The sequence below is a fragment of the Cyclopterus lumpus genome, chromosome 13 (assembly GCF_009769545.1).
Source record: "Cyclopterus lumpus isolate fCycLum1 chromosome 13, fCycLum1.pri, whole genome shotgun sequence".
NCBI lineage: Eukaryota > Metazoa > Chordata > Actinopteri > Perciformes > Cyclopteridae > Cyclopterus > Cyclopterus lumpus.
In genome coordinates, this window is record NC_046978.1 from 10,028,389 (window position 1) to 10,279,212 (window position 250,824).

At 41.7% G+C, this 250,824-nt stretch overlaps 7 protein-coding genes and 1 long non-coding RNA gene across 16 annotated transcripts; 4 read left to right on the forward strand and 4 right to left on the reverse strand.

Moving 5' to 3' along the window:
- Positions 1–9,233: 9,233 nt before the first annotated feature.
- On the reverse strand, positions 9,234–15,945 carry LOC117741425 (FH2 domain-containing protein 1-like). 2 transcript variants are annotated; one of them, XM_034548459.1, is made up of 13 exons: positions 15,786–15,945; positions 14,802–15,196; positions 13,895–13,956; positions 13,149–13,251; positions 12,942–13,027; positions 12,755–12,855; positions 12,590–12,660; positions 12,392–12,499; positions 12,235–12,305; positions 12,039–12,156; positions 11,788–11,952; positions 11,444–11,698; positions 9,234–11,098 (listed from the first exon to the last, which is right to left on the reverse strand). In XM_034548459.1, the coding sequence occupies exons 2-13, from the start codon at positions 15,153–15,155 to the stop codon at positions 10,433–10,435; spliced, it is 2,160 nt and encodes a 719-aa protein (XP_034404350.1). In that variant the 5' UTR covers positions 15,156–15,196; positions 15,786–15,945; the 3' UTR covers positions 9,234–10,432. The 2 variants fall into 2 exon arrangements, with proteins under 2 accessions (XP_034404350.1, XP_034404349.1); XM_034548458.1 differs by having other exon boundaries at positions 9,234–11,698.
- A 1,062-nt stretch (positions 15,946–17,007) lies between these two features.
- On the reverse strand, positions 17,008–23,017 carry LOC117741427 (arfaptin-2-like). Of its 6 annotated transcripts, XR_004610720.1 has the most exons (11): positions 22,527–22,839; positions 22,303–22,411; positions 21,553–21,661; positions 21,032–21,094; positions 20,446–20,532; positions 20,201–20,304; positions 19,855–20,076; positions 19,615–19,772; positions 19,336–19,510; positions 19,140–19,214; positions 18,333–18,418 (listed from the first exon to the last, which is right to left on the reverse strand). XR_004610720.1 is itself a non-coding variant. In XM_034548463.1 (10 exons), exons 2-10 carry the CDS (start codon positions 22,399–22,401, stop codon positions 18,263–18,265), a joined length of 1,173 nt encoding a protein of 390 aa, XP_034404354.1. In that variant the 5' UTR covers positions 22,402–22,411; positions 22,978–23,017; the 3' UTR covers positions 17,008–18,262. The 6 variants fall into 6 exon arrangements, 5 of the variants coding, with proteins under 5 accessions (XP_034404354.1, XP_034404352.1, XP_034404353.1 ...); XM_034548463.1 differs by lacking the exons at positions 19,140–19,214; positions 22,527–22,839 and adding an exon at positions 22,978–23,017 and having other exon boundaries at positions 17,008–18,418; XM_034548461.1 differs by lacking the exon at positions 19,140–19,214 and having other exon boundaries at positions 17,008–18,418; positions 22,303–22,431; positions 22,527–22,840.
- A 19,657-nt stretch (positions 23,018–42,674) lies between these two features.
- On the reverse strand, positions 42,675–119,654 carry LOC117741356 (protocadherin-16-like). The gene is made up of 21 exons (XM_034548350.1): positions 119,308–119,654; positions 112,105–113,925; positions 61,342–61,530; positions 60,385–60,616; positions 59,962–60,198; positions 58,521–59,549; positions 57,440–57,627; positions 57,258–57,354; positions 56,767–56,924; positions 54,525–55,371; positions 51,918–52,157; positions 50,926–51,051; positions 50,540–50,749; positions 49,536–50,402; positions 49,341–49,454; positions 49,048–49,259; positions 48,586–48,737; positions 48,166–48,296; positions 47,604–47,890; positions 47,342–47,483; positions 42,675–46,921 (listed from the first exon to the last, which is right to left on the reverse strand). Exons 2-21 carry the CDS (start codon positions 113,902–113,904, stop codon positions 44,331–44,333), a joined length of 9,849 nt encoding a protein of 3,282 aa, XP_034404241.1. The 5' UTR covers positions 113,905–113,925; positions 119,308–119,654; the 3' UTR covers positions 42,675–44,330.
- Positions 119,655–145,215: 25,561 nt separating this feature from the next.
- Positions 145,216–168,229, reverse strand: LOC117741790 (aurora kinase-like). The gene is made up of 8 exons (XM_034549014.1): positions 168,034–168,229; positions 167,280–167,374; positions 149,771–149,818; positions 149,428–149,646; positions 147,859–148,039; positions 147,592–147,762; positions 146,367–146,483; positions 145,216–145,856 (listed from the first exon to the last, which is right to left on the reverse strand). The coding sequence occupies exons 1-8, from the start codon at positions 168,227–168,229 to the stop codon at positions 145,216–145,218; spliced, it is 1,668 nt and encodes a 555-aa protein (XP_034404905.1).
- On the forward strand, positions 156,231–158,505 carry LOC117741407. The gene is made up of 7 exons (XR_004610715.1): positions 156,231–156,668; positions 156,744–156,837; positions 156,956–157,085; positions 157,287–157,481; positions 157,579–157,612; positions 157,709–157,792; positions 157,878–158,505. It is a non-coding gene; the product is annotated as an uncharacterized LOC117741407 (long non-coding RNA).
- A 4,083-nt stretch (positions 168,230–172,312) lies between the features above and the next one.
- urb1 (URB1 ribosome biogenesis homolog) lies at positions 172,313–185,832 on the forward strand. 2 transcript variants are annotated; one of them, XM_034549265.1, is made up of 39 exons: positions 172,313–172,546; positions 172,721–172,860; positions 172,944–173,095; positions 173,203–173,332; positions 173,428–173,524; positions 173,608–173,693; positions 173,779–173,904; positions 173,996–174,126; positions 174,208–174,403; positions 174,520–174,657; positions 174,775–174,948; positions 175,041–175,167; positions 175,274–175,399; positions 175,504–175,616; positions 175,739–175,855; positions 176,137–176,253; positions 176,354–176,492; positions 176,582–176,740; positions 176,963–177,162; positions 177,266–177,484; positions 177,565–177,750; positions 177,869–178,706; positions 178,831–179,035; positions 179,116–179,302; positions 179,383–179,441; positions 179,549–179,736; positions 180,482–180,592; positions 180,673–180,736; positions 180,822–180,990; positions 181,181–181,283; positions 181,379–181,539; positions 181,632–181,743; positions 181,899–182,005; positions 182,193–182,336; positions 182,453–182,562; positions 182,681–182,887; positions 183,046–183,287; positions 184,097–184,675; positions 185,493–185,832. In XM_034549265.1, the coding sequence occupies exons 1-39, from the start codon at positions 172,423–172,425 to the stop codon at positions 185,681–185,683; spliced, it is 6,774 nt and encodes a 2,257-aa protein (XP_034405156.1). In that variant the 5' UTR covers positions 172,313–172,422; the 3' UTR covers positions 185,684–185,832. The 2 variants fall into 2 exon arrangements, with proteins under 2 accessions (XP_034405156.1, XP_034405157.1); XM_034549266.1 differs by having other exon boundaries at positions 175,277–175,399.
- A 2,067-nt stretch (positions 185,833–187,899) lies between these two features.
- On the forward strand, positions 187,900–209,067 carry LOC117741969 (SR-related and CTD-associated factor 4-like). Of its 2 annotated transcripts, none has more exons than XM_034549268.1 (18): positions 187,900–188,132; positions 188,858–188,941; positions 189,658–189,702; positions 189,810–189,971; positions 190,072–190,189; positions 190,277–190,410; positions 190,504–190,650; positions 190,746–190,819; positions 192,471–192,567; positions 192,852–192,935; positions 193,036–193,121; positions 194,918–195,105; positions 197,724–197,824; positions 197,927–198,040; positions 198,147–198,303; positions 198,404–198,498; positions 207,650–207,788; positions 208,015–209,067. In XM_034549268.1, the coding sequence occupies exons 1-18, from the start codon at positions 188,103–188,105 to the stop codon at positions 208,431–208,433; spliced, it is 2,274 nt and encodes a 757-aa protein (XP_034405159.1). In that variant the 5' UTR covers positions 187,900–188,102; the 3' UTR covers positions 208,434–209,067. The 2 variants fall into 2 exon arrangements, with proteins under 2 accessions (XP_034405159.1, XP_034405158.1); XM_034549267.1 differs by having other exon boundaries at positions 187,906–188,132; positions 189,810–189,983.
- A 570-nt stretch (positions 209,068–209,637) lies between these two features.
- On the forward strand, positions 209,638–248,951 carry tiam1b (TIAM Rac1 associated GEF 1b). The gene is made up of 28 exons (XM_034548418.1): positions 209,638–209,733; positions 227,003–227,094; positions 227,177–228,092; positions 229,065–229,521; positions 229,979–230,151; positions 230,381–230,605; positions 232,196–232,381; positions 233,375–233,521; positions 233,681–233,755; positions 234,127–234,297; positions 234,596–234,700; positions 235,173–235,254; positions 235,520–235,606; positions 236,289–236,501; positions 237,063–237,160; positions 243,349–243,534; positions 244,778–244,846; positions 245,227–245,352; positions 245,462–245,570; positions 246,268–246,447; positions 246,556–246,674; positions 246,760–246,868; positions 246,975–247,033; positions 247,232–247,337; positions 247,465–247,552; positions 247,681–247,853; positions 248,252–248,322; positions 248,383–248,951. Exons 3-28 carry the CDS (start codon positions 227,187–227,189, stop codon positions 248,797–248,799), a joined length of 4,737 nt encoding a protein of 1,578 aa, XP_034404309.1. The 5' UTR covers positions 209,638–209,733; positions 227,003–227,094; positions 227,177–227,186; the 3' UTR covers positions 248,800–248,951.
- Positions 248,952–250,824: the final 1,873 nt, after the last annotated feature.

Here is a 250,824-nt window from a genome sequence, read left to right on the forward strand (position 1 = left end):
GAGTGAGAGAGAGGATGGTGATGACAGGACTGATGTACACCAACCGTCTGAACTTCATAAGTTGAGGAGGGAGCTGATTGGGGCCCATCACAAACATATTACCTCAGTTCTAATGGTTTTAGCTTAGCGACGTCTCCGTAGAAACCTGGACAAACAAAAGTAAGTGAGTGATTATTTTATTATCCCTCAGATATTGAGACTCACTAAATAGAGAAAGAAGTAAGCAAAAAAGGAACAACGCTTTGTAAAAAAGTTGACCAAACACAAAAGGACTGTAATCACCAGACTGGTGTTTGACATTGTGTGTCTCAAAGGGTAGTTTTGAAGTGATGCCTTTGAGACGCCTTTGTTACTTTAAGCCTTTCCCAAACCTAACTAAGGGGATTTGTTGCCTAAAACAACATTTATTTTTCTTGTGTAATGTAGTCCAAAAGAGAAGTGTGCCAGGCACTGCGTTGTTGATGCGTCATGTGTTCTGTGTGCTTTGTTACATCCTGATTTACAAATTAAGCACTGCCTCCTTCATTAACAAACATACAAATGCATATTTGCATGCAACCCGTAATATCCCTTTCCGTTGAAAAGACTCACACTAATTAATACTCTAAATAGTTTCATTGGCAAATGACTATCTGAAACAGACTCCTGGGGCTTTGACGACATTTAAAGAAGTAAAGGGAGATTGTAGTTGTATTTAAACAACATTGTTTATGTTGTATTTATATTGTTGCTTAATAATTACAAAGTATGCTATGTGCCTGTGTCACATGGTCTTCCTTGTCCTGTAAGTAGAAGCTGTTGATGTGTTACGATGACTACATATTTAATTGTTACCTATTTTTGAGCATTTTGAAGGTTCAACAGACGTTTAAAATACGGTGATGTTTAAAAGACGGTTCAGTGGTTACACATTTAAACGTTTTTCATTTTTGAAATAGTTGTTGCAGAATAACTAAATCAAACGTCTTATTGCTGACACAGTCACCCAAAGATAATATGAAATACCAAAACAAATAAGGCCATTCTTAAAACAAATACACTAACATCAGTGTGAGTGATATTCCCTTGATTGCACAACAAATACAACGAATATATTTTTTTTTCTAAATTAACCTTTCATGTAATACATACTTTAACTGTAACGCAAACAGTTGTACTTAAAAAACACTTTTTTTTTAAATGTAGTAGTAGTTGCCATCCTCAATGTGTTGGTAACCAAATGTGTTACTCTTTTACAACAAAAGCTATTCTCAACATTATACTGTAGTATATAAAGTCTAAAGCGAGTAATTCATGTTGTCCGCTTACCTTTCTCATGCTGGCGTTCACGTTCAAATCTGATGTCTGTAAGCTTCCATTTTGGCTGGTAAAGGAGGAATTATTATTATTTCCTCGAATTTTAGTTGAGACCTCAAACACAGCCAGAGCGCTCTTTGGCTGGTGAGCGGTGTGGGCTACACAGCCTCTTCATCACCAGTCTCTTTACAATTGACATGAGTGGGTAAATAGGCAAAATAGGACCTGACCGCCCAACACTGCACACAACGATGCACTCATAGCGGAAGAGGACGCAGGACTAGTGGGATCATAAACTGTGAATGTGACATGTTCAAGTGTTGCATCTTCCTCGCGTTCTCACGCGGCACGCTCCCTCCTTTGCTGGAGGTGGAGCGGTGGAGGCGAGTGCGTGTGTGTCCGTGTGTGTGTGCGCGCGCGTGTATAAGCCTTGTGTTATAATGCCTCCTTCAATAGTAGTATATCTATATTTTAGAGGCTTAAGAAACCGCCACATTTCTCAGTTGAAAGCCAGAATTGCAAATCCCGGTGAAATATTTGTCTAAACGTGAACGTTTAATCAACATCTTCAACTGGTCGATGAAAAACCATGTAAACGTCTTTTAAACATCATCGTATTTTAAACGTCTTTTAAACCGTCAATATGTAGCAATTAAATACACAGTTTCCACATACAGGACAAAGAAGACCATGTGACACAGGCAACAATTAATTAGTATTTATTAAGTAACAATATAAATGTTTTCTTTACCTGATTATAATGTGTTTAGGCAGGATAGGGCCTACTATATGTTAAAGATACTATAAAATGCAGACAACCTATATCCCCCAGTGAAGTTAACATTGAGTCTGTTGGCGTGAAAATCTCCCTATCTGCTGAAATGTCTTTGCTGGGCAAAGATGAAGAAATTGAATGGATTAATCGCATGGTTTTTCTGTGATCAACAGTGATTAATAATGAATTAAAAACTAGTGTATTACAAGCTTTTATTTTAAAGTAATATTATGAGAACAATATTGCAGGCACTCTCACAGCAACAGCAAGTTAACATACAGTATATAAATCTGTTGTCTTTTTTTTCTGAACAGGTACCAGAAGAAACATTTGTTTTTTTTATCAGAGAACATCATTACAGTCTCTGTTCAGTGGTTAGGGTCCCTGTAGAGTGACGTTAAGTGGTCTAGCACTAAAGAAAGTACACAGCTGTAATTTACTGTGCAGGAGACCTTTAGTCAGTACAGCCTGTGGATTTCTTTTAGAGAATCTCAGTCAAAGAAAGATAAATATAGAGTGAACAGTTACCAACAGTTAGTTTAAGTGGCTCATAACCTTTCTGCATTTGTTCAGAACTTTGTCAAAAGCACTTTAATCATATTTCTGTCACCACTAAGTGTTCTGATTGATTATAAACGGACCACTGCTCTGCAACATGATGACAATGTTCCGCCCACGTTTCTGAAACATGTCTGTCTTCTGTTGCCATGACAGTCAAAGCACGTGAATGCAGCTCCCAGTTCATCAATATAATGAACTGTGACTCAGAGATAACTGTGGTACCCAGCGATGTCCAGTCGTCTCCAGTGAGAGCAACAGTTGGTGCACGTTGTAACGCCGCCATCTTTGTAGTCCGCTCCGTTTCATACACATCGACGGTGTGTCTTGAGACTCGTATGCGCCGTCTTTCGTTGTGATTCTCAGGACGCTCCTCAGACCGACATCTTCCTCTACAGGAAGCGGCCTGCAGTCCGCTGCTCTCCACTTGGCAGAGCCATGTGTTCATTGTTCATGTGTTCATTGTTCATTGTTCATGTGTTCATTGTTCCTGTGTTCATGTGTTCATTGTTCATGTGTTCATTGATCATGTGTTCATTGTTCCTGTGTTCATGTGTTCACTGTTCATGGGTTCATGTGTTCATTATTCATGTGTTCATTGTTCATGTGTTCATTATTCATGTGTTCATTGTTCATGTGGTCATTGTTCATGTGTTCATTGTTCATGTGTTCATTGTTCCTGTGTTCACTGTTCATGGGTTCATGTGTTCATTATTCATGTGTTCATTGTTCATGTGTTCATTATTCATGTGTTCATTGTTCATGTGGTCATTGTTCATGTGTTCACTGTTCATGTGTTCATTGTTCCTGTGTTCATTGTTCCTGTGTTCATTGTTCCTGTGTTCATTGTTCATGTGTTCATGTGTTCATGTGTTCATTGTTCATGTGTTCATTGTTCCTGTGTTCATTATTCATGTGTTCATTGTTCATGTGTTCATTGTTCATGTGTTCATTATTCATGTGTTCATGTGTTCATTATTCATGTGTTCATTGTTCATGTGGTCATTGTTCATGTGTTCACTGTTCATGTGTTCATTGTTCCTGTGTTCATTGTTCATGTGTTCATTGTTCCTGTGTTCATTGTTCATGTGTTCATTGTTCATGTGTTCATTGTTCATGTGTTCATTGTTCCTGCGTTGGTTTATCCACAGTTCTCCCGCATGCCGCATCCAAAGTAGTCTGACGAGGTTTCGCTCCACTGATTGTTTGGTAGCTCTTGGCATCAATGCTGTGTGACGCCTTTAAGACGTACTTCATGCTGGTGGTAATCCGGTGATGAGATAACTCCAGTTTGAGTGGTTACAAATGACTTTGCTTTTATCAACTACGCCGTCTGGTAGAGATTTAAAATGAAAATGTCAATTTAAAAAGTACCTTTCTCCATGTTCTCGGTCAATGTGTGCAGCAGCATTAAGCCCCTCCCAATGCAAAAAAATGTATGCCGTTAACACATGAAAAAATCATTGTCGGCGTTAATGGATTGCTACGTTAACGTATTTATAACGCGTTAACGTGCCCAGCCCTAGTTTTAATATGTCTGTACTGCCCACCCTCTGCCAAAAAAGATTTCTATGACCAACTAAAAGTCCTCCTAAATTACCATGCAGACCATACTGAAGCAATTGTAATCAGGGATTTTAATATCAATTTGGATGTGAAGAAAGACAGAAAAATACTTAAACAAACCATGGATTATTTCAACCTCTCCCAGCTGATTGAAAAACCCACCAGGTTAACTAACCACTCCAAAACTAGAATTGATTTGCTGTTTTCAAACAGACCTGAAAGAATTGTAGCCAATCATAACCTTCTCACAGGTCTCTTGGATCACAATGCAATTCTTTTCTCCAGAAAATTAACTAAGTCACGATTCTCCAGTTTATTCCACGCCCGGTTATGAATTCATACCAAAAAACCAGCAACATAACCTAGCGGCAGCCCTACACGAATACAACTGGGCCAAATTACTCACATGTATGAACCCTGAGAGTGGTGCTGATCTGTTTAACAGGTCAGTCAAAGAGATTATGGCCCTTTTCATCAGTAGATGAAGGTGAAGAAGGGTAAATCTCTACCATGGGTCAATGAGGAGTGTAGAGTGCTCATGTCTGCTAGAGACACACTGTTGAAACAGTCGCTGGGTACCGACAGATTCAAATTTACAACGAGCAGAAATAAAGTTACTCAGACGTATTTTTCCAGGAAATCATCGCAAATGCACAAGGTAACGGAACAATTATCTGGCAAAACATTAACAAATTGGTTGGCCATAAATGCAAAGAGGACAAGGAACTAGAGTTCTCTATAGTGAGGGATCCCATCACTCTGGCTACTAGTCTAAACCACTTTTTTTGGAGTCAGTTGATGAGATAGCCAAGCTCTTCTCCTCCCCTGAATGCAGTGAGAGCCCGGTCTTTAAGATCACTGAAATAACTGACTCAGAGGTAGCCAAGCTCATTAGTGGTATGAGAAGCTCCAAAGCCAAGGATGTCTTTGGCTTTAACGCCAACTTTTATAAAGTGTCATGCCCTCCTCCTCACCTGTCTACTAGGCTCTCTCTTTCTCCCTCTCTCTATCTCTCTCTTGGTGTGTAGGTGGCTAATTGCTGATGTGAACCTGGTGTGCTGGCGTTGGGGTTTGATTGACAAGCTGCCTTCAAAAGCTCCACTCCTGCTCTCAGTCTGCTCCGGACTATAGACTCAGTTCAAGTTAGTTCTAGCTGCCGCTAAGACGTAACTATTTAGGTTCTGAAAACGTCCTGTTGATCTCCTGTCCTAACCGTGCCTGTCTTCTCGCCCTGCGACTAGAGTGTCATCCCACAGAGGCGCTCCACCTTTGGTGAGACGGTTCTGTCTGTCAACGACGACACCCTCTGGAACACATTACCATCGTCTGTTAGGGAGTGCCCAACCTTCAGCACTTTGAAAAAGCACATGAAGGGATGGCTGTTGTCACCCAATATGATGAATGTGAAATGTCTTCCTTACACTGTGATTTTTTTCTCTTGTTTCTCTTATATATATGCGATTTTTTTTTAATCCATTGTTAACTTTTTATTACCAAACTGTTGTGTATTGGCAGCTATACTATAATTGATTTATCACTACTGCACTTTGGCATGACGTTTTCCTCTAGGACACTCAGCCTGTACATTCTGGCAGGGGTCAGACAATGGAAATCAGCCTTGCGGCTGTAATTGGATGGATTTACATTTTAATTTAAAATGTTCATCAATTGTCCCTCACGAACAAATACATTTAAATACTACAATGAAATTGAAAATGCACAAATCTCTATTTCCTTCTTTAAATGCCGTTGAAAAAGTGGACATCTGTAGATAAAATAAGTGTTAAAAAGAATATTCACTTTTGGACTAGTGTTGAATGTCTTTTCACCGGTGAGCACCGGCACAATGGTCCAAGCAGTTAGCACACAATTGTATTTTACATGAATGTAGAGACAGATTGTACACGGCTCCCATCAAGATGTCCTGGGAGCTCCTTGCTGGCACATACAGTCTAGTTACATATTCATGACATTTTATATGAAACATTAAAGGCGTTCAAATCACATCTTTGTGTCGACCACATTTCACCAGTGTAATAACTGCAGTAACTAATATCGTCTCTCAATCTACGACTGAATCACATTTTCAACATATTGGTGTTTAGTGAGAAATATAGGTCTTAGACGTTCAGACCGAATTTCAACCAGTTTTCTATGTTGAAATCCCAGTTGTTGCTCACTGGGAAGTGTGATCCATCGCTTCTTACTTCTGATGAAGCTCTTCTTTAATTTTTATTTCAGTATTTGAGTAGGCACGTCCTGTTTGTTACGACTGTCTCTGGCCTCCCCTAAACAGCAATTGAACCTATTTTGAGTGCTCTTCCTGCAGGGCATAATTTAAAGAAAATCATACCGACGTTCCAGATTGGGGCAATAGTCATGCCCAAAAGTGACCATCTGCCAAAAACTGATAACCATTCCTAAATGCACAGCCTGTTATTGCTTTTTAGGCCACGTCACACATTTACAGCTGCAGTTATATCAAGGTTATGAAGTGCAAATAGGCTATACACATAACTGCTTTAATTTTTGAACATAATCACAATTGAAACAAGTGTTTGCAGTTAAGTGATCAAGCATGACATTTATGTGATTTAGGCAATAGGTCTATGATTGTTTCCGATATATGTTTAGTATTTTGAATAACCTTGGTTATATTAGAAAACAAAAAAGTGATTCAAGCTCTTACATTGTCACTGAAATGTCATGTATCTGTCATAATGAGTTGGTTTCAAAAGGGTAATATTTGACAGAACAACCAGCCCAGAAGTGAGTTAATGAGTAAATGCTACTTCTTAAGCTGAAAGTCACCTTTGGCCAATAGGGATGAAATTCAGCTACAACCTGAGATATGGAAGCCTCTGAGGGCGTGGGTCTCTGTTATCTTCTGCATACTTTCAAAGTGCACAGCTTGGAGATGAAATCTCTCCTTAAGAGATTAACAACCACCCTGTACTCCTCCATGTCTCCATTGGGCCACCAGAGAAATTAATTAATTAATTAACATGTTAGAACCTTCAGCTGGAACACAATCCCCAATGAAACATGGCCTCAATGTCAATGTTAAAACAACTCTTCCTTTTAGTATGCGTCTTACTGTGGAAACTAAAGCACCAAGTCTTGCTGTGGGTTTTTTGCAGTCACACAAGGGTTTTTGGCCACCCACCTCCTCAGACTTGTGGTGGCAGCTATTGATAAGTTGCTCCTGCATCCAGGTATAGTGTAGTGTTCCTTTGACTTTGAACTTGTGAACTATGCTTCCAACAGTATCTATTCCAACATTTAGTGCCTTTGCTATTTTTTTGTATGCTTTTCTTTGTTTGTGCAAGTCAATGATCTATTATCTTTCAATTGTTGGACAATTCTTTTGACTTACTCATGTACCTGATGTGTTCTATCTCAAGCACACCTAATGGAACTAATGAGGCCCTTGTTTGTTGCATCAGGTGTGTTTGAGACAACACCTGATTGGCAAATCTGTGAGAGATTATATTGAGGGAGTTTAATCATTTTGAGACCGCAGTAGTCATTGAAAATGTTGACCTGCTGAAATTCTTCTTGTTTGAGTTTATTGAAAACAGCAGAAAGTTTGTACATTTTGCCAATAAACCAAATTTGCAATAGGGGTTGAATAGTTTTGAGTGCAACTTCAAATAAGGAGTAGCAATATATAGTATAGAGGCCCAGGGGAAAAAAACTAATGTCAGGAATAAATTGATGGACTTTAATCGGGTGAAACTTTGTGCATTTAGGGAACTTCAGAAAACTGAAGTGACACCTATGTAGACTGACACTTTCAGAAGGTGCTGTTAATCTTCTAATAAATGTTAACTTGCGTTCAACAATGAGCAGACCAAATTCCCAAACCGAAGGCAATAACGATACAAGACATGTCTATAGCATTCCGTAACAATACCTCCATGAATGTCACAGTTCAGTTTCACACCCTCCTCACTCTACTTGTCAGTCACTCCCTCCTCATCAGTCTAACGCCCTTCACCTGTTCACTCACCTGCGTCTGATCATTAATCAGGCCCCTATATAGACTCCTGCCTCCCAGACACACCTTGCCAGATTGTTCTGTGGTTTTCCATGCCACACTCTCTCAGACTGGTCTCCTGCTACTTTGCCTGACCCCCGGTAAACCCGCCTGCCTTCTGATCCCGACTGTCGAACTCTGCTGTTTCCGGTTTGAAATAAAAGTAAAAGATCCCTGGAAACTTGTGTGTTGCATTTGGGTCCTTATACAACCCGTTACAATGAAAGTCTGTGATGCCACTCACTTCACCAGGATTTTTAAACCAACTTGGATAATAATAATAATAATAATAACTACGTGTGTGACAGATATGAATAGAAGCTTGAGATGTATGTATGTCACATCCTTTGTCCTCTGTGGATCAACATCCTGTGTCTGGAGGATGAGGTGTGTCCTGTTAGGGACAGGTCAACTGCTGCTACATCACGGAATGCCTTTTTTCATAAACAAGTGGAATCGAGTGGAAATGTCAGATGTGGGACCTGAGGGTTTTCTGGCCATTAGACTTGTCTCCTTTTCTGATATCGTTTTCTGGCTCTGTGAAGCTATGCTAACATTATTTGACTAAATATTAGAATACAAACATTGGTCTTAATTGAAGAGATTTAGCAATCCTTTCTCCAGTCTTTTAACACAAACTGACCACCCAAATGTACCCAACATCTACTTGGATATATCAAAATGCCTTCCCCGAACCAAATGCATCAAACATCGAGTAAAATATTGCATGAAGTTTTGCTACAGCGTATACATTCATTGTGATATGGAGGCATTGTGGGGTTGCTCTGATTGCTCTGTGTGACTAATTCATAAATAATTGTACATATAAGAACATGAAATGTAATTTACTATATATATATTTTTTTTTTCATTTAATAAGCTATCCCATATTGAAAAATCTTTATGGCTCTCTGTACCATTTCTAACAAATGTAACAATCCAAAAAAAGTAGCCTGGCACCTTTTTACGTATCGCACATAAAGTTGTAGAGCTGTATTCTTTTATTGGGGAATATAAATGTGTAATGCAGTTGCCTTTTGACCTGAAGTGATTCTCTTAAAAAGAAATGTGTAAAAGATAACGTTACAAAGAACAATGTGACAACTTGTGATTTAGTGACTGTTATTTGTTTCTCTGTAAATTTGCGTCTCGGTGTTATACATATTTAATACCATTCAGGTCACTTGAGTTGATGTGAATTATTGTCACCCTGATATCAACCGCTAAGAGATGTACTTGAACCTATACATTTAGAAATCCTAGATGTATTGGAACGTGCTGTGGCCTCACTGACCCCTTGTATCTGCTCCGAGCTAGTGGAGACATCGGGGTCGTTGCCTGTCATTGGCAGCAGCAGTGTACAGTCGGAAATGCAGGGAGGCTGTCCCTTCATCATGAAAAGCCACCAGCCGTTTGCCCTTCAGCCACAGCAATCTCTTCTCGAGTTCATTTGCAATTAGCACACTTCACTTTGCCACTGACAGTCTATGGTGGAGCTCTGCTCAGATTCCTTTGTAACACAAGCCCATTCAACCTCAAAACAATGGCTGAATTAAGTGAGACCCCGAATGCGCCTTCAACCTTCTGATATGATTTTGTGACAAAAACTGAGGCACACAAAGAGGCAAAAAACAGATTCATCATTGTAAAACTGAAAAACATTATTGAATTCAAGCATGCATTACAAGTCATTTATCAAAGTATCAACAAAAATAAAATTAAACAGATTTTACATATCGATACAGATCTCTTTATGATCTCACATTCATTTACTTTCTCAATATATTCTGCAAGGCTGCACATTCAGTCTTTTAAAAAAACGCTCTCTATTCCACTATTTATCCAACTGATGAGGACAATGCCGTCAAGGTAATATCGGGAATAAAAAATGTGCCTATTGTTCTTTTGTTTACATGGCACTGTACACCTTGTCTGGAAATCAACAACACCCATATTTTCTGAGCAATAGTGTACTGTTAGTTCTATGCTGCCCTCTAGTGGTACAAGATGGCCTTCCTGAACATAAACATTCTCCAACCACTTTACTTAAACAGTCTCTCCATTTCCTAATGACCTCTTCATCAATTTACAATGGTAACATTAAATATAACACTACATCATCACCATGCTGAGTTAATTACAAGTAATACTAAAGTTACATGCGCTTCCCTGACCTTTAAATGTGATACATCTTATGCTCACACACCAGAATCAGTGCCCTTATGGACAGGTTCTTTGCTGCTTGGCGGTTTACTCATGTCTCCGAGGCGTTTTAAAAAGCTAAAAAACAGTCCAGAGTTTTCAGTCTTAATCCATGGACTTTTCGGGGGAACATGTTCACCAATCCTCTGTGAGTGGTTGTCCGTGGAATCCACAGATTTGCCGACTTTGTTTTGTTCCCCAAGACCTTCATCTGTAACATGGGTTACAGCGATATTTGGCTTGCTTGTCTTTTCTACCGATAGAGAATTCTGGTCTTGAGCACCAGATTTTTGAAAGTTGTGAGACGTGTCAGTAAAGTCAAACACTGGTTTAGAGGGATTTTGTCCAGCACCCTCTGCTGGCAGTGGCCCTTTTTCTCTTGCCGCAGAATTAGGAGTTCTGACTGGAGGCATAGCGCAAAGATTGTCTTCCTCTTCCTCAGTTTTAGGGACTTTGGTAGGTAGAGTATGGCGCCGGTCAAGGTTACGTTTTGAAGACTGAGGACTTAGCAAATATTTAACAAAATCCTCATTGGTGGAGTCTTCGGGATATCTCTGAGTGTCCTCATCGAAGGTGCGCTGACGAGGTAAGGTGGTAATTGGACCAGGAGATTTCTGATTGTCCAGAGAACAGTCATCAGATGAGACACTGCTGCGGCTGTTCTGAAAGCGCAAAACTTTTTTAGATGCTTCACGCAACTTTTTAGCCTCCTCCTCACTATTATCCTGTAGATCTTCCTCAATATCATCAGTGGCAGCTGAGAAAGATTTGCCTGAGAAGGAAATGACGGTGGTCCTGTTGGCTGGGTGTGTCAGACCTCTGGAGTCCTCTTTTTTTGAGGTTTTACCCCTTTGTTCATAAGGAATGCCACCTTTTGCCTTGTTTTCCTCGCCATTAGACTGATCTTGCTTTTGTGAAAAGTTCTCTGTGAGTTCAACTGCTGAATTCCACTCTTTTCTGCCCATGTCATTAGCCCTTCTGATTTGTTTTCCAGTGGGGAGGTTTACCTGAGAGATCATTTCTGATAGGCTCCCGTTGTTGGGGCTGCCATCCGTGGGGCTTCCATGAGTGGATGAGGGCCTTCCGGGTCTCCTCCGAGAGACACCCTTTGTCAGGAAGTTCTGTAGTATTGACTGCAACGCAATTCCATCCATTTCCTTGTCTCTACTGGAGCAGGTAGCTGTGGACCTACGTTTGGTAGCGCTCTGCAATCGGTCTCTGTGTCTCCGCTGCACCTCTGCCACCTCGTGAGCCTTGTTTTCCTGCAGGAGATCACACACTTAATAGATTAAATAGGAGCTTGTTTTATTCCTCAGTTCAAAGGAAGATATTACAGTATACACAGATTTACCTGCATGGCACGCATAAATCTCTCACAAAAGGAGTTGAAAATGGAGAAGCACTCCTCCAATTTGAACTTGTTTGGGTTTTCACAGAAGTACTCTGCCACAGAGTCACTCACTGATTGCAATTCCTGAAGATCAGTCTGTATTTCTGCCAAGCAGACCTCAGCCTCCTAAATGGATCCCAAATTTAAAAAAAAATTAGAACATTACAATTCCCACAAATTGGGCTGAATTCCAAGACAAAAGGCTTTATCACCTTCAAAAAATCCTCCATCTGCGCCTTTAGGTCTTCTTGCTTCAAGGTGTCCACTTTGGCAGCTTGAACCTTCCTCACCTGTTTTTCAAACTCTGCTTCAATTTCACTTTTATTCATTCTAAGAATTTTAAAAAAGAACGTTGTTATGGTACAGCAGATAAAATGAGGGATAACAAATGAGTGCCACATTGTTTACCTTGCTGCAGCTTCGATGTGTTCGAGTTGGTCTGTGAATTTAAGCAGGTCCACATCTGCCTTCTGAGCTTGCTGTGGTATGAAAGTTTGTATACAAAAATCATATTTCAGAAACGTATCTTAAGATACAGAAAAACAAAGTAATAAAAGCTACTTGCCATGACAACATAATGCATGAGATTCATTCCGGGTTTGTTTGCTTTGGTGTCCACTAGCTTTAACAAAGAAGCCATTCGGAAGCCAATTGCACTGCCTGCATAGCCACCCTATGATCAAATAAATAAAATGAGACTCGGAGAAGAACAAAACAAAAGGGGAATCATCCAAGACTCCACCATCCCATAGTATACACTCACAGCATTCATGTAATTCCCAGTCTTCAGCACCAGCCGGATGACAGAATGGAGATTATCAGACTCCAACAGCTCTGAAATAAGATACAGATGGTGAATTCAAAGTCTTAATTGGTTTACAACACTATGTTAAAAAATCTATTTCAAATCCAGGAAAACAAACATTACCCTTTCCAGCTGCTGTCAAAGTGCCAATGCATTCTTTTATTTCATTCATGAGGGGGAAAAATTCCTCTTTGAGCACCAAGCTGTTAAGACGCTCTTCATAGCTAACAGACACACGTTATCAATCATTAGTGAACTGCTACTGACATTTAACACTTGCAATACATGGAATTACACTCAGACAGCTTACCTGGGAATCTTGACCAGCATTAGCATAAACAGATCTGCTTCGGGGAGAGTGGAGTGGTCAGCCTTAAAACCGACCAGCTGCCTCACCTGCCATAACAAAAAAAGAAATCTTAAAATCAGATTGTGAGATTAAATCACAAGCAACAAGGATGTTAGAATGACAGAACATCAGACATGTGGGGAAAATATAGAGAGTTGTCACAAGTACCTCCCCTTCATCTGGCAGCAGCTTGCACAGCTCCCTTAGTTTTCCAGAACAAAAACTAAGGCTACTTCCTGATTTGATTTCTTCAATCATGTCTTTTGTAGGCCTGTGGAGTGGAGAGACAGATGGGGTTGCTGTTATCGTGATGTTTTTGTTGAGGGTGCTCGTGAGCAGTGCGTGTCTTCATTCATTCTAAAAGTTGGGCTGCTGACAACAGGCCTCTACCTGCTCAAATAGCTTTGTGAAATAGCAACACCTCTGATATCAATCCTCAGAAAAACACAGGACGTTAGCAGGATGCCATTTCTTTGACAAGAAACATATTTGAAAAAGAAAATAAACAAATATATGAGACTTGTTTGGAGGAAAATACAGAAGACAGAAGCTTAGCCAGTTAGATGATTGTGTTGAAACACATGTTGTTTTGCTGTTGCTGATTTTGTTTCTCAGTTTGCGTGAGGATATACAGTATGTTTTCCATTTCTGTCACGTATACCAAATAGCCTTCAGCAGTACATTTACAATACCTCTCAATAATGTACCCGAGTGTTACTAGGAAGGTAACCTGTTGGAGCTGTAGAACAGAGTAAATCAGACCTGCCAGGACATGTTGGCTTTCAAAGGTTTGAGACTACGATGCAGTCGTGTTGCAGACTAGTCTCTCTGCCTCATCCTGTGTTTTACAGTGGAACATACCGAGATCATTGTGCAACAACAATCACACCTTAAGAGTACTACCAGTGACTCACCGCTTGAATTGCTTGAGGAAAATTCCAATGTTCATGCTGCTCTTGGAGCTGAGGATGGAAACCTGGGAATGGAAGCAGACACAGACCTGGATATAATCAGCTTGTCAGTCGCTAAGATAGTTTCACTATCGTCTTGAGCAGTGTTTTTTGTCTCATATTCCTCAGCTTTCCAAACAGACAGTTGATTCCAAAGGTTAAGGATTATTTGAGTTGATTGTATTGAACAATGAGGGCAAAGATACCATTTTCTCAGTGTCGCTTAGAAAATGGGACATAGGTCAAAGTAAAAGTTTTGGTAACAGAATGGAACACACTTTTTGTTAGACAAAAGACTTTAATTGTTTTGGCTTAAGACTTTGTTTAACCTAAACAGCAGCTTGAATGCAGAGCACAAGTAGGCTATACTACAGAATGATGCTGTGTGCGGACACCATTATACCTTCCTTTAGTAAACAGATATGAAGAATAGTGAGACTCCACCCTTATATTGAGTGATTCTAAATCAAAATACATTGTTCATAAGACAAGCATTGCATTACTGTATGGCTATTCTGGTTATGCAATGTACAAATAAACTAAATATTGTTCTACCCTCACAAGGGAAGAGATACAAATGTGATGTTTCTAAAATATAACTACAGTCTCATTCCCTCAGTATGTAGAATGAGCTCAACAGAGGAGATCTACATCCGATAGTTTGTTGCATAGGTAGCTGAAGGAAACATTGTTTCCTGTTCAAAAAAGAAGATAAATCCAGGTCTAACAAAGTTGTCTCCATAGCTCAGCCTTACACAATAAAAGTACCAAATATTTCAATATATTGCCGCAAACCCTTGGGGTTAAAGAGTTACGCCTTCTCTGAATCTTTAAAAGCGTGACGCCTGGATCCTGTGGCTGGAAAACTCACCATTACGCCTCCTGAGGCAGCAGTCGGCAGGCCCCTCATACTCTGGCGGTTCAAGGCCTTGACTTGTTGCTGGTTCTGCTTGTGGCTGAACAACTCCTCCATGTGATCAGTGTCCAGCTCATATTCCCCGTCAGTCTTATCTGCGGTCCAGATGTTGTGCTTTCCTACCACACTGTGTTTAGGAAGGGTTTCCCAGTTGAAATTGCGCATCCTGGAGCGCCGGCTCACCCCCTTGGCAATGAGGCCAGCGCCATGTAGGGATGGAGGGAGGCCAGGGGCGAGAGGAGGAGGTGGTGGTGGTGGTGGTGGTGGAGGAGGAGGAGGTGAAGGAGCGGGAGGACCTCCTGGTTGCATTTTTTTTCAAGGAGCTCTCAGCAGGTTTGGGACATAGTCATCTGAGTCACACATACAGACAGGATTAAATCTTATGAACTAAATCAACTATAAACTACTCTTTATGGGATTGTGCTGCAGTTGTTGTTCTGGAGGGACTTGTTCAGTTAGGATGATACATTCAGACTGAAAGAAACACAACAGGGCGGACAGATTAATAAGAAAAAGGCCTGTGTAAGCAACAGTGATTAGCACTGGATAAAGCATTTACTTTCTCCATAGTACTTAATAAATGACTTTAGTGCTTCAAAGGTTGTCAAAACATATGATGAACACAATAATATAATCAAAATATATCATAACACAAATTGTTATGGGAATATCAGGGGCAGTTTATTATAACATGATATGTAAATAGCTTTTGAGCATGTTAAATGTATCCCCGTAGGCTGAGTTGGTCACTCTTGAAGCCTACTTGGCAAAAACGTGAATACAATATACATCATTTTAAACAATAAAGGCTTCTTGTTGCTTGTAAAGCCTCGTGTTCCATTCTAAACCTTTCCACCTGAATCGATAAACTACCCGAACCACCAGTTGTTACAATGTTTGTTTATAACGTCATCATCAGGAAGTCCAAAGACAGCATACCTATGTTTCTGATTCAGCCGCTGCCCCATTCTCCAAATGTGTCCCTGTTGCTTCTTCTTCCGTGGTCTCGTTGAAGCTTCACCATGAAAAGCAGAGCGACAACCTGAATAGCGCGAGCGCAGTGTCGAAACTACCTGCTCGGACTACACGCCCAGGTGTCATGGCGGACGACACGCCCAGGTGTCATGGCGGACGACACCTTCCCCTCGGTGAGGGACTCTATTTTGATGTGTTGGCGTTTGTTTGTGGCCAAGTTGTTTTTTGTGTCCAGCTGTCATGAACTCTTGCGAGCAGTCCACTGGATATATAGACCCGTGCAGCGTGAAGCGCGTCCCGGCTGATAGGGACATTGATTTGTTCGTAGGCCAAAACATTAGTTACACCTTAAAGAAAACACGTCGCCACTTTTAGAGCTGGCGTGCTGGACTGCCTTGTTTGTTTGTTTGTTTGTTTGTTTGTTTTCCCAGCTAAATTAAATACAATGATATAAGTGGATGAGTACAAATTAAACATGCTGTCGTGAAACATTATGCCATTCGACCACAGTGCGGTTTGTTTGAACGTCGATGTCGACAATTAGCAGGACGCACTTTAACTCGATGCGCATCCTTCAGCTTTGCGTGTTGCGGCTAGCCGCACGACCCGCCATGCTTTTGTATGCTAATCAGTGGTTGTCTGTAATCAAATACTGAGGGAAACTCGATGAAGCGGTTTAAATAGACTCGTCTGTTGAAGATATCCGTGCCCTAATGAACCAGGAATTTAGAAAAAGAAAATAAAACATACTTTGCAAGTTCCAACAATATCAAATAACTATCTAAACAGAATTGACAGACTTTCCAAATACAAACTACAACTTTTCACTTGTGTTTGCCGTTTCCCTGCAAGTGAAGTAGTGAGTGACAGTGGGGAGAAACGAAACCAGTGAGGGGGCGTGATTCACCGGATGTGACGTGTTAGTCAAACCCGTCACAAGTCCACGATTGGAACTGACTGCTAACAGCTAAAACTAACTTTGCAATGTTATAGTTTCACATCAGAAGCTTGTTGATACTGATGCAGTAAAGGAACTAGTTCAGTGCGAATAAAGCTGTAAACTACTTGGTCTTATCTCCAGATTGCTTTTCCAACTTCACATTTCTGCCAAAATAACCCCAACAAATTGATCAATGTGCTTCAATCTGCCTCACTACTGATTTCCCAAACAACACTTTCAAATATGAAATATGTAGTGTGATTTAATGATCATGAAATAAGATTACAAGTCATAGACAACATGTTAAGAGATATTTCCGATTGTATTATGTACATAATTCATTGGGAATACATACATTGTGAACTTCTCATACATAATCTTTCAGAGGTTCCCATATGAAACTGACAGATCTGTGTTCACCGCACAGTTTGGTGAAACAAAACATCCAGCAGATTTTATTGGAAATGCAGAACAAGACAAAGATAATCAGCTGAATAGAATTGAAAATAAATGCACATAACATGCAATGCCGTCACAAATGCATTTGCAAATAAATAAAGAATAAGAAAAATGTGAGTGTATATTCTGTCCTCGAAGACTCATATTTTAATTGTCTCCATAATGCATGTGGGATTACATGGATCCGGTTTCCATTCATGTTTAAGAATGTAAGACTTGTTTTTTTTGTTGCACACAGGCACCTCCAAATAAAACAATGTTGCATTTCTTTATGATAGTCCAGATGTTTGTATTTATAATCAAAGCACCCAATATATTGATTGCATGATGCTGAGTTACTAAGTGAAACAACGGTTTTTGAGGCTTGTGCTGGGCTGCATTCATCAGGACATATCTCAAGGTACTCAATCTAGAAGATCAAACTAATTATGGATTGTATATCCGGTTAGAGAAAATGTCTATAGTCAATACATATATTTTCCCTTCTAGGAGTTTAAACTGCAAACATAATGAATCCTAATAACTTTGATCTAAATCTGTAAAACTAAAATTTGAAAAACGTGGTTCAGTCATGCACACTCAAAAAAAAAAAAAACAATTTCAGAGAATGTTTCATAAGAGTTTTGACATTATCCCTCGAACTTGCTAATTTCATTTGTAATTCCTCTAAAAATACTCTGAAATATAAGATAACACTTTAGACAACATTTAAAACAAATGAATGCATGTGCAAAACTGCCATGGGATCTCTCCCCAATAGTAGACTGTACATAAATAAGAAGTGATATGCAAGACAATGATTGCGCAACCTAAAGAATAAAAGTAACAAAAGGGTAATTGTGTGATTAAACCAACTCAAATTGTACCATCTACGTAATACAGGATACTGAAAAACAGAAAGAGATATCTCGTGTTTTTCTTTACCACTGACCGTAATTGATCCCACTATGTACATTTCATTCTTGTCCATTGAACTACGATGTCAGGATCTTCACGGACCAGCGTGTCACTGTACATGTCAAACTGCTGAACCTGGAGCTCTTTACTGCTCCTCCAGCCAGGATGGCTTGTCTGATCCGGGGGGCTTTAACTTTACATTGAACTGTATTAGAGTTTGTTCCAACTGCTCCTGGTTGCCAGCAAAGTAAGCGGAGATAGCATTATGGAAGAGAAGCAGCTGCTTGTGCATAACCTTCACCTGGAAGAAAAGAAGAGTGAAAGTCTGCCATTACAGTACTAAGTGTTTAGGACAGTACAGCCCACTGACATCTATCAAGATGACTTTTACTCGCTGCTCAGATTAGTTTCTGGGGAATCAAACTAAAAGCAAAGTGTTCTCAAGCAGGTGTTCGAAGTTATTTTAGGCATGATATACAGTTATACAAACAGTGACTGTTTTGTATCTTTCTTATTTTCATTCATTTGGCAAAACTGCCAAAAATAAAATGTGTACAAATAAAATGATGTTTTGCCTTTTTAAATGTGTAGTGTGGATCATGGGTCTGTATTTCAATTTGACAAATCTGAGGCATTCTCCCTCTTTAGTGTATTTATCTACAGCATGAATGAGCTTGTGTCTGTGCACGAAGAAGTCTGCAGGCAAATTGATCCTAAACCACTGCTGCAGTAAACAATATATGAAATCTCTGGACTTTTTCAATCACTGTAAATTAGGGATCATTTCACTAACCAATGCGAGCTGAAAGTAACAACTAATCGGAATGAGTCACAACATGCTCCATCATTTCTGAATATGATTGACTGCACTGATATTCTCCACATGCAGAATGCTATCCAAAAGCAATTTTAAGAGGGTGTATTTTAGGGGTAACTGGACATCCAGAAGTGTTTTACTGCTTTTCAATGGTTGACAGTTTCATGCCTGTTTCACCTCTGACCACGCCCAGCAACACTCATACCTGTGGTTGAGTGTGGTCAAAGGGGAACACTGTTGCACTTGTGACCACTGGATCCTGGGGTAGACCAACACATCACTGCAGCAAAATGAGACGTTAACCCGCAGGAGATCATTACAAAACAGATTTCAGGAGGTATTGAGTTTCTATTTATATAGGCGGACATTTGAAATAAAATTTAAAATTGTAATCCACAAACCTTGTTTTCCTCCAGGAATTTGAGCTTGATGGTGACATCACTACGCAGCCTTTCATATTTGTCTCTGTGGATCTGGTAATCATGCTGAGCCATCTCAATGCGGACCATGGCAGCTGCATCCCTGGGGCTCAAACTAAGCTCCTCCAGATCAGAGCGATAGGCATCAAACTCAAGTCTGCATGGACAAAAAGATCAAGCCGTCTCAGTTTCCAGGTTTTCACCCGACAGGAGTTCATATGATATTCCTCAACTCCTAAACATGATGTCAGGGTTTGCTACCTTGTGTTTTCATACAGCTTAATGGTCATCAGAGTATCCTCCATTGTTTTGTTGACAAGGGTGTCGATGCTGGACACAAAGAAGTTGATGGCACTAAGCAGCGCCTCGCCATTCCTACACAACAGCTTTTGTGTTTCTGCATTATACCCAAACTCGTCCTGTGGAGAAACAAATTAGTTTCACCTGCTAACTTCAGTTCCATGTCACTTCTCACAAGGAGCTTTTTCCACTGTATGGTACCTGCAACTCTGGGGACTTCTGACTGAGCTCGGTGAAGCTGTCTCCTAGAGCCTGTTGTGTCTGCACCATGCTTTGAAAATGACTGATGAGTGCAGTGGCCAGTCTTAGGATGTTTTCATACTTGTTCTTGGTCTCCCTTAACACGTCAATCTGAGCCTCCAGTTCCAGGTCGACTGTTCTTGAACCTCTGCCAAATCTCTCGGAGAACATCTGCTTTGTACACTGCATAGTGGATATAGAGACTACATTAAAGTCAACATAAAGAAAATCTCATGACATTATGGTCAGCTCGACTAAAAAAAAAAAAAAACAGAAAAAGGCAAAGTATCTACATGGTGCACAATACCTTGTATGTGTTTATGCCCCATTTCTTAACACTGTCCAATTTCTCCACTGCCACACCCCGAGAAACTTCTTCAGTGGAGTTACCAGTGTTATTGTTCGAGGACCCTAACAGAGACAAAAAAAGAAAAGAACAATGTACACTCTGATGCATGTCATCCTATCAAAGTCTACAGAGAGCAGACATTGCATGGGTCATGACAATGAGGGAAGAGTACAGTGTGAACATGGTGATGAGCCTGGTGATACCTGGATGCTGGTCTGTGTGCTGGGCAAGTTGACTGGCTGCAGATTGGCTTTTAGACAAGCCAGCACCCCTGGATTTCATGCGAATGTCTGAAATGAGCATGGAGATGATAAAAGAGCGAGGATGAGAGGAAGGTGGGAAATATGTATCAAAAAGGTTTGGCGGTGACATAGGCAGCTGAATAGCATACTGAAAGGAAACATTTTTTAGGAACTGTGGTGAAGGAAACATTAAAATAGGGGATTTGAAATAATACACCATGCAGGTTTCTCATGCAGAAGAAAAGGATTTACAAAAAGATGAAAATGGACTTCATTGGATGAGGTCACTACCAAGCAATGTCAAAACAGTCATCCAAAGTGCATTTTACAGTAAAAAATAGGACATTCGTATTAGACATCAATAAGTTTAGTGCACCCCTAAGTTTGAAAGCTGCCAAAACACTTCTTTGTTGCTGAAGCTGTGAGTTGAAGAGGTACAAGCAAGGTTGCATGAAACTCCCTCAGTCAGGCAGTATCAAAACCTCTTATACAAACAGACCAACATATAAAAGGAAAACCAAAAAGGGTTGTCAGAATACACAGCCACCTGGTCCTGGTGCATGGGCTCGTCTCCTGTCCAGATACTCAGGGTTGAAGCGAACTGCAGGCCCTATGGGATATGGATGTTTGTAACGTGAAGAAGGAGCCTAGAGGTCAGCAACTCTCTAGTGACACATCAGAATACAAGGAAGAAAAGCTCTCGGTATGGTTTCTTTAAGGGGTATTAAGTATTAACCTCTCTCAGTGACTTAGATAGATCTCTCGCATTGGCAGTCTGCACGGTCTGTTGGGAGGAGTGGGGGGGTCAAAACAGAGAGTGGAATGAACGGTGAGCTGAGTGAAGCCAGGAAAGTCAGCACCTGGCAAAGTAATTCAAGGGTGATTTGTATTCATCGACAACCCTCCTCATCGTCTGGAGTTATCAGCATGAGTTAAAGCTATGGGGAAGCAACTGTTATGCAACGCACCATTCATGATATCTTTGCAGCACAAACTGTATCTGTACTGAGAGGAATAAACAACAAAGCAAAACCTGTCATGGATGGCATTTAACTTTTCTTACAGTACCTTTGATGCTGCTGGTAGGAATGATGCCCCCTGCAGGTCCTCCATAACCTCCTGAGACAATGCTGGTTTCATTCAGGTTGGGTCCAGACACCATCACCTGCTGCAAATCCTGATGGATTTACAATATTGGTAACAAACATGATTATGCAGGCTATAAATGGTATTGCATTAAAACGGGATAGAAAGCTGCAACTTAAACTTTCAAAAAAAACTTTATCACCAAACTATCTTTCTTCCAAAACAGTTATTTGTATTAATATTATGAAATTGCTCTCTGCTGTTTTATCATTTCATATGATGGCCCTCGCAGACACACACACATGCACGCGCACACACACACACACATTATTCATGTAGGACCACTGATACTGTAGTTTTCGCAACCCTGTTAAGCTCTACCAGAATGAGACATACAACTAAGCACAATAGTTATGAATTGTGCTGACTGCTACTTCTTGTATGCAAAGGCTCATATAGCTTCAGCATCCACCACACCTTAATATCAGACTCCCTCTCCATGCCCTCAACACGTCATTCCCAGTTGCAGGTACTGATGGTGACAGTGGTCTAACGTTAAAGCCACGGTACATAGCAGCAGGCCTGTGCATGTTGTTAGGCATCAGCTGGCCTAACCTAGTCCCAGACTGTGCCATCACGTGGGAAATGACAGAGAAACAAAAACTGAGCACAAAAGAACAACACAGGTGTAATAAAAAGGACAGTGTCGGTGAGGCAGTGTGACTAACTGACCTGCTCCAGACTGTCATCCTCTGGCAGAGTCCCTGTGTCTCCATTGCTGTTAATGGGGATCTCCATGGTGGCAGCCTTGCTCATGATACTGTCTGCCATGATTCAATTTCTGCAAGACAGCAGCCAACACTGACACATATTGATGGCATCGTGTTGCACTTTGACAAAATAATGATCATATGGCGTTCTACTGCACCTCAACACGAACACACCGCCTCGCTTACATTGATGCTGTTGTAGCCCCAGCTACAGCTAGCTAGCTCTCCCCAGTACTGTAGCGACCCGCAGTCCAGTCGTCCGAGGGAGAAACACGCCGTTTCTTGCACAGACAGCAGGCTTGAAATGATAACGTGTTTCAACCGGAAACCACCGTTGTCTTTAATAATCATTTCATGCAAAGTCCGTGATTATGTTTCCCTTTAACGGTCACGTTATCTGCCTTCAATGTAAATCTGCCAGAAAGTCCCCGCATCCAGCTTGCTAACGGCTTTGGTACCTCTTCGAAATAAAAGCGTGCGGAATTGTAATACAAGTGCAAGTCACAAACCTTGGTTTTGATAGCAGAGCACTTTGAGTAAAAATCCTAATCCAAACTGCTTATTGTGTGTTACTTTACAAATGAGAGTCTTCAAGCGTACACTGTAAATAGATGCTCTTATTCTGAAATAATAATACCTTGAACGTGGCACCGTCGTCACTCCTCCTCCCCGGCTCCATCTTCCACGTCGTGCAGTGCTGACGTAGCTTTATCCCTGAGCTGCAGTACCATTCTGCTCCTGAAGATGTCCCTAACAGCCCACTGACGATGAGAGGAAAACGTGACACAGTAACTCCATCAGTGACTCCCTTAAGGCCGCTGGCCTATCAAATGTTATGATAATTAATCACTAGAAGGAAGGCTGCTGCGTCCTGTTACCTTGATTGCAATATCTCTTGAAATCAAACTGTATAAATACAGTCGTTTGTTTTGAGATGTGAAATGCCTCGAGATAGACCTCACTCTGGTAAACTGACCACACTTCCAATTATTTGCCTCATTTGTTTCAATCAGGGATGCGAGGAAAGTGCACATGGTCTCCAAATGTAGTTTATGAAAGTACTCCTGGTCTGAACAGAGAACTAACAACTCACATCCAAAATGTAGGCAATTCCTATAGTAAAAGGGTGTAATTGTCGTTAATGTGCTGATTTCCAGCTCGTGACATATTTTCCAAACATCTGAAATCTCATGTTGAGAAAACCTTTTCCCTCTTGCTGCTTCCCCTTCATGCTTCTGCATATGACTATATTTGACTTCTGCATTACCAAGATCAAAGACATTTAAAGGCAAAGGCTGAAACTGGGTTAGCCATGTTTGCCTCTTAATCAACATGTCAAAGGTTATTGGACCAGCATAATATGTGCTTTTGATCCTGATGTCAACATGCATAGAGTATTGCTTTGAACAAGGTGTGCATCATATACAAACATATACGTTTACAAAAGAACAGTCTGTCATCGGTTCAAAAGATATTGTATAGGTGCATATGTTGATGTCACATGTAAGTTGTTGAGGTCAATGTTTACATCCATAACCTGTTGATATGTCCATTTGTTGTCATCATGTGCATCCTATAATCAATCCATTTTGTTATTTGATTATTTGTTTTATAATGGTTACTGCCTATTATTGCTACATTACCTTATTGCAAGTATGTCCCAATACATTTAGTGCAGGACACCAGTCTACATGGTAAAACCCTAGTGGCCTGGTATAAAAAAAGGGATTATATATACATATACTACAAGTCTGGTCACTCAAAATATAGCCTTGACAGGAGGTTAAATATTCCTGTGGTTTGCCGGCTACATTAGTTCCAGTTTGGTGAGTAAATAATTGTATGGTGTGTTTTGACTTACCATTTGAAGAGAGTGACTGACTCAACATCCTTTAGCTCCGGTACCTTTGACCTCCACATTATTCATGGGCCACAAACAGCCTGATGTTGCTGGGGCTTGAATTTTAAAACCAGTTGTTTTATTTTTTGGAGTGGAGGTAAAGGACATTATGTGCAGCAGTTAGTTGCCATCATTGCACAAGATTGAAAGCTGCAATTAGGTACTCAAGGCTTATTAAAGCAGACTTTAATCACACATTGTCTCATGTTTCAGCTTCATGACAGTCAACAGTTTTTAGTTTTAACAAGAGCAGCGGTGGGGGGAGGGGAGGGTTCGTACCACTTGTGAAGCTCTCTCTACTCTCGCCCTTGGATAGACATTTTAAGACACCAGATTCTCACACAGGAGAATGCAATTTAGTATTGCCTATACATTTAGAACAACACCAAATACAATTGTAAAGGTCTCATGCGGGGTCTCCTCTGAGACGGCACTGCATGTCACAAAGCCAGCGTATGCATGTGAGGGGAGTGTGAGACCTAGACCACAGTGTACCCCTCCCTATATTGTTTTAGATAATAGTTCATCATGTTTTTATTGATAATCAAGCAGACTTCCAGATGTTGGGAGGTAAATTCATCGTCACAGAGCAAACAAGAGTCCTGCAGTGAGACAGAGGAATCCAGAACAACACAGCAAAGCAATGCTGCCGGTATCCTTGGGAATTACAAACAGCACTCCATTTTTACATTATAAGTACATTTTTATAGTGACTCAAATGTTCTATTTCTTTTTTTCCCAGTTGGTGTTTCTATCAATGCTCTCCCAGAGAAACAGCAATTTATCATCATAATGAATTCTTGAATGCTGTGAATATCAATTCAAGAGTGTCTCAAAAGAAAACACATAATCAGGACAATACATGTTTTTCCCTTCAATACGTGCTTTTCTCTTTAATGAATAACAGTATGACAAGTTTAGATATGGATCAGTGAAAAATAATGCATGAGGGTTAAATTACATTTCTAATGATAAGATACATTATTTTGACTGCCAGATATGTTTTCAAATGAATCACTGCTGACATAAATAATCTTTTTTTCCATTTTCTCTGCTATCCTCTTTATTTTGAAGGCTTTCATGTAGGAATGAACTCAGAGCTGTTAACAGTATTTCTATTATTTAAATCAAGTCCCAAACACTAAGGAAAGTAATATCTTAACACACTAAAAGAAAAACAAACTCAAACTTCTCGGTATTATATAAGTCTGAAACATTTTTGACCTTTTTGTTTTCAAGATTTTCTGTTTTATACATACCACCTCTGCAGCAGTCAGCGCATCAACCTTGAGTATATGGCGTGAGAGCAATGGCCCTCAGAAAACACAGGCTTTGCTATCGCTCTAATGTTTCTACTTAAATTCACCTGCATAATCAGAGGGACAACCAGTCAGAGGCCGAAAATAAAATGAGCGGCCAATTTAAGAGTCATAAATCCCACAAGGACTTGTTGGCATTTTCACTGAAAGCAGTTGTTCATTTTGTTTTGGCACACAGAGGCTGCAGTCAGGATATGCACGAAAGGGCATTTGTTTAGTTTCTTTACACTGTTTACTTTGTCACGCAATTGCAGTTTTGCAGGTCTTCAATTTTGCAATCTCATTTATTTTAGTTTCAGGCATTTTCTCAAACCATGAATTACTCTGGGACTGCTACCTATGTGAAGAGATTTTAACTCTGCCTTAAATATAAAAACATATACTACTACAATATACATTTACAACAACTTTTAAAAGAGGCCATTATTATGATGACAAGTTGTAACTGTAGTGACTCTAGAAGTATTTCTTGTATTTCTTGAAATCAAACTATGTGAATGAAATCTTGATTTTGAGCCAGAAGGCACCTCTTGACAGATCTCGTCTCAGATCTGTCAAGAGGTCCATCTGTGGGGTGACTGTGGGTCAGTGGTTAGCAGGTCCGTCTTTCAATCAGCGGATCGGCGGTTCAATCCCGGCCTCTGCAAGCCCTAGTCGATGTGTCCTTGAGCAAGACACCTAACCCTGAATTGCTTCCCGTAGATTCTATGGTGTACGATTGTAAGTCGCTTTGGATAAAAGCGTCAGCTAAATGTAATGTAATCTGTAGATACAGTCAATTGGCCAACAAATGCAGAGCAATGTCCACGATGACCTTCCCAACCAGAGTCCTCCCAGTTTATTCCTTTCTAAAAGTTGTGTCTGCTACATTTGAAACTTTCATTAGCAAGATTTCTTCAGGCTGCTGCAAACATTGTGCTCCTCTTCATTAAGTAATCATGTAGGTTCTCCATGGGTGGACAAATGTCTACTGCATTAGAAGGAAAGTGAGGGTGTCTTAAAGTTATTTAACTTCTATGCAAAAGAGAGAAAGGGAAATCTGTACAAAGCAGGGTGATTTTAACTACTAAAAAATATTTAGGATAACTTTTTTTTTTTGACAGATGTATTACCATCATGTGAATATGGTATTTCTTGGAAAATACATCTGAAACCTAGATTACATGTAATTAACACAAATGATATTAATATCATGAGAAAAACAGTAAAACAACAACCACTTTAGCTCATCTTTTCTTCTTCAATTGCCTATATCCAGGTCAGGGTCAGTGGGAACAGTATAGGCAGTATGAATTATGCCCCATTCTCCAGGAACTTGCTCTTTTTCCTCCTGGGGGATCCCAAAGTGTTCTCCGGGTCAGCTGGAAGACATATTCTCTTTAACTTTTCTTAGATCTCCAGCAGGTCCCCTTTAAATCAGACAAGTCCAGTATATAATACATATATCTGCATTGTTTGTTCTCAATCTAAAGCCTGTGAGCATATGGGCATGTAATGGAGGTTATACTAAAAGTGAGTTTTAAGTCCAATAAAAGCCAATGTTCCAGTATGAAAAATAAGAAAGACAACGAAAACATCCAACAGCTTTGCATCATTCCAATCGGGTGGCAGATAGTCAGTGAACGGGTGCGGGGGTGTCTAGAGACAGCACTTTGGTGGGGTGGGGTGGGGCCGTGGGGGCATGGTAGCCTGAACATCTCTTGATCCCCTTTACCTTCACTCATGAGAACATCTTGGATTGCTCAAACCTCACTTGAACAGGATGTCTTCAGGACATCTCAGAGAGTTTCTTGGGGGCATTTAAGGCTCATCTTTGGAGATAAACATGCAGTGATGTCAACACGAATGTGTCGTCTGCAAACAAATAATTACTCGAGTGACAGCGATTTGGACGCTTGTGTGACTGTTGGTATCTTTGTCCATGACTATATTAAAAGCAGAGGAGTTGACACAGAGCATTCCACTGAAAACTCACATTGAGCAGGTCGTAAAAATGCTCAGAGAACCATCACAGCTCTGATTCTCAATGTACAGGAACCAAACAGCACATACTCCCGCTTTACGTCACACAAGATACTTTGGGGAACTTGGTTGCAAGCTTTTTCCAAATTCACAAAGCATATGTAGACAAGATTAGCAGACTGTCATGATGGAGGATAACAAGATCACCATTCTGCAACCAAGAAGGAAGGAATCCAAATTGTTGTTTTGAACAGGTTTGACAATATTGGCGTCTCACTTCCAGCACATCTTTCCTAGTTAAGTTGTGACTCCTGGTAAAAGCTTAATCACATCCACCCATCACTTGTATTGACAGTCGTCAAGTGTGTTTTTAAAAGCTGTGTCACACTGAGTGACATTTACAGCATCCAACAATATCCAGAGTATTTCAGGTCAGCTCTCATCTCTTGTTGCCATCGGTACATCTCATCAAGGACATCTGCAAGGGATATGTGTTCAGACCCTCTGGAATCTTTCTGCTTTGCTTCCTGAGCAGGAAGCATGCCTACATATGCCCTCCGTGCAATATCATGTGTCTTATCACCTGAAATATCCGAAAATATCACGGGCATTTGAAAACTGTAACCACCATTTGTTCAAATGGCACTGCACAACGAGTACAAGTTTATCAAATATAATTACACTGAAGGCTAACATATAAAATATGTTTAATGTATCTTGTCTTCCATGTCTGATTGTCATGCTCGTATTTTGGAGACTGATGTTAAACAAAGCCATCAGCTAAAGTTTTATTTCATTTATTCAGAAAAAAGAATACAGCAAGCGTCTCACAAAGAGCAAAGTACCGCACAGTTGTATATCTGACCTTTGTTATGCTTTCTTTTCTCAATCCCTTGGAACATTATTCCTCCAGCATGCAGTAAGTGGAACAGCACCTGTAGGCATCCTGCCCACTAAATCACAGCAACAGGCGAGATGTGAGAAAGCAGATGTGGAGCTGAGCGACATGCGTCAATTAAGATCTGTTTTCACCCTCTGTCACCATCAGCTTAGACCTCTAAGTCCCTTCAACCTGGTTCCCTTTCAGAAGCCCGACACACCATGCTAACCCTGCTACTGATGAAGGTACAATCTGCTCCACAGATGTGCCTGTGTTGGTTAAAGTCTCATCTACAGACCTTATCTGCCCTACACGAACTGCTAAATCCAACTTTTGCCAGGCGTCTACACTTTTTATGAGGTACAGTACATACTGACTGGTGTCTCGCAGTGTTCAAAGTGGTATGTAAATCTGTTTGAAATTAAGAATCTGAAACTTGACACACAGAAAGAATCTACTGCAGAAGAGACATTTCAAAACGGTTCCAGACAACGGTACAGTAAATGCAGTAAGCTATATTGAACATGTTAATGGTAGTGGATAATGGATTAATTATGGATAGAAAGGTACTTTATGTTCATTATGGTCCCCATGAATACAACCTCTTTGTGCTCAGGTTTCTTAAAAGCAGCAGGATGACTAGCAACACCAGTATGTGAAAGTTTTTTATAGCTCTGCTTCTTATACATTCTGAACTGTGTTGCAAAGCAGAGCAGCCAGTCTGTTTGTTTGTTTGTTTGTTTGTTTGTTTGTTTCTACCTACACAGCACTTTTGGCAAGGATAGAAACCATGTCATAAACTAAAGAATGGCATTTTTTTTTCTGGCTCCCAAAACCATCCCATAATCAAAATATTCTGGGGCAGCTGTGGTACAACAGGTCATACATTAATCATAAGATTGGTGGTTTGATCCCCTGATATTCTATATGTCCTTGAGCAGTGCACTGAACACCTTTCTCATTGGTATGGTGAAGAGGCATTGGGTTCATGTGCTGCTGCCAAAACAACATTTATTTAGCGATGCTGTCATAGGTCAGAAAAAAACCATTCCAATATAATAAAAGAGACTTTGTCAATCTAAAATGAATTGGCATGTGAGTTAAACTAGGCCGAGTTTAATTGCTCTTTGGGAGCATAACAAGCTATGTGGTTGATTCAGTTTTAATTAAAATCGATGAAAAGGTGGTGTCATGAAAAACTTGCTAACCCTAGTAAATGGTCAAAACCTTGGGATGGGAAGAGCATATTACATTTTTTTTCCATGGGCTTCAAGGGAAGAATCATGATTCACCTCCCCCTCTGTGAATACCAGAGGATACTCTTTGAAGTTTTGAACCAGACTGACAAATCAGAGCCCCACTTTCTCATCAATGCAATCCAAGACATGCTCACTGAGGCCCCTTAACAACTTCTGGAAGTTCAACTCTAACTCTTCTCATGAAAATCTCAACATTGATCTCATGGTGGCCAGAAAGAGCTAACCATGCAGACCCATATTCTGCTTGGTTCAAGTTCAGGCAGACCCCTCCACAGACAGCCTGTATAGTAATGAGCAGCTCAGAAAAGATCTTGCATCTACAGTAAATACCTTTTAAAGTCTGCCATCATCAATTTCTATTACCTTAAATTATTTATGATTTTAATACATTATTTTCCACATGTATGTCTTTCATCTGTATCTTACAGTACTAATACACTGGACTTCTTTCTAGTTTTGCCAAATAGACATCATGACATTTACCCACCCTGGAATATGTATACTACAGGTAGCAGCCATCCCACATAGTATTCATTGGGAAATCCTGTCATCCACCTGTAAAACTGAGATGGCTGTAAGTGGCTTGAAAAAGTATTGTCAGATTCAGTTACAAACTAATTTTGGAAAAAGACAGTTGGAAACATCTTTAATTTCTAGGGGTTCAGGTGCAGAACAGAGTGGCAATCCACTTGCTCTAAAGTACACAGTAGTGCAATATTTCCTTAGTTACATTTTATATGGATAGTCCAATGTCAATAAACCAACTACAATGTGTCAGGAAGGAGTTTAGGGTGGTGGAAAGCAGTCTTGAAGTATTTAGCTAGGGTTAATCGTAGGGTTAGCAATAAAATGGGATAAAGGTTATAGCAAAAATAAATGCTGGTGCACATTAGCTGTTGAAGAGATGGATGCTCTGAGCTTTAAATATACCTGCTGCAATAGCACACCATAATAGACACACACACACAAATGTTGTTATCATTGGGCTCCATAGGCATTATGTGTGAGATTAAACTGTAGTTTATTTCGCTGGCAACACTAAAGTCTATTGATATGTAGGGGACCATTTTTGAGGATATCAATGACATTCTTGTCTGAGATTAAAGTTTCAAACTTAATAGTTTCTTAAAAGCAGTACAAACTTTTGCAATTATGAGCCATAACTTTTATGAGATGCTGAGTGTGTTACTTCAAGATCCAAGCAGACCCTGCGCAGTGAGCAGCTCATAATGATGACAGAAAATCTCCATAACATCAATATTTTAAAAATGAATTGCAGTGTAAAACACATAATCGTCCACATGCCGTAGACACTATCTATTTAGATGGGGAATCAAAGTGAAAGCAGATGGGACTGGAGGCCAACATATTTTCCACTTGAAGGAGGCCGCTTGTATTCAGAGCTCTCTCAGTAGCTGGGCTGGTTCCAGACTCCTTGCTGGAGAAGTGAAGTTCAAACTACTTGGCTCCCTTCACTCTCACCACACTGTTGCTGGGTAGAGCGTTGATTTACGATAGACGTCCTCTTACTGGACCGGACAAACCCAGGGCACAGATGAAAAAAGGCACCCAAGAATCCAGACACAACGGTGGATTTCTCGTATTGTTGCATATTATTCTCGTATTGTTGCATATTATTCTCGTATTGTTGTATATTATTCTCGTATAGCCTGTACAGCTGCCTACAGGAAAGAAAAACACTTCCCAAGAAGGAAAGCCCAGGAGAGTTTAAAAGTATGAACTGAGATAAATTACATGTTGGTGTATGTTGTTGTGATATGTATGCATGATTTCCATGTCTGGCTTGATACAAATACTTATTCAAAGTTCAGCAGTATAGGACTTTTTCACTACCGACATTTGGTCATTGTAGGAAAAGCCCAGGTGTTACTAATAACACTAACGATGGCTCTGTTCATTTGAAGTGTTCAGGTGAGAGTGACAGTAAATCTGCATGCACGATACCAGGAACATGTGAGGTCAAAGCAGCTCAAAGGAATTCAGCCATCATTAAATTCTACTACTATGTTAAACAATGTAATGGTAAAGTAAATAAACGACAGAGACAACTTTTGATTCTTCTGAAGACTCTGTTTGTTTGCAAATTATTAATTTGAACCACAACTCTTCTCCCGATCAAACATAGACATTTTCCATTACACAATCACATTAGTTCATAGTCACACACACACGCACACGGACACGAAAACACGCAGGCACGCACACGCACACACACACACACTCTCAAACACGCACACGCACACGGACACGCAAACACGCACACACAATATCTGAGGTCTAATCGTCCCAAATAAGCCAACACACCTGTTTGGTGGTCCCATAGCTGGGTCCTTTGATAGGCATCGTTCAGACTGCAGGTGTTCATTCAGGTTATCAAGTGACTCTGTTTAGGCGACTTTCAGGCCAATGTGTCTCTGGTTGTCAAATACGAAAGCTGTTGAAAATAGGAAGAGAACGTGCCGTTTTCAATGCCGAATTTAATTATTTCTTTTTTCATGACATCTTCAAAATATCACACCAATGTCATTTGTGGACGTAGCATAAAACTACACCTACGGCAAGCCAGCTCTCCAAAACAGGATGCAGCCAACTCAATTTGTGACCACACTGTCTGTGTGGCTGTGCTCGAGATCATTGTGTCGTCTCTGTGTTCTTGGCCGGGTTGTAAGCAGATGACACCTTTGAAACCTTTTTTATTTCAGGATATTCAAACTTCATTATTTCAACGTGTTTACAACAGAAACATTTGCTTCTGCTGGGATTTGGCAGTGTTGGCCACGTTTAAAATAATAACAATGTGAAAAGCTAATCAAAAAACGTCTTGCAGGCCGTGTTGTGTAAACTTGTGCATGTCTTCCAGAAGTTGTATTACAGCCACAGTATATGCATTGAGCTTGAGAGCAGCCTTGCTCTCAGTGTTCCTATTTGGTTTTGCGTCTGCAGATGCTGGAAGTGTTTCATACAACACTGCACTATTATTAGAAAGTAGGTGCTATGTCCAAGCCACAGCTGTTTTAGCCGTGCCTTATATTTATTTTCTCAACATTCATTCCATAACACACATTCACATTTGCCCTCATTTGAATTTGACTCTTTTCAAATGATTATTCATATCAAAGCAATAGGTCATGTTTTCAGTGTGTCTATGTGCAGCACTCAAGGACACTTTGACCTTTGAACTCAGCAAACCGCTCACAGACAAATGAGGTGCACGAAGCATGTGGAAAGTGGTTGTACGATGGAACTGGAGAGGCTCTTTCACGCCTGTCTGTGACACCGACATGTAAACAGCTATCAGAAAAAAAGATCATCACTCCTGACCCATCCACAAAGTGAGTATGCAGAGGGAAATGCAGTCTGTGTTGGGTAAGGTGACACGAAATAGTAGATATTAAGGAATATTCCAGACTTGCTATTGATGGATATTACTTTTCTTTTCAGCGGCTAACTTCATCTTCTGCTCGACCATTAATCCAATGCACTGATAAGCAGATGGCTTTACTTACAATCCTTTAAACAATCATACGATAATATTTTCTCTGTTGTTTATAATGTTTAATTATTCATTGGACTCCTGGAGCATTTTCTCTGAGTTTCTGATAATGACAGAGTTGAAAGCCTGTGCATCTCATTGAAGGATACCTTGTGCGTCGGTTTCAGACACCGATGGGCGTGACAAAGCCTTGGTATGGTATCTGACGCCCGAGGAAAAGCAATTAGAATCAGAAGCATTTCACCAAGCGGTCATGCGGCCTTTCATTTTCGACGGAAAGCGATCGATCTACTAAAGTTCTTAATGTTATGATGCTCTAGATGTTTTCCTCTGCAGATATTTTGACATGTCATGTCAGGCAAAGCACAGGTGAAACAAATGTTGTCAAGGACTCCAACAAGTGTCCCAATGAATCATTAAAATCTCCAGCGACCCACCTGTGAGTCCCAACCCCTCTTTGGGGTTGAGACTCACAGGTGACTCACTGGGCTACAGTGCACAGTCTTTTATTTTTATTGTTGTAAACATGAAGGTTTGAGTGGATTGAAGTCATAAAGCAGTAGTTTTCAGTGCTGGTCCTCACAATCTAGAGGATTGCTGGTTTTGTATAACAAAAAGCTGTTAATTGCAGCTAGTTGCGTTCACGTGGCATCTCAGCTGCATGTTGATGAGAATGAAAACCACTAAAGCTCTTGTTTCCCATGACGAGGAGGTTAAAGAAAGCACTGCTAAAGAATAGTGTCTGTTTCTCTGAGAAAGGTTCCAGGAGTCATTGTGTAGTTTTATGTGAACGTTTAAATGTGGAAAGTTAAATGGGTATTTTTCAACTAAAATATTTGAGCTGCATATTTGGTGTTTACTGAATGAAAATGACATGACAATAAGGGAAATGTAAGAGCGTTTGCTGAGGAAGGCACTAACTCCTGTGTGACTGTCCACCTTTGTGCTAACATCCACACACAATGTTAGCAATCGTACCACTCCTTCTTGAGCTGTGAGGATAGTGAGCCATAGGAAAAAAAAAAAAACTCTTGGCAGCTAAGCACTGCCATATGTTCTCCATTCATCGTGTGCACCATAATAAATCCTCAAAGCGGTAAAGAGTGTGTGCATTTGATATAAACATCATCGGGGATCATCATAAATTATTGTTGCCCATTTGGCAGCAACTTTATTATTGTACTCCACTTCTTTCCCACAGCCAAGTGTCATATGCAAATGAGAGAAAGTGTGTAGTGACTGATGAGGTTAAGTATGTCAGTGCGCTGTTCAAACCTCAAAGATCGCAGCTATACTCATATCTGGTGGAACCGTGCTGGAACCCCTGTGGCTCAAAGGGAACACAAACACAGCCGTGCTTCACGGTGCTCCGTGCCATCAACGCAGAGCAGAAACACAGTTATTAAAAGCCAGAACCTTAAAGGCAACAGATTTAAATAAAGATCCAGAAATCTGTTTATCAGTCGGGTTTAAATCCAAATTGCCTGGAAGTCTCTTTCAGGCTTTAGTGTATTTTGATGTCAAGAGGTTAATTAGCATCAGGGATTAGATTATTTCTTTAATTAGGGGGTCGAGTGGAAATTGTTCAGCCTTTAATAACTGTGCTTGCCATTGGAGCCATGGTAACTTTTTAATAACTTTTAAAAGTTACACAGCCTATTGTCTGGCATCAGTCAATTTATATTTGATTTAGTTTTTTGTAATCTATATTTTATATTATATTTAAAGGGTCATTAGTCAAAGATGGGTATTTCTATTAACAAAGGTTCAGCATTTATTAAGCTCACAATACGCACAATCATATCAAACATTACTTACAGGGTAAGCAGGCAAATCTGAACCCGAAAAGGGTTTTAGCAAGTGATCAATGAAAGTCCGACTGAGGCGTGTTGGTCTACGACAAATTGTAGGGAGGAAAGTTTCAAGGTGTTGATATACATAGTTTGTTCTTTTTGTTGTTAGTTCTATATGAAGCTGAATTAAGGGTATTAGGATAGTAAATCTGATTCTTTACAAAGGAACAATGCATGGTTTAATATATGATAGTTTAATGAGAAGAGAGATGAAAATAACTAATGCCTTCTTCTGGTCTTCTTACGTATGCCTTTCAGCGCATGTTTTCATAGTCGCTGATGTATGTCCTTGAGATGGATGGTGCTGGAAGGTAGAGATGTCTGTGAAAGCAGGTGTTGAACGCTGTCTAGAGAGTATGTTCAGGTGCCACTACGAGATCTTTCCCCCTCTGCACCTGTACCCTCCACAGGAGATGCAGGTTGGCTGATGATTATATCGGGATGGATACTCTGGAGATTTCAATATATTCAATGTTTCCTGCGGCTGTTTTTTTACCAGTGTTTCTCACTGGTTTCTCACTGGTAAAGAACAAGGGAGCTGGAATCTGTTTGCATTCAGTCAATCAATCTGACTCTCCGTGGCGTTGCCCAACACAGAGCCAGATTCCCACAGAGATAACAAACTAAAGAAAATAATCCCAACTAACTAACAAGGGCAAATCAACATGGTACGTCCTTGAGCTAAAAATGGGACAATAAAACAATTTTCGGATTGATTTGATGAGAGAAATGTGAATATTTGGTTTATTATTTGGTCTGACTTGTTTCTGGATGGGCTTACAGTAGATAGAGAGAGAAAGCACATATATAGAAGAGGAAGTGATACTACTTATTCATCTCTTTACAAACTTTATGCAATGCCTGTTTTGTCTTTCAGAAATCTTAGCAAAACACTCCTTAACAAATCATTCTTTCTTTGATGTAGATCTTGCCATTAGCAGATTAGCTTATTTACCAATATTCAGCACAAGGAAGCACTCACAGACATTGAGTACTTGTTTACCCTGAAAGATGTGCCAGAGAAAATGACACAGAGTCACATAAATCAATACTAACAACTGCTATCTGTGCACAAATTGACGGTTTGGCCTTGTAGATGGGTCTCCAGAATTTTCCAGAATATTTGGTTTCTCTTCGAATGTGCACACTACACTTTTGCATTTGAGATTTCTCCAGTGGATAACAAGGAGTCATGGCACTAAGCTTGGTAAGTCTTCACAAGTACGTCTTTAGCTGTGTACTCTGCTGCTCTACACTATATTGAAATAGGAAGAGAGGCTTTTGTTTTGACAGAATCAGTTGAGGGCTCAGTGGTTTTCCTGAGTCTACAAGAAATCTCCCAACACGGAATCATTGATGGGAAACACTTCGTCATCAGCGCAGCAGCACACTGCTGTGAGTCATTATACTGTACAACCACAAAGCTCCCCATTTTCATTCATGCCATAATGTTTTGGCCCATCAGATTGACAGACTGCTGCATCTTTTGCCCAAATTGGCGTAATTACAACTGTTGTCATTATAAAGTCAGATTGGTTGTCAGCCTTAATGGCGCTTTATAAAAGTCTTAGAAACAGTTACATCATCATCATTTTAATTGATTACAGTATTCTTCAGACAACATCCCATGCCATGTTGTAGCCTCCCCTCAATAGAACAAAGAATATCTAAACTTGGCATGAACAAACATCCTCATCAAGAATCAAAGGAAATAAATGAAGGGGTGGATTTTTTTTTGTGAGGCGCATTTACTGCAGGCTATCCAACAACATCATCACTTCTTTGCAGTCGCAACAATTCTTTCAAAGAAATGGGTCAGGAAGTTCAATGTTACATCAAAACACTGACTGACGTTACATGCACAACATTCAGTGCTGTTGTAAATATAATGCTCTACAAAATCAACTAAAGCAGCGAAGACTTTATTCATGTTTGTCAAACAATAAACGCCTCATACATAATTTATTGAATTTCTAGCTCATTGTCTGACTCCTCCACAAACCGCTGTATACAATAACTGCAACAAATCACAGAGGCAGAGTGGAGCTAAGCCATTGGGGCTGCACTGCAGTAAATGCTTCTGCAGCAGGCCTACCACACAATGCCTGATGAAAATGAATTAACAATGAAGGCAGAATTTAAATGCAGTAATTTAATCATGGCGAATTAAAGACAAAAAGTTAAAAAAGGGGCGAAACAAATCAAAACAGAGTAAAGCCTGAAGCACAAGCAGATGGCCGCGTAATGGAAAGCAGGTTGGGCTGGTTACTAAGTGACAAGGGCTAAAATGAGGGTCCATAGTTTTGGCCGTGGTTTTGCAGGAAAAACACTTCTCCCTAGTCTGAGCCACCCTCTTTTCTCAGAGTGCTGTGGTTGTGACGCTGGCGGGGCAGGACAGGAGGCAGGCCTGGCCAAATGAGAAACAGACCCCCTTCACCCCAGTATTGGCTATTTCTCCCTGTGGCTTTTTTGTTTTCAAAGAAAAAAAAGAAGGCTCTCCAAAAATAGATTTGGGGCTCGCGTGCCAATGGGTTTCGAAACCTTTTTTTTTTCCACTCCTTCTAGTCACGCAAGTAGCCTGGCAAGACCTTGAAGAGAGAGAGCAGAGGGAAAAAAAACAGAACTCGTAAGAGACAAGAGTATCTGAGGGGGGAAAAAAGTGTTTGGAGAAAGGATTGTGGTAAGCTGAGGCCGGAGCATCCCTGGAGCCTGGCCCTCTGCTGAAGGAACGAGCAGCTGAGACTTCCGTGCAAGCTTCAGGTATGAGGGGTTTATGGGTAATCCAAGCATGAGCAGAGAGACCTCTCTCTGGTCTGGCCTCATTTTTGCTGGATGGTAGCCTGGGCTTCTCCAGAGAAGAGTCTGATCCTTACCAAAGAGCCTGCAGACAAAGCAGTTCACACCAGAATTCAAAGATTCCCATTCCTTATGTCCATAAGCCCACATCCTTCACTACGATTCCCTTGCCTATTGACTGATCTCCGCAGCTGGTATTCATCTTTTTATCTGCCACATACATCATGATGAGATCATTGGCTAGATTATAAAAAAAAGAGAGACATTATCTTGCCCTGGTTAACTACCTTTGAAAGTCTGCCTATTTTGGTAGCTTCATTATAGAAAGTGCTTTTGAACATAAGACAGTGTGAAGGAGCCATGGCACAAGTTAAAACCATTATATCCTCCTGTCGTTAAAGTCATTATGCCTTCAGTCCTCCACTGCTAAGGGGCGTGAACGTTCTCTGGAACATCTGAGCGAGGTTCACTTTTTGGCTCCCTATAATAATGTCAGGTACACAAAACTCGAACAACACGTGACACCGGGGCCCTCACCCTGTGTTGTTGTATGTTTGAGTCAGTCAGACAATTAAAGTCCAGTAATTATGCTGATGTTTTCAGTGTTGATACAGTAGTTTGACATCTGCGAAGCATAAAACAATTATAATACATGCATTTGCAGTCTATTGGTATGTTTATTATGTAAAGAGCTTTGGTTCAGTATCTCTGTTTGGGAATTGAGATTCCAAAAAAGACCAAAAAAGGACAAAAGGACCATTTTTAAAACCAGAAGTCTACAGCATAAAGGCACTGCATTGCATATATTATATCATTAGCTGGTCATTCAAAATCAATCAAATTTGACTGCAGGTCTGTTTCTGAAAGAAGACCTTTTAGTGTTGACCAAATGATTGCCATCTTTCAGGTTGATTAAAAGGTCTGACCAGCACTCTTGTTTTAGTCACCTGCCAATGCCCAGTAAGATAAATAATTCCAGATAATTATAAGTGTTCACTAGTTCAATCAATCTGCCATATTTTTGGTAGAACTACATCGCTGCACCCATTTGCACGTGGTCTATTAAGTAAAAGGTGATTAAAATCTGCCGTTGTGTCTTGATTTTAGAACTGCTTACATAGTTATGTAATGGATTGAGTTTCTAATTTATCATAAAGTGTTCTTGTGCATTGCCAGACCTCCATAATGTCAAGCTCTCAGATGTCTAGAGGAATTCAAACTCAGCATTATAAAGGGTTGAGGCAAACACTTTGTCCACACCACATACTAATTGAATGCAACATGCAAAAGGACATTAAAAGACGTGCAACAACAGGCCACTTTTATTGATATCAATCCATCAAACTATAAGCTAGAATGCAACCATCAAATAGGATTTAAAAAGAGAAAATAGAAGTGAATACCTTTTTTTCCAAAGTGCTGTTACAAGTCATGACAGTTCAGTTTTCAGATATTAAGTCCTGTTCTTTAGAGATGAAGAAAATAAAACAATATGAGACTCATCAGATGTTTACCAATGGGGCACTTCAACAAAAGGTAATTGTGTAATTAAGCAATCTATAAACCGTTCAGCTTGCACATATTTTAATTGAAACAAGCAGCACCTGGATCATGAAGCACAAACAAATGGGTTGCAGAAAAAAGAGAATATGGCATATAATCAGAAGGCTGTTATACCACTAACAAAAGGAAATCATTCCTAAATGCATGAAATGTGTTGATTGCCATATTCTTTGATCAAAGTGTGGAACTGATTAAAATGCAGCAGGTTTAAGGATTTCGAAGGCTGGATGCTCCATCCATGAACAAGCAGCTCTAAGCACGAACAGCATGATCACAGATAGCTTAATGGCAATAGCTACAATAGAATACAAATGAGATTTACAAGTTTAAAAGGGAAATTATGCTCTTTATCACCCTGAATGTCATTCTCATATTCATGTCCATCCAAACTATTATTCATGACACCAAACGACCTCAGTGTAGAGAGTTGGGAAATGTGAGGAGCGGGGTCAATGTTGTTTTGGTCATGTGGCGCTCGCCTCTTACAGCTTCATAAACACTTCAATTTAGAAGACATTATTTGAAACTTTTTTCTTTGCTTCCAACTTGAAGTAAACACAGAAACTATAGTTTTATTTCAAGTTGGACTATATTATTATTATATATTTATATATATGGAAATCGAGGTTGTGGTTCACGTTTTATCAGCAAATGCAAGGAATGTTTCTCTAGCTTCCAACCAATGCAAGACAGCATTGACGATTCCATAAGACACACACAGGTTGACAGGAAAAGGCGCCCTGGCACTGAAGATTGCATGTTAAGAGAGAAGCCTCCTGTGTATCCACTTTACGTGACGGGAAAATGACAGATTTCATTTGGTTTACTCCCAGCCTGTAATTTTAGTTTTGAGTAACGACTTGGCTTTTGTCCTCTTACTCATATCATCTGAGTTATGTTGTGTAAATACTGGCCTCTGATCCAAGGTGCTGGATTTGGGTCACAGCATTTGTCTCATAACCTGAGTCTGCTGTGACACTGAGTGTATCATAAACGGGCTTTCCAATTCAGTCAGCTCCGCCCATATTTCCAGTCCTGGGACAAAAAAGAATTTGCCTGTGTATGTACAGCGTGTATGTGCGTGCATGTGTGTGTAATTGCTCAGAATACCACCAGGTTTAGGTTTCAGCTCCACAGCCAGTCACAGGCGGGCCTTGAAGCTGATAAACAGCGCTGTTTCAGCTCGGTTTCATCAGGCAGCAGGACTGTTGTCCTGCCTCGGGCAATATGAGAGTGATGCAATGAGCGCCCATGACAGGTGGGGTTGGATACTCAAAAATAACACCCAATACTAACATTTGTTGACATGCATTAATTCTAACTTGTGAACAATTTCAAAAGAGCTCTGACAAAAGCATTTCTAGAGAGAGATTATTATTCTACTTCCAAAACATTCTAGTCCTGCTTGTAGACACGTTTCTCAACAGTGCTTCAGTTCACTAAAGCACTGTTGGTGATGCTGATCAGCATGTTCTCATCTGGGGAATAGAAATCAAGGGCAATTAGTAGAAACAGCAACACAGACATTTGTAAAGCAGCAACACAAAGATAAGTACAGGGACAATAACACGTACTTTTTCAAGTAATAATAGTTTCTGAATCTTTGTGAGAACACTAGTTGCATACTCCTAGAGATATAAACGTGAGATTTGACCTGGGGTTTGGTGCGGTCAGTGTTACATGATGAATAACTTCTGAGCTGCAAAGAATAATGTGAATGAGATGTAGATGAATGGGCGTCGGCACACTAAAGCCGGATGGAAATAAGTAAGGCTCCATGATAATGTGCATGGTGCTAATTTGAACAAACAAATAAGGCTGATCTGAGAATTCCATGTGAAGCAACTAAAGATTTCTTTATGGTTTCCAGTGTGATCGTTTATTTCAAGGTCTTGTGTTTTGTCTTCATCCGTGCTGGAAAAGCTTCAGCAAAAGCCTTAACTGGACTGAAGGGAGCGTGCTGTTTGTGTTGTTATTCGTGGCTGCTTTTAGTAGAAAGCCATCTGTAAAGCCATCACTTCAAATAAAGTGTGATGGTATTGTGTTTGTGTTACATCACACAAGCAGATCACATTCTAAATAACACTTAATGGCTATCATTAAGCCAGAAATTGTTCATTTGAAATACACTTTTCTTAAGATTGGGACAATACTGGGAATGAACTGAGCTGTTTGAGGCCCACATTTGTCCATTTATTTGTGAGTTTATACAAGGTATACGCCTGAGGTTACAGGGTAGTGAACTGACTGTAGCTGTATTTAGATTTTGGAGGTCTGGAATTACAGAAAATACTAAAAAGACAACTTTTCCAACTATACCTTGAATAAAAACAGGTTAGCACTTCAGTGGCACTTGAATGGCACTTACTTATGGTATTACCTACGATATTAGTTATGGTATTACTTATGGTATTACCTACGGTATTACTTATGGTATTACCTACGATATTACTTATGTATTACCTACGATATTACTTATGGTATTACTTATGGTATTACCTACGATATTACTTATGTATTACCTACGATATTACCTACGGTATTACTTATGGTATTACCTACGATATTACTTATGGTATTACCTATGGTATTACCTACGGTATTACCTATGGTATTACCTACGATATTACTTATGTATTACCTACGATATTACTTATGGTATTACTTATGGTATTACCTACGGTATTACTTATGGTATTACCTACGATATTACTTATGTATTACCTACGATATTACTTATGGTATTACTTATGGTATTACCTACGGTATTACTTATGGTATTACTTATGGTATTACCTACGATATTACTTATGGTATTACTTATGGTATTACCTACGATATTACTTATGTATTACCTACGATATTACCTACGGTATTACTTATGGTATTACCTACGATATTACTTATGGTATTACCTATGGTATTACCTACGGTATTACTTATGGTATTTTGTAGTTTGGCTTTCTTGAAGAAATCTTTCTTTCTTGATTCTTGTTGTTCTGAGTTTGCACTCATGGTTGAATGCACTTATTGTAAATGGCTTTGGATAAAAGCGGCAGCTAAATGACATGTAATGTAATGTAATGTCATTTAGCTGACTGGTCACGTTTTGTTCAATGGCAAAAGTCACGTGACTGCCCGCTTGTTACACATATTGATTATTGTGGAACCTTTCACTTGCTTTCCAAAATCATCAGCTATGGGTGAACTGCACATAATAACTGCTAACAAATGAGAAAGATGACAGAGACACCAATGTGTTCACAAAAGTACTTTAATCAGGCACTTTTTTCTCAAAAACACAAGTGGACGAGTCTAGAATATTCATGTGAACATTTGGAGGAATTCCTCTTCTATGGCACTATTATACGCACAGCTTCGACAAATATGAAACTGAAATGACAGGTAACATTGTACAATACAAACAATTAAAAACATTTAAAAAAACAAGGTACCTTTTATCAGCTAGGTAGTGTTCATGTATATTTGGCCATGTTCAAAATAGCATCCTTGTAAATAATCTACCATGCCTCTCATTTTCCGAGGTCTACCTATATAATAAATAAAACGTACTTTAAAATGTTAGTGTTGCTTATATAATGTTAGAAAGGGTCTACAACTGGGGATTTTCAAACAGAATACATTTTTAATAATTTGAAGGTGAGAGGAATCCACAGTAGGTCTCTATACATAGTTAAAAATATGAATTATTTTATCTTGTAAAGGCTGCCAAAAACACAATGATCACAAATGTATTTATGGCGTAGGCATTACGTGAATTATGGCATTAACTAGGTAACATTCTCTGGTGGAGTTTGAACATTCATACAAATATTTTCTTTTCATACTTCCATCATCGTATGTAACATTTGTTAGTATTACTCTTAATTCATATAGTATTATTCATAGTGCTATTGAAAAGAGGGGGCAAATGTGATCTAATAACATTCATTATAGTTTGTCATTAAATCTATACAAAAATTAGAAAACATGTTGCACATTTCAATGACAAGATGGCACTGAGCTTAAATAACGTTTCTGAGGACATTTGATGAGTAGACAAATGACCGAGACCCGCTTACATTCTCTGGAATGAATAGGTTGCTCAATGTTCTCTCTCACATGAACTATTGTCATAATGCAAAATGAGAGCAGTAAGGCTCGCTGTGAGAGTTATAGCCTGAAGGACGAGGTCATTGGATGTCACGTTCCATTTTCCTTGAGCAGAAAATGAAGGTACGTGTGTTGAGGACGAAGACAACTTTTCAACGTTTCACATTCATTATTACCTTTCGCAGTGAGATCAAACACTGGATGCCTAGAAAATCTGATCACACAATCGTCTATTCCGATTGATGTTTCATTTGTTCAAGCAACGATGTCTCTTCCTCTATAAATATTTACAATAACCTGTTACAGAATCCCAATCGATAAAGCATTGATGAAGAGCTTCATTTAAAAACACAACGTTAAGAATTACAAGAGAAAAAAAAAAAACTTACATTACAAACAAGTACACAGTACAAACTACAAATATACAAATATACAAATATATTCTGAGGTTGTAGCAACCTTTTGACACTTTAATGCCATTTCTTGTCAGAAACCACATGTAAATATAAAAAATATAGACAATGCTTTTGTACAAAATATTGACATCATGTATCAATCTCCTTTTGAATGTGCAAAATAACACTGATCAACAGAAGAATGAGGAGTTTCTTTCACAAAAACACACAAAAAAAGGCATTGTCCATGTTGGCCTGTTAGTCGTGTAGTTTAATTTTTCTTCAGTAAGCACCACAACATCAGCTATTTGGACTTCCTAGTGTAACTGTGTGTACTCTTGAGAAAGAGAATAGCAGTGACTCAAGGTTGCAGCCCCTATGGTCATACAGTAGAACAAGTCTGGGACAGCATCGACTCAGTTTTAATTCACCATATTTAAATCCTCAACTCTGCCTCCTCGCTGTGTTCTAAATGGTGTTCAGTTGTGCTGATCATTGATGCCGAGGGGCCCTGTGACACATTGAAGGGTGTGATTGCAGGAGAGCGTGCCGCCAGTGGTGACAGAGAGGGAGAGAAACTTGGAGACATGGCGACTGAGGAGATGGATCCCTCTACGCTGAGGGGAGACCTTCGCAAAGAAGCCAAATGGGGGAACGTCCTCCCCACCGCAGGCTTCGGTGGTACAGTTTTGGCCCCGGGGTGGGCCACAGAGGTTATGAGAGGCGGGGGGTCGATTCTTGACTCTGCCTTTGCTTTGTGATGAAATGACCTGCGAGGATGAGGAGGAGCTGTCTCATCTTTTAAACGCGCTATTTCAGTAAAGACGCTTGCTAAAGGTTGAAACTGGGGACACCAGTTTAGCAGGTAATCCCAGTTATAGCTACCCCTCAGCTCCTCATCACTGGCCACAATGGCTGTCAGACAGCCATCTACAGCAGGCTTTCCATCCTCTGGGAAAGTATAATCTTTAGGGTGGGAGATGCTGAGTCCCCGTCCCACACCCACATACCCACCGCCCTCATCCCTGTAGACTGGCCCCTGGCCAGCTAATAAAGTACCATTTAGACTGCCTAATTTCTTCCCTTTGAACCAATCTATGGAAGGCTCACAGGACACGTCCGACAGCTGATCTGCATCCTGCTGGATTCCTGAGTCCGGACCTCGGGCAGAGATGTGCTCCTGCATCGAGGAGGAGATGCTTGACACCCGAGGGTATTCATTAATCATTCTGATCTCATCATCCTCTGCTGCCTCCGCCTCCGCAGAGCCACGGCCACTGGAGTGGGAGGGATCCAGGGATCCTCCACGAGTGTATGGACCCCCGGTGCTGCCACTCTGATCGGCCGTGTATCCAGGAAGGGCCAGATGGTAAATCATTTCACTTGCTGCTATCTTTGTTTCCTCAAACTTGTGCAGCATGGTGCCTGGGGCTTGTGTTCGGGAGTGTGCCTTTTGCTCCTTTCTCTGGCGCCTTAATTTAACAAAAAAGAGCGCCACAGCAATTATTACTAATATGACTATGGTCCCAAGTGAAACTGCAATAACACTGACAAGCAGCATATTCATGTCTGTGGTGACACCAAAAGATGTATGGGTCACATCTACGGAAACTTTGGCCACTGCTACGCGGGACGTCTCCAGAGGGCTGTGAGCGTTCACGTCCAGTGTCATTAGACGCACCTCTCTTTTAGAGCGACTCCTGTGTCTACTGTAGCTGTCCATCGTTAAGGAAATTGCTCCTGTTGATTTATTGACTTCGAAATAAGGTGAACTGTCTGCTAGAGAGTAGAGGACAATGCCATCCACGCCTCCGTCCTCATCTCTGGCTTGCACTTTGCCAATGATCTGACCTTTCTTCGCTCCCTCAGGCACCTCAAATGAGAACTCAGAGGAGGTGAAAACCGGATCATATTCATCCTCCCCTGTAACATAAATCTGCACTGTTACGGTAGCGGAATAGTTGCCAGCATCCATGGCAACAGCCACAAAACGGAAGGAGTTTACCCTCTCAAAGTCAAAAGTAGAGCGAGTCCGTACTTCTCCTGAAGTTTGGTTCACGAGGAAGGCCTCTCTTCCCTCTTTAGAGTTGTCTAACATATAGTACCTCAAATGTCCATAAACACCTCTGTCATGGTCAATTGCATGTAGCATGGTGACTAAGGCATTCTGGGGTTGGTTTTCCCTGATGCTCGCAGTTATTAGTTTGAGGGGAAAGAAAGGCCGGTTGTCGTTGATGTCCTTAATCTCAATACTGACTGTGGCCAAAGCATAGTGACCTTGACCGTCTGTAGCCTGGACAACAATCATATGGGACCACTGTCTCTCGCTGTGCAGAGGCCTCTGCAGCCTCAAGGATCCGGTCCACTGGTCCACCTGGAACAGGTCTGTCTCGTCCCCTGAGCTCACAGAGTACTGCACCTCTCCATTGGGAGCAGAGTCTGGATCTGTGGCGGACAGATGCAAGAGCTCTGTCCCTGCTGCTGCACCCTCATTCAGTACGACACTGTACTCTGCTCGGCTGAAGGCTGGAGGGTTGTCATTGGCATCGGTGACACTGATAAGAATGGGAACGCTGGAGCTGCGCTGAGGGATTCCTCGATCTGATACCACAACAGTCAGGTTATAACTTGGTACTGCTTCAAAGTCAAGCTCCTCCACCAGGATCAGGCTGCCGACTGTCTGGAAGCCCTGCCCCTCCAAGAAGCGCACACTGCTCTCAATCTGGAAGGCATTACCTGAGTTGCCACTGGCAATGGCAAAATCAAAACCGCAGTTGTCCCGCGACAGGTCTCCGTCCACAGCTTCTAAGATCAGAACAGTTGATCCAGGAAGCCCATCTTCACACACAGTGGCCCTGTACTCTGACTGGTGGAAGATGGGGGCGTTGTCATTGACATCCGAAACTTGTACCTGGACAGTGGCAATTGATGAAAGGGATGGAGTGCCCTGGTCCCGCACCTCAATTATGACCAGGATGGAGGGAGCCTTAAAATCAAACTCCGTTCGTTGGTTGACAAACAGAGTACCTATAAGATAAAAAGAACGTGGTCAGAAAAAGAGCAACTTCCTTTTAATCTTCTGTCCAGAGCACATCATTTAATTATCCCAGTTGGATGTGTGCTGTTGAATGCAACCATTTTAAGGCAAATAAATAGTATTTTAGAATAGGAGACGGAATAAGGCAAAATGTCTCCTCTTTTAAATTGGACATATTTTTAGATGGTATCTCAAGCAAAACATCTGAGTAATATTACATTTAGCTTTAATGACTTTTAATGAACAAAATGATTAAATATGTTGGCAAAGGCTGTTGAAAATATGTCCAAACCCCAAATGTGCATCCAAGAAGAGCCTTAGGGGATAAGATTTTTATGAAGGGTAATTAAGCAGAGCTTTGGTTAGAGAACTGTTCTGAACAACTATAAATGTGCACACAGTAACCTCACCATTGCTTGGGTCGATGTAGAAGACGCCCCTCGTTGATGACATTACTCTGTAGGTTATCTTCCCGTTCTCCCCAGAGTCACGGTCAGTGGCTGTTACTGTGATGACGGCACTGCCTGCTGGGAGGTGCTCTGATACAGTCACCTAATAAGAAACACACAATGCAGATAAAAGGCATATATCCCTTGTAGATACTTCAACGATTTAACAAACATGTTAACTCTCAAAAAGGTGGTGGTACATGCAGGTGTGAGGTAGCTGTACCTGATACAAGTCTTGCGTAAAGGTGGGTGCATTATCGTTGACATCGTCAACCAGCACAGTGATGTTAGCCTCGCTTTGATGTATAGAGTCGGATGAGCGGACAGTCAGAGTGTACCATGTCCTGTCCTCATAGTCCAGAAGCCCAGTCAGAGACACCCCTCCTCCATAACGATGAATCCCAAACATGCCTTGGATATTTGTATCCAGGTGTAGTGTGTAAGAGAGAGCTGGCCCTGAGTCAACGTCATTTCCTGTTACTTGGGTAATAACGGTGCCAATCAGAGTATCTGTATGATAGAAAGGTACAGAGACAAGAGAAACAAAACATTAGGTTGCAGCTGAAATAAAGAAAGAGATTCTAAGTTTCATTATTAAGAAATATCCTGTTCTTGAGAGCCTTGTTCGCTTAGACAGGAAATGAACAGAGGAACTTGGCAATACCCTGTTTCATAATAGGGTCAGACTTTTCTCTCTGAGCCCCACTGAGTGAGCTGCCAGGGAGTGTGATGTGAGGCTTTATGATAAGATCACTGGACTAACTTCCACTGTGAAGCTGACTTACCCTCGGGCACTCGGATCTCCCGATGCAGTGGAATCATGGGACTGTTGTCGTTAAGGTCGATGATGATCACAGTGAGAGTGGCCGAGCCAGCCAGCCGCGGGGTTCCTCGGTCTGTTGCCGTAACATCAAGCCTGGTGGCAAATAATGAATGGCAGTGTCTGAACTTTTAACTGTTATGAACCCAGTTGTGTAATGATTCCCCCCCACTAAGATCAGCCTATAATGGTGTCAGAATGAGCATTAGAAGAATTTCTTTTTTTAACAAGGGCTCACTTGTTTACATAATCTAGAAGTAAATACTTTTTAAAAAATCACAGTAACACACATTAAACATGCACTTGCCAAGAGATGAGCTGAAAGGAGCCACATGGCAGGATGTGATCGAGGATGAAAAAGAGAAAAAAAGAGAGAAAAACTCACTTTGTTTGTGTCCAGATCTCTCTGTCCATTATGGCTGCAGTGGTGATGCTGCCGGTCAGTGGGTCGATCTTAAACAAGCCACTCATGGATGATGACCTGATAGAGTAGGTCACCTGCCCATTTTGTCCCTGATCCAGGTCATCTGCAGCAACCTGAGGAAATGACCAACCCATTTTGGAAAATGAAAACATGGAAATATTTGCAGCAGCTGTTTCAGTGTAACATGAACTAGTGAGCAATATTGTACTTGGAAGTCAAGAGTTAATAACAATGGACCTGGCTTCATGCAACAAATGATTATCTAGTATATTCAGATGGCACACTGACAACACATGCACTTGAGTCATTTCTCTACACTGCTGAAACAATCCAGATTTCTGAAGCATGAGTAACTTTTTTCTAAAACGTTACACTTTAAAGACAGCCGACCATGATAGACGTGTGGGGGACAGGCTACTGCACCTGAATAATGGGGAAATCATAGCCCTGTGCCTCTCTAATGTAGGCTACATAGTTCTGGAGTTGGAAGCGTGGCAAGTTGTCATTGGCGTCCTGCAGGATTAAGTTGACAGCCATGTAGGAGCTGGAGGATGCAGTCTCAGCTTTCACCACAAGGCGGAGTTTAGGGGTCTCCTCAAAGTCTAGTTCTTCAGATTTCTGGACCCAGATTTCACCTAGTTCACAAAAATAACAATGAGTCACTGTAGATTTGGAAAACATTCTTTTCTAGGTTATGCTGTCATCTCGGCTCTTACCAGTAATGGAGTTTATTCCAAAAGATTGCATTCTGTTTCCACTGAAAATACTGTAGCTGATACCCATCTGAGAACCATCAGGGTACTTCGCCTGACTCTGCGTTACTACTGTGCCTGTAAGGTAAAAAACAGACTCGGTTGAAACTTTGTACTTATTCAGAAATGCCCAAGTAAAAAGATTGATCTCTAATATACCTTTTGCAGTGTTTTCCTGCAGACTGACGTCTCGAGCCGTGCGAGAGAAGCGAATTCCTCTGTAGCTCTGTTCCCTAATATAAATGATAACCACCCCCAGGGAAGATTGAGCAGGTTTGCCCTGATCCATGGCTTGAACTATCAACGTTCTCTGGCTTTGGGTCAGAGTCTGTAGCTTCTCTGTGGCCTGGATGTCTCCCGTCAGTGAGTTGATGGTGAAGCCCCTCACAGCGTTGGCAAAACGATAAAACACAGAGCCATTAGCCCCGAAGTCCTTGTCCTCCGCCCTCATGGTGGCCAGCACTCGGCGGCTGGACACGCTGCTGGCGGAGATGTTCACAATAAGTGGGTCCTGGATGAAGAAGGGTGCATTGTCGTTCACATCCTGAATGTAGACGGTCACCTGAACTGTGGAGTTATGTGGGTTTGCCGGGGAGGAGTCAGTGGCACACACGTCAAAGGTGTAAGAGGCAGTTCTCTCTCTGTCTAGGGGTGCTGTTGTAATGATGCGGCCTGTGTTCTGGTCGATCATGAACATGCTCTTTGAGCCACGACTCAGATAGTACAGCACCTGGCTGTTTGGACCCTGATCCAAATCAACGGCTTTCACCTCTAGGACCAGTGAGCCGATGGGAACATCTTCCGAAACGTCTCCAATGTAGCTGCTACTCTGAAACTGGGGGCTGTGGTCGTTTATGTCCATAACAGCCACCTCCACCGAAGCAGAGCTGCTGAGAGGAGGTTTGCCCTGGTCATGAGCTGTGACTGTTAGCGTGTACCCAGCCCTGATCTCTCGATCCAGAGGCCTTGAGGTGGACAACACACCTGACTGTCTGTCCAAGTGGAAGTCTCCCGATGGATCTCCAGCTGCAAGGAGAGCAAATGGAAAATCGTTATAAAAAATGTAAAAAATCAATGTTTAAGAAATGCTAAATCAGGGGAGCAGTTCCGCTTATCATTTAGAAACTCAATGGTACAACAAAACTAAATGAAATAAAAATCACCTGTAATTTTGTAGTTAACTTCCCCACTATCTCCTACATCCGGGTCTGTGGCTCTCAGGGTAAACAGAGACAACGTCGGCAGGTTTTCAGGCACCTCAATGATGTAGTAGAGACGTCCAAAGAAAGGGGCGTTGTCATTCTCATCAAGCACTCTGATCCTCACTGTGGCTTTGGCATAATTGGGGGGAAGGCCTTCATCTTTTGCATAAACTGTCAAAACATAGTAAAAAAATACAGCCAGTATTAACAGTAACAGTATAAATGGTGACTTTAAAGAGATGGTGAAATTTGAAATTCGTAAAGTATCTCAAATATTGTGTATCTCAAAGCAGTCATCTAAGGGCATGTTTTATCTGTGATGGTGGACATCAGTCAGAGGGCAGTACCTGTCATGGTGTAGTACTCCTGGAGCTCCCTGTCCAGCAACTTAGTGGTAGTTATTACGCCTGTCACTGGGTTGATGCTGAAACCGTCCTCTGAGATTCCACCATATGTCACCTGCCCATTGGTCCCTACAGAGAAACACACAGTCATTGTCAAAAACAAAGCTACCAAATGTCACCAAAGCTCACAAAGTTAATGCCTATGACCTGTCAATATTTGATAAAAAAACAAGATGTATTTGGATTTCTCTTGTTAATGGCTTGTATACCTATTTGTTTGTTCGTTATTAGTTTTGCTGAGTCTTGCTGTGACGGCCCTCACTCAGGTGTCTGGATGCCAGATTGTGTGCTAACAGAGAGCAGCCTCACTTGTTTACTTCACTAATTGTTTTTGGAGAGAAAGTTTATAATTCTACTGTTTTATGTGCTTTTGACTAAGTCTGAGGGAATGCACCCTTTCTGTAGCCCCACCCCCACGCTACTGAGTCTTCAATAAAAAAAATGTAACGTCTGTATTGTGCACACATAATCAGCATAAGGCTGAGAAGGATTACAGGCATTTTCTCCCGTCTTGATTGATGATGCAGCGCAATTTGATTCAATTTAAAAACGCATGCAAACACACACACACACACACACACACAGCATGATTCAGGTAATTATTTCAAAAGATGTCTGCTTGTCTTGGTTAAAACCAGTATATATTTAGTTTGTTTAGACATCTAGGTTACATGTAACCACATCAACATTTCTCTGATGATAATTCATCATGTGGTTAGGACCTATTTCACATACAAATATAGTTATTTCAATTTGGTTGAAATTAAAGTTATGTAAGTTAGATTGATTTTACAAACACTCAGTTTTAACCCAGAGGTATTTTAACCTGCAAATGACCAAATCAGTTATCACCGGGAAATAAATGTTGGTTTATAAGTAGGATTTACGTGCACCAAGGCTGCAGTAACTAAGTCAGTGCTTGGTGCATGTCTCACCTTGGTCCAGATCAGAGGCGGCCACCGTCAACACACTAACTCCTGTTGGCTGGTTCTCAGAGATCTGGGCTTCGTACTGGATCTCCTCAAACCTGGGCACCTCATCGTTAACATCAATCACGTGGACACACAGCAGCTGGCTGGACGAGTGTTGGGGTATCCCATGATCCTCGGCGGTTATTGTGAGGTTAAAGACGTCCTGCTCCTCACGGTCCAGAGGTTTGAAAATAGACAGAGAGCCTGTAGAGAGATGAATCAGGGATGAAATGTGAGGAGAGATTTCCTTTATGTGTGTGTGTGTGTGTGTTAGTGTGGGGGGGGGGAGAGTGCTTTATTATAGCCTGTTTCACTGAGGCAGTTACAAACAACAACTATGGTAAGACAGAATGCTATATCAAAGGCAATACAACATGCCACTTTCAATGGCTGTGTGTAGTCAAGTGATTTAAAAAGCAAGTGTGAAAAGTTGCCGTGTGAGGGCCAAATCAGAGCTAATCTGCTCCACACACACAGCTTTGCCTACCTGAGCGCTACCACCACCACTGCTCTAACAGCCCAACAGTCTGGCCACAGTTTACGAGATTTTCCATTGGAGAATGCCGCAGCCATTGAGAAAGAAGCAGTAAACACACGCTCTAGACACGCAACAGCCAGGCCTGCCGTGCTCAGTAGAAATTAGGGGCACCCTTGCCTTTTCATTATCCTGCCTTAAGAGGGTAGAGCTTGCATTGATTCAATTTCAATGTCATGTTCCAAAATGAGCTGCAACTGTTAAAGAAAAATGTTCAAGGCTGTTTTGGTTTGAACTTTTTTGTTCTTTTTTTTGCTTTGTATCTTGCTAGGACTGAGATAACTTGCCCCTAAGCCTTTAATCTGGTAGGAGTTACAGGCTGGAATATCTTTACCAAATTTGACTCCTCTGTGATCCTGCCGTATCCCTGGTTACTGATAACACATGGGCAGAAAAAAAGAAAGTTGGAAAAAGGAATACGTTTGTATTTTGGATTTCAATATATTGACCCTACGTGAGGTATGTGGCGTAGACACGTTGGACTGCCGTGTGAGGGTTAGTTGAGGTTGCTCAGACAAAGAAACACATTTTTCTTGTCTTATATACAGAAGTAATGTATCACCATTTGATGTGTTAATCCATAAATGGTGCTGTCTTTTGCAAAGAAGCAATTCACCATATAACCTGTGTATTCTCCCTTCGCTCCAAAAGTGAAATTAATAACCTACCCTGTGACAATGAGTGATGAGAATATATCTCACACTGGGACTTTATACATTTCTAATAATAGCTTGATAGTTCTCTCTATTGTGGTCAAGTAATAATAACAGAGTGTGCAGAGATGCTACCTGGTCTCCGGTCACTGACCCCAAAACAGGAGCAAACCAGGTGCTCAGAGGATTAATCTGTCAGTATTCTAACAAATAACCAGTGTGCATGAAAACACTTCAAGATGGGAGTACATTAAGGGCTGAAGCGGAAGTGGCATGCATGACGGACGCTGAATGTTTCCATCCCCAAGTTGCTCTCAGGGCCATCCCGGTTGGCGCTTTGAAGGGGAAGGCGGAGCCAACGTTGACACGTGTCTCAAACACCACAACAAAGCCCACCGGACTAAATAGCCCAAGGTCAACATTGACTAAGTGACAGAGTCTCATGCAAGCAGACAAACACATGTGTGCTTGCCTACACACACACACACACACACACACACACACACACACACACACACACACACACACACACACACACACACACACACACACACACACACACACACACACACACACACACACACACACACACACACACACACACACACACACACACACACACACACACACACACACACACACACACACACACACACACACACACACACGTGCTTACACACAAACACGCGTAACTGATCCCTTCTCTAATGGTTCCCAGAAGCCCAAGCAGGAGGTTCTTTGGTCTTTCATGGGAATAGATCCACAATAACAGATGATAGGTCATGTGTGTGTGTGTGTGTGTGTGTGTGTGTGTGTGTGTTTAATATTTGGCAGGCCGCTCTGTCTGTCTGGCCTCCAACTGAGAGAAATAAGTCATGAAAGGTGAAGCAAGAGTTGTGCAGCACTAAGATTTAAGCAGAGTATTACAAGAGTTTGTGTGTGTTTATGTAGCGGGAGGTTTTGTAATTCTGGGGGGGGGGGCATTACATGGAAAGGTGAGTACACGTGTGAAATTCAGAGGCGGCATAAATGCTCAAATAGTCCATGAATAGACCTAAACAGAGGTGAATAGATGCAGATTTGCTTGTCCGCTTAAATTGAAAATATTTCATCATGAGCAGAGGATTAGCAAGACACAGCAATTCTTAAGCACTGGAATTCAGTTGCCGAAATATAAAGATAAAGGACAAGCTAATAAAAATGTTGACATTTTTATAATGAAAAAACAGGAGCAAAAAAAGGGAAAATAAGTAAACAGCTGAAAGTGCTGTACTGATATTGCATAATGCACAAGAAAAGACATGACAGAGTAAATAAATACAACAAAAACTAATCATAATCATATTGTCCTTCCAAAACGTTCTCTCAGATATATGGACTTACCAGTGATAGGGTTGAGGCTGAACGTTCCCCCAGTGTTTCCTGACTGGATGCTGTAGGTCACTCTGCCATTCTCCCCCTGGTCTGCATCTTTGGCCATGACATACAGCGCCACAAAGCCCACCGGCTGGTCTTCCATCACACTGACAGCTGTTGGCGAGCTAAACACCGGTGGATTGTCGTTCTCATCTGTTACATACACCCTCGCCGTGACAGAACCCCAGCGCCTCTGGCTGGCATCGTGGGCAGAGTCGGTTGCTTTTACAACCAGAATCAGGTTGGACGTTACCTCGTGGTCCAGCTCCTGGCCCAAGGAGAGAACCCCAGTGGAAGGGTCGAGGGTTAGTAGGCTAGGGGTGTTTGGCCATTGGTGGAAAATGGAGTACTTCAGCTCGCTGTTGGGACCACTGCCATCCTTATCTATGGCCTGGAAGGTATAGACAGAAGAGCCGGGGTCCATGTTTTCAGAGATGACAATTGTGATGGGGTCCTCTGGGAATTGAGGGGCGTGGTCATTGCTGTCCTCTATGTCAATGTCCAGGTGGACCAGGGTGCTGCTAGGAGTGGCCTGAGAGAGGTTATCCACCTCAATCTCCAGGGTGTATCGTGCGATTCGTTCATAGTCAAGCGGACGAGCTAGATACACATCTCCGGTCAGACGGTCCACGACAAAGGTCCCATCTCGGTCTGTACCCCCAACCACCGTGTAGATCACCTCCCCTTCTTCAAGGGTTTCTCTGTCATAACGGCGGACTGAGCCGATAACAGATCCAGGCTTGGCCTCCTCCACAGAGTTGAAGGATATGGAGAATGAATTGGTCTTAGAAGTTGGTCTGTTAGTGCTGAGAACCTGCATCGAAGAAGAACACTGTGTGATTATTTGAGGACAGAGCTACATACCAGTGGATCTAATTCTTCATTGAGATGCCTTGTGGTAACTCAAGTTTGTAAATATAAAGTAATATTTAATGGATTTAGGGCAAATCTAAAACAGATTTTGTCCTCTTGCCTCTTGTACTGCATGTCTTCACTGGGAACAAATGAAACCCATTACAATAGGTTTTTATAGACTTAAATATGACGCCTGCTAACCTTAATCACACTTAATCTGATACTCTAATGCCACTGCCAGGAAAAATATTATATAGCAAAAATGACCAAAGTAACACAATCAAAAGGAGAAAATGGTGAGAGGGTTTGAATCTAGCACTGGGACATATCCCATCTTGTGTATAGCTTTACACTTCCTTTGATGAGCAATTCAAGTGTCTTCAAAGACTAGAACATTATTACATCTCTCCTTTGTATGAAAAGAGCACCATAAGTAACACACATGACACATTGTTTAAATAAACCATAAGCAGATGTAAAGGGGGAGGGGAGGAGAGAGGTTATGCTGATCACATTTTCAGCAGCATTACTGACTGTTTTTCAAGCTGAAGGCGTGATCTAGATACTCAGCACTGCCTCCTACAGAACAGTTCCCACACTAAGTATGCACACAGAAAAATATGCTGTGTTTGTTGAGAAATCTTACATGACAAGCTGTAAATTGCTTCCATATTTGATGGAAAAGGAGTGTTCCAGAAATAAATTGGTATAGTCCCATCAACGGAACTGAAAAGATGATTAAAGGAAATTACAGAAATGCATCAGCAGGCAAGAAAAACACTGTAGTGTTTATTCCAATTAACTAATAATTATGACTCATTTTTTTGTTGTTGGAAAGTCGGAAAAACCGAGCTCGTACTTAATGGAGCTGTTTACATGGCAACTCTATTTTCCCGGAACATATGAATCTACGTCCTTTCAAGGGCTCTTCCATTGTGACCCTTTTCTGTTCTATATTTAATATTAACTGAATTACTTTCTATGCTGTGTTTTACGTAAATGTATCGCCCTGCTGCTCACTGCAAAAAGGGCTACTGTATTAAAAAAGTGTTGAAGTCATTGAGTATGACCTTGATCAGAGCCGTCTACAGCTGGACCTCATCACAAGCCAGCTGGGAGTATTTGATTCAGACCCACTTTTCCATTTCAGATAGAAACTTCCCTTTTGAAAAGTCACAGGGGAAGAAAAGGGAGGGGATGGGAGGGAGGCTTGTCAAAAGTGAGGGTGATATGTCTGCAACTAGTCTGAGGGGCCCACAGACATGGATCCTCTCAGCCCCAAGTCTATTCTTTGATATTAAATAGGTGAATAGTGAGGGTGTTTGTGCTGGCCACGCTCCAAATAAAGTCTGACCTGAATGGTGAGGGGGCAGGAGGTGCTGCGAGGGGGAAGTCCTCTGTCAGTAGCTGTCACCGTCAGAGTGTATTCCGCCCGCTCCGAGTGGCTCAGAGGGGATGATGAACGCAACTCCCCAGTGTTTGGGTTCAAAGAGAAACGCTCAGCTCTGGGACCTGGGAGAGAAAGACAGTCCCGACTTTAAGTGGAGAAAATGCATTTTACTTCACTTCACACTGAAGTGTATTATAACATGTTTACAGTATGTTTAAAGTTTTTAAACAAATGGACACCAATAATGATACATTTTATTTATTTTAAAATCCTACAATAAATGCTTATACCATGGCCATGGGTGGAAGATAGCCTTTAAAGGTGTCCAGATATGCATTATTCTCTTTATTATAAGGACACCTCACTGAGTACAAGCAATTTCTTAAAGCCCAACATATACTACATCTACATACAAATATTACATCTTTTGCACATATGAGTACTCTATTTCCTACCTGACAAAGAGTAGAATACGGTTCCATTCTCCCCTTCATCTGGGTCTTTGGATTGCAGCGTGCCCAGTAAAACCCCAGAGGACTGACCTTCTGTCACCTAAGGGTTAAAACACAAATTGATGTCACCAAAGCCATGAAAGAAATTTCCTTTTATGTCTTGTCTGTGTGTCTTGTTGCATCACCTGTATGATGATAATTTTGCCCGACTGGCTGTGGGTGAAAGCAGGATCATTGTCGTTGTCATCCAGGACAGTGATGAAGGCTGTGCCTGTGGCGCTGCGAGGGGGCGAACCTCCGTCTTGAACCACCATCCCCAGCTGGTAACTCGACTGCTGCTCTCTGTCCAGAGTAGTCCTTGTACTGATCTCACCTGGGGAGGGAGAAGTCGGTGGATGAGAGGGATTTTATGCAGAGGCACAAGTCCAAAGCACTGGAATAATGATGGGAGGCTTAAGAGCCAGCAGGCTATGATCAATGACACACAAATAGCAGACATGCTATGTGTGCAGATGCAAACACAAATAGGAATTGTGGAAGACTGGCAGATGCTGTAGACAGAACTCAGCCATAAACTAATCACAAATCAGACTCCAAGTCTCCACCCACAGACTAACAGGCCCAGCAGGCTAATTAGAGCTCAGCAAGATGCGTAGTGCTACAGTTACCATCACCTGACTAATTTATGACGGTGGGGAAGAGGCAACTGTTATCTCTTATCTTTTAGAGATGAATGAAACATGATAAAAAAAAAAAAATAATGGAGCTATGAACTTGTTCTTCAGTCTACCCGTTCCTGAGACATATGAGTCTTGTACGGCAGTCTCCCTGCAATGGTAATATCCACCCAAAAATATGTTACCCCTCTATCACTAAGGTCGGGTGGAAATGACCCGAACACATGCCTGTTGAAAAAAGCAGGGATTGGATCAGGGAGACACGCCTACCTTCGATGACGTCAGTGAGCAGCCTGAAGCTACACAAGGACCCACGTAACTCGGACAAAAGCAACACAATGAAAATAACGTAAACACAATCGCATAGGTAAAAATCACCCAACGTTAGTGTTAAGCATCTCTCTCTTAAATATCTCCAAAGACATCTTTACATAGAGTGTGTATTTATCCTGCATAAATGCACATACTCTTTTAGTTGCCTCGTTAAGTAAAGCTAAAATATCACCATTCTAACACTCTAATCAAAGAGACCAGCAGTGACTGCTGTTGGGATTAAATTAAAAATTACTGCATCACATTTTCAATTAACCTGTGTGGGAGTTAATCTGGAAGTGGCGATCAGGGTGCAGGAAACGGTAGCTGAGGCGTCCGTTGGGGCCACTGTCTCGGTCTGACGCCGTCACGTGACCAAAGCCCGTTCCTGCAGCCAGGTTTTCTCTCACAGCCATGAAGACCCTCTCCTGTGTGAGCCGAGGAAAGTTGTCATTCTCATCAGTCACCGAAATCCGCACTGTGGCACTACCCGTCTTCTTCAAATGTCCATGACCTTGGCTGGCCAGCACTGTTAGGAGATACATGTCCTTGACTTCTCTGTCTAGGGAATTCTTCACAAACAGCCAGCCACTGTCTGCAGCAATGCCAAACCCTGCAGCATCTCCATCTGGACGCAGGTGATACGCCAGGGGACTGAAGTAACCTGAGCCAGAGGTTTCTCTGTTCAGAGCCCTGACCTGCAGGAAGCGTGTGTTTATCAGAGTCCCTTCTTTTATCGCCACACGGTAAGTAAGGGTATCGAACACAGGTCCCTGGTCATTCTCTGCCTGGATATGAACCACAAGCACAAAGGTGGCGCTAAGTTGGGGTACTCCACCATCCTTGGCAATCACCTGGAGGTCATAACGGGGAGCACTCTCATAGTTGAGGCTCCCTACCAATCGGATCTCTCCACTGCTGCGTTCTATGCTGAAGGTCCTCTGGCTTCCACTTGGAGAAGAAAGGTCAAAAGTGAGTTGCCCATTGACTCCAGAGTCTCCGTCCTCAGCTTGGACACGATACACCACTGTGCCCATTTCTGTATGTTCCGGCAGCAGCAGGGACTCAGAGGAAGAGGGCAGGAAAACGGGTGGGTTATCGTTGATGTCTGCAATGGTAATGTGGACAAGGGTCTGGCCAAAAGCAGGGGGGTTGCCGCTGCGGGCCTGCACCTCCAATTCAAGAGCTGACTGGGCTTCATGGTCCAGGGACAGACTGGTCCTTATGGCCCCGGTGTCAGGATCCACTGTGAAGTATCCTCCTGGGTCCCCAGAGCTGACAGTGTAGGAGATATCTCTAGAGGTGCCTGAAAAAGGAAAAAGAAGACAAAAACCAGAGACATGTCACCATGGCCCATGAGGCTGTAAAGCACTAAAGTAACAGAATACTCCAAAGATGTCATTTTTCAATTTTCATGGCTGTAATAGAGCCCTAAATACTCAGAAAATTAATATATAAACAAAGTTGTGAAATGCTCTTTTTGATTGATGTTATTTCAGACTTAAGTGTGTATAGTGGCCCAGCGCCTATTTGTACAAGTGGTGTAGGGAGCAGAAAAGAAACTCTTTTAAGCCTGATCCAGTGTGACTGATTAATGTATTCTGAACTATTCAATGTGGGTTGAGGAACTCAAATGTGGGTGTCCGTGAGTGAGTGAGTAAGTCAGCTAGTGAGTGAGTGACAAAGAAGAATAAAGGGCATGTGTTCATCGTCCCCACCTATCTTACTGCTGGCCTGGACGATGCCTACGACTGTCCCACGCAAGACGTCCTCTGACACAGTAAAGTAGTACTGAGTCTGTTCAAAGACAGGTGGAGCCACCAGCCCTGCCACCACGCTGATGTTGACTCTGGCACTGACGAGGGCAACCAGACCGCCACCATCCTGAGCAGAGATTACCACGGGAATGACAGAGTTGGCCTTCCCATAGACAGACCGAGACAGGGAGATCACCCCTACAAAAATAAAGCCAGAGACAAGGTTGAGACAAACATTGCACAGCATTATAAACCACGAACAATAACAATAATGTGATGGCAATTTCAGAATGATATTGGAGGACAAAATCATTTAGCTTCTTAAATAATTTAAATTTTAAAATATAGTATGCAGGAAGGAACTGTAAAATGACTTGTGCCTACCTGTGTCTTTGTTGAGAGTAAAGTAAGGGGAGGCCCCTCCAGGTACTGTTTTGTATGTAATTCTACCATTCTCGCCTGAGTCTGGGTCATAGGCGGTCACTCTGACAACAGATGTCCCAGGGGCGCTTTGCGTGCTCAAACTGACAGCATAGCTGACTGGGTAGAAGGCGGGTCTGTTATCATTAATGTCGGCCAGATCTACCTTCACATAGGCTACTGAGCTCAGTCCACCCTGCGGAGGAAACAAAAAGCTCCTTTGTTATATCTTCAGTAGCCATTAAATCATGAACAGTAAAAACACACCTGAAAGCAGGATTTAGGCCACATTAATGGTGCAAGTAGACCACATTAACAGTAAAAGTCGGTCAAAGTAAAAATCAGCAGTAAACAATGTTAAAATTTCAATGTATAGCAGCGGCCTCTAAAACATATTCCCTGCAGCTTTGTGCAGGGATACAGATTGATAGTTTCCCTCGGGACAGAGCAATATGTCATGACCCTTGAAGGGTGAGAGGGCTCACCGCAACAGAACAATCGGTTTCATAGGCTTTTCATTTGCAGAAAATACAGTGCAGGCTTTTCATTTCGACCAGGTGGCAAAAACGAGGGAGGCGGCAGTCCAACTTGTTAAAATATTACTGCCTTGACAGTTGAGGCATTTCTCCATCTGATTGCTTTAACATGGCTGTAATAATTTTCTTTCATTTTAAACCTTTTATTTGTTAGGTATTATTTGGCATAAAGTGAACAGGATATACTCTTTTGAATAAGCCTGCCACGGAGAGCCATTCAAGATTTAGTTTTTTTCTTGGCTGCTCAAATCAAAGTTTTTCTGCACAGTTGGCCATGTCTCTGCTCTCTCTTCTGTATAAAAAAAGCAGGGCTGCTGTGTTTATAGGATTACTCTGTGGCTCAACAGATTCATATTAAGCATGATTTCAAAATGTGGTGGCTCACCCCATCTACTGCAGTTACAGTAAAGTCAAAGCTGGCTGGGCCTTGATCTCTGTCTAGTGCGGTACTAGTGCAGATCTGGCCAGTCTCCTTGCCAATGGTGAACTGAGATGGAACCACACTGGTAATGCCAGAGCCAAGGGAGTAGGTAATGGAGCCAAAGGAGCCACCGTCTGCATCTGTCGCAGTCACCTACAGAGAAGAAAACATGCTATTTGTTAAACATTCCAACATTGTGCATTAAAATGTGAATTTATTAACTTGGAAGGGAAATATCCTACTGGATAATAAACTCAGCAGTTTCCATACTCATTAATAATACTACTCTAAAGCCACAGCAGATTAAATCTAAATGATATTACAGGGATGTAAGAGTAATGGCAATCCACAAACTGAAATAAGAGCACCATACCAGGTGCCTTTTGAAGGCATCTTTGGACCTGGTCTTTGTTGTTTATCTGAACCTGAACATGAGCCAAACAGGTCCTTTGGCAGGAAGGGGCTCCGAGGGAATGAAGGAGGGTAGCGGGGAGGAGGATGACTTCTACAGGCTCTGGGAGGGCTGCCAGCAGAGAAAATTGCCTGCTTCAGGAGTGGCGTCTGTCTGCAAAGGACAGTGAAAGGGACGGCAGCCGAACAATGGGATACCACACAGTATGCTTCAGTGCAGCGGTAATATCCCACTTGCGGTGTGGTTTTAATAATGCCACACGTCTACAAAGGGCTGCAGCTATAAAAGCACAAGCCATCATCCAGGGAGCCGACTCAATTACCACAAGATCTCCCAAGACAGCGTAAGAGCAAATACACCAATCAGATTGGACCCCTAGGTGCCAGCAGTATAATTGTTTGCAAGTGTTGCCGCTGATTTGCAGTTTGCCAGAGATTAAAGTCGGGCTAAACCTAACAAGTTGATTAGAATTATCCTTCATTCCATCTTTAATGAATGGATCTTTTTAGGAAAACACTAATTGTAAGAAAAAAAACTAAAAAGCTCAGCTCATGCTCTGGTGCTCAGCAGCAGGGAGCCTCCTCTGTGTAAGACGGAGTAGTTATCAGGAACATTGCCAAGAAAAATAAGGGAAGCCATGCTTATCATCAAGAGTGGACTTTTTTTATAAAGATGGCCTTGGTATGAGTGTGAATAGATGAAAATCATTCATTCACGGCGATGAAGGTTTGGCTGCTCCGTCTCTTTCCTGAGCAGATGGCAGACGGAGGACTCAGCAGAGAGCATGCTCCACACTCTTGTCTGTAACTCCTAACAGAGGGTGAGTAGTGTGTAGGAGTGAGGGAGTTGTAAAGCTGGCAGAGACGCAAGCCGAAGAGAAGAATAATAAACCGCATGAGGAAAGGGGAAACCAAGAGCAATACAAAAGAGCCACTCCATCTTTTAACGTGCGGAGGCTGCAGCTTACTGTAATATTGTATCATTTTGCAGGGGAACAAGTTATTTATAACAAGCCTGCAGCGTTATATATGCTTGTTTTTGTTCACAGTTGTGTGAAGAGTGTCAGCTGGAGAGAAATTTGAATGAGCATTCTAGCAATACCTAGGTAAGGAAATATTTCCCCCATTGTGACTGACCCGCGTGGCAGACATTGAATGTACGAGCTATTTGAGGAGACTCCGTGTTGCTTTCCATTTAAGCCACAACCATCCATAAAACAATTTTTTTACAAAGCACACATGCAGTTAAAGAAAGTCCAGTGTAAAAGAGTTATGATACGAAAACTTGAAAAAGGGAGAAAAAGAAAAAAAATAAGAAAGAAAATGAAAGTTACTTTTAATGGGGAGGGAGTCAAAGCTCTTTTGAACTCTATGAAACCGTAATGACAGACAGTAAAACTTACTGCCGTGTTCAAAGTTAGCACACAATTACATTACCAGTCAGGGTTCCCAGCCAGTTTAAAAAGTTTAAACTTCAGCAAAGTGCAGTGGTACAGTGTGTGCACCAGAGAGCAAAGAGACAGGTGACTGAGTGATGCGTACGCCATGAAATTACTGTACATGAGGAGGACCCGGTGCTTTAATAATTACACTTCTCCAGCACTGCACAAAGTGGTGAGCATATGTGATTTGAACAATATGTTCCATGAGTTAAGCGTATGGATTATTTTTTTTAGGAGGGGGACGGGGGGTGTATACTGTAAGATAATAAACCACAATCACATTTGCATAAATCCGTACCACTGTAAGTGTAAGTCTATTCTGAAATCTGTTGAGACTGTGATTTCAATTCCACTCTCATTTCTGAGTTAATGGCAGCCTGTCATCTTGCTGGATTGCAGACAGATGATAATTTGTCAGTCACACATATGAAATGACATATGAGGCCATATACAAATGAGAAAAGGAGCAGGACAATTAGCCAAACCCCAAACCATGAACCTAGAGAGATGAGGATAACCGAACAAAATGTGGCCTCTGGCATCAAAGATGAAGATAAATCAGTAACAAAGCCAGTATAAATCTCAACAGATGAAACAAGATTCTCAAAGAATCTTAGATAAAGACTGAAAGTTACTCGGTATGTTACACAATGACGCAGTTATGCAGCAATATAACACCAAGAAGTCATCCATCATTCATTTCAATACTTTGACAACACACATTCTTTCTTTCTTTCCCTTTAAAATGCTCGTTGTTTAAAATAAATCTTTTGAGAAACAAAGTCATATTTACGCATGAGTACATTATAATTATTGCCTACATCGGCATACTGTACATTTTGAGGAAAAGGAAATAGCTCTAAACAAAAACGTTTTTTAAGATGGGCCAGTCATAAGTAAGAATTCTCCGCTCTGCTGGGGGGGAAAAAAGCACTCACCACTTTGTCGTAATGTTGACATGGATACTAGGGGCCTCGCTTTGTTTCCCACTGACTTTTACACTTTCTACTGCATTCTATAGGTATCATCTCTATTTCTATTGGATTATAAGTTCAAAAGCAGGACTCATCTTATATCATCAGCCAGCAGTATTCTCCCTACACTCTGTGTGTGTAAGTGAGGCATGATGGGAGCTGTCTTATCAGCAGGAGAAAGGCAACGTTTGGCCGAGTCCTTAGTTAAACAAGCTGGGGGAATCCAAAGAAAACTGGGGCACTTGTGGTTCTCCCATCAGATTCCAGGAGTCTTCCACAGGAGACTTTCTGACTGACTGACTGACTGTCTCAGCAAGAGAACAGGATTCACCGGCGAGAACATGCCTTTGTATGTTTATGTAGAATATGTTCGCATGTAATAATGATCCTGGCCCATGTCCTCACTCTGTGGTCTGAGAGAGAGCCAGGTCTGGAAAAGAACAAGCCCAGCATTTAGGTGCTTTCTATTTTTAGAGTTGAATTTCCCAAAAGGCCAATTAGAATTCTCATATTTGACCACTGTGGCTTTCTAGTTCTTGTTCTTATATTTTTGTGGATAAGGCGAAAGCACGTATGTCAGCATGCCCAAGCTGCTGCGCCTCTTTTCATCTCCACTGTGCAGGCATGCAAAACAGTTCTCCCCTGGAAAGAACCGGTGCAAAAACCTGTGAGCAAATGAATAATAGAGAGCCAAAACCATTGAGGCCAATAAGGGGTGAAATGAAAGCGATATAGTTTTGAATCATCATATTTTAGAGTGCCCAGTCAAACAAATCTGTCTTGTGTAGTCTTCAGTGAGACCAGCCAATCAGGACTGCTCTGGCAATCCAAATAGGCCAGAAATGACACAGTGCTCATGTAAATGTTTGCCAACTGGGAAATTATCACACACATCAATCAAATTCTGTGTGCACGTGTCCTTTGAGTGTGTCTCAGACGCATAAGCAAAGACATCAACCTACAAACATTCTGCACTCTGATTACACACTGATATATATATATATTAGTGCTGGGCAAAGATGAAGACATTTAATCGATTAATCGCATGGTTTTTCTGTGATTAACAGCGATTAATCGCATTATGTGCAAAATTCAATAATGAATTAAAAACTAGTGTATTACACACTTTTATTTTAAATCAGAACAATATTGCAGGCAATCTCGCAGCAACAGCAAGTTAACATACAGTATTTAAATCTTTTTTCTTTTTTTTCTGAACAGTTACCAGAAGAAACATTTGTCTTTTATCAGAGAACATCATTACAGTCTCTATTCAGTGGTTAGGGTCCCTGTAGAGTGACGTTAAGTGGTCTAGCACTAAAGAAAGTACACAGCTGGAATTTACTGTGCAGGAGACCTTTAGTCTGTACAGCCTGTGGATTTCTTTTTAGAGAACCTCAGTCAAAGAAAGATAAATATAGGTTGAACAGGTACCCACAGTTAGTTTAAGTGGCCCACAACTTTTCTGCATTTGTTCAGAACTTTGTCAAAAGCACTTTAATCATATTTCTGTCACCACTAAGTGTTCTGACTTTATTATAAACGGTCCACTGCTCTGCAACATGATTACAATGTTCCGCCCACGTTTCTGAAACATGTCTGTGTTCTGTTGCCATGACAGTCAAAGCACGTGAATGCAGCTCCCAGTTCATCAATATAATGAACTGTGACTCAGAGATAACTGTGGTACCCAGCTAGTGACATCAATGCTGTGTGACGCCTTTAAGATGTACTTCATGCTCGTGGTACTTCATGCTCGTGGTACTTCATGCTTGTGGTACTTCATGCTCGGGGTACATCATGCTCGTGGTACTTCATGCTCGGGGTACATCATGTTCGTGGTACTTCATGCTGGTGGTACATCATGCTGGTGGTACATCATGCTCGGGGTACATCATGCTCGGGGTACATCATGCTCGGGGTACATCATGCTCGGGGTACTTCATGCTGGTGGTACATCATGCTGGTGGTACATCATGCTCGGGGTACATCATGCTCGGGGTACATCATGCTGGTGGTACATCATGCTCGGGGTACTTCATGCTGGTGGTACATCATGCTCGGGGTACTTCATGCTGGTGGTACATCATGCTCGGGGTACTTCATGCTCGTGGTACTTCATGCTCGTGGTACTTCATGCTCGTGGTACTTCATGCTCGGGGTACATCATGCTCGTGGTACTTCATGCTCGTGGTACTTCATGCTCGGGGTACATCATGCTCGGGGTACTTCATGCTCGGGGTACTTCATGCTCGGGGTACATCATACTCGTGGTACATCATGCTGGTGGTACTTCATGCTCGTGGTACTTCATGCTCGTGGTACTTCATGCTCGTAGTACTTCATGCTCGTGGTACTTCATGCTCGGAGTACATCATGCTCGTGGTACTTCATGCTCGTGGTACTCCATGCTCGTGGTACTTCATGCTCGTGGTACTCCATGCTCGTGGTACATCATGCTCGTGGTATTCCATGCTCGTGGTACTCCATGCTCGTGGTACATCATGCTCGTGGTACTTCATGCTCGGGGTACATCATGCTCGTGGTACATCATGCTGGTGGTACTTCATGCTCGTAGTACTCCGGTGATAAGATAACTCCAGTTTGAGTGGTTACAAATAACTTTGCTTTTATCAACTACGCCGTCTGGTAGAGATTTAAAAGGCGACTGTCGGTCAGTGGTTAGCAGGTCCGTCTTTAACCCTGAATTGTTCCCTGTAGCTGTGTCTACAGTGTATGAATGTAACATGATTGTAAGTCGCTTTGGATAAAAGCGTCAGCTAAATGACATGTAAAATGAAATTGTCCATTTAAAAGTACCTTTCTGTTCAGTGCGAGAATTGATATTATAAAGATGTCCATTTTACCTAGATTACTGTATTTATTTATGTCGCTACCAAATAAAATCCCAGCCAGACAATTCCAGGATTGGGACAGACAGATCTCCAGATTTATTTGGAACGGAAGGAAGCCACGGGTAAAATATAGTACATTGACCATCAGTAAGGAGGGAGGTGGTATGTCCCTTCCTAACCTTAAAGACTATTTCTACTCTTCCCAATTAAAAACAGTAGTTCTTTGGTGGCTACGAGGCTAAGTGGAAGGAGATGGACAAAAACTAATTGCAAAGCTTTCAGACATTGAAGGAAAAATTACATTCGGAAAAGTATGACTTTTTCAGATATTTACAGTTACGCCATTATTTTTTTAAAGAAATCCGGAAACATGAGTTAACTAGAGAACATAACGAAATAATACAAGTGACAGTACGGGCATACATAAGTAGCTCTAAATCAGTAATTTCAAAACTTTACCAGGGAATTACAAAGGCCAGAGGAGCCACCACAACATATATCAAGGAGAGATGGGAGAAAGAACTAGAAGATGAAATACCCACTCAACAATGGGAGAATATGTGTGAAACCGCGTTTTCTACTTTATTTCCCCAAAAATGAAGACCTACTCAACTACATCAAACCATACATGCTGGAGAGATTGTGGGGGCGAGAGAGCGAATCACCACCATATCTTCTGGAGCTGCCCCAAAATACAAACATTCTGGGAGAGCACTTGGACAATTATGCAACATGTTCTGGGGCAGCAGATTCCATTCACATGCAAATAACTTTATTGGGGCGATCTACCAGAAATGACAGGTACCTCCTGAAAATATTAACAGTAGCAGCAAAAAAAGCAATTACTCGTAAATAGTTACAAACTGACCCACCCTCAATAAAAAACTGGACTGAAACCATTAAAGAAATCCACGAGATGGAAAGAATGACCTTCCTTCTGAGACTAAGAAAGGACCAATACACAGCAAGATGGACAAAATGGACCAAATACGTCAGAATAAGGACATTGGCAGGTGATTCGCCCTCCCTAACCTCACCAGTTTTCTCATAAAAAGACAAGCACTATTCACAACTAAGACAAAACTTTATAGATAGATCTTTAAATCCAAGTATAAGAAACCCCGTGACTAGAACTCTTTGAATATATTTTTTACATCTGATTGTTGGACCGAAAGTATGGTTGACACGAGTGACTGACAAACAGTGTTTCATGGTTGAAATGACTGTTTTTTGTTTATTATTTTTACTTATTTATTTGCTTAAACATTTACTTTATATTTAATTGTCCTTATGGCCAGGCTTGGTCAAATGCCTGTTTAATTTCCTTTATCCTTCCTTACTTTCAAAGGATGTATTTCTTGTCAAACTGTAAAAATACCTAAATAAAATACTAAGTATTAAAAAAAAAAGTACCTTTCTCCATGTTCTCGGTTAATGTGTGCAGCAGTGTTAAGCTCCTTCCAATGCAAAAAAAATAATGCCGTTAACGCATCAAAGAATTACTGTCGGCGTTAATGGTTTGCTACATTAACGTATTTTTAACGCGTTAACGTGCCCAGCCCTAATATATATATATATATATATATATATATATATATAATTATATATATATATATATATATATATATATACACATACATGAAATACTGGATGCCATTTCTAAAGCCAATGGGCCATGCAATGTGATGGTCCTAAAGAAGTGATTCAATTGCAGATATCAGTGTCAATGTTAAGGAAAAAAAAAAAGTTAAGGAAGCTGAGTACTCCACCTAATCGAGACATTTTAGTTGCCATTTTTGGTAATCCATCTTAAGCCATTTTAAGATATCTTAAAGTGATGCCACAATTGATGTCAATCTGATTCACAGCAATATCAAGCCCAATCATTTGCCTTTTCTCCAAAAGTGGAAACTATCCAGATATTAATTAAATAATGCTAACAATCAATGGTGTAGATAGGAGTCAGTTTCACACACATGACTAAATAATCCTGTAATAGCAGGATTCCCACAAGAGCAATTACATGCAGGGTCTGATAGATTGATGGAGTGACATGGAGATCATTAAAAGACAGTAAAGGCAAAGAGGAAAGCGTGGGCTCAAAGAACTCAAAAGAGTGGGCGAGTTGCAGAAATCTGCACTGAGAGTTTCTTTGAGCTTTCACAGCTGGTGTGAAACCGTGCACACTCCACTCCCTCCATTGTCCTGGCATCACTTCTGAGAACAGCGGAGATGAGGAGAGCAAGGCGGAGACTTCCTAAAGGCCTCATTCGCTACTTCACCAAAGTAACAGACTAGTAATAGAGACTTGGTGACATGTCCACCACCCCACTAAAGACCCAAACAGAGACCACACCGGTCTGGTGGAAGGAAGATGCCCACACACTGTTGACGAATCCATCCAAAAATCTAAATATTTGCCCCACAGACAGGATTGTCTGGATTACAATAAACCATATGTGAGATATTGTGATGGTTACTCAGGAGACAAAAAGGTGAAATCTTCACGGCATAGTTTAAGACATATGTAAGATCTATTAAATACTACCAAACGGTGGCCTGTGATGTCTGGCTGCTTTGTACAAGGGTGATAAAATAAAGACATTTCAAAAGATGTCCCAGCTGAAAACGAATGAAGGTGGTTTATGAAGCATTCCAGCAGCCGTATTGTGTAATTCAGCTCGTCGAGGGTGAGAAAGCCGGAGCAGTCACTATGGTCTTCTTATAGCTCTACCTGACTGAAGGACGACAGGATGCTTCGCTACACTCTTCTGTGCTGTCGAAGGAACACTTGCTGTGAGGTGACCATGACATAAAAAGGGTCTTGAGACTTTTCTTTCTGTTCTTTTTATAAAGGTGCTCTGTTTGCCTTTGTATTCCACCAATTACTGGTAATGTTAGTACATTAAAGTGTTAAGCAAAAAACTGAGCTTTTTCTGTGTAAAGGAGAAGGGGCAGTTCACAATGCAAAGTGACAGTCTGACTGTTGGCTACATACTACATGTTTAGATACAATTGAAAGGTGTGTGGCAATAGAGAAATACCATGATTTAAGTCATGGCAATCTGTCTGATAGATTTAGATATTTTTGTCTAAAAGGGTCATCAAAAACATTAGGATTCACCCTGTGGGGGCCATTAATATCCACAGTGAATTCAACTAAATCAAGCCGACACACCGCATCATGTGCCAGTGTTGGAAAAAGTAAAATGTTCACCTGAAGGAAGAGCAAAACAAAAGGCCACAGGCGCCATATAAACACTAAGTGTCGGAGGGTTGGATGGACTGAAACGCCAATATGCTTCAACCTCACTGCTTTTGGGGAAAACATCCTTTTAAGTCTTTGTGTGTGGCCTGCCAAACAAATGCTATTCACAGCAAAGGCTCAAAAACAGCCATTTGAGCGTGACTCAATTTTAATGAAAAACTTACATCAGCTCTCAATTATCCCTCTCGTCATTTCTGTTGTAAAAGCAGCAATTAGAACAGCAACATGTATGTTACAATTACAGACCGAGCAGCTATGTAGAACTGTATTATTAGCAATTCAAATTCACAAAACCTCCTTCAGTATCCCTGCAAGACTTCACATGAACAATCTATTCCAGATTTATCAAGTGAATTCTCCATCCAGATGTCCATTAAAATACATCTGCTGTTTTGGGGTATCCCTGTGAAACACCATATAACTGTCAAGGTCAGTAACCATCTTAATCACACTGATTTCTCAAAAAGATATACAGTTGTGTGCCAGTTGCCAAATCATATCTCCCAGAACTGTCCTTTCACTATGGAAATAAGTTCCTAACAGGGCTAATGAGTCGACCATAGTAGAACATTAGAAGAACAAGTCCATTACGCATGTGCTAAAGGATAAACATGACAACAGATGATATTTCACATTACATTTTCCAGAATTACATGGTCTTGACATAATTCAGCTAAGTAACTTTTGGCTGCATTTGTAAACAATTAGCAGTCTGTAACAGGAAAGCAGCATTTTTCCAAGCCTACGGCCCCAGCAGGTCTCACCGTCCTAGTTTCTTATGACGGGATTGTCTAAGTTCAAGGCATAAAAGAACCACATTCTGACACGAGGGGACAAGAAAGGTATTGATTTCTAAATCAACAAGGGTCCCATGAACTGCAGCTTTTCATCTTTCTCTGTGTAGTTCACTGACATAAATGTGGAGGACTTGGGTCAAGGGCAGGTTAAGGGTTAACCCTTCACCCTTAAGGGTTACCCCTTAATCCTTACACCATACCAACCTGCTGGTTGGTATGGCGTAAGGTCTACATATCTGAAAGAGGAACCCAGGGGAGGGTAATATAGCAGACAGGGATATAATCACGGTGCTAGAGTGCAGACACAGGACAGGATAAGGTTTCTGTCTCTTCCTTTTCTCTCACACATCACTCACCATAACTAAGACACTGCAGGAAAAAGTCATTCAAAACATTGTGAAGCGGGTAGTAGGTCAGTGTGTTGATTAATTAAACGTGATAGAACATACCATGTTATCAGGCCAGAATGCTAACAATTGTTTATGTAATGAAATGTTCCAATTTTGGAAAGCCCTTTTCTAATGAGGCACGTTCAATAAATTGGCTTTTTTTTTGTTATCACCAAATTTGAGTAATTGTTTTTCTTTTGAGAATAATTGTTCCCCTCTTTTAGTATTATGAATGCTACTGCTTTGGAAACAAATGCATTTATGTTGAGTAATAACGTCAAGAATACCACCTATTGAGTGCCAACACAAGTATTTTAAAACTAAATTACTTATCAAGTTGCAGCTTGGCATTCATTCTCATAAATGTGCCCAAATGAATCTCCAGTAAGCAAGCAGTATGCCGGTGGGTCTATATGTAATCTATAACATAAGAAATGTAGAGTCTTCAAAATAAAAATACCTCTTTGTTTTCAAGATGTTTCTGAACCTGTCGGGGTTCACCACACGTGTTCACAATACTTAAAATATATGCAAGCACTCTTTGTAGTTTGCAATTTAAGAGTTGTGACTAACTTCAGTTTTTTTTTTTAAACTTTCATTAGACTTTCTTCTAAAAAATGAAGCATCTGTCCTTAATCTAGACCTTGCATCTGGAGGTGGTTAAGCATCAAACCTTTTAAGGAGAAAAGGGTTCCAGAAAAGCGATATTGTGCAGCTAAGGAAAAAAGTTAGTGCTATTTGAGCTGAAGCTGCATTTAAGACCGGACATGCATAACTACTTTCTTTTTTTAAGCTTTCAAATGATTTGCGCTAGTTAATTAAGTACAAATGATTGCAATAATAACAACAAAAAGCCCCACTGAGGGCAATAGTAGAAACATGTATGTATATGCTCTATAAACTATTCTGTCTTCAGGCAGGTCTGTGGTCAAGGAGGAATGTAACTTCACCTGGAAAATAACTTCAGTGTTTTTAAAAGCCCTTGTGTGTGTACTAACCCAGTCAATATTTGATATAAGAAAATATCCCGAAGAAGAACATGCATACATGCATGTTGCTGATCTCGGTGTAGGCTCACAGCTGGGGAGGACTTTGCCATCATGTCAGCATTTGCCAACGCTGACAAACTCTTCATACACAATATCAGGGATAATTCTCTATGAAGGTTAAGCTTTGGTTGGAAAAATAAATATGACAAAAACTCCACTGGAAGCGTCAGCGTACTGGTGTGTGCGCCATTAACCCTTGGCCACCTGGAATGACAGAGGCAGCTCAGTAACCCATCTGAGAGGCTCCTGCTTAAAACATTAGCATGTTTATTTTCCAAAGGTCAAATGGGAGAACAAAGCTGCCACTATTTCATCATGCATGCTGAACACTAATTATCCAATGGAAAGAAAATAAAGAGAAAATTGCTAGTTGGAGAATGAATAATAATTTTGAATGACAATCTCATAACAACATGTGGAGGGTAGAGGATTTAAAACAAACAAGTGGGTTGGAGGAGCTTGCCTTTAACCCAGATTTTATATTTCCAATGGGTGTAAAATTGATTGTCATTTGCTGCCTCGCAGATGTGGAATTCTAGGTGATTTGAAGAAAAAAAAGCACACTTAGACTTTCTTTCAAGTGGCAGAGCGCTGATACAATGCTCATTAATACCACAATAATGTAAGCTGCAGTATAAAGTCAGGTTTTGAAATGCCTTTTCAAATCTCTCATGCAGAGGACACAATAACGAATTCTCACTTGATCCTCACCCCTCTGAGGTGACCCGGAACAACACAACGCCACCAGTACAGCCAGTTAAAAGCTTCTGATACCTGGTGGGAGGTGAGCTAATATGAACCATGCACAGTGTGTGGGGGTGCAGGAGCACTGATGTGGGCTAGGCTAATGCTACAGCTGCCTGCAGTGGGTGGTAGAATGCCCACTGAGCATGGCATGCACAAACACAGCGCAGATGCAGTATCAGAGCCAGATTGGACCCTGATTATCCACGAGCCTGTTTGATGAGTCATACGGAGAGACTCAACGCTGGAGTTTGTCCTCTCTTCTCTGTGTGAGCCAAGACTACAGGGAAGGCCGCTACATTCCTGTGATCAAGCTGTCTTTTAGTAAATTCGTAATCACAGCTGGCTACAAAGGACACTGCATTCATCAATACAGAACTAGTGGAGGCATATCTGCCTAAACCCTCTAGGAAACAGAACACTCTTCATTTTGACATGGATCCATATCCTCCAAGAGACATTTCAAAGCAGGTACCATGCAACCACTTGCTAATTGTATCTTTTGGTGGTAAACTCTAAGTAGCGCATATAACCGCTAATAATGAATAACACACTTAAGACATCACATTTAAATTGTCTTGCGTCCGCTGATAGTTTGCCTGATCATAAAGCAGATCTTTCTTTTCAGCTTTCATATTATTTCAATGAGGATTTAAATTTGCATGAAGACACAGAATTACATACAGATGCTGACCATGCGACACATGTGGACACAAATATGGTGGTATATAAAGTGGTATTCACTTGGTGTGCATTCACTGTACAGTATTGGCCCTGAGGCGCAGCTGAGGTCAGCAGTTAGAGTGAGATTGGGATGGATTGGTTCAGTTTCTCAATACAAGCGGCCGAAATGAGCTTCCTCCGTAGGGTGGCCGGGCTCAGTCTTAGAGATAGGGTAAGGAGCTCGGACATCAGAGTGGAGCTTGGAGTCGAGTCGCTGCTCCTTCGTGTCCAAAGGAGTCAGCTGAGGTGGTTCGGGCATCTAGTCAGGATGCCTCCTGGACGCCTCCCATTAGAGGTTTTCCGGGCACGTCCAACTGGTAGGAGGCCCCGGGGAAGACCGAGGACACGCTGGAGGGATTATATCTCCCGGCTGGCCTTGGAACGCCTCGGGATCCCCCAGAATGAGCTGGAAAGTGTTGCGGGTGAGAGGGAAGCCTGGGTCGGCCTGCTGAACCTGCTGCCACCGCGACCCGACCCCGGATAAGCGGCTGATAATGGATGGATGGATGGATGGTTCAGTTTCTCAGCACAGCAGAGGGAGCCAGATCTGTGGCGTGGCAGGGACCAGTAGGGCCATCATGAAACACCTTCATCTTTCAGGGGACAGGAAAAGGGGGAAAAAAAATAGGCAGCTTCCAAAAATGTTTTAGGTGTTTTAATTTTATAGTAGAAGTCTCTGCAGTTTGAAGGACATGTTTAGTTGTATTGCCATTGCAATTTAGTTCCAGCTTGCTGAAAAACAGTAATTAAAAAGGATAGTTTGGAAAATATTGTGTCACTGTGTGTCTTTGCTTATGTTGGAGTGTCTAGACCTGTCCAGTCTCCTGGGAGGACAACACAAATACACTTTCAGCGGACAATAAAGGGTTCTAAATTGCATTTTTGTGTGTGTGTGCTTATAATACATAATTTGTTGTAAATTGCATTTTAGATTTAACACACTGTATGTCTGACATGGTTGGTACTTGAAAAGCTTAACAGAGCCACTTACTTCAGTGTGCAAGTGTAAATAAATCAATAGATCATCAGCACATTGCTTACGTTTTCTCTAAATGCATTAGGAAGGGGCGCCACGATGTGACATTTTACTTCATTACTCCGACTTCTCACCCCAGGCAGTGGCTGCTCCCCATAATGATGAAGTTGACAGACTCTTCTTCCGTGATGTGGCTTGGAGACAATTTAACTGGACCATAATTAAGCTGCCATGTGGCCCCGGCATTTCATTGAATGTTTACTTGGAGAAGAAATCAGTCAGCCATTCTCCTTGGAGACCAACAGTTTCACTGTAACCCTACTGCTGAAGGGTTGATCTTGTTTCTCCAGTGAAATAAAGAAGGTGATGGAAAGGGTTTAATAGCAGTAAATGTTCAGTTGCTTTATTAAAAGACTTGACATCACAACCCATCTTATTAATCTTTGCAGTTGACTGTCCTTAAGTCCAAATCAAATAAAAAAGTATCATGTTACCAACAACAAGCATATTTTCAGGTTTCAAGATATTGCATGTACTCAAGCATGTTCTGACATTGTGATGGACACTCATTTCATCACTCATGTAAATGTTCAAGCATATTACTGAAAGCCTCCCGATTAGAAGGGGGCGATTACAACCCAACTGCAATAGCCACAGCTTTACTGCACTTTACTCGTGTATCAATGAAATCCATCCAGAGAAAAGAGAAATGAAAATGCTCACTCCCTAGTGTTGCTCTCGAGGCGAGGAAGCGGGGGTGAGTCAGGGCATCGGGGTCATAGAGGCCAACTGGAACCGTACACATAAACACTCCCTGTCACTGGCTGATAAACACTGCAAATAAATGAAGACTGCCCAGGCAGGGTTCTGGCGTGCACGCGGCTTCTCCAGTGAAGTCTGTTCAACTGTAAGCCCGGTCCTGAAAGAAGTCCCCCCTGGTTCAGGCGTGGGCTGGACACGCAACACGCTCTGGCAATGTGTGTTTGGATCGCTTTCTTTTGTTTCAACGAGTCACATAATTGCGAATCAACACAGATTTATCCGGAGAATCATGTATGGATAGACAAATGAGTGCACACACACACACACACACACACACACACACACAATATGTACTGTAACTGTCTAAACAGTCCCCTGCCAACCACAAACAGCTGTTCTTTACATACAACTCTGGCTCCGTCACATGGAGATGGATTGAGATATGGCGCTCTGTCATCGTTACACCTTTCATCTTGTTTTCAAACTTGGAAAAACTAAATGTGTAGGTGACATGTAAAACTACGTCACCTACTAAACTGGAGCATTTTCTGTTATGGTAGTATGGCTCTATGTGATATGTGTATGTTTACCATCTCAGATGTACAATCTGATTCATGAGCATTTTTTTTCACACAAATCCTTTTGAAAGCAAAGCAATACATATGTTTCATTTCCCCGCAAGGATATTTATTTAGTTTCCAGTAAAATATTTAGGTGATAGAATAATTATATTTTATCTTGTATACATGTCCAGCCCCCTCCTTCATGTGATTCATTTCAAACAATCCCTTCTGAGTATACATAAGGTAGTCAGTGAGCACTTTGGTTGTTTCTCAGAGCAAAAGGGACTTCCACAGTAAACATGTCCTCCGATAGATTACACTCACGCAAGCTCCTAAAAGGAACACACACAAGTCTGAATCAAACACATTTCATCTATTTGAAAGAAAGAAACCTGTTTGGCTTTGACAAAAACTGAGCTTTGGACAGGACTCCCCCCTCAATGATCCCAATGATCCCAATGTTATACTCATACACACCTCAAATTTACCCCACGCACTACGCAAGAGCACTTATCCACAAGCCTGTGTCCGTTCAGTGATTATATTTCCTGCTTTTTGCTGAGCAATGAGACTGACATAGGACAGGGGTTGTTAACATCAAGTGTCTGGACATTTGCTTCAGTATTAATTGCTTGTCCAGCTGTGCAAGAGAATGCCTTCTGTGTGCATTTGGTGGAGAGAGGCTCAGTATTGAAATTCCACAAGCTTGACCACTCCATGATAGCAAATCAGAGGTTTAAATCTATATTGGTATATTGCGATTTACCATAAGCGGTATCAACAATTTCAGTTGAAAGAAAAGATTTACTGTGTCCCATCAAGATTCCCCAAATAAATGATGATATTTTCCATAAATCCAAAGGAATACAGGTCACAATAGGAGCAGCAGATAGCCCATGTGAAGACATGCAGAGGCCACACCTAAAATAGTTGTTTTGCCTTCCTATGCCAATGTATACTTTGATAAAGGCTTTATCTGGTTTTCACAGAAAATAAGGAAAGGGTTTCCTTCCAAAATTAGATATCTATCCCTCGTAACAAATAATGAAAAGGTATGCTACTATAACATAATTCCTTAGTTGACAAAAAACTAAAAAACTAAAACACATGAACAATGGATCTCTTCTTTCTTGTTCTATAAGACATTACATTCTTTGTTAGACTCAATACCTTAATCAGGTCAGTGTGACCTGCCATGAGATGAACAGGAAACCTTGGGATTTTTCTTACCCTCTACACAATGCTTTCTGGGATATGCTCCAGGCTCTGTGAAATTGAAGTAGACATCTGTATATATTAATGACAATGATAAAATCACACTCTACAAACCACCTATGGGTAAAATGTCCTAAAAACTTTCATTGCGGGCCGATACACTACTAATAATTTCTCTTTTTTTCCATTTCATTCTTGTCTTGATACGTAAGTGATTAAAGCTAAAACCACATCTTGTCTTAGTTTAGAAATTTGCTAGTCACTAGTTTGCAAGCTGGAAGCTCCATGTTTTTCTTTACACTGCCATATGCTTGCCATAAATACAACAGCATACCTGGAGAAAAGATCAAATTCAATAGTCTGGAACTGACCAATTGAGGTCTCAAGTGTCAACCCCATCCCACCTTAACACACAATACTTGATCATGCATCTGTGTCTCTGTGATTTACACAGAAAAGGATACGAGGCATTCCTAAATCGTATCCAATCAAGCAAAAGGTTCTGGCTAACGTGAGGTTCTAGGTCACAGTTCAGCCAAACGTCCAGCTGCCCTTTGTGACCTTCGACCTAAAAACCATCTATTCTGTCTTTCATCTAGTGACCAGCCACCCGCTTCTTGTGGCAGCGGAGGCATATGAGGTTATTCTGCCTTCATCAATAACCATGATGTAGAAACAGACAAGTGAAGTATGGCACAGGAGAAAAAGGAAGGGTAAATCACAGATACACTGGCATCTAACTTCTCCCTTGAGACTTTTGTGTTGTTCCATGATCCAAGTAAATGTTGCTCTGACATTGTAATTAAAAACTCTGCTGTTCTGAGGTAGAATATTACAGGGAATCTCAGACCAGCAAATGATCTTCAAATAAACCACAAGAAGTAACCAATTATTAAAACAAGCGAGTGAATCCAAAAGACAACATTTACACTAATGCTTTAATACGCTGGGCTACAGTTCTGCAGCATTCACACTCTGTCATTTAGATGGTGGAGTCAATGCTTCATTGGCTATGCTAATACCCCATGTCCAGCCGTCCTCTATGTTTCGTTTGTCTAAATTTGTGACAACCTATTCTATTAATGGTGATGAAATTGCTGAAACGATCCGAACGAACTGAACTGAGCTAAACTGACCTCAGGACCACAGCAGAAAAACATCATCATTGTGATTGAATGCAGACATCATACACATAGAAGAGGGAAAAGAGTCATCATCTAGCATCTCCTTATCTGCAGACACATTCAACATGTCCAATGTCAACCAGTTAGTTTGTTTATGGTTAGTGTTCCAACAAATCATATGTCATGGTTCTATGGTAAATCTCAATACCTCTTATTGTGTGAGAACAGATTATTGGTTGCCAGCACAGCTTCACCATCATCAGTTGTGTGTGAGTACCATACTCTGGAGAATCAACCATCATCAGATGTACCTCCTGGAAGATGTCTGCTGCTGATGTCAGTATCTCTCTCCCTTCTCTCATTTGATCCACAGGAACTTCTCCAACTCCAATAACGCTGATACGACTCAAATTCTTCAGTTGGTCTTTTTGAAAAAAGAAGTAACAACTGCTACTTCTATATGAATGAATCCATTACATCGTACATGCAAATAAAATTGCATAAAATGCTATAACCCTCACAGCAGAGCTATCAAAGTTAAAAGCTCAACTATGCTTTGAATGACAAACATTCACACTTGATATATCGACGATGATACATATTCTTGGATTCCGAAGATGTGTTTATATACTGCCAGCAGTTTCAGAGGAATTGGAATGTTTTAGTATAGTATAGTATGTACTGTGTATATATGGGCTATATAGCTCATTAGCAAAGCATTAAAGTGTATTTTCACACGCAAACACACAATGTGGACAACATGCCCTCTTCATCCTGATGCATATCTGTCTTAATACTAAGCAGGAGAACATTCAAAATATGTCTTTCTTTTGAATAAATATTGTATTACGAAATTATTCACAAACTCAAAAAGTATATTTCACGCTGCATTGACATATGCCTTACCAATTGTGTAGAATAACCCAATTACATGAGACAAAGACTGGTATAACCAACTGGCAGTGATCCCGTGTGTGGTTGAGAAACTCATTACTCTACATTAGTTCTTGTGTCTCACAAACGCTATTGTTCAGTTGAACAAATTATTCATAGTCATGCATATTAGTCTTTCATCCATGCCCATAATAATAACAAATTAGCCCATTAAAGCAGTGTTAGAGGACATTACGCAGGAATTGATGTCTCATATCCTGCTGGTAGACCCTGGGCATAACCTCTGTGACTCCCTTTTGATCACTTTGACTCAAGACCCCTGTGACAATGGCAGGAATAAATCAAAGTTTGATTCTTGAGGAAAGATTTATTGTAAGGAGTGGAATGTGTCACAGGGTGTAAGGACGGCCTGACCTAACAGACACAACAACAGTCAAAGGTCACCGTTTGTCTTCTTTGTCTATCAGACTTTTATAAAGAGGAGGACGGCAAGGTTGTTATGGTAAAGTCCGCGAAGCACAGAAAAGTAGGACGAAAGACTTAAGATCAGTAGTGAACTACAGGAGGCCGTTTAGCACCAGCAGCAACTTTAAACAGCGAGAAGTAAATGTTTACTTTAAAAAGGCAGAAATCGATGTTTCATCTTGTTTTACCAACCTAGCTGCACTGCGATTAGTCTGTGTGAAAGGATACCAAATTAAGAGGCACACTAGTCTTTCTATGGATGGAGCACTAGCTTGCTGCTTTAATGAGGCAGTTTGATATTTTGCTCATATTTAAAATGTCACTTCTCATGGGTAGCAGACAGTCAATAGGCAAACCAGACTTGATCTGTGCAAATGTGGGCTTGTGAGTAAAAGGGATGTGACTTGTCTCCAGCAGATAAATTGATAAGTTGTATTTTCACAGCTTTAAAAGATTTTCCGTTGCAGTCATTCTTGCCCTTTGCGTTCTTCCTGTCTACTGTAGCACACTGAGGGACACACTATGATCAATGATCATACAGGTATGTGCTCTTGCTTCTAAACCGACTGCAGAGTAATCCTCGAATGCTCTTCATATTAGAGGCAGAAATTTGAACAGATTCTCTCGGCACCTGTTACATGAAAAATGTCCAGAGCATTTAAAAAGGCTGCTTTGTACTTCTGAAGAGCCTATTCCTGATATACAACTGTGTATTTAAGCGTGATGTTGGTGTAGAAGCTGCGGCGTATCCTCATTTGGAGATAACAGTGGTTGCAGTGATATTTCTGCACAGGCATACAGGAGAGGTCATGAAAGCAGTAGAGCAGGTAGACAGGGAGGACACAGACCGCGACCAGATCCAAGAGAGTAGGCTGTTTAATGACCGATAATGGGGACTATAGGCTATTCAAGTCTTGTCTGGAGGATACGCTGTCCAAATGACACATGCACCCATGTCTTACATTTCTGTGCCTTTCTGAAATGGGAGACGAGCCAAGACGAACACAGTGAGGCTGCCCTGGGGTCGCCGGTTTGGTGGATAGTGGACTAGCTGGTGCGAGTGGCAGAGCAACGCTAAGCCAGCCAGACAAAGGGAGGGGTGCTGAAAGATTAGATAAATAAACAACCCAATGAAAATAAACAGCAGACCGAGATTTTGCTTGGGATGAAAAGAAAATAAGAGAGATGTTTTTCCATTTGTGACACGTAAGAAGAGGGTCATTAAACACCAGACTTAAAAACAAAAACAAAAAAAGTCTGTTTGCAGCACTGAGTGATGCATTGAAACTGATCTCAAAGAGCAGATGTGGTTTTGAGGAGAAGATAAACTTGGCCCGGTTGAGCATAAGATCAACTGTGCAGGAGAATCAGACGTAGCTCATGGGACCCCTATGGTGCTGATTAACCCTGCCTTGTGAAACAACTGTCTTAATGAAAACACTACAGCTAATCCCTGAGATAGAGCACATGCCATAGAGTATTGTCTGAGATATTAAAGCTTTGGTGTTGGTGCCATCCATTGTTTGGTTTTGGAAAATCATCAACTTTGGGATGTGGCATGGAAAAGCTCTCTGGTTCTCTCAAACTGAGGACCTCAAGACTGATATAAGCATCTTGCTCCCATGGCAGAGTAACAACATGATGGTATAAACTCTATTATGGTTTAAAAACTGCTGATGTCTACTCTTTATTGGAAGCACAGGGATGGAAAATAAAGCCACATTAAAGAACATCAACAACGCTCTAGATAATACATAACTATTATGTGACCACAAGATAATAGTTTCAGTCTGAGGTTCCCTTCTGAAAATGTAAGTGAAATTATGTGTTGATGTCCTCTGTTGTATTGATTTGGGTCTAAAAACCCAGACTGTAAACTGAACTGAGATCTTTCATTGTAAGTCACTTCCATTCTATCTTAAGAAAACATACGCCAGTAACTTACATCTGCCAGTCATCCTTGTCTGTGAATGTAAAAGGGTGCATTGTACGATGAGGCCAGGAGCAAATTTAGTACCTCTTCACAAAGAAAGGAAACGGGGGGAAAACTGTGAGGGAAAAGTGGGGGAAAGTAAAGCCAAAGTCTGAGAAAAAACACTCTAATCCTCCAACCCTGTGTTCCCAGTTTCCTCTGAGGCTGGGGCCTTCCAGGGCTCATTCAGCAGCAACTATACAATGTTTTCCTTCCTTTTAACAGATTACATCAGCACACTAGAGTCTATTCCCTTCAAACAGTTGCAGGATCTAACAAAAGTGTCTTTAACTGCAGCTGCTGTGAGGGGCCCTGGTTTTCATAGATCAACATGATGGCAGAGACACAGGGGAGAACACACAGGTCATTGCAATGGGCAACTAAAAGAGGCATTATCTATATGCATGTATTGCAGATGCATTGGAAATGCTCAACTGTGAAACGCTGAATCCACTAATGCAGCAGGACCACATACAAGGCTTGCTAACATTTTAATAAACGCCTGAATGTGGGGTAATGAGGGATTAGATGTGGCTTTCATAAAGAAACCTAAGGCTATGTGGGATGTTTTAGTGTTAATAGCAGAAAAGAAAAATGGTACAAAGAAAACATATTGTAATCCAAAAAGCCAATGGTAAATTGGGACTGTGGATTACTGGCAAGTCATGGGATCTCTCGAACTTTGCTTCACCAGTATAATTTAAGCTCATTTGATGGGTTAAAGATTCAGATGTCACATGATAGATTCTTTGGGGGAGAAACTGGCTCTGTGTGTAACGAAACGATAAGCAGATCAACCACTCCTCAAAGGGATTACACCGAATTTCAGGGGGCAAAGGCTCGGAGAGGGGAACTAGTCAAACTGAGAATACTGGGTGCATGGCCAAAGTTGGACTGGATCTTATATTGTACATTAAGTGAGAAAAAGAACTGCTGCCACATCAGTGTCATAATATACAAAAGCACCAGCCTTTGAAACACAGGGACTGAATAAAAGTCTGATAGAAGGACATTTCTGCCCAGCATGATTAAATAGACAGATTTTAAGATAAAAATGTGCAGTAATGAAATATTCAAGTTAAGCCTCTCTCCGAGCTGTCTATTCACGAGTGAAACCCTCCATTCCGGTGGCTTTTCATTTCTATGCTTTTCATTTCTAATGCTGATTTTGAAGTGAAAAAGCACAAAAGATGACCCAGAAATATCAACTCTGAGCAAAAGTTTCTATCGGTTATTAATAATAATGAGGAACGATATCAACATTAGTTTGCACCATGTGCAAAGAATAGGTCCCCATGCCAACAAGCTGTTATAGTGCTTGTGGAGGACGATTACGGCCTTTCCTTAAGCAGTTTTTATGTCTTTGCCAAACACTTTGGAGATCAAAGTGTCAGTTTTAGAGCTTTTTCACTTTGTATTCTGCACGCTGTGTGGCCTTTGGTTGGAGGTTTAAAGGACAATACGGCTGGTTGGAAAACACCCTTTGCATATTTCAAGTCCTCCGCCTTATTATTAGTAATTGACTTAAGACCTTTTGGCTGACCAGAGACCGGCTTTTTTGTACGCTTTTCTTTGTTTGATATTTCACTGCGGTTTGAGGTGAGGTGGAGGAGTTTCTTTTATTTTTTAGATGAAGGCAGGATTATTTGTAGACATTCCAGAAAATATTTAGTGACAGAATTAATACCATTTCTCTATTAGTGCACCTGGTTAGTAATGCATTCAAATGAACAAAGAACCGATACCGCAGAGCTATTTAAACCTAGTTCCAAACAATATTTGATCATCTTTATTCTCTTCATCATTCATGGTCTCTTAGATCACTGTCACTCCAGAGACAATGACTTGGCGGGTGGAGGGGCGGCCATAAGCTTTCCCAAACCCGACTTCAGTCGAGTAGTATGTGTTTATGAGGTGCTTTTGAAATGTGATGATGTCACACACCGGCTGTGAAAACATGTTAGGCAGCCGTCCCATTGGTCCTAATGAGAATATTAGCAATGAACACGGAGCAATGAAAGTGCTGAAGGAGCACGCGGAGTGTGTGGCTTGTTATCACTCCCGCCTACAGATGTAATATTGGAGATGGGTGGTACCAGACATATCTCAAAGAAGATATCATTTAATAATTATTCAAAATCAGGTTTGCATATGGAAAGTGCTGCGGGTGAGAGGGAGGCCTGGGTCGGCCTGCTGAACCTGCTGCCACCGCGACCCGACCCCGGATAAGCGGCTGATAATGGATGGATGGATGGAGGTTTGCATATATAGTACATATTGTATTATCCCTAAAAGAGGAAACTGCTATATATGTCTTTATCAATAATTATTGTTCTTTCACTGGGTTGCATATGCTTCATGTTTATTGTATTTGTGTATGCCTCTGGCTTCTGATATTTTTCTTATTTAATGTAAAACACACTCAGTTTCTCGGTAATAAAATGTGTTCTATAAATAAAGTTGCCTTGCTTCTCCTATTTTCTTTCACTCTGGGTTGATGTTCAAACAGGTGGGAAAGCTGACCCTAGATCAGACTTCAAAAGTGATTTCACCACAGAGTGTCTTTTATATCTTATAAACAGTGCAGTTTGGTTTATGCTGGATTTATATCAGACACACAGTAGGTACATGTATTTATTTAAGGGTCTTGTAAATCTGACAGCCTCGAGAGGATCATGTCAGTAGTCACAGATAGACAGGGTTTACGTTCAACAGCAATATTTAGCTTTGCTCTATTTAGAATTCAGTGAGTAAGGAGCATTAGCTGTGACAATTGTTTATCTCTGAGTGACTTTGGCACATCAATGAGAAAAAACAGTTTCACATCCACTTTGATCTGGTAAATTAGCATGTAGTCTTCAAGTTCTGTTTCACGTCTCTTTAATTGGGTGTGATTATTTTCATGAAAGGAAGCAGGAGGTGAACATAATCATTGCAGAACATAGCTTTGAGTTAATCCCGTCCAAATACTCAGTTTCTTTTATACAGGTGGACTTGGTGTTGGCTTTGTTATTTTTTTTACTTTGTTTACTTACTTACAGTTAATTGTCTGAAAATTGACATTCAGGCTTATTCCGGGGGAGCTGTATCTCCTCAAACACGAGGGGGGAAAGGACAGTGGACAGACCTGAGGGTGTGAACGCATGTTCCACTAAAGACACGACACCTGCAAACTATTGTTGTCTCTCCCTGTCCATCAGCAATGCCATTCTCTCTCTGTGTTTTCCTGGAGTTTAATTAACTGTTAAAATGTGTTCAGCTGATCAAAACATTTTCTCCAGGACACAGATTCGCACACATCAATTTCACACCTGGGTTAGAGCTGTTTTTAAAGCAAACACTGCTGCATCAGTGTGTCTCTGTGTGATCCATTACCCGCCACAGCTGTTAGGACACTAGGTAGCACTAGGGAGCTGAAGGTAGCGACAGCTTGGGATGGTAGCTATAGCTGTCAAGTACAGAACCTAAAGATTTGATGCTACATCCTTTCAGATTCTGGACCCATTTGTTTCTAATATGTTTTCCGGTGGGAACCTGAGAGATGATAAATGCTTTTCCTCTAGCTGACATTTTTATGATGTACATTTTAAACAGCAAGTCATTGCTGTGTTGTACGTGTCGTTCGAGTTAAAAATGACCGCCGGGAGAATAAAGCATATTCACTACTCCCATCTTGATGGTGTTGGACACAAAATGTAGAGTTCCTGTAGTAAAAAAGTATTTTCACACCTTGTCCAGAAAACTAAATATATAAAAAAGGGTTATGGCTGAGCAACGATGGGTCATTGTCTGATCTCACAGAAACCAGTGAAAAGATGAACGAAGCAGTTAAAAGAAAAGCCATCACACATTATGAGACTCATGGACTTCAACTTCTACAACCCCAAATAAAAGCATAAAAGCACCTCTTCAGAATGAGACACATATATGATCAATATAAAAAATAGACTGCTGTGCTCTGGTGATCTTGTTAAAAACCACCAGGCATGACCCTGGAGCCACACACTTTGTGACCATATGTTCTCATAAGAGTTTCCCCCACAGCAGACCCCTTCACTCTCGGGGATTAGGATCTTTCCTATCACACAAGCCTACTGGAGGGAGACCAAAGACTTTCCTGCCAATCTAATCAAAGGGGAAATTAAAGACTATTCCTGTTTTTATGCTGACTTATTTTAAAGTCCGACGAGGAGGACAAAACAATGGAAGCAAGATGTTGTTTTCGCTCCACATTGTTAGAATTTCTCACTCTCTCAGTATCCACTTGTATGAAGGTACAAGTTATTTCTGTGAGTTTTGTTCACTAGCAATGCATAAATGCTTAACATTGTGCAAGATATTTATAATTCACACAAATATCTTAAGAAATGCTTCTGCCCTCATAGAACTTGAAGTTCACTTGTATGGGCAACCTGCCAAGGAACATCTGCCTTGACAGAAAGGCCCAACTCAACACAAGTCCAAAACAAAGACTGTCAAAACCACACAAATTAGCTGAAATTAATTCAAGAGGGGATCTAATTAATATATTACTTACTATTACTATTTAAATTGCACAGCTCAGTGGCTAAAAAGCAGCACATGTTTTTATCCATCCAATGCTGTTACTTTATTTTCTCCTTGTCTTCTTAAATAACAAATGTGATAGTAAAACATTCAATATATAATCATGAAAATGGAAATCAATAACAAAAGGCCTAGCAGTGAGAAGAAAGAGGCAGTTTTCATGCTTTACCAAATTTCAGATGAGATTTAAAAACATCAAAGAGGAACTTAAAATATAATATGCGTATGTATTAGGAGGCCTGTTAAAGAGTCTCGGACACAAAGAGTGAGTGAGTACTTTCTTTAGAGTGACACTTATCTAAACGTTATATTTATGAACCACAGTGGCTAGAAATGTTAACTTTAAGTCAAGATTTCAAAGATTTCATGTTGGCTGCTCATATTCTTTGAGATGTTAGCTTTTTCTTTTTTGTTTTGTCTTACAGATTTTAGTTTATAGTTATTAAAAATGACCACAAATACACAATGTGAAAACTAGAACTGTCGATTCTACCACAGATTGGACAGAGATCATGGTAATCCTACAATAATAATAATAATATCAACTTTAACAGTAGGGAGTCTAAAGGACACTACTCAGATTCGTAAGCACTGCTTGGTTACAGTAACATATTCATCTACATTTTGAGTGGAGGAACCATTGGGAATATGTAGCCACTGTCAGTAAGTGTTAGCAGTGATTGACACATGAGGCTGTGGAGAAAGACTGACAGGTGTGGGCCTAAGCCGTCTGCGTGTGTGTGTGTGTGTATGTGTGTATGTGTGTGTATGTGTGTATGGGGGCATTAAAAAAGTTAGCTCGAAAAGAATGTTTGAGTCACACTAAAAAACAGATAGGTATATAATATTTATGAATCACTTTACTGTAATATATTTTTGACGAAACCAACTATATTTGACAAAATATTGCCGTGATTGTTAAAGCTTTCAGGATGTGTAAGGTTTTTCTGGTTGACTAACACAAACACAGTTTGGTTGTCTGGGGAACAGCTTTGCAGCATTGTTAATCTAACCTCTTAGTTGGCAGTCACAGACTGGGTCTGCTTTGACGGGTCCTGCTGAGATAATAGGAAGAAGTCTTTGATTTGAGGTAATTCAGGTAATAGTTTCCAGAGAGAGCCATTCAGTACTGAGGAATGCAAACTAATCTGGTCACATTGGTTCTGCTGAACTTCTCAGATGACCCTGAAGGGTCGTCACCCTCAACGTACTAGCCCACATTTACATCCCTCTGCAATGGAAAGTTAAAGGAGGAGGAATGAAAGGAGGATGGAAAGAGGGAGGGGCTCACACATCATCAAGTGAACCGTAGCTACTGTTCACATGTGCAATGAATGCATTGAACCATGCCATAATCTGCAGGTGTGAGTTGCTGGTTGGCAAAAAGTAAATGTAGGCAGCATTATTGCTGCAGAGTTAAAATAACGACTGCGGAAGATGAGTGAAAAAGCACAGCTAGTGCTTAGGCTAAGTCAAAACCGACTACTTTTACTTAAAAATGCCATTTAATATTCTGCTTCTTTTTTATGATCCTGCGAGGGTTTGAAAAGTCACTACTGCAAAGCGAAGGGAAGACAACAGCTCAGCTGCCAGGGCCCTTCTGTAGTGGTCTAAGCCAACAAATTAAGAACGCCTGGCATACATTGTGTAATCTTGTTAAGGATACTGTTGATGGGGAGGGACGTTGTCACTGTGCAGACAATGGCTTCACTCTCGGCCCCAGGGTCATTTTCATTAATTAAGCAACGTGGCGCTCAAAAGCTAATCCAATCACACAGCAGTCTTTTCTCACGGTTGCAAGCCCGGCTTCTGGATGACTTTGGTGAACCTGCTGCTTGACACCACGAGCGACTCAACAATGAGTGCTGCCAAACAGAGAAGGGACAGAGGATGGAGATCTGGACGGAGCGGCGGAGGCAACAGAAACAACAAACCACCCATACATAAACCAACAAAGCTAAGGCAGGTGCCTACATTCACTGCAGTATTTCAAGATTTAGTTTAATGCTCCATGGCAGTAACAAATTCACAAATACGGTGTATTATTTTGAAATGAACTTTCAAATGTAAATTCTGTATTATTGTTGCACCTTGACCTCTCTCTGTTTCTGGAAAAAAAAAGTTTTACATTTTACTGCAATGCATCTCTTTGGGTCAGTTAATTTTTGAGCCATTTCTAGCACAATGACACATTTCTGCACTGTTTAAAGTCTTGCTTAAAGCTACTGTGATATTCTAAAGGGTCCCCAATTTGACATTGTTTTATGTATTTAAGCAAACAGCTTTATTGCCACTGATTAATGAAAAGTAAAGTGGTTGGTGTCAAACCCACATTTGATTTAGAGTCCTGACAGATGCAGGGGCCTCCTTCATCCTCATTTTCTCTTTAGCTAAATGCAAAGGCCTCGGTATTTTCCTCGGTATTGGCTCTTAACACTCAGATTGTACCTGAAATTAATCTGCAATTACAAATTATTACCTTATGTTTTAAATGTCAAAGCTGAGACAAATAGACAAAATATTGGCTTACGGACTATTCAAGTTGTCTGTCGGCCTTTTAGTGATTTCTCTTTTGAAGCGCATGCTTCAATTCTCTGCTTGATGTTAAGTGCCAATAGGCCATACACTGCTAACAGTTTGACAAATCCCTTCAGATGGGAAAAAGAGCCACAGGCCTCCTCGGACTAATGGATATAACAGATCACACCAGACCGAGATGAAAATACAAAAGTTGAACTGGAGAGAGCAGCAGGGGCGGAAAACTTGGTGAGAGACCCTCTCAGTGTTGTATTTCTTCTTGTTACCGTTTGGAGCTTGGATTGGATTTGATTGAAGATCCTGGAACACAGCTCTGAGTAGTGAGTATGTCTTTGATTTACTCGTGTTTCAGGCCCTGCAGAGTTGCTGAGCCTACTGTTGGCCAAACTCTGACCCCTGACCCTTGGCCTCAACCACCCTGATGGTCTGTGGCCAGGCAAGAGTAGAATAAGTATATCTTACTAATTTTCTACTATTTCTTGCCTTTGAGTAACATTTGAATTATGCCTAATGTGTATTTTTCCACTGCCGGAAGTTAATCCTATCTTTTCTTCTGTTTCCTTTTCTCATACTCTAGAAATCTTAGGCGCCCAGTGCTTAAAAAAAGAAAATAAACAGCTGCCAGTAACACATGCACTTATTTCACTTTAAACTGTAGTGTTATAGTTTCAGAACTAGTTCACTATGAGAAAAAGTAACATGGTACAAAGCTACATTCAAACTGAACAATTTGTTTTACATTTTCAATAGTAGTATCAATTTGACATTTTGGTTTTGATGACAGCAGTAATGAAGGATCTATTTGTTTTCAATCAGGGGAACAACTGCAGGATTAGGCCAAGGGACTTCCGAAGACCGAATCAATGAAGGGAGATGTACTATCTAACAGCCCTATTTTTACAACTGTCGGCTTCAGATTAGTGCAGCTGACAGATGACATGCGAGTGTTGATGGAATTTGTGCTAAAGCTGGCAACCCGAGTGTGCCGCTCTCTCTTCAGCCTGGTCATGGATACTCCCACCTGGGTATTGTGCAATCCTGGGCCGAGACAGCTGCCCAGAGAAACCACCGAGCCAATCCTAATCAGTTGGCCACTGGAGGTATGCATGATTGCCCACAACAACTTTCTAATTTGCTGCTTAAAGAGGAGGAAAACAAGTCAACCATGGGAACTATTGGATTTCATAGCCTGGGTAGTAGTGTGGGATTGGGTGGGCCTTCACCTCAGAACCAAACAAGTCCTCATTCATGCCAGCAACTAAAATCACATTCTCTAGTTTCACATGCTATGGATTCAATGCTTTGGCAAGAAATGTGGCACGTCGCTGATCTTTTGTTGAGAACAAATTAGGCAGCCTAATTTACGTCTAGTGAAGCATTGCTTGGTGGTGCTTTGGTTGTCTCGTCCAGGAAAATGTTTAGTTCATTGTTATAAATGGATTTGTAATTTTTTCCAGAAAAGAAAATATGCTTCTTCATCTGATGAGCTCAAACAAGGCTGAAAGGTAATTGCGCTTCAGGACTTTGGGGAAAAGTCCAGTGGGGTGTAATATGAGAAACTGCACAAAGTACAACTGAAATCATATTGTGTTTTGTGTGTTGGAAATATATTACATCTTACTCCCAGTAAATGCACCATCCTTCAGTCAGACAGTAATCCTGCAGTCTGCCTGGTGCATCCTGCAGATAAGGACACAAGTATGCAAATCTCACTCCTGCTCCCTGTGTTAAAGGGGTAAAGTGAGACTGATAGACTGGCACAGACTATGCATAATAATGAACTGGAAAATATACATAATTTAACTTGTTTCCAGGGTACAGTAAAACAATTGAGCAAGAAATTACCATGCAGGGCAACAAGAGGAATGTGCCAAAGTGTAAATGCCAGTATCCCTCCAGTTGGCTACTGGCACTTTAGGGCAATCTTGGAAAAATATTGTTCTCCAGTCTAGCCAGATATCTGCAGACTGCTGGACTAACTCAATGTGACATCTACTTGTAATGCAAAAAAGCAAAAAGGACCACACTCAACACACAAATGTAAAGACCTCTCTCTTTCTCAGACACACACACACACACACAGTCTGAAGACAAGGAGAGCAAGCCCACTGTTCACTGAGCCTCTGGGGACTCTGCAGGAACACAGAGGTGAGGGGGCTGCAAACCTTCCCTTCTCTGTTACGTCCCAGAGGAGTCCTGCGCTACTTCCATTTCACAAACAACCTAAGGACCGTCGTGCAGGAGGAGGGAAGTGGAGGAGCCATGTAGAGGGCCAGCTTACAACACAGAGAAACACATATAAACCTGAGCCTGGCAAGTGACCAGGTTTATATCTGAGCAAGTGACCCCTGACAAGACGAAAAGGGAGAAAAGCTTCAGCAAGATGGAATCGCTCAGAATGGAGACGTCACATTGAATGGCAGTTGGTGTCCAATAATGGGGAGCGTACACAAGAGAGTTCACAAAGTTGTGTTTCCTCCTTTGGGTTTTAGTTGAGCTCTCTTGAATTCAATTAGAATGTCTTGGTTATTGTTCCTGACATGCAAGATTGGAAAAAATATCTGACCAGTACATATTTATGCTATTATTATTATAGTCAAATTAAAGAAAAATACTATATTTATTATTACTTATAGTTTAAACTCCTTGTATTTAATTGTGTTACCCCCTTTACTTAGAAATGTGTTTAGTTTACTTAACAAAACTATTATTAACTAGGACAGATGTGCATTTAACATGTATTCTGCCATGAGCTATTCTATAAAATGCCTATGGCCCAGTCTCAAAGGGCTGAGGAGATACAAGGGTGTTATGGGACACCCAATCAGAGCAGAGCCATAACACACATGCTTGTAGAGAGATGAGAAGCAGCTGCTTACTGCTGGCTACTTACTGGGCCTCACTTCGCCCTGGTAAAAGCACTCACAGTTATGTAAATATGAAAACAAAGAGGACTACAAAAGTCCATCTGCTTAAAGAGTTGGTCAGGTTCTTAACCTTTTTCTGTGCAAACGTACCCATTGTTGGTGAAACAGAAAGTCCCCTAAAAGCCCAAAAATTACCACAAAAAAAGTCATTTTGCTGATCACATAAAACTGTCTGACACATCTTTATGTTTTTACTGTGACATGTCTGTGGAATTAGCTTGATGCAGCGTCTCAATGGACCCTCCCAGGGATTACTGTTACCCTTGATAGGAAGGAAGACGAGATTTAGCTGTTATTACTTTGTATCTGTTTTGCTTTATAATGTTAACAGATAACTATATGAAAATTAAAGATGCTTTCAATAAAAAATAAGAAATGTAGCACAGACAGCATTTAAGAAGATCCATTGTCCTCCCTGAGAATAAATGTAATTCCAGTAAAGTGAGCGTTTCAAGCTGTGGGAGATCTTGAAGATAAAATCCATCAACCCATCCATTTTCTAAACCTGATATTGCTGCTGGAGGTCAACAGCCAGCGTTAGCCTGGATCTTGCCTTAAGTGTGCTGACATCTTCTAAAGGAATCAATCCAATAATGTTATCTGATATATTACAAAGCAGCAGACTGGTTGAAAATAACAAACTATCAGCAAATACAGTTTTGCTTCAGTGTAGTTCCCTCTTGTGGCTCTGTCCAGGGGACATTTGAACCCTACAGCCTTCCTTCCTCCACAGGAGACATTCAATAATGTTGAAAAAACTGAGTCAGTTGTGATTTGCAAGATTGTATCTCCGTCTCTGTTGCCTTTGTCTCTCCCTCCTTCTCTCTGCATCCATGTATTATCCTCTTCAGAGAACCACAACTCATCTCAAGCCACAAGTCAATGGAGCATGTTCACTTTTCGTCTGACTCATTTTAACTGGCTTTATTTAGACACCACTCATTTCCTTTTCTCTGTCTAGTAAGGGCAGGTATGTTGCATCCCATAATCCCATGATGCAGCGCTACATTGACCTTCATGAGGGGACGCACTGCAGCATGGACCGCATGCTCGGCAGGAGGAAAGGGGAGTCCATGCTCGGACTGCTTTTCATCTGTTTAGACAGACATTTAATATTACCTTTCATCCCAGGTCTTACTCCGTAAGGTTTAGCGGATATGATTTGTTTTATGTGTGTGAGATAGCTGAAGGCGGTCCTGTCCTTCTATGACCTGCTGTGCTGCTATCATCTGTCCACCGGCTCAAGGCCATTTGAATAGAAAAGCATGGAACCAGTTAGCCGGCGTAGGTAAATATGGCTGCACTATGTGATGACTTTGGGAGGAATTCATAAAAAAGGAAGTACGGTCTACTCCCTTAAAGGAATACATATGGAGCATATAATCTGGCAACAATCCCGTACATTGCATGCACCTATTTTCCCTGTTCGCATTGGAGTTTAGGCAATCTGCTGCTCATTTTCTACATCAAACCCAAACACATTGTGGTGACAGTCTCATAAAACATGAAAGAGGAACCAATTAAGACCATGGTGGTGTGTATGTATGAAATCAGCACATTTAACCATAATCCCATTGGTATTTTAAGAGTAATGAGAGGCACGTTTAATGTGATTTGTTTAATGCTCTATGTTCACCTTGAAATAAATATGGGGCATTTTGAATTGATTTACTTATTTTTCTCTTCTTCCAAAAAGCAATTATGCACAAATTAAGTTTAAACTGGTATTTTCCATTTTAAAAGAACATTATGCCTCTCTGCGTTTACACTCCCTTTCACGTTTCACTGCGGCACATGACAGTGGCTGATGGATTGGGCTTTTGGTGGCTGAAACAGCTCACAGGGAGATTGCTACCAGATGAAAAGGTCTCAGAGTGCAAACGGGGCGGTTTTGAATAAAGCTATAACTCCACACTCTTCCTGGACAATTATCACAGACCACACTTAATGAAGAACACCAGTGTGACATGGATAGAAATTAAACTTCATTTGCTGCGAATGGTCCCATAATGAGAATTTTTTATTTAAAAAAAAATGTCTATTGGATATTGGAGGAAAAGTCTTCTCCTTGTTTGCAACACACAGTATTTTTTAAGTTAACCATTTTGAAGTTAACCATTTTCTAAATTGAAAAAGTTAATAATGAGCTTTGCAAAAATGTGTCAGCTCTGTCAGTTGTTTGGTGAGTTTGTAGCTTGATGAAAAAGCATTTGACATAACTTACCTTGTAGGTGTTTACTACCTGTGGTAAAAACGTACTATTGTGAGGTATGTTGGATGACATTTATATATTTTTTAAACATCTAAAAATATCGGGTCTTAGGAGACACAGAGTTAAAGAAGGAAGTGTGATACAGGAATGTGTGCATTTACTTGTTTTGATTCCTCATCTTCATGGGATGGTTTAACCTACCCGTTTGTACTTATATATTTCCTACAAAAACAAAACATATTTAATCATATTTAAATTACTCTTTTGTTTAAAACAGCACTTTTGTATGAACTATGGTCAGTTGCAGCAGTTGGAGAAAAAAGCTGACACTATTCTATATGACTGTACAAAGTATGGACATCTGCATGCACCTTACACAGGCTTGTGAAGAAAATAGTTATGAACCTGTCCCTACAAAAGCCAATGCTAACAGAAACTTTTTTTATTTCATTTTAGTGCCAACATCAACATCTTTGCTCTGTAGTGAAAAGAAGTGAGCGGTAGAATCAAAGGTAACAAAATCAGTAATCTTCCCGTTCTTTGGTAACAAAAGAAAGACTCAACTTAGATTTTTTTATATAGAACTGAGCAATGTAACCATTCAGAAAATGTCACACTTCTGTGCCTTTAAAAAGTTTCAAATCTTGGCCATCTAATTAAGGGGAAGATGCAAAAAGCAAAACAAACTAAACAATAGAAGTCCCTGTCTATGTGATCATATTTCCTGTATACTTCATTGCTTAATGTTATTTTTTTCAATTCAGGTAACTTGTGTGTGTACAGTCTCCTTAATCTGCTTAATATTTAAAATTTCAAACCGATATGAAAACATTTTTCCTCTGAATATCCTTCAGCTGAGAGAACATGTGGAGCTGTCTTGTTCTCTTCCCTTCTTTGTCTGTCAACATTGCCAAGATCACAGTAGACATGATAGATCCAACTCAGCTGTGCTTCAAGGTCAAATGAAAATGACTAGGATAAGACATATAACTTAATTTTCTTATTACTATTCGACTGCAGTCATGGTTTATAAATGGGCAATCCTTAACCTATACAAAAGTGTCGTTGATTGTAACTGGATCATGTTAAGATTTTTCAATTTCATTGGATTATCAGCTGTATCACCTACATCTTCAACATGTTTACTACACTCTCATTTCCAGCAGCCACATCCACTGGAAAGCTCTTAATGAAAAGAAGGGATGGTAAACCAGTGGAATTGTATTCTCAGGTCAGGGACCTCCTTCCAGGTTCATGTCTGCTCAATCGGCCACCGACTTGCTGTGATTGATGTGACCCACCCTGCAGCATGCGGTCATATTGCCAACGCAGTTCAAATGTCAGGCTTCTGACTCAGTAGCAACCAGCTCGCACACTGAGTCAGTAACTTTGCTAAACCAACAGAACCATCCCAACAGTCGCAGACGTAAAACCCTGCAGGCCTGTTGTGACACCTGGCTGGGAGCTCATCGCTCTGAAGCGTGAGGGGCTGCCCTGTCATCCTGAGAGGGGAGCAGCGCTTTGTTGCCTTTCAAAGTCTCAGATGCGTTGGCCCCACCACGACCAGACAGAAAGAGAGAGAGAGTCGGCCTGGCGCTGGAGCCTTGGCAGTCAGAAAGATCTGTGGTGTGGCCCCTCCTTTTCACTGGGCTGGGATAAGCCAGGGAGTGTGGCGCCTCTGAGGTTAGTGGGCTGCCTCATCGAGACACCAGCTCCATCATGAGCCTATTTTTATTCCATTTTCTCGCTTCCTTTTTTTCTTCTCCCCTATTCAGACCTCTCTTGCTCTTTTTCTGTGAACTATCCACTTTCTCCTTCCCATCGTCTATCTCTCTACCGCTGTCCTCTTCTTCCATGGTGTTGGGATGTGTTTCAGCCTGTATGCATGACAGAGGAAAATGAAAAAAAACTACACGGCTCGGTTTCTGGTTTGGATCCCAATATTCACTTGCTTTTTTCCACCCTTTCTTTCTTGCTGTATTTATTTTACGCAGTCACTTGCCAAGATGGCGAGAGCTCCCTGTCATTGGTTTGGCAGTATCCACGCAGTGTATATATTCAAAGTGCTTTAACCTATATGGACAAATGCTATTTTTCTTTATCGACCACAGAGCCATTGTAAACCAAAAAACTGTCCCATTTCTCATGTTTGTCTCCTTCCAATTATGATTTAATCTCTATTTAACCTCTTCCATAGAGTCACACTGAGAAGCATGATTAACATGCAGGTTGCTATCTTCCTCACAGTGGAAGTATAAACAAGAGAAGAAAGCCCTGAGAAAGATTGAACAGTCTTTGTGAGTATCCTAATGCCCTGAATGTCCGGATTGTACATTTGAGGGAAATAATCACTGTATTTAAGCAGCTAATCCAACATGTTGAGTCAATTCACGTACAATGTGGTTATGCTGGCGAGTTAGCAGGGGGTCCCCAGCTTTCAGAAAAAGGGTTTACCATCAGAAAGCAGCTGTCCCACATCAACAGTCCCTACAGACACAGACAGTGCCGTGTTTGTGCCATAAGCCATTCTATACAAGCACATTGTGGCAACTCCTTCAGCGTTTTCTAACAGCCTGGCAACAGCAAGCTCACAGAGTGAAAAGGGTCTAGACTAGTCTTCTAAAGAGACCCTCGGCTCACATTAGCACTCCAGGTTAAAAGAAACATTGCAACAAGGATACTGATGTACTTGTAAATAAAACCGTAATTAGGACAGGTTAGAGAACTCTAGATCAGAACAAACAGTAACTACAGTATTTTGTAAGGGGTGGGGTGGAAAGGGGGGCATGACCACAATTATCAAGGTCCGAAACAGGACTTTAGGTCTTGAACTATTTATATATCTTCAGCACTTGAGGCAAAGTTTTTTAAATAAAAGACGAAGGCAGAGTCAGAAGGTCCTTGGCAAGAGATAAAGGAATGATTTGATTTATTTAGAACAAATCTGCTTTCCTCTCAGCATCACCTGTCACTCTGCTAACAACCATAGCTAAATGAGCTCTGTATCTCAAAAAAGGAGTTTCACACAAAGTATTCTATGAGCTGTCCTGGCTCAGTTGAATTCATTTGAATAATTTACTTTGCAGAATAGCATGAATATGGGGAAATGGTTGATCCATCAATCTAGTCTGACACTCGGCTTTAGAAAAACACTGTTTCCCCTCTGTTCTTTGTTTTTGTATATCTAATGAGCTAAGAAATAGAAAACAAAAGTAGTGGGTTATATAATAAAGTCTTCTTTGGTGAGCCTGGAAAGGGTTTGAAAACCCTGAATTAGTTTGGTGCTGTATGAGCAAGCAATTTCCTCTCGCTCATCCACAGAGCACACCACTGCCACAGTGTTCATTTCCACTAGCTTCCCTCTGTGCCCACATCTGAAGATTCCCAGGCTTAAGCAGGGATTGGAAACTAGAGTGTCCAGCATGAACACAGCTATGTGAGCATCTCATGCCACTCTCTGTCTCACCGTTAATCCCTTTCACCATGCCACCCAACCCTCCAGGATACCACACCAAATCCTGGAGGAGTGAGTACCACTGGGATTGAATTAATTAGATACTGTAAACCAGTTCTGAACTTCACAGAAAACAAAGCATTGAGAGCTGCACCAGCAAAGAAGAAGTCACATCAAAGCTACCATTGTTTGCCAGTTAGGAGAGCTCATGGAAGAAAAGTACCACTACTAATGTTGCTGGAGTTTTACCTCTTCAGACTCCATGCATCTTGGAAGTGGGTGAAGTTGTGCCGGAAATCCCAACCCTGCGTCTACAATAATTTATCAAATCTGCAAATGTGATAATAATGCTGTGTACAGTTTTCAAATCTATCTGCATTTAAACTCATTAGTATGCACTTGATTTAACTCTAATGCATTATAGAATTTAAACAAGATTTGAGAGTCTACTTATAGATTTTCATATGTACTGAAATCTGAAACAGTATTGCATAGGAAAAGGGTCACCGATATTTTGTGTGGAAGATCAGTTCAGAAATTAAAACTTGAAAAAAATGTTGCTACGGTTACTGAAATCGCCCGATTTAGAAAACACATATATCAAAATAATTTATGAAACATTAACTAAGAAAAAAGACCGACCCACTAAAAAATGGGGATTTTCACAAAGCACTAGTGGTGCAGATGGTAGCGCTGCTTTTCAAGAAAATAACAAATGACCTATGGTTAAAACCGTCTACAAAGGCCTGGAAGCTGCAACGCCAACTCTGAAGCACTTGCCACAGCTACACAAAATATCCACTGGAACAGTACTTGTAAGTACTTCTTTCCTCATATACTTATTCCCATAATGATGGCCTGCGACCCAAACGAGATCCTTCATTTCAAACAAAGCCCAAGCCAAAGCAGGATGCACACAGTGCAAAATCCTGCAGCAGTCCCCCATTGGCTCAAGTCTTCCACAACTTAAAAAAAAAGGTCTGTTTTAAATGTTGGTCCTCGTACTCAGTTAGCCTCGAGCCTTCATAGCCTTAATTGGCCACTAGGAGACATGGCAACGTCCACAGACGACACTCTGAATTTAGACTGCTGAGTTGTCTTCTCTATGTTGAAGTGTTAGAGTGCCTTGCATCAAAGTAACCTAATTTCCTTCAGTAATATCATTAGCAGGCCAATTGTATGACTCAATCAGAAGCACTCTCACTGAAGATTTAGGTCAATTAAGTCCTGGACCACTTTCAGATCCCAGTGGTCTCTGGTATGGATCTGCTGTGATTGAAGCATTGTCTCTTGTATGTCCAGGTCAAAATAATGTTCATCTTGTGTGCCTAGGCCTCATCCTGATGAACCCTTCTCCTTCTGCACAAACACGAGCCAAACCCTGCAGCTTTGTTCCACCTTCCCAGGCTGGGAAAAGAACACATTGGCATGCAAATTGCTGCACAATTCATCTCTCTCATCCCCCCCATTCAAAACACAAATTTCCTTTAAATGTTACTGTAATTTTTAAATGCATCACACAGATATTCTTTAGTTATGCAATTGCTCAATCTTAAAGCTACTCCGCCCAAATATCCTGTTAATATACTGTATATCATTACTGTATAACTTAAATTTATCATTGTGAAAATGGTTAGACCCAAACTACTTCCTTGAGGTGATTAACAGGTTGCAGCTTGCATGGAGATTCCAGTGTTGTGCTTTTAGAATTTTTTTATTATTTCATCACTTCCTGTCATGCAGTAAATATTTCCTGTCAGTACCCAGACCCAACACCGGAATTTAATTTTTGACAAATAGCGTGAAAATAAAAGAACAGTCCTCTTTTATGGAAACGCATGTTGTTAATTAGACTAATAAGATGTATTTGAACTATTTTCACAAAATGTAGAATGCAGACAAACGCATCATCCTTGCTCAGACAGGCTTCCCGGCAGACCAGTGAAAGCTCTCCTTGGGAGTTTACATTGCTGTCCACGGTGCCCACACAGGCGTTGTCCGGTCTGAGATAGCAGATGTGTGTTTGTTTCTTCACATGGCGAAACTTGGAGATAAAGGCTGAACGTAGCAACCGGCTGGCAGTTCCACTAGGTGTGGGATAAGTCTGCTTCTGAAGGGAAGTGTTTTTAAGCCTCCCAAAGTGTAAAAAGAAGAGCAAATTAAATCTAATCATGCTGGCACTTTATTGGGATGCCCCCGGTCTGTTATCAAAACCCAGTGGAGCTGAGTGGGACGAGGTGAAGGGAAATCCCTGCAGCAAGACCAACAGCACGGACAAAGACGTTGAAGCAATGCTGGAGTTTGAGAGAGAGAATACCTTGCAAACTCTCCCCCCATGTCTGTCCCTCATGACAGATGCAGAGGCCCAGCCACTGACAACATGCGAGGGCGGGGGGCTGAGGACGGCGAACATGTTGAATAAACATATCCAGTCCTCTGCTCCCCCCCTGATTCCCCCTCCAAATGAAAACCTCAGTTGATATACAATATAGATTCATCTGATAGCTCGGTTTATACTCTGTGTTTATACAGCAGGATAAATGTACCTTCTCTAGCCAAGAGATCATGATGTTTCTATCTCCAAACAAACATCCTAGGACCCTGCTACATGTTCCCCAGACCCCGAGAATGTGTTGATAATGTCGTGCGATAGCCGAGACAGCGGGACAGTCCAAAAAGAAACAGCGATGAACTCTGGAAAAAGGACAGCTTAACTCTTAACAGTCCAGTGCTTTGTTTGTAACAGCTGCAGAGTAGTTTTCAGGGTTTCCTGTGTTCTCTCTCTCTTAGTTGAGTTCTCTTCACGATTAATTTAGGGACTGTCCTGGCGTGTAAAAACTCTCCCGTAATTACAACAGAAAACAGGCATTTGGGATGATGATGTGTCTGTGGATAGATGGTGTTTCTTGTTGACACCTACCTTGTTTCTCAATATTGCCATGGTAACAAACCACCACTTCAGCTTCATCGACACGCAACTTTTGCACATACACTGCATGAGGTAAATCTCCTCCTTTTCCTCAGCATCTGTTTTCTTTCTCAACCTTCTGTACTCCACATTTCCCATTTGTTGCAATCCTTTTCTACTTTCTTGATTTAGAGCAGGGGTCTCAAACTCAACTTACCTGGGGGCCGCTGGAGGTAGAGTCTGGGTCAGGTACAACTGATCCAATCTTCTCAATTTGTATTAAGAACAATTCAGAACATGAACGGTTCTTCAGAACATGAACGGTTGAACGAGTTCTTTAGAACATGAATGGTTGAACGGGTTCTTCAGAACATGAACGGTTCTTCAGAACATGGGCTTCTCTGGTCTACTGCTTGCTGCCAGAATACTCAAACGTGTACCAGTACACCACTTTAGCCGAAGGAAGTGCTTGACATTTGGATGCGGCACTTCCGTGTTGAGCGGGCGTTCTCCGGTGACATTTCACATGTCAATCTGGTGAAAGTGATGCACTAACGCCATGCACTTACATTATGGGGGCTGGATGTCTCGTACTTTGGCTGGAGAAAGCACGAAGGAAGTGCTTGACATTTGGATGCGGCACTTCCGTGCTGAGCGGGCGTTCTCCGGTGACATTTCACATATGTCAATCCAGTGAAAGTGTCCGAAAATGGAACGCTGCACTAACGCCATGCACTTACGTTATGGGGGCTGGATGTCTCGTACTTTGGCTGGAGAAAGCACGAAGGAAGTGCTTGACATTTGGATGCGGCACTTCCGTGCTGAGCGGGCGTTCACCGGTGACATTTCACGGATTTCCGATAAAAGTGTTGAAAATGGAACGCTGCACTTACGCCATGCCCGCCGAATTATGGGGGGCTGGATGTCCCGTCCTTCGGCTGGAGAAAGCGTGACCGTAAACTACTTTCGGATGCGGTATTTCCGCGTTGACCGGCCGTTCTCCGGAGGGGGCCGCACTAACACTAAACTTTGATGTCAAAAAGATATATTGTCCCGCGGGGCCGCGAGTTTGAGACCCATGATTTAGACCCTTCAAAAGAGAGCAGTTCAGAGTACTGACCTTTTCTTCTGCTCGGATTTTAATTTAGCATCTTCACAGTATGTCTCACTGTATGCATAATGAATAGCTGCAGGTAAGCTATGTAGAAATAGACCTACATGGCCACTCTTAAAATGTCATCGTCAAATGATTGTGTTATTTTAGAGCTTTAAATCATGGGCAATCAATCACAAACTGGTCTGACTTGTATTTATCCTGCACTAACAACTTTCTGCAGTGTGTCAGAGCTTGGCCCACTCCCATAACAGCAGTGGTGCCCTTCCCCCGGCTCTTTAGCAACATTCACAATACTTCTATGTGCATGTGATGAATAAAGAGCGGAAGCAACAGGGCGAAGGGTGACTTCACACTTAAACAGACTATTTACAAGTCATTTACAGAACTACAGGAGGGAGAGAAGCTCAGAGGAGCCTCCCAAAGAAAGCCCTCCTTTCAGAAATACACAAGAGAGGGAAACAGGGCTGCAGAAAACGTTGCCGCATGTTAAGAAAGGTTACATGAGCAGAGGACTTCTGTGCAGTCCATTTCATATTGAGGGGGACGATAATTCAAAGATGAACCCCGTGGTAATAAGAGAAAAAAAATACCACTAAGCCTATTAGAGTGTAGAATTAGTATGCTTGAGGTAAAAAAACAAAAAAAACATGGTAAGGAAGGCCCATAAATAAAAAATGGTGCAATACCAGCGATGACAGGGGAAGAGAGCTGACTGAAACTAGCAGAGATTTAGTGCCAGAAAACAAGCCTTATTATGTTCTCATCATTCCCCTGCACGGCAATGATATCCCTAGTACATTATTGTTGACCAAAAAGGTGACAAAAGTATTGCATTTAACTTCTCAAGCTACAGCTTCAAGACTCAAATCACACATAGTGGTGTTTGCATATGGGGAGAGTTAGGATGTTTAAAGACATTCTAATTTATTTCAGGCACGCAGATGAGTTTTTATATTATAGAGCTGGGGATCTTTGATTAACGATAGCTCAAGGCCAATTTACGATGTGATGAAATGATATGATATTAGTATAGGGTGCTCCGTGATGGTATATGTTTTTTGTCTGTATGCACTGTGCTTCAACCCTTTTTTATGTTGTGTAAGTATGGCATCCACTTACCTCTCAGTACTACATTCAGCACTATAAAGCTATAGTTAACTGGAGGTGGAGCCTCTACCTCCAGAGTGTGCACATGTGTTCTGCATACAGTGATTGGGATGTGTTTATTTATTTCTACACCTGCCATTCCAGCTGCACCCTGTATGATCTGATGAAGGTCCTTGAGACCGAAAAGCTAAAAATACAGTGTTTTAAGATTTAAGTGTGTGGATATCTTTTCTACACACAGACCGATGAGTGGCCTTTCTAATGCAGCGGAGAGAACTACCACAAGCATTACAGGTTGCCCACATTGCTTAAGGGTTACATTTTAGAGATGTACTGGAATCATAATGTATCAGCATGAACGAGCATTTCTGCATGCAGGTATTATCCATGCAAAAAGTGGCTTTACATCTATGACTCTCTTATCAAACATTCTGTTTGCTTTGGAGACCACACGTCCATTGGATGCCCAAGAGACGTTTCAGATGTTGTCAAAATCAACTCTAAGAACCGTGCAATGGCTTCCCTCGGTTGAAAACAACATTTATATGTTAATCAAAGCTTTCTTATACTTGTGATGATGAAATGTATTCATAGTGTTGTCTTATCTGTCAGGAGACCAATAGGCTCATGTGGGACAGTTCACAGTACTAAGGGACTGTGAAAATGTGACTTATAATTATTTCCCCTCCAGCAAAACCTAGGTGACCTTGACCAAAAGCAGCTCAGTGACCAGCAGTAGAAGTCGGTGGGAGTAGTCGAAAGCTGTGAATGAGACGCAGGAAGGAAACAATGCAATCGAGTTGCCATTGGTTGACTTCTCCTGAATGAATAAAGAGTTAAAAAGACAAACTACCGAATCCAAGGCAGATCTTGGCTCATAGAATGAGCGTGACTTCATATACAAAAGGCACATTGCAACATTAATCACCATATCTGCTGTCTGGGCTAATCAGTTCCTGTAAGCAATAAGTTGTTGATAGTAAAAATTGAGAGCAGGTGACTCTTCAATTCTCTCCAGATTATTCACATCTGCACGTCCCCACAGACCTCTTCTTTTTACATGCAAGTATCACCGCCCAACACATGAGTGGAAGGTCGTACTCAAGCCCCTCCAAAAATAACTATGACTCAAGAAATAAACCTCTGAAAGTGTTCTGTTACTGAAGCAGCACTTAAATAACAGGTGATTAAAAATGTTACGTGGTTGAAAAATGGCAGATGAATCCAGAGGACGTAATAGCGATTTCTGTAGCACATGACAGAAATTTTTTCTGTAGCACAACTCAATATCGTTCTGCCTCAACTGGATACTATTGGCTGCATGTCCAGCCTTCAACCTATGCTGAAATGGAAAGGTGGTGCCGAGCACTGATAGTTTGACCATGGGCATCCAAAATCACATGCATACATTTCCCCGCTACTAAATCACCTGTCTTGATGCTTTGGATCTCACAATATGCATTTGCAAAGCAATCTGGTAGGAAACTTCCTCAAGGCACTGATTAGAGAATTTCTTCCACCCTAAAACCCCGTCTACACCAAGACATGCATATACACACACCCCAGTCCGTGACTTTCTGTCCGTGGCTTTTCTGATACCACATCACACATCTTGAGTCCTGCACTACCGCATACCAGCTCTGCCTAATTACAGCAGAGAGTCCCACTGCTCCCCACACTGCCTCCGGGCTCCTCGCAGCACCAGGCTATACACAACAATCTAAACAAAGATTTGGCCTTTCAACACGCTGGTTAAAAGAAGCAGCACACCACTTTCAACATAAACTCTGCAGCACCAGACCAAATTAGCCTTATTGATGAGTTACGCAACTCCGCGGTAATTAGTTCCCCCCGCTAAGTCTTCTAGCACTCAGAGGAAAAGCAGTTGTATCCTTATTACAACTAATCTGCAGAGTGAATGCATTACCATCGAATAGATAAGGCATAACAGATGTCCTCCCTTATAACAAGAGGGGCGTTTCTGCAAGATGTGGCGAAGGCTTCAAGATATGCAACCAGCAGTGTGAGGGTGGACCACCAAGGAGCATCAGTGCACACAGACTGGGAGTCTGGTTGGAGCAGGCCTGGGTGCCTCTCTGTCTGAAGCCAAGACAGACAACTCAGGGTAACTGCAATGTAAAAGTGGAGCATCTCTCCCCACAAACCTCCTTCTCCGTGTGGTCTGTCGCTCGCTCCCTCTCGCTATCTTTTTCTATGTCTTACAAAGGTCATACTTTACTTTGAGGACTACAACTATGTTTTTCTACATGAAAAAAGCACCAGGCTTCTCAAATGTGTAATGTTGTCGTAAAATAAGCAGCCTTACAACCATTCTGGCTGAATAAAATACCGGCTAAAATTGTCAAAACATTCATTTTAATCTAAGAAAATGTCTGATCGGAGATAAGATAAGGGGAAATACAAATCAAAGCATTTTTGATACAAGGTGCCTGGCCACATCCAATACTCAGCCCCAAGCACTAATGTGGTCCACACAGGAGCTGAACGCTTTCATAGCATTATTACTGTTAACAAGCATCTGCAAAACATCCTCCTCTAACTGTCAGTTCCACAGTTTCCTGACCACACAGAAAGATAGCCTTGGTTTTGGATTATATTCCACTGGCCTTGTTTGTATTTTGCATGTGTCCCCCTGTTTTACCACCTCTTTCATGCAACACTACCCCCCACCCCCCATCCACTATTTCTCACATAGGGAGCTGAGGTTTTGACTAATCCTTATGCTCGGCCACTTTCACAGCCCTGACTAGACCTGGTAGTAAACTAAAATGTATCTAATTGAGAGCAGAAATAAGATGATCTGACCACACGCCCTGTAGCTGAATGCTCCACTCTTTCCATGTGCTTGTTGGGCTCAGTAACATTCTTCTAAACCATTATTTCAACTGGCAGTCAGTGCAGCAGCAAGGCTGGAGCAAAAGGGGGGGGGCTGAGGTGCCTGGCAGACTAAAGCGATGCATTCTTTGTAACAGTCAAGTTCTGGATACAGAGACAATTTGCTCAGTGGTTAAGATATTTTCAGGCTGTGTATGTATAGTGTATGCTTTTCTAGGAAGAGGCAGTTTTGTCATGAATGTAAAACACAACATGCTGCCGACTAGCTACCGTCACAATACCAGCACTTGATCATCACACTAAATAAATGATTTGTTGCCATTTGTTTGGGACCTAGTTTCCTGGTTACTGATGTTTGTAACCTGGCAAGCTGTCACTCAACGTCTGCTTTCTGGTCTGGTGGCTTCTGATGGACAGCAGGGGACTGAATGGATGATTTAGCACAGATTTGCTTTGGAACAGAATGAATATCGCGAGCAGATGATGCTTCCTGATGCCCAGCTTGTTCAGCACTGCCAACTGCCTCGCACATGTGCAGGGGGACCACGGGCTGTGAGAACAGAAGGCCTGGCAGCCCTCATCACAGCGAGCCTCTCGGCCTGCACCCCTCTTCCCATTCAGTCGTCTCAAAAGAGGAGGGAGGCAAAGTGAATAATTGTGTCTATCTACAAAGGTCGAGAGCCTGAACGCAACACTGTGACAACGTGACTGTGAAGGCACATACACACCTGCAGTGTGACTTCACTCCGTTGGTAATTTACACCCATTTCTTGCGTCATAAAATTCGATAAGCCTGGGCCTGGTCTGACAGGGACCAACAAGGCAGTGTGTTCGCATCACTCCAGGGAGGCCTGAGTGTCTCCAGGCAAGCAGATGTGCTGCTCTCACCTGCTCCGATTCACATGTCACCACTCTGGAGGGAGACAGGGGGAAGTGAAGAGGTGTAATTGGATCATGGAGGGGACACAACAGTGTGGGAAAAGGAAGTGAGGAGAGATAAGATGTCTGGACGGACAAGTTGAACGAATAAAAAGAGACAAACGGGGAAAAAGAGACAGGAAGAGTGAATGAGATCCCACCCCTCAGAGTCAGAGGAGAGATCAACAGCTGGATTCAGCTGCTGAGTCGGAGCTTTGTCATAGCTGCCAGAGTCTGAGTGTCCCTCTGGAGACTCTCGACTGTTTTCTTTCTCCCTCTCTCACTCTCCTTTCACTACACTCACATCCTTTCATAGAAACTTAGAAGTGGTGCTGAGAGGTCTGGCTCACTAGCAGCAGACACACTGTATAGGCTACTAATTAAATGTATTGTCCCTTGAGAAAGCCATATAAGCCCATCTTCCTTCCTTGCCAGATGTGGGCAGAAACCCCCGCCAGCAGACTTTAATCTCTCTCACACCTAGCATGTCATCACAGTATATATATATATATATACATATATATATATATATATATATATATATATATATATATATATAATCTGTCTAAAACACAAGGTATTTGGATAATAATGAAAAGAGACCAGTTAATTATTCCAAGGAAAACTGCTATCAGAGTCAGTAATACTACTGGAACATTTCAATATGTTCTCTAATTCCAGCTTCTGAAATGTGAGGATTTGCTGCTTTTGTCATGTCAACTGAAATGTGGCACTGTTGTTTAGGCAACACAGCAATTTAATATAACACCATTGGGCTCTGGAAAAAAGCAATGGGCATTAATAATTCAGTAACTGTCTGACATGTATTGTACAAGTACTGAAGCGATAAAACAAACACAGTATTTTCACTACAGTGGTCTTCTATTCTCTTTCACAGTTTGGTTCAAACATCCACAGCTTAGGTTTTGTTACTAATGAACAATATATCCTCCCAGTTGCTGTATTCAACCAAATAATATATAATATATGTTTTACCACAATGTTCTCCTCCTCCTATGCTGGTGAAAGAGAGAAGCAGAGGATTTGCTGATAGACGTCTGAGCACAATAAAATGCGCTCAGCTGTCTCAAGCACAGCAACTTTGACCTGGACACCCACACTCTGTCCAGATGTATATCACTGTGTATGTTCGCTTCAGTGCCCCTGCAAGGCCCAGGAGTAAGTGTTCAAGGAAGTATTACATTTTCGAACACATTAAGTAGCACATCCAGTTTCCTGCAATTTTACCATTCCCTGAAAATGCTGTTATACCGCAGAGCCACAGCGACACTTGGTAGTTAGCAAGAGGATAAAGACCAGGGAAGCAGAGTCAGCTTGCCTCAACCAAAACCAATCTCAGGGGCAGACAGTCCAGTCTGGAATCAAAACAGACAAGCGGATATTTGGTTTGACACAAGCCCCCAAAAAAGGTCTGGTCTAAATTGATGTCATGGTTTGTGTACAAAAATAACAGACTGAATGTGTCAATTTCCCTTATCATCATAGTTGGTCTCATTTGGATACTCGCAAAATCCATTACAGAAGAAAAAGGTGGCAAAGTGGTGCGAGAGTGGAGCAGTCAGATGTTGCTTTTAGTCACCAAACTGTTGCATTTTACATGGAGGTTTAGCAGAACCTTTGTATGGGTGAAATTCAAAATAATTTTTGAAGCATATTGTCAACATTTGAGACTTGCAGCTAAAACACTGAGGAGAAACTTTTTGTAAAGGAGCGGTTCCCTACAAAACATATATGTTAACATTTTAAAACAAAATGTAGCTCTGTGTTTACATGTTTCTGCTTCTAATCCTACACCACACCTGTGCTTTAATAATTTACTGTCAGAGAGTAACTTTCTAAATTATATTGAATTTGTTTAACATAAAGGATGGTAGGTAGGTCTATTCTACAGGGAATGTAATATAGGTTTTCCTTAACATAAAAGAATAAAGGCAGAGACAGAGAACTCCTGCAATTAAGCAGCAAACACCAGCTCGTTATGCCACCTGTACCTCAGCCAGCATTATGAACATTACTGGGTTAGGGAAACTATTACACTGCACACCACATTCTTAGTTACAGCTCAAGGACACCATGACTCAAGATATTGGAATCGGTGTTAATAGCACCTGCCTGGTGGCCACTAGTAGGTGGTCTCTGTAGTACTAAAAGACTGTGGGAAATAGAGGAACTAGTGTGAAAGAAATACATTCTTTCAATCATTCATACTTTCTCTCTAGGCACATGAGTATTCCCTTTCCCCGTAGACGGGTTGCTTTCATGTTGTCAGGAATGGAGAAGTGCCTCTCTTTCAACTAGGCTGCCTTTCAAAATGTAAGAGAAATAATGACTTTTCGACTATACCTTGAATAGGGAGGGTAGAGCCGTAGTAGCACTCTAGTAGCACTTAAATGTCCCTAACAGATAGCAATTTGTTGTTTAGCACTTTAGTAGCACTTAAATGGCACTTACGGATAGTTTAACGTTATTGAAGAAATTGTACTTGCTTGATTTGTGTTGTTCTGAGTTTGGACTCATGGTTTTATGCACTTATTGTAAGTCGCTTTGGATAAAAGCGTCAGCTAAATGACATTTAATGTAATGTAATGTAATGAATGTGTTTGAGTGCATCTGCAGTTATCTAAATTAAAAACTAGCAGGCTTAGCATTGTTGCACACAAGAAATCCTAGCCAAAGCATAACAATCCTACACAATATCACCAATGTTTTTTCAAGGAAAGTGATGTGTTTAGTCAAAAGGTTGCCAAGACATCACTGAGACGGGAAGCAATTTGGGCGGCAAAGGAACTGATAGATGCAAAAGTTTGTTTTTACAGCTTCAAGAAAGAAAAATGGGGGAAAAAAATGTTTGCTCCCTCACTCGCAGCAATCACTGTTGGTCTCATATTGCCAAGGGGGCTGCAGCGATGACAAGTGGCCCTTTCTGTCATTAACATGGGGGAGGCCAGTTTAAAAATTAGGTCTGGCCTATCTTCACACCCGGCTAATGAGAAATGAAGTGGGATCAGATAAGAATTCAGAGAGGGACAAACCAACCGACAAACGAGGAAGCCCCCCCTGCCCATGTCACCTCCGCCACTCATGCCAGCGCTTGTCAGGGCTCATTTCCCCCTCCGCTACCTGGAGACCCCCTCTCCTCTTTCTGCTGGAGCCAGAACGGCCCCCGAAACAGACAGAGGGACAATTCTTAGCAAAGACACAGTCCAAACCAACCAAAAACCACAATGATATGAGGTGTAACTTATGCGAGATTCTGCCAACTGGAGAGCTTCATTACTTACATTAATAACACATAGGAGAGTGAATGGCGAGTAACCCAGACTTTGCTTTACTGAATTTGTAGATATTAAGGCTGGCTAATGTGCCTCATTATCCCTAATGAATGTATTACTCTTCTTCATCCATGTCAGGAATCAAATGCATCTATGCTTATTACCTAATCAATGATCTAGAAGTAATTATTTTTACCTTGCCTATTATCTTAAACAAAACGCACGTAGGCAGTGTAACTGTACATCAAACAGAATGAAATCCACAGTGTAAAACTGATATAGCAATTGGTGTAAGAGAACATCATTTGCCATATAAATAAATCAACTGGATGAAAGCAAAGAATATAGCAAGCTACTTTGGTATTGAAATTCCTTTATGGCATCAGACCAGCCCGACAAATATATTTGAACTCTGTACCATCCAAAGATTTGGACACAGTTTGAAAACTAATAATGGAGAATATAATTAGAAACAGCCTGTGAAACACATTCCACAATGCAGATTGTGGTTTTTAAAGTGTTGTTTTTCATGTCGTATTTAATTTCCTCTTCAAAGATGACATCTTTTCTTTTCAGTAGATCTTGCATATTAAATTACAAGACTGATTGCTGTTAATAGGCTTAAGTCCTTTTTTTGTAATCTTTCCCCTCCAAAAGTCATCCATAAACTAAGTGATGTACAGCAGAAAGTGACAAAACATCACAGGCACAGCACTTTGGAGCCAGACTACGTTAAAATAATCACAACCTGCTGTGCTGGGGACCTGAGGAGGGGGCAACAATGTAGACACTTCAAACGTTTAAATTGATCAGAATACATATATTGTAATGTTTTTTTGGACAGAATGTGTGTGGAAAAGGGGGACATTTGGAATTTCATTTGCAGAGAAAAAAAAAAAAGTCAGTCATCAGATGTCTGAGATGTTTGGATGTAGAACTGGCCCCCTGAGTAAGAGTAGTCTGTTCTCACATGGGCCGCCAAACACACGTCATCAGCATCCAGGCAGGCCCAAGAGAGGCGAGAGCAGTGGATTTAAAGAATGACTTCATACTTGGACCCTGGGAGGCCACTGATCAACGTGTCTTACTCTGAGAGTTGTTTGAGAACAGGTAGTAATGCCCTTTGGCGGAAAGACCAAAGGAATAACAAAATTCTGACCATTTCTAGGAGAAAAATATATTTTCATAAACATGAACTTCAACCCAGATTGGAAAGTGTGAACGAAAGAAACATTTTAAAGATATATATGTTGGAGAGCTGTAAAGCTCTTAAAATCATTTCCAAATTCCATAATACATTTTAGTACATTGCATTATCCTTGTGGTTCCTGATTTTTATAATTAGGGGACCTCCCACAAGGAGCCCTTGAAGCTTCTATTTCTGCATTCAAGGCAGTAGTAGCAGTAAGGCCAGCGTCTCCCTTCACCCCTCCTTCTCCCAAGGCCAAACCCTAGGCCAAGATCCCGTCTGCTGGGCCCTCTGTCAGAACTGCACTCTGTATCCAACTCTTTGATCCATGCAATACTACTGCAGACACTTGTGAGAATTGTATGAAAGTCAATACTTGTCAAATAAACTAGCTTTCTGACTTGAGGAATTACTTGAATGATAAACAATGATGAGCAGGCTTTTTTATCAGATCGCCAAAAAGAACTTGAGAAAAGAAATGTTTTAATGACACAGGAGTGCAGTCACTGGGGGTGCTGTAATTTGTCTAAACTGTAATTCATCTTGTCGTCTATAGCCATTTTTTCTCACGCTCAACTAGCCTAATTAAGGTGCCTTTTGGGAGTGAAGTGACATCTATTTCTTTGGATAAAGCCCTGAATTTGTCTCTGCCTGTGAGTATGTGAAAACCCCCTTTGTGCCTGAGCTGACAGAGGACTTTACACTGCCTCTGTTACCCTGGAAACCTTCTGAGAGGTGAAGGGGAGGACAGCCAAAGAGGAGATCATCTTGGCCCAAAACCGCAGGTTTGAAAGAATGTTACCATTAAAAATTACTCTTAATAGAGGAATGAAAGGAATCAGCAAAGTCTGAAAGATTCCTCAATTTATTATCTTGTGAATTCCCATTTGTTATGCTCTCCAAAACTGTGCCCAAGTTAGGTTGAGACTCTTGCATGAGCTCAGCGTGTGGGAGTGTGATTATATAATCAATCAATTCACAAACTTTTAATGGAATAAATTTGCAAGAAAATGTCCTACCTCAAGAATGCAGGTCCCTGGAGCTGTGTTCTCCTTGATTGACACATTGTAGAAGTTTCTCTCAAAAACAGGCTCATTGTCATTTATATCCTGAAGGACAACATTTACCACAGCAGTGGAGGACAGGCGTGGTTTCCCTCCATCTGTAGCCACCACAGTTATACTGGGATTGGGGTTCTTTTCATAATCCAGTTGAGAGAGAGTGGTGATAATCCCCGTAATGGAGTCTATACTGAACCAGTTGGAGTAAGAACCATGGTCTTGTAGGATGCAGTAGTCAATGTCCCCATTAGGTCCCTGGTCTTTGTCTCTAGCTGTCACCTGTAATACAAAGCTTCCTGGGAACACCACTTCAGGGATCACCTGCCTGTACACTGGCTGGTCAAATAGAGGAGGGTTGTCATTGATATCAATCACCTGGATGATGAAGGAGGACTCTGCCCTGAGAGGAGGAGTACCTGAATCTGTTGCCATCACCCTCAGCTCGTAGCTGTCTCTCTCCTCCCGGTCAAGAATCTTGTCCACACAGATCAGATAGATAATGCTATCCTTAGTGGTCAAGGCAAACTTTCCATCTCCGCCCTCTAGCGACACATTGACGTTGGCGTACTCGCCATAGTCTGGGTCAGTGACTGAGATCCTGGCGACATACTGCCCTGGCTGCGCACCCTCTGAGATTCTGGGAGATCCATCCTCACTGAGAAAGATGATGGTCATGGTGGGCTGGTTGTCGTTGTAGTCTCTGACGTGAATGGTGACGAAGGCATTGGTCACCTCTGGCTGGGTAGCGTTGTCTTGTGCCTGGACCACCAGCTCGTGCACTCTCCTCATCTCGAAGTCCAGTGGCTTGTTCAGCGTGATGATGCCTGTGCGAGAGTCAATGACAAAGTAGCGGTCCGGGTCGCTTTGTCTCCTGTTGATTTCATACAGCACCATCCCATTGTCTCCTTCATCAACATCTGTGGCAAACACCTGCAGGATGTTGCTTCCCGGCTGAAGGTTCTCTGATATTATGGCATGGTAGCGGCTCTGGTTGAAAATGGGAGCGTTGTCATTAATGTCTTGTACAGTAATATCTAATATCATCTGATCAGTCCTTTTGGGAGAACCACCATCAAAGGCCTCCAAAGATAAAGTATACGTGGATCTTTTTTCTCTGTCTAGAATGGCATTGACTACCAAGTCCAGATAAAGAACCTCATTGCTTCCCCTCCTGGTCTCCAATGTGAATGCTTGGCCAACATTTCCATCCTTGATAAGGTAACCCTGTGTTGTAAGCGGGCCTTTATCAGCATCAACAGCTGGCTCAAGAGGAAATCCGGTGCCGATGGCTGTCTGCTCAGGGATTTTAAACATGGCCCTTTTTCTCTGGAACGTTGGGGCGTGGTCATTTATGTCATTCACATTGATGGTCACCTCAACAGTCACACCTGTCATGGTGACTGCAATAAAGTTGTATCTATCCCTCAGTTCCCTGTCCAGAACTTTGGCGGTTTTAATAATGCCTGTGCTCTCGTCTATGTCCAAATCACTACCCACACCAGTGCCCTCATGGTCTGAGATGAAGTACAAGGATGCTGTGATGCCAGGAGGAAGTCCCACACTGATGTCACCTACGATTGTGCCTGCTGGCTGTTCCTCATCTAGCTGTAGTTCAAGAGTCCCCCGGACCATTGGCGAATGAATTGTTACAAGCTCCAAGACCACACACACCATTAGCAGAATCCTTCTGTTCCACCAACCCTCACGGTGCAATGGGTCCATTATAGACTTCCCAAAACCCTTGGCAGCTGTCTTCATTTTGGCTCCTTCTTTTTAAACCTGGAGACACACAAAGAGGAAAAGCTGAGCAATGTCAAAACCTGACAGCAGCAGAAACTAAGAAAGGTGTAATATGTCTGTGTTGAAATACAGAGTAAGTTAGTTTAAGAAAAATAAGGTGGACGCCTTAAACACTTTCCCATATGTTTTATGGGCTGTGTTCCCAACCACAGCACATACAATACACCCTGCACATAACACTTTCCTACACCTCTTCATTTACCTAATAAGTCAACACCTTGTTCCTTTTACCAAGAAGGTTTCTTTTGCTAAGGAAACATCAAAGCCACAGGCCGCAGCATACCATCTCAGACATAGAGTCTTTGGCTGTGGTTATTAAACTCTGATTAAAAAGAAGCAGGAATCGCTCCCCAATGTGTTCACCATAGTACTCTCCTCTTGTGTTAGTCCTGGATTTATGTGTGGAACCACATTAAGCTCTCAGAGGGTGAGCAGTTTTGAAACCCCAAGCAACCCCCAAGCAAACATATCTATCTTTCAATACTTCTGAGAATGAAATTCAAGAATCAAGTTTTAAGTCAAGGTGGGAAATATTCAAATATTGATATTTAAGTAAATGGGTGTTAGAATTCCTTGCATAAACATTCGGCACACTCTGGCAATGGACCCACACCACTGCATAGGATCTGTAACTGAGACAGAGAGACACTTTGGAGAAATGTGGAAATTATTCAACAAGACTGTCACCATCTGCAGAATATGCACACAGAAAATGATTGTCTTTTTTATTAAATAAAGAGAGCAGCTTCCAATTGTGTGTGGTTCTGCCTAAACGTATGTAAATCATAACTACTCTGACTTGTTTGAGAAGTAAATCTAGCTTTAATTTTGAAGAAATATATTTAGAAGCACATTATACTGATTCAATGTTGAGAAATTGAGCGTCTGAAAGCTCTTCAAGGCTCCCCCCAGTGGTTAAACTGATACCTGCAAGGAAACGGTCACAAAACATCTGTGTGTGTGTATGCATGTGTGTGTGTGTGGACCAAATGCTTCCCATGTGTCCATGAACGCAGTGTGGCGGTCTGTCTCAGCCATGGTGGTGACAGTGTGTTTGAGCGACAGAGCAGTACAGTAGAGTTGAAGGGCTCCATGCAGTCTACCTCGTTCCCTTTTTCTGGCTCTGCAGCATTGTAATTGAGGGCTGCTGGAAATTGGCCATGAGCACACAAGATCCTGGGGCTAATTTCAGTCTGCCCTGATTCAGAGCCCACAACACGGAAGGCGCTGACTTATGAATTGGTTTGCATTCAAGCATTATTAGTTTGGAAATATTGAAATGAAATATGAAAATCAGTGCTGTTAACATATTGTCTATGTTTCAAGTTCAAGATTATTTAACAGTTTAGGGGAAAAAAGGAACGCAAATCAATTTTCTCCATCAAATCCTAATTCATATTGCTTTCCCTGTGATTGTAATGATTGCAAATGAATGGCCCTTAAAAGCAAGCACTACAAATTCACCGTTACATATCGTACTATGGGTTGCCTTGGGAGTGCTGATCTTGGCAAAGAAAATAAGCACATCCATGGAAGCCTGAAAATCTTGACAGCGCTTGAACTTTAAAGTCTCAGTATTGATTTACTGCACTGCAACACTGGGGATGCACTTTTACAAAGCTTTCTCCAACGCAGAAAGTAAAGCTTTTCAAGGCCAACCTTTTTGTCCAAATGCCACAACTGAAATCATGCACTCTGGTAGAGCTACAGTAGAGGGCCTCTGCCGAGCAGAGCCACTTAATGGTTATAGCAGACGCAGTCGGGTAGGCTAATTGCAGAATATCACGCTAAGAAGGATATGTTTTTAAAAGTTAAAGAAGAAATATCTGCACTTTAAAGTTTAAACATTCACCAAATAATATATAAACTACCCACCCACCCATGTCAGAAAGTTATTGGCCAGTTAGCAGACGGGATATAATCTCTTCATGCTTAGCGCTTCAGGGAAAGCAATCCGAAAAGAACAATTCGAAATAGCTGCTGAGGTTGAAAGTTGTTGCATTTTGTAAGCCGATCCCATTGTTGCTGCTTGGTTTCAGATGTTTTTCTTGCATCACTGTCCAAGATCATGGTGAGTCCCTCAACTCGTAGTTAGAGCTCAGTGAAGAGTTTTGTTAAGATGATGCAACTGGTGGACTATTAAGCCCCATGTACCTGCAGAACAGTCTCTAAAATATTGTATTATTTCAGTTTTCCAAAACCAGCACATGTTTGTGTATCATGACATGTACATCTCATTGTGAGCAATAACTATAGCCTTGGCCCACTTTCTTTCAAATCCTCTAAACCAAGTCAACCAACCAAATCCAAGGTTTCAAGGATTTACATGCAGAATGAAATCTCTGCTGGATACAGTCAATATCATTCTGAACAATTTGCTGGCAGGACTGGAATCAGCATCAAACCCCCTGGCAGCAGTGAATGTTGGGCACATACGGCTTGCATTTCTACGTCTAGATCATGTTTGGCAAAATGTGTCAGATATTTATTTTTCATGATAGCTTTAACTTTCTTTGCTTATTTATTTTTTGCTTTTCAGTTTTCTGTGGAGTACTATTTGTCTTTCTTTCACGACAAGATCAAGACAAGCAGGCCGTTAGTTTGGCAAAACTTACAATCGACAATACATCTGACCAAACACGGCCTTCTCCTTCTTTGAGCCAATACCTACATTACAAAGAAGAATGCCAAAACTCTCATGAAATGTAAATATGATGTCGAGAAAATTATTCTGTTAAACATCATAATAAATACAGTGGATTTGCCAAGTCAGTGAGGAGACATAGCTTATAAATGTTGAACAATGATCACATTCTTATCCAAGCTAATATCTGAAACTATAATCACATATGATATGTGTGAATATTAATATTGTGCTTTTCCTGATCGAACCAGAATATCTGATTTACAGGGCTGTTTAAAATATATCCAAGTTCTTCAGCTGCACTATATTAATTAACACAACCAAACCATTTCAACCACCAATAGGCCAATAGGGACAACTATAGTGACAGACTATGTAAAATGAGCTCCTAATTCCATGTCATGATTCCAGTTAACTCAAAGAAAACTTCTGAGGTTTCGAGAACAGGCCATGCTGCCTGAGGCTCAATGGAGCCATAATGGAAACCACAGACAGAACTGCAGATTGACTGGACATGAGGACAACAGGCTTAGCACAAAGCAAACTCAAACTCCCTGAATGTTTGCCAGACTGTTGTCTCTACACAGTGCAGTGTTTCTGTGCCCTGCATTAGCCTTTGAAACGCCAGTCCCTCGGCATGTACAAAAAAAGCCAGGAAAACCCATCAGAGGCCTGAGATACACAAGTACATCCTGGCCATAACAAAAGGTATTGGGAAAACACACTGGCTCCCTTTTTCACGATGAACTGAAGGTTTCTTAGGGTCCGTGACAAAAAGGATCATCTCTTTCCCACAGCAAGAGCAGCATGGGTTGTTTCAGCTGTTTGTGTAAGATGTTCCAGATAAAAAAAACACACACCTCATGTCTTTGAAGATGACACGTGATGTTACGTAGGGGGGTTACTAGTGGTTGCATCATTGAGAACACATGTGCATCGAGTTACAGTAGCAGGGGTGCAAGGAGAGTTTGGACAACATTACCAAAACTCAAGGTCAAAGTTCACCTCATATGTTGACAAATAAAAAAATTAATAAATGTGTCTAAAAAGGTGGGATTTCAAAATACATTGATGTAGATTATTTATAGGCGACAGAGTCTGGTCACAAATGAGGAAACAAACTCTGGAGACGACCGCCTTCTGGCATGACGCACTCAGACACCATGGTTGATGTTCCCTTTATGAGGACGACACTGCAAGATGCGTAAAACCACAGTGATTGCAGCCAAGCAATATGCAAAAATATAAGGCATCAACATACTCTCTGGGTGGTGTTGGTGTGGTCGTCTTGGGAGAAGCATATCTTGTGATTTTCATTCCTTTTTAGGAGTCTGGAACATTAGCCTCATCAACAGCATATGCAAGCTACAAAGTCAAGACTAGTCAAAGGATTACTTCATGCACTGCACCAAGGATGTATGACATAATCCTTGGATTGTTATAAAAGCTGTGGAGGTCCACATTTTAGTGGTTTGGTCTGTCGGCGCTGCTTTTTTGTTTGTTTTCTTGAGTTGTAATATATAACTCCGCCCATGCAGTCTTAAAAATGTCACACATTAGAATAATTATCTCTACAGCTATTATCACAAACACTTACAAATGATTGCAAATGAGTGAATAATTGCTTAGATAGGTGAATGGATGAACACTGTTGTTTAAATAATAATAATTTGTAAAAAGTCTGCTCCGCCTTATTCTGTAAAATTATTCAGCAGACTGCAGCACCAATGTAACTACTGAACATTTATTAACTTAACACTTGTGGAGGTGGAACTCAAATGAAACAAAAAGCAAGCCTCTGCCGTGCACCTCAAACGGATGACTGGTGGGCAGTAAAAGCGAAAGGAGGAGCCTGCGCTCCTTCTCAAGTAAAAGATGGAGAAGAACAAAATGCGGCATAATTACAGCAGCACCATGGCAACCATCACAATCACAAGTGCGCGGTGATGGGACCCACTGGAGACCTAATTAAAGTATTAATTGAGGGAAAGGAACACCTATTCATGGTCAATGAACACAAGTCTGCCAACACAATAACGGTGCCGACATGTGGGTAATCATTTGGTATGTGTTCCACTGGAGTCGGAGGGAGGCACAAAGGCTCCGCGCAGCAGCAGCAGCAGCAGCACGCGGAGGACAATAGAATAACTCCATAGGTTGACCTGTTGGAGAGGAATGTCTCAAAGGGGTTTAAAAAAAGTGAGACCTGACAAGCAGCGGAACTCTTTGGCTGCTTTTCAAAGTATGCGCACGAGCTGAGCTTGTCCTGTGCAGCGCTCCAATCACCACCGACTCCGATTTAAGTGAAGGAGCAGCTCACGCTCGAACTGGCAGACTCAACTTTATCAACAGTGTGTGCATGCAGACGAGCCATAGCTTGCTAAAACAGTTCCAGGTCATTTATTGAGTCTGTTTCCTTAAACTGAGTGACCTGTTTTTAAATGAAAGCGTAGAACTGCCTGTCCATTACCGCCCCAGAGAAGTCTGCCTGAGCATGAAAGAGCTGAAGAAGAAGAAAAAGAAGAAGAAACGCGTTGAACATACACTTACATAGAACAATAGACTTTTACTGCACGCATGCGATCTACGAGTGAGTTGTAACGCGTGTTAAACATGACACGAGTGAAAGAAAGCCGTGGTTATGAACGATGACGTGCACTGATGGACAACTCCATCGCATGTGAGGGGATCTGTACCCTGCTGTGCTGGATACTCACATTCATCTGTTGCTCTGCTGGCTTTAAGACTGCTTTTGAGACGCGTCCCAAGATGTCCAGGTTATGTTCAGTATTCCCTTGCGGAGTCCAAAGTGAGAGTTACATCCATTGCAGGACGTGTATCCTTTGCCAGTGGCTGTATTGATCCCTCCTCGTTGTTTCCTTGCTCAATTCCTAATGACTTCACTCCGATTTCTTCCCAGACGAAATGTTTAAAAGTCAAATAGCAAAACTTTCCTGCCGCCCTCTTAGACGCTATCAACTTATCGGCATCCACTGTGCGTGCGTGCGTGCGTGTGAGTGTGCGCGTGTGTGTGTGTGTGTGTGTGTGTGTGTGTATCTGCTGCTGCTGCAGCACGCTGACTGAAGCCAAGCAGTGTGGAAACAGAGCGGTGGACGTCCCTCTCCAAATGTGATTTATTCAGCACGTGACGGACGGAGTGCAAACTGCTGCTCCTCTCCTCTCCGGCGCTGGGGCTGAGGCGAGGAGCCACGTTGCTGCGCTCTGGTGCCACCACCCTTTGCAAAAGGGAATTGTCCATCAGTAACATATCGCTGCAGTGCTCCAGACGCGCTGGTTTAAATGACCTGATAGATTTGGAAAATAAATCGCCAAGAAGTTTGGATCAGTGTGCTGTCGCAATATGCATGTGGCAACACATTGCTGCGCTTTAAAACAGGGTGGAGTGGATGGAGCTCTGAAATGTGAAACATCCCAGATTGTATCTGGCAAAGCACTCACAATATGTACATTTTAGGGTTTTTTAAGATTAAGATCCTTTTGGAATAACTCCACTAAAGAAAACGGCTTCATAAAGACTCATTTTGTCATAAGTATGAGATTGCTTAAGATCTGATCTGCATTACAACAAAAATGCTCACTGTAACTCGCAATGGATATTAGAAGCAAATCATAGTATACATCTTTAAAAGTATATATCATATTAAGATACCTTCAGGCTCTCGGGTGCCATAGTGCGCTTGCCTTGTATCCATCCACATCATATACCTTTGACAAAACAAGCTCAACAAATCCACAATATCATAAGGAAGCCTAGCTATCAAACCGACAGTCTTTTCCTTCGGATGTTGGGAGTCATGAAACCTCCTCAGTCGGTGATAGAGAGGAGACAATGCCCCTAACCTTTCCTCACATCTGGTGACTCTTTAACAAAGCATTGCCGGTCTACCATCAACTCCCAATGGGAGCTCAGCTTGTGTCTCTAATAGTGCTAATAGAACCATAACCCTGCTTCGCTTTATTGTCAATCTCTGAAAGCTCTGAGAGTCATTAAGGCCTCGTCTTTACATGTAGAAGTTATAAACAAGGGCGCAACAGAGGGGCCCTGCTGGGTCAACAATCACATTTATTGTGGAAGGAACAGTTGACAAAATAAAGTCATATGATTTGTGTGAAAATCCTATCAGCCAAATACACTGACGGTACGATATAATGCTGAATCGTTCCTTTTGTGCTGATTTAGAAAAATACAACTTTTGAAAAGTTTGGTCTGTGTCATACCATACCACACTCAACATTTCTGCTGGCTAAACCTTTTCCCCTCCACGCAACCTAGTTATGTCTCCTCACTCTCACTCTCGCCGCTACATCACCAAGTGAAATGATTTCCAGCTCTGGAGGCTACTCATTATTACTGTGACAGCACAGACTCACACAGACATGCACACACTTTGGCGCCAAGTCACATAAAAATGCACGTGGACACACACAATCTCAAAGTCAGATGACATTCATTTATTTGCTCAATCAGAAGAGCATACAGCTTTACCTCTTCAGGGCCAACCAAAATAATCTTCTGCATTATCTGTCTGGTTGTTTAATAAATAACATCCTGTGGAGTTGTAAAGAAAACAAAAGACTTGGTTTTCATTTCTCTTCTTAGATAACATGTCGGGCTGTTTCACATTATTAACTCAAATTATGACTTTGACTCTATCTATGTAGTCTGTCACTGTGTGTTTGTTTTGCAAAGAAAACAATACTTGTCGTATCATGACAAATATTTTCTGTTTCTAAATATTTTTACATTGTATGTAACAAAAGAAACTGCCTGTTGACAGGGCAATGGATTGTCACATATTCTGTTGACGGCATACTCATCACACAAAGACTTTGATAAACGATGAACTGATGTACTAAAAGTTAACCTGATGCATTTGTGTATGTTTTTTTTAAAACATCAACAGGCAGATTAGTTTTTTTACTGATGATCAATAAATTGCATCAAAACATCAGAGGAGCATATGTTGCTCATTTGGCACCAGCACTTTAGTTCCATACATAAAGTACGACTTGGGTTTCCACATTAAAAGTGTTGCTCTTTACATTTTTAAACTTAATCTGCACTCAAGGTCCTTCCGTGCTTTAAATTAATTTTTCATCAACCTTTTTTTCCCAGGCACAAGTGAATAGTCTCCACTGAGTTCAGTGCCTCATCCTTACTGAATGAGAGAATATTGACTGCTCCTGTGAGTCGTAGAATACCCTGAAAAAAAAGGCAAGGTGATGTAATGGTGGAGAAATCTGCAATGATACTTTGAGGTTCGATGCTGTCCACATCACAAGGCTGTGGTCTCAGTCTTTTTTCTGTGACGGCTATTTTAGTGACGTTTGACCATGGAAACCACGGAGCTTGGATGCATTAGCTCTGCCGGATCTCCATGGAAGAAATCACAAACAGATCAAGTTTAATCAAGGTTAAATTAAAGGGTGTAACAGGCCAGAGAGAAAAAGGCATCCGACCTAATGTAAGGCAATGAGAATGAATAGGTAATTAATGAGCCGGCCATGCATAATACAGTGGGAAGCTGAATAGGATTCATCTCTTCCTATATCTTCCTCCTTAGTAGTATACAATAGTAAAATGATACTTAGAATTATTTTGAGATCGTTTTCTTGTATTAAAATGTGTATCTTGCTTATGTACAGCAGAAATCTGTGTTGTGTTTGTTACCCTCGCAAGGTTTTTATTGTTTGCATTTGCAAGTGAGCCTTAGGTAAGAATAAAATAAACTTTTAATGTGTGAGCATGCATGAATACAAATCTGAATTTCATCAAGTCGTAGAGAACACATGAAACAGACTATGATCAGACCCATTGTGCTGATTCACAACAGTGAACATATTTGGCCTCAGTTTATTATTATTCATCAAGACAATAAAACAAATAACATGGACGATTAAACTTAAGCACTTGAACAAACATTTGCATCTCCTAAATTAAATCAGACGTATGCATTTCACTTCTCAACATACTCAGAGTTGTTCATTGTGTCAAAGTGCTGCATCACTTTGTGTTTCTAAAAAGTCAATGTTCTTTTAGCCAGACTTCAGTACAAATACAACGTACTTCTCTCCAACGGCCTGATCTCAACACAATAGATGGTCTCGGTAGTTGTAGGCTTTAGTTAGCTATGTCTCCAAAGTGGACTGTAGAATGTTTGATGGAGAAGTCAGAATGGGTTTTTTAGGTGGTTGGGCATGAGTCTAATGTGGACCTTTATTGAGGCAAAACACTAACCAGAAGCACTCGTGGACCATTTCCTCCAGATTGCTGCGCATTTGAGGAAATATGAGCTTTGGTTTATTGAATGCAACTTTTGAAGGAATGTGCTTCACACGCTTGATGAATGAGAAGACCTGAGATCAGGGCTTCATTAAGTTAACGAGTATTTTCAGTTGCAATGTATGTAAGGTAATGTAAGGCGCACTTGCATACACCGTGTCTGTGTGTATGTATTGTATGTCTACATACTCTAGTCTAGGCTGACACTGTGATCCTTTCCAAAGGGTATTAGATAGTAAGTGCACAGGTGGTTTTCATTTGGTTAAGATCAATTCTGGGAGTACTAGCTCTTTGTCATCTTCTGGTCAATCGTGATATAAAAGCTCTTTTATAGGTTTCTGTTTAGTGTTACCACTGCTTCCTGACTCCAAAAATTGCAACAGTAAATCTTTCATGTAAAGAAACATGTCTAAATTATTTGAGGTACCCTAGCCTGGACCCTGAAATCAAGGCCCACAGACTCATTATATATCAAACAATAAAATATTCATGATCTAAATTAGCTGTCGGACAAAAAACAGACATCCAGTCTACCATGGTGGTATGTAGTGAATAAGTACAGTTATTATTGATGATAGTGACAATAAATTATCTTTCTTTGCACTGAGGGACATACAGTCTATAAAACTAAATGAAAATCTAAATTTGGTTCGCTTTTCATTCTATACATACATTTATAATAATATATCCATGTGTAGTTTGTGTTATTTGAAGGATCCTTTTCTGCAGAGCTGATCCTGCCATCACTGCTATTGCTGGGTCAACTTTTATAAACTGTGGTCTCATATGCCACACTATAACAGAAGACAAAGAAAAGCAATATATTTTTATTTTCATAGTATTTTCATTGCAAAACAGATTAGATGTTAAAAGAAAAACAAAAAATGGCACAGTGGTGCCCTGCACATTTGCAGAATCTCACCCAAGAGCAAAGCCTAATTCTGGGAGGACTGTGCTCTTCCTCAACACTTAGTGCCGAGGGGCCGTTGAGGAAAGCTGTGGTTGTGCTGTGGTTATGATCAGCAAGTCCCAGGTGTGAATCTGTGTAACATAAATACAAAGCAGGGCTCTGCTGACAAAGACCCAGCCTGCTCTGCAAATGCTCGTGTGGATTAAAATGGCAACTGAACACAACAATATTCTGTTTCTCGTGCTTTCTCTGAAGACAAGGCCAGTACATTCCCTGTGACTCTTCTGTTTTTCTTCTACATGTTGTATGTAGACGGGCCAAATCTGTCCATCTACTGCGCAGTACGGGACCAATCAGTTTAAAATGCTGCTGCAAAACAGTCATGGGCTATGCACCCGGTATTCCCGGGCCAATTTAGTTGTTTCTTGGTGTGTCTTTAATAAATCATGCATTTAACTGGTCAAACCGGGAGAACTTCACAACAAGGCTTTGTGAGGGCTGTTGGGTACACTTCAAGACAAAATGGATCAATGAAGAATGAAAAATAGTGAACAAAATAAATCTTTCCATCAGTAGATTCCCTGCTGGTTTCCCCCCTCCTCAGGCTGGAAGCATGTACAGCTGTAATATGTAAAGACTCTGACATTACAGGTTTGAATCTGTCTTCAGTGTTGACACATGGTGTTATGGTTTCACTTTATTGGAGTCAGAGAGATTTCTCTGACACGTGATGCTAAAACAACAACCTTAAATAACAGTATTTTAATCCTGTAACCTTAAAAGGTATTTCTAATTTCCTGGTACAAAAATATAGCCTCATTAAATTGACCAAATTGGATCGTACAAAAGGCTTCAATATAAGAAGACTTCATGAAGTTTACACAGAATGTATTACAAAATCAAAAAACTTTTCCCCGGAAACATTTTCCCTAAAGCCAAGCAGGAAATAGTTATTATTGTCAGTCTAAGGAATGAACTCTGCTAAAAAAATCTACCAAGATTGAGAATAAGTTGGGCATGTCAGCAAAAGGATTTCTCTTGTTGGGAAATGCAGCTTTATAAAGTGATTTGGAAATTAAACCTTGGGATTAAACCTTCCATTGCTCCAAACCTGAGCATTTGTATTCACAGTAAATATCAAAAGAGATTCATTTATAAAATTACTACTAAATTACTACTTACTACTACTACTAAATACTACACAGGATAAGATCTGCCTCTGGCTCTTGGCCAGTTAACAGCCGTCTGGTTTATAACAATGACACCCACTTCAGAAAAAAACAAATCTTTTGGGCTGTCCAGTGTGAATGCTTTCTAATTAATATACTATCAATCAAACAGGCTAGCGTGTCGTTCTCCTGCAGGATCAAATTCCTGAGACATTGTAGGGAGTCTAAGTAATTCTGATGGAGATCACTTTCATTCTTCAGGAATGCATTCTGTTGTTTCGGGGAGGAATGCACAGCATTGAGAGAGATGCCCTGGAATTCCCAAAACAATTAAATTGTTCAAGCAAACATTTCTTTGAGGAAAGAAAGAACAAAACGTCTAATCCCATTATTCACAATGCCCTCACATGAAAAAGTTTAGACAACTGTTGACTCTGCTTGGTCTGTCATTCTGAAACAGGCCGTAGCAGGAAGCCTTGGCATTGAACAATCACTATCAGGGTCAGCACAGAGCAACCTGGGCAAATTCCTTCTCCTCTTCAGCCTCACTGAACTCTTACAACTGCATGTGGTGACCACACAGTTAACAACCAACGTGACTACAAAAAGGGTCACAATGTATTCAAATCATCCTGCAGATGGAGTGACAGAATCAACTGAAATAATACATATATTAGCCTGGAAACTTTTTTTCTGCCATGAGTCAGTTGCTGTGATCATTTTCTTTGGCAAGATGTGAAGCTTTCGGTTGGTTCCACAGGAAACATAAAGGACCCACACCCTCCTATCACCAATAAATCATATTCTTGTAATTCGTGGCAAAGAGAGCAAATGTCATCTTATTTCACAATTTATTTCACGTAGTCAAAAGATAATCAATACTGAGATAAAATGAAGATTTGTCGCAATTTGTCATTGACCTTGCTTGAGTAATTGAAAACAGGGGGAAAAAAACACAAACAAAAACAAGCATATCTAATACAAACAGTGGCTCCGTCTCATAATGCTCCACGTGGAGTAGAGGCTGCCAATGCTATTACATTGATGGTCTCAGCAAAGGTGTTCTTGTTAAAGACATGAGAAGGATTTTGTTTTTCAAATCTTATTCTACACTGTGGTTATGCTTTTTAGAAAAAGCATACAAGAATGTTGTTTTGCCATTTATGTATTTAGGGGAGAGGTTTCAGCCTTCAAGGCAGCCAACTTCACCAACAATTTGTCACATGATCATATGGTCATGCTCATGAGCAAACATTTACATAACAAGAAACAGGACTGAATAGTTAGAAATGGTGAACAGTTCCTTATGGGGATGCAAATACAAAACAGCTTTCTGAATGACGTGCATAAACCAGTTACAAAAACTGAGGATTTCCATGTTCTTCTTTTGGTAACTCAAAATAAGAAAAAAACATGTTGACGACAGCAATGCAAAAGCTGTGTATAGTCTTATTGTTTTTCAGGGTTGCAGTTCAGAATTGTTCAATGCTGTGTTTTTGAGAACGTCTTTGCTTTGAGGATCTCTTAAGGTGCAATACATAAGATACCATGTCTACCTGAGCAGAGAATGACGTTTTTCTACTTCTGTGGGTGTTGTTATTCAAGCTCTGTCGGCACCGTGAGCTGTGAGCCCCCTGCTCAGCCATCGGCCCGTTGAGAGGCAATAGAAATGCCAATATCATATATTGCACCATATCAGAAAGTCATTTACCAAATACCATAATGGGTTCTTGACTTCTTCTTACAGTTTTGTGTGGCAATTGTTTCCCCCCTGTGGTGGCAATTTTTTTTCCCCTGCAAAACTCAATATGAATTCAATATTGAATTAAAACGGGGTGATTTTGAATGCAATGTGTGGATGCTGGCTTCATAACACTCACTACCAGGTGCACAGATAAAAAAGAGAGTGCTGTTGTAATCATTCAGCTACAACCAGAAAACGCAACAGGAATATGGGATAATAATTCAAGTGTATCTGACCATTTGTCTGAGGAAGTGTGCGCTTGAACACATCCTTTTGGACAACTAAGTACAGGCCATCCCTCACCAGCCCCCACAGTGATGATGGAAAACAACCAGGAGGAGCAGGAGAACTGTATCCATACTTTAGATGTATATATCTTCAGGGTTTTCTGGTCGGGTCAACATAGACTATGGTCCAATATGTCTGCTCATCCTTTGTCTGTCATACAGTTTCAGTAATTCAAGTTCCTCAGGTCTCAACTGTGTTCACAGATTTTCATTTGTATGAAATCTAAACAAAATATGAACTAATCATGAATTGAATAATATGAGTACAATAAAAGTGTGTATGTATATCATAGAAGAAATACAAAAGTGACTAAAAACACATGAGGAAATCGTTCTTAGTTTCTTATAGACGTCATATACAATGGCATATTTGGCAATATCAAAAAGCAATTCTGTTTATCCCTCAGGAGCTTAAACGAAAACACTTTGGTTACTGTTGATAATAAGGTCTCTCATTTTGCTTCCTCTGAGGGCATCACAAAAATAAATATCTAGCAAATATAAATATTTGTGATGATGTGCTTATGAAAATACAAAACATCTGGCTGGCATCTTTTCTGGTTCCTTCATGCTCTTGAGTGTTTTACATAACTGTTTGATAAATACCATAAAAACATATGAATCTCTGTGGTCTAATGTCTCTGCTGTATTCGTCCTTGGGGTGAAGCTTTCAAATTATAAAGACTTGTGTTTTGTATTGGCCAGACTCAGCTGCTAAATGTTGGAATCTTACCTCAGAATTCATATAATCATACTGTGAGAATCTCAGGAGTATAGCCACATCAAAGAGCAATAACTCAGCTGTGACCATATATATATATATATATATATATATATCTACTGAAGTATGAACAGCTGGTCAGTTTTGATCTATGACTTTGAATCACCAGAGTGAAAACTGTTATACTATGCAACGTGTCCTGTTTTGTAAAATAAACCCATCTTGGGAAACATACTAAAGGCTTGTCAGGAGTTTAGGAACAAAGTTAAATAGAAAAGCCATAGAAATCCATAGAACACTCAAGAAGAGGAATAAAGTATAAAGGTGATGGGGAGTAAATCTCATATATAAATGGCCCAAATGGGCTGATCCTACATCAGCATGTCACGTTTCAGTGTTAGTCGTGCACAGATGTTTGAGACAAGAGCTGCTATGATACTGTCAAAGCCATATGTGCTTTGGTTTGAACAAACACTATAATCAGAAGCACTCTATAAACCAGCTGCCGAGCCCACAACTAAAAATACACAAAAACTACCGATAAATATAGCTGTACAATCATTTTACTGGTGGCATAAATTATTATGTAACTTCAGATACAGTAAATAACCACATCCCGTTTTTACCCTTTGATGATTTGCTGAGGTTTTGAACCCAGATCCTCTTCTAAAGCACAGTTGTTTTATTCTCAGACTCATCAGTTCAGGAACCTAGATTTACCTCCTGTAGCCAAATAATTAAGAAATGGTGAGGCTGTCGTACGAGATATAGAAGTTGTATGATCAAGAAGAAGATTGGGATACAAGATTGGAGACAGCCCATGGCTTCTGCATGTCAGTAAGGCCGTAGTCCAGTAACCAGTGCGTAATCAGTTCTTAAAAGGCTAAAACTGAAAACACATGAAGCAACGCTATTCACTCAACAAATGTTTAATTTAGTTTGAAGTTCAATTTTTTTATTTACATGCATGCACTTGCCCGACCACTTGCACAGCACTTCTCATACAGTCAAACAGCATGCAAGTCAGTGAGGAGATTCTCAATGATCCATTGGGAAAAACACAAGAAAACTAATTGCTACCAGATTAAAATGGTCTTTTTCTTTGTCCTTGGGATGCCAGACCCCCCTGCTAAAAGTTATAGTTCTTGCTCTGCCTTTTCAGTCCAGCTCTTGTGCGCAATGGAAGTTACTTTCCAATGATTCCAAAACAACACTACAAACAAATGTGAAATGCAAAACGTAACTGACATTTCTTTAAAGTAATTTAGTCTTTATCCATTCTCAATTGAGTTTCTAATCCCTGCCAGTGTTGTAACATCTTTTCTCCCACCAGTTTCCTCCATCTCTTTATTTGGGATACCCAACACAATCTAGATCCCATCTTCTAGCTAGCTAAAAGATGTGATCCCTCTAGTGTCCCCTGGGTCTCCATTTTGGCATCTCCCTAATTGGTTCTACCTAAAACCCCTGTCTGAAAGTGAGACACTCAGCTGACCTCTATACCAGGTGCTCAATAGGTGCCCCAGACCCATTGGGATCCATTGCCAAAGTCTGCTGTTAAAACCAACCTTGGTGCATGGTTCTACTGTAGAGATATACATTTCTGTGAAAAATGTGAAACACACAAGAAATAGATCCAAGGGTTTTTGTCAAACTGCAATGTAATGGCAAAAACGTTGTCTGAGCTTTGTGTATCATAAAAGAAGATCTTTTGTGACACTCAACCTTATACTAAATTTGAATGAACACGAAAAGAGGAAACAGCTCTTAAGTTATTTTAAAAAGAATTGCTCACATTCAAATGACAATTCTTCCTGTGACCTCTGCTAAATCAAGAGATTAGTTAATAATAATTATCATTCAATTAACATCATGCTCTCGCAGAGAAGCCTCAGAGAGATGTACAACTGTGAGGAAGAGCTTCTATATGACATCTGCTGACTGATGTACAAGAAACCCCTATAACTCTCCCTGTATACCTGTCCTATGTCTTTCTGCTGTCTTATATCTGGAGTAAGGACCTTACGAGTGATGAGGCCAGGATCATCTGGCTGATAACCCCCCTGAAATTTAAAGGCCCTTGGGTACAGGCATGGTCTCACTTTGAAGACCACCAGGCAGCTGGAGGACAGGCTGGTGAAGCAAAGTCAGTAAAAGCAGTAGTAGAGACATGGTGCTATTGGGGAATCATCTAAATCCGAGACCAAAAACAAATGCGTATCAAGGGCACTGATGTTATCATGACTCACGAGTCTTACAATAAGGCTCTAACGCACCAAGCTTACACTGCAGGGAAACCTTGAGGAAGAGATATACAGAAAGTAAAATCTAGAACAAACAGAAGACCTTCCTTTGATGACATGAACAAAACCAATTCATTCATGAGAATGGGGAGGAGGGGGTCACGGCGAGGGTACATCACTAAACTTTACTTCCTATGTCATGCTCAGTGAGCTTGGGCCAAAGATGTTGTTTTAATGGTGTGCAGAGAGAGAGAACAGGCAGAGACAGCAGAGGGATAGAATAACAGGGTGTAATATCCACCAAAGTGTTTTTCTAATCACCACAGGGAGCCTGCAGGAGCGGAAGACTCTCTCAAGACCATCTCAGGTCTGGTAACCACATCATATCGAGTGCATTAATATGTCAACTCTGCAGACACTAATAGGTGTCTTCATGTCTATGTATCATTAACGTTACATCTCCACAGTGGATTATAATGTATAATGTACACTGACACAAAACCACTTGTTTGTATGTTCTATATTGAAAAGTTTCTTTGGACAAGTTTCTTTCAACAACATAATAGCAGATTAGCTAACACTGACCATATGGAAAATCCTAAAAGCTCAGATGTCCTTTCAAACTCAACAATATTAGCTTAAAACATTTTGTGCAATTTATATTTTTGAAGTAATAATTGTATGATTTTATCCGCTGCATCAGAAGGCAGCACTTTTAGTTATGCAATTTACATAAAACATATCCGCTCACACGTTGCCCTAGTTTAAACTACTCAACACTGCATTAGGACTAATCAGAACCAGCTGGACCGGCTGACACATTAATGCATCTACATGTAACACACAGAAAGGAGAACTCATCCTGAGTATTTTCTATAATTACATGTTACAGCTGATACTTCTGTATTTTACCACATGTGATTTTTTTAACTTTTACCTGCATTTAAGTGTAATCTCTGGACATGGTCTGCATTATTCTACCATGTTGAAGGATCACAGAAATAATCCAGTCACACAGCTGTTTGGATTTGACATTGAGAGAATATGGGATGTAATGAAGTGTCCTGTGGTAAACATTACTTCAACAAGAACCAATTTTAGGCTGCATATTTCCAGAACTGCAATATAGGTGCTTATTATGTAGAATGAAAAGGTTCTGCGACATTCTCGCCTCTATATCATCAGTAGGGTCAGACTAGGTGATATTTAGTGGTTCACACTCATCGATTTGGAAAGATTTTACATTTTTGCACTGTTTTTTTAAAAGCTTTTCGCAAGAAGCACTGTTTTCAATCAGCTTGCTGAATAGTGACAACCCACAAGCCAGTGGCATATCCCAAAGCACTGAACCCAAACTGGGTGCAGTACAAACATTCTAAATATAATGGGACTTCAGAAAGCATCCTACTTCTCCTTGGGGTGAGGAACAGAAACATCTGTACCTTACGTGAGATGATCTCCACATCTGGCCTGATTGGTGCAAGGGTGTGTGCATGCACCAACAGCTGCCGCCAACCACTCCCAGATGTTTCTGATAGGCCAAGTGTCTCACTGTTTGTTAGGCGTGGGGTGATCTTTGATCCTTCGACAGCGTTGGCCGTAGTGTTATCGTGAGGAGGGCCTGAGTGGCTCTGAGAGGCACACAACGGAAGCGCTGCAACCTCACAGAAGGGCCTGTGGTGCACTGTGGTGGAAACAGGCATGGAAAAGTGGGTTCAGCTGTGGAAAAGAACTCTTTGGAAACCACCCAGCGTCTCTATCTAGACCCAGTCGCGCTACTGGCATCGTAATGGAGGAAGTAAACACATAAGTATAGTATATAACCTTTTGATATACAGTTGCAGCAGTCGAAGAGTGTGTAGGTGTTTTATATGAAAGAAATTAAAATCTGAAATTTTGTCATAAAATCTTAACTCGTAAAAAACATAAATATTAATGTATTCAGCAAAAAATATTCTCAATTTCTACATTTAAATGCTTTTTTCATCATATATCAGTGCTGAGTAGTGTAGCACACGGTGGCATGGAGGACACCAATGTTATAAATTACCCTTTTTTCTTTTCCAGAAGGGAAGAAGTTTGCCCTTCTGCTGACATGATCACTCAGCCTGGCTACACGTGGCTAAAACCTCTTTGAACTGATGAACATCCTGCTCCAACATCCCAGGGCTATGAAGGTCTGACCATCCCTGTCAGTGTCGTGACAGGCTTTATACACCCACCATTTTCTTTCAAAGAGAAGTGGTGCACATCAGGCCAGAACTTCAAAAATAAACATGGCATTTATGGACCGGAAAAGGCTTTGCATAGCTATGCCACTCCTGCTTCCTCTCACATCCAGCATGGCTTGGTTGGTCCCTAGCTTTGAGGTTCAGATACACACCAGTTTAGAGCACGAATCCAAGAGCATTAACAGACTATAGAGACCCATGTCTCACCAGGCTGGACATGCCACCAGGAACAGCGGCCCACAAGAAAGGCAGGAAACAGCTATTGGTCAGAAAGAGCATCCATGCACAAAGTTGATGGAGTTCAATATCACAACTCAGGCTTAACGATGAAGCCCAAACTCCTTGAGGAAACACGCTAAAGAGTTGTAAAATAAAGAGAAATTCTACCAAATAATGTAGCCTGCGTCATGAACAAAGGGTAACAAAAGGTAATACAAATATATTATCAAACCTAACAACCCACAAAATCCCTGAAACCTGATTAACATTTCAATTTCATATTGGCAATTATTTTGTCGTTCATTTTAAAATGCAGGAAATATGAAATTACTGCCATGTTCATCTTATTCAGACAACATATTTGTTCAGCCGGGGATCAGAAAGAGGTTCCTCGTTTCCACGAGCAGCACCCTGGAAAACTGGTAATTAGAGGACGTTTTTCAGGTGTACAACCGAAAAAAACAGAAACAGACCGCTGCTTAAAAAGGATTAATTATATAAGATTTCAATGCTTTTTCATTGCACTTGTTTTTTTTAAAACGTGTTCTTTGTGCACATTGTTCAACATCCTGGGGTTCTATAATTCTAAAGTCCAGACACAAGCCAAACATTATAATGTTACCAAAATACATCATTGCAATTCATCATTCATCCCGTTGTATTTTGCAGTTTTATATTATCTGTTATGCCATGCCTTACTAAATATTCTGCTGTAAACAAGCTAACAATCAGTCTTTGACTGTGTTGCATCAGAGAGCAGGGTATAAAGCTTTAGCATTCATCAAGAAAACAAACTGATATATATATATATATATATATATATATATATATATATATATATATATATATATATATATATATATTATACACACAGTATATATTCTCTTTCACTTTGTGCACCTCAGAAAAACATAACAATTTGAGATGAGGCAGTGTGTTGGTCTGCTGTTTATTATAAACAAAAGTTAAATATTTGTTAAATGAGTTCTAGCACAGTTTTAGCACAAGTTTGTTCGGCTGCATATTTACAGGAGCTTTGTCACTACAGAAGCATGAACTCAAAGTGAAGCTTTACTATGCTTCACCCTGTCATATCGCAGATAGTTCAGAGGGTATTGCATCAAAATTAGAGCAATATTTGCCTAGTTTAGGACCTTCATTCTATAAATGGTTTCCGAGTAATTTGTTGATTTCTGCACTACATGCAGATGTGTTTTATAGCATGTGCAGCAGTGAGCTGTAATCAAATGACCAGAATCCTTGCGGGTCCAACCTGACAGTGGATCTAAAGTAGTTATGGCTGCTCCCAGTGATTTACCTTACAACATCCATCATGTTGCACCTGCATCCACAGTATGTCTGACTGGAGTGTATGCCTGTATCCCCTCTTGAATAATCTGCACAGCTGCTGGATGCTCATCTACCTGATCTCAATCAACACAAGAATGCCCCCTGGTGGCCATACAACTGAACGGCAACTAAACAAATACATTTATTCTGAAGAATACAAACTGTATAGATGTGATGCTGATATTCCTTTTCGAGTGGAATATGTTGCTATGCCATTCAAGTTCAGTCCACTAAATAACATTATTGTAGTCTTTATCAGCAATCACTGAAAGCAGATGTGTGTCACATCTATTACTAATTTAAACCAGCAGGTAGCGCTGAAGCAATATTCAAACCATAAACGTAAGTACATTTCTTTAATACACATAATTATAGTGACGGATGTCATCATGTATGATGTGTTTTTAGAGGAAACACAGTTTAACAGGTTCCCAACATGCTGTTCAAAAGTGATTACAAAATTATATTATTTGGCATGTGGTTTGAGACCAGTGGCTGTGATAGTTATGGACAAGTCCTATCCCCATTTGTTGTATCAAATCTGAACAGTATGCAAGTCTTTAGAAATCAGGAATTCTAATCTATTCTAATTGTCATTATTAGCTGGAAGGGGCAGCAGGATTGTCATCAAAAGAAAAGAACATCATTAATGAGTTGGCACTGTGCTGGGATTTGCCTCCAATCACATCTGCAAACCGGAAATGGCTGTTTGAAGAACTGCTCCTCCATGCTGTGAGTATTCTGCTCCGTACCTAACAGGACCAAAGTTTTGGGAAAGGCACAATTGTCCCAACCAATATTTTGTTAATTTGAATTGCCTATTAGAAAAAATAATTGTGCACAATATATTAACAAACGCCCAGAAGAGTGAAAAATACATTTCCACGTTTTCCAAAGCGCCCTCGAGCCTGCTGTCATTTAATTGGCTGAAGAAACACCGTGAATCGTAACTTGCAGAAAGTGGCCGGAGTCACGGTAAACTACTAAATACGACAGAAAATGATAAAGCCTCATATTAGTATTTTGTTTGGTCTCAACATTGATATGTTGACCCTGTTGTGCTTTGTAGTAAGGAAAATGACACCAAAAATGAAAAGAGATATCCGAAGTGTGTTCAACACGCAGAGGGGAAGTAGCTACCAAGAAGCCTAAACTAGGTCGTTGTTAGTTAGCTAGTAGCAGGCTAACTACCCACACAGTGCAAACCTGCATCCCTTTGAGATGCATTCAGGAAACTCAGAAATCAGGCTGAGGAAGCAGAAGCTGGACCATCAGGGCTTCAGGTGAGGTCTTTTTTAAAAATTTATTTTAAAAACTTTTTATTTATAGATGTTTTCAAGTAACAAAGAACGCGACAAAACATTGTAAATGACAAAAAAGAAGATTAAAATAAATAAATAGATAAATGAAGAAAATGAAAAACAATAGGGGGTCAACAATTGCTCTTTACACTATTTAGGACCCTTCTTTTCTGGTCACTTAATCCCTTGAATGCTATCCACTTCTCCCAGCGCTGCTCATGGGTCCCTGATTTTAACCTTAGAAAATGAGTCATTTTTTTCCATATTGTGTATTTCCTCAACAATGTCCAGCCACTGTCCTTGGCTTGGGGGGTCACTTTTAATCCAGCTCCTTGTGATGGCCTTTTTAGCTGCCAGTATCAAGATTTTATATAGATAGTTGTCTTTCTTATGAATTAGATCACCAGGTATTAGTCCCAGATAAACGATCTGTGGGTCCCTGGGGATCTTATTAAGATCTCCTCCAGAATCTGAATGACTTTGTCCCAGTATGTTTGAAGTTTTGAGCATGACCAAAACATGTGTGAGTGGTTGGCATTCATCTGCCAACACTCTCTCCAGCATGGCTGCTCTTTACCTAATTGTTTATATTTAGTCTGTGGTGTAATAAAAAAGCGGATTAAGTTCTTCCAACCAAATTTCCTCCATTTTCTAGAACTATTAGAAGTCTGTTGCGTTGTACACATGGAATGCCAATCACTACTCGACAATTTGATGTTCAGTTCTACTTCACATTTCAGTTTTACATTTAATGTGTTACTTCCGATTCGTTTTTGTAAACTACTGTACAGTTTGGAGACCAACTTTGAGGGGGTTTGTTTGTAGGCACCTGTCAACACTTCGATCACTTCATTACCTTCTGCTGATATTCCTTTTTTAATTTCTGTATCGTAGAAGTGTCTTAGCTGTAAATATCTGAAGAGGTCCCTGCAGGGTTGCAAAATTCCGTGAATATTCAAAGTTGGAAACTTTCCATGGGAATTAACAGGAATAAACTGGAAATGTTGGTGTAATTTAACTGTATGTACCTTGTCATAAGCAGACATGCATGCAAACATTTATAATACAACTTTTTAAAATGACTTTTTTGACATTTTGTGAGTAGAACTTTATTCTTTCATCGAACAACAAAAACATGAACGTTGAATAGAAAAGGTGTATTCCCTATGATCACACACCCCCCACCCAATTTTTTTTGTGTGTGTGTTTTTCCCTGAATCCTTTCAGGTCTAAATGCTTTCTTCCTGGACCTCATCAACGTCCTCCTCACTGCTGTAAAAAGTTAGTCTACTGTATACAAATATACTTGGTATTAAAATGAACATGGCTTCAGTTTACCAAGTAATCAATATGCTAGGTAATGACAAACAGTGTTGGGAAAGTTCACTTTCTACATGAACTAGTTCAGGTCATAGTTCATAATTCAAAATGTTGAACTAAGTTCACAGCTCCAAAAAATTAACTAGTTCAGTTATATTTTTCAATATGTCGCGAGCTATAATTTAAATCTCTATCTGTCTGCAATACCGCTCTTGGCCTCTACGCAACTCGGCGCTCTCACACTTGCCAGGCATAGGGCTGAAACGTTCAGACCCAACACTGATGACAAAGACGTTCAAAAACAAAAGAACGTTTTATGTTTACGTTTATGTTTCTGGCAGACAATGTTCCCAACCAGCTGCATTCAGGGTCCAGCTGAGCTAGGCGTGCATAGTCTTGTTCTCAACTACATTTAAGTTCCCTGTTATATGCTTTTGCAAAAAAACTTTTCCCGAGGAAACTTTCCGGAAATTTACCGGAAGCTTTCTGCCCCTTAGCAACCCTAGGTCCCTGTTTCCTAAATTAAATTCTCTTTTGAGTTTTTCAAAAGTTTTAAAAGTGTTTCCCTCTATAAGTGTACATCCTGCAGTTATTCCTCTTTCTCTCCAGCGAACAAAAGTACTATCTATCTGTCCAGGTCTAAACCTGGGGGTCATAGAGGGCCAGATCAAAAGCTTACTGTCTCCTTCCAATTTTTATTTCTTCACTATCTCCTTCCAGATATTCAATGTTTCATCTAAAATGGAATTATCTCCCTTTTGGTCAGTGTAATCTTTTCCTCCTAGTCTGGCCTGGGGTTGAGATTGGCCCAGATTTAATTCAATATGTTTCCATCCAGCTTGATACTCCGGGGAGCACCAATAGACAATGTATCTCAATTGGCCCGCGTAATAATATTCTTTGAGATTTGGTAATGCTAGGCCTCCGTTCTGCTTGTCAATTTGGAGTGTTTTAAGCTTGACCCTTGGCCTTGCTCCTGCCCAGATAAACCGGGATATGTTTGTTCCATGCTGTAAACTGAGATTCTGACTGGAAGTGATAAGAAGAGGTAGAGCAACCTTGGCAGTATGTTCATTTTCACCACCTCAATTCTTGAACTTAAATTCAATGCTAGTGTGGACCATTTTGATATATCTTTCTGTATCCTATCGTTTATTATATTGTAATTTGTTTCATATAATTTGTTCATTTCCTGAGTAATTAACACTCCCAGATATTTTAATGATTTTGCTTCCCACTGTAGTTAATAGTTCTGCCTAATTGCCTCACTTGGTGTGTAATTAAGAGAGAGTACTTGTGATTTTGTGATGTTCAGTTTATAGCCTGACATCCGACCAGTCAGCCAAAATTGTCCTAAGTTTTGGAAATGAAGTTGGGATTTTGGAGGTAAGTGATAATGTCGTCTGCGAAGAGTCCTATTATATGTTCCTCTTTTGATATATTGATCCCTGTCACCTCTTTGTTTTGTCTAATTGCTTGAGCCAGAAGCTCTATGAATATTGCAAAGAGGGAGGGGCTGAGGCAGCAACCCTGGCGAGTGCCTCTAGACAGCTTAAAACTACCAGACAGGTGGCCATTGATCTTTATTCTAGCGGTTGGGTCTCTATATAAAGATTGTACGCACATAATGATTTGATTGTTAAAACCTAGCCTTTCTATCACTTTATACAGAAGAGACCAACTGACTATTGTTGTATTTAGGCTGTGCATACGTTGTTAAAACACAATACATTGTTTCTAACACGATACATTGTTTCTAACACAACACAGTTACAACACAGTTTTGTTTAGTTGGTTTCTTTTTATTTGTTTGTTTGTTTTGTTGTTTTGTTTTTATTTTTATTTATTTATTTATTTTGTTTTACACAAACACAGTTTAGCACAGAAGTCATGGGTTCTGAGACATGTACTTACACGGGCATACCCATTTCCGACTTTTGCTTCAGAAAGCACATCTGTTACATCTGATAAGGCGCAAAGGCTTCTGGGGCCTGTGTCAGAGAGCTTTTCCCCTATAAATAACCTTGCACAAGAGTTGTATAGGCTGATTTTTGACGTGTTCAGGAGAGAAGTAGAAGTTGGTGTATTTTCGTTGTAGCTCGTTGCTTTTTTGGCTGAGTTCAATTTTTGTAACTTCCTGAAAAGGAGAGAAAACTCGTAAAAACTTTTGACTAAATAAATACCCACTCCCATTGTGAGAAACTAAATTAACCAGGTTACACGCTGTGTTTTTGCAGCCTCCTCCAGATGCCTGATGGACAACATCTAGCCTGACTTAAAAAGGTAAGTACCTGCGGGAAAACAATTCAGACAACACAATCTAAGTAGCTAAACAAAAGTTTATTATAAGGTTCCAGTGTAGGAGGTGTTACGGAAGAGAGAGCTCCAATAAGGTGGTTTACAACTATATAGGCTTCAACCAAGGGCTATTCAGAGACTGAGATGCTCTGCGTGAAGGGGGAGAATTAACCACGCTCGAAAACAAAATAACTAGAGCCGTTCCTAAGACATCAGACTACCCACAAGATTTAATACATAAAGGTATAAGAATCCGGATCTAAATGAACCAAGTCTGTTTTATAGAGTGTGTATAAGAAGACAACCTTTCGTTTCCTCGAAAAAGCAAACCAGCTTAGAAGAAGAGACTAATAACGTTCAACTTTTGAATACTGGACTGAAATAGATGCTATTAGGCATATTATTTGTATTTATGGGACAGATCCAATCGCAGACCTAAATGACAGACCAGTAAACGAAGGGTTAGCTCAGAATAAGTGTTTTGTGTTTGACGACAACGCCACACTATCGAATGCCTTTTCAGCGTCGAGGCTGACCAGAGCTGCACTTAGTAGTTGTTTATTAGCCTGTTCTATAATATGTAGGGTTCATCTAATGTTATCCTGTGTTTGCCGATCTTTTATAAAACCTGTCTGATCTTCATTTCTTAATTCGGGAAGAAAGTGTTCCAATCTTTTAGAGATTATAGATGTAAACAGTTTATAATCTACATTCAATATAGAGATTGGGCGATATGTTTCACAGCATTCTTTATTCTTATCTTCTTTCGGGATGACTGATATCAGCGCCTCTTTCCAGGATGGTGGGGCCACGGCTTTGCTGAGTGTCCAATTTAAGGATTCTAGCAATACAGGGTGAGGTCTTACTCATGGCATTTTGTTAAGAATCTGACCTCATGTCAGCAATCCGGCCTAACCTACCCCTCCTCCCCCCCCCCCTACCCCCTCTCGAGCGGGAGAGGAAGTCGGCCACGACCATCTGCGTCCCCGGCCTATGTATCACCTGGCAATGCCAGATACCATCGAGTAATCCGGGCGTTAGTGTCTTTCACGCGGTGGAGCCATTGGAGCGGGGCGTGGTCCGAACAGAGGGTGAATGAGCATCCCAGGAGGTAGTAGCGTAGGGAGTTGACCGCCCACCGGATGGCCAGGCACTCCTTCTCTACCGTGCTGTACCTGCCCTCCCTCTCCGACAGCCAGCTAATAATAATAATAATGCATTTAATTTATATAGCGCTTTTCATAATACTCAAAGACACTTCACATAATTAAAACATACTAAAAGCTAAAGATAAATAAATAAGAATAGCTCAAATACAGGTAAAACAAATAAAACAAATAAATAGGGACTTTCTGAGTCGCTCGGACCCTGATAAGAAAACAAAAACAAACAATCACACATTAAAAGCAGTTCTAAACAGGTGGGTTTTGATTTGCGATTTGAATAAGGAAAGATCAGTGCAGTCTCGGATGAGTTTGGGGAGAGAGTTCCAGAGGGAGGGGGCAGATATGGAGAAGGCTCTGTCACCCCACGTCCGGTGCTTGGTCCTATGTGGGATGGACAGGAGATTGGCATCAGAGGAGAGGAGCTGACGGGATGGAGTGTGGTGGTGCAGGTCGGTGAGGTAGAAGGGGGCCTGATTATGGAGGGCTTTGTGAGTGAGGAGAAGGATTTTGTATTGGATCCGTTGTGGAACGGGGAGCCAGTGAAGGCTCTGGAGAACAGGGGTGATGTGATCACGGGAACGGGAGTGGGTGAGCAGGCGAGCATCAGAGTTCTGGATGTATTGGAGTTTGTTTAGGATTTTGGAAGATGTGCCATAAAGAATACTATTGCAATAGTCAATTCTGGAGGTGATGAAGACGTGGATTAAAGTTTCAGCAGCAGATGAGGAAAGTGATGGGCAGAGACGGGCAATGTTTTTTAGGTGGAAGAAGGAGATTCTGATGAATTGTTGTCTGTTTGTTAGATATGATTTGAGCCAGGAGAGAGCAGTTCCGGTGATGTTGAGGGACGATTCGAGGCGGGAGAGAAGGATGTTGTGGTTGATGGTGTCGAAGGCTGCAGTGAGATCCAGGAGAAGGAGAATGTTGAGGTGGCCAGTCTGAGGAGAGGAGGTCATTGGTAACTTTGAGAAGGGCTGTTTCGGTGCTGTGTGAGCGGAAACCAGATTGAAATGGCTCGAACAGATCGTTGGAAATGAGGTGGGTTTTGAGTTGTGCAGCGACGACGCGTTCCAGTATTTTTGACAGGAAGGGAAGATTTGAGATCCAGGTTTCTTGAGGATGGGAGTGACAGCAGCCAGTTTAAGTGTGTCGGGGACTGAGCCGGAGTTGAGGGAGGAGTTGATTATTGCTATGATGAGTGGAGCGATGGCTGGGAGACATTCCTTGGTGAGAGTAGATGGTATGGGATCCAGGATACAGGTGGAGCTTCTCATTCCTGTTGTGAATGAAGAGAGCTACAAAGGGGACACAGGGGAGAATTGAGAAAGGGGCTGAGGGCTGAATATGTGGAGGGGGGGTGGAGAGATGGAAAGGGCGGGTGAGGTCTTCAGATTGCTGTAAATTATTTTTGTATTGAAAAATGAAAGGAAAGAGTTGCACTTCTCGACTGTGAAGGATTGGGAGGTGTTGTCTCTGGGTTTGAGAACCTTGTTTATTGTTGAGAAGAGAGCCTTTGGGTTGGAGGAGCCAGCGTGTATGAGGTGTGAGTAGTAGGTGGTCCGGGCTGAGATGAGAGCGTCTTTGTATTGTTGAAGGTAGTCAGAGTGGGTTTGGAGATGGACTGTTAAACCAGTTTTCCTGCAGAGTCTTTCAAGCTGGTGCTTACAGGATTTCATTTGGTGGAGATCAGGAGTATACCAAGGAGCTGAGTGAGTGAATGAGACCGTTTGGGTTTTAATGGGAGCCAGCTGATCAAGACAGGAGGAGAGTGTGTTATTGTAGTAATTTACGAGATCGGAGGGATTATCAGACAGCGGGAAAGGGGAGGCCGACATGGTACTGGCAAGAGAGGCTGAAAGAGTTGTGGGGGAAATAGTTTTGAGATTTCTGAAGGATATGTTGCGCTTGGTTCTTGGGATGGGGATAGGGATAGGGATGCCGATGTCCATGGTGATAGCCAGGTGGTCGGAGATATTGAGGTTGAGGCTGGAGAGCTGAAGTATTGTGAGACCAGTGGAGCAGACCAAATCCAGGATGTGACCGTCGGCTGTGACCACAGAGCTAGCAACCTAAACAAACAGGCAAACAGGCACGCACAACTCTAGAAAACCATACGAAACACCAATGGGATCCTATCCTGTACCATCAGCCTGTTTCCAAGACATAAGTATAGATTATACTGACATGGGGGCAGAAAATGTAGTACAGGGAAAGAGATATCTATTAGTAATGGTAGACAGATTTTCCAGGTGGGTAGAAGCGATTCCTACCAGACACGAAGACGCCAAATCAGTTGTGAAATGGCTCAAAACAGAACTCATTCCCAGATATGGGGTACCTAGACGCATTAGGTCCGACAACGGAACACATTGCTGCAGGAGATAGAGTCAAGCCTGGGAATAATACATAGTTTTGGAGCAGTGTACCATCCACAGTCACAAGGACTGGTGGAACGGGCGAACCAGACTTAAAAGAGCAAAATTGCAAAAGCATGCGCCGGGACAAAGTTAACATGGTTAGAGGCCCTCCCTCTTGCACTCATGGCTATGAGAGCATCAAAAGGGGGTGGGACCCACCTCTCTCCACACGAACTCTTGACCGGCAGAGAAATGCCAGGTCCACCAAGGGATGGAGGTCATATGCCACCCCTTGATGTTGCTCAGATAGAAATGTCTGAATATATGCGCGAGTTAACAGCACTTGTCTCAGCCCTCTCTACCCAGGTGGCGAAAGTTCTCGAGAAAACGCCAGCGGAAGGAGAGGAACAGACAGTAAAAGTAGGTGACTGGGTCAGGGTCAAGGTTCACAAGCGCAAGTGGACAGACCCCAGGTGGACTGGACCGTACGAAGTGAAGGAAGTTACCTCACACTCGGTTCAGGTTAGGGGCAAATCAGGCGCCCCCTGGCATCACTTGACACACTGTGCCCCAGCCACTGCACTGACACATACCTTAGCAGAAGTACGAACAGATTTGGAAAATGCCGCCGCTCCGAGGCCGATGTTTAGATGCTTTGGAGACCCCGACTACCCCCATAACGACCTCCCGTTCCGCGACAGGACGCTCAAACAGTTGGGCTTTGGCAAAAAGACAATAGTGGGAATAATAATAGTCTCCATAATAGGAATTGGTCTCCTAATATGGGCCTTTGAAGAACCTAAAAATACGTAGCAAGACCTAAAAGCAGATACACCCCGGACTATGACTATGAGACCATCGCACCCAGTGAAAACTGGACGAGCATGCTAGACCCCAACTGACCACTAGACCCCTTTGTTCCCCTCAATTGACCCCCACGGCTACGCTTGCATGATAAGACTTGTGGGAAAAAATAAATACATTACACTGTTGGCAAATAACTTGAGACACATAGGCTTGTATTACTTTATTGTTTTGACGCATGCGCAGTAAGGCCCCCTGAGGACAGTGACCCTAGAGTGGAAGCTCCACACAGCAGAAAGCTACAGAAAGGAACGGAGGGTGCCCGAGGGCAAGGACTCAAGGTTAGTTGAGAAGCACTCACTGATAATAGGGAACGAGAAGACAGACAGTGGCTTACTGATGCTCGTACATATAGAACAACTCCTATGCTGAGAGAACAGTTACAGCTAGTTCTCAGGAGCTGCAGCTGTGTTTATCAAGGCCACCTCATCCCGCCGACAACGCCATGCCCCCACCCTTGCACCCCGACAAAATGCACACACACTGATGGATGAAGACCACCACAACCAATGGACGTGAGCCAGTGTGAGTGGACAGTACTCAGTGCTCCTACCGGACAGGCTTGGTATAAACCTTGCCCCGTCTGCATCAGTTTTGACTTTTAATCTAATGGGACCTGATAAGAGGAATCCTATATGCAGCTTCTGCGCACTCTGTTTAAGCGCCTTTTTCCTTGGACACTCAACCCTGTTGGGTGTTCAATTTAGGACCGTGCACGTTTAACTGTACGGGAGCATTAACTCTGCTTTTTATTACTGAATAAATATTGAGAACTAACTTTAGTTCACCGGACTCCGTTTGCTCATTAATTGTTGGGTTGTACTCCACAACAGACTGTTTAAGAACATAACTCCTAAAAAATTGCACAACGCATAAAGACGTAGGTACTTTCCCTCTCCTCCCTAATGACCCGGAGTACGACTCCCTGTTGCCCCCTGAACCGGATGCGGACAGCATCCCTGACGACATGAATGGTGATGCAGGAACTGACTGAATCACGGCCTGCCACTGAGGATCCTAAAGGGGGACGACCTCACCTACATCGCACACACACACAACGCATCAACATAACATGACCTGTTAAAACACATACTGTAGATAGCTCACGCAAGTTTACAACACATATGGCTAAAATAGAATAGTCACACCTATCAGGTGTGAAAAGGGGGATTTGTAGAAAAAATAAATACATTACACTGTTGGCAAATAATTCGAGACACATAGGCTTTTATTACGTTATTGTTTTAACTTTTGATGCATGCGCAGTAAGGCCCCCTGAGGACAGTGACCCTGGAGTGGGAAGAACACAGAGGAAGCTCAGCCACAGTAGAAAGCTACAAGAAAAGAACGGAGGTTGCTCGAGGGCAAGGACTCAAGGTTAGTTGAGAAGCACCCACTGATAACAGGGAACGAGAAGACAGACAGTGGCTTACTGATGCTCGTACACATAGAACAACTCCTATGCTGAGAGAACAGTTACAGCTAGTTCTCAGGAGCTGCAGCTGTGTTTATCAAGGCCACCTCATCCCGCCGACAACGCCATGCCCCCACCCTTGCACCCCACCGACAACATGCACACACACTGATGGATGAAGACCACCACAACCAATGGACGTGAGCCAGTGTGAGCAGAGATGCTCAGTGCTCCAACGGGGGAGCTTCTAGCTAGAATAAGCTCTGCCTGCTACAATAGTCTTAACCAATGGGACCTCACAAGAGGAATCCTATATGAAGTTTCAGCGCACTCTGTTTAAGCGCCTTTTTCCCTGGACATTCAACCCTGTTGATTGTTTTGATTAGGACCGTGCACGTATAACTGTACGGGATGCAATACTCTGCTTTTTATTACTGAATAAATGTTTGTGATTTTACCTCTCGACTCCGCTTGTCCGTTGAAAGCCTGAGCCACACACTTGTTCCCTGCGTTTTTACGCACAACACATCTTTGACTTGTGTGCTAAGTTTAGTTATGTTTCGAGCATGTTACATTGGTGTATTCGGTCACGGGCCTGTAGTCATTGAGTCCTGTGATCTTAGGTTTTTTGGGGACGGGGATGATGGTGGAGGCCTTGAAGCAGGCTGGAACGTGGCATGTTTCCAGGGAGGTGTTGAAGATGTCGGTGAACACCGGAGACAGCTGGTCAGGACAATGCTTCAGGGTGGAGGGGGAGACGGAGTCCGGGCGGGTTCTGCTTTTTAAACAGCCTGTTGACGTCTCTCTCCAGAATGGCGAAGGTCGTCACTGGGGAGGTGGAGGGTGCTACAGAGGTGTGAGCCCCTGATGGGTTGGGGGAGGGTGGGCTGATGGTCTGTGGCTTGTTGATGGAGCTGTGGGGGATGGCCTCAGGACTGCTCCATTGTCTTTCAAAGCGGCAGTAGAACTCATTCAGGTCGTCTGCCAGAAGCACATTGTTCATGGAGTGGGGTGATTTGGGCTTGTAGTTGGTGATCTGCCTGAGCCCTCTCCAGAGAGAAGCAGAGTCGTTTGCTGAGAGCTGTTGTTGCAGTTTCTCAGAGTACAGTCGTTTAGCATCTCTCACCGCCTTGCTAAACCTGTATTTTGACTCTGTGTACAGGTCCTTGTCCCCACTCCTTAATGCCTGGTCCTTCTGCAGTCTTAGCTTCCTGAGCTCCGCCGTGAACCAGGGTTTGTCGTTGTCCTTCTTGCTGACAAAGAAGAAGCCAGCTCCAGCAGGAGATGAAGATGGCCTAATGAGACCAGCAGCTAAAGAGTCATTATTATAATTCTCCATGGTTTTAATCTCCAGAGCCGCTTCCTCAACTAACAGTTAGCCAACCACAAGGGCGAGAACGAGATGGGGGGTGTCATGCGAGCGCACCCTACAGTGGCAGCCTCAAAAAAAGTTCAACAAATTGCCGTCCATCACGATGTAATACAATGTATGAATGAAGAGATTTCGGCAGCTCACTGAGATACGTGGCTGTTGAACCCTTTTCCCAGCTTGCAAGCTTGAATAAACGGAAAGACAACTTTGATTCCTTCGGAGACTCTGTTTGTTGCAATTGAATATTTGAACCACAACTCTCCACCTGATCAAACATAGAAATCTTCCACCACAATGTGCACCGTCGTCAACCCAGAAAAGCATAACCGCGACCGTGCGTATCCGTCCACACACTGAAATAACGGCTGCAATCACATTTCATTTGGCCAAATGAATGGAAGTGGAAGCAGTGTTCCATAAAGTGTTCCATAAAAATAAAAAGATGTTATGTCTAAAATTAATGAATAATCGTGATAAATAATTGCAATCTCAATATTATTCAAAACAATCGTGATAATAATCGATCAGGCCTAATATCAGCCATGGATGTTGCTTGAGCTGTTCCAGGGTCGGACGCTGTTCGGGATCTTCATTGAAACATCTTCGCAAGAAATCTTGGCAATCTGGACAGAAAGAAGGAGAAGAAAGGTTACTTTAGAACAGGGGTCGGCAACCCGCGGCTCTTTCATCCCTCTGATGCGGCTCCCTGGGGCTTTTGAAAATAATTAATGAGTATTTAATTTAAATGTATTTTATTTTAGTTTGTTCGTTTTTAAAATGTAATTCTAAATTTGAAGATTAAGGTGATCTTGTAACATCTAAATAAAACGTGTTAAAAAATGTTATGTCGCTGTTACGCTGTTACTATGCATCACAACCGCCAGCGCGCGATTTCTTTAACTTTTCGAATCCCAGGTAGGACAACTATGGAGAATTCTAAGAAGAGAAAAGTGTCTGAAGAAAACAGAACGTTCAATGGTACGTGGACAGATTCATTTGCTTTCACTGCTGACGAGACTGGTTTACCAGTATGCTTAATATGTAATGAGAAACTAGGAAACAACAAAAAGTCAAATGTCGCAAGACATTTCCAGAATAAACACGCAACCTTTGCTCAAAAATATCCGGATGGAGATGAGAGAAAAAAAGCTGTTTCGGAACTGATGCGGAAGGTTGATCTGAGTAAAAATCACTTCAAGAAGTGGATGAAGTCTGCAAATTCAAGTACATATGCGAGTTTTGTAGCCGCTCAGGAAATAGTCAGGCACGGGAAGCCGTTCACAGAGAGAGGACGGCATTTTTGGTTTGCTGACGGTGGATAATTTAAGTTCAGCGTTTTTTTTTCATAAATACAAGAAGGACTCAAATAGACATTGAGTATTTTACTTGAAAGTAACCTTCAACCCAACGTCAACGTCTTTTATTCGGAGCTCAAAATGTTTTGTTGCATGCAGAAATGTAATTTTGTTTTCTCTGCAGTCGTTCATTGATTTCATAAATGCAACACATTATAGTTTGTTTATACATAGCATAAAGGCAAAAAAACATTATATGCAGTGTTATTTCATTTTAAATGTCAAAAGGGTTTTGTGGCTCCCAGTGTTTTCTTTACTGTGGGAAACGGGTCCAAATGGCTCTTTGAGTGGTAAAGGTTGCCGACCCCTGCTTTAGAACGTCAACTAAAATGAACAGATTTGTGTCTGCCGACATGTTTCTGTATGTTTTTCTTACCTTCGGACAGAGTCTTGCTGATTCTCTGACCGTTTCTGATGAAGCTTTTGGTCGTAAAGTTACATCCATGGAGTGTTTCAAAGAGTACTACTCCTATCTGAAACACTGTGGTGGGTCCGGCTTTATATTCATGCTGAATGTACCACTCTGGGGGTGCGTGATCCAAGGTACCTAGAATATACAGACATAATAAAAAGACAGTGAGGAGGAGGAGGAACTTTGTTTCAATGTTAAAGTGAAGAGCAGGAGTAAAGCTGGACATCTTACCGGAGAAGGCGCAGTAAGAGGCTCCTCTCTTGACGAAGCAGCTCAGACCAAAATCAATCAGACGAACTTGCGGCACGTCCGAGCTGGTCTCAATGAGGATGTTTTCCATCTTGATGTCCCGGTGGAAGACACATTTGTCTTGAAGCTCAATCGCTGCATCGACCAGCTGTTTCAGTATAATCTGACAGATAAAAAGAGAGATGAGGGATTGGAGAGGAATGGTTTGACATGTTTTCATGGATGTGTCTGAGCTGACTACAACTGCAAGTTACAAAGTTTCTAAAACCCTCTTTCACCCATAGCCACTGAAATACACAAGAGGTTTTTAGTAGAGTCTGCAATAACCTCATCTGTTTATTTTCAGATATTTGTAGAAAAAATATATACATTACACTGTTGGCAAATAACTTGAGACTATAGAGCATTTTAATACAGCATTAAGGTAAATCTGCACACTAGCTTGCTTCAGCCTAAACAACACACAGCATGGACCCTAGCGTTAAGGTCACGTAAGTTCGCGCCGAGTTACGAGAGCCCAAGGCCGAACTCAGTGGGAAAAGACAAAATAAGGGAGCACCAGGTCCAAGCACATACACTGCCCTTATTTTGACTAGGGCAAAATACACAGTAGCGTCCCAGACGTTGGCCAAGGCCACCCCATCCTGCAAACTGGATTATGCCAGCTCCACTACGCCCCCACCCTTGCACCCCGACAACATGCACACACACTGATGGATGAAGACCACAACCAATGGACGTGAGCCAGTGTGGGTGGAAATACCCAGTGCTCCAACCAGGCCGCTTCTAGCTAAAATAAGCTCCGCCTGCTACAATAGTCTTAACCAATGGGACCTCTTAAGAGGAATCCTATACGAAGCTTCCGCTCGCTCTGTTTAAGTGCTTTTTCCTTGGACATTCAACCCTGTTGAATGTTTTGATTAGGACCGTGCACGTATAACTGTACGGGATGCAATACTTTTATTACTGAATAAATATTTGTGATTTTACCTCTCGACTCCGCTCGTCCGTTGAAAGCCTGAGCCGCACACTTGTTCCCTGCGTTCCGACGCACAACAAAATTGGTAGCAGAGGATGGTTGGCAGACAACCAAGAAGCGAGAAAGAGTTTTTTAAAACTTAGTTTCTCGCCACCAGCGAGCGGCGGCTCACTCCAACGGACCGGACCCCGAGGAAGAGCAGAGTTCTTCAGACTGACCTTGGGAAACTGATCACGAGTGCGCACTACTTAAAAAAGGTAAGCAGAACCTATTTTACTGAACTCTGCATATTGTAGCTATAGAATCTACTAAATTTGTGATCAGTAGTACCAAGTGTGAGTGTGCACAACATATTCCAATATTTATTTTAAGTTTAGGTGATCTGGAGCTTTGTCTACAACCTGTTTGGCTGCCTACACTACTGTTTCTTGATCCTAGAGCAATTACTTTGGTGAGTACAATGGTATCATGATGGTATCAAAAGCTAAGTAAATTGCTAAACAAATCTCATTGAAGTATACCCTCCCAGTTCCTTTAAAAACTTCAAAACACACAAGGATCCTCCAGCTTGCCTTAGCCTCCTCCTCTTGTAAGGAGCCTCCGTTGCATTTGATGTAACTGCACAGGTCCTCTGCATGGATCGGTCTCTCCAGCACCAGGATCAGCTCCTGGTCCAGATCGTACCAGTCCAGTAGGGACACAGGTGCTGACGTCCCAACTGATGCCCTTGTTTTGTCCGCCAGTCTCAACATGACAGCGACCTCTGAGGGGAGCTGCTTCCCATCATCGTCCTAAAACATCACAAAAGAGTCGCGGATGAGAGAGAACCATGATTCATGCATATATGTACATTCATAAAGTGAGTGCAGTGTTGAATACAGCTGATCTTAACAGCAGCAGGTGTAGCTCACTCACCACGTTTTTGGAGAAACCATTTATTTTGAGAATGCGTTTGATGGCAACCTACGAGATACAAACAAGACTTGTTAGCACTCCGTGCGTGTGTGTGTGTGTGTGGTTGCAACCTGTATCCCAAAGATTACGTTCCCCCAGAACTAAAATGTAATTTGCAATAACGTTTGACTGAAACGTATTTCTCTCCAGATTACGTTTGTTTTCGACGTATTACAAATAAACAGGTAGGTCTATCTTGTAAAAAGCAGAACAATCGGTGAAAGAATTTGCAAATCGTTAATAAAACATGATTTAAAAAGAAATAATGGAGCTATGAACTTGTTCTTTGGTCCATCCGTTCCTGGGACATGTGAGCCTTGCCCGGGGAAGGCACAGTCCACCTGAAAATATGTTAAATATGCATTATTATTATTAACCGCTAGCACTAAGGTCAGGGGAAAATCACCCGAACACGTGCCTGTTGAAAAGTTTTCGTCATGTTTGGATAAGAAGACTACATTACCCACAATACCCACACATGAGACAGATCGGACCACTGCAGTATTTTTTTTTAAACAGTTTAACTACAACTATGGAGTGGATTGTATCGAGATGCAATGTGCAACTCTAGGGAATTGTAGTTTTTTACTAAATAGTCTATTTCCTAAAATTGGAAGTTGTAAATACTGAATTGAGAACACACAGATTTAAAGGGATAATAAACATCCATCCATCCATTATCACCCGCTTATCCGGGGTCGGGTCGCGGTGGCAGCAGGTTCAGCAGGCCGACCCAGGCTTCCCTCTCACCCGCAGCACTTTCCAGCTCATTCTGGGGGATCCCGAGGCGTTCCAAGGCCAGCCGGGAGATATAATCCCTCCAGCGTGTCCTCGGTCTTCCCCGGGGCCTCCTACCAGTTGGACGTGCCCGGAAAACCTCTAATGGGAGGCGTCCAGGAGGCATCCTAACTAGATGCCCGAACCACCTCAGCTGACTCCTTTCGACACGAAGGAGCAGCGACTCGACTCCAAGCTCCCCCCTGATGTCCGAGCTCCTTACCCTATCTCTAAGGCTGAGCCCGGCCACCCTACGGAGGAAGCTCATTTCGGCCGCTTGTATCCGAGATCTCGTTCTTTCGGTCACGACCCAGAGTTCGTGACCATAGGTGAGGGTTGGAACGTAGACCGACCAGTAAATGGAGAGCTTTGCCTTCCGGCTCAGCTCCCTCTTCACTAAGACGGACCGGTACAGCGCCTGTTTTACTGCTGCAGCCGCACCGATCCGCCTATCGATCTCCCGCTCCACCTTACCCTCACTCGTGAACAAGACCCCGAGATACTTGAACTCCTTCGCTTGGGGTAGGCAGTTTGCCCCCACCTGGAGGGAGCAATCCGCCGGTTTCCGGCAGAGCACCATGGCCTCAGATTTGGAGGTGCTAACTCTCATCCCTGCCGCTTCGCACTCGGCTGCAAAACGCCCCAGTGAATGCTGGAGGTCACGGTCCGAGGAGGCAAACAGGACCACATCATCCGCAAACAGCAGAGAGGCGATCCCGAGACTCCCGAACCGGATCCTCTCCGCCCCCTGGCTGCGCCTAGATATCCTGTCCATGAAGGTCACGAACAGGACCGGTGATAAAGGGCAGCCCTGGCGGAGGCCAACACCCACCGGGAACGTGTCTGACTTACTACCGAGGAGACGAACACAGCTCCTACTGCAGGCATACAGAGACCGGATGGCCCGTGCCAACGGGTCCGGCACCCCATACTCCCGCAGCACCCCCCACAAAAACCCCCGAGGGACCCGGTCGAAAGCCTTCTCCAGGTCTACAAAGCACATGTAAACTGGTTGGGCAAACTCCCAGGACCCCTCCAGTAATCTTGCGAGGGTAAAGAGCTGGTCCACTGTTCCACGACCGGGACGGAATCCGCACTGTTCGTCCTGAATCTGAGGTTCGACAAGCGGTCGGAGCCTCCTCTCCAGCACCCTGGCATAAGCTTTTCCCGGGAGGCTGAGCAGTGTGATACCACGATAGTTCGAGCACACTCTCCGGTCCCCCTTCTTGAAGATGGGAACCACCACCCCGGTCTGCCAGTCCATGGGCACTGTTCCCGACCCCCATGCGACACTGAAAAGGCGTGTCAACCAAGACAGCCCAACAATGTCCAGCGCTTTCAGCATCTCAGGGCGGATCTCATCCACCCCTGGCGCCTTGCCACCAAGGAGCTTTTTGACTACCTTAGCGACCTCTGCCAGGGATATGGGTGAATCCACCCCAAAGTCTTCCGGCGCTGCCCCCTCTCCGGGGGACATGTTGGCCGGGTTTAGGAGTTCCTCAAAGTGCTCTTTCCACCGCCCGACGATGTCCCCAGTCCGGGTCAGCAGTTCCCCCCCCCTGCTGAAAACAGCCTGGGGTAGACCCTGCTTTCCCTTCCTGAGCCGTCGGATGGTTTGCCAGAACTTCCTTGAGGCCAACCGAAAGTCCTTCTCCATGGCCTCCCCGAACTCCTCCCATGCCCGAGTTTTAGCCTCCGCGACCATCGTCGCTGCAGCCCTTTTGGCCCGCCGGTACCCGTCAGCTGCTTCAGGAGACCCCTGGGCCAGCCAGGCCCGAAAGGCCTCCTTCTTCAGTTTGACGGCCACCCTCACCCCCGGTGTCCACCACCGGGTTCTAGGGTTGCCGCCACGACAGGCACCGATGACCTTCCGGCCACAGCCCCGAGCAGCCGCGTCCACAATAGAGGCTTTGAACAAGGTCCACTCGGATTCCATGTCCCCAGCCTCCCTCGGGATTTGTGAGAAGTTCTTCCGGAGGTGGGAGTTGAAGACCTCCCGGACAGGATCCTCTGCCAGACGTTCCCAGTTCACCCTCACTACACGTTTGGGCTTGCCAGGTCTCTCTAGCCGAGTCCCCCGCCATCTGATCCAACTCACCACCAGGTGGTGATCAGTTGACAGCTCTGCTCCTCTCTTCACCCGAGTGTCCAAGACATACGGCCGCAGATCAGATGATACGATTACAAAGTCGATCATTGATCTCCGGCCTAAGGTGTTCTGGTACCAGGTACACTTATGAGCCACCTTATGTTCGAACATGGTGTTCGTTATGGACAAACTGTGGCTAGCACAGAAGTCCAACAACAAAACACCATTCGGGTTCAGATCGGGCAAGCCGTTCCTCCCAATCACGCCCCGCCAGGTTTCTCTGTCATTGCCCACGTGAGCGTTGAAGTCTCCCAGGAGAACTATGGAGTCGGCAGGCGGCGCCCTTTCCAGGACCCCTCCCACCGACTCCAAGAAGGCCGGATACTCCGAAATGCTGTTCGGTGCATAAGCACAAACAACAGTCAGAGCCTTACTCCCCGCAACCCGTAGGCGCAGGGAGGCGACCCTCTCGTTCCCCGGGGAAAACTCCAACACAGCGGCGCTCAGCCGGGGGCTCGTGAGTATCCCCACTCCCGCCCGGCGCCTCTCACCCTGGGCAACTCCAGAAAAGGACAAAGTCCAACCCTTCTCCAGGAGCTTGGTTCCAGAGCCCATGCTGTGCGTGGAGGTGAGCCCAACTATATCTAGCTGGTACCGCTCCACCTCCTGCACCAGCTCCGGCTCTTTCCCCGCTAGTGAGGTGACGTTCCACGTCCCTAGAGCTAGTCTATGCTGCCGGCGATCGGCCCGCCCAGGTCTCCCGCCTGGCCCGCCGCCCGGTCTGCATAGCACCCGACCCCGATAATTCACCCTGCGGGTGGTGGGTCCACAGGGTGACAGCTGCTCCATGTTGTTCTTTCGGGCTGAGCCCGACCGGGCCCCATGGGTGAAAGCCCGGCCACCAGACGCTCGCCGACGAGCTCCCCTCCTGGGTCTGGCTCCGGGAGGGTGCCCCGGTTTCCCTTGTCCGGGCAAGGTGGCTACAATCCGTGGGCTGCTATTCATCAGGGTTTATTGAACCGCTCTTAGTCTGGGCTCTCCCCCGAGACCTGTTTGCCTTGGGAGACCCTACCAGGGGCTGACGCCCCGGACAACATAGCTCCCAGGATCACTGAGCCACTCAAACTCCTCCACCACGTTAAGGTGGCGATTCATAGGAGGAGGGGATAATAAACACATTTGTGCAATTAGAATTCATATATATAATTGTTAAATGGATGAATATTTACTTCAACCATTGTCAGGATCCCTGTCTGACCCATTGTGTGTTTACCTCTGTTCTCCCAAGTTTCCTTACCTCATGTCTGTCATCCCCCGTTTGTGTTGTTTTGGCTAAGTGCTCGTTGTGTGTGTGTGTGGGTGGCCACATGAGCGGTGCACAGCTGTGGCCTGTTGGATCATCACTGGCTCCATATCAACCCTGGTCGTGCAGGCCTGGGTTGTCAGTCTGTTACGTCTTCTGCCCCGGTAGTCTCCACTGCCGCTCCATGAGATTGTCCACTGGCTCGTTACGCTCGGTAATTCTCTCTCTCCTTTGTTCGCAGAGTACCTGCTCTCTTCTGCCTGCCTCCGGTGTTGTGCCTCGGGACTCACACCGTGATTTGCTGTTCCAACCTCCGACGTCGATCCTCGAGACTCACGCCGCAACCCGCCTGCCTCCGGTGTTGTGCCTCGGGACTCACACCGTGATTTGCTCTGCCAACCTCCGACGTCGATCCTCGGGACTCACGTCGTGATTGCTCATCTTTTAAGGAATAAAGTTCCTTACCCTTATCCTGTCTCCTGTGGTCTGCTCTTGGGTGCTAACACTGTTCTCCCGTGACAACCATAGCTTGACCATAATGGTCTGCACCCCCAGTTGTTGTCCATACTCAAACGAAAGCTGAGGTCAATAGTTCTCTATAACAGTTGGATCCATGTCTGTAGTCCATTTTGCTGCTGATTTATAAGCCTTTGGCTATGCACAAAGGTCAAGGTTCAAAGGTCAATATTTCAACGCAACAGCAGGTTGAGACCTTTCCAATGAAGTATTTAATTTTAATTTAAGTTTCCCATTTCTTGGGCACAACTCACCCCACGCATAGTTTCAGAGAGCACTATATATATTTCAATCAGGAGAGACCAGTCGAATAAAGAAAAGATAATTCTTCATTGTTAACAGTTTATATGTGATGATAAAGTCTCAGAGTCTTTGGCGCTTGGACTCTACAGGGAGATTAGTAATTGAGGGCCGTCTGCCCCAATCAGCAACAAGATAAATCCCCCTGTGGAGTCCAGACCTGTGGTGGTGATGATAAAGATCAGAATCAGAATTAGAACCATTTATTTCCAAGTATGTTGGACATAAAAGGAATTTGTCTTGGAGGGCGGTTCATGACATTGGACAATAAGACAAATATGAGAGATAGGACAATATGAACACAGTGCAAGAAATGGTCCTGGGGATGACAGAGTCAGTCAGTTGGGGATCCGTGCTCTGTTAATGAGCCTGACTGGCGACAGGAAGAAGCTGTTTGTGTGGCGTGAGGTCTTGGTCCTGATGGACCTCATCCTCCTGCCACATGGAAGGGACACAACCAGGTTTTGTCCAGAGTGAGAGTGGTCGGCTACAATCTTTCTTGCTCGCTTCAGGGTCCTTGAAGAGAACAAGTCCTGAAGAGACGGCGGATAGCCAATCAATCACCCTCTCGGCAGAGCGAATGATACGCTGCATTCTGCCCTTGTCCTTGGCAGATGGTGGTGATGATGTTGGTGGTTCTGATGAGGCTAATAGAATGATGAGTTGATGAAGCTGATGGATCTGCGAAGATTGGGCAGAGCTGGGGAGGTGGAGGGGTGCGTAACAGCAACATGAATGAACTGAAGGTAGAGAGACATGAGTATGGTCTTCCGACTGAATTTACGTTGTAGTGCAGCCTTTAGTTGATTAGCCTTTTGTCGTTATTTTGTGTCTCTTTGTACCCGTTTTAAGTTTATTTGTTGTTATGAGTCGCCTACTGGTTAGTTTGATCCTTTGAGTTACATTTTGTAGTTGGAGGAAGAGGGGCCCCTGTCATCTTGGACTCGCCTGTTCCCGGAAGGCCCGTTGAGTAATCGATCAATGTCTGAGTCAGAGGGGCAAGGTTTTTGCCATAACTCTATACAAATTGACAGTTTGCTGTGTGATAAAGATTTATAATATAATTTGCTTTCAAGTTGTAGTTTTTAACACTTGAATGTTGAATTGCATACTTTGGGACCTCTAGTTTTTACTGGCCCAAGGTTCTTTGCACAGATTTCAGTATGTGGATGTTTTTTTTTCATTCTAAAAGTGATGGGGGTGGGTTTCATACTTTTTGTATTTTGGAGGTATGTTCAATGTTGTGCATTGTACGTTGTATAACTGCATATCACATTAGGCTTACTGATAAACATATTTTTTTAATTGACAAAAGGATTCAACATATTCAGGTAAACAATAGCAGCACATACAGAACACACATACATACATAAGTTATCGGGTTGTCAGAAGTGTATTTATGATAGATTGCGTCACTACGTGTCATGTCACGAATTTTGTCCTCGTCATGTTTCCCGTTGGCGCCGAACCGATCTTTTGGCTCGATCTTTGACTGCAAAGGGAATCCACCGGTAAGGATGTTTGGTAAAAATATATATATAGTTGGTGTGTTTGGGGCGATATGGAGCTGACACATGTGTCACACTTTTAAAGTAATTCTGAGTTAAATTAAGTACAACTTGTATTACAAAGACAAAATGAAGTATTGGTAATGCAATTGATGCATGTTAACACAGGATCTTTGACATCTATCTTCCCATTAATTATGCTTTCATATTTACTAGATTGGCATACCATCTGCTGAGAATTTCCAAAGAAGTTTCTTGGAGTGGACGTATTGCCGGCACGAGATTGACAAACTTCTTGGAGATGACCATTTCTCTCGCAGTGTCTCTTGACGGCAACAGAAAAATGTATCGCTTCAAACGTAGGGGGTAAGTTGCGAGAAAGCAACATAGACATTTTCTTTATATACTATATTCATCCATTCACTGTTTTTTTCTTCCTAGGACAGATGAATGCCCATATTTTGAAGGGACTTTCATTGCCAAGGACACAGATGTTGAAGAATTTGTGAAACGGGTTAGAGACAAAGTCAAATCTGTGAGTTTTACTGTGATACATGTCATATCATTCTCTTTATGTGCAAAAGTTAGTTGTGGATTGTAAGGTTTAAAATGCACAAGATGTAATTACTTTGTTGTAACGGTTATTATATTAGGCACCTGGACACCCATCCTGTGGGAAATCTAACTTCAAAGCAGGGAGGGAGGCTACCAGAAAGTCCGAGCCCAGGCTGGATGAAGAGGGCATGATGACATCAGTCTGCAGACACTGCATTCTATTTAGTGGTAAGAAAATATATGTTGGAGTTTAAAATTTTAAACCTATTTTCATCTATTGGGTACTTACAAAAAAAGGCAGCTATGATTCATAAATAATTATAGACTTTTTAAAAAGTAATTAAGAATTGTTGTATATTTTAGAGTAAACAAAAATATAGAGATTCAAATAAACCCCTTTAAAATAAATCATTTTTGTTTTGGATGCAGGTCGCAACATGTTTCGCGGGGAAATATTTGCCTACCCTCTCTACCTACAGCACGATCTTGGAAAAGAACACAAGATTGAGTTCATTTGCACTGATACTGATACTACCCGTATGTACAGAGGGTAGTTAAATCTTTTCTAGAGCTGCAGTATGTCCTGCAAATGCGTCCATTTCTATCCACTCAACAAAGTGTGAGGTATACATTCAAATGTTATCTTTATGATGTTTTTTGGCTAACAGTGTATTTGTATGTCTCAGTTGACTAAATTACATTTATTTCTGACTGTTGTCAGGTGGAGTGGAGTGGTCGCAACCAGGAAGGGGCAGGTATGTTCTAACGATATTTTCCAGTAAATAAAAAAGTACAACATTGGCATTAACGCCTTGTAAAGATCACAACGTTTCTGTTTGAAATGGCTCTAGGTTTGACAGTTGGAGAGGAAGTGGAAGCTGTGAACTCGTACCTCTCTCGTGTCGCAGTGACCACACAATACATGCCCAAAGCCAGTAAGTAGCAGATTTAAAGGTCTTCATTATTGCGACTCATACTCTGTTCCAGTTAAATCCTAAGAAGTAAAGCAATGCGTTACAGGACGCAATGACATGATAATAATTCATGCTCGGGGATGGAGGAAGAAGCAGATCTTGCACAGATACCTGTCTCAGAGATTTGTGAAGGTACGTTTTTGTCATGTAATTTAATAGCATTTTTAAAATATACAATACAACAATGTACAGAAGTTTTGGCTGCAACCGTTTGAAAAAACAAACAAACATTATGTTCAGTGGAATAATTCTGGCGGCTAAGAACAGAATAACTGTCAAAAGACTAAGAAGAGGACTGTTGAGCGAGAAAAGGACAAGCAAACCCTATTAACACTGCAGACAACAGAAGGGGAAATGAAGCAGTGGGTGAAGTAAGTTGCAGAGTGGGCTGCATCAAGTAAGATTTATTCTGTAGCTATCTAAATTTTAACTTTCAACTGATAGTCATTTAAAAATAATGGAAATTGTGTTAATTGACAATTGAGTGTTTACAATAAGGTCCAAAGTCCATCAACTGACAGGACCAACAGGGACTGCAGTGTGTCATGGAAGGCCTCGTCCTTAAAATCAAACAGCGGAAAATAGAGCTGTACAGAGACATTGGTGAGTTATTATTATTCATATTAATGTATTGTTTTGAAAAATACTTGTACGTGACGTAGTACTTTGTAGCATGTTCACAGAAAGATGTTTGTAACAAATTTATAGATAATAACAAATACCGCATGCCCAAGCGCAACATTATTGCAAAGGAGAAGCGGAAACGGGAGGAAGCAATTGCAGCCTACAACGTCCATGTGCCAGACAGAGAAGCTGTTGATACAGCAGATGAGTGAAGACTTCCCCATTTGGCCATGGGATTCTAGTAAATGCATTTTTATATTGCATTTTATATCTATTGTGTGTATTTTTTTACATCTTTGCTGTTCCAATACTGTTTATAGTCTGACTAGCAGTCATATAGTGTGTATTTAAATCCCGTTTGTACTCTTTGTCATTTTGTCTATTGTCTTTCAGGAGTAATAGAAGTGTTCAGTTATTAACATTTATTGAAGTTTGTTTTCATTACTGTTTGAGAAATTCAAGATTATCACTTGGTTACAGCATGAAGCTGACAGACCTCGGCGTCCCAACTCCCACCTGCAACTGGATTCTGGACTTTCTGATAGAAAGACCCCAGGTGGTGAGAATTGGAGGACGGGTGTCTACCGAGCTCACAGTCAGCACAGGATCCCCACAGGGCTGCTGCCTTAGCCCCAAACTATTCACCCTGTACACCCATGACTGCACCTCCACCCAGGACAACACCATCCTCATCAAATACGCCGATGACACTACCGTCCTGGGGCTCATCAAGGGGAGCGGGGATGAGTCAGGCTACATGACCCTGGTGAACAACATCCTGGTCTACGGAGAGGAGAACGACCTCATCCTCAACACAAACAAGACCAAGGAAATAATACTGGACTTCAGGAAGAACCCTCCCCCTCTACAGCCTCTCATCATTAAAGGGACTGAGGTGGAGAGGGCTGACGGGTGCAGATTTATGGGAATGCAGGTGACATCTGACCTGAGCTGGACTCTTCACACCTCAGCCACAGTGAGAAAGGCCCAGAAAAGGCTTTATTTCATCAGGATGCTCAGGAAAGCTGGTCTGAACCGTCACCCTCTCACCCAGGCCTATAGAGGACTGATAGAGAGCATCCTCACCGCAGGCATCACTGTGTGGTATGGGAACACCACACAGGCTGAGAGGAAGGCTCTGCAAAGACTCATAAGGACTGCGGAGAGGATCACAGGGACACAACTTCCGTCCATGGACTCTATGTATGTGCAGCGCTGTAGTAAAAGAGCAGAGGGAATCATTGGAGACTCACTTTATCCAGCTCACTCTCTGCTCAGACACAAACACTGCACATACAACCTGGGACACAGCAGAGCAGACAGCATCGTCACCCACAGGACACGCTTCTTTAACAGCTTCTTCCCTGCCACAGTCAGACTAGCCTACCTACCTACTTATTATCTCTGCACTCTCCTTTCCTTTCTTATGTTTATTTTTGATAACCTGTTCCTGTACTTAATACTGTTAATACTGTAAATACGGCATACACTTTACCACTATGTACAGTGTGTCTTTTGTACAGTGTTTTTTAAAATATATTTTTCATTTTTCATATTTCTATTATTATTACGGTTACTACTATTATTATTATAGTGTGTTTGTTTTGTACCTCTGTTGACTCGGAGAACCCTGCACAAATAATTCTGATGTGTCTGGACTGCTGATCTAGGCACAGATGGCAAATAAAAAACCTTGAACCTTGAATCCAAAGTCCCTCTTGAGACAAAGAAACGTGTCTTTGATCAAGAAATGCTGCTGTCTCGACTTCGAGAAGAAGATAGGATTCTCATCAAAGAGAGGGGATCTGTGAAAAAGTTTCAAGAGAGAGATCCTGCAGATAGAGTAGAACCTGGATACACACTATGTATTTAACTGAAATATAAAGGCCTATGATCCTTATTTGACATGTATTTGATGGTGATTTATTTGAATGCAAAGTTATTTAATGATCACAAATGTATAGAACAACGTGAGCTTGCATAGGCCAGTATCTTTGTCACCGTTCTTGTCAATGTAATGTTGCTCATTTCCCATTTTTAGGCTGTCCTTTAAGCATGTCCTTGGAGGCACGGAAACGCACGTAGGGAAACTCCCATTTGTCTTAATGGGGGGTATCCCTACGAGCGTCCCTCGTGTGACGTTCGACCTTATTACGTATGAGGTCACTTGGGAATCCCCATTGTAGGAAAGTTGTATGAATCAGTTTAGGTGAAAAAAACTAGTTATGGTATACACGAACAATTCCGATGACACATATCAATGGCAGACGCTGAATGCTGTCATAATGCGCGGGCGATACAAGATATATGGGAATTATATTAACCCATTCATTAAAATAAGTAATGAGGGAGACAAGTTTGTTAGCGATCAAGCGACAAGGCTTTTCCCAATACATTACTTATAAAACCCTAGAACACAAGGTGGGCGTGTCTCCCTGATCCAATCCCTGGTCTTTTCAACAGGCACGTGTTCGGGTGATTTTCCCCTGACCTTAGTGATAGCGGTTAATAATAATAATGCATATTTAACATATTTTCAGGTGGACTGTGCCTTCCCCGGGCAAGGCTCACATGTCCCAGGAACGGATGGACCGAAGAACAAGTTCATAGCTCCATTATTTCTTTTTAAATCATGTTTTATTGACGATTTGCAAATTCTTTCATCGATTGTTCTGCTTTTTACAGGATACCTGTTATTTTGTTTTATGAGAAGTAAGTACACCTGTCATAATAGGCAGACGATATAACATATACAATAATAATAAATAAGACTAGAATACGCTTTCCCCAATTAATAACAGCATTGTAGGAAAGCGAGAAAACAAACGGTAAAGATACTGTAACGTTTCGCTACGTTTGCTTATGACACGGTGACAGGTTATTGTCCTTGGAGGCACGCTTTATTGATAGCCGTTCACGAGACACTCACATGCTACCAGCACCGACAGTTTTACAACAACAACAAGGTTGAGGGCCCCCGGACAGGTCAAACCCAGCCTCCCCTCTGTTCCACCAATCACAGGCATGCACCTCGACCATCATGCCTGCGATTGCTAGAGAGAAGGGGTTGTCGTACAAAGCCCCCTTTACAGGGTCGCTACATTACCCTCCCCTTACAAAGTTCCTTGCCCCCAAGGAACACCTGAACAACAGGAACATTACCCCGTAACCCCTCTCCACAATGATGGAAAAAAAATAACATTTCCCAGTAACCCTTCTCCACAATAATGGAAAAAAATAACATTTCCCAGTAACACTTCTCCACAACAATGGAAACAATCAGAACTCTTATTCTTTTTAAATTTTTTATTTTAAAGAAGATCAGGGTGGACTACCGTCACCAGGGCGCGTTCTTGCCCTCTCTGGAACCTAAGGTCTCACATTCAACTATCCCCTCAGCCCTATCTAACCACAAAGTCTCTCCACCGGTCCGGAGGCCTTCTCTTTCTTTGCGGCCGGGCTGTGTCCACTGGGTCAGAGGGGACGGAGAGGACTGCCGCTCCTGCCCTGTGGGTCTGCAGCCCAGGGCGTGGGCGTGGTGAGGTTCCTGCGAGTTGGAGACATAGGCACTGAACCCCCCTGCGTCATCCCAGGAGAGCTGGCCGGGGAGTGAGCAGGGAGGGCAAGCTGGGGAGTAGTTCCCTGTACCCCTGATGCCAGTGGAGAAGAGACCCCTGTAGGGGGCCAGCCGATCTCTGTGGAGCACCACCCTCCTTCCCTTAGGGGGTAGCTGTACCCTGTACACGACCTCTCCCACCCTCTCCAAAACTCTACAGGGACCGGCCCATTGGCTGTCGAGCTTTGGGCACCGGCCTTTCTTACGCACAGGGTTGTAGACCCAAACCAGTTCTCCAGTCTGCGTTTTTGTCTCACCCCTGCACTCAGCTGCTGTTTCCGAGCAAACACATGGACGGCTTCGAGGCGGTCCTGCAGTGTCCTGGTGTACTCAGGGCCTGGGGGGGTGTCTGGGGGTTCAGGGAGCCGTCCAAAGGCCAGTTCCGCAGGGGTACAGAGCTCTCTCCCCAGCATCAGTAGTGCGGGCGTACAGGATGAGGTCTCCTGAACTGCAGAGCGACACGCCATGAGCACCAAAGGCAAATGCTTGTCCCAGTCGCGCTGGTGCTGCGACGTGAGGATGCCAGCTGCTGGCCCATGGTGCGATGGAATCTTTCCACCAACCCATCACTCTGGGGACACAGGGGGGAGGTGCGCGGAAGCAAACCCATCACATCCACGGCCAACCTTTCCATCGGTGCCCCCACTGGAAACTGCTGCAGTGAAGCGTGAGAGCGACCTGGGGGACCCTTTCGTGCCATACAGGGGTCACAGCGGCGGCAATAGTCTTCCACGTCCCTCCTGCACTGTCCCCAGTAGAAGCCGTAACGGAGACACTGCAGTGTTTTGGAAACTCCAATATGTCCAGAGCCGGCAGCTCCATGCATGGCTTCAAGCACCGCATCCCGTAGGTCCTTGGGGACCACCATCTGCCACTTTTCCTCTCCCGTTGCTGGCTCCTTCCATGAGAACACTGCCACCTCCTCCAACCGACAAACTGCAGCACAGTCTCCCTCCTCCTCACGCAGTTCCTTCTCGCGAGTCTCTCTCCACTCGCAGTAGCGGCACCCACCTGCGGCACATGGACGCCGTGAGAGTGCATCAGCATTTGTGTGGCGTGTCCCAGCCCGGTGCTCTACGGTGAAGTCAAAAGCCTGCAGCTCCTCCAACCACCTGGCCACCTGACCATCTGGCTCCTTAAATGTCATGAGCCACTGTAGAGCAGAGTGGTTCGTCCTCACAGTGAAAGTCAGGCCACACAGTTAGTACTTGAAGTGCCTGATTGACAGCACCACTGCCAAGAGCTCTCTGCGGGTGACGCAGTAGCGCCGCTCAGCCTTGTTGAATGCAGGGCTGAAGTAACCCACCACTCGCTCCCCTTTGGGTCTTGCCTGGGAAAGTACTCCCCCGACGCCTGACCCGCTAGCGTCTGTGTCCAGTGTGAAAGGTAAGCTAGGGTCTGCTGGGGCAAGCACCGGAGCCTCAAACAGGGCGCACCGAAGGTTGCTGAACGCCATCTGGCATTGCTCCTTCCAGCAAAAGTCGCTGTCCTTCTGCAGCAGCTGGAACAGAGGCACAGCAGTGCACGCAAACCCTCGTACAAACCTCCTGTAGTACGAGGACAGGCCCAAAAAACTCTTCAGCTGTTTTTGGTTGGTGGGGGTTGGCCAGTCAGCGACAGCCTGCACCTTTTTTTGCATTGTGCCAATGCCCTCACCGCCAACCCGGTGTCCCAAGAAGGATACCTCTCTCTGCATGAAGTGGCACTTTTCCAGGTGCAGCTTCAGGCCTGCTGCTCTGATTTTTTTTAGCACCAGCCACAGTGACACCAGGACTTGCTCGAATGAGTTACCGTGAACCAGGATGTCGTCCAGGTAAACTAGGCACTGCTGACGGGGAATTCCCTCCAATACCTTGTCCATCAACCTTACAAAGGTGGCAGGGGCATTACAAAGTCCAAAACTGAGGACCTTGAACTACCACAGCCCCCCGCCCGGTCTTGGGCCGGGCCTCCGGGGCGTGAGGCACCTGGTAATATCCACTGCGGAGGTCCAGGGAGAACCAAGAGGACCCCGAGACCAGGTCCAAAGACTCATCAATGCGTGGCAGTGGGTATGAATCCTTCTTGGTTACCCCGTTTACAGGCCTGTAATCAGCGCAGAGTCACCAACCGCGTATCTTTTTGGGAACCATGACAACTGCTGCTGCCCAGGGGCTGTCGGAAGGCTCGATGACACCCGCCTGCAGCATGCTTGCGACCGCTTCATCACAAGCTTGTTGGCGGGCCAATAGGAGGCGGCGTGGGCGGCACTTGATAGGACACGCATCCCCTGTGTCAATCTCATGCTGTACTAGATGGGTTTGCCCCACCTCGTCCTCGCTCTTGGCGAAACTGCCTTGGAACTCTAGCAGAAGCTGCCACAGCTGCTCCTGCTGCTGGGGAAGCAGGCCGCCACAGTTCTTGCTCCACACCTCCCTCACCGCAACCAGAGTCCCCTCCTCCTCCTTCTGGCAACCCCCAGGCGGGGGTGGGGCTGCGTAGCTCATGATGGGGTCAGATGGGGAAGATGCAAGGGGTGCCTCAGGGGAGAAAGAAAGGGGTGCTGGGTTGCTGTCTACAGTCTCTACCGTACTCGCTGATGGTGCGGGAGGAACAAGGGGATGCAGTGGAAGGGTGAGGGTGGGGATCATCGCTATAGCCGGCCTGCAGCCCTCAAAAAGTCCAACCCCAGGATACATGGGTCTTGATCTGCAGCTATCCACACCAGGTGACCCCCACCGTCAGTAGACCCTTGCCTTTCATGGGTGCAAGCTCTCCGGTGACCGTGCGCACGGCGGTGGCGTCGAACTGAATCCAGTCTGGGACCATATCTGGTCTAATTACTCTGCAGACTGACGCATCGAACAGAGGGCTGGAAGCCGTTTTGTCCCAGCAGGTAGAGGGGGTTGACCGCCCGGTCCTGTACATCAGCCGGAAGCTGTCGGAGAGGGAGGGCCAGTACAGCACGGTGGAGAAGGAGTGCCTGGCCTGGCCTAAGTCGGGCGGTGGAGGTATGTGGTGGCTGGGGCGTGGGTATGCTCAGCTGCGGAGGGGTGTGGGGGAGTGGTTCAGGGAACAGGTGCCGGGAATAGGCCTAATTGCCCTCAGCTGCAGAGAATCAAGGCCTGAGTGTCTCTGCCCTATATATGGGGCATACAGTTGGAGGCTCGAGAGAGAGATTTTTTTTTTTGATTTTTACAAAATCTTTATTTTATATGAAAAAAAAAGAATATACGAACAAACACACACATTGTAAACACATTAACTAAATAGAACAACAAATGAATCTGAGAGGTGGTCCCTCTCCGTCGCGTCCTCGTCCTGCAGCACCTCCGTCTCGTCCTCGTAGCAGGGAAACCACCGCCGACACGCCTCCCAGTTCAGGACTGTCCACCTCCGTCAGTACGGTCCTCTGGACGTCGGTCCTCTGGACGTCGGCCCTTGCATTTCAACTCTGCCTCAAACTCCTTAATCGCTCTACCGACAGTAACAGCGAACTTCCTCAACCTCCAGCCCTCCCGATCAGTAAAACTCTTCACGGCCTTATTGGCCATGTGGAGCCGGATGGACTTAACAAGTCTCGGAAAGTCCGAGAAGTGATCCTCTATAAAAATCCTCTGGTTTTTAGTCCTACCTAGAAACCCTTTTAATTCGTCCACACTGTAGACATCTGGGTGCTCCTCACCTTCCTCAGAGGAGGAGTCCTCCTCCATACTGGACTCAGACTCCTCGTCCCCCTTACCCGAAGCTCCCTTCTTGGCCCGTGAGCTTTCCTCATCCTCCCTGCTCTTCCTCTTCAGACGGTGAGCCTGACCCTTCTCCTCCTCCTCCTCCTCCATGTCAACCTCACCGTCTGACCACACGTAACCCTCCTCCTGCCCACATCTTTCCTTCCCTCCCCCCTCCTCTTCCACCTGCTGGGCCCCACCCAGCTCCTCCCGACCCCCCTCTTCCACCTGCTGGGTCCCATCCAGCTCCTCCCGACCCCCCTCTTCACCCTGCTGGGCCCCACCCAGCCCAGCCCGACCCCCCTCTTCACCCTGCTGGGCCCCACCCAGCTCCTCCCGACCCCCCTCTTCACCCTGCTGGGCCCCACCCAGCCCAGCCCGACCCCCCTCTTCACCCTGCTGGGCCCCACCCAGCTCCTCCTGACCCCCCTCTTCACCCTGCTGGGCCCCACCCGTCTCTCCCTGTGCCTCCTGCCGGTCACCTCCGACCCCCTCCGGACCCTCCTGGTTCTGTCCCTCAGGAGCCGCTTCACTAGAAGCGTGCTGCTCAGCTGCCCTCTTACTTGGGCACTCCCTGGCCTGATGCCCCTCACGTCCACACCGGAAACATTTCCCGTTTCCAGAGGTCACAAACAGCACATAGTCAAAACCCTCGACTCTGGTCTTGATCACGAGGTTGAGCTCCTCACTCCTGTTGTTCAGGACCATGAGGAGCTGCCTCCTGTGCGACACCACGTGCTTCTGCAGGGGAGACCTGCACCCAGAGGAGACCTTCCTCACACCCGACACCACCCTCCCGTGCCTCGCCAGCTCTCCGAGCAACACCTCGTCCCTAATGAACGGGGGCACGTTGTCCACCATGACTCTCACCGCCGGCATTACCAGCAGCAGCACCGGCACCACCGTGCCCTTCACCACGATGCCTCTCGCCGCCACCGTGCTCACCTTCTCCACGCTGTCGAGGAAGATCACGACCGCGCTGTTCATGCGGGCGGCGGACTTCACGCTGCCGTGACCCACCACCCGCCCTACCGCCAGACTGCAGTCCTCCACGGAGCACGCGAAGCCCGGTGCAACTCTCAGGCCATGTCCCCGAGTCAACCAGCTGAGATCCATCGCGCCGGCCGGCTGCGACAACACGCACACAACAAACCACCAAACCCCCTCGTGCACACAATAACCCCACACACACTACAACACACACTACCACACACGCTACAACATACACTGCCTTCTGTCGACCACTCCAACAAGAAAAACAGACAAAAACCACCATTTACTCACACAACACCGCTCTCAGCTCACAACCTCCGACCTCACGCTCAGAGAGAGAGAGAGAGAGAGAGGAGCAGAGGCACAGTCGAGAGAGTAATAAAGTATATTACGAATCAAATCCCTGTTTGTGATTCATCCTTCCATTTTAGCTCTGGGGGAATGTAATCTTTGGGATACAGGGTTGGTGTGAGTTTATGTTTATTTACAAGAATGTGTGTACACTTACAGGTAGAGTATCTGCTTTGCGGTAGCCAGCAAATACAGTTCCAAATCCTCCTATACCAAGCATTTCCTGTTGTTTGAATTTTGCCTCAAAATCAGCTGAACACACAAAAACATTATCTGTTTTAATATAGTTATGAGTAACAATTGTTATATTACATTACCTCCGTTCTACTATGAATCCCTCTATTGTTATACTAAATCCTATTTTTACACTAACACGAGTTCAAAAATAGTATGCCTTCCAAAACCTGAGTAAAAATAAAATGTCTCACTGTCCTCTCAAGGTATCATGCAGGTAGTTTTATTTGTCCTGTTGTTGACATATCTGTCTGCAACCCAATACAATTGAGTTTAATTAAATGGAGTTATTGCTGATCTCAGCATTGAAAGATTTAACAGCAACATTTATTTCCAAAAACAGGATACTCAGGATAATCTACAAGCCTCACTGTAATCAGTATCTATTGGCCCAAGCTCATACCAAAGAAATAGTCCAAAAGAAACCAGTTTTTTACAAGCTGTGATCTCCAAAAATAAATAAATAACTTACAGACATCTTTCAAAAACGGAGGTAAAAACTGTCTTTATAAATAGATGTGATAATGTGGTTTTCTTTGTAATGCAGGTGAATTTAAGTCTTTACATCAATATAGCAACAACATGATATGCATTTATGTAATAGATCTGAGCACATCACCAGTGTCTGACCCCTGTGTTCAGTAAACTAATGGTATAAACTCACATGATCAGCTTACCTTCGCTAGAGCCTGCCGTAGAGGACGCCGAGTCAAGTCTTCTACCTTCTTTCTTCTTTTTTCCTCTCACATTGACAACTTCCTCTGGGTCGGTTGGGTCTTCACTTTCTGAAAGCCTCGTCCTTTTGTTGACCTGACGGTAAATACTGGACTTCCTTTTCACCAGCCTTTGTGTGAAACCAAAAATATTGCCCATTTCTAACAGATAACTTGTGAGTAACCACTATGTTGCTCCAGGGCTTGATTCAATGTGAGTGAATTTGCCACTGAGCGTGTTCTGTGGAATGGCCATCGGAACATGATAACCATTCTTGTCATAGAACATGTCAAGTGTTCCGGAAAATGCAATATGCGAATGAGTGTTTTTAATGAATTGTGTGTACATCTGCAAAGGCTGAGGTCATCCACAGAAATCTCTCTTTCCGTGATCAATAGCAATCTCATGCCTGTGTGTTCACAGCGTTCAAGAGCATTTTTCCCCTACTTGATTTAAAACACATTCAGATTGCCTTACATTTAGATTTAAAGATCAAACTAACCACTTGCTCGTACAAATATCTAGTAATACGTGTGTCTCTTCTCCGATTATAGAATAAAGTAAACCCCACATTCCTGTCAGCTGTAATAATCAAAGTCATGAAAAATGTCTGAATGTTCTGAGTGATATGCTATTGATATCAACCATTTGAGATCTAGGAAATACAAAATACATGCAGGTGTTTAACCTGAACTGAAACACCCTGCTGAATTTCACAATCATGTTTGTATTCTTCATCATTTCAGTTTGAGTAAAACCTTGATTCATAGATTTACTAAAAAAAAATTGAAAATATCTGCTTATAGATCTCACTAATTGTTAATGTTTTTTTTTTGAACAGTGAAGTTAGTTTGGTCTACGTTCTCTCACTCTCTCTTTCTAGACAGAAAGAAGCATGTCCACTCTACAGCTATTAGTTCAATTAAAATTATCATTACAAAATCCTGTTCAACTGAATGTTTTTATACTTGAGTCTACATCCAGACAAAGCCTAAATAATTGATTGCTGTCAAAGATTTATAATTTGACAGAAATGATCTTTTATCATGCATATTTCAGGCAACTCTCCACATAATTTTACCTCATCTACTGCGACACAAATTCCAGACAAGAGTTAATGAGTCAAAATAAACTCTTTTGAACAGAACTGTTAAAGCTGTGTGTCAGTTTGTAGCTGGTAAAAAAAAACTGTTTACATTTTAAAAAGTGATGAATGTTGTTTTTACATTCTACATTGTTTTAAAGTTTAAAACAATGCAGAATGTAAAAACAACAGTAACTACATCATACAAGCACTGTTATAAAGTGGAAAAGAGCTAAAACACTTTTTTATTTTCATCAAAATTATAACTTGTAATTTACAGGCCCTTCGAACTTTAACTTAAAAAAATGAAATCCCGCTGATGAGGAGGATTGTCTGAATGAATATATCCCTATATGTAACAAGTTTGGATTAACAACATAGTTTCTTATAATTTACATGCAAAAAGAATATCTCAGCTTTATTTTTATTTTTTTCATTATTTATCTGATATCTGAAGCCCATTTATGACAGTAAAAGAACAAAATAAAAGGAAAATGTACCTGTGATAATAAAAATATCCCCATGGTAAGTCATGAGTATGTGCCTGTTCAAAGCTGAAGAAATACAACAAGAATTGCCGCAATATCCGTAAGCCTCCTCATGTTGCGTTTCCTCCTCCAGCCGGGTTCGAGGTCTGGAGCCTCCGCCAAGCAGCTGTCTTCAGGAGCAGTACCTGAAGGCAGCGTCCCACCTGCTGTCACTCAACCAACTGTCACTCAACTAGCTGTCACTCTCAACCAGCTGTCACTCAACTCTAGAGGTTCACTTTATTCATTATTTAGTTTTTAATGGACACAAAGTGATTATTTGCTTCTTTCCGGAATATTATTTTGGGAATACACTTTAGTTTAAACTTAAAGTTTTGTTTTTGTGTTTTTGCACTATTTGTTGTGCTACAAAAGCAGCAGATGTGCTCTATGATTCCCTTTTCATGATGATGGCACAAATAAAACGATTAAATACTAATACCACCCCAACTTGACAAAAATTGATTTTATATTTCAGAAAACCTTTTCAAAAGCGTCACCACAGCATTGGACCCTTACAAAGTTTGACATCAACTTTGAGCTTTGGTGAAGCAATGTCTGCTAAGGTTTGTTGAAAGAATAACTGAGGCATCCCATTGGTTGTAAACCGTACACTCTTCAAATAGGCTACGAAGCTAAACCACAGCTATGTCTATGGTCTCAGAAAAATGTGTGTTTCCCCAAAATGATGCTGTAATGGAATTAAACTAAAACAAGGCATGTTGAAAACCGAGTGTATACGCATATCTAATATCTGTTTTGTTAAAACTTTACTAAATGAAGTACAGTTTGTTATGAAATAGTAAAGGACAGAATGTGAATCTGAGAGAGGTTTCAACAAAAATGGATCAAGTATGTGTTATCTTTGCTATCACCTAACCAAAACAGCATGCATATGTAGAAGTATGGAAGCCCATTTTTGACACTGTGAGAAAAAAATTAGGATCCTTTAAGTCATAATAATGAGATACTATCTCATAATTTCGACTTACTATCTCATAATAATGAGATACTATCTCATTATTTCGACTTATGCACCAAGATTAAGATATTACAACTATTTTGTGCCTTTTATATAAGCTACATTTACATTAAACAACCTGTATCATTCAATGCCTTTTAAATTCATATCAATATTGGAGAACACAGTAGTGGTATCACATATGTGAAGAAAAAAAACCTGTACAAATGCAAAGTTGGACTGGCAAAATAGCTCATCTGTAGCCCAAGACTCTTGTTGTGTATATATGATGATATCCTCCAATAACTTTCCTTGTAATACATGATCAAAGGATGGATAATCTAAGAGACTTCTTGAGACAGAGAAATGTTCCTGAGGAAACAATAGAGACCCTGGAGCACCATCTCAGAAAATAAATGCTATGAAAGCAATGAGAAAAATATGAATTGGATGGATGCATTATGATAATGAAAAAGAGGCTTTCAAGCAAGTGAGAGGAGGTGAAACAAGAAACGGGTGTTTCAAAGGATGCTCAGAAAATAGATTTTATTCAGGAAGCAATTTGCTTGTTCTTTCCAGCAATGTGAAATATATATATTTCTCCTTCTTAAGTGAAGTGGCATTGCAACTTTGCATTTGTACAGTTTTTTTTCTTCATATGTGATACAACTGCTGTGTTCTCTAATATTGATATGAATTTGAAAGGCATTGAACGATACGGGTTGTTTAATGTAAATGTAGCTTATATAAAAGGAGTCACAAAATAGTTTTAATATCGTAATATTGGTGCATGCCAACATTTGTAATTTAACAGTGTAGTATAACCTACTGACGTACTATATATAGTGTAAGTGTAGATTTGTCAATGTTTACATCAGTAAGTCTATATATAAACCGAGTAATATATTACCGGACACTAATTTAAAATGTCAATATAATAACAAATCGCTGACATCAAAACACAGAGTTGCGTTTCGCGTTCAGGTACCGCAGGGAGAGCGGAGGGGCTGCCGTCTCCACCGGGAGAAGAGTTTGACATTTTTAAGAGAGCCTGTTGCAAACTCTAACATCACCAGGTGGTCACATACAGACAGCTTTAGCTTATTTTACAACGATGTGCCGCTAGCTTAACCAGCGCTCTGTGCTCGAGTAAAACATACCGAGACACTGCGGAGCATAAAATATCGCTATTCTACATGGAGTTGAGCGGCCGTTAGCCTCCTCTCATTGGCTTTTACCTGCCAAGGTTATATTGCAGTTACAGTGACAAGAGTAGTTAACTCAAACCATAACTTTACTTCACCTGGTTCACTGTTTCTTCACCATAGCTTCCCTTCTCTGCTCTGTTACCCCGCCCTCAGTCGGACACTGAGTCGAAATAATGAGATAGTATCGAAATTATGAGATAGTAAATCGAAATTATGCGATAGTATCTCATTATTCTTTTCTTACAATGTCGGAAATGGGCTTCCATAATATCCATATGAATGTGAAACACTCAATATTGTTTTGTTATGCCTGGCTATGTTGTTATTTAATTCATGCAGTCTTCTTGCTAGAGAGCTGTAGAGAATGGAGCCGGGATACGTTTCCTTTTTTTAGGAAGCGGAACACAAACAATGCGGAATTGTAGTTCAGGAGCAAACGTTTCCGACCGGACGACATTTTCGTTGGACGGCTTTCTGTTTACAGATCAACGTGGGTAACTGTGACAGAACTTGTATGGCAGCGGTGTAAGTAAAACCAGAAGTCACTATTATCTATTTGTATTCGTATTAAAATGGGCAAAAAGCGCCGAAGCGAAGACTCCGCGGAGTCAAACACTCCGCTGAAAAAAGAAGTCCCGGAGTTCAATGGGACTGTATTCAAAGCCATGCTTAAGGAGCCCACCACAGCCATGAAGGGTGAGTGTGCCGCCTGTTACTCCCGTCTCACAGAAGCTATTCGTACATGTATTCTCATATCCGTCCATCCTCTTGTGTGCAGTTAGTATCTCAGCATCATGTCCCCTAACCTCAGCGTCTGAAGTGCTCTCCTCTGTTTCGTTTTGGCTTATTTTTTCTTTGTATCGCCTGTAGGCCTGGAGACATTCATATCAACCGCTAAGAAGCTGCCATGCACAGACCTGTATGATGTTGTGGAAGGTTATATTAAGATATCTATGGAGTGTGCAGACATATTCAAATTGCTAGAGAGCGAAAAGCACATAGAGAGTGAGGTAAGTACTCTAAGTGGATGGGACTGATATTTCAGGTTGCCTGTTTTTGTACATGTAATGCTCTAAATCCTGCTTCTGTCCAGATGATGCTGATCTTTGAGACCTTGGAGATGATCCTTCTTAGGACGGCGAGTGACTTGTCCCACTTCAGCATGGTTGGTAATGCTATTGTGAAAAAGACTCTTTCTAGCTACGTGAAACTACTGCAGGGATCTTTCCATTCAGAAAATCACAGGTTAGTGGAATGCCTCCACTACAATGGCATCAAATGTCAGTCCTGAGCACAGTTTATTTGTTGTCCTCTGCCCATTGTGCTAATCTTGTGTTTTCCTTTGTGCACAGGTTGGTCCGTCAGTGCCTCAGTCTCCTGTCCGCCTCGGTCACTCAGGGTCCAGAAGCTGCCAGAGAGATCCTCAGTCACATTCACATAAATAAAGCTCTGTCTGGACTGGCAAAGAGAAAGGATAAGAGGGTGTGTTGCAGCATTTGTCTTTTTTTCCAGATTTCAGCATGTTTGTTGGGTTCTGCAGATATGTATGCTTACATTATTCTCTGTGAATTCTTCAGGGAAGACCTGATATCCGCATGGCTTTTATCCAGTTTGTGCTGTCCTTTTTGGTGTCTGGAGATAATGCTACAGTTGGACAGATATTAGAAAGCAACGGTAATAATTAGATATGCATCAACATTTACACAACGTACACTCATCTCAGGTTTGTTGATGACATGTTAATTTTGGTGTGTCAGAACTCCTGCCAGAGATCCTGAGCACAGGTCTGAAGGAGGACAGGATGTCCATGGTCAATCTGCTTTTGTCCACACTGAAGACTAGAGTAAGTGCTCAGCAGTTTACACTTCCCATTTTAAATGAATGAATGGATTTAATGATTCTATGTGTTGGTATTTTTCTTGCTGCAGGTTGTGCTTAACAAGGGCATAAGTAAAACACAGAAAGTATGTTTCTTCACACCTGCTGTGCTGACCAACATAGCATCTCTGTATAAATGGAATGGGATTGTGGATGCAACCACTGATGATGACCGAGTGAGTTATTTGCTTCTTTTCTTCTTTGAACAAAGGCTCTGTTGTGTAAATGTTCAACCTGTGGGTCTAAATTTTATTTATTGTCTTAAAGCTGTTAGAGGACTCAGTGCATGCTGGGATATCGGTCATTCGGGAACTTGCTCACGGTTTCCTTCTCGACCTGTGTTGCTCTCGTAAGCATGGGATCAGCTTTCATGATGCCAGCTTTGGCACAGCTGGCAGGTAAGTCCTCAGAGATTCAAGTGTACATTGCACTCAGTTGGAGACTCCTCATGCTGATGAAAGAATTGACATTTTTTACAGAGCTGGCAACATTGTCTTGCTTCAGTTCTTGGTGTGGCAGAAACAGGCGACAGAGGATGAGTTGGTGATGGATCTGGTGGTGAATGTGCTGAAAGCTAACCCTGACTTGCTGGCCAGATACTTTCAAGAGACTCAGTATTCATACACCCCCCGCCTCAAAAGTGCTTGGCAGGACAATGTCAAGTTACTTAAAAAGGTAATGGTTGCTAGTAGATTTGATTTTCATCAAGCTCTTTCAGTGTTTGATCATATCTAGGTTGTCTATTTCCCCTCCAAAAAAAAACAATGATCCTTTTTTAATTCATATGTTAGATCTACGAAGCACAGCCAGAAATTTCCACAGTCTTCCAAACTCATGAGGTCATCCCTCTCCCTCGCCTGCTGTCCATGATCATGATGATATCTCTTCCTCCGGTCTGTGACAAGGCCTTCTTCAGACAGGGGCTCAGTGTAAGTGACCAAGCTTCATGATGAAGTGAATCAATGCTGTAACTGCAGTCACACAAAACACTGAAAAAGACCAATACTTTGTCACGTATTCCGAATATCTCTTCTTGTATCTGACAGCTTACCAACACAGCAGTGCAGCTCACAACTCTGTCCATGTTGAATTTCATCTTGAAAAGAGCCAGTATGAATATGGAGTACCTTTTGGATAAGTCTCAGTGGCACAGCTCAGATGTATACACTCTTGATATGATGGTGGATTTGGTACTGCAGTACAGGGAGACTTTAAGCAAGGTAAGCTCAGGAAAGAGCTGTAATAACACCAACAAATAATAATGATGCACCATTAAACCACTCAAGTCTCCACTGTTCATGCTTTCTTCCAGATTTTGCCCAATATAACGAGCATTGTTGCAAAGTGGCAGTTGCTTAGCAAGAAGGAAAAGACAGATGGCGAAGGAAAAAAGACCAACTCTGAAGGGAGTGCTGAACAGACGGATAATAAAGTGCCTGGTAATAACAATTACATTACATGTATATTGTTTATTCTAATCCGTCCTGTAAAGTAAATGGTATGACCAGCTAAAACATTTGATTGACAACGTTTGTTTGTGTCCAGCAGTTGCAGAGACAGCTGAGGTAATCCTGCTGAAAACTCTGATTCTTCAGGTCATATGTCTTTACCAGAAGGTAGTGCCACATCTGGTGAGCCAGAGCACATTTGACTTCAGCAAGCTCTTAAAAGGTGATGCTTTTATTATTGAGTTCATCTCAATTATGTTTTGAGTAGGATGCAGGTGGTTCTCCAACAAAGCCTTCAAAGTCTATTATTTTGTAACCTCCTTTTAGGGATCGTGTCAGAAAAAGGAATGAGAGAAGAAGTCCCCCCGGTGTTGCAGTATCAGATACTGCAATTGGCTTTAGATCTTCCCGCTAGCAAGTTCTCCTGGTTTCGCATACAGGTGAAGGCGTTGCACTGTTTTATTTCATTTTCAAACATTTTTTACAGCCATTTTTGTTTACACGGTTTTGCTTTGTTGTCAACATTGTTTCTAATGTGTTGTGAATTGCCTCGTCTTCCTAGGATGTCGATACAGAATCATCGTCTGGAGAGAAGCCAGTACTCTACCTGCTTCTCAAGTTGTTTGTCAGCAGCAGCAGCAGCCACCTGAAGACGTCCACACAGATGCTGGTTCTAAAAGTGAGGACCTTTCTTTTTTCAGCAGACCGCACAGCGTTATTTCTAGAGGATAAGTTAGCACTTCTTCTGCAACACCAGGAAACAGTTTGTCCATATTACGTGAAAGAGCCTGAAGCTAAATGATTCTGTGGCAAACTGCATATTAGTTGATCATGAACTTCATTAAGTTGATTAACTAAGAGCAGCATCAGCAAAAGTGAATAATGAACTGCAAAAGATCCTCAAACTGAGTTTTATGGAAGAAAATAGTCGCTGTTTTGTAATTCCTTCCTCGTATTCAGGTGCTAAAGGACAGTGGGGTGTTTGAGTACACCTGGACTGAGCTTGAGCTTTGGCTCGACCAGCTGGCCAAAATAGAGGCACAACAACAAGAGACCGTCATCCAGTTCTTGGAGAGGGTGAGCCTGTCAGCATTTCCATTTATTACTGTTAGTTCAACATTGTGTATAATGACATAGTCGTTATAATTGGTAATACATTTATGGTCTCTTTCTCTAGGTATTAGTGACGTTGGTGTGTAATTCTTACACATACACAGATAAGGTTGCCAGCCTGGTCCAGGAGGCAGCTTATCTGCAAGCGAACTTGAGTAGCCAGGAGGCTGACGCTGCCAGCATCCCAGTCTCACACATAGATGGTGAACATTTCAAATTGGAATCTAAGTACATTTCTTCCAGTCATAAGCATGTTTGTTCTTTTACAATCTGACAACTGTCTGTCTTCTAGATGTCTTAGACATGCTGGATGTCATTCTGGAGGGTAACGAAGGTGAGATGGAGGAGCTCGGGCCATCTCTGAGCGAAGACCTCATTATCCAGACATTTCCATTCAGTGTGATGGTACCTGCTGCTCTGGAGGCCCGGAACAAACTGCCAGCAGACAAGGGTAAAGCACTTCTGCCTTAATTGGGACAAATGGCATAATGTTCAGAGTGGAGCCGTACATGGATTGTAAAATGGTTATTGGTTAATTGCAGCGTGACAATTTTCTGCATTAAAAGTGCAACTTTACCCTTTAAAAAGTGATTTCTCCACCCTGATAAGTATTTAAAATTAAATTGTGTAGTATGTTGTAACATTGATAACAATATGCATCTTCCTTTCTCAGGGGTGGTATATGAGTACTTGTCTGCAGTGCTTTCAGATGTCCTGCACTGTCAGAGAGAGCCGCTCCCACTCTGTTTGGCCCTGCTGCAGTACGATAAACAGCTTGTGACTGCAGAACTCTCTGCCTCTCCTCATCCCTCCATCATACACCTTCATCAGTATTACTCCAAATGGCTACCACAGCAGTGCCGGGAGCAACTGGTTTGTTTTTGTTGGAACCAAGAAATTGTTTAACTTAAAGAGTGACATACTTGTTATTTCTTTCTGTAGAAAATAACAATTGTCTTTTCTTTTCTTTTCACAGTTCAAGTCCCCTGAATGCCATTTAAAGGAAATGCCATCCTCCATTTCATTCCCTGCACTGATGAAAGATGCATATAGCCGAGGACCAAGCACTTTGCTTGAGGCCACCTTCAGGGAGAATGTGGAAGGAACTCTAGCTGCCATGTTGATGACTGATTTTCCAGTAGCTATCAAGCAGATGCTACTTTACATCAAATCAACAGTGGAAAACCTTGGCACGGTAAGAGAACAAAACAAGTTTACTACTCAATACACTACGAAGTTAAAAATAAACACCACACATCATATCCTTCTGCACAGTTCTCCAAAGACTTAGGAACTGCCCCTCTCAAGACTTTAATGGGAATACTGCTGGATTTGGTGACCAAGCTACAAGGCTTTCAGAAGAACACAAGTTCTGAGCCGGCAGCAGAGAACTCCACAGAGGGATTGGACCTCTTCCTAGAAATCAACCAGTTGTCCACTGTAGATGACAATAAAGAGCAGGTTTGGAGTTCAGCTTTTACATGGAAAAAAACATGTTCAAACTATGACCAATGTTATTTGTCTATATAGTCTTTATTTTTAGAACTATTGATTCTAATATGGCGCCGTCTGTGTTTAGATCCTTGTTTCTGCCCTCGACTCCATCTTCAAGCATCCGTGTCTTGAGCAGTGGTTTCTGTCTCTGGAGCTGGCTGCTTTGCCTCCTCACACTCTGAACCCCGTCAGGCTAAAGCATCTGTGTGCTCAGCTGAATGATGACATTCTGGCCTTGCTAAAGACCAGCACCCCCACTCTCCATGATCTTGGTCGCCTGGAGCTTATAAGTAGCTACATGGGAGCTATAGAAAAGGCTGTGCTCAAGGAACTGATGGAGAAGGGCTCCCAGGCAGCAAAGAAACAGTCTAGACCTTTCCAGGCCCTCCTGTCTTTGCACAGCTACATGGACTCCTGCAATCTCAGAGAGGTGGTTTCCATGTTGCTGCTCCTTCCCCAGGAGAGCCTTATCTCCCCCAGCAGTGAGGGCACACAAGCCAAGCTCAGTGTCTATGGTCACGCAGCGCTGCAGATCCTCACAGAGTCTAAAGCTAACCCTTCTCAGGACCACGGCATCTGTCTATCTCAAGCACACCTCCGTGGCCTGAGCACCCTGCTGCTGTCCTGCTCCAGCTCTGCTCTGGAGGCCTTCCTGTTGCAGACTCTGTCTAGTGAGCCTGGCAGTGCTAAACTCATCCACACAGATGTGCTGCTGCACTGTCTCCAGTGGCCTCTCCCAGACACTCAGGCCATCAGCTCTCTGCTGCTGCAGAACTGCTCCACACACCGCCTCTGCTTTGAGATGTGGTGCTTAGAGCCCGCAAACACGGAGAAGCTCTCCGATCAGATGGAAACATTCCTTCCACTGGTCAACACCTACCTCCAGGTGGCAAGTAGAGAGGATCCTGCCAGGCCTAAAGATGGTTTGTACTAATACAAGTTATTTTTTTCTTAAAGCATACAGCCCAGGAATTATGCCTCCTTTTGAATCTCAACACCACCCGTATATTCATTCATTCAGATATGCTCCAATTCTGTGTTTTGTAGTGCAACAAGAGGTTGTAAAGGCCTTGAAGCAAGCACTGCTTGCCAAATTGTCCCAATGTGTTCTGGGAAACCTGACAGAAGATTCTGGAGCCCAGCTTGCTGAAACACTAGCCAATCTGATCAAGCTCTCTGCAAACATCAAGGACACCATGGACTTGATCAACACTGTGCCCAGTGCTCTTCAAGAAGTGGACAGTTTTGAAAGGTAGTAATTAACTCTCTGTACCTTTTTATGTAAATGATCAGCGCCGCTAGGTATTGGCTGAATGTTGTTTTCCCTTTCAGATGGCAACTAGTTGATGTCATCACTGAGAAACTGGCTGATTGCCCCGAAGAACAAGAAACCTGGAGGAAGTCCGTCATCACGGCTGCCCTAAAGTGTCTTCTAGCCGCTTTCAGTCACTCTAAAGATCCGGCTACTTTGCGGTCAAAGCAGGAGCAGAGCATCCTGGAAAGACTGCAAGGACTCCTAGTGGGTTTATCTTTCTCACGCATGTATGTATGTTTTGGGTTTTTATTTCATGCATTTCACAATGTTTCTTCTTTACACAGACATCCGCTGAAGACATCACTGCATCTGAATGGAACAGCTTTGTCAAGAATGGACTGAAGTAAGATATTTGTCTAAATCCAGTTTGCTAGATTTTTGTTCAAGGGCATCTCATCAGATGATATTTATTTTTAAATCGGTGACCTAAAAGACATTATTCCACTGTAGATATCGCTACAGAGATCATCACTTTCTGAACACATTGAGCAACCTGGTGGAAGTGATGTACGGGAGCAGTGAAGTCCAGAAGGATCTGATTCCTTTATCCACCCTTCACATGATGACCAGCAGCCATTCTCTGTTCCTGCCCAGCATGTTGGACTGTGATGAAGAGCCTAGCAGGTGTCAGACTAAAGGTATGTATTGTTAAAGTTCAGAAGAATCTCGAGCTGCCTTGTGTTTGGAAGAAGAAGTCCCGAAGCCAGAGATATATCACGTGATTTCACTTCCACAGTCTACTGGCTGAGCGCTTCTCCTCGAACGCTCCTGGCGTAGCCGTAAGAGACCAAATTCACATCTCACAACTAGTTTTAAACCGCAGCTGAGCTAAGCTCCCATTGGTTAGTGGAGATATTCATGCAAATACCTTTCAGAGACGCATCATGCTACGCTGACCAGCGAATAAGACGCAAGGATTACACCTGAGAAGTCGCCAGCTGTTTCATACTTCCGCTTTGGGGGCTCTTCAGAATAAAAGCTTCTTCCGCCCAGAAACAGCCATTGTTAACGATCTCTCCAGAGAAACCTACTGTCACCAGAACCAATACATTTCATTCATACTTGAGTCATCCTATTATTAGGACAACCATAAAACATCTTACAATCCACATTACCGTTAATAATGCAGTGATCATACTTTCTATGCTTTCTTAATACACATTCTTCAGAATATTCCTCATAACATCCCTTATTAATTATCTTATCTTTCTTTATGTATTAATTTAAAACATAGACTCTTATTTATATGTGCAAGTGTATATAAAATCCACTACAATTCTACAGTATGTAGCAGAATAGAATGGAGAGAAACAATACTTTACTTAGCCCTCAATTGTGTATTTTGTTATTAAACGTAACAAACTTATTTTGTTGTCATTTCAGAAGCGCTAGTGTCCCTACTTCTCTGTTTGGTGAAGAAAAGCCCAACAGTCTGTAGCATGAATCACTTTGTGGTACTGTTAGGAGCATATGGAGTTACACTGAGTACTTCAGGTAAAACAGGAAATCCAAATGTTGTTATGTTTGTGCGTCTGCTGTCCTTCTGTCCTCTTACATCTTGTTTTGGTTTGCAGATCAGAAACTATTACTGCTTCTGCAGGAATATGAAAGAAACAATGTCAGTCTGCTGAAATTTCAGTAAGTTACATACATTTTTGTAATTTGCACATGCAACAAGTGCACTTGTTGTTTGCAAATGCTGAATGTTTGTTTTCCGCTGCAGGTCGTTCTTGTGGGGCCCAGCAGCTGTGGAGCACCACAAGACCAGGAAAAGCCTCGGAGCTTCTTTGTGGAAGCAAGCGAGCTCAGACGACCTGTTGGCCCTGCTGAGAAGTGACCGGATGCTCCAAACGATTGCACACTTTCCCCAGCAACGCAGAATCATCCTACAGGTCGATATTCTGCGTTTTTCAATTCTTTGAGCATCACAAAGGAAATTCCATCTACATTCATTGTGATCAGATGGCTGCAAAAATGTCAAGAGACGGATATTAATGAAACTTAAGCAGATAAAGGGATGAGTGAGAAACATGTGTTGATCTTTGCATAAACCTTGGATATCTAAATATTTCTCTCTTATAGGATAATAAGGAGCTGCTGTACTGTAACAATGCCGGAAAGGACCTTGAGAATTTGTATGATCCTCGTTTTCTTTTGCCTCTGTTCAGCACCATACTGCAGCCAGGTGAATATATTTCATTGATCTGTCATCGCTCCAGATCAGTTAGGGTTATCACTGCTTCAGAAATGTGACATTTCTTTCCTTTTTCTTTGTGACAGAGTGTGTGATTGACTGCCTCAAGTTTGTATCCAGTCATGCCCTCGGTGTAACCGTCATGGCTCTAAGTAGCTACGACCCAAAAGTGAGAGCGGCAGCGTACCACGTGCTAAGCTGTTTCTACCAACACTTGGAGGGGGCTCGGGTCAGAGAGAAGAGACAGGTAATGTGTGAGGGAGGTGGTGTGTGAGTATTCAAATATTTTATGTGTGGGAGTTGCCTCCAGAAACACTGATTTTGTTTTTTCTCAAACAGTTGCTGTACTTGATGGACACAGTGAAGAATGGAATTCGGCAGCCGAATCAAAGACTTCCGTTTGTCCTGACCACTTACATCGCCAAAGTGGCTCAGCAGATGCTTAAACCTGGTGTGTAACCACAGTGATTTGACTCGTAATGTTTACACAAAGATGTTTAAGACTTTTAATTAAATGTTACTTGCATTTTTGCAAGTAACATTTACATGTTATTTCTATATCCAGTATATAATGAAGGATTAATGACCTTTTTCCTCATTTCCCAGAGGAACACATGTACATGGTGTTAAACCGGTTCCTGCTGTCCCATCAGAGTTTGGACTTCAGAAGAGTCCCTGAGTTCTTCAAGTTATTCTATGGCTTTGACTTGGAGGTACTCCAAAGTATCTTCTAGTATATTCGATAATAGATTGTCCAAATAAACTCTTCTTGTGTCAACAACATTTAACCTTCATCCGTTTGTTTTTCCCAGCTCATGCTTTTTCTAAACTGATGTTATCTTTTCAGGGGTGTCAGCCGTGAAAGTATAACTGACTGTCTGTTTATTTTCTCCACTGCAGCATAAAAGGGAACGGGAGTGGATCTTGAGTGTGCTGGAGGAAGGGATAAGTGATGAACACTGCTATGAACTGTGTGAACAACAGGGCATCTTTCAGACCCTTTTAGGGTTCAGCAGCAGCCCTCTGTGTGATGAACACTGCCAGGTACACACTGGGAATCACAATGATGCAACACATGAGCAGTGAAGCGGAGATGCTCTGAGATGCACATGAATAGAGGTGTCTAATGTGCATATATTTCCCATATCTCTCTCCACTAGGCACAGATTATCAGGGTGTTATGCCAGGCCGCCCGTGTGACCAGAGCAGCTTATAATCTCACCAAGAGCTGTGGGCTTCTAGCCTGGATAATACAGATGGTTGAAAAAAGGTACGGTCCAATTCCAATTTTGTCTCTTTATTTTGACATCGTCATTCATGTTACTACAATACCTCGTAAACCATTTCCATATGTTCTACTCTAAGCCTGTACTTATTATCCTCTTTAGGAATCTAGACCAGCAGCTGCTGAGTGCCATCATAGATCTGCTCCATGTGCTGTGGTTTACCAACCTTGGGCAGAAGGAGACCCCGGTGGATGAAGCCAAGACCACCTCCTCTACAGAGGAGAAACCTCGGAGCTCAGTGAAGTGCCTCCCACTCCCACTCATCAGTGAGTTTCTGTGTGTGGCAACAACTATCAGCCGTCACCTCAGGTAAGAGCGGCGTAACTATCACAGTCAACATGTAAATGTAATTTAACATCATTTTCCAGTCACTCTGCAGGCAATCGAGCCAAGATCTTAATAATACATATAAATGACGTAGTAGTTTTTTGGTGAAGGATGTCCCTGTTTGTTTGTTCTCCTGTCAGGTTGCGTGTGAAGGCCGCTCAGCTCAGCTCGTTTCTGCAGACTCTGTGCTCTGTACTGAAGCATTGTGGGACAGCTGTCAGTGTCAACAAACAGGCTGGCTGGCTCACGCTCCACCCACAGCCTCTCTCTTGTACCGAAGCCCTCACTCTGCTTCTCTGTTGGACCTCCCTGTCCCGCGACACGGCACTCCTCACCCAAATACAAACCGTGTGTGAGAAACACAGAGTGTGGGAATTGCTGGGTGAGTGTCATTGAGTGTGTCCTTGAACAAATTCTGTCATACCGAGAAGGTTTTGCAAATGTTATCATGGTTGTCTGTCTTTCAGAGGGGTGGAAAAAATATAGTAAACACTTTGTGGAAAAGGAGATAGATTGGATGCGTTTCAAAGCAACAGGAGACGAACGCTTACCATCATGAACATGACAGACATATATAGTTCATAAGTGTTTACATATTACTAATTGTGGTGAAAACCTTAACATGATCCCAACTAGTCGCAGTGCTTACAATTGAGGTTTAATTACTTCATAATTAAGTCCTTTTGTATTCACTGTTGCTCAAAGAGGGCTTTTGCCCAGCTTTGATCATTACATTACTGCTAACTAAAGATTGTAGATTCTGGACAATAGAAGAAGAAAAATTCTAATATAGCAGAATTATTTTTCTGTTTATTCCATTCTGTTGAAATTATTTTCTGCTGATCCTACGAGCTTTTTAAAATGGCCGAAAGAGCTGACATTAGTTCCCACAACCTATGCTGAATATGTGATGTGAGGCTTTCAGGCCCTACAATGGAGCCACGCCTATGTTATAACCTTTGAACCCTGCAGGACCGCAACAGGTCACTAACCACTCCAAGATGGCCGCTCTTTTGCTGTGTTCTCTTCTCTGTGGGGAAATTAAAAGAAACAAGGCTTTAAAAGTATCAATTTGTTACCTTACATGCTGGACTTTTTTTAAATTTCTATGTGTTTTCCACTCTACAGTATCTACATCATTCCTTGTATCTTTAATGGTATAAACATGGTTTTATTCATCTTGCTCCTCAGGGATTAGGAAGGATAAGGCCAAAGGTAAAGGCTCCTTTTCCCAGAGCCACACACGAAAAGAGAACCTGGCAGAAGATGCCGACACTGAGAAACAAGACAAGAGTCTCCTGACAGAGTGTAAAATGTACCTCGCCGGTATCCTTGTTCACTGGGAGCCTGTGTGCCCCCTCTCTGAACCCCAGCCAGCTGAGCCAAGAGACAAACTGAATCTGAGTCCGTTGGCTGGTGATACTGCACACCTGCTCACCAAGTGGTCTCTGAGGTGCTTGGTGGAGGACTCGTATGACGAAAACAGAACAAAAGAGTTCTTGCACTGGGTCGAAAAGACTGTGATAAAACACAGGGAAATCGTGAATGCTGTGCTACTCGATTCTGGCATGAAAGCAGACATCCTTCGACTCTACCATCAGGCCTTTGAAGCTCAGGGTCAGTCCAGCATTTCACCAAGAGTGGAAACCCTCCAGCTGTTTACCACCATTATGTTACGTTTACTAGAGGCCCAAGGCCACCTTCCAGAGCTGCATCAGGCAGTTGTCTCTGCCTGCCTGCCAGAAGACGCACATGATCAGTCTCGACGTGGTAAGAACCTGCACCTTCTTCACACTCTTTCTACGACTGCTGGTGTGCATACCAAACCATACCAAGCCGCACTGTTAAAATACTGTGCCTCACTTAAAAACTCACTTTTCCACTCCATACTACTAAAAGATCTGTTGTATTGAAACACTGGAGTTAGAGACTGTTCGGGCAGCCCCATTTTTGACTTGAGGGGCCAATGACATTAGAAGGAAAAGCCATCAAGTGGTATATGATATTAAGATTTACAATAATTTTTCCAGAGTTCCAGATCCCCCAAAATCTTGGGCTATGGCCCAATTAACATATGATCAGTTGCAACTGAATCGCATTGCAAGGTTTCTTTATATTTTTCCATTTTTGCTTTTTATTTATGAGCTACTAAACTTATGAAATGTGACATGTGTCCCATGACTGTTTATCATTATGTGATACCAATACTGATTTGTGTTAGTAACTTTACATTAACTTTGTCCAATTCAGCAGTAGACAATGCAAGTGTTCAAGGACCTTAAGTTTTGCCACATTTATTATAGTTCCCATCAAATAGCAAGTGTTGGTGAGATAGTGCTCGTACAAAACAATGAAACCAGTTGTTACACTTTAATAGAAGTCTGTTTAATTATGTTGCACTATATGTGCCACATTTGAAAAAATGCAGGAGAAACTTGATTTTGTGAAGATATACCTTGTTGATTTAAAGTAAAATACTAACTAAAATGTAAAAAACACGAGCAGATTCATGTTTTTTTTGGAGGATGACTAAGTATTAATATGTTGTAGTGTGACTTAATGAAGCCTCTTGTTTTCCCCTTTCCAGTAGCGGGGCTGTTTCTGTGTTCGTCGTACATCCATGAGCTGTGGAGTGGAGCCACGTCAGCAGAGCTGTTGCTGTCTCATGTCAGTCTGGTGACCAGAGCCAAGAGTAAGACACAGAAAGCATCCAAATCATCACCGGCTCAAACAGCCATCAGAGCCATCTGTAATGACATCACAGCCATTAAAAGTTAAATATTACAAGGGAACATTACTGTGTTTGCTAAATGAGACTTAATTCCAAGAAAGCTTGTCTTCATTTATTTTGCTGCTTTGTTTGGTTCTTGTAAAAAGATTGAAAGTATCTTGTAAAATCCTCTGTTATAAAATTGTTGATTTACAAATCTGTTAAATATGTGTCTTATTTTAATCCTTCATGTAATTGTATGTGAAAAGGTTTTTTTTTTTATAACAAAGGGTGTGGTGGACTACATTTAAGAAATTGGAGTCAATGCAGTAAAGCTGCCTTGATGATGATGATGAAGGACGATAATATACAGAACTTTTAACTACTAGCGCCGAGTTCACATGTACACACACTGCATATTACAGGTCACAATGATAGTTACATAATCTGTGTAGCCTTGCACTTCGTAGATATTCAGTTATATGGAAAGAAAGACACATAATTGGCTGCTCTTTCTTACACACTGCCTCAAAACCTACATTTCTTGTTTCCCCCAACATCTTCACAGTTGTATTTTCATTATTCACATTTGAATTTTGTCTCCATTGCCTCCAATTCTTTTACATTTCCATTAAAAGTGCTTTCAATTAGATTCGGTCCCATGTCAAGCAGTTGATGTGCTGTGGGGTCTTCTGAATCTGTGCCTTCTGCAACAATAATAAGACAACATATTTAAAGTTACGTAGAGCTTTGTAGCTTGGCCTAATTAAGCATTTATGCCTATGTTTGTATAGACTATACACATGTTGGTGTTGGTAACCACTTTTCTCTACCTCCATTCAAGGTAGTGAGACTTTGAAAGATCATGCAAGCATCACACTTACCGTGGTAAATTTCCACTATGAGACATTAGATTCAAACTGAGAAAGAGAAATCCCACAAAAGCAGCCAGAATGATCCAAAATATTATAACAATTGAATCTGAAAGGAAAGAGGAACACTTCTGTTATCTTCATTAACACAAGATGGCAAACGCATATCTTATAAAGCAAAAAGACTTACATTTGTTGTATTTCAGCTTGCTCTCATCCACAATCACAGGATCAAGGTAATCATAATAGTATTCCCATTCATAGGGAACAGCGCTCGTTGAGTTCTCCATTACAGACATCTCAGTTGGGAAGTACCAAAAGGTTTGTTGTTTAAAACGATAGCCATTTAACTATGAGGAAGATCGTTGGCATTACATATTTCAGCTCCCTCACCCACATGCATGTCTGCTCAACTCCAGTTGTTTTCCTCTTCCCTGCCTTGCTTATATTTCAGAAGATGCATGCAGTGTGCAGGTTTGGCCACATGAGTGCATTATATAACTCAACAGGATAATATAATTCAGAAATAGAATTGAGTAGGGGAACATGACGAATACAAATGCCTAATGCTGTGGCCTAGTGCTCTGTTTTCAATTAATACATGGGTCTGATGCAGTTTATGACATGTTTTGAGTAAATTATTATTACTTGGTTATTTATATTTTTAAAAGTTGATGAATATTTGTTTTCAAAACCTCATGGTACTCCACACTCCAGTACATTGGGGGCATCAGTATGTGATCATCGCAAAATTGATCTGTACGCTTCTCTATTTATTGTTCAGGCCTGAACCACAGACTGAGCTAAATTCAACCTTGGGATCACAGCTACACACGTAGCTTTAAGTAAACATGGGTACTGAGAGAGAAAGTGTCCAATCTAAATCCAGCAGGAGTGCCACGGGCACGAACCAACGCTAGCTAGCTAGCACGCAGACATGGTGCTTTCATATACTATATTTGATTCCTAAAATGTGGTTCCAAAATCATTTATCTAGTTAGGTTAATTAAAAGTGTGGCGCAGAGATGACGTGTTTTTGTAGGACAATCCGGGACGCTAGCGTCGCACTGGTTGTCCCCACGAAAACGAAAATAGGATTTTGGAATATGGCAGAAAATAAATTCTGTGGCAAACACGCGTTTATGATACTTAGAAATGAAATACAACACGATTATCTTCACAAATTAACACCCTATAGGATTCAACAAACTTTTACAAGACACTTAAAAGCTTCAAAGTTCATGTGTGATACATTTACTAACGTATTTCATATTGTAGAACAACATTTTAAAATATATCAAGTGTGTGTTCACCACATACCTTATATTATAAAAAAACTAATTCCTGCGCCACGCTATTAAAATCAATAACCATTTCCAATAGTCTTGAAGGCAGCATTACCACGTGACATCAGACGCTGGGGCGGAACCTCGAAGCTAGTAGCCATTCCTAGCATAGCAGAGCTATGTGACCACACATTATAATCAAAACATAACCTTTCAACGTCGCTGATTATGTTACCTAACGTTATGTAACTACACTACACAATACTATACTTTGGTAAAGTACCGAAATACAAGAGTTCGTCAACTGGTGTTCAACATAAGAAACCATTATGGATGCAGTGAACGCGTTCAACATGGAGGTAAAGTTCGCTCGTGTTTAACCCAGAAGGAGCTAACGCTAAACCTAAAGGCTAACGTTACCGTTAACTGTTGTAATTTGGTTTACGTTAGCGCTAGATAACTTGTTTGAATGCTAAGCTAATTGTAAGTATATTCAACTTAATCAGGTAAATGGGTTCATTTGGGATGGAACATCTGCTCAAATGAACGTTGTCAATTAAAACATAAACATGACTCTGTTGGATTGGTTAGCCACTAGCTTAAATCGAGATAAACGCTTGTACGTTAATCTCGCAAGGCCTGTGATTTCAGTATCCAGTTAATTGAACTGTTACACCACTGAGACTGGCATGACTTATCAATGTTAACGTTGGGGATAACAATGGCTTATGTGCCGCTCGCTATATAATTAACAGTGTCCTGCTGTTAAAACATTAAGACGGTCAGGACTGCTCTCCACAAATGTGGGTTGTTTTGAGGAAGCTCAATGTAGAGTGCCAAACCAACATGAGTTAATCTTATCATTACGTGTTATTATTTATTTAAAAAAATAAGAGTGGGCTATAGAGCGAACGTTAAAGTGGAACAACCTTGGTTAAGTCACCTATTATTCTAATATATACTGAATCTTCTATAATTTGTAAGTATGAAATTACTGTTATTGCAGTTCAGTGGCATATATGCATATTTCAATGGTATTGTATTTTTTATGTAACTGATTTTTTTTTTTTTTTTTTACAATCAGTTGTTCTCCATGATTGACATGAAGCCTCCAATATCCCGTGCTAAAATGATGTCTGTAACAAAATCAGCCATCAAAGCTATCAAGGTAAAGTGAATACTATATCAATTTATTGTCATAGTATAATGATACTGTGGATAATGATGATGGTGTTCTCCTAAACTTTTTTATTTTGTTGTTTTAGAATGAAAACACTAATCATACTGAAAGCATTTTGACTAATTTGGTCAGGTTTTCTTCATGAAAACACACTTGCTGTAGATTGATGAGCATTACCTCAAGGAGTAATATATTTGTACTAGAAGATACTCATATTTCTGTGGTTTAAACCAACTGACATATGGCTACCAAAGGGGTTACCTCATTAGCCACATATCGGGTATTCAGTGCTTGAGCAACAATTAGGTAGCGCTGCTCCTGCAGTTCTGAGGACAAGTCACTAGTGGAGAAGGCTACATGTATTTGTATTTTAGTGAAAATACTTTTTTTTTATTTCTGCAACATAAGGGTGGAGATGCTCCAATACAATATTGTGATAGTAGTTTTGTTTAGTTTAGTTTTTTTTAAAAATGTTCTACAATGTGTTTTCCCTTTAGCTTAACTGTATCCAGTAACGGCTGAAAAACCTTTTGAAAGCTCAGTTGACTTATTACAGAAATCCAGTATTAAATAGAAACTTTATCAACACATTCTTTCATTGATGTTATCTTCCCTCTATGGTTATATCTTTCATGATTACAGTATTTCCTGGTATGGTGTGACTGATATTTTATTTAGATCTTTTTTCTTTTTTCCTTCATTAGCTTTACAAACATGTTGTCCAGATTGTTGAAAAGTTCATCAAGAAGGTATGTACTACTGAGCCTTAGTGAGAACATTATATGAAATATTTGAGTTCAAAATATATTGTATAAATCCAATGCTAAATTGTCTTTTTCTTCTTTTTTTCCAATAGTGCAAGCCAGAATTAAAAATCCCTGGTTTGTATGTTGTGGATTCCATTGTTCGACAGTCACGGCATCAGTTTGGTGTTGACAAAGATGTATTTGGGCCCAGATTCTTAAAGAACTTCACAGATACCTTCCAAAACCTTTACCGGTGCCCAGAGGATGATAAGGTACTGTATTTTGTATGTATCATTTTAGTATTTTCTATCATTACAATTAATGGTAATAAGAAATTTTGCAAATGGTGGGATTGTTTTTTTCTTTTATCAGAACAAAATTCTTCGTGTCCTGAACCTGTGGCAGAAGAATGGTGTGTTTGACATGGGCATCATTCAGCCACTGATGGATATGTCCAATGGAGCCAATCTACCTGTTCCTGAACTGGAAGGTACTTAAGTGTTACCTGATAGATAAGGGGGGTTGTAATTTGATGACCTTCATGCAAAGAAGCCAATCTATTTATTGTATCTGACAGTTCCTGCTGAACCCCAACCGGAGACACAGCTTCCTATCACTAGTGCCTCAGTTGTGCCTGCTGTGTCCCAGCTACCCACTCCTGATGCATTAGCTGCTGTGGCACAGCTTTTTCAATCTCCCCATGGTCAGGAGGTAAGCAATGCATTAGTGTAAGTCCTCTATCTGCTCTGTGTCATGGCAGGTAAAGAATAGTTTACATTTTGAATGACCCTCTCTCTCGTCTAGCTGCATAGGATGCTCCAGAACTTCCAGCAGGCAGATAAGACCCTGGCAGCCACGCTTGCAAACAACATACCAAACCAACCACAGAAGCCTGTGTCCCAGCTCAACTCGTACAGTGCACACACAGAAAAGAGAGGCTCTTTAGCCGAGGTACAAGGAGAGCTCAGTGTCACAACATAACCTGCTGTAATCCTTTACAAATGACTTTTTTCATTTACCTAATTGTATAATATATCTTTTCTCAGAAACTCCTCGACCGATTTGATTACGATGATGAACCTGAGGAAACGACAGCAAAAGAAGGCAGTGCCCCGTCACAGTGAGTTGCATGAACTGTATTTATGCCGATGCATTTGTTTTGAATGTTTTGTGTAAATGTGCTGGTACAACAGCACAGCATACATTTGTAGATTGATACTTTGAAGCGTGTTTCATTTATCACACGACGGCAGGCAGTTTACCTGAGAAAGTGCCTTGTTTGCAATCAATGCAGCTATTAAGTATACATTCACTTGTCCTTTCAATCAGCTATTGGAGGGAAACAATATCTGCTATTACATACTATAGTCACAGGAACGGATCAGCCATTGGGGGCAATTGGTTATATTTCTGGAGTCTCAGTGCTCATTGTTTACAGTCTGATTTAGCATATTTGAGATTTAAGACTGGAACTTGAGTTAAGAGACGACATGCACGACCGGATTGTTTCACAAGTTGCATATTTAAAAGCCAAATTTAATTCTAAATCATCACCAGTGGGTTCTGAGATTGCATTTCAGCCAATTAACACAGACTATGTATGCTATCTTTGTCGTCTTTGACACTGCCACTACTGGCATATTAGTAAAGATTGTCAGTGTGCAGTTGGACTAAGAGACATTATGCAGTCATGGATGTTAATAAGAAGTGATGTAGATTCTGTTGCCTTTTTTATAGTTTATAAAGATGGTAAGTACAGATGTTTGTTATTTTAATTTGACTATATAGGTAGATTCTTGAAAAAAGCAAAACATTTTTGGTCAGTAAGGAGTAGGGATGGGTCATTTTTTGGAATAGTCATTTAATAATTTTAAGAAATTGAATAGTTTCTACGACTAGTGTCTAGGCATAAAATGTATATTTTACCTTGTTTTTACTACTGCAGGTGCAGCTTCATAGTACGTTTTATTACTAGGTATTGGTAAAACGTGTTGGGCAAGATTCAAAATGATCAAATAGTTCCCAGTGTTAAGTATTTTTGCTTGAAATGTCCATCCTTAGTAATGAGAGGGATACAACACTTATCACTAGTAGGAAATAAAATTCATGGTCAGAATGCAACAAATGAAAGAGTTGACTTTGCACCTCATCGCCATACAAAAAGGTTTAGGTAACATTATGTTTTGCACCAGAACGATCCAATTTTTAACTAAATAATATTTAAAAAAAATCTGTACTCTTATATCTCACTTTAAAGACAGATGTTGAAGATTTTTTTTATGTCAAATATAGTCAACAACTGCAATTTAAAAAACAATGCTAATTTGGTTAACAGTTTTGGAAAAAGTTAATAGGCCTGTTTCACTATGCATTATGTTTTTGGGTTGTATGTCTGGTCCATTCTTGTGAAGGCAATATCCCAGGAACGCAGGAAATCTCTTCTAATTTGGCACACCTGGGCTCCAGGATGAACTGATTACATTTTTGTGGACCAAGGTCACTTTCACCGCACGTCTGTCCTATTCTTGGCAACGCAATATCTAAGGAATGACTAAGCTAATTTTGTGAAAAATGACCACAAAAAATGTTTGGCTGTAGCGCAATAATTCATATGCTACAATTTTACATGGATGTCTAGTAAAGAAAAAAATTAAGTGATGACATTTTGATAACATGAAAATCCATAAAATTGTAGTTTAATGTATTATTGTTGTCTTTTATAGGTGTGTAATACACAAACTTAACATCTGTGTATATCTTTTTCATGACAGAGGCATTCCTGAAACTGATTTCAATCAGTTTCCTGGTCAGATGCCTGCCCCGGAGAATGTTCATCCACATATGATGGCACATAGCGGTGGTATAGAGGTATTTAATTGTAACTGCATTATATAATGACTCAACTAAATCTCAAATTTAGCAACTCTCTGGTGTACTTCCGGCATTCTGTCCACACATTGTTTGAAAGCAAGTGCCTTTCTTTTGACATTTTGTTGAGCTAAGATAATGAATGTTTTCAAATGTTTGTTTTAATTATGTGAAAGATTAAATGTGTGGATTGGCAAGCTTCAGTCAAACTGTTCTGTGGTCAATACTCTGTGATATCTGTGTTTTTAACCATCTCTTGTGGCTGTCTATTTGTCATCCCTCAGCACGGTGGAGGAATAAGTCATGGTGAACATCATATGATGCTGGATGGATACCGTTCCATAAATGAGGCTTATTCACAATCACAGGTAAATATTCCAGCCCAGTTTAGCATTACCTGATTTAAAAGTATCTCCTGTGAACCTCATTAATTTGGGAAGAAATAAAATTGTCATAATTGTCTAATAGGGAAATTCAAGAGAAGACTCAACTGTGAGGCGGGAGGGCAGACACCGAGGCTATGGCAGGAGATCACGGTCCAGATCTGGTTCACGGTAAGGGTCTGCTTATCACATATAACTGTATAATGCTGTAGATTTCAGTTCGATGTTCATGATAAAATACAGTTGTACTGTGAAGATGTCTTGCTCGCTTCTTTAAAAGTGTGCATCAAGTTGGATGTTAGATACAGTTGTCCACCTTATTCAAAGACATACTCACTGTGAATTGTACATTATTTTACAGTGCGTATAGTTTCGTTTTTTATTCTTATAAGTTAGTGTTGCCCTATTATTTTTATTAGGGCACATGTTACACACGCCTATTCCTGTATCTACTGTTCATTTTACAGTGTGGAATTATTTGATAATCTGCTTAATAGTGAATGCAAAGTCAACTCTTTTCATAGGAGTAAATTAAACATCAGAGAGCAAGGAGGAGATGGTGCAAGGCAAGCACTGAATCAGCTTTATTGGCCATGTATGTGTGCACATACATGGAATTTGACTCCGGTTTCACGTACGCTCTCGTACATATATGTAATATGCAAATAACAAAATAAATATAAAAAGACATTAAAGACAACATACATTAATGACGACACAACAGGTATGTATAACATGAAAACAACAACAATGACAATACATTGGGGATATTAGTGCATAAAGGTGATAGTAGTGCAGATGGAGGTGTCTGATTTAATTGATCATCAGTGACAGCCAGAGGAAAGAAACTGTTCCTGTGTCTGGTGGTTTTGGCGTACAGTGCTCCGTAGCGCCTACCAGAGGGGAAGAGTTGGAACAGCTTGTGTCCAGAGTGTGACGGGTCTGCAGTGATCTTTCCAGCACGCTTCCTAACTCTGGAGGTGTACAAGTCCAGGATGGAGGGCAATAGTTCTCTCAGCAGACCTAACTATCTGACACCATAGTTTGTACAAACTAGTTACACGTGGGTAGTTCCAGTTGTCACCATCTTGTTTTGTTAGAACCAGAAGTGATTATATTTGGACTAGAGAGTGGAGCCGGGAGACAGTTCTGTTGGCATAACAAATGCAAATTAGCTGCTAACAATAACGCTAGCTTGGTTATTCAATTCAGTTTATTTTATATAGCCCAATATCACAAATTACAAATTTGCCTCAGAGGGCTTTACAATCTGTACACATACAACATTCCTGACCTTTGACCTCACATCAGATCAGGTAAAACTCCCCAAAAATAACCTTTCAGAGGGAAAAAAGGGAAGAAACCTTCAGGAGAGCAACAGAGGAGGATCCCTCTCCCCGGGTGGACAGATGCAATAGATGTCATGTGTCATCCACATGACATCGTTACAGACATACCTTATCTGTAAGGTATGTCTGTAACGCACATTAACAATATGATAATAATTGGGATGCTAATTTTGTCTGGAATAAAATAGACTAGTTGTATGTCATTTACCTTCCAGGAAAAATGCACAGCCGACTCATTAGTGTCCTTTAGTACAACACGGTATGATAACTAGCCAGATATAGTGAGCGCAGACACTGAGACCTGCAAAGTAAGGCTGTAATGTTAAACAAACTGTACTAGAATTTCACTCGCCAAAGAAAATAGAGCACATAATTGTTCTGTCAGATCGTTGTAACAACTTGGAATAAGAGTCGAATGGTGCTGTCCTGCGGTCTCCTTTTACAGTGGGGCTCTATGGGGATTGACCCCCTATTGGAGTCAGGCTCAAACAGCCATTTAAAGATCTGTTCATGTTGATATTTTCTACTCCGCCAATTGTGAAAATGACAAGTTTCCTCCCCGACATTTAATTCTTTGGTGACAACACATTTCAGGTGGTTCAATATTTTGTGTTTTAGATCTCCCAAGAGAAGAAGATCACGGTCTTCGTCCCGCTCAAGAAGGTCAAGGCATCGGCGCTCTCATTCTCGCTCTAGAGAACAACGCTTGAGATCTCGCTCTTGTTCTCAGGACAGGAATGAAAGAGAGAAGGACAGAGAGCGCAGACAGAAAGGTTTTCCCAGCATAAAGATCAAGATGCTCAGTGGTAAGTTCTACGACCGAAACAAATCTTTGAATGTTATTTACGAACCCTGCAGTACACAGAACTACTGCAATTACTACTACGTGATGTCACGGCACCAATCTAACCCCATTAAAAGGAGCCACTTTGATTTCACATGTGATAATTGTAATAGTTTTAAACTGCGGTAGTTGTGTGTCTACAGAGAACTACTACACACAATTGTCATTATCAGTGGTTGCTCATTATTATTTTGTTTTGGGGTCATCAATTAAAAGTTGAGTCTATACAGACAAGTATTAGTCAAAGTTACCAGTGATTTTATATAATTATTATTCAATGGACTTATGCATGAGGAAGGTTTGTTTAGCCTGTATGTTCATATATTTATCTGTTTAAGTACAAGAACCATGTGGCACATCTGTAAGGGTCCACGTGCTGCTGTTTTTTTCCGCCTACAAATCCATTGTTGTCAGTGTAGATGCAAAAGCCCACAATTATCCATGAAGTATCCACAGATTTGTATGGATGAGGCGATAATGTTTAGTTTGTCGGTGTCTGTAACCGTCTGGTGGCTGTATCAAACTATAAGAGTTTCGCCTGAAAGCAAAAGTATAGTTGTAGGCAAAATGGCCCCTGCTTCCTATCCCAGCTGATCTGTGTGGCTTTCTGTTGGATTATAATCACTGCATACATGTAAGTGATCAATATTTGTTGTTTTAAACATAACATAGTCCTATGTGGCATACTTTGATAAGAACATAGATTTTTGTCAGTGCTTGACTGCTGTTGACGGTGTTGACGGTGACCACTGTGAGCAGGCTGGTCTCCTCCAGCATTCGTAGCAATATCTACAAAAAATAATTAAAGTAATTTGTAGGTATCCTATAAAGTTTAGTGATGGCATTTCCGTGGCTATTAGAACCCAAACAACAATATATTCCTTAACTCAACTAAGTAGTTTTGTTGCCTAAACCTAAATAAGTTACCTGTTGAGGCGGAAGTTAATTTGAAAATACTGTATTCATGTAACAAGCAGAACATTGATACGTTGCTATGCGTTTCAATGCAAAGCTCATTTAGGTGCATCAGAAAGTCTGGAATTTTTGTTTCCAGCAACACAAGCATTAGTGGTGTAACGGACCGCTGTTCCATCCATACGAATACACTCCTCCCGGTTCGGCCCGCATGTGAACCCTGAATTAATTACATAGGTAAATGGTAAACATCATCAATAGTAAAATATGCATTCAGGACATCGACATTTATCTTTTTATAGTCGTCAATCTCTGATAATGTATACAATCCAGTGTTTACCCTAGGTTAACAGCTTCAGGGGGGGCACAGACCGACACAAACACTTAAAGGAAACATGGTGTTAATTTCTTTTAATGATGACGACAAAGTGTGCACGTTTTGTCACTGCAGTGTATTTCTCTGGGCTTTTGAAAGAACATTTCCACAGCCTCTCGATAGGGGAAGTCGGAAACGGCTGGCCCATTTATTGAGATCTGCAACAGGCTGTAAGTTGGTCTCCTTGCAGCCTGGTGCAGATGTTTGTCTTGCGGCGGCGGCAGCAGCAGCAGCAGCACTGTGGCTCGTTTTTGCACTTGAAACCGGAGCAGGAGAGCTTCTCCAAGTACTACTTGTCCCATCTTCACCACCTTGGGAGCGTTTAAAAAATGCAGACATATTCAATGCTCTCTGCCAGATGGTGGGGAGTGTGCTCACTTGTGTGCGCACACGTGTCTGTGCGCATCAAGGCGCTTGTTTAAATCGACTATTGAGCTGGTAACCGCTAGCACCGATAATGTTCAAAGACATTATGATGTGTTCAAGCTCTGTTCATTGAAAATGGTCAATTATAACATTATCATGATGTGTTCACATGTAATCTCGTAAAATGTAGGGTTAGTGAGAAACTTGAATAAATCCATTTTTAAATTTTTTTTAAAAGGAGTTGTTTTCACATTAATATAAATAGAAGAGAATAGCTCTTTACACTAAGCAGCTTATAACGCATCATTAAAACTAACAACAATATTTGTTTAATCCAAAAAAAAACTAATTTTTGGCGTATCATTTGAATTGTGTTTTTATAAAGACAAAAACCCACTATAGATGACTAACAAAATAAAAAGAACATTTAGAATTTTTTAGGAATTACAAATGACTTCAGAGCGGTTAAAAATATTTTTGGAACGGTGGCAAAAGAGAATAATGCAGAGAGCCTTTAAAACAGCTACTATAATAAAAACCAAAGGGATCTGTATCTGCCAGTATGGATCATCAAAAATCGTCAATCAGTTTTTGCGGCAAAAAAACGTGATCTGGATCTCTATTCGCTATATTTTTAATTTTGTGCTCATCCGATCTGTGATCCGATTCGTGCTATTATCCGAACCATGAGTTTCCCATTCCATTCTACCACTAACGAGCATGATATTGCACACCAACAATAAAATTGTCCTGTATCCTTTGATAACAACTTGTTCATATATCCACAATGTACAACCTAACTGATAAAATGGGTCATAATTTAGACAACGTACAATTTATTGACTTTTTCTCGATAGGGAAGTTGAACACACCTAAAATCTCTTCCCTATTCCGAGCCGTTACTCAGCTCATTTTGCTTTTAGTTTGCAGCACCACACTTTGGGTTGGTCAACTAGACAAGAAGACGCAGCAGTCCGACGTGATGTCCCTTTTGGAAGAGTTTGGCCAGATTGATTCCATCAATGTAAGTTTGGACTAGTCTTCTTAAAGATACTTGTCCTCCATGATCTTAAGAAAATGCTATCGTAGTATTTGCACTATTACCTTTTTCCTTCTCCATGCCCAGATGATTCCTCCGAGGGGTTGTGCCTATATTGTTATGGTTCACAGACAAGATGCTTATACAGCCTTGAACAAACTCAGTAAGGGTTCATACAAAGTCAATCAGAAACCTGTTAAGGTAAATTAACACAGATTGCTTCTATTCCCAGTTTGATATTGGTTCTGTAACTTCTTTTCATGGTGATTATTGACTAAATCATAGCTAATGTCATTTATTTTCCTAGATTGCTTGGGCTTTGAACAAAGGTATAAAATCAACGCACAAAAAGTTCTGGGATGTGGAGCGGGGAGTTACCTACATTCCCTGGAGCAAAGTCAAAGTTGAGGAGTTGGAGAGCTATCGGGAAGGGGGTATGCTGGACGCAGACACACTCAATCCAGGTAAACACTTACATATTCCTTTAGCATGGCCAAGATTCTCCTTCTGCAGGCTATTAGACAGTTTTCCTAACCATGTCATTCTATTTTCCACTGTGCTCAGAGTGGAATAATGGCAAGGACCTCAGTAAGCAGCCATCTGTAAATGGAGCGCTGGAAAGTGTACCTGCAGAAGGAACTGTCACTGCTCACATTCAGGTAATGCTAATACAGTCTTTAAACACCTTCTTTTGGATATTACAAGCACTTCATTTAATTGATTTTAAGCCATTGTGTTGGAGGTCTACTTCACAATTGTTATTGTGGAGGCTGTAAGGAAAATCCATTTTTGTTGCACATGAGTAATGGAGCTTATCTGAACCACCTTCTCATTTTCTCTTAAAAAAATCAAGTTGCTGCAGGGTTAGATTTAAAATTACCCAGGTGAATGAAAACAGCGTTTCATCAAATCAGAAATTATTGTGATAGTACCATTTATTACTATTTTAAGACTATCCCATTTTGTGAGAAATACTTAGCAATTCAGGGTGCAGACATGATATCTAAAGCTGACTTCAAAGATTTCAACAGGACCCTTGGCCAGGGGAAATGCCTTTTTTATTTTAAGTGTCTGCAAATTCATATTAGTACTGGGACATGGGATACCTAGTTCAGTGAAATCACTGTTGTACTGTCAATGTGTGCTCAGCCTATACTAGGCCATAAGTAACCATCTTACTATTACTGATGACTCTGTTATTGATGATATTAAGTAAGGTTAAACTAACTGACATTTCAAAGATGCTCACCTTTTTAGCCAAAATAGAGGATAAAAATATAATAACATTCAGTTTGCCGTAAGACTGAATATGCTTGTGTAGAATTGAGCTTTGGGGTATTTTACATACGGATTAAAAGAAATAATACTAATTAAATGTTCATGATAAAATCTTGAATATAAAAACTACATTTATAAGCGAGAAGAGAGTTTGTATTTTCAGAGCAATGGGCCTTTTGGTTCACCGGGCTGTCGGACAAATGGGAATGACACTTGTGATTGTAAAAAAAAAAAGTCCAAGGACCTCCTTGCTTCATGCAATGGTTTTGGATTCATATTCAGGCTGATTTAGTAGATTTCAAGCTAGTAATGGTTAAACAGTGCCCGGGGCACGTGTAATAATTATAGTCGTCACCCAGAGAGGTTTGAAGGAGATAAAATGTTTAAGTTTCTACATAATAAACTAACGTTAACATTAGCAAAGTACATTTGCACATTATTAATTAGGGTTAGCACTATGCCATGATGGCTACTGAAGGTATACTGAATGTTTATGCTGCTTTTGCTTTTTTGGTGGTTGTTAGTGAATACAGACCATCCTGGCTTTGTAGGAACACAGTTAGGAAAGGGTCAACTGTAGCTTTAACATCTTTCTAATGTTGAGGTTTAACGTTAAGCAACTGACTAGCTGTTACCGAACATCCTTATTACCCTGGGTTGTTCGAAGAGTAATGCAGAGGTTACGGAACGGCGATTCGGTGGTTGTGAAAAGACACAGCAAGCTGCTTTTTCTTGCAGTATTGAAAAAGTGAGGCACACGTTAAAAAATGAACACTGTTTGACACTTTGAGAAACTCAACTTTCTAAACCAGCACTCTGTCTTGACTTGGTGTTGAAGATTAATGCCTGGCATGTGAAAGCTTCTCAAAGAAGTAAGGCAATTCATAAATGGTTACATATTATGGTTACAATTTATTCTGCAAAACCAGTGCTTCAAAGAAACCTTAGTCATGGTGAGTTGAATATATTATTATGGGTAATTTGGAGTGCTGAATTAAACTGTTGATGAAAAGAGAAATCTTCATGTTTTTGTCTTGAATGAATGATTATTTACTCAATAAGAGGGTTGTCGACATGTGAATCGCATCTTTGTTTGCATCATCCGGTTGGTTTCAGAGTCACCGAATATGGATAAAAGTCTAATTTGGTGATTTCCTCCACTATATTACAATTCAGATAAGCTCCTCTGCTCATGAGCATTAAATCCAGAAATGCATATATATATATATATTAGTTTCTCCTTTTTTCTTTGCAAAATATTTGCATCTTCACTCGGTAACCTTGTACTATGCAGTATACAGTATTCAAATAAAGTGGGAATTACAAAAAACTTTAATTACTGTGGTATGTGTAGAGGGAAGCATTTATGTGATCCTTTTTGTTTTCGGTATCCAAGCTCTATTATACAGAATGTCTGTGTTTGGCAAAGTCATCAATAATTGTGTATATAATGTTTAGTTTTCACATGTAATTTAAAAAAAAAGAGAAAAACATCAGAACAATACAGTTATTAATATGAAACGGTTGAATCAGGTTTTTATTGAAAAGATAAAATGTGTATTGGTTGCAATAGGTGTGAACATTAAACTCATGAGCTTGTTTTAATTGGCAGCAAATAAAAGTCCTCGGGACCACACGCTGAATTATTGGTAAATAAATTAGGTCTGATAACATGATCCAGCTGGACTGTCTGCAACCTGCCATACTTAGCAGGCATGCTCGGCGGCACACCTCTCTGTGAAGAGAAAGGTTGCTCGCATGTCGAGAGTATCTGACTATTGGCTGCTGGTGGGACTTAAAGGCCTGATTGGGAGGAAGTGACCCAGTGGGAGAAAAGGTAAGCCGACAGCATCCATAGCAACTTATGCAAAATGTTGCGAAAAGCTGGTTCATGTAAAATGGACAGGATTTTGGATTTTGTTTTCTATACGTTTGTGGCAAGGGGAATCTTGCCAGAACAAAATTAGCCTGAGCCATTGTTCAAGATGCAGTGTCCATGATGTACTACAGTACACACGGCAGGTTTCAGTTATCTGTACTCATCTTTCTACGGGACATGGGGCTTGAGCGTGTGCCATTGACCGAATTAGGGGAAAAACTCCTGCAATCCCTAACAAAGAAAAGTACTCAAACTATTTGTGTGGCGTAGTGGTCTTGGCTATCAGCAAAGCCCAGATATCTCTTTGTATGCTATCCTAATTTCTACAATCCTGTCTTTAATCATTTATGACCAAATTAACAATTTTTCAAACTTACCGGCGACCCTATTCTATCACTATTCCTGTGTCTCGCTGTAACAGATCAACAAAATACATTTGCTTTCATTTAGCTTAGTTAAGTTATCAAAGTAGATTAGGATCAGGAGATAATTAAAATAGCCAACCCTTTAAAAGATGCAAGAGTTTATGCTTCTTATCCTTATTGTTGCTTTCATCAAAGTGCCAGATCAGAGAGCAGATACTTCATACTTCGGCAAACCTTTTTATGGTGAGCCTCACTGATTAGCACACAGTCTAAGGGCCTTGAATTTGATTTATTGGGTAAAGTACACTGCCATTGGGCTTAACCAATGGTAGTGTACTTTACCAATCGCAGTGTAAACTCAAAAAGGAGCAGAAAAAAAAGTTATAACTGCCTTTTTCCTTTGACAATGATTTGCCGTTAACTCTCAGATTTTACAGAAATCTGGACTTGTCATCTTATTAAATCTTGAGCAATACCAATTTCCATCCCATCAACACACAACTTGATTTTAGAGGGAATGCACCCGTTGACATGGATTTTGAAAAGGTGCTTCTCTCGGCTACCCACTTTTAATACCTGCAAATAATACTTCAACTCGTCACCTTTTCATCATTTTGTTTGTGAGTTCCTTCACATTTACATAGTCCTCGGCCTGTGCAAACCAGGCCAACTTCTACTTGCAGGAATACTTGCCTGCACGTTTGAATACTTGGATAGTAATGCAAATTGAAATAAACTCTTTGGTTTTCAGTTATGTTGCGAGCTCTAATATCTTCCTGTCAAAGTACATTGAACTTTGAAAGCAGTTAGCTTAAGATTTGTTTGGTCCAGTGACAGCGTCCTCTCAACCTGCATCCCACGACGTGCATCATAACACACTGTTTTCTATGTATGGATCTACGTCGTCCCTCACACACACGGTGTCTGGGCACACATGTACGTGTCAAGACATGCTGCTGTCCTTTTTCCCCCAACATCAGTGCCCGTCAACTCTCCAAAAAGCATCAATTTCACCACATTTGCTCCCTGGATGGGAAGCTTGACTGACTCGTCTGTCTCTATGGCATATTTGGTATGTGGTATGGGTGTCAAATGACACGCATAACGGGATGCTGCCAGTGTGCATTTTGCCCTTAAAGGACGACGTTTCATTGTCAGCCATCTCTTAGGGCATCAGAGATGAGAGAAGTAGTCGGGAGGACAAAGTGACAAAGGGTACATGGCTGAGCAGTGCCAGGTGGAAGAAATTATGCACCTAAACACAAAGTTGAATTGAGCTGTTCACACCATATCTGCTCAAAGTAGCACATGGCTTTTAAAAAAAACCTACTTTTACACTGTAGCTTTAAAAAAACGACTAAATGAACAGCATGTCTTCCCCAATTCCACATTTTCATCTCAATTGAATAATAAATCTATTCGAAAGGCTCCATTTACGTGTTACAATTCTAAATGGTGTCTTCTCAGAAGTATACCCCTCGAACACCTACAATGGTTCAGAACAGTGTTTTTACACCATTTAGGTTTGTAGGATTGAGTGTTGTAAACTTTTCTTATGATTGGTTTGATGCCAAAAATCTGCTCGTATTAATGATCTCTGATCTTGCATACAGAGCATAACTTCCTCTGTCGCCTCGTCTCATAGCAGATGGCAATATCACACCGCAACCTGTGTCTATTGTTCTTGTAATGTTTGAAGATGATAACGTCTGATGTCACAGCCCATTTATGAGCTCAGTGTTGCGTTGTAAGGTCAGAAAAAATAATTCATAAATCTACTTCATACATTGTTTAAAAAAAAGAAAAAAAGAAGACCTTGACTCGGTGTTTGCATCTCTGAGTCCATAGTCGGAAGTGTATTTATAAATTTTCCATGGATAAATAACCAAACATTACATGATTTTTCCATTGCAACTATTAGCCATTGCTTCTCCAGGTTACCAGGCATATTGAAGTAAAGTGGATGCAACAGAAACTGTTGCCAGCCCTCGGAATGAAGTGGACCAGGTAAAAAACAAAAACAAGGATGTAAGCCAAGGATGGAATGATTTTACTGCTCATTTAGCACACAATGAAACGACTGACTATAGAGTGCACATTGTGTAGAGTTTACACAGGGAACATATTTCATAAGTTTAACTCCTGTGTTTACATGGCCTCCATACTTCAATTAAAAAATAATTTCAGGACATGTAAACGCTACTTAGTTTAGGAATAATAATACATTTTAAATGATCCATTTGGTTTTAAGAAATGGAGAGACCACTTTTAAATGTTTCATGTCATAAAAAGAAATGAACTTGTAAAACACCAAAATGAACATTTCGGATTCTGCCACAGCTGCAGAATTATGAAAAATAGCAAAGTCAATCCACTTATGAGGTTTATTTTTTTATCATCCCAGTGACATGTATAAAGATTTAGCTTTTTCTGGTTATTTAATAACCAGTTTAGTATATAATAAATAACCACATTGTTTAATATACAATAAATTATCAAATATCGTCACTCATGCTCTCCATCCATGTTTTTTTCGGTGGATGTGACCATAACATTTTTTAGGAAAAGGACAATTCTAAACATTTGAAATCACTACACTTACATACATATTTGTTATTTAGAGCATTTTTAACATCCTTCTATTGAATGTGAACAAGAGACGGAAGTAAAGAGACAGTTTCAGAATGTCATGTTGAAAATCCTCATGCTCTTTAATTTATTTGACCTACATGTAGCCATCTATAGCTTTTTCTTGCACTGAATAGGTTGATTACCTGAATTATAATTTAAACTGAGCAGTCTTCTCCTTTCAGTCTTTTTCAAGTGAAATGACATTTCAAGGGAAGAGGGAACTTCTTCAATTAGACTCATGAGGCCTCACAAAGGTGAGTGTTAAGGAAATGATCTTTGACGTTTGGAATTCCCACTCTTGGATGAAACTGGAACGGTTGGTAGGTAATGAAAGGCTCATTCATAATAAAATTGACTTAAATGTTCCATTTGTTTTTTCATGAATAATCTAAGATATCAAGATATAGGCCAGGTTAATGGAGCTGCCACATTAGTCTTTTGACCGGTCTATTAGCCTCTAGCGACATGTCTATAAGTGCGGGTATGAACAAAGAAAAAAAGGAATTCACAAAATTGGAAGCATTGAGTTGATCAAAGATCCAATGCCCAGCTGCCTGGTTTGTGGTGTAAGTGTAAATAACCTGCAGGAAAAATGGAGCCGCAGAAGTCCTCGATATTCTGCTGATGGAGTGAATCACCAGGGTAAGAGCAGACCCCTCTGTTGCTGTCCCCGTACAGACTGCCTCAAGGTGGTTTGACTTGATTCTATGAACTGCATTTTCTCCATTTCACAACTGTATGTTAGTAGTCGTAAAACAGCATGAACTATTTTAATTCATTTGAATTGTTTGTTTCTTTTGTGTTTAGTTTAATTGCTGCATATATATATTTATCCATACATTATATATATGTGTGTTTATATATACACACACACACACACACAATAGTGCCGTGAATAAGTATTTGCCCTTTCCTGGTTTCTTTTTTTTTTGTTGCATATTTGTCCCAAATAAATGATTCAGATCAAACCGATTCTAGTATTAGACAAAGATAACCAGAGTAAATAGAAAATGCAGTTTTAAAAATTATTTCATTTATCAAGGGGAAAAAAAGCTATTCAAACCTACTTGGCCCAATGTGAAAAAGTAATTGCCCCCTAAACGTAATAACTGGTTGTGCCATCTTTTGGGGCAACAAATGCAATCGAGCGTTTCTGATAACTGACTCTTTCACATCGCTGTGGGGATTTGAGCCCACTCTTCTTTGCAGAATAATTTTAAATTCAGCCACATTGGATGGTTTTCGAGCATAAACGACTTGTTCAAGTCATGCCACCGCATCTCAATAGGATTTAAATCCGGACTTTGACTCTTTGCCACTACGAAACCTTAATTTAGCTTCTTTTTTTGCGCATGTATTTCGGATCATTGTCCTGCTGCATAACCCAAGTGTGCTTGTGCTTGAGGTCACGAACTGATGGCCCGACATTCTCCTTCAGGATTTTCTGGTAGAGAGCAGAATTCATGTTTCCATCAATTATGGCAAGTGGTCCAGGTCCTGAAGCTGCAAAGCAGCCCCAGACCATCGAACTACCACCACCATGTTTGACTGTTGGTATGATGTTGTGTTTATGGAATGCTGTGTTATTTTTTACGCCAGACCTTCTCGAAAGTTCAACTTGTGTCTCGTCAGTCCACAGAATATTTGCCCAAAAGTATTGGGCATCATCAATATGTTTTCTGGCAAATGTGAGACCAGCCTTTGATCTTTTTGGTCAGCAATGGCTTTCGCCTTGGAACTCTCCCATGGACGTCTCTTTATTATTGTTGAATCATGAACACTGACCTTAAGTGAGGCCTGCAGGTCTTTGATGTTCTGGGGTCTTACGTGACGACCTGGATGAGTTGTCGATGCGCTCTTGGTGTAATTTTGGCCGGCCCCTCCTGGGAAGGTTCACCACCATTCCAAGTCTTCTCCATTTGTTGATAATGGCTCTCACTGGAGTCCCAAAGCCTTAGATATGGCTTTGTAACCCTCTCCAGACTGATGCATGTCGATTTTACTTTGCTTCCCATCTGTTCTTGAACTTCTTTAGATCGCAGTGTGATTTTTGAGAAATTACTTTTTCACATAGGGCCGAGGTTTAGTACCTTAGCTTGACGGGTGTTTAAAATAACACGTTTGTTTGTGATATTATGGGAAATAAGTGAATTGTTCTGCATTGCTGGGGTGGTGATTTACTACACGTTCTAAAATCCAATAATTCACCTCATGCGTCCGTCTCCCTCAGCAGTCACCAATGAAAACTCCCACCTTTCCTGTAACAATTAGCCTCAATAATGGCAAACATCATCCCGTATATGGTTATATGGTCACTGTTCTTCCTCAGATGGTAATTTGTTTTCACATCTAGTCACAACTGTGCGTGGTTGTTGTGTATATGGACATACATTGTGTATATAAGATATACTTTATTGTCCCGCAGGGAAATTAGTCTCAAGTTGCTGCATCGCACAATACACTTGATAGCATCTCAATCCACATGCATGCATAGACCGTAGATCATAGATCATACATATGCTCATGCTTAAACATGCTAAGTACATATGTCGACAATAGTTACAAATAATAGAATAATAAAATCAGGTGATCAACACAGATAATAAATAACCAAGTCACAATATATTAGTCTCCTACTAATATAACATATACATTACTACAGTAATTTGATGATGGATGGAATAAATACATTTCTATATATAATGATCAACATAAGCAACATCAACCAGTCCTACCCCTTTTCAATACTTATTGATAATCAATCAATCACATAAACAAACTCATCGCCCCAGCGTCCACCTAAATAATAAACCAATATATTCCACCAAATCCCTGAATTTCAATGCACGTGACTTTAAAAAACAGTTGTGTGGGTTCCTCATAAATAACGTAGTAAATTATCCATCTCTCCTCTTTGTAGAATGTGTGATGATGGCAGGATACATGTTTGGGTGTGGCCCCATACCTTTCCACAGGGATTCAGATACAGTGATACAAGTGAACAATACAGAGTGTGTGCTGCTTTATGATCCAGAATGTGTCCATTTATTTCCAGAAATGCACCAATCCTAGCCAACTTGGCTTGCACATATTTTTTACGAGGCTTTACATAAGATGTTGTGGTCACCTAAAAATGTATTTCCATGTTCTCCTTCTATAATAACTCCTACATACACATTGTCCAGTGTGCTTTCATGTTCCTCCCGACAGATTGTTTCAGATCACATCGAATGAATGAAGAAAGTTTTAACATACAAAGCTTGCAGTCACAGTTTCTTGCCAGTGTGTGACCTTTTTCTTTTTCTTTTTTTTTAACTTATTCTTCCACACACTTGTGTACCTTTTTACAATACTTGTCACTAGACATGATGTATGTCCTCTTTTTTAAAATTATTATTATTTGTATAAGTTAACATTGTGTATTTTGTAAGTGAACTCGACTGAAAATTCCCGGGGAAACTGAGAAATGCTGTACATAAATCCTCATTTTCCCCTTATCAAACGTGACACATAGGAACGCTCAATAAGCTGCTTCATGCTATGGAATCAGAACATGTATATACAGTGTCTTCTTACAGTTCACTGCATCCAGAAAGCTTTACGGCTCGTTTTAATGTAATCTTAACAAGGATGCCATTGTGTTTTTTTGTCTTCCAGGTGCCACCGGTTCAACAGGCAGCACCCATCGGAAGTCCCCCTGCTTTTCCCGGCCCCATCCTGCTGTCCCCTACATCCATGCCTCCAGGAGGAGCTCCTTTTATCTCCACAGAGTTTGACCTTTTAAAGTTGGCACCAGGTAGGTGGATCGTTCCATCATCATCTAAAGTGGAGATGCGAGTGCTTTCATGTTTATTAAAAGTAACTTCTCTTTGAAGCTGACGATAACATTAACAGATCTAGGTTGCAGTGTTGTCACCGTTCATGGCTTGATGTAACTTCTTTAAACGTTTGCTGTCTGATTGTTTTTTTCTTTTGTGCTGCAACAATACAAAAAAAACAACGTATCATCCTCTTTGCATCAGGTAGTGTAAAACCTCCAGAGGAGTCCACCAAGGATTCTAAAAGAGACACAGGCACTCCCTCAGATCTGGCCACCGACAACCATCTGGGGTCTCCTGCAGCATTGGGCATGGCCCTGCCAGCCACAGCAGTCATGCAGGGTCCCAGATTGGGTATGTCCCCTCCCGGCATGCCCAATCCTCATCTACCTCCATTCCTCTCACCTCCAAACATGCCACACATGCCCCCGCAAATGATGCCCGGAGGACCGATGTTTCCACCAGATCGATTCAGAATGCCTATGCCCTTTCCTCCTCGCGGCCCTCCTTTTCATCGACATCCTTCTATGGGACCAGACGGCATGCATGTCAGAGAAGGGGGCCATTTCAGAAATGGGAGAGCAGGGTTTGGGTGCCCACCCTTCCAGAGAGGGAGGTGGTAGAGGTATTGAAGGACCTGAGGGGAGAGGAAGCTGAATCACTGTGACGGATAAGTATCAAGACGTCTGGTTCAACAAGGACTGTTGTGAACCATTGAGGGTGCATACATTTGTGTTTGGACTTTCTTTTTTACCACAAGGACCTTTTCTTACTGTCACAAACAATGAAAAACAGGACACAGTGTTCTGAATGTGATCCATGCGCCTTCAAGTTCACCAGAAAAGACTCTTTGCTGTAAATACTGTATGTGCTCGTTGCTGTTTGCTATGTTTTTGTATATTTGAAGTTGTGTAGTCTATGCTGAAGTCTAATCTTAGTAGTTGGAGGGGATAACAAAGGCAAAGTCTGTATTTTTTAGCTTATTCCTTCACCATAGTTTTTGTGTATGGAAGGAGACTAAACATATATAATTCCTTCACTTTTTGGGGTATTTAGTTTTTAGAAAAATGTCTTTGTCTTTGTAACACACTGTTTAATTCTTCAGTTGAAGTTGGATTTCATTTGAAGGAGAAGACATCATGTCCTGCCAGCAGAGGGTAGTGTAAACCCTGTTACCATGGCCAACCTCTGTTGTACATAAAGGTCACACCTTGTAGGATCATGTGCAGTGAATATTAAAAAAGGGGTACAATTTGATCAAATGGTTTTATTTGTGTTGATCAAACTGAAATGTGTCAACTATGCTGTGTGATAAATTGACCTGCATGTGAAGTTACAATCTATTTTAAACATCACTTGGGCTGTGGAACATGCAGCTAAACACAATTGGTAATCTGCAGTTTACCTACCTGTCGTCTTATTATAAATCATAGTTATTTATGTTGATAAGAGGCTTTTGGCTAAACCATTATCCCTTTAGTTTCCCAGTATAAATTGAAGTCAGTCTCCATCCCATTTCTTGTTTTCCATAATAAAGCAGCTGTGTCTGCAGGAGGTGTGATGCCCAGTCACACTGCACCAAACACCTTTTCACTGATGCGCTCGGGTTCAAGACAGATTATTTGTCTCATTCCAAACCTAAACACTCTTCACTGTCATTGAATGCCGATTCGAGGTGAACCGCAGCTGATTGGCTCCGAGAATAAATAAGTGGCGTTCTCGCGATCCACTTGCACGCCGTCTCCAAGGACCGTGGGCTCCGCCCCTCTCGGCGGTGTGGAAACAACACGCGTGGTCTGTGGACCGGCAGACCTTGGACGGGCGGCAGGATTCCGAGGCGCGGATGGGCACTACCGCTGTGGGAGACGTGAAGATGTCAATGTCCCAACGGATGCAGGCAGATCCCCGCGGTGGTTGAGACGGGTACGTAAGGACACCGGGACGCGTGCTCTCTTCATCATGACTAGGGTAATTGGCTCGATGTCCGATCATATTTCCGCGTGGTCCTAGCGCCGTTATGCATGTCTGCGTCACTCAATCACACAAGTTTATCAGGGGTGTCATGTACTGCCGCACTGGGGCGGCCGGAGGGATCCAGTAGAAGAGGCCGACACGCAGCAGAATTTTTTCATTCTGTTATTTTACTCTGCCTTGGTGTGTGTGTGTGTGTGTGTGTGTGTGTGTGTGTGTGTGTGTTTTTTTTACATGGGGGTGTTGCGCATCTGTAGTCGATTCATTCATTCCGACGTCGGTGAAAAACATCCACGTAGCCTGCATGACGGTGGACGGTGGCTACAGCAGTGTAACCTGCACGTTCAGACACCTCGAGCCCAGTACATGAATGCACAGAAGCTCTGACAAGTACCGGATGTCCATTAGCAACGGGATGTCGGTTTGACCGGCAGCCTGTCCGCCGTGATGCCTTCGAGGTCTTGTGGTCACAAGCGTCTGATTGGGAGAGGAGCCGCCGCTTGTGGCCTCGCTGCGGTGCACCGTTGCATGAAGCGGAGTCTTTCGACCGGACTCGTTGCATCTCTTCGCTACAGGTGATCCAGGCTCGTGCAGCTGCACATGTACACATGGCCTCGGCAGACGGATCATGCGCAGGTGACTCAAGTGGAGAGGCTATGATGGCTCATTCGTGCAGTTGCTTTCCTCCGCTGACCTTAAGGCGTCACGTTATTGTTGCGGCGTCACCGCAGTCCCAGCCTGCTGCTGGAAGAGGTGTCTTCCCGTCCCGTTTCTGTGTGCTTGGTGGCTGTGACCATCACAGCAGAGGTGACTAAGCAGATGCTCGTTTGTAGCACTGCAACATATTTCGCTCATGGGAACTAACGTTGTATTGCAATGTTTTTATTAAGTGTTTTAAGAAAACGACTGAACAGCAATGCGCTGCAACAGCTTTTATTCCTGAAGTGTAAACAATATACACATTTTGAGGATGCGTCTAGTGTTTGCTGCCAAGAGAAATATCGTTTCTTCTACAACAACAAAACATAAATGTTACCACTGGGAGCACAAGGGGCCGTTTTTTGTCTTTCTCAGTCAGCAGCTTGTAGCCTATTCAACTCACCTGCATCCTTGAAAATATGTTTTTTGAGAGCAGTGGCTTAATTTCATGATGGTTGATGGCCGTAACAGCCACAGAAAGCTCTTAAACCATCTTCAGCATATCGTTCCACTCTCTGTTGATGTGCTCAGTGTGATCCAGACATGTAACTTGGCTTCTGTCCTTTTAACGTTCAATAAAGAATTATGTATGTTTTGTAGAGGCTCCCACATTCATCATGTTTTAAGTATTTGAAGCATTCTGGTTTCATGTTGTTGTCCAAGTAGTATTGACCAACAACACTGGAGCAGTCTTTGGTTTCCAGAACCCCAGAAGTTTAGCCGATTGCCCCCAGAGGCCAATAGTCAATGGGTCCTTAGATTGCATCCAATTAAACCGAGGGCAAGAAACTAAGACGGGTGAGAAATGTAAGAAAATGGGAGTATTACAGTACTCCTTTCTATTACATATTCATGTAACTGCTTTCTGATGATTGTATTTCTGGTCCGTTAGGTTTTTATTTCTATTTAAACTGTAACTGGTGTGCTGTTTTGGCCAAAAGATATTTGAATTTCAAAGGACTCCCTGTTTAGATAAAGATTAAATTACAAAAATATACATTGATTTTATAACATGAAAACAAACCCCACAGTTGTTAAACTACATTGCTGACCTTTATGAAGTGGCTTTGAGTGAATATTAGAAATGAATAGGGAAAGTCAATTGTATGTTGTTGTGATTTTAATGTTTCAGTGTCTGATTACGTTGGTCACTGGATTCCTATGATGACAATATTTAAAATCAAATTGCCATTTTCAGACTAATGGCACTGTATAAACAATTCCATTCATTTCAACAGCACCACTGTTGACTCGGTGGCAGGGTTACTTCTATAGAGAACTTTGTAGCACAAATGGCTCAATTCTACTCTGAAGCTGTAAAAAAAAAAAAAAAAAAATCATTGTTGCTGTGATAACTTTTCAGCTGAGTTGTGTTTTGGCAAGTTTTCAAGCTTATGGATTTATTACTCAACTGCATTCATTATGTTCTCACCAGTAACTGAAATAACAAGTCCCAAAAGCAACACTGGCCTTTTTGTTTTTGATTAACTCCTTTTTCTTGGGTTTGAATGTCTGCTAATTCACCTTTCCTCCATTGATATATCCAGATATTGTTTTGTCACATTATGTCTAAATGCATAAACATTTCACAGTCTGTGTTTGGAGCTTCACCGATGCTTTAGAGTTTGGGTGGATTAATCGTTTTTAGTTTGGTACGTTGTAATGGGCACTAGTTGTTTCGGTGGAGGACCCACACGTTATCCAAGTCCCAAGTTAAGGCAGAGGCAATGATTGACCGTTGGTAGGTGTTCTCTGCAGTGGTTACAGATACTATTGATGACCTAATCGGCAGCTTGAGTACTTTGGTCTGTGTCGGAGAACCATGGAAGGAGAACACCCATACTATGGAGCATCCAGCAGAATGGTTTCAGTGCCTGCTGTTGTGTCGTCGTGGTAACCTGAGCTCACCTGTGTGACATGCCTGCACAGAGACCTCACCCTCTTTCTGTCTTTGTGTGGTCAAGTTGAAACTAGTTCTGCTCGCCCTCTGGCTTGTGTCCACACTCTTTAACTCTCCATCTCAAAGATCTCAAAAGTTAGCCCAACATGAGTCTGTGTAGCGACTAGCGTAGCCACACATGAAAGAATGTCTCCACATTCATATGGTAATTTGTTGGCTCTGTGTACAATCCATGACTTTGTTCTTCATGTGCGTATAGCCATGTATTACCAAACACGGATGATTTCTTGAAATGCGCATAATTTAACCCTGATAAGTCCTCTTTGTGAATTATTCATTTCCGTCCCACTTGCACATAACTCTTCACGTTTTTCCAAAGTAATGCAAAGTAAATACTGAAGACGGTCTAATGCCAAGTCAACAATGTGCCGAGCCGAGAATGATAACAGGAAAATTAGTCATTCCAAGAGAAAGTCACTACTATATTCTGCATTAATATTGACAGTAGTTTTGAATTTTGTAAAATCAATGTTTGTTTTTTTCAATACCAGAGTGTTTTTAAACGTTTGATTTCTGTAACTGCTAGCTTTGGTCCTTAGTTGAGTCGGAAATCTTTTCTACCAGGAAACCTGTGATGACTTGTAACTGACTGGCGAGCACACTGAGCTAAAGCCTCAGTGCCCTGCAGACATATAGCCAGATGTGAAAATACCAAAAAGATTCTGTCATTAAAAAAAGGTTACAGCAGGGCCTAAGTGTCATAAAAATGGCCCATAGTCATATTCCATAAAAGAGGTCATAGTAGACGCTACTGCAGTTCACATAGATTCACAGTGCTGACAAAGTATTTCAATATTTGAATAAACTCTGGGCTTCATGATACTGTATGCGTCTTTCTGAATATTTCATATTTGCTGATGCTGAATAGAAGCTCTGTTCAGTGAATGGAAATCCCATACTTCAGCTTTTTCAATAAATGTAAACTTCAAAATATTTTAGGAGTAACAATTAGGTGAATATCTGATTAGTTGATCAAAAGTGTTGACAAGTTGCTATTCCCATCTTCACTAATGTGAGGACTTCTGTTTTATGTTATTGAATATTTTATAATTCAGTTTTATAAATTAAATTATATATTTTTTTATAATTCAGTTTTATAAATTACATTTTTTATAATTCAGTTTTATCAAAACAGTTTAACTTTTTCAGAAAAGGCATACAATTTGAAGTTTGTATGCCTTAGGCTGCTGGAAATTAACATGTATGAAACGATTCCAATAATTTAAAGAAAAAAGTCACTTAATGGAAAAGATTAATTGTAGCCTTAAACTATTTACAGGTTGTCTTTTACAGGACAGACGATTCTTTTCTACAACTTGAGACACACTCTTAAACTTTGCATTAAGCTTTTCTTGAAGAGTTTGCTTATTTCTAAAGCAAGCAGTCTTCGTTGATGGCTGAAGGACACCCATGCTTTCCCCTCCTGTTCTGTTTACATCCGTGTTGAGTTTCCCTTGCTCCCGCTGACAGGACATCTGTCTCCATTAGAGAGGACTATTGATGTGCTTCGGTCTCAGCCTGTCTTCCACCATCTTTTAATAGTTGACAGGAGGATTCCCATTGTTCTCCACAATCAGACAGATTGTACACATCTGAGAGACTGCAGTATTGCTTTCTTCTGGCACAGGTGCTGCTAAGCAGGTGATTCACAGAATATTTTTAACCTTACTTTGGTATTTTACATGCATTAAATTATGCACATTTTGATCACGGATGCAGAAGTTGCCACACATATTCCAGCGTCTGACAAAGTGACGTCATATATGATGTGCTGACAGTCAGCGTGATTTGGAGAAAATTTGATCCCTGACGCTTTCCCCGAAAACAACCTCTTTAGCATTTTTGTATGATTCTCAACTTGACTTCCGAGCATGAGGAAGACATGGGCTTTCTCAGCACCAAGTTAATTTGTCTCCACAATGGTCATTGGGTTTGGAAAGACATGACAGATGAGCATTAAGAGGCCCCATCAAAGCTCAGCTCCTCCCATTTCTGAGCTGTGTGCCGAAATGTATGACTGGCTGTCAGAAATGCACATGGTGATGATCATCACGTGCACGTTTCACGTGCGCTAAACTGCTATATGACACTTTTGGGAGGTTGGAACTAGGCTAACTTTACCATGGCATCAATAATAAACAAGAACTTCTCAATGCCCTTGTGTTTTCTTGAGGTAGACTCTGGCTTGGGATTTGAAGTAGCATACTGCAATAATTTGTAATCCTGGGTGTGAATCTGAACCTCTCTCAGTAAGCATTTATTTGGTGATATGCGGACTAAAGATCTCTAATCAAGGTTATAGTCAATTTGTTTTAATTGATTACTGCACTTTGTGACCCTTTGTCTGTGAAAAGTGCAATATAAATAAACCTTACTTAAAACTACACTAAATTTGTCTAGGTTACATAAAGAATATTTAAATAACGTTTAGTGTAAAGTAGGTCCTAAATACATGTTAAGTTAATCAAATACTCAACTGAAAGAAAATGAATGCCTCTCAAATGTGAGAATTTGGCGCGTTTTCTTTTTAAATTGAATATTTGAGCGTTTTGAGATATTGGTCGTACAAAACAAGTACATTTCTGGATGTTTTCAAAGGCTCTCTTGCACAATTTTCTTAAGGCCTAGCGCTTACTGAGCCATAGACACTTTCATGCTGCTGTAGGTAAATAATTTTGCCTTGCATGATTAATAAACTATCTCTATCTATGCAGTTCACACATTCTCGACAGCCTACTATATGGTAAGTATGCTTTCTGTAACTATAGCATACTGTATTTGACCCTACCCTACGTTTTAGCAACTGTAACATGTTCCAAGTATCTTTTTAATAACTAGTGTTGGAGAGCTACCCATGATTCATATAGGTTCAGCTCGACCAGTCAATTTTCCCCTGCATTCTAAATGATTTCCCCCTCTATACTGCCGTCTTTGAAGTCGACTCTTGAGAGGCAACTCACTGCTGGAGACCACTGGATCCTCTGCTAATGATCTCTACCCGGGCTGGGGTTACTGCTTTCATGTCTTGCGTAACAGTTGCATTTTTCTCTTTAGATATCAGTTGTACATAGTGTTATTTTTCAGTGTAATGGATCATGTGTTTCCTCAGTGTTGTTGAGATTGAGGAGACCGTAAAAAAAATAAACACTTGAACCCTTTTGGTGATGAATGTTCTTTTCAGTGTTGTTGTAGATTACAAAAACTGCCTCCTACTGAACCAAATGTTGTATACACCTGTGCACTTATATTTATAGTGTACAGTTCTGGGAATAAAGCTTGAATAAGCAGAGAAATGCTGTTGAATCTACATCTTGATATATCATTGTGTGTTAACCGGGAGTTTAATCATGAGACAAGAAAGCATGTTTGTTGTGCAGGTCAACGTTCTTGCTGTTGCTGATAGACTGTTTTTATAGCATTTTCATATTGTGGTGGAATTTATTTTTTCATTCTGTTATTTTACTCTGCCTGTGTGTGTGTGTGTGTGTGTGTTTGTGTGTGTGTGTGTGTCAAGATATTCAGGGTCCAGAGCCTTGAGAAGTATTAAAACCCTCTGATTATTTATGTAAAGGCCTCACATCTGAAGAATCTAGTTTTTAAATGAAGCTTTATCTGTTGAAGATGAAGCACAGCTCATCACCCGTCTAACAATCCCTGATGTGAAGCATGCTGGGAGCATCAGCTGTTTTACAGGAGCTAGGGCACATGCAAAATGGTGGGGGGATGGACTTGAGTCGCATTGGAACCGCTTTGGAATTACTGTAGAATAATTGTTAAAAGGCCTCCTGACTAACTTGAGCCAGCTTGAGCAAATCAAGTCTAGCAAACACAAAATCGTCAACCAGATTTAGTATTTTTCTGAAGGTAATCCAAGTAAAATGCAAACCAGATTATTGTAATGTTGTTAGGAGTCACACATGGTGAACTATCCTGGGAAATGGATTGCTATCATTCCTCCCCCTTCAACATTTTTTTATTTTTTTTATTTCGTTCACTGCGGCTGAAGGTGATTGGCAGGGATTGCAGTTGGTTGTGACACCTGACAGCAGCAGCGGTCCTAAATGTTACTGTAAATCTGTAAACGTGATCTCACCTGCCAAACTGCTGCGTCAGTATTGAATGACCTGTCGATGTATCGGATGTCCAATCCACTCCCACACTGCGTGTGGTTGACACTGGGTTTAATAGCCTTGTGTCTGTGATTAGAAAGCAGCAGAGTATTTTGTTTAGCTGAGCTCCATGCAAGCAATCTGCATTTCTGACATTCCTGTGGTGAGGGCAGACGTGGATTCAGCATTGGCCCAAATTTCACTGATGGAGGCATTTATTGCACTGCTGCCTGATCAAATAGCAAGGCCACGAACGGATAGGATGATCTCATCTCATGTAACATCAACTTTTATATATTTACGCTCACTTTGGATTCATATTTGGTTGTCAGTTACCGCTATCATAAAACACCATCCAGGAACAATATATATTTATTTTGCCGCTTATGTAGATTGTGAGTATAGACAATAATCTCTCAACACCGTGTCTTCAGATTGTATTTTGTTGTCATTGGATCTCGTCCAGACAAATTGTCTACTAACTGAAATTGGCACGGTCTGTTTTGTGTGTTGGCTTTGAAGCAAATTTGTCACGGAACCAAAAAATAAAATTCTGTTTTCCTGGAAGATTACATGGTGAAATTAAGCTCTGGTTGCTTCTGCAGACCAGACATTTATGTCGGTCATAACCTTAAAAATGCACTGAGAGGAAGTTATCCTGACCACGATGCTAAGTGCTTTTTATTTTGGTCATAGTCATCACGAAGTCTAGACCCGGCAAATCAACCCTCCAATCTCTGGATTCCTTTCAGACGGACTAAGCTCAGTGCTCCCTCCGTCTCTCTTCTGCATGGATGTCATGGTGACTACACCCTCGACTAGCTCGGAGCACGTTTTACTTTCAGTGTGCATGCGAAGCTGCTTCTGGAGCACATGATGCAGGCTGCAGCTGAACGGACGTCGCTGTGCCCTCAATCCAACATCCTCCCCTTCCCCTCTCCCCTGTTCCCTCTGCCGGTTCCATCACCTCAAAATGAATCCGGCACCGCTGTCACTGCTGACCTGATAGCCACACGACATCAGTGGTGCTATGACAACAGCAAGTCCAGCCCTTTTCTCATTCACAGGTCCATTTGGGGCTGTCACTGAATGATCCAAATTATGCACCGCAACACATTGAGACGGCAACCTTTCAGCCCTTGTTGCCTTTTGAGGCGAAAGGAACATGAGTTTCATTTTCCAGAATCCTGTCATTACAAATCCTGTTATGGTAAACTACAAAGAGATGAAAGAAAGATTTTCTGTCCAAGCCAAGAAATGAGGTAACATTTGTATTTCAGGTTTAAGTAACCCTTCTGATCCAGACTGAGAAATGCAGCTGAATCTGAAAGCTTTCTTTTTTTTTTTTACAATTTTTAAAAGGCTGTAACATTTAGTGTAAATATATAAAGCTTCTCAGATTGGAGCGAGGGGCAATCACAGAGGAGACGAGGGAGGGAACACACATTCCTGCTAGCAGTAGGTTTGTAGTTTAGGGGGGTGGAATTATAGAATGAAGGAGGGAGCCAGAAAGGGGGGGGGGGAGGGTGAAGAGTGTGAATGAGTCAGAGGAGGAGGGTGGAGGGGGGGGGGGGGTTACAAACGGTCACCTCCCTCAGTTCTTCAACTCATCCTTGGTAGTCAGTCTGCTGTGGACTTATAGGAGGGGTATCAATAATCTTCTCATGTGAGGCTTGAAATGTTCCCCTGAGTGATGCGTGGGATTTCTCCCGTGTCTTCTGTGGAAAAGCAGAAGTGACATTTTTCTCGTGGTACACTGTAAGGTAAGTCATTGTGTTTGCTGCTGTGTATTTTCATAGCACTGTGTTGTGGTTGTGTCAGTAGATAGAGACAAATGGCTGTCCAGCCTCAAACCTCCTACCTTCCAACAGAGGTGCTAAATCACACCACCAGTAACACACAGTCAACATTTGGCCTGTAAGCATGGGTTTCAGTGCATTCATAGTGTAGTTACATTTATCAGGTGCAACCAAAGCTATTATGATCTGGTTGTGTCTTTAGGGTTTGTATTTTCATTAGTTTCCATCAGTGTTTGCATTTGCATGCTCTCGGCCGGTAATTTCATGTTTTGTGTGCGTGTGTTTTATAACCATATCCTGAGGTCTTCACAGCCTGTCTAGAGGGTGGGGTTTCCACCTCGTGTTTGTACCTGTAGCACTCCTGTGTAGGGCCGAGCTTTACCTACAACAGCAGGCAGCGAGCCATTGTCTTGCGCTGCATTCACTTGCCAGACGCAAACAATACAGCTTGTGTCTGTGTCATTGTAATAACAAAGAAGTGGTGGTGGTGGCTGCAGTTTTGTGATGCTGATGAATTGCAAATGTAAAAGATGGTCAAAGTCAAGGAGAATTCCCAGAGCGCATCCTTGGAGGGGGGTTGGAGGACTTTATGATGTGTGAGTTCATTTAAAATCCCAGCTTTGTGTTTGAAAGCCTGTTGTGACTCCTGCGGTGGGGAGAGGGGCATGAAATGGTCATCTGGTGTCATAGTTATGGAAATGTATTGACCGTTCAAGGCTTAGCAGGACAGGAGGTCAGGCTCTGCTTTCAGGCTTGTAAAGCTTGACAATGTTCCCATTATGAATGGAGGAAAGCAAGCTTTAAAAAAACAAACACTTTAAAAGCTTTATATTAAAAACTTATACAATGCCAGGCTTTTCCTTAATCTTACAATACTCTCTTGAGAGGAAAATAATTGTAATCACAGATTGGTTTGCATGGTCTTGTCATGAGCCTAACTTAATTGAAAAGCACAGTGTGCAGTAGAACAAAGGTTATATTGTAGATTTACTAGCCAGAAGAGTTCCTCAGAGATCAGGTGGTCTTTCAGATACTTGGCTTATTATAAAAATTAGACGAAATACAGAGCAAAATGTCTTTTTTCAGTTGGATACCACAGAACTCAAACTGCTGCTTTGATAGTCTAAAAGCAAGTAGCACTACATATAAATGGTCTTTATTTGGTTAATACATTTCATATAGATTGATTTGAGGCAAGTCATCAGTGTTATTTTGCTTTAGGCACATGCTAATTTGTTTATATTCACATTCCTCTGTCCGCATGAGCTTCTGCTACCAATTGTTTTTTTTGCTCAGTCAAAGTAAGATTTTTTTTCTTCTGCCATTTAACTTGTCGCCACAAGCTGTGCTGGATCTAAGAATAAGTTCTACATTTGTAATGCCAATGCACAGATTGCACGTGACCGTGAGTCTTCAACAAGGCGAGGCAGAGAAAGTTGCCTAATGCTAGCTATAAATTTGTGAGTACCAACAAAAGCTTATAGTTTGTTTATAGTTCACATTGATTTTCTTACACCTCAATACGATGCAAGTAGTTTGATGCAGTTACCGATGGCAACAATGCGCAGCACTCCTCGTGGCATGGCTTCTCCACATGCTCTGTCCATAGATATTATTCAGATCAAATGTGTATATTACTGCCTGTAAATGTTGGTGATGTGATGAAAGAACAAAGTGACATTCGTAAACTGAAGAGTTCACAGGATTAGACGTTCTCCTTCTTAAATATCTTTTTGCACCATGAACTAAATAGATTATTTATGTTTCTATTATCATTAATGTTGTCATTAAAATGCCAAAAAAAAATGGGCCTCGATTTTGACCCAGATGTGTTTTTTTTGGAAATGTGTCCCTGCACTTGTGATACTACATAGCAAGTATTACCAGTCATTGACAAGAAAGCAAATGATTGCCTCTGTGGAAGGAAATCCTGAGTGAACCAGATTTAAAAAACACATTTCTGATGCAGGATTTCTGCTCCTCTATGTCCTTCCTTGGCTTTTTTGTTTATCCTGCTGCCAGCAAAGGGGCATTCAGGCAAAGACAAGGCAGCTGCCATACTGAGATTGGTAAGTGAATGGCTCCCCAGCAGTGGACGGGGTTCTGGTATGAGGACATCAACATCCATTTCATGGCTGTGTTGTGGTAATGCTGGCTTTCTGAATAGGAGCAGAACATATTTGTTTGGATTATAATTTAATAAAATGCAAAGATTGCATGGCCAACTGGGGTCAGAATTCTACACTTCATACTGACATGACATTTCTCTATTACAACTATCTTTACATTGTCTCATCACACATTTATCCCGTGGTGTGTCCTTTATATAGTGGCATATAGGATACGTCTACATACTTTTCTTTCCTATTCATCAACACCTTCGAGTATTGACCCACCTTGCTCTTGAGCTGAAGACTGAGTGAGGAAGACATCAAGACATTGGCAGTGCTAGGGAAGATGGATTATATAGAGGTAGACATATATATTATTATCACTCTGTTGTTTCCACCAATATCTGATTTCATCTTGCAGCTGTTTGTCATATAGATCCTGGTGTGCCAGTGCTCTGTAGATCATCTTCCCTGGTGAAATTACCATTGCAACAGAACCCCAGTGTTTTGGTAACCAGTGTGTCTCAGGATTGATACTGTTGATGACAAATCTATAAACATAAAACTGTCAAGCACATTTTTCCTTGTGTGAGGGGAAAATTGTTGGGTGTGTTTAGAGTCAGACTGTGGAGGAGCAAATTGTAAAAGTCTGGAATGTGAAGTATGTAAAGGCAGACTGGTGTTTTTCACTTACAGTGACACGCTATGAGAAGGTCACCGGCTGAAAGTCTCTGGTGATTATGATGTTTTGTCCCAGCGGCTGCAGCCTTTTTTTTATTACATGAGGTGTTTTTATCCATTTCCCAGATGAATACGTCAAATGCAAACGGTTAAATATTGTGTGATCCTTCTGTCACTATCTCGCAGTGAACATTTCTTCAGCCTCTAATTGAGGTTTCACAATATTGGGCGAGAAGTTTGAATGACTCTCAAAAAAAATGTACTTTGGCACTTTCGCTTCCATCCAAATTCAAAAGCTGCGCTAACAGAATTAAAGAAAAAAAAGTTCAACGGAATATTAAAGCTCTGACAACGTGTCTTACATAATGAACATGGGAGCTATTGGATCAAATGTAAGAAGGATGAAATAAATGGGAGGTTAATCTATGATGGCTGTTTGCTTGAATTCAGTTATTCAACATAATTTCTTTGTTCTGGCTAATCCAAATAATCACAGGCAATACATGGGCCTTACATGTATCTATCTTACACTAGTAGAGACTAAACTTTCAAGTGTCAAACAGTGTTGTCAGTAGTTCTTCAATCTGAACAAGTGATACATTCTCCTCAGATGGGAGTAGTCTGTCTTGTAAAACCATGCAGGAATGTATTTTCAGATGCTCTAATAATTTTAAATGGCATATCAAATCATAGTTTTAACATAAATTTCCCCCACTCCCTAAAGCAGATAAAAAATACAGAATCACAACCTGTATCCATCCCCCTTGTATTAACAGTAGTCTGTGGCTCACGTATTCCTCCAATTAATAGCTGTTTAAGCACTTCAAAGGTTGTCAATGAGGAGCTAAAGAGCCGTAAGCAGGATGTGGTCTGATGGCACCTCAGTTGTTACCCTATGAACAAGCACATTGCTGGCACTGATCATAGAGATGAAAGTACTCCATGATCTCACAAAATGATGTATATTTGGCCATGTTGGAAAATAAATAAATAGACAACTGCTGTCCTTAGCATGTCATCTATTTATGTGAGATAATATAGCATTGAGTTCGTTCTTAGTGGTCATTTCACACATCTCCTAGTGCAGCCAATGCGCAATAACCCTTATCCACAGTTAAAAGGATCAGATTTTGCTTAGAAATGTGCGCAACAATTTAAGAAAATCTCTATACTTTTAAATCTACACAATTTCATTTTTTTTTTTTTACCAATGGCCATATGTAAAGCATTCTTACCTATATAGTGGACAAAAGACTTGATGACCCAACAAAACCTGCAGCATCTGCTGTACACAAACCCCATACAGCTTAAACACCAGCTGAAGCAGTGACCTCTGCACACAGTGGTGCCCTAGAGAAAACACTGGCAGGGACAAAGGTGCCACCAGGCTAAACAATCCCAGCTGCTGCTTAACAACAGGCCCCAAAATCAGTGCCTGCAGATTTATTGCAAAGAATGTAACACACAGTTGGGGCTTATCTTTTGCAATGCTTAAGATAGACAACCACTGCAGTACCACCATGCATGGACCCATAGTTAACTCTATGAAAATGAATGTATCAAGTCACTGTGCTTTAAGCTTGTATGTTATAGTATATAGAGAAACTGTTTGATTAGAGCAAACAGTCAGTTAAATGTAAAGAGACATGTGCCCTGTTGGGACACTAAAGCCTGCTTGGCTGTTCAGAGTAGCTCAAATCATAGCCTAGTTGGGTTTTGAATAATGTAAATGGGGGTTCTAACTCACTCGACCCTTACACCATTTTATCTCTCACAAATAATAGCTGTTCTGCTTCGCCTAGTGGGCAATATTCACAGTCGAGCACACTCGGGAGCAGAAAATGAGTCACGATAACAAGAGATTGCTGTTTGGTACATGGTTATATCAGCATTTCAGTGGAACCCCCCCTATACAACTACCTGTGTTATTATCTTTAGAGACTGGAGTGTTCAGATTACAGGGTTTTGTGTTGGAGCGTGTAACTAGTCGGCCCGGTGCATTCTTGCCTTTCACCAGTGTAGTTAGGTTAAATGTAAGGAATTTGTTTGCAGGAATCGGAGCAACTTAAAGAGTCAAAATCAGATTGTGTCAGGATTTAGATCTATTGGTGTTTGTATCATTATGTGTCTGATTCCAATGGGTTATGCAGCTAAGTAACTCTACACATTAATGATAGTATTCTGTTTTCTACTTGGAGCTCATGAATATAGGAATGTGTGACCAGGTGTCAAACACTGTCAGTAGATTCTACCTTATTTTGAAAGTCCATAGGTTGGGTTTTTAGCCAAAGGGCATGTATTTTCATCATTTCCTCTAATAATACAAGCAACTTGACATGTTTGGCCTAAGGGATCCAAAGGAGAAGAAGAGCAGGCGGGGGTTAGGACTATTACCCTTATTCCTGTTTCAACAGGCCCAAGTATTTGTCAAATATCACGTGGGCTTTTAAGTGGTATTTAATAACAAAAGGACCTTAAATCTACCTGTCACATATTTCAGGGATGACAAACGGCACATGGCATGGAAAAATTAACACGACTCTCCCAAAACAGTCTCGGATAACACCCACATCATCAGTAATTAGAATGGTTCAAACATACATCAGAATACTTTCATGTTCCAACGCTGTCATGTAGATATTACAGATACACTCTAGATAGCATTTTCTGAAGTCTTTCATTGCATAAATCCAGTTTATGGCCAACGAGAACCAAACCTAAAACGTCTTTAAGTTTAAATAACTTTTTCCTGCTCCAATTTGAAAACATTATGAGAATAGAAGAAATCCCAGCTTATCTCTAAAAGTAGCAACTAATTTTATATCATCAGCTGTTCATTTAGAAGCAGTTTGATACTTTTCATGGATTGACTGTTTACAACCTCCTGAAGTGGTGTTCGCTGTGGTGAATCTCTGTGCTTTTCCCTGTAGCCATTGTGTTGCCAATTTTGAGTCACAATAAAACTATTCATCTTTGTCATATGTGGGTGGCTGGAATCTCCTGTAGTTATGCATTTCAATAAGGGCCTACACAGATAAATCCTCTGAGATTTCTGCTGTCCTGTGCTCTTATGCAGCCTGCTGGAAATGACCCACTTACTTTCATCCTCACTCTGTACCAATGCCACATTTCTGGCAGCATTTTTTAATCAATTTTTTAATTTCAATTCATTTATGTAGTTTTGGATGAAGGACAATCGTGAGGAGACAATATGGGGACACTAGCACACAAGTGTTTGTAAGCAGGCATTGCCAGAAGAACCTACTGGCCACTGCTGGGGATTTGTTGCTCTACGACATTGTTTCCAACCATGGCATTTTTTCCTCATGTATTACTAAAGAGTTGATGATGGATGTGGTGCACCAGCAGCATTGCAGCTTCAGAGAAAATAGTGTTGTGGAATTGAGGCCATTTTAACCTTTTTAATTGAATATTCTGGTGACTTAAATGTCCCTGAATATTAAAATGTGAAACATGCGTGCATATTTATTTGTACATTTATTTTCCTAAGCGCTTGTCCGGGTCAACCTCTTAACCATATGTGCTCTTGCATCTTAAACCCTTTGGTGGACTATGCTCAGAGGGAATCCATTATCTCCTTGAAAGAGGCAAAAGTAGCTGCAGATCCATCATGGATCATACTGCAAAATGATTGTACTGTAAAGAGCGTTCTTCTCTTTTAGTAATCTGAAACTAATAATGATGTAGTGGCTTTGAACAAGAAGCCGTTCGTGCCGTTATGATGAACGTGCTGATTTGATATTCGCTTAGTGGACTTTGCTTTCATGCGAGTTTGACATTTCATTTCATACACACTTACTTCCCTAACTTCTATTCGATTTGGAGTTTTCTCTGACTTTGCTGCTGTAAAGGACAGTAAATGTATAATCACAGAATTAGGTTTGTGTTGCACTCTAACAGTGTTGCAGAATCAATCAGCTATTTTCATTTGTGACCATTTTGGCGTATGTGAATGAACCGCTGGTTCACATATTTCAGGGCTGAACAATTGAAGTTGTGCTTTAAAATCCAAGGTCAAAGCACAGTGGGTTGCCTTAACGGTACCGGCTGAGGACACCACATCTTCCACTCTTCAAGCCCCTTATCGCTGCTTGAAACGGTCTAATTTTGTGGCTAATTTCACATCAAATTAACATGGAAACCACTGAAAGAAGACTATCAAATAGAGCACAGCAACATAGTAAAGTTCACCTGTAATTCAGCTGACCATTAGACCTGTCAAATAGATTCTCGAAGAGATTATTAAAATTGTTTTTACATTTAATGCAGCCCTGTAGGCCCCATAGAGTGACGAGCTGTGCTTAAACACACAGGACATTTTATTTCTCTCCAGGGATGACATCTGCAAAGCCATTAAACTTTCACCTAACGCATGAAACACTAAAGGGCACTATGTGGGAAAGAGAACAAACGACCCTGGAGGTAGCCCTTGGTATGTTTCTGCTATAGCATATTGTAAGCATGTTTGTGTCCCTCAGCGAATCTTGTTTTCTATAATGAGTGCAATGGCATTTCATGGCTCTGTTCCTACCTCTTTTGTTTTTTGTTATTTTCCTCTATCAAATATGATTGAATGAAACCGGCAATAAACTGCAGGGTTATATGAATGGGCCACCATCAAACATTGTGCATTGCAGTACTGGTGAGGGATGATGAGTGAGCAGAATGAAGGAGGGAAAGGGAGCAACATAAGGTAGTGAAACGGGGTCAGCTCCAGTTTACGTAACTCCCTTCTTCACAGAAAATCAGAGTGCATGCAGCACTAGAGGGGTTGGGCTTCCACTCGTATGCGGCGGCTACACGCACACAAACATTGTACCCCCAAAGGGTCTGTCCTAAAAGGAGGGGAGCACACATCAGGAGGAACAGCCACAATGTGGTTATTTAATCTTCTTTTCCATCTGTTGATGGTCCCAGGCTTAGAACGGGACCTTTTCAGAGCAGGCTGTTCTGCCTAGAGGCAGAGAGATGGCTCCTAATGTGCATTATGGTAAAAACGTATGACCGTGTCCCAACTCCTCACAGACCTTTCTAAAGCTCTTGGGAACTGCAACATGAACGGCTCACTTCAGCTGTGAATAACTCCTGTTCACTGACTGTCACAGTGTTCATATCGTCCCCTCCACTTCCTACGACCCCAGTGCATTTTGAATTGGGACGAGTGGATCACTTCCTGTCAAAATGAGGATGGTGTTTTTCTACCTGTCTTTACTAAAACTGACTCTTTTTTTTCTCTTTCTATTAAAGCGAGTGATGAAGAAGCAACACAATACAAATATGCTAGAATTGAGTTACATTTGCTCCTCTGTACCTACTTTCCTAATTTATTAAGAGTTGTTCTAGGGCAAAGTTTGTGGTGGTCACATGTCACTTTGCAATTTCCAAACAGGGACTTTGCGAAAGACTTGAAAGTGGTAATGGCGTACAAATGTACACATAATCAATAAATGCTTGGTAATACAATTATAGTCTAACTTGATCAGTGAAACAAAGTAATTTAAGATGAAGGCATATGATGCATTTCATTATACACTCTTGTATATGATCAAACCTCTTTGATTTAACTGATCATCTTTGTTTCCTTGCTTATATAGTGCTATTCTTTAAAAGTATATGTTTGTTGTGGATGTATGTGGATTATGCTCCATGTATCTATGCAGGACTCTTGGGTAAACTAAACAAACATTTAGCAACATTCAGCAGCCAAAAAATAGCCACATAAAAATAAGGATGTTTCCATATCTTTTTAACACAATGTCCAGTATTTATACATACCAGCTAACATAATTGAAAGCACATTACAAATTTGTTATGATTTTTCATCTGGATATCTGTTTTCAGAGCTTTGTGGATTGTACCAGCAGCCGCAGGACCAAACTGTCCGGAGATCCAGTGACAAACAAAATGCCAGAAAATTCAACAGAATCCTGCAGGTAGATGAACATTCACAACACGTCATTTGATTAGATGTTGTGTTCTTTGGGAGTTATTTACACGTTGTCTACTTCTTTTCAGCCTCTGAATCATGGGAAATGTTGAGAGCCAAAATGGGAACCATGCCCTCTACCGTAATGAACGTGGCTATTTGTCACGTAAGCACATGTCTCGGTCTCTTCGCATCTCCAACAAACAGTCCAGACGCTCTCGACATGCTTCATCAGGGAAAATAGAGCACAGGAATTCTGAAACAAGCACACGCTCAAGTAGCACCCCCAGTATCCCACAATCCTTGGCTGACAATGGCCTTGAGCCCTTCAATGAGACGAATATCCTCCCAGACTTTGGAAGCCCCATTTGGGTTGACCGTGTGGCCATGAACCTGCGGCCTGTGTCCTTTCACAACGACCTGGCCAATCCCTCTGTGAATATGATGCACATAACCCTACCTGGCCCCACAGCAGAGGAGGTGCAGGATGAAGATGTGTACGCAGGCGAGGTAACATACCTTCAGAAAACTCGGGATTGCTCCAAGGAGACTGTCAGCTTTAAGAAGAAGAGGTCCAAGTCTGCAGACATGTGGCGAGATGACAGCCTTGAGTTCTCCCTGTCTGACCTTAGCCAAGAACACCTGACCAGCACAGAGGAGATCATAGACACGGCCAACGAGAGGGACTTTACAGACTGCAAAGGACACCTGCAGTCCAGCCCCACAGACTCCACTGACTGGGCAAACTCCCTGGACGAGCTTTATAGCCAGAAGTGCCCTACCCGCAGGCAACCCCAAGGTCGCTATGCCAAGTGGCGCGGCGTCAACAGGGCTATCAGGGAGAGTGAGGACGATAAGATGATCTCCCCATCAGAGGAGGATGGGAACACCTATGGTGCATACACCCTGCCCTGCCGGCGTTCCCACTGCCTTTCTGAAGGCTTGAGCAGCCCCCAAGCTGCCATGTGTGCCAGTATGCAGGGCAGGAGGGCGCAGACTATACAGGTAAGATGTAGAGCAAGTTGACGTTGTCATGCTTTTAAACTACCAAATTGGCTCAAATGATCTTGAAAGTGGCTCATTTCATAGGAAACTGAACACTGTCAGTATCCATGAAAATGTTAACAGTGTATTCAAGTCCTTTTGATACTCTTAAGTTGAACTGTTAATGCTGTGACATGGCTCCTTTATGCTCCTTGGACAGAGTATGAAAAGCTGTGCAGAATCTTAATGTGGGCTGGGGGCATCACCAATAACACGGCACCCCTCATTTTGTTTTCCTCCCATTGTGCCGAGCGTTTCCTGTGCTGCATTCACCTCACAGATAATAAGCTGCTGAAAGAGATTAAGTGTAAAAAGAAAGTTTGTGTCGGGGTTCGTCTCCGGATGAAACTGTTGTTTTTCTTGGGAGAGGAGACTGCAATGATGAGGGAGGGAGCAGAGCTTAAAGTCACTCCCTGTTTGAAATGCCTCAGTCTTTTGTCATGATAATGAGGGGAGGCCTGCAGAAGAGTGTAACAGTAAAACGTGTATGGTGGCCCTGTCACTGCAGGGCAACGTCAGCCCGAGAGAAAGGAGCTCTGGAGCGCATGATTGGGTCATGTGACCAGATGGAGATACCGAGCTCAGTGTAACCCCCTTCATCTCCCAGGAGCCTTTGGCCATGTGGGTAGGAGAGGGCAGACCCTGCGGTGCCACAGGGAGGGCAGGCTGTACTCTCACAACAGCAGACGCTTTGCTGCGAGTAATGAATTTTGTGCAGAACCTCAGGATTAGGCAACCCATGGACTCTACTTAGGCCTCTTTACTCACCGATTTTGCCACATGCTTAGAATAATGGCTCCATGCTGTATGTATACAGTATGTACATGGCTTAGTTGTCAGTGAGGGTAGCAGTTGTCCGGCTTCATTCTTAGTGCTGAAGACAACGTGGCTGCCATGCCGTCTCACCTGTCTTGTGCTTCTGCCACGATGCAGGATGTCACTGCCGGAGAGGGTAGCGAGTACGAGGACAGCGGCATTGACGGGGTGACTGTGGAGGCCGAGCAACAGTCCAGACGCTACAAGACCATGTCAGCCTCCTTCTCCGTGTGCTCGGCGGCTGGCAGGAGCATGTTCGCTGGCAGCGACAGTGGCAGCAGCAGTGGCGGTGGGACAAGCGAGTGTGTACAGGGCGTGTACGAGAACTTTCGCCAAGAACTTGAGATGAGCTCCTGCCAGACGGAGAGCTTAGAGGAGGCAGGGTCCGCCCTGAGTGACGAGCATAGCACTATGAGCTCCGCCTACCAGTCTGACCCGTTGCTCAGCGTCTCCCAGGGGATGGTGCGCAAAGCTGGCAGGCTGGCCGTCAAGAACTTCCTAGTGCATAAGAAGAACAAGAAAGTGGAGTCGGCCACGAGGCGCAAGTGGAAGAGTTACTGGGTTTCCTTAAAAGGTTTGTTATGCCCTCAATGTGTCCACACTATTTACATTTTATTCCATAATCTTCGTAATATTAATACAGCTCAGTTAACACAGGACGCTTTTGATGTAGTTATTTATTATTACAATAATTGTACTTGTATAACCTGCATAAGTATCTTATGCAAAAATACTAATCTACTAAATCTAACCTCAATTTACAGTAGCTAAGTAAACCAAGCTTCAATTCAAGCATGATGGAAAACCTCATTGTCAAATGTATGCCACTTTACTGGGCTTTAAAATCAAATCCGTGCTCTAATGATCATGATGCCTGACTTATCAGCCATGCTGCACTTCTTTATGTTGGCCACTGGAGAGCAGGATTAAATTGCTTTAAAAAAAAAAAAAAAAAAGAGATTGGTCCATCAAGAGCTTATGCTGCTAATTAGCATTATGCATGTAAACTAATAAATTTTTCGGTTTTCCAGGTTGTACTCTATTCTTCTATGAGACTGATGGCCGTTCAGGGATTGACAACAACAGTATTCCTAAGCATGCCATCTGGGTGGAGAACAGTATTGTCCAGGCTGTACCTGAGCATCCCAAAAAGGACTTTGTATTCTGTCTCAGCAACTCCCTGGGAGATGCGTTTCTGTTTCAGGTAAGAGAATGCTTACATGTCATCTGCTCTGTGAATAAGTGCAAATTCTCCCTGGCGCCAGCACTACCTCGACCTATATGCAGTGCTTCCTTTCATGAGCTCTCAAGTTGCTATAATAATTATCAATGAATCAACTCAGGAAAAGCAAATGGAGAGCTTTCCATCTCATGTAAGGGAGTCGATTGTTGTTGTTTAACCTCTGACCTTTCCCCTGTGTGTCCCCACGCAGACATGCAGCCAGACTGAGCTGGAAAATTGGATCACAGCCATCCACTCGGCATGTGCCACTGCCGTCGCCCGCCAGCATCACAGGGAGGATACGGTGCGCCTGCTACGCGCAGAGATCAAGAAGCTGGAGCAGAAGATAGACATGGACGAGAAGATGAAGAAGATGGGAGACATGCAGCTGTCAGCTGTTACTGACACCAAGAAGAGGAAGACGATCCTGGATCAAGTAGGTTTCATCCTCCTTTCTCACATGGCTCGTCTGTCATACAGTTCCCGCATGTCAAGCAGTTATGTGGGATTTTAATAAGTCTTATCCTGACTGAAAGAGTTTGGAAATATGATTGGTCCTCTGAGGCGGTTAGGAGTACAGAAGAATAGTAAAACTTGTCTTTAAAATGATATACAGTCATTGTTTATTTAAAAATGTGTTGCAATCTTGTTAATTCAGGTTACATTGAGGTGTTCCTTCTTACTTTTGTTGCCCACTTAAGATTTTATAGAAATGAGTTATTCTGAGGGAATAATGTCCAAACAAAATTTGACCAATCAACTACAGGGTAATAAACAACCTTTGTCAATAACTTTACATTTGCCCATATACATTCTTCAAGAAAATATAATGAAACTAAATGGACAGTTTCCTTAAATGTGAAAACACATCTGCAGCAAGAATATATTCAAATGAGTTTAGATTTTGAGTCAAAATATTTATTTGTCATTCAACTCGGTGTAAAAGCGCTGCATGCAGCTTGCCAGCCTATTTACCTATTTTAAATGTTTCTGACTGATGCGACCTATAACATTGATAAAAGGCCACAGACAAGGGATTTAGTAAATCATTAACACAAGAGCTCTTGTCATCAACCTTCTGCTGCTGCTCTTTCTGACCGTTGACACAACTGTTAAACTTCAAAGGACGGGATACAGTATCTGCCCCAGGAAGAACCTCGTCTTCACTTAAGAAGCAAAATAGTGTTGCTCAAGATTTGTTTACTCTGGTCCACGGCTATAGTGACAATAACGGCTATTATTTTCCTAACCTATTAAAGTAATGCATTGTTTCCTTAATGACATGTATCGCATAAAAGTAGGTATTTCAATAGCAGTTGCAAGCACGGAGGATGAATTGGAGATGGACAGAAAAGCAGGGAGCGGTACGAGGGGATTAGGTAACAGATCTTAGAGGTATCATCCGCTAGAGGCTGCTGATGCTACACACCTATCGGCTACCAGATTGCTTTTTGTTTAGTTTTTTATTAAACCAGTATGCCGTTGGCATCAATCGATTCTTTCAATTAATTGCAAAGCTCATATTGTCTTCTCGGTCTGTTTACAGAGAAGGGAGATCAAATGGCCTTTGTTTGGTCGGTTAGGTCGGGCCTGGTTGGACCGGTTCTGTTTGGCAGTCTCAGGTTTCACATTGTCCAGGGCTGAATGGATATAGGCCTGCTCCTAAGAAATGCTCCCAGCCTCTATCTGCCAGTGGAATGTGCAGTATTGTTTCTTTATCGTCTCTGGGCTACTTGGCAGTGATACAGAGCCCTATGCCATGGCACTGGCAGCCTCGTCCAAACACCAGTTTAGGACCGTGACTGGGTGGGGGGACAGATTGCTGAATATTCGCAATGTCCTGCTCTACTGCCCCCGTAAACAGCCAACCGTTAGGAACAGAGAGCACAGGTTTGCAACACTGGGAGTAAACTGGTTCCAGAGCTTCTGGGGTTGAGAGGAGATGCTCCACTGGACTGAAGTTGACAAACTAGAGCCCCGATGTACAATTAACTGGATATTTATTTGTGTCCCTCTCCATCTGCAGATCTTCCTGTGGGAGCAGAACCTAGAGCAGTTTCACATGGATCTATTCCGCTTCAGGTGCTACCTGGCCAGCCTGCAAGGTGGAGAGCTGCCCAACCCCAAACGCCTCCTGGCTGTTGCCTCTCGTCCCACGAAGCTGGCAATGGGCCGACTGGGGATATTCTCTGTGTCTTCCTTCCATACACTGGTAAATATCATCATCTTTATCAAAGGTCCTCATTTAATCTGGTTTTATGAATAATCGTTATGATACACTTCTAAAAAAAACATCTTAGTTTTACTTGAAGAACCAGTGTGCAGCCCAAGTATACTTTTGCAGGGATCAAATCTGTAACCTTTCAGTTGTGGGGTGGGGGTGGGGTCTCTTTTAACACTACACTGCCTTATATTTAGAAGTTCCTTAGATACCGCATCTCCCTCAAAACACACACTGTCATCTCTGAGTACAGCAGGTGACTCTCCTGGCAGGGCAATTGATTCTAGAAACTAAATGCATTGCTTCAAACCATGTTTTTCCACGATGAGTCCTATTTTGAAACCCGGGTCTCACACAGAGCTCCCGTTGAAGAGGTTTTGGTTGAGTTTTGGCCTCCCACTGCTGCACTGTGTGCTACACAGCTATAAGCACCGGTAGTACACGGAAACATTTATTTGATTTTGAGAGACGTGTTTGCAGATCAGTGAGGCACTACCAACGCAGTGCTGTGGCGTATGTGGGTGTTTTGAGCTGCAAGATAGCAGCCGGCTGGGATGTCTAACAAAAGACACTCCTCTTTTTTTGTCTTTCCTCTTTCTCTCCCCCTGCTCAACTCTACTCCATTAATACTTGCATCGGCCCAATGGATAAATTGCTGACACAAGTTGACTAAAATCTATATCATTTAAAGAGCTTTTTTATTTTTATTTCTTTCAAAAATGAGTAGTCTAGAAATGGCAGGTTGTGTAAGAACCTGCATGAGCCCAGTACTTGTGTTTGTGAACTGGATATGACAGCTCAGTATCTGTATGTCAACATCACCCCCCTTAACCTACTCTGGGCTCTTATGTTATTTATAATATTCTGTATTAAGAAATAATTCAGGCTTGCCACGCATTTTTGCAAAATGAGAGTTGGTCAAAGATATTGTCGTCTATGTGCATTTGGTATGTTTAAGCCCTGACGGTCATTATGTTTCTGCAGGTGGCAGCTCGCTCAGAGAATGGAGTGAGACGGCGAACACAGGCCATGTCTCGTTCCTGCAGCAAGCGCAAGAGCAGGTTCTCCTCCCTCTGGGGCCTGGACACTACCTCAAAGAAAAAAACGAAAGCCCACCCCAGTATCAACCAGGTCTGCGATATTTTACAGTTATGTTCTAGTTTCAATGCAATCAATAGAACTGCCTTGGCCACTAAAATATTTCATTTAGCCTTTTCCTCAAACATTCATCCTCCACTCCTCTGCTTGAGTAATGACCACTTCACCTCTTTTTTTTTTTTGACCCAGCAGGTCTTTGCCGATGGTGAAGAGCTAGTAAAAAACCCTGTTGATGGCCTATTTGTTGATCCGACCAAGGAAAACACAGTACGGAGGAGTCATTCTTTGTATGCATACATTTGACAGTGACTTGGAGGGCAAACACGAGTGGGAACTTACTCTACTAGATCATAAGTCATAACACTCTCACGTTAACAAAATATTATCCCTCTATGTTCCCCGAGTAAGCAGCAGAGCCAAGGACCAGATGTTACAACTATAACCGCTATTTTTGTTCCTTTTTAAAAAAATAAAATGTACAGTAATATAATGTACGTTATTTAGATGGGGGGGGGGGAAGGATTAGAACACACTTGTGAAACCATCATCCATGTTAATCAAACCAAGCTTGCATAGTAAAAACTATTCTGTACTAAAGTAGCTGACTAAATTGGCCTTTTTAATGTCTCTGTTTAAAGAAAAGTGAGGATGTAACTGTGAAAAGCCTTCCGCGGCCCAGCACGGAAAGTGATATCTGGGTCCCTGACCACCTCACCCCCTCCTGGGTGTGTCTGCCAAATGACCAGCCAGTGCTAACCATCATCCAGCCAGGGGAGTCGGCGCTGTGCGTTCTGGAAACCATCTGCAAGGTAACTTCTCAAATGACCTGATCTGAACCACAGATGTTTGCATGACAAAGAAGTAAAGGCACTTGTGCTCACAACTTTTTAAATAAAAGCCACGATCTGGCCTCTCAGAACATCCTTTAACTAGACAAATAGAGGTTATGCATGGTCAGAAGGTTGAGGGCAACATTTTAATGGAAGAATCAAATCTATTTAATTTAATTGGAACAAGGCTATCTTGCGGTGTAAAAATGCCTTTTTGTAATCTTTATTTTTAGCTCTCTTCCAATACTCCCTCTGTCCTCTTTCCTTCATCCCACAGGCTCACCAGCTGGATCCCACCAAGCACTACTTGCGACTCAAATTCCTCATCGAAAACCAAGTGCAATTCTACATTCCCAAACCAGAAGAGGATGTGTGCGACTTGGTATGTAACTACCTGCTTGAACATGATATCTCTCCTTCTCCACCATACCTTTTTAAGATCATAAAAGGTAAAAAAGGTAAACGTTAGTAATTGCATTGAAATGTGCGAGGAATCACAACATGGAGAAATCCATAGACCATAGAGCATCCTTCGTTGTGAATTATTAATAGGTTTTGTATTTTTATCTTTTCATTTGCACATCTCTGGATAAACGCCTGCCTGGGAGGACCATGCATTAAAACATAAATGTATTCATGGAGAGCCTGTATCTGTAGTGACTTTTGTATTTCCATCATGTAATCATGACACGTCAGACAATCCTCCCATCGAAGACTGCTCGAGCTGCTTTGTCTTAGAATACAGAATATTACCACTCTCTTTCCATGCTGTCAATAACCAACCCACCAGAATATGAATAAAATAGGCCGTTGTTTCATGATTTTATATAATAACTTATTTTTGTTCTTTACAGCTTTACAAAGAAATTGAGCTCTGCTCCAAAATTACAAAAGTAATCCAGTTTGACAGAGATGAATCCTGCATGATTGGTTACGGTAGGAACCATTTAAATTATCCTGTGTAGTTTCTTTTACATTGACTTCGAGAATACTTTTTGTTTTTAGTAAAGATGCTAATCTCATGGAAAATATTTCATATGTAATGCTGTCGTTTTCAGCAGAACTTCTTTCCTTTGACCTACACACAACCTGTTTTTTTCTTAGACTATTCCCATTTGTACTGATATTTTATGTAAGAGTCCCCCTTCTCGCTCTCTCTCCACCTCTTCCCGCCTCTCTGCCTCTCTTTTTCCTCCTCCAGGTTTCTCCATTTCAGTTGTGGAGGAGGACGGCGTGCAGCAGCTCTACATCACTGATGTGAAGGCGGGCGGATTAGCCTTCGCCAAAGGTTCATTACACTTCATTTCCATCAAATAAACTCCTTTCAAATACACTCAATGTGTGTCTGTAAACTGATGATTCACAGCTAGAAGAAAACGAATGTGGGGTGCATTGGTCGGTTTTCTGTGCTATTTCAAGTAACGAAGCATTTTTCACACAGTCAATAGTATTTTCTTTACTCTACATCTCTTTAGAAATGCATTAGCATATGTTTTCCAATACGCGGGGAAGGTTTCAGAGAATACAGTAGTTCTCAACGGCCTTGATTACTATAATCATAGCCACACTGCCTCTCACTTGCCTTTTTGAAGGATGCTGAATACAATACAGCTGCTTCACATCAGTACCCTTATGAAGTTATACTGCAGGGTTGAGTAATGTAATGTAATGCTGAAATTGGTCAAAGTGCAGATAGAGAACACACAGTGATGCTGTGCAGAAAGGCAAAGACAATATAATTAATGTGCAACTAATGGTTTCCAAAGTTAGTATTTTTACTTAGCATTTGTTACTTACAAAAATGTTATTGCAATTTTATCCTTGTCAATATGGGTTTAATGGCCTTTTAATCAATGGTGAAAATAAGATTTGACTGCTGTTCTCATCTCATATTTGGGAATACACCTTTTATTCAGTGGCGGACATGGCAGGCAGAACATTTAATCAAAGCTAATGTTCCCACTTCTCAGGTCTCAATGCAGGGGATGAAATACTTCAGTTGAACGGAAAAGACTCTCACAGTCTCAACTTCTCCGACATGAAGGTAGCTTTCTCTCAAGCCTCGCTTGCTTTGACAGTCAACACCCTGCCTTCTGTGGACCGCCGTCAGCTTTGCTATCTACCCCCACGCCGCTCCGATGCGGAGGAGGATCTCTACACGGACATCTTCTCCCAGAGTCAAGGTGAGAAATGCAAAGAAGGTGAAATCTCCCATCTTAATATTTTGGCACATTCACAGGTCCGATAAGCCGAGGTTACTGAAGAGTTTAACTTCCAAACTTTGATTTCCAGAAATCATGCACAGTGTATTAAAGCCATCAATTGCTCACAGTATGGCCAAATGGTTACCAAACAAGCTGGCCTGTAATCACATACAAGGAAAACAAATGGAACAGATAGGCAATAGTTTTTCTTTAACTTTTCTTTTCTTGTGTCTAGAAAAGATTTCTGGCTAGTGTCCTTGACAGCAGTTTCATTTATACAAACACAAAGAATCTACAGGGTCATCGTGAGGAAGGCTAGGGAGCTGCCAGCAGTGTTACAGCCCCACTTTGTGGATTAGTTTGATAAGGGTATCATGTTTTACATAAAGGTCTACAATCTTAATGACAAAGCAAGGACATGTTTTCTCGCATACTTTACGGTGCTCGTGAAAAATGCATTACTCTCAGAAAACAATTAAAATACAAACTCCATTCAGTGTTTCATGAAGCTCGTACGTGACTCATACATTTTTGTTGCAGAGGAGATTCTGGACGACGGGGTGGGACTGCTACTCGAAAGCTCAGGAGACAGCCTGGACGACGACTCTGAGATCTTCAGTGAGTTTGAGTGCAGAAAGGTAAGAGCACCAGTTTATTAATTGTTGAGAGGCGTGTGGTTGAGTCACTACAGAAAACATGGCCTTGCATTTCACACCATTTCCTTCAATTCAGTGTTATTATGAAAAGAGCACATTAGAACAGTTTTGTTTTACACAGATTGAGACACTGTCTGTAACTGGCTCATTCAATCTTGTTGAGGAAAGTGGAGCAGTGTGCATATTAGCCAGGTGTTAATCCCATGCTTCTAGAACCACAAGGCAGCTGGTTCGATCCCCGCTCTCCCCATAATTGCATGTCAAAGAGTCCTTGAGCAAGACACTGAACCCCCAGTTGCTCCCCGGGCGCTTCACTGCAGCCCACAGCTCCTTAATAACTAAATGGGTCAAATGCACAGAAGAATTTACCCACAGGGATCAATAAAGGATTTATTATTATTATTATTATTAGTTACACATCTGCATCAAGTTTCTCTTTTCCTTTATGTCACACAGCTGTTTAATCTTCATTTATGTAGCATCTGAGATAATGAAAATCAAATAAATAAATATTAATGTATGCCTACAGTGCTGAAGGAAGTGCCTATTGTGCATCTTATGCATTAGAGACTTGAAGCAAGTGTATTCACTTTGAATGTAACAGCCAATTGATGGAAGGGTCTTTGATTAAGCTTGCATAACTAATTGTTAAATTATGTGGGGTGATTAGGATGATGTAGTAAATGAAGGTATATTCATTTTAACTGATAGCCCCATCTCTCTGTTTGAGGCCAGTTCATCCGTCTTTGTGTTACGTTGAAAGTGTTTGATAAATCGGTGTAAGCAGTAGCGGCTGGTGGACATTTCTTTTGGTAGGGTCATCCAATCAATTTTAGCAAACAAAATCCTGTGTCCGTCGTCCAGCTGGTAGTGACGTTCACTTTGTCCAATAAGGTTGCTTGAGGAGTTATAATGTGTGTGCTGGTGTTCTCATGTTATCCATGTGTGTCCTGTAGTTCTCATGTTATCCATGTGTGTGCTGATCTCATGTTATCCATGTGTGTGCTGATCTCATGTTATCCATGTGTGTGCTGATCTCATGTTATCCATGTGTGTGCTGATCTCATGTTATCCATGTGTGTGCTGATCTCATGTTATCCATGTGTGTGCTGATCTCATGTTATCCATGTGTGTGCTGGTCTCATGTTATCCATGTGTGTGCTGGTGTTATCATGTGTGTCCTGGTGTTCTCATGTTATCCATGTGTGTGCTGGTGTTATCATGTGTGTCCTGGTGTTCTCATGTTATCCATGTGTGTGCTGGTGTTATCATGTGTGTCCTGGTGTTCTCATGTTATCCGTGTGTGCTGGTGGTCTCATGTTATCCATGTGTGTGTGTGTGTGCGTGTGTGTGTTCTCATGTTTTCTTCATGTCCCTTACTCCTGTAACTGTCCAAACCTTCCGGGTGTCCCGGTCTCTACAGAAGCTTCCTGTGCTGCTTCCCTTTCAGCCAGTCTGTTGTCTTCTTGTGAGGTTCATCTGGGCCCAGTTGTTTTAGCTGTAGTTTCTCCCCTAAAGTTCTTCTCTCAACGGGTCTTGGAGAGATTTTAGGAGGTCGGGTCTCGGGGAAGTGCTCGCGCTCTTCGTTGTCATGTCGTTAAAAAAGAGCCTGACGAGAAGGCGCAGCTTTGGGCCAGACGACTTGGCCCAAAGCTGAATCTATTTTAGGACGCTGTTTGGCTACATTGTGTATCACTCATTTATATCTTGTATCAGTTATAGGCTAAACTGCTTCTTAGACGCGTCTCTTCTGGGCCAAAACAGTTCGGCCCCAGCTGCAGCTGAGACATAGAGACAGCAGGAGAGGACGTGCAGGAAAAGCATATATTTTGCGAAGATATCCTATTTTACAAATATTACTGGGTATATTACATATTTCCAAAACACAAATATTGACAATTTGTATAATTTATAAATATTATTAATATCATTATAGTATCATATCAGTTCATGTCTTGGCTCAAGGTGGGTGGGGCCAGGCTCCGTGGCCCTCTATTTGCCAGCCACCACTGGGTGAAAGATGCTGCAACTTCAGAGAACAGTTACAATCCAAGTCTTTGGCTGCGGTCGAATAGTCAAAAGATTACCTCCTAACATCTAACCCTAACCACTTTTCCTTGACCTCGGTGGAAAACGTCATGCGGTCAAGGAAAGATGGGAAGGAGAATTCCTGAGGAGTTAGGATGGACTACAAAATAGCGCATCTTTGATACTTCGTCTGCGTTCTTACAGTGTTGTGTCATAACATAAACGACCAGGTTCAAAGTCTTACTTTATTAACAAGGTTGGAATATAAATGAAGAATATAAAAGTGAAACCAAGGGGTTGTCACAGAGGGCCCAAAGCTATTAAACTGTCATTGTTCAGTTTCAAACTGAATTAAATACCATACAATGTCTCATATCCCGTTATGTTATAATTTATATGCAGATTATAATATGATCATAAGAATATGCAGAGAATAGATTATGAAACACCACCCAACTCAGTGTGACCTAAGTGTTGACTTGACTCAGACTGAAGAGCTTGTCCAGTTTAACCCTTTCATCAAAGCTTCTGTAACGGAAGTCAAACACAAAAATGAGGGCTGAGGCTGCAGTACAACAATAAAGGGAGCATATCAGTATGTCAGTTTGATCACTTTACAGCAGTTTTCAGCAACAGTAATGTAACTGTCAGTTTGCCAGCAGGTTTAACAGATTCTTAAAAGTATTTACAAGTTATAGCAACTGTTATTTACATGATCTGCTTTTGTCTTCATGATCGTTTGTTCTCGTGAACGGCCGAAACGGCAACTAAGTAAGGAAGCATCGTAGCTCCTTTCCTTTTGCATTTAGAGAATTTGACCGGGTCATTTCCCTCAGTTAGGAACCTTCCCAACCAAAAAGGACTATTCAACCTCAGTCTTTGTACCTAAAACGCTGGAATTGCACCATAAGCTCACTTAAAAACAGAAAGAAATCATCCATATAATTTGTTGAGACTGTATCCACTTTTGGTTGTGCTTGACAAGTTCTCACCTTGTGTAAACCATTCGTGGTGTTCCAACAGTCATTAGCAACACCAACAAAGAGTTTTGTTCAAAAATAAATAAATGAGGATAAGAGGGAAGTCATGAGACTGGTCCAGGAATCTACAAAGAGGACATTTGTGTGATATCTGCTGGTGTATTTTTCTATATCTATTTTTCAGTTACTGATCTGATCAAGTGCTTGTGTAACTCAAACCTCATTTGAATTATTACTCATTTTAAAATGCATGTTGGCAAGCCTAAACATTTATCACTCTTCATTTTCTTCCTGCAATATCTCCCACACTATTCCCTGTATTCACACTCCACTGCAGCCTGTTCCCTTGCAGCTCCCTGTTCCCCATCACTCTCCCCCCCATTCCTGCAATCCTGCATTTTTATTCTACTGCGGTGTCGCTCCCCCAGCCAATCCTGCTCCACCACAACCTGAGGAGACTCCTTCCTTCCTGCTCCCTTGCTCTCTCGCCGGTCTGGAAGATTATCAAGACTCACTTGCAATGCTGCCACAGTTGGACAGATCTTCACACTCACACTGTGTGCCTGAGTTTAGAGAAGGGAGAGAGAGAGAAAAGAGGAAAATATTAGGGATAGAACTACAGCAGACAGAGTGAAAAGAAGGGGAGTTGGAAGGCTGTAGGCACTGGTGGGCGGAGAGGAGGAGGCTGAGCCGCTTCACCCATCTTTCATCACAAGCACCACAGCACCTTCTCCTTTTTCAAAAAAATGTGTTGGAGAGGTGCAGTACAGACTTGACTGGAGTCCTTCTCGCTCACTTTATCTGGTGTTAAAGGTCCACCTGCACTCGGCTATGTCCGTCCTGAAGTGGAGCAAACACAGCAAGCGCTCCTCAGACTCCATCTATGGCATGCTTCATCTGGTGAGATTCCTTCCTTGTATCACTATTCTTTACCTGGCTAGCTCGCACTACTGCTGTGATGGATCGCGAGCTGTGAGAGTGAAGCACCTTTCCTTTTCAGCGTTCGTTTCACACCTCCTCTTTGCTGCTACAGACGAATTAGAGGAAGCTATGAGTCACGTTTGTGTCGCAGAATTGCCCCTTAATTACTGAAGTGCTTCACAGGATCCCAAAATGAAACGCTGTATGTAGGAGCTGAGTTTCTACAGCTGATTTGGACTTTAAATGACAAACTACCCTGACGTTGTTGCAGTGCCTCTCTGACTGTTGCAGAGTTTTCTCTCTTGGCACCTCGAGCTGGGATCTTCGGCATATCTCAGTTTCAGGGAGTAGACGTGTAATTTGTTCTCCACTACATCGTGAGTGCCTGCATGCGTTTACACAGCCCTTTGATCTATATTTCATTAGTTAGTGTTAGTGGAAATACTTGTATCTGGGATCTTCTTTTTTGTCTAGTTTTACCCACGACATCCCCTCTTATCTACATATTGTTTTTTTCATGTGACATTCAAGGCTTTGATCTCTCCCTCTCTGTTCTTTCTCTTTCTCTTCTCCCTGGCATGTCATGACTGTTCATGCACCCAAAGCTGCCATGGTGTTAATTAGTCCAGATTGTGATTGTGAAGGCTATGACTGGACTGTCATGGGCTTCTTATGCTCAGTAAATCTGGTGGAGCTCAGTTGACTAATTGGGAAGGAAAGAATCAGATTTATTTACAGAATTGTACTGCCCCTTTTCTTGGCATTACATTTATTTTTGGGGGTTTCAAATTTGAATGCGTGCTTCTGTTGAATGTTTGTTTGTCAAACTTCTTTGCTGTCGTATTGCAGTTCCATTTGGGCTGAAGGTACAGTATTATCACATCAGTAAATTACTCAAACTGTTATGTCTTGTGATGAGAGCATATTGCATCAGCAGTAAATGTATTAATAAAGGGATGTTTCGGGGCAATAGACCTTTTGTGAGGCAACTTTGCTTTTTAAAACCTAAACCTTTTCCATTCCCTAATTAGCAACATCATAACGTAGAAAGATTCCTATTGCAGCAGCTCTTTAACAATGCATTTAGCTAACCAAGCATTGGTGCTTTATATTATATCTCAGGGCATTTAAGCACATCCCAGTTCATCTGTTGATCTTGGAGCTCGGGAACATTGTCAAGAGGGACACACTGTTGTTGTGTCGCACATATGGATGTGTCTGCCTGATTAGATAACAATGCTGATAACCATGGTTATTTTCAAAGCTGCATGCACAGATGTGTGACTGTCACTGTTTGTTTTGTCTGTATTTTGTTTTTCTTGTATCTAAGTGAATGGCATCACTGTTTCTACCTAGTGTCCACTCATTGGTGCAAGTCCTGAAAAAACATTTATTATATCAAATATATGAACAATTCAATGTTGTATAAGCACTTCTTTTTATGCACAGCAGTGGATTAGTAGCTCAGATATTCATTACGACTGTTTGTATCGGAGAATAACGTTCCATCTTCTGCAGCCGTTTGGAGGCTCTATTACTGTTATTATTATTTCCCAGAGAAAATACCAACCAGAGAGCTGTCGGCTCCCTTATGCACTCAGTGGTGTCAGTACCCGCTCGTGGTCTTATGTGGAAATGGCTGTTTGCACCCTGCAACTTTATCCTTTTAATCTTTGTGTTACCTACTTTAAAATACAAAGAATATAATCTATTAAAAATATTTTTAATGGAATATGGTTTTGATTGGTGAGGCCAGTGGCCTGTTGCGAACAGTAACTGTTAAGTCGTGTAGGCTGTTGCTGAGCGGAGTCTATTTTTGTCCAAAATGATAGTCTAATGCACATCAGGGCTGGTCTCCCTGGCAACCCGTACTGTATGTGGACAGACACTTATGTGTATATTTTGACTCAGTGAAAGATGAATCATTACACCACCGATCCATCAGTAGGAGAAAAACACCAGGGAAAAGAGGGACGTGAGTGAAAGAGAGGCAGAGAGTCATTGTTATGACAGACTGAAAATAGACCAAATTAGTGCACATTACTCTTTTTTTTTTTGAGCTGCCTATCAGCCTCTTCCCAGGCTCACACTCTGCGCAGTCATGATTCACACGGGCAAGTTATTATTTGAGGTGCTGGCTCTGTACTGACTGGTCGATGTTTCCTTTTATGAGTTCAGCATGAGTTGCATAATTGCATCCCATTTCTACGTTTTTTTGGTCATGCTTCTTTTTTTTTGTAGAGTACAGAGCAAGTCGCCGCTTTCTGCCGCAGTCTCCATGACATGAATCCCACGGAGTGTGTGTCCTCTTCGCCGAGCCCAGACTCCCCCTTTCCACCACCTGCAACGCTCCGACAGCTCTCCGATGCTGACAAGCTCCGCAAAGTCATCTGTGAACTCGTGGAGACCGAACGCACCTATGTCAAAGTACGTATCACTCATCTTACTTATTGTGTAGTTATTATTATTATTATTATTATTATTATTATTATTGTGTTATCTTATTATTAGGCAGTTGGTCTTTGAGTGAGCGTGTATTCCTCTTGTCCATCGATCTATGTTCTGTCTGCCTCAGGTTGTGTTAGACCTCCACATTACCTATTCCACAAGACCAATCCAGATCTATCCTTGTGTCTCAGGAGATATGAGGGGACAGCTGTGCCCTTGCCTGGATATTGACTAATCATTTTTCTGCCTGGTATAAATGTGGCTCGGTTAAAAAAAAAAACTGGGTTAGCGAGGGAATATAATGGGATAATGTCAAGGCTATTTAAAATGTTATACCTCATTACAGGGGACACATATGTATTATATGAATCACATTACGTATTTTACAACCTTCAGAGGGGATAGCTCGATATGTGGTGGACCTGGGCTATTTGTTCTAATTACCCAGACAGTCAAACAGAACTATATGGGTCTTTGTATGCCGTTTGCAAAATAGTGGGACTGTAATATAAGAGTAGACCAAATAATGGAAGATGAGGTTGGTGTCTAACACTGTGGGCAACCTACCTGATGCAGTTAATGTTTGACGCACGTTGCTTTAACACTTTAAGATATTTTTTTATTTTGTGACCAATTTGGGCACAGATTTTAAAATGCCTCCTTTGGGTCTTTTTTTTTTTAGCACCTCATGTTGCTTTGACAACTCATACTCACAAGTGTACTAGAGGACATTCATAATATTTTTGTGATTAAGATTATTTTGTCTATTCCATGTAGACATTTTAACTAATAAAGACAAATTGTTAGTTATTAGACAGTTGCTTGAGTTGATTATTAGATCAACAATAAGTAAGAAAGAAAGAAACATGTCAATTATAGTGCAATACTTTGTTACGGCAAGTCTTCTTCTTTCCCTACTTTTTGGCAGAGCTACAAATTGATCTCATAGGCCTTCTTCAGAATAGCTTCAGTGAACTGTAGCCAGTCATTTAATATATTTCCAAACACCTGCTTTGACTTTCTAAGTGAATCCGAAAGCTCCTCTGTCTTTGATCTTGGAAGGAATTCTCTCACGATACCTGCAACCTAATTACTTAATCAGTTTTGTTGTGAGGGATTTTTAAGCCTAATGTAAAGCGGCTTTTTTGTCTGTCCACATAATGAAGTGGGTAACCCCAAGTCACACACATAAACAAACGCATAATTCACTCTTGTCTTGCAGGATCTCAATTGCCTCATCGGGAGATATTTAACCCCGCTGCAAAAGGAGACCTTCCTCACACAAGATGAGGTATGTCAAATGTTTCCCGTCAGTCTTTGAAAGGTAGTTGGCTTTTAAATTCCAACACTGTTTAAATGTTAAAATAAAAAAAGGTTACATAATCATGTGAAGAGTAGCCATAAATGAGGACAAGAGGGGTGGGTGGATGATGAGAGAGCGAGGTTTGCCAGAGATGTTTTACATGCACTTGTAGTAATGGAATTAATTTGATTGTTTTGAGATTATATATGCACTAATTGTAGCAACAAGAGACTAATAGTGGATGCACTATTATATTTGAGTATATGGATTAGATAAATATAAATAAATACTAAATAGATATTAAAGAACATACACTGTACAATGAAAAGCATTAATTTTGGCTTTGTTTAAATGCTCTTTTCCATCAGCTGGATGTACTATTTGGGAACTTGCTAGAAATGGTGGAGTTTCAGGTTGAGTTTCTCAAGACTCTGGAAGACGGGACCAGACTGGTTCCTGATCTAGAGAAACTGGAGAGAGTGGATCAGTTTAAGGTATACCCTTTTTGAGATACAAAAGATATGGCCGTCAACAAGCATTTAGTAACACCCATAAAGTATTTTATACCTACTGATTGGCTAACTTCTCTTCCATTTTTCACAGAAAATCCTCTTCTCCCTGGGAGGCTCTTTCCTGTACTATGCAGACCGTTTTAAAATCTACAGTGCTTTTTGCGCCAGCCACACCAAAGTCCCTAAGGTCCTTGTAAAGGGTGAGTACATGTAGTCTTTGGTCGACATTCCTCCTGGGCTTAAAGGAGACGATGCATGTATCCATCAATCATCTACCATATCCGGCACGGCTCAATAAATCTGGTGTCAGCCAGACGGTTGTCCATTTGACCTCTGTAGACTTTGAAGCTGGTGGCTCTGAGGGCTAAAAGCCCAGCATTGTATAATATATAATAAGTGGTTTTGAAAAAAGTTATTCTCTAGCTAGACCCACTCCCTTTAGCACTCAATAGCTTTGTTTGCTGTACATACAATGAGTCAACTAGCTATTGGCAGTATTGAGTTTGTGAAGTGTTATTTGTTATCAAGCTGTTTTTAAGGCAGTTAACAGATTTGTTCTGCCCACTTGTGGTTGCATGCTGCTAGATAAAATTACTTGTCTACCAAAACATGACACAGTTCAGTCATTTTGACTTGGCTGTAGGTCTATGGCTGTTTCTAATGCTAAAAGTAAAATACTAGGTCTAGGTTTGCACAAGTCCAACAGGTTTATGCCATGAATATCAGGCAACATAAGCATTCATTTTTAAAAGTGCAAGCTGTATTATTGTGAATAATTGACCTTGAATAAAATAATCTGGGTAGCCCAAAGAGTAGAACACAAGACAACAATAATTTGTGGAAAGGACAACAAAAAATGGATAAGATGTCTCTTAAGTGTTTTATTGGTCATTCCAGCCAAAACTGATCTGGATTTCAAGGCCTTCCTGGAAGAGCGCAACCCCAAGCAGCAGCACTCTTCCACCCTGGAGTCATACCTGATCAAACCCATCCAGAGGGTGCTGAAGTATCCCCTCCTGCTGAAGGAGCTTTACTCACTCACAGACCCAGACAGCGAGGAGCACTACCACCTGGATGGTACGACCCAATCACATGGCCAACTGAGAAGATGAAATCATTTTGACATGGGAGAATGCATACGGTCACAACAACTCAACGCTAACCATGTTTCCTGCTTGTTTGCAGTTGCCATGAAAGCCATGAACAAAGTTGCCAGCCACATCAACGAGATGCAAAAGATCCATGAGGAGTTCGGAGCAGTGTTCGATCTGCTCATCACTGAGCAGAGTGGTGAAAAGAAAGAGGTAGGTTGGACTAAAGTGGCTTGGCTCTGCTCTGTCATCTAAGAGTACATGTGGAGTGACTGCTGATATTTTGTTTTTGTGCCAGGTGGCCGACCTGTCTATGGGTGATCTGCTACTCCACACCAGTGTGACCTGGATCAACCCCCCTGTCTCTTTGGGAAAATGGAAGAAAGAGCCCCAGATGGCCACATTTGGTATGTCAGAGATGTGTTTGCCCCATGATTATGTAATGAGTAGGTCTAAGTCATATGAAGCTTTGATTGATAACTTGTGTTTGTTTTTTTTTCAATTACCTTTTAGTGTTCAAAATGGCAGTGGTTTTTGTATGCAAGGATGGATCCAAGCAGAAAAAGAAAATGGTATGTTTTTATAGAAGTAAAAGCCATCGGCAACACCAGCGCCCATTTAGAAAATAAACTATTTTGTTCGGGCATTGTAAATACACTGCCCATGTGCCACTTTTAGAATCCATCCAGTGGGTCGCTGATTAAACTGGTTACAGCTAATTTCACAAGTTTCAGGAGAAAATGCATTTTATTTTGTTTCAATGATTGCAGGGTGGCTCCCATCGAGTCTCTGCATCTTCAGAAGAAAAGGATCCCTTCCGATATCGTCACATGATCCCAACTGATGCCCTTCAAGTCAGATCCTTGGCCAATGCAGGTAGACAACTCAATGAATAATTTACAGGACTGTATTAAAATGCATATTCATTTAAATCCCAAAATGATTAGTCTCAACATATTGCTCTGTACATGACATCATACGTGAGTGTCGATTACTTCCTCAGATGGCGAGGGCTCGGCTGTGTGTGAGATTGTCCACATAAAGTCGGAGTCGGAGGGAAGGCCAGAGAGGGCATTTCAGCTGTGCTGTAGGTAAGGGTCTCTTCAAATGGAGGTTGAAGTCCACTGGAGATTAAAGTGTGTGTGTGACACTGATACAGTCCTATATGCTGCTATCTACAAAGTGAAACTCTAATAACGTGCCCTTCTATCTCCCTCAGTTCTCCAGAGAGTAGAAAAGACTTTCTGAAGACGGTACATTCCATTTTGAGGGAAAAGCACCGTAGGCAGCTCCTAAAAACTGAGAGTTTACCCCTCAACCAGCAGTATGTGCCCTTTGGTGGAAAGCGCCTCTGTGCCCTGAAGGGAGCCCGTCCAGCCATAAATAGAGCAGGTAAATGCATTCACAGCTCCTGGTGTCCCACTTCTTAATCCTGTTCTTTCTTCGCGGACACAGATTGGATGCTTTGGTATAATGTAAACAAAACGTTTGGCTTTTTATTTGGAGATTAAACCACCTTTAAAGATTGAATTAATTAATGTGGGGAGACGCCTACATTCAAGCTTTTTTTGGAAAAGTATTATTATTAGAGTGCTTATAACTATAATCATACAGTGCACACATTATAAGTATGATGACGCCCATGCATTTATAAACATTAGTGTTATTGAACATGCGACAGAATTGCAGCTTTTTTTTCTATTTCTCAACAAAAGCAGGCTATTGTAAATGCTGTTAGTTTTCACATTTCTATTTGTTTAATGCTTTTTACCTTTTTTTTTTTCCTGCAGCATCTGCACCAACCAGAACTCTAGGCAGGAGGAAGTTAGTGCGCAACCGCTTCACTATAGACACCGACATTGTTTTTGACGGCGAGCCCGGACAGGACCTCGCTTCACCACAGGAGCCCGACTCAAATCAGCTGCAGCGGGACAACGAACCAGATAAGCTTCAGCAGTCGGAGGCAGCAGGTGACACAGACCGCTGGGTGGAAGAACAGTTTGACTTGGAAGAATACGAGGACCAGGAAGTGGTGAAGGAGACAGACATCCTCAGTGATGACGACGACATGCTCTGCCAGGCACCCAGAGCGTCGTCCGCTGAGGCTGACCTCGAGGCCCCCATCATGGCTTTGTCCTTGAATAGTGAGGAAACCAATGAGGGCAAGAGCCGTAAGTCCCCAAAGGCCAGTGGGACACCGGATGACGTGAAGCTGTCCAACACAGAGGAGCAGAGCGCCCTGACTGATGACAACATGGAGGATCAAAAGCAAACGGCAAAGGATGAGATTTGGGTAAGAAGGCAGCAGTCGGGTTCGTCCACAGACTGTGGCACATAAAAGTGGACAGGCAGACCACTTTACATGAGCTCCATCAGTCTTCTCAAACAATGCATGGGCATTCATGTCTTTTGCACAGCTAATAGAAGTCATATCGTTCCTTACTTTTGCTGAATGCTTTTTGTACAGGTGAAACCATCAGTGGAGCAATACAGAACGAGGGAGCTTTATCCCAAATCAAATGCTGTTACATAGAAGTCAAGTGTAAGCTTTCAGAGATGAACTTATGGTACAATCATGAAATCTAATCAGTTGCTTGATTGGCATGGTTTGCACATTTGGGCAGCATTCTATAGTCCTGCCTGCTGTTGCCAAATTATGAGAACATTGATATTTGTTTTGTTTGTGTGACTCAGAGATAGTATCATAGTTAAGGGCTGTATATTATTTGTCCTTAAAGAAATAGAATAACTGCAATGGACAGTGTTGTCTTGCGTAGTTTACTGTACTTGTACATTTTCACATGACTATAAACTGACTTGTTTGGGTAACAATTTTGTTCTGTTAAGAGTTATGTAAAATTGATGATTTTGATCTTTTGTTTTACAGTTGTAACGCTATCTTTTTAGCCTGGGAAATATTGTGTTTGTTCTCTTGTTACATTTAATTGTGGAATTATGTAATAGCCCCTATTGCACAGAGGCTAGGGGGATTATTTTTATTTGTTTTAACTTAACATAATCCTGTTTTACTTGAATTTGCTGTTTCATGTTTATGTTTTACTGTGAAACCATTTTCTTGTATTTTTCCTTTTTACTCCAGTATTTCCATTTAAAGAATGCTAAATGTTACATTTCATTCTTAATACCATGTGTGCACACTCTATTGTAGAGATTTGCACACCAGTTATTATAAAAAGGTATTGTGTGTTCAAAAACACTGTTCACTAGTAATGGATCACAAAGCAATGTTTTTATTTATTCATATGTAAATTGATTTACACAAGTAATCATTTTTTTCCACAAAGAAAGTCCAAATTTGCTCAAGCAATCAAGGGGAAAGACTTACAGTATACCTGAACCGTGAAAGAAGTCATACTTGTAAACAATTCATTGTGCTACTAAGACTGCATTTTTATTACTGTGTATATAGAAAAATGTATTGATCATAATAAATACAGTTGTTTCCTACTTATAATTCAAAGCATCTCTCTGTAGTGACTCATTGGTTTGTGTATTTTTTTCTAAACATTTCCTGCAGCTCTGCAGACATCTTACCGGAACAAAATGCCCAATATGCTCAGACATGCCTGAGAACAGCAGAACTAAGCAGCTAATTGAAAAAGTGTAATCTTAAAAAGATGGTAAGAGCCAATTTGAGTGTTTGCCAGCCTGATTGATGAGGGAGCTACAGAAATAAAGAAATGTATGTAATGTACATGCATATAACCATTTAGAAATATTAATAGATTGAAAAGTAAACTTATCTTGAGAAATAGGAGATATTGTGGAGTCTACAATGAAGGTTAAAGTGAAAGGCTGAATAAGAAAAAGGGCCGCAAATATTTTGTTATGTCTCCTGTCTAATCAGTCCATTTGTCAGCAATTACTCTTGTGACACACACATATATTCTATACATGAACTCTTTCAGTGAGTGTTGGTGAGGTTTTGTTTAACTTCCTTTTGTGATTTCCAGAGCTCTTGTTTGGCAAATGTCATGATTTAAGATAAAATGATAAAAAGGTTAATCTGTCAAACCCTGCTAAAATGATTTAAAAATAAATCACAATCACACAATCACACAATGTGCATTAGCAAAGATGAACATTGTACCAGTATACCCTCAGCAGCACTGACTGAACTACACGTACAGTAACTGGGATATTTCCTCCACAACCCTACAAATAAATTAAATCACGATCCCTGACATTTTCAACAAAAAACAAACTTGAGCTTCATCAAAATGGTATTTACTGGAGGGCTATTGTGCTGTGTAAAGTGCTTTTTAGACTGTTCACCACCATGTTTTTTGAACGGCACTAGACAGTCGAGCAGTTGATGATAGAGGGAGATACCATCTTTTTG

Coding starts and splice junctions, on each gene's coding strand:
- LOC117741425 (XM_034548458.1), bottom strand. CDS start 15,155: ATGCAACCAGGAGGTCCTCCCGCTCCTTCACCTCCTCCTCCTCCACCA. Junction 13,957..14,801: donor CTGCCTCAGGAGGCGTAATG/GTGAGTTTTCCA, acceptor TTCCATTCCCAG/GTTTCCATCCTCAGCTCCAA. Junction 12,661..12,754: donor TTTGACAGCAGCTGGAAAGG/GTAATGTTTGTT, acceptor ATCTTATTTCAG/AGCTGTTGGAGTCTGATAAT.
- LOC117741427 (XM_034548463.1), bottom strand. CDS start 22,401: ATGGCAGACAGTATCATGAGCAAGGCTGCCACCATGGAGATCCCCATT. Junction 21,662..22,302: donor AGGATGACAGTCTGGAGCAG/GTCAGTTAGTCA, acceptor TAAATCCATCAG/GATTTGCAGCAGGTGATGGT. Junction 19,511..19,614: donor AAGCTGTATGAAAACACAAG/GTAGCAAACCCT, acceptor TTGTCCATGCAG/ACTTGAGTTTGATGCCTATC.
- LOC117741356 (XM_034548350.1), bottom strand. CDS start 113,904: ATGAAGACAGCTGCCAAGGGTTTTGGGAAGTCTATAATGGACCCATTG. Junction 57,628..58,520: donor CCAGATTAACTCCCACACAG/GTTAATTGAAAA, acceptor CTCCCTCCCCAG/GTGAGATCAGTACAAGGACT. Junction 48,297..48,585: donor GAGATCTGGACACAAACAAA/GTGAGTTTTTCT, acceptor ATTTGCCACCAG/GCTTGATGTTACGGCAACAG.
- LOC117741790 (XM_034549014.1), bottom strand. CDS start 168,229: ATGGGCAATATTTTTGGTTTCACACAAAGGCTGGTGAAAAGGAAGTCC. Junction 167,375..168,033: donor TACGGCAGGCTCTAGCGAAG/GTAAGCTGATCA, acceptor TTGTGTGTTCAG/CTGATTTTGAGGCAAAATTC. Junction 146,484..147,591: donor CAGCAAGACTCTGTCCGAAG/GTAAGAAAAACA, acceptor CTTTCTGTCCAG/ATTGCCAAGATTTCTTGCGA.
- urb1 (XM_034549265.1), top strand. CDS start 172,423: ATGGGCAAAAAGCGCCGAAGCGAAGACTCCGCGGAGTCAAACACTCCG. Junction 177,485..177,564: donor CAGTGGAAAACCTTGGCACG/GTAAGAGAACAA, acceptor CCTTCTGCACAG/TTCTCCAAAGACTTAGGAAC. Junction 179,036..179,115: donor GAAGTGGACAGTTTTGAAAG/GTAGTAATTAAC, acceptor TTTCCCTTTCAG/ATGGCAACTAGTTGATGTCA.
- LOC117741969 (XM_034549267.1), top strand. CDS start 188,103: ATGGATGCAGTGAACGCGTTCAACATGGAG. Junction 188,942..189,657: donor CAGCCATCAAAGCTATCAAG/GTAAAGTGAATA, acceptor TTCCTTCATTAG/CTTTACAAACATGTTGTCCA. Junction 190,651..190,745: donor AGAGAGGCTCTTTAGCCGAG/GTACAAGGAGAG, acceptor ATCTTTTCTCAG/AAACTCCTCGACCGATTTGA.
- tiam1b (XM_034548418.1), top strand. CDS start 227,187: ATGGGAAATGTTGAGAGCCAAAATGGGAACCATGCCCTCTACCGTAAT. Junction 243,535..244,777: donor CCGAACGCACCTATGTCAAA/GTACGTATCACT, acceptor CTTGTCTTGCAG/GATCTCAATTGCCTCATCGG. Junction 246,448..246,555: donor GGAGCACTACCACCTGGATG/GTACGACCCAAT, acceptor GCTTGTTTGCAG/TTGCCATGAAAGCCATGAAC.